The sequence below is a fragment of the Ambystoma mexicanum genome, chromosome 7p (genome assembly GCF_040938575.1).
Source record: "Ambystoma mexicanum isolate Mex_15411 chromosome 7p, UKY_AmexF1_1, whole genome shotgun sequence".
In the NCBI taxonomy this organism is placed as follows: domain Eukaryota; kingdom Metazoa; phylum Chordata; class Amphibia; order Caudata; family Ambystomatidae; genus Ambystoma; species Ambystoma mexicanum.
In genome coordinates this window covers 158,869,637-159,157,994 of record NC_090939.1, presented here as the reverse complement: position 1 = coordinate 159,157,994, position 288,358 = coordinate 158,869,637, and the positions used below count along the sequence as shown (strand labels likewise).

The 288,358-nt window shown below is 46.7% G+C and overlaps 1 protein-coding gene across 2 annotated transcripts; it reads right to left on the bottom strand.

Annotated features, from left to right (window-relative positions):
- Positions 1-104,233: 104,233 nt before the first annotated feature.
- On the bottom strand, positions 104,234-246,458 carry LOC138525776 (cell surface glycoprotein CD200 receptor 1-B-like). 2 transcript variants are annotated; one of them, XM_069635976.1, is made up of 7 exons: positions 246,263-246,458; positions 199,115-199,426; positions 131,762-132,028; positions 122,694-122,805; positions 121,852-121,915; positions 105,625-105,755; positions 104,234-104,472 (listed from the first exon to the last, which is right to left on the bottom strand). In XM_069635976.1, the coding sequence occupies exons 1-6, from the start codon at positions 246,354-246,356 to the stop codon at positions 105,696-105,698; spliced, it is 909 nt and encodes a 302-aa protein (XP_069492077.1). In that variant the 5' UTR covers positions 246,357-246,458; the 3' UTR covers positions 104,234-104,472; positions 105,625-105,695. The 2 variants fall into 2 exon arrangements, with proteins under 2 accessions (XP_069492077.1, XP_069492079.1); XM_069635978.1 differs by lacking the exons at positions 199,115-199,426; positions 246,263-246,458 and adding an exon at positions 133,030-133,381.
- Between the last annotated feature and the right edge of the window lie 41,900 nt (positions 246,459-288,358).

Sequence of the window (288,358 nt, the reverse complement as noted above, 5' to 3'; positions counted from 1 at the left end):
CCATAGGCATTGCTTGCTCCTGGACCTCCAGCAATCTATATTATATTAGATACCCTCCAACAACATGCAAGGAGGGCACACACACACGCACCTGTTTATCACTGCTTATTCTTGGTTGTTATTATTCAATCTGCATGGGCAAATTGACAAATGTATTACCAAAGAGGATGAATCTCCCCTGTGTCACAAATACAGTCCCAAATGCAATATAAAAAAATCTACACAATCTGCTTTTATATATTATTTGTCTTGCAAACACATACAAATCACAATAACAATCTTGCCATGTGCATTTTCCATAATCTGTAACAAAAAGAAAAGAAGAAAGAATACAGAAACAGAGCAAATAAGCTTTTTTTCTTTTTAAAAATATGAATTGCTTTTTAACATTATTCACATGACGAATCGAGATGCAGAGGGTTTCCCTTTCTACTCTGCCTACCTGATATTTTTAGATCAGTCATTCGTACAACGGCACACAGTAACCTCACTTAAACTGTGTCTGCTTACCAGAAATATTTGTGGCTCTCTCCGACACACGACCTTCCTTCGCTCGCCTCCGAAGAACAGGTGGTGTCTGGGATACACGGCGAAACTTCCAAGCCAGTGCCAGTGACACCAAGATCATCTATCTCCAGAACCCAGCCAACACAAATTAACTTCCTCTGTCAGTTTTCTCCTTAGCAGACCTCTGCACCTACCCACTTTGCCTACGTGATATATCTGCAGACACTTTCCTCCAATCAGGTTGAGAGGCAGCATCACCCTTCACTTTTACACAATGGAATCTTTGCTCAGTGAGCAACTGTTTCAATTATTTCCTTTCGCGCATACTTTCTGCTTTCTGCAAACACAGAAAGAGAAAGAAGAAAAAAAAATGCCAGTGCACATTTGAAAAAACGTATTTCAAAATATGTATTTTCACCTCATTTTGTACATGGGACTACATTATAATGTTAAGGATTTAGCATTAATGTTTAGTAATTGTTAATTAAGTCAGTTATATAAATAATGTTACATAATGTAGTCTTCTATGCATTAGGTATTCAAGAGAAGAAAGAAAAGAAATTGGTGCACTTTTACTGTCTGCAGTTTCACATTGAGCTTTTGCTGCATTTTGAATCATGTACCTTGCATGCCACCAGCCACATATTCACATGTTTTACTGGCAACATAAAATAACTATATGTGTGTGCCACATTATTGCTGACAAAAAAAATGTTCATCACATTTAGTGAAGCGTTGTATATTGTAAAGCGCTATAGATACTATAAAGCGCTATCTATATTACTACAACTCCCTCTCCCCTCCCACCAAAACCACTGTAATTGTTCAAATAACATGCATTTTACATGGATACTGTACAATGTCAAATCACAAACTATATCTGTACACACTAATGTCACAATTATATCACCAATGTTGCACAAATTGACAAGCCTTGATAAAGACCCTGAGAGGTCAAAACACGTGTCGGCTGACCACTTAGATCACTGTAGGTGTCCAGTCAAATGGTCGAATATATTTGATCGAATGACAAATTGGTCGAATCAATTTGGTCGAAAAAAAAGGTCGAATTTTTTTTTAAAAGTATATTTTTTTTTTTGCTCTAGTATAGGTAAAAATAGGTTAAAAAAAGTTGTTTTAACACCAAAAACAGGGGTTGGGGGACCCCCCCCAAAAAAAAAAAAAAGATTCGACCATTTTTTCGACCAAATTGATTCGACCATATTGTAATTCGACCAAATGTTTTCGACCAAATGTCTGGCAACCATAAAAAATACAATGAATTAAAAATGATCATGTAAAGAATAAGCCTTAATTCATGTGCAACATTTCTGGGAAAACAATGATTTACCCTATACAGAGGTGTGGGTAACACCTACACAACCCATGATTTCGCAGCAAACGTATATAATCAATGATTTCAAATAAATACATCAGGAAGTACCCTAGTGTAGCGCAAGTGGATTCAAAACCTTAGTGCCAAAACACTTCTACTCATGGCTTTAACATTACTTGACTGGCTGAACCAAAGTTACTATCTAATTACACTCATCATGCTTGCTTCACGATTAATGCCCAGAGTAAAAAATGCCATTACACTGCAATAAAGTAAATCCCTAATGGCTACTACGATGAAAGCCAGTCTAGCAACCTGACACACTTTGAAAGCAGAAGTAGACTGGATGCACCAAAGTATGGCAGTCTAACTATCTAATAACATTCATCATGTTTGCTTTATCTTAGATGCCCGTTAAAAAATACCATGATACAGTAAAAAAGTATAGCTAGACTTTATGCACCAAATGATGCCAGTTTAGCTACATAATACCACTCATCATGTTTGCATGTTCTCTTGATGCCACAGTAAGTATAAATAGACAGGTTGCACCAGTATACCACTCTCAATATGTAATGGCAACGGTAAGAAAGTATCGCTAGATTGGCTGCAAAAAAAGTAGGCAAGAAGAGCTAATGCTTACCTTTGGAAATAGGTCAAAACACAGCACTCTATAGAAGTTGATAAAATTACATACGATACAAAAAGAACATGAACAAATGCAAATTCGATCCAATAGAATCCAATGGGATACATACTTAACAAATACTTAACAAATCATCACGTTTGACATCAAGGAATAGTTCATAAAAGGGGAGAAAGAAACCCACAAAATGCTGCCAGTGCATTTGGGACAGCACTTCAAATTATTCAAAATGTGGCCTATTTTTCAGTCTAGTTTCATGAGCAGCCCCTTTCATTGGTAAATGGCTCTTTTCAGAAAAACTAGTAGTGCCCACACTGTCAAAACAGAATCTGCTTGCAGAAGATGAATAGCTGCCGGCCTATATGTATGGATATTGGCTGACCTGAGCACTGGCAGTATATTAGACTCTCTGATGTTGGTATAAGCAGGGCAGAACAATAAGAGATGGACCATGTCCTCGCTAGCAACACCACATGCTATGCAATCCGCCTCATCAGAATGCTCGCTCCATTTTGCTGTGGTTCCCCTCAACTGCAAACAATCAAATCTCGCACGAGTGAGCAGCCATCGGTCTCTCATAGTATAGCCCCAAAGTAAATAGGGCTGTACCTCTTCCACTTGGCTGATCACTGCCTGCACTGTATCTGAATTGGTTGCAAACCCCATAAGATCTCTTTTCCTCTTAAACACTTCTCCCATACTGCTTTTATAGGATCTCATTTGGCTTTTAGTCAACAGGTTCACTGGTGATGAGAGTGCTGGAATGTTTCCACTGGACAAAGCTCCATCAATACATAGAGAGCCACACAATTTTCCTCCAATTGTCCCTAAGCATTAGGGACTTAATAATAAAGTGACATACAGATGTGTACTCATTTGCCCAAAGAATAATCCAAAACATTATAGGAGCCACATCCCACAGGTCCTCACAAAATTCCACTCCCAATTCCCTATGAATAGAGATACAAGGAGTCAATCCCAGAAGTCCCAATAGCCTTCTCAAAATGTATTCTCTTTCACCAAAATCTCAGAGGCTTTCTGGAAGCCCCAAAGTGGTACTTCATACAAAGTGACTGCTTTTGACCTGGCAGAGTACATTTTTAGGACAAAATCTAAGGGTTGTACCTTACAGCGGGACAGAAATCGAGAAATCCCTCCCACTTTCTGACTAAACTTGGCAGATTGTCACTTGATATGCGCTGTGCCCGTGATTGCCTCTGAAAATCTGACCCCAAGAAAGTCAAATTCCTTCAGTCTGGGAATAGTTTCTCTGTTACAGAGCATTGGATGCATCTTTGCCGACCTCCTTCGCCCCATGCATCCCATTACTGCGGATGTCTTGGTGTTGATTTTGAGCCCTAGAGCTTCCATAAAGGCTGCGTAAGCGGAGATCAGCACCTGGAGGGCCCTTGGGGTTCTAGCAATTAGCACAGTGTCATCTGCATATGCCAGAGCCGAAAATTCCCTGCACCACAGATACAGAAAATCCACCCTCTTCTCCACCAAAGCCTTTAAAAGGCCATTTATATAGAGGATAAAAAGGATTGGAGCTAGGACACACCCTTGGCGGATAACACATCTGACCAAGAAAGATGGGGTGCAGTGTCCCCACAGACCACTGCACAAACATGCCTCATTCTCACTATGCAGTGCCCACAATACCACCAAGATTTCCTCAGGGCAACCCATGGAGTCGAGCACGGTCCACAATCTTGATCTGTCCACTTTGTCGAAGGCCGTGCTCAGATCCATGAAGGCAAGGTACAACCCCCCTCCCCCTATAGAACACTGAATTAGAAACAAGTAAGTAAAGATTGAGGCTCTGTCCATGGTACCCAACCCAGGGAGAAATCCAAACTGAATGTCCGCAACAACCGACCTCTCCATCAGCCAGGACTCAATATGTCTCAGCAAAACCCTTACAAAAATGTTAAACGAGGTGTCCAATAGTGAGATCGGTCTGTAGGACATGGGGATTGATGGACCCCCTTCTTAAAAATGGGGAACATAATAGCTGACTTCCACGAGGGTGGGCATAAACCCACATCCATACAAGCATTAAATACCCTAGTCAGCAAAGGAGCCCAAAGTTCCAGTTGATCCTGAAGAGATCTGAAGGGATGGCATTGGGGCCCGATGCTCAATTATGGGCCTGTTGCATGATGGCCCAAGACACCTCCTCTAACCCAAACAGTAAAGGAGGTTCACCTCTCCCTTGACTTTCTGCTTGAGACAAACAGGTCACCATAGTACCCCACCCATGGCACATCTTCCACAAACATGCCACTTGGCTTCTCCCCTTTGTAATCGGATGCACCCCCTTTCACAAACTCCAAAAATGCCTTCTGGTCGTTCTTTTTCAAGGCATCCAGGAAGTCCTGACATAGCTCCCCTTCTATTTCCTTCTTCCTTCTCTTAAGCTCCCCACGGTAAGTGCCCTAGCCTGGGCAATCTCCTTTGCTGTGCAAATCAGTGCTTTCAAGGCCCTAACAAGAGCTCTCTTGGCAGCAGTGCAAGCCTCATCAAACCACCCTCTGTTGCAGGGCTTATCCTTCCTCTTGTGGGTGATCGTAAATCCCTTGGCCAAGACCCCCGTATCTTCATAAACTGTTCTACTACATGACCAGCAGATACAGTACTATCCAGAATATCATAAATAAGGGATAGGTTTTCCGACAGGATGTGTTAATGTACATTTGTTTCCCGGATTCTTTCCCATTTGATTCTCCTGGATGTAACTGAATGCGGATTTACCAGGCATGCTGGTGTGTCTTTGTGGCCCAGCCCCCCTATCACACCCTTCAGTTTCTAAGCATATAGGCTGATGGTCACTGCTGACCTCCATCATCACCTCAAAGCCCACAATGCTATCCCACAATTCTAGGGAGATACAGAAGTAGTCAATCATCGAGGAGCCCTGATGATTGTGGAATGTGCGGTTACCCGGTATGACCGGGGTTATGCATCCATTCACCATGCGTATTTCTCATTCTAGGAACCAAAAACACATTTGGAGACCCTTGGCACACACCCGTTCATCTTTCATCGTCAGCGAGGGGATATTCAGTGTCCAATTCTCCTACGGGTCTAGTATATCATGTGGCACACCTGGACCCATTTTAAGGTTAAAATCTCCTCCCCAAACACATTGCTCTTTATCGTTCCTCCCATTAAGGAGTAGCTCATCCAAGAACCGCTTATCCTAGGCTAACTTGTCTGCCTCAGCCTTGCGCGGACTGTTATAAAAATTCAGAATAAGTATTGTATCCCCCTTGGCGGGTGTGATGCAAAGAACCTGTAGGTAATTCATCTTGGACTCCACTGCCCGGACCCTACAGGCCACGAGACCTGAAACATAATAGCCAGCCCTCCATTGCATCTCCCGCTTGCATTCTTTTCCGCTGGCATTCCATATGATGTATAACCATCTAACCATGGTGTCTTCAGGGCCGAGATCTCTTGCAAGAGAATGACATTGTGGGACTTCAAGAACTCAGTGTTCTCCGCATCAAATTTGTTACTTGGCCCAGCTATATTCCAATATATATTCAGACATTCACACAACATACACTCTCTCATTCACCAATGCATTCAGACATTCACACAACATACACTCTCCCATTCACCAATGCATTCATACATTCACACAATATGCACTCAACATACACTCTCTCGTTCACCAATGCATTCAGACATTCACACAGTATACACTTGCCCTCATTACGAGTTCGGCGGTAGCCATGCCGCTATTGGCGGCATGGCTGCCGCCGAAATCGCGTCAGGGTCGGGGTCCTCGGAATGAGGACTTACCGGGCCATTCTGAGTTCAGAAGGCCTGGTAATTCCTCCCTCCAAGGACCCAGACACGGTCCTTCCCCATTCCCATTTCAGCCCCCATAGGGCTGAATGGGAATGGGAGAGGGAGCAAACAACGGGCCATTAGGAGATGGCCCGTTGTTTGCTCCCTCTTCCCCTCACGGGACCCGGTAAGCACGCCTGGTTTTCCCAGGCGTGCTTACCGTGTCCCACGAGTGGAACTCGTAATGCGGCGGTACGGAGTGAACGGCGCCGGCACCTTTTACGGCGCCGTTCACTCCGTACCGCCAGGGTCGTAATGAGGCCCACTGTCTCATTCAACCATGCATTCAGACAACAGTCCGGAAACTCATTGCATGCAGACATACATAAAAACAAACATACTCACATTCACACACTGGCGTCGGTCAACCCCAGCTACATGCATGCATACATACTTACAAGCAAATGACACACTATGCACTTATTCTTATTCTTATTTACATTTACTTCACTTGTCTCTTGCTCGCAGGTTCAGCATGCCAACACCTCTACCTCGAGACAGAGCTCGGTGACTGACAGAAGAGGAGAGGACTCCTCTTCTTTCCGTCAGTGCAAGCTGCGCCAGTAGCACCATAGTGAGAGGTGGCAGGGCCAGACTTCCTGAACCTCGCCAACCTCTTATTTTTGTGCCCTGTGCATTATGCAGACCTGCACATTGAAAACAAAAAACACTTATTGGGTGGGAGCGTGCCCCTGCTCGCAAGCATGCAGCACAGTCCCCCAGCAAACAATTGGACTGTGCTGCCTGCCACTCAAGCCTGGGGGTGGCACCTCTGTCCCCCCCAAACACACAAATAAGTCGCCACTGGAAATGAAAGTGCTGTCTTGATTCTCTAAACCGGGATTCATACTAAAAGGAGTTCTTAAATGAAGTTTTTCTTTCCTTAGAAGAATGGATTGTGGTAATAGTATCCAATAGGGTCAAAACTACTTAGATTTGTTTTTTGAGCCTGAACTGATGCTAATAATTGCCTGGATGAATCCTGTACTTGTCTTTATTGAATTCACCAAAATGAGATTGTATTAGGTGAGATGAAATGGAAATTGAATATTTTGATATTGAATTCTTTGTATACGGCAGGATTTGTTGTTGACTAAGATGTATTTGGTAAAAGGTTATATTTTAACCTAATGCTAATAATTCAAAAATAAAAAAATACTAAAAGGAGGTCAGCCAGCTAACACACACATTCTGATAGCAAGACTAGTTTTGTCCCTCTTTGAAAAGCTAACTTCTGACTTAGTCTTTTGATAGAGAAACACTTCCTTGTTAGGAGATTATCACGTCCTTGGCTGATCTGGTGAGGGCACCAGTAGGCTGTACAGGCGCCTGGGTTCCTTCTGGTGAACAGAATAGTCAAGCGGTAGAGCGTGGGAGATGCTCCCACCGGTGGTTGGCGTTTGATGCAAGAAAGTCACATATCTAGGCGTGTTTCCTGGGTCGGTTCTCTAGATCTTTTCCAAGGGTTAGGCAAGGGTGGAGGGGACAAAGGGGCACCATTTAAACATTCATGCTAAGTTGTTGGTATTAACATGTCAGTTAAGACATGTACGGCGCATGCTCAAAGATCCCTCATGAGCTATTTTAAGGGATCCCAGAGCAATCAGGTGGTTTCTGTGTTATGGCATGGCTGGAAGCCTGAATGGCAGCCTTTGAGGTTAGCATGAGATTGTAGGTGGGCTTCAAGCTTTTGGTGACTTCCTTCTCGAGTACATTGGGAAGCCTGAAATGGGGCTGTAATTGGTGGAGTCTGTATGGTAGAGAGAGAGATGTATTTTTTTTTTACCTGGGTGTAAATAGAGAGGGCCCGCCTTGGCTTCCAAACAATGACTCATATTGTTGCCGGCGGTGAGCCTCCCAGGACCTAAAGAAGAAGGAAGTAGATATTGACCTGACTGCACATGTTCTGCATCTGTAAATGCATGCAGACATTGACCTCAGAGCGTCATTCAAACTGTGTAATGCTTAATCCGTTATTATTATCATGCTGTACTGAGGGCTGACTTCACACTTCACCAGAGCCATCACTAGGGGGGGTTGGGAAGGAAATAGCCCCGGGTCTTCTGGCTGTAGCCACGGATAGAAGCTCAGGGGCTACAACCAGAAGGCTAGCTAGCCCCGGCTCCCGACAGTCCCGACATTGGCATATCCCTGGATCTTTTCTCGACCTAGCAACACCCCTGCTCTTCGCACTTTTAGTACAGTGAGGGGAAGCAGTGCAGAGGCTTGTGGTGGGTGCTGAGCTCCAAGGACTGGCAGTTTAGTGCTGCGGTGGCCTCCAGCAGGGATGTGAGGGCTGTGGTGGCCTCCAGCAGAGATGTGAGGGCTGTGGGGGCCTCCAGCAGGTATGTGAGGGCTGTGGTGGCCTCCAGCAGAGATGTGAGGGCTGTGGGGGCCTCCAGCAGGTATGTGAGAGCTGCAGTGGCCTCCAGCAGGGATGCGAGGGCTGCGGTGGCCTCCAGCAGGGATGCGAGGGCTGCGGTGGCCTCCAGCAGGGATGCGAGGGCTGCAGTGGCCTCCAGCAGGGATGCGAGGGCTGCGGTGGCCTCCAGCAGGGATGCGAGGGCTGCGGTGGCCTCCAGCAGGGATGCGAGGGCTGCGGTGGCCTCCAGCAGGTATGTGAGGGCTGCTCTGGCATCCAGCAGGGATGCGAGGGCTGTGGTGGCCTCCAGCAGGGATGCGAGGGATGCTGTGGCCTCCAGCAGGTATGTGAGGGCTGCTCTGGCATCCAGCAGGGATGCGAGGGCTGCTCTGGCATCCAGCAGGGATGCGAGGGCTGCGGTGGCCTCCAGCAGGGATGCGAGGGCTGTGGTGGCCTCCAGCAGGGATGCGAGGGCTGCTGTGGCCTCCAGCAGGTATGTGAGGGCTGCTCTGGCATCCAGCAGGGATGCTAGGGCTGCTGTGGCCTCCAGAAGGGATGCGAGGGCTGTGTAGGCCTCCAGCAGGGATGCGAGGGGACCAACTGTTTCCCCCTATATGTACATATTCACCTAGCAGCCCTTAGAACGCATTGCTCATTTTGTACTACTGTTTATTTATTTATTTTTGCTTATTGGCAGTTCTGATACGGCAGCGGGGCTTGTGATGACCAACGCTTGAATCCCAGTTGAGAGTGGCGGGGTCCTCTGCGGAAGTTAAAAGAACAGCCCCATCTGCCTCTGCAGATTTACCTGAATGGGGCAGCATAGCACAGGGGGTTGTCATGGAGATCTCCCACACTTACGCATTGACCTTACCCAGAAGCCCAACGTGTAGCATTGCTTCAAAGGCCATTTTATGATCTGCCATTTAGGATGGTCTCAGACCACTACTCTGACTGGGATTTCAGGTTGACAGAAGAAATTGTTTTTTATGGTGGTTCCCTTGATATAAAATCGAACACAGAGTCTGTGTAGCAGTCAATAGTTGTGGCTTTGATGCCAGCCTGCCACCTTTTCACGTTAACAGAATATGGTGCTTTTAAGGAAAGTGTTCTTTCCTCGTGGAAGAACACTTTCCTATGTTTGCATGCACCTCAGAACCAGGGCCATCGTGTGGGAGATACCTGGAAGTGGAAATATATGTGGGCTGCGGCTTGAAAATGCACCAGCGATTTTTCTTTACACTGATTTGAATCACTGACTGCCATGTACAGCCTCTATGAACCCTGCCTCTGGGCCGTTTTTGGTTTTTATAATTGTTTCCTTTATTTTTTCTGGCCTGGTTTCCCTCCACTTCTTCTGCCAGCGGTGGCTGCATACATGGGGGAAGGCAACGGCAGAGACCGAGGTGGTAAATCCCCCCTCACAATGTTAAGCAGAGGAGATGCATTGAAATATATCTGCTCTGCTATCACCCCCAGCCCCCCACTCCAATTTGGAGCTAGGGGAAATACGGGCTGTTTATTTTTCCAATATGAAGCAGAGCTGACCTTTTTTAGAAATGTGCATTTTTTTCAAGGGATCTAAATATAAACAGACAGGACGTCCCTTTTCTCACAGCTCTCGTAACGGTCATTGTCCTGGCAGATGAAGGTGGTGGGGACAGCTGGATGCTGTCACAGCTCCTCCCACCCTCCTTCCATAGGCTGAAGGTCAAATCGGAGGACACAAGGACAATCTGCAGAGCATCTTTTTAAAGCTTTTTTTAAAGCTAGATCTCTGTGGTTACGACTACAAAGTCAAAAAGTAACATTTACTTTGCGTCAATCAAAGTGTTGTATTGAAACAAATGACATCCTTTGTAAAAACTTACAGTAAATACTGTCACTTTCTGAGAAACACAACATGACATGGTTATATTTTTCTGCGTAGTTTAGCAGAGAATACAAGCATTAAGGTTTTCTTCTCCCACTAGGAAAAATACTGAATTATTGTTTTGCGGATGCGATAGTGTAGATTTTATTTCAGTGAGTCCGCTTTGGTTTGTTTGAATATTAACAAGTGTCTGGTTCCGATGAATAGAAAACTATTATTTTAATCTGCTGAAAGGGAAAAGGTTAGGCGTTGGCAATGTTTTCTGAGCCTGGCCATGCATTTGGGATGTGACACGTGCTGATAAGACCGAAATTTAACAAAGAGAGACTTCAAAGTTAATTGCTTACACAGACACTGAAACAAAATCTTTCTCTCGCATTCATATAAACCACACTGATACATAAACCCACTCACACATGTCCTTTCTTCTATATCTGCCCACACCTAGATATATGCTATGGGGTTATGGCCCAACCCTCGCAGGCATGTGGGTAGGGTAACCAGACATCCCGGTTTTCCCGGGACAGTCCCCGGAGATCGCCCTCCGTCCTGGGGTCCTGGGAGTTTTTTTCATTTTATAAACCCGTCCCGGGATTGGAAGGGTGGGTGGCTACGGTCCCGGAATATTGCAGCGACCTGATTTTCGAAATCCTGAAATCGGGCCCGGCGTGACTCTTCCAGCATGTGAATGAGGGCTTCAATACTTTTCATGCCCCCATTTCCTCCCCGGCCACTCTCCTCCAATGAGAGGAGTGTGCCTGTGAGCACACACCCCGACCCCCTGCAACAGGCAAGCGACATAGAAGTAGGACTACAGTTGTATTTTTGTTTACTTTAGTCCCACTTCTATGTCTATGGCATTTCCCTTTAAAAAAAAAAATCTGGTTACCCTAGATGTGGGCAAGTGGATTTCTTGATATGCACTTTTACATTAGCGTTCACTGTGGTGTTATAGATTGCCTTTTTTTTTTTGGAAATTTCAGTTTTATTGGTTTTACAGGTAAAACAAAGACACCGCTTTTATGCAAGCATGCGCGCGGAAAAAGAACATGTAACCTGGAAGAAACCATATAGGAGTATGACATGTGATATACTGGTAACAGCAAAAAGAGGACATCACAAACACCAGCCACCCCCTCCCTTTCAGTTGTGTCCAGGATGCGAACAGGGACATTTCTCCTGTTTCATGTTATAGTTCTTTACAGAGTTCGAATGGCAACAGTAGGCACGAGTGTTCGAGAAAAATGAAAACAACATGTTATTTATACAGGCATCAGATAAGTCTATGGGGTCAAACTAAGGCATTACACACACCAATTCTCATGTAATATATTGTGCACGGAAGTCAGCCCATTCGGTTTCCACCAAGGCACCATGTCCGTGTAGAGCAGCGGTTAAACTTTCCATTCTGAAGATGTTTCGTGCGACATTCACCCATTCCGTCTTAGTGGGGAGGGATGGTCTTTTCCATGCCATTTTGAGGCAAGCTCTTGCAGCCAGCAGTAGACCCAAGATCATTTTAGGGGCTTTTAGGATCATTTCGTCTTCCTCAATTAAGCTGAAGAGGACCAGTAGGGGATGTTTCTCTCTATCCTCATCATCTAGATCTTTTATCCAACTGAGGACTTCATCCCAATAAGCCTGGACCTTGTTACAGCCCCACCACATGTGCCAGTAATTCGCGTCTTGGCCACAGCCCTTCCAGCATTGCGGGTTGACCCCTTGATACATTTTAGCAAGTCTGAGCGGGTCATACTGCCACCTGTGGAGGAGTTTGAGCGCATGAAGTTTATATTGACATGATATTGATGATTTGGCCGTCTGCCTTCACATGCGCAGCCACAACTCGTCGTGCAGGGGTCTGCATAGGTCTGTTTCCCATTTGTTCCTCAGTTTGGTTGTGGGGGCTATATTGGTTGTTATCAGGGCGTTATACATGGAGCTTATCAAACCTCTGGAGCCCGTCCAGGTATCCAGAATTTTTTCAAAAGGTGTGAGGTCCCTCTGCAGCTGGTCCTTCCACTTCTCTCGGGACATCACCCCTTTTAGTTTTAGATATTGGAAAACTGATAGAGGACCTATATTGAGTGCCTCCTCGAGTTCCTGTATGGTTATGAAAGCCTTATTTCTCCACAATTGGCCTGCCCGCTCTAGGCCGGCCTCATACCAAGACTGGTAGCTTAATGGTTCGGATATGTCGTTACATATTCCCGGGACCCAAAGATGTCCTAGGGGAGAGGGCCAGGTTGTAATCCCTTTCATATCCTTATTTGGTTTCCAGATTGACCAAATGGTCCTGAGTATCGTGTGATTCTTGATACTGGTTCGCAGTTGGAGTCCAGGAACCCATATCCATTCGCCATATACGGACGAAGATGAAAATTGTCCAGGGCTATCCAATGTGAGTCCGTCTGCTGTCTCAGGTGAGGGATTAGTATTCGCAGCTGAGCCGCTCTGTAATATGATTCCAAGTTCGGGAGGCCCACTCCCGCGTCATCCTTCCTGAGGCACAGAAGGGATTTGGGGACTCTAGGTTTTTTACCTTGCCACAGGAAAGCCAACAGGGACTTCGTCATTTCGGTGAAGAATTCCTTAGGCATCTTTATAGGGAGCATCTGAAACAGGTATAGGATCTTAGGGAGAATCACCATTTTAATGGCGTTTCGGCGCCCTATCCATGAGATTGTAAGTTTGGCCCAATTTTTCATATCGTTTTGCAATGTTAGTGACATGGGAGGGAAGTTAGCTTGGTACAAAGTATCGAGGTCTCGGGTGACGTTGATGCCCAAGTATTGCAGGGTGGTCAGGCTCACTTTCATTCCTAGTGGGGCAAATCTTTCCACTTCATCGTCTCTGCTCTTGTCAAGCGGGAGCAGGATTGATTTCCCAGTGTTGATTTTCAAGCCTGCTATCTGTCCGTATTCTTCAATAATATTTAGAGCTGCCGGGATAGATTCGAGCGGGTAGGTGAGATGAAGCAATATTTCGGCAGCATAGAGACCCAACTTATATTCCTTGTCTCCGACTCTGATCCCCCGGATCCCGGTGTCCAGTCTTAGCCGTTGTGCCAAAGGTTCGAGAGACAGGACAAACAGGATGGCGGACAGCGGGCATCCCTGTCTCGTTCCTCTTTCCAGGGGGAACCATCTAGAATAGCCACCATTGACAGAGACTGATGTTTGCGGGGATGAATATAATGCTTTTATAGCAAGGCGGAGCCTCGGGCCGAGTCCCACCTCGATAAGTACCTTTTCTAGACAGTCCCAGTCCACCCTGTCAAAGGCCTTCTCGGCGTCCAGTGACAGGAGAGTGGGGTCTCCCGGCATGCCCCGTGCTTCGTGTATCAGATGGAGTGTTTTCCTCATGGTGTCCGCCCCTTGTCTTTGGATCACAAAGCCAACCTGATCCGGATTCACCAGTCGCGGCAAATGGACTTCTATTCGGGCTGCTATGACCCTTGCGTATATTTTGGCGTCTATATTCAGAAGCGATATGGGACGATATGATTCACATAGTTTCGGGTCTCTGCCTTCTTTTGGAATAACCGTGAGCAGTGCTTGTGCAAAGGAGGGGGGCACTTTGCCTGTTTCAAAGATTTCGTTAAAGAGCGTTGTTAAGAAGGGGACAACATACGCGGTGAACGACTTATAGAAGCCAGGGGTGAATCCATCGTCTCCAGGAGACTTCCCTGCTTTGAGTCTCTTGATAGCATCGGCGACTTCTTCTTCACTTACGGGGACGTCGAGCGCCTCCGATTCAGCGCGTGTCAACGATGGTAGTTTGACGTCTTTGAGGTAATCTTCTATGGCGCCTGGCGGGGATGGCGGGTCACAAGTGTACAAGTCTTCGTAGAAAAAAGCGAACGCCTCCTGAATCTCTTGGGGTGAGGTTTCGGTGGTGTCCATGAGTGTGCCGTCCATTCTCTCTATTACGTTCACCCACCTCTCGGCTCTCTGTGCGCGTAATCTTGCTGCTAGAAGAGCATCAGCCTTATCACCTTTTTCGTAAAATTTTTGCTTTAAATACTGTAGGGTTTGGGTAATTTTGCCCGACTTCCAGTATTTTTAGTTCTTCTCTGAGTTCCTTGGCTTCATTGATGTATTTCGCTCTTTCATGTGGGTTTGATTGTGCCTGCTTCTCTACTGCGCTCAATTTCTGCCTGATATTTTCTTCGATCAAGGTTCGCTCTCTCTTTTTGCGGGTCCCCTCTCTAATAAGAATACCCCTCCATGTTGCTTTTGCTGCCTCCCATACCGAAGTTCTTGCAATCTCCCCAGTGTCTTTGGAGACAAAGAATTGTTTAATTTCGTTTTGGAATTCGTCTCTAAACGCCGTGTCTTTCCACAGGGAGTCGTTGCACCTCCATTTTGTGTTTTGGGGGATGTGCGTCACCCATCGTATCTCTGTCATAACCATATCGTGATCTGACCACGAGATCGGATATATTTCTGCAGCAAAGGTTTCTCGTAGTAGGTTTTCGGACAGGAACAAGTAATCAATTCGTGTGAGGGTTCCATGGGGAATGGAGCGGAAGGTGAAGCCGCTGTCTTTGGGGTGGAGATGACGCCAACTGTCAGTTAGCCCAAATGTTGAGAGAGCTACTTTCATATCGGTGGCCTCGCCTGGCCGTGGTGGTTTGAGTGCATCTGTTTCACTTAGTCTGTCTAGGGCGGTGTCCATCCACATATTGAAGTCTCCTCCAAGGATCGTTTGTCCTTTTGCCATATTAAACACTTTTTCAATTGCTTTTTGGAGAAACCTCTTTTGGCCCTGGTTGGGAGCATATACCGTGGCCAGAGTGACAGACACGTTCTGTATGAGCCCCGTAATGACTGCCATTCTTCCATCTGTGTCAACCCATGAGCTTTGGACCGACATGCGTAGGTTCTTACGAATTAATATCCCCACTCCTGCCTTTTTTGTTATACCGGAGCTCCATAGGGTATAGCCAATAGGTCTACCTGGGATTGCCCTCTCTTGTCCTCTCGGGTAATGTGTCTCTTGGATGAATAAGATGTCAATCTTGGAGCGCTTAAATTCTCTTGCCTCCAAGGAAAGCTTCGTAGGGGAGTTTAGGCCTTTAACGTTCAGTGTGCATATGCGTAGTTGATCAATGTTATGTGTGGTTGCCATCAGGGCTTACTGATGAAGATTTCGCTACTCTCTGTGCCTGTCGTGTTGACTCTGTGGACTCTCGTAGCCATGTGGTCGAAGTGTGTTCCTTGCCAAACTGAGTATGTGCTCTTAGGTCGACACCTGTTTGCAAATGTATCCTGCGTTCTGTAAAAGGAACCTGTAAAAGTCCAACTTTTTTACCCCAAACCCCCTCCCACCCACGAAGAACAGAGTGGACCATTGTAGGGTCACCCCTAAACATTCCCTCCCGCGGCGTCCGATGCAGTTGGGTTGACATCACCCAACCGTTATCGAACCACCAGTGTGAACCGCACAGCAATCGGTCCTTTCTCAATAAGAACACATCATAACTTAAACTTTCGAGCCCCCCAATCGAGTCATTCGATGCCTGGGCGCAAGAGGCCTCCTCCATTACCGGCCAACAGAATCTGGAAAATGGCCCTTTCCGCCCAGGTGTAGTCGAGATCTTAAACATTTCCCCCCCTTGACCCCAACCTGTACCTCAATTCGCATGACTCAGCCCTCCAACCTCTTACTTGGGTCCAGCTTGGGAGTAAGCGTAGTAGAAGTGTCACCCAATTCGCTTCCGTCGTTTGAATTGCCTCCTCATAGTGGGTGATCAAAATAGTGGAGAAGTCAGTGTTCCATGTCTGATGAGGCGTTCATCCTCCTAAATTTCCTGGAACCCTGCATTCTCCGTCTTCGAGGGCCTTTAGTTTGCCAAGTTTCTTCAGCATTCTTCTTTGTTGGGATAGGAGTTCCATCTGCTTGGGGGCCTAGTAATTCAGTAACGGCGTTGGAAATGTCTCTTTCCGAGGTCAGTTTCATCTTTGTGCCGTCCCATTCAAATGTTAGTGAGAATGGGTAGCCCCACCGGTATCTGGCACCTTTATCCTTGAGAAATTTGGTAATTGGTTGGCACTTCCTTCGTAGCGCTAGTGTAAGGGAGGACAGGTCCTGGAAAATGGTGATGAGTGACCCTTCCAGGGAAATCTGCGGTGCAAGCCTGGCTTTATCTAGAATCCGGGCTCTATCTGCATAATTGTGGAACCGGGCCAGGATGGACCTCGGGCTACCCGGTTTACCTCCGGCTCTATGGATCCTGTCGATTTTGGGTTCATCTATTCCATCGTCTTCAAACAGAAGTTTCAGAATGTCATGTAGGGTTTTTTTGAGGTGTGTCTCTGATTCTCCGTCCACCTCAGGGACACCAAAGACACGTATATTGTTTCGACGCTCTCTATTTTCTAAATCATCGACTTTTAGCCAGAGTTCCTCCGCCCTGCCCTCAATTTCCATAAGGCGGTGGTCGACCTGCATTTCAAGGGTGCCTGAGGAGGTCTGATTGTGCTCAACCTCCTCGAGCCTTTCCTCCATTTTGTCAATTCTGTTTGTGATCTTGTCAATCTTATTGCCTATGTCTGCTCTCATCCCTTTCATTTCCGAAAGGAGGTCGGCGATGTCACCCCTGGTCAGTGCAGCCTCTGGATTTTTGGAGGCCATGGTAGAGATTCGAGCAGGGGCGGTGCTTCAGAGACCTGATTATACTGAAATTTGGCCAATTTCTGTTTAATGTCCATAGATCTAAAGTGGGCCAGTAATCCGTTAAGCAGGGCCCCAATAGTGCTGGAACGAGTCTGTAGCAAGCCAAAGGGGCGGCAGAGGAAAATCTAAGTCACAGTGTGGATCTCTGGGTGCAGGGTTTGTAGCTCCTTACCTCGGTCACTGTGCGCAATGAGTGGGTTGCCTGATTAACAGGAGTAGGAGAGACTCATTGATGCGATGTCCACACTAAGCGTGTGAGGGGTCCACCTACTGTCGTGGTTTGGCTGTCGGTATTGGGTGAAGCAAGATTTCCAGCATAATCGAGGAGGGCACACGCCCCAAGGTTTGGGGGCCCAACCCTCAGCTTGCCAATTGTCACAGTAACTGGGCGAACACCACCATGCTATGTGGCCCAATGAAGAGGGGTCCGTCCCGTAGGTCTGGGTTGCTTTTCCAATTGTCCCCCAAGGATGTCTATTAGAGGCCTTGTCCCTGGTCCTGCAGTCTGCGACGCAAATCACTGGGGAACAGGTGCTTGCCGAGCTGACCGCCCTCCTTGTAAATGTATTGGTGTGCGCTCACTGGAGTGACCTGTTACCGTAGGAAGGGATGGTCGCCCTTTTTCGTCTCGGGTCTCATGGGGATCCGCGGCTCTACGTGGCTACTTTGCCTTAGCAGCGGCCATCCGCACCGCACTGTTGAGAGGGTGTAGGGCAGTGTAGGGCGGTCTCCCTCCGGCTGCCTCTCGAGCTCCTAAATCCGCGGGACCATCCGCGGCTCATCCGCCAGGGATGAGAGCCGCCCCACTGCAGATTCGGAAGTCTCCTTACCGCTGCAGCCCACACGGGCCGTGCGCAGACGGGGCCTCCCCGCAGACCAGGAGCACACCTCCGCGCGCCGTCGGTGCTCCAATGTCCACGGCTTTCTCTGCCGATCCACCGTTCGAAACTGTGAAGGGGGGAAGGCGCAATGTGTGCGCTGTGCCGCTGCCGCTTCCAGCCGCTCGAAACTGCCTGTATTTGGATGCAGGGCCTCCGCAGAGCTCCGGCTAGGCGGGGCCTATGCTGGGCTCCACGCTTTCGTTTCGTTTCAATGTGGAAACGGGGGGAGCACTTCAGTTGATCGGTGCGGGGTGAAAACTCCACCGATTTGCTCTGGGTTTTTTGCGACTGGCGGGGGGGCACCTTCCCAAAGCCTCGTCTCGAGTCTCAGCTGTGGGGGGGTCCTAGAAGTGGGGGCTCAGACCTCTCGCAGGACCTCTCTATAGATTGCCTTTTAAGCCATCTGCGCCACTGTGCTGGGCTGCATCCACTTATCTGTGAGAAAGGCCCAGATGGGGGCTACATGGAGCGCCACTTGCTTTCAGATTTACCTGCCCACCATTCACCTTTGCATTGCTGTATTTACACTGAGCAAGATGATAAGTGCTCTCTAGTTTCACACATACACATACACTGGTTGTTTTTTTACAAGGGATGTTGGGAGGCATCTGTGCTTTTGTGCCTGCAGGATGCAGAAACATCACAGCTTGGCAAAGAGGGTGCTCTATTAGCAGTCTATGATAGGGGCCTGGCCAGTACTCTGTTGCAAAACTATTATTTCACAGTTGCCCCAGAGAGAAGTGACAATTGTCCTTGAGTCGTCTCCAATAGGTCTCTGCAATTAAGATGATGCTTGCCTTTTGCAAACCATTTAGGGGTGGAGGAATAGGGTAAATGGGTCATCTTAATTGTACAAATCGAGGCAAAGCTGCAGCCCAGAATAAAAGAACAGATAAAAGACGAATGCTTGATGCAAAACTTCCCATTCACCATCTGAACAAGAGCAGTCTTACCTGTTCTGAGCTGATGTTCCCCAACCTGGACTTGCCTTTTATCTGAAGGAGATTCCCTGTCCCACCCCTGGAGAGTCTACTTCTTGTTCCCATTTCCTATGGAACCTGCTTGCTTGCCCACTGCCCGCTGACCTTGCCAGTCGAACACGCCCACCTCCCTAACTTATTTATTTATGTATATACAGGGAGGAACAATGCTCGTTTGATCACAAAAGAACGCACAATAGATAAGAAATCAGATTTGATGGTAAGCCGTGAGATTCTTACGATTGGATGAGTTTGAGGGACATTCTGACCAGGTTGTGTAAATGGAACATTCCCCCGGGGACAATACATAAGTGGACCAACATTAATTAAGGACAATGAACATTGGCCATTTTTAAGTGCTCGTAGGCGGTACAGCCAGCTGTGCTCGGGATATGACCATGATGGATGAAGGGCTAGAGTGGAGGCAGAGGAAGTGAGGGACAGAATCAGGTTAGAGTTCAGGGAAAATGTTAGCTAGCAGTCAGATGAGACGTTGGCTAAGAAGGTAACTCAGAGGCTAGGCGGTAGGCTTTTTGTTTGGTTTTAAACAAATCCATGTGGAATGTTTCTTGATGTCTGAGGCAAGAGAATTCCATGCAAGTGGAGCAAGAAGAGAGAAGGAGTGGAAGCGAGAGGAAGCACATGGAGGGTGAGGAGCCACAAGGGTAGTTGAGGAGGCAGAGCTGAGATTACGAGATGGATTGTAGAATTGGATAGAGGGGGATAGATACAGTGGAACCTTACCTTGAATAGGTTTGTGAACTAGAAGACATTTAAATCTGCCCGGTTTTGCATCATCAGCCATCCAGCATGGTTACAGTATGGGGAAGTAGAGGGAGTTCAAAGAGAGTCCTGGTAGCAAAGTTAATAATCTTGTCAAGAGGACAGAAAGCATAGTTGGTGAGACCAAAGAGGATGCGGGCACAGTAGTCCATTTTAGAGAAGACAAGAGTGTTTAAAAGATGCTTGGCCGCGTTGAAAGGAAGGAGGTACCTGATTTTCCTAATATTTAAGAGGTTGAGACGAGATGGTGTTCCAGTTTTAGAGATGAAAGTAGAGAAGGGTCATAGATGACGCAGAGGTTTCGAGCTGAAGAAGAGTACTGGAGAATGTCAGTTGGGAAATGGATATCCAGAGGAAGAGATGAGAGCTTTTGACAGGGGTGATGATCATCTCTATTTTGGTAGAGTTTACTATCAGAGAGTGCAAAGCCATCTAATATTTTTACTGCCAGCGAGATACTTGGACATTTTGATAGAGAGGTCAGAGGAAAGTTCAGGAAAAGGGAAGAAGATTTGGGTGTCATCAGTGAAGAGTTGGTAAGAGAACCGAAAGGAGGAGATAAGTGCCCCAAGAGCAGAGGTGTAGAGGGTAAAGAGGAGCAGCCCCCACATAGAGCCTTTTTGAACGACAACAGTTAGAGGAGTAGGTTGAGAGGTGTTGTTGCTCTAGGAGACAGAGAATTGGCGAGGTGCAAGGTAGGATTCAGTCCAGGACAGGGCTCAATTGCGAATCTCAAGAAGCAAGTATTAAGGGGATCAGAGTGATCAACAGTGTCAAAGGCAGCAGTCAGGTCTAGGAGAATTAGGATAGAGGATAGGTTTGAGTATTTAGCAGAGACAATGAAGTTGGACACATTCATGAGTACAGTTTCCGTGGAGTGACAGGAGCGGGAACCTGCTTGTAGGTTGTCTCAAAGGTTGTGGATGTTTAAGAAATGTATAAGATGGTTGAACACAACCCTTTTCGAGCACTTTAGCGTAGTGCTGAAGGAGATACACCTGATGAAAGTTAGCCGTTAGGTTCGGGTCAGCCCCTTGCTTTTTTTGAAAGAGGGATGACCATGGCTATTTTGAAAACCGAGGGAAAGCAAGCGTAGTCGAAGGACAAGTTGAAGAGTTCAGCAAGGTGAAAGGCTACTAAAGGGGCAATAGGCTGAGGAGATAGAGGGTCTAATGGGGCACAGGAGCTTTTAACCTTCATTAGTCGAGATAGCATCAGTAGACATAGAACTTTGTCAGTATTAGTGTGACTGAAGTGTGAGATAGAGGCAGAGGATGTTGGTAGAGGAGGCGGAGTGTAAAATGTAGGAGGAGGGAGGTTGAGGAAGGTCAGGAGAGAGTCTCTAATGTTGGAAATGTTTGCATCGAGGTATTCAGCTAGGTCATTAGCTGTGATAATGGAGTTCATAGTCATAGACTTAGGAGTGAGCAGTGAGTTTATTGTGCCCTGTACCCCGTGACGATGGTTGGAGTGAGAGCCAATGAGGGTTGGATAGAATTCCCTTTTCGTTCTAGAAAGAGTGGATTTGAGAGAGTTCAGGGCAGAGAGGTAGAGTTGTAGGTCCTCATGTGAGTGGGTACGACCCCATTTGCGCATTCCTGATGCATGTCTGTGAAGAGAGAGCGTATTAATGGGGTGACGCATGGCTGAGAATGCTGAGACTTAGGATTTAGGGGGGAAAGTAAGCAATAGGAAGTGTGAGGGGACAGAAATGTGAGGCGAAAAACTTTGTATGGAATTTTCAAAATTCACCATTTTATTAAATCCAAAGGGTTGGATAAACGCCTCACTATCCCTACCCTAGCAAGGATTTCCCTGCCTAAAGTAACTAACAGAAAAGCTCCAACAAAGGATATCTGTCCCTCACACTTATACATTCAACAAATCAATAAGTAAAAGCAAGGCAGTTCAACACAACAAAATAATATCACAATTGAACTTGTAATATAATCACAGTCCTAGCTTATGATCTGGGTGAATTCCCCTATCCCAGATTCAAACAGGGTTCTTGCTCCACAGTTCAGAAGAAAATGAAGTCCGGGTTTGTAACAAAGTTCCAACACAGTTCTTTGCAACCTCCACTGGACAATAGAAAGTTCGAACACTTCAAAGACATACCAAAGAAAATGGAATGTTCTTTCTCTTTTTTGCATAAGAATGAACCTCAGAATTATCTTCTCCACAAGGCAACAAGAATTGTCTTTGTCAGGATGTTTTGCCACAACTGAATGCTTTCAAAGAAATGTAGGTCATCCACAGCAGGATTATACAGCTCCTTCAGCACCATAAATGATATCCCAATGATTGTCAGGACCGCAGTTCAGCACTTCCTCAACTGTTACTTGGTCTACTCCCATGCCAGCCCTACTACTTCAAAGGTTTGCCATCTGGGTATGCTCCTCTGCCCGAACAGCTCTTCACAAACAGAGCGTGCTTCTGTGGTAACCTTCAACTTCAACAATTTTACAATAACTTTACAATGTTCCTTGTTTTAACAGCATTACACTTTTATCAACCTTTCAGGGAAACAAGATTCACATTGGTGCTCTTTACGATTCCTCTGAAAATTATGCTCCTCTCCTTCTGAATAACCTTTTCCAGAAGGGAAGCCTCTTTGCCACTTCTGTTCCCCACTGCACAAGTCACCAACTTGGACAAGGATTCAGTTTTGTTCTGCTTCTTTCTTGGCGTTGGCAATGTGTGTTTATATTAGCTGTTGTTACATAGTTCATCAAGCATGAATGATATGATATGATAGTTCATTTATATAGCGCCTATACACAATGGGCCTCATTACGAATATGGTGGTAAGGCAACAACGGCGCCAGTATCGCTACCGGCACCGCTGATACCGTACCACCATACTATGAGTTCTGCTCGCGGGTGCTCTGCAGCCACCAGGTTTTACCAACGGTACCATTGCTACCACCCTCCACATTCCCATGAGCGCTATGGGGCTCAATGGGAATGGGGAATAATTTTTACCGGCGCACAGAAAAGGGCAATTACTGGGTCCAGCAAGGTCGTAATGACCCGGTAAGGAGGAATAGGTTTTATCAGCTCTGACGCTGGTGAGAAATAGAGTAGTATCCTTTACAAAGATGGTGGACATTCAGTGTCATGGACGCTGGTGCACATGCGCACGGTTCCGTAGACAACAGAGTGTTTATCTTAGCGTGTCACTGAACGGTACGGCCCTTCGTTGTCAATTTTTGCACGCTGAAGACACATGCCACTGACCCCCTGAGAGGTAAGACCTCATATAGAGTTGCTGCATGGCATTTGAAGAAATGCAATATGAAATATCCACATGCGATACGCGGCCGCTACACATAATGGTATACGGCTATACCGCATATGAGATAGAAAAGATACAGCCATTCTCGTGGCATGTACGCCATTTGTTGAAGACCTAGAATAGATGAGTTGGAGCGAAAGATGGAATTATGAAATAGCACTGACAGCGAGTGATGTGTTGGATGCTCAGCAAACCGCACGCTTACTGACATATAAAACGCTACTGTACTGGGCAGAGTTGATGAAGAGAAATGATAGAAACAGAATAGATGTCGTCATGGATGCCGTGCCTTATCACTTAAAGAATGCTTTAAACTTACAGTGCTCTGTAGGTTGGTTTGAGCGTACCTCACGGTTTCACTTTATGGGCTTGTGTTTTCCACAGCCCAGGAAATCTTTAGACATGCATTTCGAGAGAAAAACAAACAGTGCAGGTCGTTGGGAGGTTTAACCGACTCAGTATAGCCGTGGGGGAGTATATGTATAATACCTTTTCAACAGGGTAGAATAACTTGGGTATAAATCACTCAGTGAAAGTATCGGACACTGATGAGACACTCCATCTGTCCTAGGATTACTAGATGGGAGAGAAACACGTTGACAGACCTTACCCACCAATTTTTGAATACTGGAGTAGGCAGGACACCTTTTGGTATTTTTATCGCCCAGGTAAATCATACAAGAAATATGTACCGCAGATTTGGTATGTTTTTAAACTTGAGGAATTAGTGTACTGTTAACTAGGTTATTCCTCTAGGCAGGTTATCCAACAGTGTGTTTTGAATAGAAATTTGGTTACATACGGACCGAAGAGACTAGCTACTATACTGGGGAAGCATTACCCCAGAAGGTTAGTCATTTTGAATTATTGAATTCACTTTGATAGGGGACAAAGACGAATACTCAATTATTGACATTTGAATACATATTATTGTTAATTTCAGAATCACAGAAGAAGGTGGATAAGACAATTTATTACGAGTCTAAGTTGATAAAGCCCTGATGATGGATGATGTATCCAAAACGCATCGGCTAATTATTGAATGACTGAAATCAGCCAAAAACGAATACATGGTTTTTCTACTAAAACAAATGCAATTATGTTGGTTGTGTCACAAAAGGAATGTTGAGCAACACGTACAGGAGACATAACAGCATTGTATTGTGAGATTTTGCTCTTTTGAGAGACTTGTTTGTATCTTTAAAGGTGAAACCAAACAATTTTTGTTGAAAGTTTCTACGTTGAAATCTTGTTTAAACCCTGGCTAATGTCGTTTTAAATACATGGTGAATTGTGTGATTGTCACTTTTATCAGTATAATTGATAATTTCTCTTTCATTATGTGAACAGTTTAAGTAATTCTTAAGAACTTTTGTGTAACTCAAGAATAGGAGGTTGTAAGACTCCATCAGAGCAGAGTGCATAGGGGTTGCCTGTTGGCGACAACAGGTTATATGGGTTTTCGTTCAAATTTGGTCTCCCAGGGCCAGGCGACAATACCCGCTTGCACAAGAAGTCATTTAATTCCAAATTAAATAGACACACAGATCATTACTACAAATGACACACTGGAGTGCCCCTCAATGTATCATTACGTTACCCTTCCCATTAAGGAAATGTAAACAGACAGGCAACTACCGTACTAGGCCTGATGACATTTCTGGTAGAGCCAGAGAAAAAAAAAAGGTGATGGAGAGGGGTGCAGAAAGGGAGGGGAGGAACAAAACAAGTGACTATCGTACTAGGCCTGACGACATTTCAGATATTGCTCGAGGGCGGGGCAAACAAGTAAGGGGAGGTGGGAGGAGACAGATGAGGTTGCTATCATACTAGGTCCAGGGACAATTCTGATAGAGTAAGTGATTAGAAGAAAGTAAGGGGAGGAGGGGAAGAGATAGGAAAAGGGAGAAAGGGATAGGAGGAGAGAACAGAGAGTAAGCAGTGGAGAAGCAAGAGGGGAGAGCGAATACAATTGCATAAGTCAGTAGTAACACATAATGTTGCAAGCTAGGAAACAAGATGAAGATGGGAACAGCATGATTCAGGGCCACCATAAGTACAAGATGAAAAGGAAGTCCAGCATGAGAGTTGAGAAAGGGTGATGCACAGTGAATCAATGAAGTCCATAAAAGTAAAATCCATCATTGGCCACAAGACGGTGATGGTGAAACCAGAATGTATCAGGAAAACTCCTGCAGAAGTAGACTGCAGCAGGGTAGAAGAATCAAGCAAAACAGGTAACACCTGTGTGTGAGAGGGGGGGTGCACAAGGGAACATCACGGGGACCAAAGGGGGTGGGGATGGCCTGCGGGGACAGAAGGAGTAAACACATGTTGGTGCATGCTTACCTGCTGTCTGAGCAGGGGGTCAGGTCCTGGGTCCACCTGTCACAGCCACAGGCAACTGGCAAGTCTGGCGGAGGTGGAAACTCAGACGCCATTAGACTGTTCCGCCACGTTTCTTTGGAAACGCATTTCGCGGTCTAGTCTTTCGTCCAACATGGCCGCTAGTCGAGTATTTCGAATCGCGGCGGCTCAGCGCGTTGCAACTGTGTTTCTCCGTGTTGCTAGCGCTTGTTACTGTGTTCCCTTCTGCGGTCATATTGCCGCCCCATTTCCTTCCCGTAACCCTTTGCTCCCTTGCTTTTTTCTTTCCCTGTTATTTCCTGTGTTCCTTGGGTTTTTGCTTCCTGTTTCCTTACCACTCCTCCTCCAGCAACGTTTATTTACTTTGCGTTTGTTTCCTGCTATACTCGTCTGACTTTTTGAAGTGCTCCTCCGGTGAATCTACATTCCATCTCTGCAAGTTTTCACCATTGCGGACCAGCCAATCGACAGTCCTCATCTATACATCGAGGGGTTTTTTGTGCCCTTGTGCCCTTTTTCCCCTGAAACTTATCTGGCTGTCGCGGAGAGGAGTCATCGTGAATTTCTCTACATAAGAGTCACAGTGGCTTCCTTTCGAGGCAGACCCTACCTGCTCACAAAAAAGAAGTCTCAAGCGCGACACCCCTGAAGGAAGAAGCTGAACTACTCCACTTCATCAGGTGAGGAGGAGGAAGGTACCTTGGGGGAGCTCTGTTATTCAAGTGAAGGGGAGGACATTACAGACCCCGCGGTCAATCCAGTAGGACAGTCTGCTAGTCCTAACACCACCTGGCCCGAACAGGTCCAAACAGAAATTGCCCTGTCTGCCCTTCACTTTGGACACCCGGGCGAGAGACGCCCTTGATCTAAGAGTTAAGAGCAGGAAGGAAGAGGCAGGGCTCAGAAGGTGGGTTGTGCTTAGGCCAGGTGACCTAGATCCAATTGCACTTGCTCCCCATCTGCAAAGGAAAAGATGTTGGAGGGCTCCTTAAGTAGGGAAAAAGAGCGGCAACCCGGAAGGCACCAGGTGGGTGTAGCTTCCTAAGTGGGGAAAAAGAGCAGAAATCTGGAAGGCACCAGGTGGGCGGGGCTTAGGCCAGGTGACCTAGATCCACTTGCACCTGCTCCCCATCTGCAAAGGAAAAGATGCTGGAGAGCTCCTTATGTAGGGAAAAAGAGCAGCAACCACGAAGGCACCATGTGGGTGGAGCTTCCTAAGTGGGGAAAAAGCAGAAATCTGTAAGGCACCAGGTGGGCGGGGCTTAGGCCAGGTGACCTAGATCCACTTGCACCTGCTCCCCATCTGCAAAGGAAAAGATGCTGGAGGGCTCCTTAAGTAGGGAAAAAGAACGGCAACCAGGATGGCACCATGTGGGTGGAGCTTCCTAGGTGGGGAAAAAGAGCGGAAACCTGGAAGGCACCAGGTGGGCGGGGCTTAGGCCAGGTGACCTAGATCCACTTGAACCTGCTCCCCATCTGCAAAGGAAAAGATGCTGGAGGGCTCCTTAAGAAGGGAAAAAGAGCGGCAACCAGGAAGGCACCAGGTGGGCGGGGCTTGCTAAGTGGGGAAAAAGAGCAGCAACCTGGAAGGCACCTGGTGGGCGGGACTTAGGCCAGGTGACCTAGATCCCCTTCCACCTGCTCCCGATCTACAACGTGTGGCAGTAGTGTAGCAAACAATGTGGGACTGTGGTGACATGCACCCTTTTACAGAAAGCACATTTAAATGTGTTATTTCTTGCCATGGGTCCTGTGCATTTCTCTTAGGTCGAGTAGGTAAACTAAAGCACTTGAACTGCAGGCCATACCATTGGCTTGTGGCCATCGGGGAGTAATTTTCCTATGGCGGATGCCCATGTACTCCATGCATTTTGCAAACTCTAGACTGCTGAATGGCAGGCCACTGTCCAACTTAAGGTCCTCCGGAATTCCCCATGCAGAGAAGATGCTTTCCAGCACTGGTATGATGACATTGTTGGCTGTGGATGATACCATGGGCCTCATTATGATTGTGCCAGTCCAGTAACAACAGTGCTGGTAAACCTAACCGCACCATTGTTACCAGACTAGCACACTATGAGTCTGCGGGCGGGTGCCGTCCCACCCGACAGGGTCTGACCTAGCGGGTGCAATGACACATGCCCGCAGACATTCACGGGCTTCCGTCATCCCCATTCCCATTGAGTCCTATGGGAATGTGGATTGACCATTAACCCGGCGCCTGACTTCCCGGAACACCGGGTTCATAATCCCCTGGTGTTTACGACAAGCCAGGTGCCGGTAAATATTGATATGATATGATTTATAACGTGCCTATACACAAGTGTTTCAAGGCACGACGAGGCAGGGAGGGGGGACAAAGGGAAGACAGGAAACGCTCTTACTAGGCCAGGTGTCATTCAGATCGCGCAAATGCATGGGAAGAGGGGAAGGGAAAGTGCGAGGGGCAAGGGAGAGGGGAAAGTGCAGTACATGGGGTAGTAGAATAATAAGATAAAGGAATAAGGGGCCAGCTGGTGGCAAGTGCAAGGTAAGTGCAGACAAGTGCTGGGAAGGGGGCTGTAGGGATACAGGGACAGTCCCGTGGTGCAGGGGTTGCCAGGGAGGCAGTGCCAGGGGCAAGTGGCTGGGCCAGGGACCGGGATCAGTGAGAGTGGCCCAGCGCAGATTCAGTGCAGTTTCAATCAGGAATGTAGCAGGGGAGAGAGGGAGAGAAAGCAGAAGCAAAGAGGAAGGTTTTGAGGTGCTTCCGGAACCGGAGATGGTTCTCCTCAAGTTTCAGGGAGGCAGGAAAGCTGTTCCAGAGGGAGGCGCCTGCCGCAGAGATAGATCTACCCCCAACTCATTGCTTGGAGAAGCGGCTGACACTGAGGGAGTTGGAGGCGGATGAGCGAAGAGCTCGAGAAGGTAGATATTTAGGCAGAGAGAATTGAAGGTATTTCAGCCCCAGGCCCCAGAAGGCCTTGTGGACAATGCCGAGGGTTTTGAACTTAATCCTCGCAGCCACTGGGAGCCTGTGAAGAGATACGGTCCCTGGGCTTGAGGCCAAGGACAAGTCTTGCAGTATATATAGATACCGGCGCCGTTGTTGCCTTACCACCATACTTATAATGGGCCTAATGTGTCCATAGAATTTGAGGCAAGATTTATGAAACACACATTTGTCCTTGTTCAGCGTCTGGCCAGCTTCTCTGAGCACCATGCATACTTGGTGAAGTGCCTGATCGTGTTGGGCCAGGGTGGCTCCAAATACCAGGATATCATCACTAGTTGCAACAGTTACCAATATATTTAATCACTCTTTGCACCCTCTCCTGAAATATTTCCGCTGCCGAACAGGTGCCAAAACTTCTTGTATCTGAAGAGTCCAACTAGCGTAGCGAATGTAGCAAAATTGTTGGTCTATCATGATCTGGTGGCAGCCTTTGTTTAAATTGAGTTTCGAGAACACTCTGGCCCGGTTCACTACGCTAATCATGTCATCCAGGTGCATTCCTGGATGCCTCTCGCACCCAATGGCTTTGTTCGCCTGTCTCATGTCCACGCAGATGTGTATTTTGCCAGAGGATCCTCCTGTAGCTACAGCCACTTTGGGAGACACCCAGGGGGTTTGACCATCAGCCGGCTCAATTATTTTTTCATTTAGCAACCACTGTATCTTTTCCTCAATGAGAGGTTGCAGGTGAACTGGAATTCTCCTTGTGTGCTGAGCCACGGGTGTGTGGACTAGTCGATGTGAAGTGTCACAGGGTCTCCTTTGAGGCAGCCAATGCCATCAAACAGTATCAGGAAAGCTTGTGTGACTGATAGTCCGTGTTGCATGGTGAATGACACTGCTGCAATTTCCATCTCAAGAACAGTGGCACACCCTAGTAGATTACTTCTCCAGCATGGGGTCTGGCATGGATTCACATGCTCATGAATATTCCCCATCGTCAGGCTGGGAATCCTCGGTAAAGAAAAAAATCAGTATCAGTTTCGTTTCTGATCTGTCTTTCTTAATAGTAACCAATCACTGGTCTCTGGGTCATACTGCCCCCAGCCAATGACTGCCCACTCGCTAAGCCCCTCCCCTGGCAGCCATCCTCAGGTTTTTACCGCACGTTCAAGTATTGGGAGTCCTCGTGCTTTAGCTCTCGAGCTTTAACTGCGTTTTGCGTTTTTTCAAAGAGTTTAATCTCATTTTTTCGGTCAATTTAGCCTCAAGCTCCACCGTTTCTACTTCCGATCAACGGGGATCCGTTTCGGAATTTTCTACACCCCTCAAGGGTGAAGATCTGAGGCCTACCCCGTGGACATGGCCCAGGACAAGGGAAGCTCGACGCCCGGATCCATGCTGTTCAGGAACTGCCTTGGATGCGGATTACAGAATGTTTTCAAGGAGGATGAGCATTCGAGATGTCTCAACTGCCTTCACGAAGACAAAACGCACGTGGAGAGGGACTTTGCGTTTTGCAAGAACATGTCGGAACGGACCATGAAGGATCGGCGTATCCGTCTCACCAACTGGCTGGAAAAAGAGGTCCAAGCGGTCTTCTAAGTCCTTTGAGGGCGCTCCGGCGATGGGGGCCCAACAGAAGGCAAAGCACCGCGAGTCTGCGGGCACCGGGTGCGCCAAAGGGTCGGGCTCCTTGGCTGCAAGGCAGGGCGCACTTTCACCAACACCATCAACCGTGAGCCAACGGGGAAGAGAAAATCTGAGAACCCGGGTAAGCTTCTGGAGAAGTCCTAGTCGATCTCGAAGGAGTCAGCCGATGGGGAGCGAGGCGGTACCCTCCCCCCACGGTGAAGGCCTCAAGTGCGCCCAAGGTGGTGAAGGCCTTGATTCACCCGGCTAAGGCCTTTATCAAGGGAGTCGTGGCAGCCCTGGCAAAGCCTGTGGAGGCTACACCAGTGAAGGCAACCTCGGGGCCCAGAGTTTCCCTGCCACCGTGGAGGGAATCTTCTTTTCAGCCCATCGATAAAACCCCCGTGAAGACCCCGGTGGAAAAAGAGGGGGGGCCGGTGGCCGTTACGGACTCGGATACAGCCTCTGAGGAGGAGCTGGTTGAAGTCGTGAAGGGCCTCAACAAGAGGTTTGAGGAGGTCCGGTCCCACGGGAGGAATCCCGAGGAGGTGGATGAAGAGAGCGACGGTGGCGCTGACGAGGCTCCCGTGGAGGAGCAGCAGCCATCGCGCCTGACACAACCAGTGCCCAGGCCTCAGGACAAGTCGGTGGCCATTTTGATGGCAATCCAAACCTTATGCATGGAGATAAGGACGAGGTTGCCTCTATCCCCAACGGACGACCCAGCAGAACCGGGCCCGTCGGGAAGCTCTCCAAACAAGCTCAACCCCCCCGCCGTTCCAGCCCTTGCGGCCCGCTCAGCCTTTATCTCCTTCCCCTGATCCTAGGGAGGACATGCAAACAGATACGGCCACGATGGTGGTGACGACGGGATGGGCCTTCCATCACCACCCCCTCGGGCCTCCCCACCTGACGAAATTGGATCTTTCCATGCCATGATTGCCAGGGCATCCGAGCTTTTCCAGCTCTGCCCTGAGGAACAGAAGAAGGAAGGCTTCCTTTATCAACGGCGCAAGGCCAAATGGAAGACGCTTCTCACGGTGCCGTTGCTTGATGACATCTTGGACGAGGGACTTGCTGTCCTGAAGAACCCGTCCACGATGCCTGCCAAGAGGGATCGGTACGAGAAGAAGTACCGGGTCGTCACCGTCGCCAGGGAGGCCAGGGCGGCAAGGCTGCCTCCAAGCCGGACTGAACCGGCTCTAGCGTCGGGCCCCCACCTGAGCACCCCAGTGGGAGGCCGGCTGGCGCCTGCAGGGGATCCACGTTTACCCCTACCTGGACAATTGGCTCATCCGAGCAAGGACAAGGGAGCTCGCCGTCGAGCACACAGCGAAGACCATCAAACTGCTCACGGATCTGGGATTCCCCATCAACTTCCCCAAATCCCACCTGGTTCCGTCACAGGTCGCACTGTTTCTGGGAGCCAAGCTTGATACCGTGGCACGATTGGCTTCTCCGTCGGAGGAAAGGACAAAGGCCATCCTGTGCAAGGTGCAGCGCCTGCTGGCCATGGACGTGGCCAGGGTGAGGTCCATCAAGTCCCTTCTCAACATGATGTCCTCTTGCATCTACCTGGTGCGCCTATGCAGGCTGCGGATGCGCCCTTTACAGGAGTTCCTCGACGCCCATTGGATGCAAGCGGCAGGCAGCTTCGAAGACAAGATCCCGCTCAACGAGGTCAAGCTATTCGGTGGTGGGGCACCCGTGCGCATCTCGCGGCGGGCACAGACTTTCAGACCCCAGCACACCAGGAGACGGTGACGACGGATGCCTCCCTGGAAGGATGGGGAGCACACACCAGAGATCTTCAAGCGAGAGGCCTTTGGCTCCCGGAGGAGAGGTCACTCCACATCAACATACTGGAGCTCCGAGCAGTATTCTGGGCTCTCAGGTCGTTCCTCCCGTCCCTCAAGGGCAAGGTGTCACCGACAACACCACCACGATGTTCTACATCCGAAAGCAGGGAGGAACCAGGTCCCCGGCCCTATCCAAGGAGGCCCAGTAACTGTGTTGCATTGGGCCATTGCCCAGGGGATGTTTCTGGTACCCTTCCACCTAGCAGGGATAAAGAACACCATCGCCGACTCGCTCAGCAGGGAGCTGCGCTCGTGCCACGAATGGGAACTGCGTCAGGACCAAGTGGATCGGCTTTTCCGAAGATGGGGCAAACCCCAGATCGACCTGTTTGCGACGGCGGCGAACTCCAAGTGCCAGAGGTTCGCCAGCAGGTTTCCCCAGCCGAGGAGCATGGGCAATGCATTCTCGTTCCCCTGGTACGGCCTGTTCCTGTATGCGTTCCCTCCGTTGCCGTTGCTACTGTGACTCGTCAACCAACTCAAGCGGTCCCAGTGCAGGATGATCCTCGTCGCACTGGCTTGGCCGAGACAGATCTGGTTCCCGGACCTTCTGGACTTGTCAGCGTCCCCCCCAGTCAAACTACCGATGGACGCGGATCTTCTTTCCAGAGAAGGAGGCGCCATCCTCCATCACGACCCGGGGTCGCTGAACTTGCAGGCCTGGCTCCTGCGGCACTAGAGTTTGGAGAGTACGATATCCCAGCGTACTGCAAGGAGGTGCTTGCAAAGGCCAGGGCGTCCTCAACTCTCAAGTGCTATGGACACAAATGGAAGAGGTTCTCTGTCTTATGCCATGCACAGAAGATTAACCCTCTGCGAATTACGGCCCCTCAAGTGATGCCGTACCTGCTGTCGCTGGCCAAGGCGGGGCTGGCTCATGCCTCCATAAAAATACATCTAGCGGCGATATCCAGCTACACCAGAACTACGGGACGATCATCTCTGTGGTATCAACGCCTGGTGAAGGAGTTTATGAAGGGACTGTTCTGTTCATTCCCGCCGGTGAAGGCTCCGCCCCGGCGTGTGAGCTCAACGTGGTGCTGACCAGGCTCATGGGGGCGCCCTTCGAGCCTCTACATTCGGCACCGTTGAAGTTCCTGTCGTTGAAAACAGCATTTCTTGTGGCCATCACCTCCGCACGACGAGTGGGAGAGATCCAGGCCCTATGCTGCAAGCCTCCATACTTGACTTTTCACGAGACGAGGGTGGTGCTGAGGACACACCTCTCTTTCATGCCCAAGGTGCCATCGAATTTCCATCTCAACGAGCCCTTGGTGTTACCAGTTTTCTTCCCGTCGCCTTCGTCGCCGGCCGAAAGGACTTTGCACTCGCTGGATGTAGCTAGAGCGCTGATGTTCTACGTGGACCGCACAAAGAGTTTTCGGAAGACATCACAACTGTTTGTGAACTTTGGACCTGTGAATCAAGGGAAGGCCCTCTCGAAGGCTTCCATTTCCAGATGGCTCTCCGGCTGCATCATGCACTGTCACCGGTTAGCAAACTGACCGTTGCCCGGCCGTCTGAGAGCCCATTCGACCAGAGCGATCGCTCTACCACGGCGTTCTTGTCTGGTGTACCCCTGCTGGTCATCTGCAGGGCTGCTACATGGAGGTCGACGCACACCTTCACGAGATTCTACTGTGTCAACCGGGATTCCAGAGAAGAGTCCAGAGTCGGCCAAGCAGTGCTGCGCAACCTGTTCACCTGGAGGTGGGCCTGGTGAGGAGGTAGGAGATGCTTAATTTTGAGTTTATGTAATGCTTAATGTTAAGCCTTGCCACCTCCCTGTGGTTGTGCATGTGTGTACTGCTATGTATTCTTATATTCATGAGCATGTGAATCCATGCCAGACCCTATTCTGGAGAAGGAACAAGTTACTTACCTGTAACTGTTGTTCTCCAGCATGGGTCTGGCATGGATTCACATGCGAACCCTCCCTCCTTCCCCTCTGCGGCTCTTCACTTGGTCATACTGCCACTTTACGTGCTACCAAATCTGAGGATGGCTGCCAGGGGAGGGTCTTAGGGAGAGAGCAGTCATTGGCTGGGGGCAGTATGACCCAGAGACCAGTGATTGGTTACTACTAAAAAAGACAGATCAGAAATAAAACTGATACTGATTTTTTTCTTTACCGAGGATTCCCAGCCTGACGGGGAATATTCATGAGAATGTGAATCCATGCCAGACCCATGCTGGAGAACAACAGTTACAGGTAAGTAACTTGTTCCTTCTAGGTACTTCCCATTGTAAGACATGAAATTCAGCTTCCGCACATTTTTCCTTTGTAGTGGATCCTCGTGACAAATTTCCCATGGTTCTGTACGGGGCCTCTCGCTTCCCACTGGAAGAATCTGAGATCTGATAACCTTTGCTGGGGTCGAGGCGCCTTTTTTCAATATTTCGATATGCACATTATGTTGAGGGTTGCCCAGTGTCAATGAGGAATTTGGCCTGGTGATCACCCACCAGTAAGGTGATATCGCCCTCTGAAGTCAAGGTCACTCCGTTCATCCCCTATGTATACATATTCCCATAGGGCACCTTATGTTGATGGCGAGGGGGACGGAGATCTTCCATTCACTTGCCTGATGTGTCTCACGAGGTCCCTCCTTGCGACTGCATCTCTTCTTCCCGTGCCGCTGCGTGCACTGGACTCCGACTGATATGTTGTGGAGCCGTATCCCTGGGAACGTCCTGGTGGGAAGTTGCAGACAATGGCTAGGTGGTTCTCCTGACCACACTTTGCACAAACTTGTCCGAAGGCAGGACATTTCACACCTTCCTGGTGAGGAAATTGGAGGCCACACCTGTAGCATCTTCCGGGTGAGGAAGACCCTTGGTGCGGTGTTGCTGGTAGACTTTGCTCGAGCCGGCGCCGTTGATGATATCTGGTAGACCTGTTCTCGGCTCGGAGTATTAAAAGTCTCGATTTGTGAAGCTTGCGTGTCTGCTCGTGACTCTGTCCTAGCCATCTGTAATATCGTTGCCAGCGGACGCGTCCCCGTAGTCGTCTTCTTCCTGAATAAGGAGGACAGGCATTCTCCTATAATCCTCAGTCTGATGCCCTCCTCATTTGTGAACTTGTGCAATTTACTATGCGCTTGTGCAATTCGCAATGCGCCACTAGAAGGCGGGTGGCGAAGACATCCATGGACTCACCCGTCATCTGTTATGCCACGTTGAAGGTGTGCCTCTCGTGGTCAATATTTCGCTCTGGTCAAAGTAGCTGCTCAGTGCTGTTTGAGACCATCATACGTTCCAACGGCTTCAGGTGGGAAAGTGGGAATGAGGTCCTGCACCTCATCTCCTACCAGGTTTACCAGCAGCCTCCTCGTAAACTTGTCAGGCGCAGTCTCGTCGTGGGCATGGAGGTAATTTTCAAATCTCTGAATCCATCAATCACAGCAAGGCCCCAACATTGTGAATCACCCATATCGAATGGTCTAGGCCGGCGAAAAGCTGCAGCACTACCTGATTCTTCATTTTCTGACATCCTGGCAGTTAGCAGAAATTTGGCGTCAAGTCACGAATCTCATCTGCAGGGCACGTTGCAACAAATGTTCCTCTCTTCCCTTAATTTCAGCAGATAAATCCCATCTTTGTCGCCATTGTAGGATTGCCAGGGCTTCTTTTAATGTATCCCTTGTGGCAAAACCAGCATGCAGTAGGGAAAGGTATCTCACACTCTCCTTCAACAGGCCCAGGCCTGTAATAAGACCAGGAGCCAGAAGCAGATTGAACTATCTTTATTCAATTTCTGCTGTGAACTGGCTTCCTTCCCGGGCTCCTCGCACCTGCTCATTGCCTCAGCAGGCAGAGCGTTCAGGCTCGGTTAACTGTGTCCTTGCCAGAACACTACGCCTACATTTCCAGAACATGATTAAAGCAGATATTTAGTGGGCATATTCTACATTTTTTTCAAATGATTTGTATTGCAAGAAAGTTAAATGAAAACGGCTAGGTCCAGTAGTTTAACTTCACATTTTCAAGTGATGTACACCAATGTTTAAGTAGCTCAGTGGGAGGAGTACCCCCAGAAATGTGTTTGTAATACTTGTTTCAGGTTCAAAAAAATGAGACAGCTCATATGAGACAAGTTCCATGTCATTTCACCGACAGTAATTACTTTGTGGTAATTTACCACAAAGTAATTACTTTGCCATTTTTCTTCGAATGTTTTCTTTTTTAATTTGGGGGTTCCCCCATATCCCCTCTCTTCCCCTTCATTACTTCACCTGCCCAAACCCCTCCCCATCCCCTTTTTATACCCTACCCAACAACTACCTATATTTTTGAAGACATTTCGAAGTAATGACTTATTTGTAAATTACCACAAATTAATTACCGTTGATGAGAGAACGCGATAACAATGGGACACCTTATAACGAAAAAGTAAAACTTTTGTTCTTTCTTGCAATCATCCTACTAGAATTTAACCATCCCATAATCTGTCAATACCATTTTGTTGTTCATGTGCAGGAGAGGGATCGGGGGATAGTGAATGGTATAGTGTAGTAATAGTTTGTGTTTGGCAGGTGGGCATTGAGGTGGTCATGGAAGTTTCACACTTATTAACAAAATATTAAGTCCTCCCGAGAATGATTTTCTTAAGGACAAGTTTAGAATTGAATGCAACTTCTAGAACTCAATTTATTGAACAGCACAATGAATTTTAGCAATAACCTTTTTTTAATAATCTTAGTCTGAAAAGTTATAATGTCATTCCCAGTAAATTTTTGCCATTTACTTCTAATTATTTTCTTGAATGTTATTATTTTAATGTTTCTGCAGTACATGCCGTTTGGTTTCTGCTTCTGTCAGGACCTTTGATGTGCTTTTTCCTCTTGTCACAATTGACCTTTTCCTGACTTTGTGCAATGACAATTTTTCAAGCGCATTTTTGCCAGTGGGCTTCTGTCAATCAACACTTAGGCCTTTCCTTGTTCGAATAGTGTGTATTTATTTTGGATATAGGTTTTTTTTTTAAAAAAAGCACTTTTGCTGGAGGCGACATTTGGCATTCAGCTTTTAGGGTTTTTCGATTTTGACTTAAAAAGGGTGAAATGCTCAGCCACCGATACCCGGATTCTAACCTGTGATCACAGGTTATGGCAACCAGCAAATTAACACACTGAACAATGTTTATTAATTGAAATTAGATATTTTCGTAGTATATATTGTTGTGTCGATATTTTTTTTACAGTTCTGAATATTGTAAAAGTTCATATTTTCACATAGGACCATTTTGAACAGCTTTTCGCTGAAGATAATTATATATGGGCCACACTGTGCCCTAATGTTACATGTGCTTTTTATTTTTAAACTGAATTAAACAATTGTTCATGTGTTTGTCTTGTTTGTCTTAACTAGTGCTTTCAGAGAAAAGAACCACAGCAACGTTGAATGAGGTAGTGTATATTTTGGTGCTTCTGACCATTCTTTAAATCAATATGACCTTTTTGGTTTTCACTGTAAGGTGCTGCTTAGGAGTCAAAATGATTGCATTGGTGACCAGCTATGCAGGAGATGAGCTATGAGGAGTGATACACACTATATGGCTGTTTTTGGTTATTTATCCACCAATTGACAGCCAATGGCCATGCTCATCCCCATTCCCACTCATATCCTGCCACTCCCCACCAAAAAAGAACATCCTCCTTGGATCTCTTTGAGCTAGTGTTTTCAAGCAGCAACATTAAACACGTTGCTGTAAGTGCTTGCCAGTGTTCTTTCAAAGCAGTCTTCTCAGAGCTAATGGCCTAATTGGAACTTTAAATGTGCTACTGGTGTAATACCAATGTATTAACCCAGATACTGATGTCATATGCCCAGGTACTTGCGCTATTTTGCAGATGCTACCCTTACTGTCCCATTAGTACCATTATGGCAGTTCCTGGCAAATGCCTATCCCATACCTACACATAAGCCAATACTGTTGGCCTTGCTGCTCATCTCACACATTCATTGCAATGCAGAAAACCACATATAATTATTCTAGCCCCCCTCCATGTTGAATACTGAGCCACTCTGGCAAACGGGGCTCTGGCAGTACTGATTAATGATTACACCTTGTGTGATCGTGAAGGACCTTATACCAGTTATTTGGGTTTCTCTGCCAAAGGTCAGTGCTAACCTACCAGAGAATGCTTTTAATCTCTCGCTCGCTCCAGTATAGTTATTTTCCTAAATGTGGCTGTTGCCCTCCAATTGGGGAAATGTAATGTGCAGCTCACTCCTTGGAGCCCTCGGAAATCACCCGGGAGGCAGCTGTTCAAGCAGTGGTCCTTCATATAAGGCTATTGACATGAGCATTAGGATATTCAATCGCTGCTTTTCTTGGGATAAATCCTCCATGGTGGTAATTTTTTCTTGGCACAAAAACGTGCATATGAAGATTCCACGTGTGCAGCACTGTGCATGTGGCAACTATTAAAACAAGGATTGGCAATGCCAATAGTTTTGGCGTTTACTGATGTTCTTTGCATTTTGCATTTGTAGGCACCAAGGTGCAAGGAGGAGAGTGCACAGTTTCAAAGGAGGAGGCGATAAGGGTGCAGATTGAGAAGAGGTGTAGAGCAAAGCAGGAAGCCATTGATGGAGAGAGCCATTGATGCTGAGCAAGAGAAAACATTGGCGAGAAAAAGTGAGAGGGTACGAAATAAAGTGAATGTGTAAGAGGAAGGATGAGACGGGATAGGGACAGGGATAATGTGGCTGGAGGAATAGAGGGGGTAGGGTGGTGTAAGGTGGGTGGGGGAATAAAGGTGTAGGGTGGGTGGAGCTAGAGAGAGGGGAGTAATGTGCATGGTGTAGGTAAAGAGAAGGGGAAGATTGTGTAAAGAAAGAGGGGTAGGATGGGTGTTGGCAGATATAGGGGGTAGGGTGGGTGGGAATAGAGAGAGAGAGAGATAGGATGGGTGGATTGTGGTAGAAAGAGGGGTAGTGTGGATGGGTTTAGAGAGAGGGGGTGGGATGCATTGGTGCGGGTAGAGAGGGTGAGGGTTGGGTGGGGTAGAGAGGGTTGGGGTAAACGGATGGGGGATAGGGTGGGTATATGGGGGTTGGGTACAGAGAGTGGGTGGGGCTAGATATTGGGGTAGCGAGAGTGGGGTTAGGGTGGGTGAGGATAAAGTGAGTTGGGGTAGAGAGAGGTTGGTAGGGTGGGTGGGGGTAGAGAGAGCTGTGATAGGGTGGGCAAAGAGAAAGCTGTGGTAGGGTGGGTGGGCATAGAGAGCAGCGGTAGTGGGGGTGGACAGAGAGAGCGGGTGTAGGGTGAATTGGGGGCTAGAGAAAGTGGGTGTATGGTGAGCGGGGGTACAGAGAGCAGGGGTATGGTGGGTGTGTGGTACTATAAAGAGTGGGGATACAGTGGGTGAGTGTCTGCAGAGAGATCAGGGGTTGGTAGAGAGAGTGGTGGTAGGGTGGGTGGGGGTAGAGAGAGCTGTGACAGGGAGGGTCAGCATAGAGAGAGCAGTGGTAGGGTGGGTGGCCATAGAGAGAGCAGTTGTAGGGTCAGTAGTGGGCTAGAGAGGGTGGAGTGGGGGTACAGAGAGGGGCTGGGTGGGTGTATGGGGTTAGAGAGTGCAGGGGTAGGGTGGCTGGGTGTAGGTAGAAAGATCAGGTGGAGTTAGAGTGCTGGCAGGGTGGGTGGGGGTAGAGTGATTGGGGGTAGGGTTGGTGGGGTAGACTGAGGTGATGTAGGGTAGGTGGATGGGGGTAGAGAAAGTGGGGTTAGGGTAGGTGGGGGTCCAGAGAGTAGGGGCAGGGAGGGTGAGTGGGGCTATAGAGAATGGGTTAAGGTGGGTGGCTGGGTGGTGTTTGAGAGAATGGGGTTGCAGATAGACAGAGAAGCGTCAGGGTGAGTGGGTGGGATATTAGAGATTGGGGATAGGGTGAATGGGGTCGAGAGCAGGTGTAGGGTGGGTGGAGATAGAGAGAGTGGGGGTAGGCTCGGGTAGAGAGAGTGGAGGTAGAGTAGTGTGGAGTGAGTGAGAGTGGGTGGTTGTGGGTACAGAGAGCAGGGTTTGGGTGGGTGGGGGTAGAGAGAGTGGCGGTTGGGTTGGTGAGGGTAGGTAGAGAGAGTGTTTCTTTTTTAAAGATACAGTGGGATAAACAGGATGGGGTAGAAAGAGTGGGTGTGGCTAGAGAGACAGTGGGTAAGGTGGGTGGGGATAGGGGGTCCCTCTGGCGCAATGCCTGCTCCCCTCTCACGATAGCTCAGAGACCTGCAAGTAAAGGAAACTGCCTCCAGTGAGCCAGGACTTGGAGGGCAGGGTGGGGAGGAGCATCGATATAGCAGGGGAAGGGCCAATCACCACCCTGTGCCTGGGTTTGGAAGTTGCAAATGCCCTTGTCGAAATGTCGCAAAAGCAGCAAACTGCTGTTTCTTATGGGGTGAATTAGCTTCACACTTAGCTGGCTCTGAGTTTTGACAGCATAAACAATTGCGTAAATAAATACTCTCCTTCGACAAAAGCTTTTCAGTGCAGCTATTCGCACCTCCAGACAATCACGTGAAACTTACATGAAAACAGCCCCATCAGTCATGCTGCTTCGTATCCTATCCCTGAATTCCCATCACAAGATAAGAATCAAAGATTAAATTGTTTTACCTCATGCTGGAACCACTGATCAGCACTCGAAAAGAACCCTTTGCAGCATGCTTGCACCTCTGGGACGTAATAATCCTGCTTTCAACCCAACTTTGCACCTATGCAAAAAACAACAACAAAGGCAGCTCGCCTGCCTCGTAAATCAGAGGCTTGCTCGGGTGCCTCCGTCTGGTCTGCCAACAAATCACTCTGCTCAGAGTTTAAACATAGTCCGACAGGAATTCATCTGACAAAAAACATTGGTGCATACAAATGAAAATCTAATGTGCATCTAGTTAGGTGCAGTCATTTTGCTCCTATTTCGGTAGCACGCACAGCTCCCCGGCAACAGCAGCAGGCCTGCAGACACAAGTGAGAGGGTCAAGGCCCATCTGTGTTTCGCCCATTTCATAGCCAAAAATCAGCAAGTTGCCATGCCAGTGCCATACCCTGCTCCCACGCTCCCCTTTCTCGTTTTTTTGGGATACATTTACAGTACCAGTGGTTTAGCGATTAGGTGGCGTATGCCACCAAAGCGCCTAAACCAAAAATGCAAGCAGAGAATGTCAATGATGAATAAATCAGCACATATTATAACACATATACACAGATAGTAGACCAGCCAATACATAGATCGATTGATAGACAGATAGATAGACATAAAGCTGAAGAAGGCAAACCCAGGAACCTGACATTGCAAGGTTCAGTCACTACTGGATACTCATAGAAATATAGCTTCAACTGAAGTACATCTGCAAATCCTCCCGAGCCAGACTGTGCCCCCCCACAACCTGTTTTCCTTGGATCTAAATCTCAACATCTTCTCTCTTTCCATATCCTTCTAACTGTACACCTATTATTCTATCTTTCTAATTATATCCATGTTTGTGTACCCCTTTACTGTCTGCCCTTGTTGCTCAACACTTCTTTGCTTCTCAGATAGGGTTCCACTATAAAACCCAATACATTTACAAACATTGGGAGCAATACCATTTTCAGATTATAGATAGAAAGACGAATAGCTGTACAGCGAGAAAGATAGTGTCCTAGACAAATAGGTACAATTTTTAGGTAATAGTATGACCAATAGATTCATAGATCAACCTGGAAGGCACCAGGTGGGTGGGGATTAGGCCAGGTGACCTAGATCCACTTGCACCTGCTCCCCATCTGCAAAGGAAAAGAGGCTGGAGGGCTCCTTAAGTAGGGAAAAAGAGCGGCAACCAGGAAGGCACCAAGTGGGTGGGGGTTGCTAAGTGGGGAAAAGAACGGCAACCAGGAAGGCATTAGCTGGGCGGGGCTTGCAAAGCAGGGAAAAAGAGCAGCAACCTGGAAGGCACCAGGTGGACGGGGCTTGCTAAGTGGGGAAAAAGAGCAGCAACCTGGAAGGCACAAGGTGGGCGGGGCTGAGGTCAGGGGACCTAGATCCACTTGCACATGCTCCCCATCTGCAAAGGAAAAGAGGCTGGAGGGCTCCTTAAGTAGGGAAAAAGAGCAGCCACCAGGAAGGCACCAGGTGGGCGGGGCTTACTAAGTGGGGAAAAGAGCAGCAACCTGGAAGGCACCAGGTGGACGGGGCTTTCTAAGTGGGGAAAAAGAGCGTCAACCTCGAAGGCACCAAGTAGGTGGGGCTTGCTAAGTAGGGAAAAAGAGCGGTGACCATGACGGCACCAGGTGGGCGGGGCTTGCTAAGTGGTGAAAAGAGCGATAACCTGGAAGGCATCAGGTGGGTGGGGCTTGCTAAGTGGGGAAAAAGAGTGGCAACCTGCAAGGCATCAGGTGGGTGGGGCTTGCTAAGTGGGGAAAAAGAGCAGCAACCTGGAAGGCACCAGGTGGGCGGGGCTTGCTAAGTGGGGGAAAAAGCAGCAACCTGGAAGGGACCAGGTGGGCGGGGTTTAGGCCAGGTGACCTAGATCCACTTGCACCTGCTCCTCATCTGCAAAGGAAAAGAGGCTGGGGGGCTCCTTAAGTAGGGAAAAAGAGCGGCAACCAGGAAGGCACCAGGTGGGCAGGGCTTGCTAAGTGGGGAAAAGAGCAGCAACCAGGAAGGCACCAGGTGGGCGGGGCTTGCTAAGTGGGGAAAAAGAGCGGCAACCAGGAAGGCACCAGGTGGGCGGGGCTTGCTAAGTGGGGAAAAGAGAGGCAACATGGAAGGCACCAGGAGGGCGGGGATTGCTAGTGGGGAAAGAGAGCAGCAACCTTGAAGGTACCAGGTGGGCGGGGCTTCCTAAATGGGGAAAAAGAACAGCAATCTGGAAGGCACCAGGTGGGCCGGGGTTAGGCCAGGTGACCTAGATCCACTTACACCTGCTCCCCATCTGCAAAGGAAAAGAGGCTGGAGGGCTCCTTAAGTAGGGAAAAAGAGCAGCCACCAGGAAGGCACCAGGTGGGCGGGGCTTGCTAAGTGGGGAAAAGAGCAGCAACCTGGAAGGCACCAGGTGGACGGGGCTTTCCAAGTGGGGAAAAAGAGCGTCAACCTGGAAGGCACCAAGTAGGTGGGGCTTGCTAAGTAGGGAACAAGAGCGGCGACCATGACAGCACCAGCTGGGCGGGGCTTGCTAAGTGGTGAAAAGAGCGATAACCTGGAAGGCACCAGGAGGGTGGGGCTTGCTAAGTGGGGAAAAAGAGTGGCAACCTGCAAGGCACCAGATGGGTGGGGCTTGCTAAGTGGGGAAAAAGAGCAGCAACCTGGAAGGCACCAGGTGGGCGGGGCTTGCTAAGTGGGGAAAAAACAGCAACCTGAAGGCACCAGGTGGGCGGGGCTTGCTAAGTGCGGAAAAAGAGCAGCAACCTCGAAGGCACCAGGTGGGCGGGGATTAGGCCAGGTGACCTAGATCCACTTGCACCTGCTCCCCATCTGCAAAGGAAAAGAGGCTGGAGGGCTCCTTAAGTAGGGAAAAAGAGCGGCAACCAGGAAGGCACCAAGTGGGTGGGGCTTGCTGAGTGGGGAAAAGAGCGGCAACCAGGAAGGCATCAGCTGGGCGGGGCTTGCAAAGCAGGAAAAAAGAGCAGCAACCTGGAAGGCACCAGGTGGACGGGGCTTGCTAAGTAGGGAAAAAGAGCAGCATCCTGGAAGGCACAAGGTGGGCGGGGCTGAGGTCAGGTGACCTAGATCCACTTGCACATGATCCCCATCTGCAAAGGAAAAGAGGCTGGAGGGCTCCTTAAGTAGGGAAAAAGAGCAGCCACCAGGAAGGCACCAGGTGGGCGGGGCTTACTAAGTGGGGAAAAGAGCAGCAACCTGGAAGGCACCAGGTGGGCGGGGCTTGCTAAGTGACCTAGATCCACTTGCACCTGCTCCCCATCTGCAAAGGAAAAGAGGCTGGAGGGCTCCTTAAGTAGGGAAAAAGAGCGGCAACCAGGAAGGCACCAAGTGGGTGGGGCTTGCTGAGTGGGGAAAAGAGCGGCAACCAGGAAGGCATCAGCTGGGCGGGGCTTGCAAAGCAGGGAAAAAGAGCAGCAACCTGGAAGGCACCAGGTGGACGGGGCTTGCTAAGTAGGGAAAAAGAGCAGCAACCTGGAAGGCACAAGGTGGGCGGGGCTGAGGTCAGGTGACCTAGATCCACTTGCACATGCTCCCCATCTGCAAAGGAAAAGAGGCTGGAGGGCTCCTTGAGTAGGGAAAAAGAGCAGCCACCAAGAAGGCACCAGGTGGGCGGGGCTTTCTAAGTGGGGAAAAAGAGCGTCAACCTGGAAGGCACCAAGTAGGTGGGGCTTGCTAAGTAGGGAAAAAGAGCGGCGACCATGACGGTACCAGGTGGGCGGGGCTTTCTAAGTGGGGAAAAAGAGCGTCAACCTGGAAGGCACCAGGTGGGTGGGGCTTGCTAAGTGGGAAAAAAGAGTGGCAACCTGCAAGGCACCAGGTGGGTGGGGCTTGCTAAGTAGGGAAAAAGAGCGGCGACCATGACGGCACCAGGTGGGCAGGGCTTTCTAAGTGGGGAAAAAGAGCAGCAACCTGGAAGGCACCAGGTGGGCGGGGCTTGCTAAGTGGGGGAAAAAGCAGCAACCTGGAAGGGACCAGGTGGGCGGGGCTTAGGCCAGGTGACCTAGATCCACTTGCACCTGCTCCTCATCTGCAAAGGAAAAGAGCCTGGAGGGCTCCTTAAGTAGGGAAAAAGAGCGGCAACCAGGAAAGCACCAGGTGGGCGGGGCTTGCTAAGTGGGGAAAAGAGAGGCAACATGGAAGGCACCAGGAGGGCGGGGATTGCTAGTGGGGAAAGAGAGCAGCAACCTTGAAGGTACCAGGTGGGCGGGGCTTCCTAAATGGGGAAAAAGAACAGCAATCTGGAAGGCACCAGGTGGGCCGGGGTTAGGCCAGGTGACCTAGATCCACTTACACATGCTCCCCATCTGCAAAGGAAAAGAGGCTGGAGGGCTCCTTAAGAGGGAAAAAAAGCAGCAACCAGAAAGGCACCAGGTGGGCGGGCTTGCTAAGTGGGGAAAAAGAGTGGCAACCTGGAAGGCACCAAGTGGGCGGGGCTTGCTAAGTAACCTAGATCCACTTGGACCTGCTCCCCATTTGTATAACTGATGCATATGCATTTAATGAATTTTGATAGGTTAGATCCTATCGAAAATGTGAGCAATAGTTTCATAATTGAAATTGTTCTTTTATAACATGCTTAATACCGGGGACGGTTTCTAAGTGCAAGACCAGGATTTGAACCTGTCTAGCTATGCGTTGACTTGCTTCCAAGACAAATGCGTTGCCTCTGAGCTATCCTCCTGGCCTAATTTAATTTTAATGTTTGAGAAACCCTGTGGTAAAACTTTTGAGCACTAATTTGCTCTATGTTTTAATAGTGTTGTGTGTAATATTGTAGCAACCCACAACACTGCTTCAGAGACATCCCATATGAGTCAGTTAAGTTTTGGGCCATTTGCAGTCTAGCTTGTACAACTCTTTCTCATTTCCAAACATGTGGTCTCTACACCAATGGTATACAGTGATTACAGAGAAAACAATTACAGAGAGGGAATTTATAACGAAACAAAAACGTCAAAATAAATACTGAATTTGTGTTAAAACAAGTGGGGAAGGGGTTGAGTGGGCTTAAACACATAGGGAAATGGGGTGCCCAAATAGAAAAAACAAATTCAGTATTTTTTTGCTGTTTTTGATTCATTAAAAATTGCCTCTCTGAAATTGTTTTCGATATAATCACATAGAACCTACACCAATATTTACCTGCTTCTACGTGCATAGTGATTGTATTTTTAAACGTCCTTGCCAGTTTCCCTATTGTTTGGTTCTAATATTAAAATACTGCAGATGCTTGTGAGTTTATGCTCTTTCCGGTCTCCTTCTAGGAGTGCTCAAAAGATGACGAGACAAGATCAAACGAAATTCATTACACCGATGTCATCTTCACCCCCATGCTAACTTCTGCTGGCAACCAATCTGACATCAAAACAGAATATGCCGTAATCTGCACAAACGTGAAAGCTGACAACAGTGATGACAATGAGTATGAAACCATTCTTCCAAATTAGGAGGTCCCTCTGACAGCCCTCTTTATCCAATGTCCACCAACAGAAAATGATAAGAAACCATTGATCTGCTCCATTGGACAAGGCACAATATGAACTTTAATCATCCAAACTTTGGTGGAGCATATATACTCTCATACAAAAATGCACAAAATATACATCTGAGAGGAAAATTTCACTGCACCGTGAAATACATCAGGGTTCCTTTCCATGTAAAACCAGCATAGAATTTAGTAAATGGTTCAAATGAAATGCCGCAGGCTGGGAGACATAATACAATACTCATGTATGACATGGAGAACGACAACTGTTTTGAGGGCACTCACAAAGACCTATTTTTGTGATAGAATATTTATGTCTGGCTGTGAAAGTGATATGTGAAAAGGCTCATGTCACAGTTACCCTGCTTCTTTTCCCTACCATCCAACCAAAATGTGGCTCACTACCCAAACATTCTACAATGCCCTTAAACCCCTCCCCCGCACCCTCATGAGTCTTCATAGGCCTAGCACTGTGAAGAAGATGGTTGAACAAAGGGTCACCAATTCAGCCTGATAAACAACCCAGATATTGATAAACACGGCATGCTTCAAGGTGAATCTTGACTTGAAATTAAGGTTGTAATTACAACAGTAGGTATGGGTTATTTCAGGCACAGCCAGGATCACTTTGTCAATTCGCAGGATATACTTTGGATAACCGTGAGGGTCTGGTGTAGGCTCCTACAATCATTATGTTGTTGCATTTAATGGGGATGGATCTTCGTCAAACTCTGTTGAATGACACCATCAGTTGAAGGAACATCTTTATGTTAAGAGCCAACTGTTGTCAAAAGGGGTATAAAAGATTCTTCCTCGGCTGCTTGAAAAGTCATTGGAATTGTTGTAGGTAGAAGGCAATGGCCTATGAATATGATTTCAATGTAAACAGTATTATTGTCCCATTTTTTGTGTTTTCGTTATTCAGAAAGGGAGTTATTTTTATATAACTGAAGATGTTCAAATATGCAACTATTCATGCACCTGCCTCCAGGATATTAAATGCTATTACACACCAGTCTCAAGTGGTCTTCAGTCTGGAATGCCCATGTAATGGGACAAATATGTTTCATCCTGCACATATTATGCACTAGCATTCTTAAATTGCAAAACTTGTCTTGTGAATAAAATGCTGCTTCTATGAAAGGCCTCCTTCTGGCTCACTTACATCATTACCGTTTTGAAATGTCTTCCAAAAGTATTAGCTTTGTCCCGTTTAATTTTCCCTTTTTTTGTCTACTTTGGGTTTCTCCTACTTCGTGTTTAACATTCTTCCTGACCATACCGCCATTCAATTTTTTTTGTCTACCTGGAAAAGTAATTGGTGCATGGAACTCATAGTCTTGGAAAACAATGAAGACATATTCAACTAATAAAAAGCTACAATTTTACATTCTCTTCTAAAACCTTTTCACACACTTCTCTTTTGCAATTTGTTTCACTAAATGTCTCATGCTGTCACTTTGGAGAGGAACGACTGAGTTTGGACTGGAAGGACTCCGTCCATTTCAGAGTCATGCAGATCCAGAAGCGCAGCTCTCCATTGGGCGTATAAAATGCTGTGGCACACAGAGAGGTCTGGTAAGGTTAAGGCAGCTGGATCACACGAATCGAGGGCAGCTCTGGTGGTTTAGGTGCCCTTCGCATGGCTAAGTCATTGATTGCTGGTGATCATGGAGGAGATTAATAGATCAAGAAAAAGGGGAATAGACCCCAGACTAAAGAGTTGTGGGGGTGGGGCCCAAAACAGGAGAGCGCACACCCAGACTACCCCTCCCTTAGGCGTGTGGGGAGGAGGGGGGGCCTATTAAAAAAAACGAGGAATTTCTTAAACTAGCTATAGAAGATCACACTTGAAGTAATACATATAAAAAAAAGTTTAATTGAGAAAACAACATGTTAAAAGAATATACATAAAAACGTGTACCGTTGTTAACCAATAAGAAGACAAGAGGACATGTGTCTTGACATTTATATTGAGTCAAGCAAGAAAATTAACATCAACAATTTTTATTAATGTGTAGTAACAGATACCAAACACAATTTAAATGTCGACACTGATTTGGTGTTTCTAGCCTGGAGAACCAGATTAGTGTCTTTAAGGCAGATGTAGGTAACAACTGTAACGTTTTTTATGTATATGTTTTTAACATGTTGTTTTCTCAATTAAACTTTGTTTTATATGTATTACTTCAAGTGTGATCTTCTACAGCTAGTTTAAGAAATTACTAGTTTTTTTAATAGGACCCCCCCCCCACACACCTAAGGGAGGGGTAGCCTGGTGTCTATTCCCCTTTTTCTTGATACTTTACTTGCCTTCTAGAACCAGCCCCCCCCCCCCTTTAACAAAAAAGAAGGCTACCGCCTTTGACTACCTTCCGGAGATGAATAGATTCCAAGAAATTGTGGAGTTCCCCGGTAATCTTGCCCTCTGTAATCCCGTTGACAAGACGGTTATTAAAGGTAGACCAGCTTTGCCAGCTCCTTATCGTATGTGGATGTTGTCTTCCAAACCTGATTAATTGTTCCATGTTTGAAATCTCTAGGCAGAAACCGATGTTGAATACCTCCATTCAGGAGGTCTACAATTCCTATCCAAGAGTATCAATATGTCTTTCAAAGAAAGCTGCCAGGTTGTGGGTTGTGGGCAGGTTTGTGGTGCTGACACAGTGAGTGAGGCTTGAAGTGAAGGAGCAACATCAGTAGTGATATCTACATATGTAGCTATGTAAGTAAACGGTTTTTCTAGTTTATTGGAGATAAAGACAATTAACAAGTGTCATAAAGTCACAGGGCTACACAGAGAATATTTTTAAGTAGCACAAACTTTGTTCTTCTCTGGTAGATTGTAAATAGTTATCCCTTGTTATTGATTGATTTGTAGATTTGGGTTGAGCAAGGGACCTTTCCTTTTACCTTAAGGTAGACTTGATTGTGGTTTTAGCAGTTGGCATTAGATGTGGTGGTTTAATTCTTTGCCAGTGGCATTGAGGCTGTAACCTGGGTTATTGGTTGTTACTAGTTTGGTGGTAATCCATTAGTTGGATATGTTTAGCTCCGGTTTGGAAATTATTATGTATTATTATGTAAGTGGATAAAGTTGCTGCTGTCGTGACACATCTTTTGGAGGTGTTCGAGGACAGAGTGTCCAAAATGTGACTTTGTCTTTACCCTCTATATGCCTAGGTCACAGCCCTGTGCAGGATTTCAAAAAGACACAAGGGAGGATGTTTTTAGAGATCATAACCCCAGAATGAAATTTAATAACCCAGAGCTTCATAGAGCAAGCTAATGGAGAAATTGGCTAGCCATGATAGTGCATTGTTGATTGATTCAATCAATGCAGGAGTGTGGGTAAATATTGAGACCAGCACATGGTTCACCTTGTGTTTGTAGCATTGTTAAGATCAGGAGTCTGGAACCTTTAGCTCTCCAGGCATTTCGGACTACACAGAGCATGATACCTTACCATTGACTATGTTGTCTGGTTCTGATGGGAGTTGTGGTCCAAAACATCTGGACAGCCAAATGTTGTAATCCACCTGGATAAAAGGGTAACACTGCAGTTTTGAAGATTATCTAGAACCTCTGCTTGCTTGCTTGCATTCACTTTCTTTTGGGTTGAATTGAAATCCCCCATCAGGACAATCTCAGAATATCTTTGGAGGGAGGTCATATTCAGGATTGCCCACAAATGGTGGTATTACATCAGGGTTTCACGTAACCTATTGCAAAAACGACTGAGTATTTTGGTTTGAAGCTGCAACAGATGGTTAGGTATTTGAACAAAAGGTATTTTGGACTTTTAATAACATTCAGCATTCTTCAGTAGATTACTGCTGCACCCCTGCCGCTCATCTTTTCTCTCTTTGCAGGTTAATTTAAACTCTGGGGGGTGCAGCTCATTGAAGATAATTACCATATTATCTTTAAAGTAGGTTTTAGAGAGGTCTAGCAATTACCACCTTACTTCCTCGTACTAGTGGTGGACCGTGGGGAGAGGAAATTGGGATAAGAACTATCTTGGTATTCAGTGGTGCTCCCTATGATGCGTTGACCTGATAGAAATTGCTTCTCTTGCTTTCATTGTACATCTTGTAAAACAATGTTCAACATCATTACTAGGACAGTAAGATGTGTGGGGGAGAAGCAAGATGGTCTCTCTTTTTAATTGGTGTTAGGCAGACCTAAAGCTGATAATTGTCTGTTGTGAGGGCTTTGTGGCGGTTTTAGTCCTAGTTAGTGGTTGGGCATCCGTTGGGTCAATTGTGACCTAGGTGGGACGTGTAATACTGTATCAGCATTTAGGTTTCTCCTTTGTATAACAGAGTTTTGATTTGCATCTGTTGGTGAGACAATGGAAGGGCAGTAATATCCATGTGGATGATTGCAATAGTTCAGATGTTCTGGCTAATGAGATGATGGCCATTGGAAGGATTTCAGTCATGTTATGCCCAGAATGATCATAGTAAAAGGGTGGTCTATGGTTCTTCCAGGGCCTGGGTTATTTCTTGGTGAAATGCCACCTGGTAGTATCTACCTACTCAGTACGTTTAACCTCAGGATGGTGGCATCACATCTCTCTAGATTCCTGAATTTGGTTTGCAACACGATTGTGAAGTTTAAGGCTCTTGAAATAGATGTTCGACGCGACTGGTTACTTTTGCATGTTCCTTCTGAAGCCTCAGGTAGATCGGTGTCATTGTAGTCATAGACAAGCAAAAGCAAACCAGGAGTTTCTCTTTGCATCATGGGCTATCATTTAAGTGAAAAAGCAGGTCTGTTTTAATCTTAACCAGTCTCATATTCAGTGAATTACTGTTCTATTTCCGAGTGGGTGCAACATTGCAGTTTGCTTCCACCTTTTTAATTACTTTCAAAAATATAGCATATTTTGTGAGCGGTCAGGTCAATTTTGTAGAGCCTGTTGTCTAAAAATAACATGACCTGCTTACTTCTGATTGGGCCCTCTGTCTTTCTCTATTCCTGTCTCCGAAACATGGCACACGTGGCAGCACTTAGTGGGCAATGCTGGCAGCTCTGAGCTGAGCTGCATGCGGTGAGAGGGGGCACGAATCCTCCTGAATATATTTGGACAGCAGTGTGGTGTAATGTAGATGAGTACACACTGCATTTACATGGAGGTGAGAGGGCAACAAGGAGGTTGGACATGCTGCTAGAATGGTGTAAGAACCCAGGGAAGGATCACAGAGTGACTTTCTAACTAAGCAGGAAGACACGGTCAGGGCCAGTGTCAGTCGTCTGTACTTCCTAAATCTTCTGTACCTAACACATGTTTGTTCGATGCACTAAACTGTCTGGCATTGCTCACAATAATGATCCTGTACTGTGTACTGTGCTCACAATACTGATCCTGTAGCCAACCTAGGGCCTCATTACCTCTTAGGATAACTTTTGCCTGGAATACCAACAGCTGTCATTTCCATTGGTGGTAATTTTGACAAAGCCACCAAAATACAGCATTACCACTGCTTCATTCATAACGGTAGTGGATTTTCTGGTGCACCACTGTTGGCATTCCAGAAATTCCACTTGGAATATTTTGTGATACTTATTTTTATATCCATTGGAGCTACCATTTTGAGGAAGGAAATGGAACGTATGCATCAGTGGTTCCTGCTGCTACTAAACATGTTTTAATGCACATAAGAATCAATTGGGACCCTTTTATGCATCATGTGGGAAAGGTGGTGAGAGGGATTGCAGGTAAGAAAACCTCTAGAAAACTCCCAGGCATTGTTTACAATGTGTCCCCTCACCTCTGGGATGGAAGCTCAAATTGGTGGATTTACAAGCTGGTATTTACCCTTGTAATCCAGTGGAATTCACGCCTGGTGGTATTCCCTTTTATTAATGTCAGAGGTATATACCTCCCTGACTGTAATGAGGTGGGTGCTAAAACAGGTTGTGTTCAGCAAATTCCACATGTTTTAGCATTACCTCCATCGCTGTTAAGGAGATTTTTACACAACCCTCTAGTAAGAGCTGTGAAACCGCCTGACCCAAAGCTAGACTAGTGTTTCTCGCCAAAGGGAAAGTGGTAGCTGCGAGTTAGGCTTAACTCAAGGGAGGGAGGGAGGCTCATAGTGAAGTAGAGTTATTCCACACAGTTAACCAATGAAAACATATAACATTGCTATACTGACTTATTTATCTATAAAGTCAAATAAGTACTAAAGGTTAGAACATCATACATAGTAAAACATACAAAAAGAGTACTAGTGAACTAAGACCCAACACACGCCTAAACTACATGTATTGCCAACTGCATGGTGATAGACACAACACAGTGCTAAGGGGGGGAAGAAAAATGGAACCCCAGAAAATAAAAACACATTAATACTTTAAAAAATGTTTTATTAATGCTCATGGCTAATATAATTAAGCCTTTTGCATACAAATCACAATACAAAATACACGAGATAATTAAAGAAAAACCACAAAACACTTTACATATAAAATCATCACCCAATAAAAGATAACAAAACACTTTCCATATAAGGTCATCAAATACAATCATCAAGCAATTCATACACTCCTAATTGATTCTTTACCATTTTATACCTTTGACATTTTATACATTTTATACCTTTGACATTGCATTGTTAAAATTAATGTATAAAACATCCATTCCCATTCATATCACATAGTCCATTAATACCAATAGTCGACCGCCATACCTATTCAAATCGCAAGTGTCAATGGCACCTATACACTTTTCTGAGCTGTTCAAATGAATTCAATGCCTTGTGTCTGATAATATGCCCTGTATGCTTTCCCAAACATGCATAATGCTGCAGTAATCACAAGGGATTCTACCGCCAAAATTGTGGACCAAAACTGGTCTGTTACAATACCATTTGGTGATGTGCAAAAAAGCTCCAAACCAGTCTGTTGCCTTTTAACATGAGGTCAGAATGTGTCAATTAGTTTCTATAGACTTGTCGCACATACAACATAATCTACTTTCACAAGGAGCATTCTGCAACGCACCAATATATTCCATAACTAGCAAAATATTTAGTCCCAGGTACATAATGAAACGTCCTAGTCTATATGTACATGCTTTGGTCAAATATGTGCGAAGCTTAAGATATTCAAAACTTTGTTGAACGTACTCCTCATAACGTTGTTTTTTCTCAAGTATCCCATCAGACCTCACTCTGTACCATTTCAGTGTCTTGTACGTAGGTTTGTGTAAGCAGTACGGCATATCAGCTGCTTCTCCCAACGGCAATCCAATGTTATTCAGAGGAGCTTGTACAGAATCTGCCAGCTCGATACACGCACTATTACCCCTCTTTCAATGTACATGAGTCTTAGTCATCAAAACTATACCATATGAATTAGCTTGTTGGAATGGTTCGCTGGTATGCCAGAGGTCGTCTGGGGTCCCGTCCGACTTTCAAGGGCCCAACACCCTTCCCCTGAATAAACAGAGGACTCCGCCAACAGCAAGTAAGAATTGTAGTTTATTACAAAAAAACAACATGGATCATACAAAACAATCAAGATTCCCCAGTACTTCTCAACTTTACAATGCGTGCTCCCCGGTTTTGTGGCGACATTGTGTCAACACCTGGGCCCTGCCCCAAAAACCTATCCCCGGTGCAGATTGGGTGCTAGGAGTGATATCCCTTATGGATGTACCATATAGAGGTTATTCTACTGGTCCTTGCATGTCTGGTGGCTGGCCTGTCCCGTCCCCAAGAAGCTATCTATTATATTGTTGCAGAGTAGTGTGCTTACCATTGGCTCTTTGCCCCATTCCAACCACCCATGATTTTCTATTTCGTGATTGGCTAGAGCTGATCTCCCCAGGCCTGGGACTCAATTCGGTTCCTAGCTCCCTGTGCACCTCTTCAAGGCGATGTGAAACGTCTATGTGTCATATTGTATCTGGTAATGTACCACCTTTGCCTATGAGAATGTGTCTCCACATTGTAACACTTGTTTCTCTCTGCGTCTGGGTTGCTGGGATCAGCTCTCCTTTCCCACCACGGGTGAATGCTTATTGTCTGGCTCGGCTTTATCACATGCTTGCAGACCACAAAATCGAGCTCTTGAACCTATATTTATGAGGATTTATTAAATTTTTCTGCAGCTGGTCCCTTGTCGTCTAGAGTTTGGAATGTAACCGGTTATCTCTAACCTTAGCTGTGAGCTTGCATCGCACTCCGTGCAGCCTGAATCAGCTCCTCTTGTCTCGTGCTCTGTGACTTGAGGCCTTCTGTAATTTTCCTTAGATTTATAATATGATTTCTACATGCTTGTGTTATACTAAGTGACCTATAATTCAGTCACACATGGTCCTACCAGGCTCCATATATACTCCTGTAGTTCAATAGGGTTATTTGTCATAAGAATCAGGATCTCTTGTTGCCCTGCGTTTCTGGCTTACTGCATTTGGTAGTGAAAAAATAATAAAGCTTTGACAGTATGTCTATGTATCCGTCCTCTAACTATAGAACTGTGTAAGCATGTTCTTTGTGTATGCAAATGTTTGTTCAAGTAATGTGGTGCAGGGCTGCGAGTGTGCTTCATGACCAACACTGCTATGTCGTGGCGTCTCTAATGATGTCAGCATATTGGCCTTTTGGTGCTTAATCGAGACTGTCCATTAGGGTATTCACATCCACAAATCTCTGTTGATTCCCCTATACCTCTAAAGATATGTACTAGATTAGGTCTGTAGGGCTGGCTGAGGGGATACCTTTCTGTGTACTTGTCAGCCTGTGGTGTATTTGTGATTTGTCCAAATAAGATGGGTGACTTCGAGCGTTCCTGGCTCGTCATCCTGTCATGTTCCTGGGGGTGAGGACGGGCATTCTTGGGACCCTCCCTTTAAGCTGTTATGCTGGCTTGATTTATTATTAAAAGTAGCTTGCTACAGGACAGTTTTCTAATGGTTTGTAAAGAAGTAGTACCCGGTTCCATTCTCATGGCAGCAAAGGGAACCTTTGTCAGTAAACCCAAAATAGGTTAAAGGAATTTCCATCTATCTTGTCTAGGCAACACACATGTTTTTTCTGGAATAGGTTCTAGCCCATATAAAATACATGGGACAATTGCTTTAGTAAGCACTTCTAGTAAACCCTCAACAGAGTATCCTCCCACTCTCTTATTAAAATCCCTCAAGGCCAACCATCGGTGCATCGCTTTAGCTTTGATATGAGTATGATATTGTGAGGATGTGGGGACGCAGTAGAACGGTAAACCAAGATACACATAGGTTTTAACCAGCTCTTATTTGGTACCACTAATATAGGCTTTCCCGATGCCGTGCTCGCAGAGCGTGTTTCTTTTTATCTTTGGCCAGCAGACGCAGAAGCTCCTTTCTCATTGAATCCTGCAGTGGTCACACTGCATTTGAGGTAAGCCATGTGGCAATCACTCTCCACATGCCCCTTTTCTGTCTTTGCACGTGTGCAATTTGAATTTTGCCAATATTGAAATGGAAAAGATGTTAAGAAATAGAAAGGAAGTCAATCATTTTGCTGGGGCATTTTTCTTGCAATGCAGCCGCTTTCCTGTAAAATACACGTGTGCAGAAGCACATTTCTTTCCGGCCTGCATTAACTTACTGTGCTCCCGACTCTGCTGCACTTTTTATTCCTTACCACAGATGTGCAGCAGCCATCGACCCACTCCAAGATGGCGTCCTTTTGCATCATGTCTTTCTGTGATGCCAGTCATTGCCCACTGACCATTGACTAATCTGCTAATCGGCTCTCCATTGGCTGGTCCGGGAGGCGGGAGCCGGCCCTTGTTTCAAAGGCCCATTTCTAAGGCCCATGTCAGCTACCTGTCTGCTAAAGGTACGCCATGGTCGCCTGTGATGCCTGTGTGCCCCCCACCCACCCCCATGGACTCATGTGATGCCTGTGTGCCCCCCACCCGCTCTCATGGTTGCCTGTGATGCCTGTATAGCCCCACCTACCCCCATGGTCATGTGTGATTCCTGTATACCCACCACCCACCCCCATGGTCGCCTGTGATGCCTGTGTGCTCCCCACCCACTCCCATGGTCACCTGTGATGACTGTATACCCCCACCCACCCCCATGGTCACCTGTGATGCCTGTGTGCCCCCCACCCACCCCCATGGTCGACTATGATGCCTGTATACCCCCACCCACACCCAGGGTCACCTGTGATGCCTGTGTGCCCCCCACTGACCACCATGGCCCCACTATGATGCCTGTATACCCCCCACCCACCCCCATGGTCACCTGTAATGCCTGTATGCCCCCACCTACCCCCATGGTCGCCTGTGTGCCCCCCACCTACGCCCATGGTCGCCTGTGATGCCTGTGTGGTCCCCACCAACCCTCATGGTAGCCTGTGATGCCTGTGTGCCTGCCACCCACCCCCATAGTCGCCTGTGATGCCTGTATGCCCCTCACCCACCCCCATGCTCACCTGTGATGCCTGTATGACCCCCACCCACCCTCATGGTCACCTGTGATGCCTGTATGTCCCCCACCCACTCCCATGGCTTTGCCCTGTAACATGGGGTAGGCACCATGTATTTGCCCACTGATTTGACACTCGCATTCATGTGCTGCTGCCCTACAACATGGGGTAGGCACCATGTATTTGCATATTGCTGGACCTTTGCATCTGTGTGCTGCTGCCGCCCTGCAACATGGGGTAGGCACCATGTATTTGCCCACTGATTTGACACTCGCATTCATGTGCTGCTGCCCTACAACATGGGGTAGGCACCATGTATTTGCCCACTGATTTGTCATTTGCATCTATATGCTCCAGCCGCCCATAACATGGGGCCAGGCTCAATGGATGTAATCACCTCGTACTTCTCTTTTTGCACTTTGCGTATGATATATCACATTTTGCACATTCTGTTATGTTGTAATTCACCTTGTACACTTCCTTTTCTGTAACCTGAAGCACTGAAACTAGGGTTACGCGCCTAGATACCTCAGCGTTTCGCTCGCTATATAAATAAATAAACAAACAAATACCAGCTAAACCTCATAGGGCTCTGCCCTTTGCCATGGATATGCATAATCTTGGTCTTAGCATAACTGATCTTCAAATAGTTTACTTCCACACACTGAGGTATGGTGTCAGTGGTTCTTTGCAGATCAAGTGGGGGGTGTGGTCCAATAAAACAGTGTCATCCGCGTAGGTGATCCACGGCACCACAACCCCACCAATGTGCGGCGGAAAAGTCAGCTTCAAACTTCAATGTTCCCCCATGTCAGCCACATAGAGGCTGAATAGCAGGGGTGCAAGAACACACCCCTGCTTCAATCCTCTTAGTAGGCATGGGGGAGGAAATATCACCCTCTTGCGAGAAGCGGATAGTAACAGTTGTGTCCGTGTATAGGGCCTTTATAAAGTATAGCAGATATTTATCTATACCCCATCTTTCCAACTTAGTCCATAGGATATGGCGGTCGACACAATCAAATGCTGTTGTATAATGACAAAACATAAGAAAAGGTCTCTGTCTGTCCGACTTAACCCGTCAGCCGCCAACAGGTGCAGGGACCATATGGCTTGAATAGTGGAGAAGCCTTTCCTAAATCCTTGCTGGAAGGGTTTAAATTGTTCAGCAAATCTAATAGTATTGTTCCAAAAACTTTGCTGCTTCGTCTAACATGATGCAGTATCCTATATGTTATGAATGATGTCTGTGTGAGTGCAGGGGCCTTGCGGAATCCTCTAGTGGAGCTCGGAGTGGTGGGGGCACCTGGGAGTTCCACAAATGACGGTTTGGAACTTGGAGCTGGGCAGGGAACCAGGGTGGAGGCCTATGACTATCTCTCCTACTTACTACCTATACTATAGAACTTAAGAAGTAAATAAAGCATGTTTCTTTTTCTACTTACCTGGGTCAGCCTGGTTCCTGCTCCTTGTGATTACTGGCCCAGGGTAGATCCTGCAGGAGGCAGGATACATCACATGGCTAACCACTTATACTGATTAGGGTCAGTTTGTGAACCATGTTTATGTGCAGGAACCAGTATTGAATTATCGCAAGTCCTGGGAATCACTTTAGTAATCAATTCATGCAACACTCTGACCCAAAACTGAGGATTAGACTTCAATACAGCATTGGTAACCCATTCAGGCCCAGAGTGATGGATTTATTCTTACCAAGATGTTTAGGATATCAGTGATTTCAAAATTCAGTACTGGACCTCACAGATATTCAAAGGAAGGTTTACATTTCACGTTGGATTGATCACATTAATGTTTGTTTGTTTGTTTGTTTATTAATTTGATAATGCACGCCAAACCCTTAGGTAGCTGGGCGCAACAGTACAAGAATTCTCGAAGCTTAGTTACAGTGCCAGTCTCTGGCAGGTACATACATGTGAATACAACATACAATACAGTGTATAATACAAGATGTAGCTGATCATAGGTACATATATATAGGATCAAGGTTAAACATAGCCTATACTTAGGGTGGGGAAGTGCCTAAGGCTATGGGTTGCAGGGTCCGGTGTATTAGTTGCAGTAGTAGTGCTAAGTGCAGTAGTTGTCATGGTTGTGTCAAAGGGGTAGAGCAGCAGTAGAGGAAGAGAAGGTTATAGGTCGTTAGTGCGGAGCCAATTAAGAGCGTTGTGTCTGAATCTGGCTTAAGGTAGGGGACGTCTAAGGTCAATTGGGAGTGTGTTCCATTATTGCGCAGCTTTGACTGTGAGACTGGTTCATCCAGCCGTGGTCAGTTTAAATCTGGGGATTTCGAGCATGAAGGAGTTGGCAGATCTAGTGCGTTGGGTCGTAGTTCTCCTGGAGAGTTTTTCCCCTAAGAACAGGGGTGCTAGATTGTTTAGGCATTTAGATGTGATAGAGATAGTTTTAAGGAGGATTCTGTCTTTTATTTTTAGCCAGTGGGTCTCTTTCCTGAATTTAGTGATGTGATCGCTAGATGGGACGTTCAACGCTGCTCTTAAGGCATTGTTTTGCAATCGTTGAAGTTTGTCAGTGACATACTTGTTAGCTCCTGAGTACAGAGCGTTGCAATAATCTACCCTGGACATGATAAGAGCATTGGCCAAGGTGACACAGCTGGCGCTGGAGAGGAATGGTCTAGCCGCGTGGATTAATTTGCAAGTGTAGGCTGTTGTGGAGGCGAGGGAGCTGACTTGCTTCTTAAGGGTGAGGGAGGAGTCCAGATAAAATCCCAGGGTTTTTACCACAGGCATAACCTTAATGATATTGTTATCAATGTTGAAGGATGCGTAGTTTGGAGATAGTTTTTTTAGGTTGGAGTCAGATCCGAGGAGGAGTATCTCGGTTTTATCGTCATTCAGGCAGAGGCCGTGGGTCGCCATCCATGCCTGAATGAGGATGTATATCTTATTCACCAAAGCCGAGTCCGCTTCATAGTTGCCCGAAAGGGGTATGAGGATCTGGGTGTCATCTGCATAGTTAGTGTAGGTGATGCCCAGTCTGTCCAACTTGTCAAACAGTGGCTTGGTGAAAATGTTATACTTCTCCAGCATGGGGTCTGGCATGGATTCACATGCTCATGAATATTCCCCGTCGTCAGGTCGGGATTCCTCGGTATAGAAAAAATCAGTATCAGTTTCGTTTCGGATCTGTCTTTCTTAGTAGTAACCAATCACTGGTCTCTGGGTCATACTGCCCCCAGCCAATGACTGCCCTCTCCCTAAGCCCCGCCTCTGGCAGCCATCCTCAGATTTTTACCGCACGTTCAAGTGTTGGGAGTCCTCATGCTGTAGCTCTCGAGCTTTTGCTGTGTTTTCACGCTTTTTCAGGAGATTTTTCTCATGTTTCGGTTAAATAGAGCCTCAAGCTCCACTGTTTCTACATCCGATCAACGGGGATCCGTTTCGGAGTTTTCTACGCCCCTCAAGGGTGAAGATTTCGTCGAGTTACACTTTTGGAGGATTCCAGAAGTTCCGAGGCCTACCGCGGACATGGCCTAGGAGAAAGGAAGCTCAAAGCCGGGAAGCTGTTCAGGACCTGCCCTGGATGCCAGCTTCAGAATGTTTTCAAGGAGGACGAGCATTCGTTATGCCTCTACTGTCTCCATGAGTACAAGACGCACACGGAGAAGGACTGTGCGTTTTGTGGGAACATGTCGGAGCGGACAATGAAGGATCGCCACCTCCGTCTCGCCAACTGGCTGGAAGGGAAGAGCCCGTCAGGTGAGAAGAAGAAAAAGAAGTCCGAGCGGTCTTCTAAGTCCTGTGAGGGAGCCCCGGCGACGGGGGCCCAACAAAAGGCCAAGCACCGCAAGTCTGTGGGCACCGGGAGCGCCGGACGGTCGGGCTCCTTGGCTGCCAGGCAGGGCGCATCCTCTCTGGCGCCATCAACCACGAGCCAACGCTCTGGCTCGGGTAAGAGGAAGTCCGAGAACCCGGCGGAGCTTCTGGAGAGGCCCCGGTCGATCTCGAAGATTCCGGCAGAAGGGGAGCGAGGCTCAGACTCTCCCCCCAAGGTGAAGGCCCCAGGCGTACAGAAGGTGACGATGGCCTTAATTCACCCTGCTAAGACCTCGATTGAGGATGTCGCAGCTGCCCTGGCTCAGCCTGTGGAGGCTACGCCAGTGGAGGCGACCTCAGGACCCAGAGTCTCCCTGCCACCGCGGAGGGAGTCTTTCAGGCCCCTTGAGAAAACCCCCACGAAGTCCTCGTTGGAAAAGGTGGGGATGGGGCAGGTGGCTATCGTGGATACGGACAAGACCTCTGAAGAAGAGCCCAGCCCATCGGGAGGGATCCCGACGAGGGCGACGACGAGAGCGACGGTGTCGCCGACGAGGTTCCTCAAGAGCCCTCGCGCCCGTTGTTTCCGGTGCCGCAGGACACTTCGGTGGCCATTTTGTCAGGGATTCAGTCCTTATACTCATAGATAAGGACAAGGTTGCCCCTCCCCCCAACGGAGTTACCTGAGCCAGACCCGACGGGGGAACCGGAGCCAGGACCTTCGGAAAGTCCACCGCATAAGAGGAGGAGGACGCATCCTACGCCACCTCTCCCACCTCTGCAGCCTGCTCTGCCTTCCCCCCAGTCTACTACCCATGGGGATGATACAGGCACGGACACGGGTACGACAGGTACAGATGACGACGGAGGCGACGACGGGACATGTCCCCCGTCGCCCCCTGCTCAGGCGTCCCTGCCCGACGAGATTGGATCCTTTCATGCCATGATTTCCAGGGCATCCGAGCTCTTTCAGGTCTGCCCAGAAGAGAAGAAGGAAGGGTTCCTTTAGCAATGGCGCAAGGCTAAAAGGAAGACGGTACTCGCCGTACCACTTCTTGATGACATCTGGGATGAGGGGATCGCCCTCCTCAAGAACCCTGCCACGGTGCCGGCAAAGAGGGACCGGTACGAGAAGAAGTACTGGGTCCCTGACGCTGCCCCCTTGTGCCTTCGGGTGCAACCTACCCCGGATTCGGCCATCTCGGCGGCCGCAAAGAAGAAAGCTGGGGAGGCATCGGCTCGACATCAACTTCCCCGCCGGACGGCGAGGGCAGGAGGCTGGACACGATGAGACGACGGGTCATCTCATCCGCAGCGACGACTATCAAGGCGGCCAACGCCCTGGCTATCGTAGCCCGCTACGACAGGGAGTTGTGGTTCAAAATCGCCCCTCTGTTGGACTTCCTTCCGGATGCCAAAAGGGCTGAGGCCCTTGAAATCCTACAGGAAGGTGAGATTGCTTCGGACCACGCCATCACAGTGGCAACGGACATCGCTGACACCGGTTTCTGTCAGTTGGGCAACAGCGTTTGCCTGAGACGACGAGGATGGCTCAAGGCGACGGATTTCCGCCAGGACGTACAAACCAAGGTTTTGGACATGCCCTTTGACGGGAACAACCTGTTTGGGAAGGCGGTTGATGAGTCCTTTCAGGCCATCAAGACAGACACGGAGACTGCCCAGGCACTGGGAGTGCTCCAACAACGACGGCCGTCCTTTCGGAGCTCCGGAGGCAGACAAGGTGCCTCCAAGGGATCCGGCAGTGGCTCCTCCACGTACCGCCAAGCGGCAAGATCTTCGTCCCAGGAAGCCTACAGGGGACGCAGCAAGTCAGGTGGTGCCCGTCGTCATCGACAGGGAGGTCAAGGAGGCAAGGCAGCCTCCAAACAAGATTGAACTGACCATGGGGTCGGGCCCCCGCCGAAGCACCCCGGTGGGAGGCCGGCTGGCGAGGTTCGTCAGCGTGTGGGAGTCCGTCTCCACCGACCGTTGGGTGCTGGACGCCTTGGGCCAAGGGCACGCCCTCGAGTTTCAGAAGAAGTGCCCTCGCGTTCCACCCGTGGCCAGGAAGGAAAATCACATCCCTCAACTACTGTTGGAAGTAAGGGCGATGCTCAAGAAGGGTGCCATCAAGCTCGTCCCAAAGAGGCTTCGCGGATCCGGAGTTTACTCAAGGTACTTCCTCGTAAGAAAGAAGACAGGAGGATGGCGCCCCATCCTGTACCTGCGACGACTGAACAAGTACATCAAGGCACAGAAGTTCCGGATGGTCACCCTCCAGCACATGCTGGGACAGCTGGAGGAGGGCGATTTCCTGTCGTCGTTGGACTTGGAGGATGCGTACTTCCACATCCCCATTCTAAAAAGACACCGAAAGTTCCTCAGGTTCGTGGTCCAAGGGCGGCACTACCAGTTCAAGACCCTCCCGTTCGGATTGAAGTCGGCACCCAGGGTGTTCACCAAGTGCCTGGCACCGGTGGCGGCGCGGCTGCGCCTACAGGGGATCCACGTCTACCCCTACCTGGACGACTGGCTCATCCGGGCAAGGACAAGGGAGTTCGCCGTGGAACACACTGCGAAGACCGTCCAGCTGCTCACGGACCTGGGATTATCCATCAACTTTCTAAAATCCCACCTGGTTCTGTCGCAAGTCGCCCTGTTTCTGGGAGCCAAGCTCGACACAGTGGCGCGGCTGGCCTCGCCGTCGGAGGAAAGGACCAGGACCATTCTGGGCAAGGTGCAGCGTCTGCTGGCCACGGACATGGCCAGGGTAAGATCTATCAAGTCCCTCCTCGGGATGATGTCCTCCTGCATTTATCTGGTGCGCCTTTGCAGGCTTCAGATGCGCCCCTTACAAGAGTTCCTCGACGCCCGCTGGGTCCAGTCGACGGGCAGCTTCGAGGACAGGATCCCTCTCAACGAGGCGTTCCGTCAGGCGATCCGGTGGTGGGGTACCCGCTCTCATCTGTCAGCAGGCACGGACTTTCAGACCCCAGCTCACCAGGTGACGGTGACAACGGACGCCTGCCTGGAAGGTTGGGGAGCGCACTCCGGAGATCTTCACGCGAGAGGCCTTTGGCTCCCGGAGGAGAAGTCACTCCACATCAACATCTTGGAGCTCCGCTCACTGTTCTGGGCCCTCAGGTCTTTTCTTCCGTCCCTCAAGGTGGTGAGGATCTTCACCGACAACACCACCACGATGTTCTACATCCGGAAGCAGGGCGGAACCAGATCCCCTGCCCTATCCAAGGAAGCCCAGGATCTGTGGCATTGGGCCGTCGCTCAAGGGATGTTTCTGGTGCCTCTTCATCTGGCAGGAATAAAAAACACGATCGCCGACTCACTCAGCAGAGAGCTGCGCTCGTGCCACGAGTGGGAACTACGCCAGGATCAAGTGGATAGACTCTTCCATGCTGGAGAACAACAGTTACAGGTAAGTAACTTGTTTCATAGTGGGTGAGACACACGATCCTTGTGGGACTCTGCAGGTAATTTGGATGGGATCAGCGCAGGTTGAGGGGGAGAAAACTCTCATAGTCCGGTTAGCTAGAAAGGATTGGACCCAGGCTATAGCTTCCCCTGTGAAGTTGGCAACGAACCTGAGGTGGCTACATAAAACTGTGTGGTACACCAGGTCGAAGGCTGCTGACAAGTCCAGTAGAAGTAGCAAAGCTGTTTTACCACTATCCTTTAGCTCCTCAATTTTAGTCTAAAGGTCTAGCAAGGCTGTTTCGATGCCATGGAGGGGGCGGAAGCCTGATTACCGAGAGCCTACTGGGTGGTTGGCTTCCAGGTAGTCCTGAATTTGTAAGTATGCTACTCTGTCAATGATTTTGAGTAGGAATGGCACGATAGTGATAGGTCTGTAGTTGGTTGAGATGGATGGATCAAGGGTTTGTTTTTTGAGTAAAGGGAGGACCCAGGATTCTTTCAGGTTGGCGGGTACTGTGTTTGATTTGAAGGAGGAATTTATAAGCTTCGAGATAAAAGGGGCTAGGTCTCTAGCTGCATCCTTTATTATTTGCACCGGGCAACTATCGCCCTTAAAGTTAGAAGGTTTCAGGGAGAGAATGACCTTTTCAGTGTCAATAACTGAGATCGTTTTGAAGCTGAAGGGAGGGATAGTATTAGTTTCAGTGGGCAGTAGTGATTGTTACTCAGAGAGGGGCAGAGAGTCCCTTTTTTGTTATTTTGAGTTGGAGGGTGATGATTTTATTAGATAGGGCGTTTTGTATGTTAGTGCACCATTTCTTGTCCTTGGGGACGGTATCTGCTGGTTGTAGGGGGGATTCCATTTCCCGGAGGATGGAAAAGAGTTCCTTAGTGCTTGATTTGGCTTTTGTGATTCTATCGTCAAATAGATTTATTTTTTTGTTGATAATTTCTTTCTTATAAAATTTGGATAGTTGGGCTAATTTAGCTTTGTTATTCTCGGTAGGTGAGTTGCGCCAGATAGCTTGAAGCTTTCTTTTCTGTTTAATTAGGTCCTTGAGTTGGGGTGTGAACCAGGCATTCAAGTGCGCTTCCTGCTTGCCTTTGCGCAGTTTGGTTGGGGCGATAGTGTCTAAAGCAGAGGTCATAGCTTTGTTGAAGGTGTCCACTAAGGTGTCTGGGTCGGTGTTATTTTCCAGGCCATTAATAGCCAGGAGGAGGAGAGCAGTGAGTTTTTCAGCAGTAATATCTTATTTACTTCTGATAGGTAGGGGGGTATCATAGATTTAGGGCTGAGGAGATCAAGTGTGGCGGTGAAGTTTATTAAGTAATGGTCCGTCCAGATTTGTGCGACAATGTCGGTGATGGCAATGTTATAGTTGAATACAGTCATAATCAGGACTCCAGGGCGGGCGTGGCCAGCACGCATGCCGTGAAGACGTGTGCCCGCGATCCTGCAAATGGTGGAATCGAGCCACAAAAACCAATTACTTCACACTGCCGTTGCAGTCCACGGAAAGTGAAAACTCTTCTCCGTGATTCGGTGGCACTCCCATGAATATTCGGAACCACCAAGCCCCGATTGAGACCCCCTGGCCACACAAGATGGCGGCGCCCATTACGGGAGAAGCGATTCGGACGCCGAGATCCTAACAGGTGTGTCCGAAATCATCCGCGATAGCCACTTTCCCGTGCACTTTTGGATGGGCCGCTGGCTTGCCCCCACCCTTCATGCAGTTAGCCGGAGGAACCCTGCGGTTTGCTAGGGACTGAGGACGGAGGACTGCCTGAGCTGGAGAAGGAGGCGGGCCCCGATACGAGAGGACCGCGGGCCGCTCCCCCACCTACATCCCTTCTTCCGCTGCACCGCCTGGAGAAGCCCCCGGTCGAGATGGAGAATCAGTGAAACCGGCGACCGGAGGAGGATTAGCGAGGAAACCTGACCGCGGAACGGAGTGGGCGCGGCCCTGAATCCTACTGCAAGGGCCAGCCGCGGCAGAGGGTGAGTCTCTGGGCGAGGCCCTTCTCCCGTGCGCGGCCGCTCCGCAACACACGACAGGCCCACTCCGCCCAGGAACAGAGGAACAGAGGACCGGGCATGGCACCATACTGGGGCACGACCCCTGAAAAACTCGATAACGCCCTGACAGCTGCAGACGGGCGACCGACAGCCACACTCGAAGTGAGTCTGATTGACTGGGAGAGTTACGTGCACCCGGGGGGCCCTGCTGCGACTGCCCAGACCCGGTACATTACAAGAACACACCCCAGACGGAGCCCGGGGAGCTGACACGTCTACACGAGAAAGAGGAGGCCTGGCCTAAAACTTACATGCAGACCTGCCATGGCGGACGGTGAGCCCCAGAGCAGAGCCCTTCACGACCATTCCAATAACGAACCTTGGGGCTACAAAACCCGAGCAGCCCACTCTACCAGGGCTCAACAACAGAGAACCTAGCACTGCGCCACATGGGGACGCGGCTTTGGGAACCTCGCAAGTACCCTGCAAACCAAGGATAGTATACGACCATAGCCTTGAACAGGGCCCGGACGCCCCCGCACCCACACGGAATAAGGTGCCTTGTGAGCCCCGCGACCCCACACACCGCCAGGCCTGCACATTAGCCGGACAGAGAGGAACACCTACAGACTAAGACAGCACCCCTTTCACCCAGTGACATACGCAGCACAGAAACCACCTGCTGGGGAGAGAAAAAGTGTGACAAGGACAGAGATGTCCCCACCCAAATCAAAGGCAAGACCAACCGCGACCATGGACTCCTACACAACGGTCAAGCTTAAGCAGTTGCCGCAGCAGGAGCCCACGGCCGATGCAACGCCACCGCAACGGGAAGCAGAACATGATAACACATCGGTCCTCCAAGCTATCGCAGCGTTGCGCACTTCTATTGAGACCAAGATAGGAGAAATGAGGGAGGATATGCAGCTAATGCGCCAAGATGCCCACAATCTGACCGAGAGAGTCAACGCGAACGAAGCTACCCTGCAAGACAATGTTGCAAACACCACAGACTTGAAGGCAAAGGTGCTGGACTTGGAGCTGAAGGTAGCGAGATTGGAGGCTAGATCTGAGGACGTGGAAGGGCGCGCACGGCGCAACAACGTCAGGATTCTGGGGGGTCCCAGAAGACATGGAAGGCTCGGACCCAATGGACTTCATAGAGACATTGCTCTTACAAGAAATAGGGGCGGCGAAGCTCTCCCAGGGGTTCTCGGTAGAACGCGCCCACCGTTCACTCCAAAAGCGGCCCCCGCCGGGATCGCACCCACGCCCAATAATAGCCAAAATTCTGAATTTCCGCGACAGAGAGGCGACATTACGACACTCCAGAGAAGGCAAAGAGATTAAAAGACAGGACTTCAGAATAGTCATATACCCCGACTACACCTCCATGGTCCAGCGGGCCAGGAACTCCTTCATACCAGTGAAAGCCAGGCTACGAGCACTTAACATCAGATACATGCTGCTCTACCCGTCTCGCCTTAAAATCTTGCATAAAGGAAGAGCGATCTTCCTAGAGACCCCTGCCGCGGCAAACATGTGGCTTGAGCACAATAACTTGGCGGAAAACGGAGACGACCCACGGAAGAGTTGAAATTAGTGAAACGAAGAACAGAAACACGAACACCAATGGAAGGTCCCGCACTGCAGACAAGTCGTTTATCTAGACGCTGAAAAGGACTGCACTTAGAATACAGCAATGCCGGGCAGGAACACAAAGAACCACGAGCAAATACACCGCTGACCCACCCCCTCACGGACAGTGCAGGCCAAATGCCTACACACAACCCGTACCGAAAAGCCTGGAGAGGCCCAGAAGACTCGGGAGCCCCCGAGCGCTGCAAGTTGGAAGCAACTGCTGGGGGCATTTCACAGTTTAACGTTTTTGTTTATTCATTCACTCGAATGAAGGTTTCAACAGTTGGTAAGTCTCGAGAATATAACGACATGGCGGAGGGAGTGCAGGCGGGGGTGGGGTGATTCATTGTGGACAGCCTCCCTACAGGACAGCGATACCAGAAGCACCCACCCCAAAATAATATGGCGGGGAACATAAAAATCATGACGTGGAATGTGCGAGGCCTCTGCACATATCCCCGAAGGAATATAATCAAGTCATATCTACACAGGAAAAAAGTGGGGATAGCGCTTCTACAAGAAACGCATTGCACAGTGACATCCATGGCCAAATTACAAGAACACTGGGGTGGCCAGGGCTTTGGATCCGCCTACTCGAAGTATGCTAGAGGGGTGTACACATGGATCCACCCCCAACTCCCTTTTCGTTTAACCAAATTTTCCAGTGACCCGGAGGGCAGGTATGTGATTCTATCGGGGCACATTGAACAACAAGAAGTATGCATAGTGAACTCTTATCTACCCAACAATAACATCCCAGCCCACTTGACCTCGATGTACGACATAATTGCTCCACACAGGGACAGCCTTTTCATCTGGGGTGGGGATTTCAATTGTGTGTGCGATCTCAAGCTGGACAGGTCGTTACCACCGCCCACCACCATAATGGCTGCCACCACAACAGTGAACACACTGACAGACAGATTGGACTTGGCCGACACATGGAGAGAATTCCACCCCCATACTCGGAATTATTCGTACTTCTCATCCCCACACGGCCTCCACACGAGACTTGACTATATTTTTGTAGGCAGGGAACACCTATCCCAGATAGAAGCAGCGGAGTACCTGGGCAGAACGATTTCAGACCACTCCCTATTGTTATTAAACTGGAACCACACTGGGCCCAAACCTCCTATTCCCATGTGGCGAATGCCAACAGAGGCCCTGAAAGACCAAGCATTTAGAGAGGAGCTGCACGACAGGATTGACGACTACATTGAACTAAATAAGGGCAGCGTAGACTATGTGAGCACGGTATGGGAGGTCCTAAAGGTAGTGATTAGAGGAGAGATCATGGCAAAAGCAGGTGGCATTAGAAGAGCGCTGCGTGATGAACTGACACAGGGTGAAGCAGAGATTGAAAGACTTAGCACTGACCCCACAGACCCACAGCGACACGAAGACACTCTCAGGTCACTCCGCGAGGAATGCTCGAACGCTTGGAGCAGACTTGCCAAGTTCGATTTTGTCACCAGGACAAATAGGGCTCACACAGAGGCAGATAGACCCGGTAGGCTCCTGGCCTGGCTCTGCAGGAAGGAACACCCCAGACACACCATCACCCTGATACATGATGAGCAGGGTAACACACACCAGACCCAACAGGATATTAATGACACCTTCAAGGGCTACTACAAACACTTATACGCTCACGAGATAGAAGTACCTGGGGACCAGATAGCGGATACACTGGAAGAGATAGGGCTGCCCAGGCTCTCTTCGGCACATGCCGAGATCCTAGAAGCTGACATCACACCAGAAGACATTGCTGAAGCGATTAAGACACAAGCCACCTGTTGGGCCCCCGGGAGCGACGGGTTACCCTCAGAATTCTACAAAGCTTATAGCTCCTCCCTGACACCACTCTTACATGAGGTCTTCCAGGAAATATTTGAACGAGGCACCTTACCAGACACCATGAGGGAGACCCTAGTGATCCCAGTCCTTAACCCAAACAAGCCGGCGGAACACTGTGATTCATATCGTCTGCTAGCCATGCTCAATTATGACATTAAATTGCTAACCACAATCCTAGCTCAGAGACTGTCCAGGCTGATAGGGGACATTGTACACCCAGATCAGAACGGGTTTGTCCCAGCCCGGAACACGTCCATGAACTTGCGCAGGCTACAGCACATCATCAATCAAACAGATACTGCCACAGAATCCTATGCCCTACTATCGCTCGATGCCATCAAGGCATTTAATTCCATATTCTGGGAATGGCTGTTAGCAGTCCTAAAGGAGTTTGGATTCGGCCCACGGTTCATTAGGTGGATCCGAATACTCTACACTGACCCGAGAGCATGGGTAAAAACCGGGAGACATGTCTCGAAAGTCTGGGAGATATGCAGGGGTACTCGGCAAGGCTGCCCGCTCTGCCCCATTCTCTATATATTGGGATTAGAGCCCATAGCCATTTATTTCCGGAAGCAATTCTTTGATGCTGGAATACGGCTGGGAAGGGTAGACTCTCGCTTTATGCGGATGATGTACTCTTATACGTCAAAGATCCGCACCATAACGTCCCAACCATGTTGGACGTCCTTGATAATTTCTCCAAAGTCTCTGGCATACAATTCGACAGGGCAAAGTCCTGCTTATTTCCGCTAGCAGGCCTTAAAGATAGTGACCCGGCAGAGCTCCCACAACTGGGGATAAGGTGGGAAACCACTAAGTTTCGCTACTTAGGCATCCAGATGATGCACACTCCCCAACTGATGCACGAGCACAATACAAGTGCAGTAATACCCGCACTGCGCAAATCGCTGTCCTTCTGGGCAAAACTCCCACTGTCAGCAATGGGGAGAATATCGATAACCAAAATGATTGTCCTCCCTAGGTTTCTGTACAAGTTCCAAAATGTACAGTATTACATTAGAAACCCGTTCTTCCGCTTACTGGAATCAATAATTCGAGATTTCGTATGGGGGTAGGGCAGACATAGAATAGCGCACTCCACACTAGTCCTAGAGCATACTCAAGGAGGAATTCAACTCCCGCACTTCGAAAAATATTATTTATCCGCCCAACTCAGCTTTGTGTCCAAATGGCTAGCGGACGAGACCACATCGGAGACCCCTCTGCTGCAGTCTCTGATCCCCCCACTGCAATTGAAGGAACTACTCTGGGCGCCACGTTACATGCTGGCAAACACACCCTACATAGCTACCCTGGGGAAACGAATCTGGCAAAGAACAATTGCACTAAGACACCAAACACACTTGTATTCCCCAGAAATACCTATGATCTGGGACCTGTGCAAATCAGATTCAGACCTGCTACACCTCAGAACCTGGGAGAGGAAGGGAGTCTACACATGGGGAGACCTATATGATGGAGGCACCTTCAGAGAGTTCAGCTCACTGCAGAACGTAGATGGGCTGCCCGCCGGCCAATATCTGTGGTACCGTAAGATACGTGAAATAGCAAGACATAAGTGGGACACTTGGCCAGAAGAACCCGAACCAGACCCTCTCACAACCCTACTATATAACCTAGGTGAGGGACAAAAACTGGTATCCCAGTTATACGGACATCTCAATGACAACCCTAACCCAAAAGGGGAGACCCTGAAGAGCAAATGGGAAATGGACATTGGCCAGGAGATGTCGGAAGGAGAATGGAGCAGAGCGTTAGTGTTTCCTAAAGCCGTGTCCAGAAATCATAGATTTTGCTTCATACAGCTAAACGTTCTACATCGGACTTACCTCACCCCACATAAACTAAGAACATTCAACAAGAACGCAAGCCCTAACTGCCCATGGTGCACAGCTGACAGAGCAGATCTCATACACATGTTCTGGTAATGCACCACAGTGCAATCCTTATGGGCAAAAGTTAAACTGACCTATGAGAAGGCGAGCACCTCCAACTACAGTTGGACCCCTGGAGAATGCCTCTTGGGAACCTACCCCAGACCGGCTAAACTCAAGCATCGGGTGAAACTAATGGACTTAATGTGCATGATGGCAAAGAGACAAATTGCCATGTCCTGGAAAAAGCCAGCGGGACCCAGACACACCGCCTGGCTCAAGGAACTTGTGCGATGGATTAATGCAGAAACAAGGGCATGGGAAGACAGTGTTACCAGATGCACTGACGAGGCAAGCGCCACCCTAGAAGCATGGAAGGAGATAACCAGAACTATCATCTACCCCTCAGACGACAAACCCCCATGAGCAAACATAATCTGGACTGTGGAATACAGCAGGATCTCGGAAACCCTCAAGGGAGGCCCCACAATACCCAAGGAAACTGCCGCACTCTAGACCCCCCCTTCCCCTGCACCACGCCCTGTTGGGGGCCCCGCAAATGGACATCGGAGCCTAAACAAGGAGACGGTTATGTTGTTATGTTACTGTTGGGAAAGTTCACCCCTTTTCATTTTCTTATTCCTAACCTTTTTTCTCTCTCTTCTTTCTTTCTTTTTGGCTCAGCTTTTACGGCTCAATGTATAACATCAAAAGTATTGCATAAAATGGCACTGTCAACTCGCCATATGTCATTATGTTATGATAAATGCCAATAAACAAACTTGAAAATAAATCAGGACTCCAAAAATCCAGCGGTCATCAAAAGTCAGAAGATGATGAGGCTTATAGCACCAGACTCATTAGACACCTAGAAAAATAGATGCATTAATACAATGTAACTAGGCATTTTCCTCAGACCGGAGAGACATTTAAGACTGTAGAAGTACAGATAATATCAGTGGTACTAAAACTCCATGGACCCAAGAAGTTCCAGGAAAAATGAAAAATGTCCAAACGCAGGTAAGTAAGATGTCTTAAAAAGAACATGTATAAATAAATCTATATATATAAAGCACACCAAATGTTCATAGAGTGTTTCAGTGTGCAAGTGACATGAGCGCATGTACATTGTTTTTCGATTTGTTTGTGGCATCTTATAATCGTCAATGATCTATGTTTATGTTTAAGGAAACTAATGATCTTGTCACACTACTGAATTAAGGATAATTTACAAGGAACAGTAATTTACAGAGCACTATTTGTATTTTACCAACACTATATGAACATTTGGTGTGCTTTATATTTAGTTTTTTTTCTCCAAAACATCCCTTTAAGACATCCTAGGAACTCGTTTTACCTCAAATACTTTGACCACATGGTTCCTTTGAAGAGGACACTCTTGTGGGTCACACAAATGTATTTTTAGTCGCCTTAGGGGACTTCCAGGTTTCACCATAGCAATCAACAGGACACATACAGGCACATGTTAGAACCTTTTTGGGGATCTAGGTTTCATTGCAACCCTGGTTTGCAACCTGATAACCAGAATAAGGGGAGCCATGGGAGATTGTGTTCGGCACAAGGGTTCCCTTGGTGTGAGCCACAGTGTTATGCGCTGTAACGGCAACATTAGGATGTGCGAAAGCTGCTTCAGTGATTCCTGCGATTGAAGAGCAAAAAGGACCCTCATTGCCCAAAGCATCAATTTTAGTCCCTCAATAGGGGGCCTCATAGTTACCCAGGTAATGTTGTGGTCAGCCACTGAGAACGCTGCCATGTCCACCACACAACCATAATAATAATAATTTGGCACTTATATAGCGCTACGAACCCTCAGGTATCTGAGCGCTGCTTATTATTACCCACGGGTGTGTAGTGCTCATTTATCGACGTCGGAAGGATGAAAGGCTGAGTTTTGGCCCCACCGGGATTCTAACCTGCGTTAGCAGGCTCTGAACGAATGTTAGTGGGCGCTCTACTCGCTGTGCCACTTGCCCGGAATAATAATAATAATAATTATGATTATTATTATGTTCCACCAGTGAGGTGCTGAGAATGAAACTTGTGAACAACTCAGCTTTTTTACCCTCATTAGGGGTCCTCACGGTTGCCCAGGTAATGCTGTGTTCAGCCACTGAGAACCCTGCCATGTGCACCCCACCTAAAGGAACATGTCAAACCATGTTCCACCAGCACAGTGCTGAGGATGAAACAGGTGAAAAACTCACTCTTTTTTTTCCCTCAGTAGGGGTCCTCACGGTTGCCCAGGTAATGTTGTGCAGAGTCTCCTGAGGCGCATGGTGTGCAGCAGTCTTTGTTGCTTTGCATTATTTTCTCCAGCTTCATAAAAGAAGGTGGAGCCACGTAGTCAAAGACTCACAAACACAGCGGAGCGGACGCAGAGTCTCCAGAGTCTTCATGAGGCATCGGGAGGTGCGGGAGGATGGAACTTTGGAAAAGGCTCTGAAGTACCCCCCTTCCGTCTTGACACTTTCACGCATTTACACGCCGTTCTTCAAAGGCACAACCGAATTTGTTTTTACATCATATCTGGACCGAAGGAAGTAAATCCCTTCTGAGTCTCACTGCGGTCGAAGCAGAAGAAATCCCCAGGTGAGGTCTGGTGGGGATTGGTCGAGTGACTGGTTGAGTGAAGGCTGACGCGGCTAAATAACTAGTGTCATTGACTATTTGATTAATTGACTATTTTAACCATTTGCATTTTGTTCCTCACATTCCCCCTCAGATTTGAACATTGGTATCTTGGGGGACGTTAGAGAGCTCCATAATCACTCCGAAAAAGGAAAAGCAAAATTCAACTAAAACTAAAAAAAGACTAAAACGGATGGCCCAAGTTGGAGGCCTGCCTCAAACAATCATGTCAATTTCAGGCCCCTTAACTAGACAAAAATCACGTCGTGGAACTGACATCGATTTGCCCTGCAGTCCACTGGTGACAGGGAGTGGCCTATCTAAGGTTGCACTCACTAACGGGCTTGTTGAGGGGGGGTTGAGGTTGGTGTCGTGCCTGACTGTGCATTTACCACGGATCCTGAAGTTGTCAGTCTGCTCAGCCCGAAAGCCGTCACTCTAAACAAGATCAACAATGAAAATAACCTGTGTTCCATCATTCCAAACAGCGCACAGAAAATGGTGGGAAGCAAACGCGGCCTTGATAGACTGGCCAGCGAAGACATTTCCAACCTTATAGAAGAAAGAAGTTTGACGTTTTGAAGAACAAAATCAGTGATGTCAATGATGCCGAGTTGGTTGAACATAGCCTTTAATATGTAGTTGATATTGTCGACTTGGCAACAGATTCTGAAACTTCCAATAGTTCAACTATTCCATTGCGGAATCTTGAGGAATACCCCAACTCCGCTGAGAACCCCAAGATCGATCTCAACCCACAAATGGTACAAAAGGAACTGGATTTGCGAGATGCCAGTAATGTCTATCAACGTGAAGTCCCAGTTCCAACTGTCGAGTTGCCCCCAAAACAAGTCCCCTCGGCCACCATAAGCTGTAAGCCAGCTAGTGTCTTCTCGAGTCCACTAAGGGATGTTAATTATGGTGGTAGCACAGACGGTGAACTACCTGTACAAATTCTGAAAGGTCCAGCACAGAATAATCAGCTAGCATCGCAATGTTCCATGCCCATCGGAAATCACGATGACCTTGACATTCGGGAAGCTCGCTTAGCTCGTTGCCTAAAAGCTGACTTTGCACAGCTGAGAGCACGTCTTGATGCAAGTTTTGACGCAATGAATGGAGGTTTGCTACGCAGTGAAATGAGTGGTACTTTATCACGGCTCGCAAACCCACCATTCCACAAAGTCTCGACAAGTGAGGCTACCTGGCATAAGGAGGGAATGCCCACAGAGATGCCTCAGTGTTTGGGCAACACAAATGCACCTAAACTACTACGCGGTGCAAAAGATGACGGTTTCCTAAATCCGCCATTTGATTTGTGCAAACCAAGATGTTCTGATCCTGGGCCGGTGCGTCCTGTAAAAAGCCAATACTTTTTGCCCCTGTGAAACAAGGAGGAAATAGATTTAATCGCTGAACGGGTCAAGACAGTCCTGAAAGAAGACCTACTCAATCTGGTGAGCCAGGTGCAGCCATCTGTTGACTGGGGGACGCAAATTTACAATAATGCCATGGCGGCAACTTCTACAGCCATGCTGCCCTTTTTGAAATTATATGAATCACTTAATATGACAATGCGTGATCAAATTTCACTAATAGGGCTGATGAATGTAAAACTATCTACACATTTAAATTACAAATCCAACAAAGATTGGACTTTGAAGCTGAGGCCTCACTTAAGTGGCAAAACCGACTGATCTTGCATGTCAAGAATTGGAGGGGAAATCTGAGTTGGTGGAAGCTGTGATTGATAACTCTAGATGGATATATCACAACTTACCATACTGCGCTTAATACGGTATGAAGAACCAGTGCGAATTTGTGCTGCACTCACAGGGGAGCAAAGGGGATGAGGCTGTTCCCCTCAAGAGTACAATAAACATTCCAGAGTTCCATAACAAAAGTGCATAAAAAAAGTAAGCACCTGAAACCACTTTGCACTTCACGATCTGGAACTTTAGACGTGCCACTGGTAGTAGCAGTTGATGCTCAACCTTCACCAGAGAGAAATCCTGCTGATCCTGTGGGGTCCTTGCTGACCCAGATTAGTCAAGGAAAGGCTACTCAAGGCACTTTAAACCAAACGGATGTGGCAATCCCTATAAAGCAGCGTGCAGCGACCGATGTAAGAAAGCAGCCCTCATTGCCATCACAGTCTACATTTTTTACCAAGGCGCTCAGTCAAATTTCTACCTTTGATATTTTCTCTAAACAACCAAAAGTGACATATGTAAAAGACAACAGTCGAAGTTCACTACCCAAGACTGGCTCCTCTAGGGTGTCGTATTAAACTGTGAGTGCCGTCAACAGAAAAAGAAAATCTAATTAATCAAGATCTTTCATCTGGAATTTAACGACTCCACCGCCGACAGCTATATTTAAACGAAAAATTCAGCAGAAAAAAGCTACGACAACCTTGCGCATGAAAAGGATGCCAGCTTTCGTGAAAGAACAATGATCTCAGAGATGAGAAGTCAAGTGTCTAAACGACCGAAGCTAGATGAAGAAGTACCTGATGACACAGATATGACTATATCAGACGATTTAGCCAATTTCTCCACATACTCGATTGAAGACGAAAACTCTGGAAATAGCATGGATGATTCTGTAGATGGGTCGGGCGCAGCCGGAAATCAAACAGGTGGCTCGCCCCAGCAACCATGAGTTGTCGTTAACCGGCATGCTCTAAGCCAGGTGAATTCACACCACGCAGGAGTAAGTGGACCGAGCCACAAAGGATTACACATTCCTGATAAGTCATCGAATTATAAGTAGTTCAGCCTCCACGGTTCAGCTCAGATGAGGACTCATGAACTTAATCCAAAGTATATGAAAAAAGCTATTCGCAGGATGTTTTGGTTGGGGTACAACTTCTTATGCCTAGCAACCTATTTTTTACTTGTTCGAATGTGTCGCGTTAGTGTGACAAATTGTCCACTACCTCCGTGGATAAGTGATATTTGTATGTTTTCACACAAAGTAACTGCATCACACAATGATCATTTTCAAGAATTTGTATTTGTAAGTTTTGAGCAAGTCACTTTGGTGCCCTTTTTATTGACACGTGTTTCGGCTTCACCAGAGCCTTTTTCAAAATAATAGGGCATATGTTCCAATCACATTTCCGGTCTGGAAATTACTGTCATCTGGGTATATTGCAGCTTAGAACTCTGCACAGTTTCGGGTTACAATCCCTCCTTGGTCAGGTATGTGTTAAAATTATGCGTGTCGGCTTCGTCTCTCCAAACCAAAACTTACAAATCCAAATTCTTGAAAATGATCATTTTGTGGCGGAGTTACTTTGTGTGAAAACATACCAATCTCACTAATCCAAAGTATACTCAAGGGCAAGTACGTGGAACAGAACATGTAAGAAGAGTGCCCAGGACCCAGAATCACCAATCATCAAACCTAAAGTGTAAAATACAAATAGAAAGTATCGCGGGTCCCAGAAATGAGGTCAATTTGAATAGACACAACATTTTAAAATTACTCCATTCTGTTCCGGCCTTGCGTACAATTACGACAAATGACATTAATATTATGGAATATGCATTGGAGCATCGATCAGATTGGGTGATTTTACACACTCACTGAGCACTGATCGAAAGCACCCTATTGCCGGCTAGTGATGCATTGTTATCCTATGGTTACGAAATATCTGCATATGAAGTTGAGGCAGGTCCCAGAGAGAGACGCTGATAATCTATTCAAATTTCATTGAAGCAGAAATCGACACGAAATGAACTAAGGTGACACGTTCTTCGAAGACGCCATGAAGAAGGTACCCAGATACTGGGCCTTGACAATGCAGATGGAAGAGTTGAAAATCGAGAAACGTCGGATAAAAGTATTTGGCCTTGTCACCAATAGCATTCATTGCCATTGATACAAAGGGAGCGCTCTCTTATTTCCTGGAACACAAGAGGATTTTCATATTGGTTCCAGGCTGGTCGCTTGGAAAAAAATGTATACTCACTGTTTTGTTTACAAGAAATGTGGCTGTGCGAGCTGCCAATCTGTGACGGCTATACCTCTCTTTTAAACCCTGCAGGGAAAAACCAAATTGGTCGTCCCTTCTCTGGTTTGTTGGCATTGCTCAAAAATGACTCACAGTGGAAAATTGTGAACTCTATAAACCCTAACCTTTTTGTGCAAGGAACTATAATAAATACGACTGCCACGAGGTCTACCACGAAATTCCTGTTACTCATCAATACTTATTGGAATCCGGCGAAGATTTCAACTCATGATTACATCTCATCAATTACATGTTTAATTGATGACAGTATCTGTCAGGTCGCAGACTTAACCATAATTGTCTGCGGTGACTTGAATCAAAGTTGGTTTGATCAGAAGCGGTCGTTAAGACTAAAAGACCACAATTCAAAAAGTAAAGAGGAGGAGCGCAGAAAATGTTGGTCACAGGAACTAAAGGAAGGCAAGAAACTGTGAGATGCTAAATGGTAACATCCTAGGTGATATGCCAGCACAGCACACATGGCATAACGCAGGGGTCAAGAGAACTATTGATTACATCTGGGACTCAGAAAATCTGATCCCGTCATTGAAATGTCTTAAGATTGTTACAATGGCCAACCGATCACGACCCTATAAATTTTATCTGGGTAACTGAAAGCCAGCAAGTTTGTAATCCCCATGGTCATTCCTTGCTCATTAATCCAGGCCTTAATCGACTAAGAATGAACAAAAATGATACAGAAATGCTATGCCATAGGCTTTCAGATCTAAGTGATTCAGCGGGTGGAGCTGTGAACCTCCCTGTTAACACAGTTCCAAATGTGAAAATTGGGTCAAGAACAATACAGCCGGCCAGACAACACCACTTCAGTAAACAAGTTGCAGAGGCAAAAAAGAACCTACGGCATGACATTAGAATGTTAAAAGCTTCAAAAAATCCAAATAGATGGGAAGCCATAAAAAGGCATCGACAAAGCTATTGCAATTGGCATATCGCATTTAAATTGTTGCATGGTCAGGAGAGAGGAGAGATCTTGTTGAAATCCATCTTTGAGAAAAATAGTAGGGATAGTTGGACAATTCTCAACGATGGGTGTGTTACTCAAAAAGCACATTTATCAATGACCATCAACGCTGAAACATGGGAACACCACTACTCAATGGTATTTAGTGCTCCGATTATGTTAGAACATCATACCAGCTGCTCTGTAAAGATACCATGGGCAATTGAAACAAGTTGAGCAGAAATCTTAGAGGACATTTGTAAACAGAAAAACTCAGGTGCTGCCGGCCCGGATGGGCTGATCAATTTAATTCTAAAGAAGAATAAAGATCAATGGGCAATCTTCATCCAGATCCTGTTTAAAGAAATCGCTGCCTCATCAACAATCCCTCCATCCTGGCAATCGGCAGTAGTTGTTCCAATTTTTAAAAAGGGAAATCGTTTAAACCCGAATGGCTACTGACTGATTGCCTTGTTAGATGTTGTAGGCAAAGTTTTTGCTAATTTCTGCCGATACGTTTGGCGAAATGGGCCGATGATGTAGGTTTGGTTGACTGTAGGCAGACAGGCTTCACCACGGGTGTGGGGGTCGAGCTTAATCTTGTAATATTAAATGTATTAAAACTCGAGGTGATGAGAGTCGACAAGAAGCTCTTCCTATCCTTCATAGACTTGCGTCAATTCTTTGATAATGTGGATATAGAAAGGTTGTGGACCAAGTTGAAAAAGTGGAATTGCCCACCAGCCCTGTTGCAACCCATTATAGCACTCCACAGCAACACCTCAACTAGAGTACGTCTAAATGCTGAAGGAGATTTGTAATCCGACATTAGTACTAAGAAGGGAGTAAACCAAGGCTGCCCCCGTGCCTCCATATTATTCAAACTTTTGTATGGGAGACCTATACACCGCCTTCGAAAAAACAAAATCCTTTCCACCAAAATTAAATGGACATCAAATAATGTGGATTCTTTATGCAGATGACATTGTTTTAATGGATAACACACAGATTTGCCTCCAAAGAGCACTAATTGACCTGGCAATTTACATCCAAAAAAATAACTTGCAATTAAATGTAGCCAAGTCGAAAATGATGTCTTTCGGTAACAATCTGGGTAAAGAAAGGTCAGCATTTTACATGGCAAGTAGCCGGCAAAGACCCTGAAAGAGTGAACTCCATCAGATATTTGGATCCTTTGTTTTTTATTTTATTTTTTTATTTTATTTGTAACAATTAGTTTGAATTCAAACTTCAATTACAATTCTACTTCATCACAACAATCCACTCAATACACTCTTCAAAACAACTCTATGAAAAATTGCTGAAAAGTAACCGAAAACATCAACTTAACCTTCAACCAATAACATCAATTGAAGCAAAGATATCGTTGTTCAATTTGATCTCCAAGAAATCGCAAATTGCACATGTCAATGACACATTGATTCCATAAAGTATCCAAAACCACCACTTATCAGTGTCACTGTCAACAGGTGCAAATTTCCCAAGGATCTAGAGTTCGTTAATTTTTGATATTCAAAAATCAGATTTTTAGAGGATTCAATTGAGTTTTTACAAAACCTACAATGGTTGTCATCAGTATTTGTATCACGTCTTTGGGCCCTTTGTTCAATAAATCTCTATGTGAGCAACAATGGACTGATGACCTAAAATTTCAAATGAAAAATCTTGCTCTACAGGGAATGAAAATGCATGCCGCCTATGGCAAATTCACGATGAAACCGATTGTCCTGTTTTATCTCCAAAAAGTAATGGCAGTTATGACGTTTGGAAGTGAGGCCGGATTTAATATCACAAAATGATTCTGGGATGTGCTTGAAGGACAATTTAAGCGAAAGGTGCTGCACCTTCCAAAGGGGGTACCAGTGTCATTGATCAGACGCGAACTCAGGCTGCAATCCTTATACTCCATAGTGCTATGGAAGTCTGTAGCGCTGCAGAGGAAAATGAATGAGCAGCCGACTGTGTAATCTTACCAAATACTTGCCCCAAATGCTAGCCTTCCATTTAACGGGCTTCTTGAATGCTGGGTACAGAAGATCCAAACCCAGTTATTCCATCTAAATATTGACTTAGAAACTTTATTACGCAACCCATGTGCTGCGAAACGAGAGGTGCTTGAAAGAGATTGGATCGAAACATTGGATAAATGCGGCAAATATGTAATAGCTCTTAAACATGGTGATGATAGAAGATCTCAGAATACTGTCCCTAAATACATGGTGATGTTTCCATCAAGATACCACCATGACCAATTTCTGAGACTTAAGTCAAACCTGTACGCAACAAGGGAAATGCAGTATCTGAAACATTCGCCTGAGACTATGGAAAATGTATGTTGATTCTGCTCCAAGGCTGTAGAATCACTAAAACATCTAGGAGTAAGTTGCGAAATCCTGAATGGGAAAAAATCTATTTTCTTAGAAAATTCCGCCCCATTGAATGGAGATATGGACTCTTGGTGGACGACGATGCTAGCAGGAGAGAGCTACAGGCGAACATGCGCTGTAGTCGACTATTTCAATAGTATGTTGAAGCTGTGAGCTGACAAAACGGGGCACCCTCTGTAAATTTGGACTAATTTGATGAATGGGATGATTTTCAAATTGTGTTATGAAGTAAAGTTTGAAGTGGCGAACTGATTTGATGAAGTGGAAATGTAAAATGTAAAATGAATTTTGTAAGAAACTAATATATTTTTACAATAAAAAAAAATATTGTGGTCAGCCACTGAGAACCCTGCCATGTCCACCCCACCTAAAGGAACATGTCGTACCATATTCCACCAGTGAGGTGCTGAGGATAAAACTGGTGAAAAACTCACTGTTTTTGTACCCTCAGTAGGGGTCCTCACGGTTGGCCAGGTAATGCTGTGGTCAGCCACTGAGAACCCTGCCATCCCACCTAAAGGAGCATGCAGAACCACGTTCCACCAGTGAGGTGCTGAGGGTGAAACATGTGAAAAACTCACCTTTTTTAACCTTACACATACCTTTAATGGTGGTGGTGGAGGACCTCCAACCATCAAAGATGCACAGTCATCAACCTAAAATAAAGTGAGTAACAGCACCTGCAGAGTTTCCAGCAATTGTCAATCAGAGTGTGTGATTGACAGACCCAGTGTAATGGGATGCACATAGAAAGCACTCCAAAAACATTTGGCCTTAAGCAATAGGACAATGACATAGTTGAGTCATGGAAATCAGTAAAAAGATCAGAAATTAAAATAGTTGAGAAATCCTGGAATGCATCAAGCTCCGGTATCTCAGTAAAATGACTGGTGGGCAAAGCTGGAGCACTGTGCCAGTCTGGGTGGCAGGTAGTACAGCTGTTTGCGTGCATGTATCCTGGCTTTGCCATTCAAAATGATCTTTTGCTTTTGGGGCTGCCCTACCATAAATATGGAGGAAAGGAGGTGGTATGTAGAAGTTTCAAGGATGAGAGGCATTGTCAGAGACTCAGCTCACGGATGGACTCCCAGCGGACAGCGCATGAGTTATATTTAATCTGTTGACCACTTGTGAGCCAAACATTAGTATGCTTGCATCACCTAAGGCCAAATATTAGGGGGCAGGCTGTATTCTATACTGTCTAATGATGCCTATGATAACCTCAGTGGAGTAATAGAGCCAGGAGATTGCAGGGAGAAGATGATGATGTGAGAGCGAGCCTTCCACCTCTTTTGTCTTGCTGAATTAACACAATCATTAACATCTATAAGCAGGCTAAAACGATTACTAATCTCAATTAATTTCACAAAAGTAATCAGATCATTTTACATGTTTTTACATCCTTATTTCAATGGCCACCGTGGATGTTAACTATTGAGTCTTTTAAGTCTTTTAATGCTGCATTTATTCCCATGGGGTGAGAATATATGCATCCCCCTTCTTGATGGCCAGGGCAAGCTGTTTCTAAAGCAGATGGGTAGTCCATCTCACTGGGCGAAGTCTTTCCTTGGCAACAGAGAAGTACTAGGGTTAGTGTGGGCTGTAGTACCTGCATCAACCACTATAACATCCACAGACTCCTGGTTGTTGTGCTGCAGGGAGTCGTTTGTCGTTCCAAACATTTGTATATCTCCCAATAGGGACTCCATTTAAAAAATAAGGGCATTAGCACTCATGATGCATGATCCTGAGATTGTCGCTTTCCTTGGGAATGGCTGAGCTGCCTGGTTAAAACTCACTTTTCTTTACACTTTACTCTCTACACAATTGAACTAATTAATACGTGGCCAAATGTTACCAGTATCTCATTTCTTGGCAATATACATTCAAGGAGAGAGAAAGAGAGAAAGACGAATAGTTCAACCAAACTGGATTTACTCACATTTTGCTCTCAGTTTATTAAATTCTGTTTTCCTCCACTGAGGGAGTCTTGATGGCCAGAACACTCTTGCCCAATCAGGCCCAACAGCCCAAAATTGCACACCTTTGCACAGTCCTGGGCGCTGGAAGTTGGGCGCATGTAAAGGCTATTCGTAGTTGCGCTGATGGCACAGTCCAAGGCTGGTGTGGCTTACCGCCCCGCAGACTTCTCTCCTCTCCCGCCTCCTATGCCAACCGAACAGTGTGCCACTTAGGGCATACAGTACGTAGGCAAAATTTTGATCTGCAGCATTTCAAAAGAACAGTGTAGAAATGACTCAGTACACATGCTGACAGTGATAGCTGACAAAGGTTACAAGGTGGACAAGGCCAAACTACAGTACTGTCAGAAAGAAGTGCTATACATTGGACAGATGATCTCACAAAATGGCCGATAGGTGATGCCAGAAAGGGTGGAGGCAATACGCAGGACAGCAATACCCACGACAGTGAGAGAGATGCAGCAATTTTTGGGGTTATGTAATTACTTCAGGGCACGGGGTTATGTAATTACTTCAGCACTTACACCAGGCCTCTACTGAGTGCTCTGAAGGAAGCACAGAAAGGACCTAAGATAATATGATGGACAACAGAAATGATTGATGCATTTGATGAGCTGAAGGAAGCAATATGCACAGCTCCAATGATAGGGATCCCAGACTACAAAAAATTATTATTTTTGTTCTCACGCTCTGATGGGTAGTGAAGACAGCTGTACTGACCCAGAAGACAAGCTTGGGGCACAAACAACTAGCCTAATACAGTGGGAAGCCTGACCCAGCAATGAAAAGACACTATTCTTGCGAACAATCTTTGGCTGCTGCCGCATACGCAGTGGACCAATCAATAAGTATCACCATGGGGTGCAAAACCAGACTTTACTTGGAGCATGCCCTCTTTGTAATACTGGAGAAACCAAAGAGCACACTGACAAACCAGAGAGCATCAGGGTACAAGGTGTTACTATCAAACCCATCACTTAAGGAAGTGTGGTGCAGTCTGTTTAACCCAGCAACAGTTTTTTCCAACATCCTACAGGACGGTGACTACGCACATGACTGCACAGAGAACATACAGGAATTCAGTGATACCCGCAAGGTACAGGAGGATGCACTTGAGGGGTAGACATGCTTTACGTTGATGGGTCTTCGACAATTGAGCAGACAGATGGGGTCAGACATACAGGAACGCACTGGTGAAGCTAAGAGAGGATGGGACAAGTAAGGTAGTGTTCAGTGCGCGATTGCCATCACATTATTCAGCAGAGGCAGCAGAACTAGTAGCCTTAATATTGGCATTGGAATACAGCAGAAGGAAGGAGGTGACCATTTATTCAGACTCTGTGTACGTGACGTCCACAGTACACTCAGGACTGTCACGATGGATGAGGAGGGGGATCAGGAGAGCTGATGGGCCTCCAGTACAACATCCACTTTTGTTGGGCAGGCTAATAGAAGTTGTACAGTATCCGGAGAAAATGCCCATAGTGAAATACCAAGCACACACACAGGGGGAGGACCCCATCTCAAGGGAAAATGAAGCAGCAGACGTGGAAGAAAAGTGCGCTGCATATTTTGGAGAGGCTTTGTGACATGCCCATGACTATGCAAGGACAATGATACTGAAGGTGGGGTACAATGTATTGCCAACAACACAAATGATCGAGCTACAGGGAACTTCACCCAGGGAGGAGAAAGTCTTGTGGACTAGGAGAGGGTGTACAGTATCTCCAACAGATGCCCTATGGCAGCAGAATAACACAGGGAGAGTGGTCATGCCACTTGCATTTTTGCACACAGCACTGATGCAGTTACATTATCCAAAACATACAGGGAAGAAAGTGCTTGCTGCCCATATTGGAGAAACATGGTTCTGTTCAAATTTGGCGGAACAGGTGACTGAATTTATGACCAACTGCCTGATTTGCAAACAATTTAACGCAGGACATACATTGAGAGTCGTCAAAAGAGCCATACTTCACCCGTCTGGTCCATTTCAACATCTCCATGTCCACTATGTTGAAATGATCCAAGTTTGCCAAGGGTATCGCTAGTGGTTGTTTGACCATTCTCTCGGTGGATTGAGGGAGACCCCTGTTCCCATCCTGACACCCTCAGGGCAGCAACATTCCTGGTCCGGGAAGTGTTCCCACGATGGGGCGTGTGTTCGGTCCTGCGGTTTGACAATGGCCCTCACTTCACTAATGAAATGTTCAAGCACATAACAACGTTGCTGGGCATTCAACACAAATACTCCTCTGCTTATCACCTGCAAGCAAACGTGGCCAATTTGTCAATTTTATTAGAAGACCCAACCGATTCTGAGCACGCCCACCCAGGGTATATTACCTTGTTTTCATAGCATATTTGGCCCAAGCTTACCCACAACTTAAATGAGTAAACCTGTCAGTTCTTGCTATACTAAGAGACCCTGGAATTAGAACTGTGTGGGAACAGCTATTCATACTTGCCATAAGCGATTACATGGTCCACAGGGCTTAAAACTAATCTGACACTAACCAAATAACGCTCACTTTTGCCCATTTCAGGCGGGCAACTGATATATAGCTGCACAAGTATCCAACAGCACAGGTAAAGATGGGTGAAATAATAAACAATGCTTATTTTGTCATGTCTCTTATTTGCAAGTGGGTTATTTGTATTCATATTCTGGCTAATATTGCTAGTGTCAAGTGAAACTGCTGTATCCTCTACTAACATTACCCCGCCCCCCGCAAGTGGAACGACCACGTCAGGTGGACAGGAGAGCACTGAAAGCACGGTAAGTAGAGGTAAGCGCGGTGCTGACACTGCTCGAGTGTCTAACAACATGTATAAGCACATGACCAAAGTAGGTAAGGAAACCACCGGGGAGAGCTGTTATGTCTGCTCATTAATCTCCTACGCCATGAGTGCCTCCAGAATGTTCATAGCAACTGAAATACCAGCAGCAAGAGCCCAATGCCTGATGTATCTGTCTATGGTAACAACTCGAGGAAGATTTCAAGGGAAAACAGCAACATTGAGCTGGATGTCTCGAGCGACATTCCCATACGAAGATAGTTACATAAAGACTATCGACATGCTGAACAATTATTGGCAGTTAGACCAAACTATCCAATATATAACTGACGGGCCACAGAAAGGTGACACAAAAACAATAACACTAAAGTAACTGCCCTGCCCAAAGAGGAGGATGAAGGAAATAGGTGGAGAACCAGGATGTTGGGATAGACCACAGATGCTTGTGTATGGCCAAGTATGCACTGAAGAAGGATGGAAAGAAGGAGTAGTTGGAAGCAAAGCACACACCCTAGTACAGTCACCAGTGAATGCAGTACAAGTATGACAAGTACCTAAAGGAATGGGATGCAAGTGCCAAGCTGATCATTTGGGTAGAAAATGAAGCAGGACCAATGTCTATAATACCCCTGAAGAAACTAGCCTTGTGCTACAAGAATGAGGGAGAAGTGAAAGTTGGAGATAACACAGAATGTCGGTACACTGAAAACTATCCAGCAATGAAGATGGGCACCGCAGTACTGATGGATCATTACTGGGCAAGTGGATCCAACGCATACGAGAAGCTGTCACCCAAGTGGGGAGGAGTTTGCTTGTTGCTACACATCAATATGCCATCACTGGTAGTGCCCCAAAGGATATAAAACTCAATGACTTCCCCAAGATGAACAATAATACAAGTAAGAAAAAAAGGTCCATGGGATCGGAAGAGAAAGAAGGAAGGAAACAGTCCAAGGAAATTAGTAGAGTGAAAAGAAGCAACTATTTCTCAGATGAGTCAGGAACATCTCTAGATGATGTACCACCAGAACATAGGTTATTTAGCAGAACCAAAATGTTTTTTGCATCAATAGTTCCAGCAGTTCAGACATATACAAACGCAAAATGGCTGCAGATTACCAGGTGGGAGCTGATGATGACAATAAACTCTACAGTGAATGGATTCAACACGATAAAAGAAGAGCTCTGAGCAGTAAGGTTGATGGCGGTCCAGAATAGATATGTTCTGGATCTTCTCACAGCAATGGAAGGAGGATTTTGCACAATAATTGGGAGTTTCTGTTGCACGTTCGTACCTGCCAATGAGTGACCCAGCTGTCAAAGATGCATGTCAAAATGGAGGAAGAAGCCAAAGGGACTAGAAAAGACCAAAGCTGGATAGCATACCTCTTGTCATGGATGCCTTGATTGCTGGCAGACGGACTGAAAGTATTACTAGGGGCTGCAATTTTACTACAAGTGGCAGTATGTGTGATAAAGGTTTGCATAACTCAACGCTGCAAGACGACAGAGAGGTCGATAGGGATGAAAGTGATGATGGGTGTAAATGTAGGAGGTGGAAGAGACAAGATAGTGGAAGAGAGAGACAAGCTAAGAGCAAGACCAAGGGAATGTCCACTATTCTACCAGGAGAAGATGACAATGGACAATCCATATGACAACAAGAACTATGGAGGGATATGGGTATGATGCAACCCAGAAGGAGAGTGCAGGTACAAGACCTGGAACTTTGTGACAATCATGCAAGTTACTATGGGCACCTCAGAGGACTGGTCGAGATATGGCTACCAAGGATAAAGGTAGTACAAATACTGAAGTGGCCAACAGGTCGACCAGAGTGGGGACTGAAGAGAGGGTCCCAGGAATGCCCCTCCCCACCCCCAGGAACATGACGGGATGTAGAGCTAGGAATGCTCAAAGTCACCCATCTTATTTCAGATGAATCCCAAGTGCACCGTTTGCTGACACGTACATGCTTACACAGTTCTATAGCTAGAGGACGGATACATATACATACTGTCAACGCTCTTATTATTTTTCTCATTAGCCAAATGCAATAACGCATGAATGCAACGCAACAAGAGATCCTCACCACGCTTGCAGATGCTTAAGGCAATTAAACCTATTGGACTACAGGAGTATATATGGAGCCTGGTAGGGCCATGTGTGACTAATTTATAGGTCACCTAGCATAACATGAGCGTTTAGAAATCATATTATAAGTCTAAGAAAATTACAGAAGTCCTCAAGCCACAGAGCATGAGACCAGAAGAGTGGATTCAGGCTACACAGAGAGTAAAGCAGGCTCACAGCCAATGTCATAGATACACGGTTGCATTCCAAACATTAGATGACAAGAGACAAGCTGCAGAAAAAGGGAATACATCCTCATAAATGCAGGCTCAAGAGCTCGATTTTGTGGTCTACAAGCACATGATACAACCAAGCCAGACAATGGGCATTCACCCGTGGTGGGAAAGCAGAGCCGATCCCAGCAAACCAGACAAGGAACGAAACAAGTGTTGCAAACGTAGGAGTGCACTCTCATAGGCAAAGGTAGTACTCTACCAGTTAAAATATAAACACATAATCATTTCACATCACCTTGAAGAGGTGCACAGAGAGCTGGGAACCAAATCGAGTCCCAGGCCTGGGGAGATCAGCTCTAGCCAATCAAAGAATAGAAAATCAGAGGTGGATGGCAAGGGGCAAGAACCAATGGTAAGCCCATTACTATGCAACAATGTAATAGATAGTTTCTCGGGGACGTGACAGGCCAGCCACCTGACATCAAGAGCTGTAAGAGTTCAGAACAGATAAACCGCGGCGGAAAGAGATTGTCCCAAACGAGGTGCAGAAGTCTCATAACTCATTGTAGGTGAAGTCAGAACTTGAGGAGAGTGGACGGGTGAATGCAATTCATTATCAGTTAGCACAGGAGTCTATTTTTAAAACAAAGTGTTCAATGTTTTCTTTTTGCATGTGCCAAATGACAAAATGACAAAATGCCATCTTTATAAATGTTCTCCATGTATTGCAATGCCTGTTTTATTTTCCTCTCTTAGGTAACTGCAGCAGTGTTGATGTGGGTATGATTTGGGGAATGCATTATTGTTAATTGGATTATGCTTTTATTGTAAATCACATGGTGTTTAACAGATTTATAAAAGGTATGAAGACTGGTTTGGTGTAAGGATTTTTTTTATGTCTCCAAAGCTTTGTATTTCAACAGGGGAAAGTAAACAGGAGGCGCTGTGGTGTCCACACCACAGTGGTAAAAAAAGAAAACAGCTGGAGGTAAAATTAGAGAAAAGCAGAAATATAAATGCAAGATAGAAAGCTGGTGTGTTGTATGAATGTGTTCCAGCCTGCATGCTAAAAGGGGAAACAGAGCCCTCGAAGGGCATAGGCCTCTAGTGTAGATAAGTAATTGGCACAATTTATATGCGATAATTGACATTATTTGCAATCTTATTGGCTTCCCTTATAAATGTGCTAAGCCTAGGTGGATGTTTACAGTCAGCCCGAAGTGTATCATAGTTATAAAAGGGAGAAGGTCTGTCTTATCATATGGGGTAGTGTAAACCATTAGCTCACCACAAAATTACCACAAAAATTAGCTAATGCCAATTTACCACCTAAAATACCACAATGCTAAATTACTGCCAAATTAGGTAATAGCCCCAAAGACAAAACCTTACATATTTTAGTGTGTTGGCCCTGTGGAAACAGACTTTAAAGCAGATACTGGGTGTGGCAAGTGTGTTCCACACCGCCATCCGTGCATTAGAGGGAATTAATTCTGTGAGATTAGAACAGCGCTGCCCATTATATCAATATGTCTCAAATTGAGGCCACATTTCCAAACTGGTGAAATACCTAGAGGCAAAATAAATGCTCATGGGGTGTGGTCATCAGACAATGCCATACAGCAGCATGACTGTATTTGTGGAGAAGTGCAGAAAGCATATTCGAAAAGGGCAGTATAATTCAGGTGTGTCTCGTGAGATTATGTAGAGCTACTGACAAAAATTCTGAGAGAGACTGCTTGATAAGGCTCTGTGCCAAGATCTGGTTCATTTTGAATAGATCTCTCCGAATGCAGGAAAATGATGCTGAGTTAATTAGCAGACTAAAAATTGAATTAGATGGAGCTAATGAGCAGGAGAAAAAGTTAAAATCAGAACTAGAGTTATGTCAAAAAGAAATGCAATCAAAATGCAATGAATTCGACACCCAACTGTCTCAGAGAAGGAAGCATTTTGAAGACAGTGAGCAAGAACTAAAACACCTGAAAGGTTGGTAAGCAACATTAGGCAGGATAAAGATGATGTTATCCTAGAGATGCAAACTCTCCAGAGAGCCAAGATGGAGAAAGAAGGTGAGCTCCAAGCTATCGAACAAGAAATAGCTAAAATGTTCCAGGAAAAAGGACAAAAGGGACAACGAGTTTAATCAATGTCAAATTCAGATGAGTGAGATGCAGAATGTAATAAATAAGATGGGTGATGAGAATACTTATTTGTGTCAGGAAGCAGACCTACTTCATAAAAAGTGCAAAGGTTTGGAACAGCAAATATGTCATTTTAAATCTCAGGAAAAACAACAATGCCCCACATTCAATGGAATTGAGGTTAGCCCCACCTCTATACGAGGGTAGACTATCCCAATGGCTGAACCTGGTTGTAACGAAGTTGGGGGTTTAACACACCCACTGGTGGTTGCTACCAATCCCTGAGAAGAGGAATGAACAACTCAATAATGCAACTCCAAATATAGCACCAAATAGCCCTATCAAAATAATCAAATCAATCAAGACTTTAATTAAGCCATTGAAAAAGGGAGGTGAGTGTTGTATAGAGGATCACCTGGAAACAGTGCATGATATATTAGAAGCCCTAAAAATACCCAAGGAACAATATAGACAATACTTTCACTTAACTCTTGATGCGGCCACTGCGAGCATCATCAGAGGCCTGAGGGAACAAGAAAATATATCATGGGCAGAATTCGAAAAAGGAGGTTAGACACAATTTTTCACCATATTAGTCACTGCAGGATGCAAAAAAAGCCACATATACCATGACAGCCAAGCCAAATGTGTCACCTCACCAATTTCTCCAAGAATTAAAAAGAGCATTCTCTTGCTTTGATGTATCCTATAGTCCTAATTCAGCTGACTTTAAGACTGCCTCTTTTTATGGCTTACAAAAGGATATTACATCACAGTTAATTTGCGAGTTTGATCACGTGAAGTCCCTTGAATGGATTGTAGATCAAGGCACTAAACTATATGAAGTCATATATTGTCAAAGTGGAGAGGGAGATAGAATTAAAGAAACAAAGTCAAGATCTAAAGAATCCTCGCCAACGGTAATGGAGATAATATCTGCTAAAATGTCACTTGAATCAGCCCAAACGCCGGTCATAAATAATATGATATCGGATCAGAGAGGCGCGCCGCAGAGACTGCTATCCTATATGCTGATCCGAGCAATAGACGGAGTCATATTAGTCCTGGTACATGGGAGACAGATCCAGGGTGGGATACCGGCACGATATGTCAGGCATGAATAACAATCAGAGACAAAATCAAGATCAAAGAAACAAGGTCCCTACCAGACATTGGGAGCGCAGAGCAGGTTTGACCCCAATACCATGGTATATGGTAATCAGGACAGAACACCGATATGTGGATCGGTTCATTGAAACTGGAAATCAGCATAGGGGACAATACCCGCAAAATGAAAGACAAAACATGAACTATGCCCCGCGCCACTATAATCAATCACCACCACCAATGGATCACAACCAAAGAATGATCACACCACGTTCCAAACCTTCCATGAATCAAGAGTTCAGAAACAACTCAAATAGAAATCAATCTCCTGAGAAATAGCAGAACAGATTTAACCAGGGTGAAAGTTACCAGTACCGGTCTAGGCCGCAAAGAGAAGATTCTAGAGAGATGGACAGATTTCAATGCCTTGAGACCCAAGTCAAAACGTTGTCTGAACAGATAGGGAAACTCTGTGCAGTTCAAAAACAACCATCAACTGAGGGGGCAGAAGGTCGCAGAAGCGATCTAGTGTCTCCTGATAATAAGTGGCTAAATGCTAATGGCGTTTCAAACGGTTGGAGTTATTGGGGTCGGGACTCACTGTCCCCTGCGCAGCTCCTATTAGTGGTTCTGGTTCAGCCTGCAGCCTGGATCATGGTTTGTCTGGGGACCAACTCCCACGTTCCCATATATTTGGATGCTTGTTGGGATGACAAACCTTTGAATGGTTGTAGGCACTGACTGGATTTGATCGTCCGAATTCTGGCAGTTCTGCCTTCTGTTTCTTGTTAAGTCATGGTCCAGTCTTTCAATTGTTGGTACATGTGGTTATTTATTATTAATACTGGTATACCTTAACCAAAAAGAGTCAGTGTGGCAAATTTTGCCAATTGGTCAACATTGGTGAGTGCAAACAGCCGACGCGCGTTACAAGTCTTTCACAAGGCAGAGTTGAGTTGGTAGTGGACTCTTGATAGAGTTGGTGGCTGGTCCTCCCAAGTGCGGGTGCCAGGTTACGGCTGAATAGCCTGGTCTAATGCCGTGATCGGCGAAGTGTGCCGGTCGTCTTCAGTCAGGAAGTGAGATGGCTGCCTGCTTGTCCTGAAATGCTAATGGCACCTGCAATGATAAAAATATAGAATCCCATAAACCAGCTTTGCGTAATGGTCCTGAATTGCTTGCTGATTTAAACATGAAGATGCCCGAAAATGAGAATGAGTCAGGGATTGCAACCACACATAAAAGGGAAGTTTGGTTTAACCATGCGTTGAATGAAACTATGAAGTCTGCGCAAATGAAAAAGAGAAAGAAGAAAATAAACGTGAAGTTCCAAAAGAGCAAAGAGACAGATTTAAGAAAAACATCACATGTCATGATAAAACAACTGATGAAGAAGTAGGTTTGACTGTTAAAACATCCTCCTTAGATACTCAAAACACCTATAAAATGCAAACAGGAAAAATGGGTACTAAAAAGCAGGGCACAGTCCAGTCACCTGAAGAGTTCTTTGAGCCACATATCTTTCAAGAGACTAAAAAGGCTGATGCTGTGCCAGATGCAAATAGGTGCTTGGAGTCAGAAAATGACAAGTTACCATGTGATGTTTATGAGCATGCTCAGTTGAAGGACTGCAGTGTGAATGCTGATGGTCCCCGAACAGAGGGGCAAACAGTGGCTACACTCCAGATGACTTCTGAATGTGACAAGATAGAAGATTCCTGAGATGAGATGGGCAAAAAGGAGGGAAAAATATCATTTCACTTGCCTCTGTGCTTGCCAAAAAGTGACAAGGTCTTGAGGAAAGTGAGTCCTGAAATCAGCAGAAATTCACACTTTCTGTGTGTATTGGAAGAAGTTGAGGACAGGTATTATGCTCCCATTACTGCGGAAGAGAAGTACAATACATTTGCAATGATTGACACAGGTGCACAGGCCACGATCATCTCCAAAGAACTGGTAAAAAGTATCAATGAAGGGAGAGCCCCACAAAATCAGATCAGAGTGAAACAAAATGAAAGCCCAGTACATAATTTCAATGGTGAGGAGGTACCTATTGAAGGTGTCACCAAGGTTGACATAAAGATAGGAAAACACAGCATGAGACAGGAAGTATGGATCACATCTATCAGTGAAATTCCATTCTTGATGGGAACAGATGTCTGAAAAGGTTGTCACCCCTCATTGATGGAGTAAATGGTGTTCTGTGGTGTCTAACAAAAAAACCATTAAGGCCAAAAAGGTAAAGTCACAAAACAGCAGTGTAAATGAATGCCATACAGTTGCTAAATCAAATGATGCAGTGGAGGTGTATCTTCAAAATAGCTGTGTGCCTAGTGTCACTGTTAACCTGATGTGTCAGGATGAAATACAAAGTGAAAAAGAGAAAAAATCCATGCAGATCTATTTGGATCCTAGGAAGAAATGTCACACTGAAGTAGATAAACATACATTGTGCTTTTTCCTAAAAGAGGAGAAGTGCAAGCAGAATACTATCCCTGAGGCAACCACAGAAAAACATATCATGACCCTTTCAGAAATACACATGGGAGATAAGCAGCCATGGATCCATATTGGTATAAATCGTCATTCTGAAATGGTAAAAGCCATGTTAGCACTTGAACAGGAAAGGAGTGTTATTAATGGGAAACTACTTCAGAGAATAATGGAAAGGGAGGAGATCCCAAAAATAAGAATTAAAAACCAAAACATTTATGGGTTGGACAATCCAGACTTTGAAAATAGAATTGCTGGAAGGTGCATGCTAAAAATTACCACTGGCCAAAAAACCATATACCACAATGTGTGGATAGTGAGTGGGACACAGAATGATTTTTATTTGGGAAATGACATTATGCACGGAATGTGTATGGTGTTGGATTTCCTTAACCAAAAAGTGTGGTCCCGACTATGAGGACCTGCACATGAATTTGAAGACAAAAGACAGGCGTATCATTGTGCACAACTGGTGTCATATGCAATTGAGATACAAGTGAAAAAGGAAGTTACCATTCCTGCATTCACCAGACAAGTCACTATAACACTAAAGCATAGAGATGGGCATAATATGCAGAATATGAAGGATTCTGATGCATTTGTGTGCTTAAATGAATCCATGAAGCAACTAGTGGTGGAATGTGAATATACACCATTGGTGGAGATTGAGGATATTTATTTGGAAGAGAATTCCGCGTTAGGAATGGCAATACAAAAATCACATTACACTGCAGATTTTAAAATACAGTGATTGGGAACATCCCTGAGAAATAAGTGAATGCACAGAGTGAATTGCAAGAGTCTCTGGATTCCCAACCCAAAGGGATGTTTAAAATTCAATCTGTGCATCCTTATGAGTCCAACGAGACAGTGTGCTGCCACCAAGAGAATTACAAATTATTTGATTTAAGTGAAAATGAAACAGAAAGTCAGCCTATTGAAATGGAGGCTGATGTTCCAAAATATTTAAAAGTGGCAACTCTGAAAAGAGATACAGCCACACAGTTAGAGGAAAGCACAGCGGTTCCTCCATTGCAGGATTTTCCGGAATTTTCAAAAATGGTAAAGGAGCAGATTCTGTCTGCAGATGCATGTGACAGTGAAGAGGACAGGAGTTATTTGAGAAAAATATTTATGGAATTTAAGGAGGTTTTTGCCAAGGATGCATATGATTGTGGCCTAACTGATTTGCATGTTGCCACATTACCAGAGGTATATGGTAGAAACCTGGTATTTGTGCACCAATATCGATTGCCACTGGCATGCTTAGAGTCCCTGGCAGAGATCATTAAGAATTTAGAATCCAGAGGAATTATCAGACCCATTCATAGTACCTCAAACACTCCCATTTTGGGTGTATTAAAACCAAATGGTCAATGGCATTTGTGTGCAGACTTGAGAGAATTAAATAAAAGGGTACCAGAGTCTAGATGGCCATTCTCATTTATTGATCAAGGTCTTGCTCAGGTGCATGGGTCAAAGGTGTTTACCATGTTAGATCTTAAATCTGGGTCATTTGATAAAACGCAATACGCTTGGTCCAGAACACCATTTGGTATGTTAATAGTGGGAGAAAATGTGGAATATTTTTGAGAAAAGCACTTCCAGATGCGGCAGAAAGGGGAACCATAGTATATGTAGATGATGTTCTAATTAAAAATGAAGGCCTGAAAAGTCATTTTGATGAGATTAGACATGTGCTTGGCAAATTTCAGAAGGCCGGTTGCCAAAGTATTCTTGCAGAAGGCCCAATGGTGCCAAAAGAAAGTGAATTTCTTAGGCCATGAAGTGACTGAACATGGGTTAAATCCACAAAATAAAAAGGTGGAGGCAATACAGAAATTGAAAATTCCTACTAATATGAAAGGTCTCAAAAGTCTACTATGGATGACAGGATATAACAGGAAGTTTATTGAGAATTACGCTGAAATCACTCAATCTTTGACTAAATTATTAAAGCAGAATGTACCCTGGAGATGGGAAAAAGAGCAATCTGAGGCAGTAGCTAAATTGAAAGAATGTCTCATGAAGGCGCCATGCTTAGCATATATCACAAAGAATAAATATGTCTTTGTAGAAATTAGATTCACTGAACAGTGTATGTCAGCTGTGTTGTCTCAAAAGCATGATTTGAATCATAAAACGATTGCCTATGCGAGCAAGGCATTATCTCTGGTTGAAACTAAATTCAGTGAATGTGAAAAGGCTCTCCTGACCACTGTTGGGCGTTACAACATTTCCGTCCCATTATTCAGGGAGAGAAAGTAATTATTGAAACAAGTCACCAAGCATTGCAATTTTTACAAAGTAAAAGGATTAGATCATGCAACCTAGCGCAGTCCAGAGTCGCTTCTTGGACATTGGCATTGTAGAGATTTCTTGTGGAGGTAAGATATGGACAGAATAAAAAGAGCCCAATTGCTCAAGGGATAGCAGATCTGCATGATTGTGCAGCTGAATGTACTTTTGGTGAAACAGAAATAGAGCCCAGTTTAAATGAGTTTGAACAATAACCACACAAAGCTTTTAATGAAAATCTGTGCAAAGATTTGCCAACTGTGTATGTATATGGGTGTGCTTACCATATAGAAAATGATACTGATAAACAAATGGTGGCAGGGATAGGAAATGTCTGGATAAGCTGTGATTGCATTCCTAGAATAGGGATGAGAATTGGAGCCAGGAATAGCAAAGTTAGCTGCCATTTATACGGCAATTGCTACTGCAGTTCAAAACAAATTCAAAGAAATTGTCCTAGTAAATGATTCTGATTATGCCCAAAACAGCTTCGTAGAGTATTTACCTGGCTGGAAGGCAAAGGGTATGCTCACATATAACAAAATGCCCCTCAAACATGGGAAAATGATCCAAGCTATAGATAAATCACTGTCAGAGAATGGTTTAATAATACATTGGAGGAAGATATGTGGACATTTGAAGACACCAGGAGAGGATATGGAGGGAAATGGCAAAGCAGATCAATTAGCCAAAACTGGGGCTGTCATGGGAGAATTATTGCTCATTGAACACCTAATTGGTGAAATACAGGTGAATGCAGTTACACGCTCCACATCTCCAAAAGAGGTTGAACAACCTGTAGTGCAGTGGAGCTATGATACGCCAGATCAGGATCTGATTAAGGCACAAAAAGAGGACCTAGTATTACAGGATGGTTTGATGATTAGGGAGTCTGTGACAGGTCTTCCATTCAGAGGGCTAATGTTATACCACTCGCATGACACAATAACTGCAGGACAGAGGGGTTCACAAAAAACTTTAGAAATATTGAAGGACTATGCTTACTGGCCACATATGTCTCATGATGTGAAATTATATACCAGTGTGTGTCTGGTATGTGCACAATTTAAACCTGCTGCGCCAATACATAGAGCTCCATTAATGAAAAGAGGTTTAACCCTTGCATGGTCAGATTTGCAAATCGCCTATGTTGGGCCTGTGAAAAGATCAGCCAGAGGAAATAGATATTTGTTAACAGTGGTATGTCTAATGTCGAAGTGGGTGGAGTGCATTCCTGCACCAGACAGTAGTGCACAAACCGCAGCCACATTGTTGGTAAACGACATATTTTCAAGGTTCAGGTTACCACAAAGGATAGAATCAGATAGGGGGAGTCATTTCACAAGTGCCTTTATTAGCAAGGTGTGGCAGATATTTGGGGTAAAAAGGAAATTGCATATCTCCTATAGGCCGAGGCAGGTTGCAGTTGGGATCTACAGTTACCTTTATTATTAATGGCCATTAGGCCGACTCCTACCAAAGCAACAGGCATCAGTCTTCATGAAGTATTGACAGGAAGAAAAATGGTGCTGCCACAACATTTATTGTACAGTACACACGAGCAAACACTTGTGACTGCATCCACAGTACACAAATATGTGGATGAACTGAGGAAGCACTTGCAGCATGCATTTGCATTCACACAGTGAAATCTGGAAAGAAATGCTGAGAGTGCAAAGACCTATTATGATAAAAAAAGACATCTGTGAAAGGATATAAAATAGGTGATCAGGTATATAAATACCATTTTGGAACGAATAGACATAAAAATTCAGAATTTCTCGCGGCATGGTAAGGGCCGTTTAAGATTGTAGATAAGCTATCTCCTGTTGTATATAAAATAATGAGGATGGAGGGTTAGATGGTAACAGAGCAATTTGTTCATGTCAACCAAATTAAGCCCTGCCACCGAAAGCATGAGATCAAGAGACTTTACCGGGTGGAGACCAGTTAAATGTACAGATTGCAATGAAAATAAGGCTGACAGTAGGGAATAATGGTAAAGCACAGTAAGTTTATCTGTTGGCAGATACATTGAAGAGTGACTGTTTCATAATGCATGTACCATACTAACATGAGAGCAAGTGCAAGGTGGTATATATTTCACTCCATGAATAATCAGAAATATGGTCTGGTGAGTAAGCAATAGCAAACAAAAATGCCACATCTAGTCTGTAAGAATGGTGCAATGTTTTCACTGAATCAGACAGAGCCATTCTAATACGGTGTGGTGAGATTTTTCTGCATGGGCCTTAAATAGGCAAAGAAACATGGTGAAAAGTAATGGAGATATAAAATATTATAAAAAGGGTATATTTAGTTGGGAATTACTGAGATGCATAGTGATGCAAAGTGTAAAATATTGTTTGTTTCTCTATAATATGTGTTTAATTGCAGGTGTCCAAAAGTGGCAAGTTCGGGAAGCTATGGCATTTTGGGCCACGTTTTTCAAACCGTGTAGAGAAAGAGGGATAGACAATTGTTCTATGCTATGTATTTAACCTGTTTCTTTTCTATTGACTTTAGATTGGATTAACATATTATCCTGGCAGGGCCGGTTCCTTGAGACGATGGTGCATTTATTTATTTATTTATATTTTATTGCATTTTTTACGCGCCCAAACCCTTAGGCGAGGTTAAAGACAGCTTTATTAAGGCATTTCTCTACACCCTTGCCCCTCCCTATCTATCCTCCCTTCTCACTTTTTATACTCCTTCTCGTTCACTCCGTTCTGCAGATCGCTTTCTTCTCTCTCCTCCACCCTGTGCCCCTTCCCGCTTCCGCTCCTTCCAACTTCTTGCTCCCATCCATTGGAACCGCCTTCCCCTCCCCATCTGCTCTATTACCTCCTACCCCTCATTCCGCACTTCTCTAAAATCTTATCTCTTCCACTCACCCCCATAGCTTCCTTTTTTCCTCTCTCACTACTGACTCTACCTCTTCCCACTCCTCCCACCCCCTCCCTCACTTAGACCCTCTCCTTCAGCGCCCTTCCCATCAATAATTGTAAATTGTTCCTTGTACTGTTCTCTGGTTCTGATTCAATTTGTCATGCATTGCTTATTGTATCATGCTTGTTCCTCTTGTTAAGCGCTTTGGATTAACTCGCTATATAAATAAAAATAAATACAAATACAAATACAAATACAAATTTAGTCGCAGACTATTACAGAATAAAGACAGTGTTACCGGATACATAATATTTACAGAAGACAGAAAGTACAACTGGTGCAATTGTTATTTACAACTTCTAAGCGCCATTTGCTATGTTAGTATTGACTAAATAGCCAAGTTTCTAGCACTTTTTTGAAGCTTGAAAAAGTTTCCTTTTATTTGATGCTCAATGGGAGGGAGTTCCAATGTTTGGGTGCTAGGTATTGGAAACTGCTGTCCCCTGCTCTAGAGTTTCTGAAGTGGGGCATAGCTAAGAGAAGTTGGTTGTTGGATCTCAAGGTTCTAGTTGACTCCTTTTTGGTTATAGCCCTATTCAGGTAGATATGGGCTTTTTCTTGGAGGCATTTGAAGGAACATTACTAAGGCCATCCGGCCCATGAGCATGAGAATATTTTAAAGAACAAATTATTCCTACAAGTTTGTTCACATCACCAAGATAGCGCCACCTATTCGTAGTGTAAAACTTGACACTGTCGAAGATGACAAGTCGTCCAATGGTGTCCTCAATGTATTTTTCCCAAACAGAACAAGAAGTTCCCCCAATTGGAGATTGTGTGGCGGAACAGCGCTTAATTAGTTTCCAGAAACCCTGTCCATCATTACTTGAACAAGCCATTAGCAACTGACCTTGGTGCTAACACCAAAGGATGCAGTTCAATCTCAGTTGCTAGGCCATGTGCCCTCTGCACTGGAACACAAACAACCACATGCATGTTTAGGCCTTGTTGTCGAGCAGTTTGGGAAAAGATTCGCACTCTCACATTAGTGACAGAGCCATGGCTGATTTGCAAACAATGGTATGGAAGTCTGTCCAGAACAATGCTGGTGGTTATGATTGATTCAGAGACATTTACCTATTAGGTATAAACCACAACTCTTGCAGTGGAACACAGATAGGATGGAGATACAACTTGAAGAGAAACACACATCCTACAGGTGGGTTTGGTCATTTACCCCCCCCCCCCAATGACTAGCCATGGCTACATTAATGTCTATGGAATGGCCACCAACTTCCTGCCCTTCGCCAACAAAATGTAACCTTTCTTGAACCTTGAGCAAGCTTGATCACAAAGTAACATCAAACGTGTTGCTGTATAGGGTTTGCCAGTGTTATTTGTAAGCATTCTTTTGAGTGTTTAATTACTTAATTGCCTCTGTAAATTAGATTCATGTATAGTAACAATCTCTTAATGTGTGTCTTCAGCCAGTTGATTTCATAAGCAATATCTTTGCTTCTGTTCCTTGCACTGAAGTCCTGTCTTAAACAAGCAATCACCAAGCCAACAATGTTGGCTTGCGTTTTGGTATTAAACAGACATTTCTCAGGCAGTGCCATCATATGCCCAGGTACTTGCACCATTTTCTAGCTGTTCCCATTTTATTTCCAGGTGGTGCCCGTATGTCAGTGCCTGGCAAATGCCTATCCAAGCCTAATCAAAAGCCCAAGCTGTTGGCTTTAGCAATGCATGTTGGCTTCAGTTTGTCTCCCTAAGTGAATGTGGGCATTCCCAGATGTGGGTGCCTTGCTTGCTATGCCTAAGGAATCAAGCTGCACCTACTGAGTTGTCCAACAAGGCCATACCTGAAAATTATCTGTGTGGAAGCCTAGTCTACTCTGCCAGAACGTTTCATGATTCAATCTGATAAGTACTGACTTGATAACCTCATACTATTTGAGTAACCTAACAGAGTTTGCATTCAAACAGAATACATCATGTCTATTGTGGGTTTTGTTTGGAAAGCATGATGTAAATCCTGGGTGCTGGGTGTTTAGGCAGTGCCGGAAATGAACCATGAGCACCCGTAAAATACCACAAGAGAGGAGCGTTTCCTATAATGTTGCAGGCAAAATATAAAAGTTGTAATTCTTTTAAAACTGAAAAACAGTGTTTAAATATTTCCTAAAGAATGCATTCAGAGGTGGATTTAACATCTGGACAGGGGATAAAAATGCCCATGCCCCCCTGATCTTCACAGGCGCTCCCAGTGAGGTCTTATCTTTTTAACGTGCCTCAGAGGCAGATTATTTACAACAGGAAGTAATTACCGATGAGAAAATGTAACAGGCAGTGACCATTGCTGTGGCACTTTTTCTTAAAATTGTATAGGATTTTAACAAGCTATTTAGGTGTGATTGTTGTGTGATTAGAAATCAAAGGGATACATAACAAGCTGTGTGAAAATAACCATTTCATGCATTTCATTTCACTTTGTCTGTGTATGAGATTTTTTTGTAAATTCTCATTAATTGCTATGCTGAAGCTTGTAGGATTCATTCAGGATGGGGAAAATAAAGCTACTATCATAGGGGGTCATTTTCCAAGTCAAGCAGAGTGGAAGAAGTGGTGCTAAACAAATGTATTGCCACTTTTTAAGAGCTGCAGGATTTTGTATGATTTGGCAGGCAAAGTTGGAAAGCAGATCGGAAAGCAGATCGGATTTCATAAAGTCCTCCTTCCAAATCCAATTGGTTTTCCACCAGCATGTTTTTTTATATTGGCGGAAAACCAATGGATTCCTACGGGATCTGCCTGACACCTGCTAAAGCGAGTAGATTCAAAAGGAATCCATTGTGGATGGCTCCCACAATCGATAATTGTGGAAGTGATTTACACTTTTCCAGACACATAGTGGAAAAGAGAAGAAGAGCAAAGACAAATTTAAACTGTGTTTTAATTTTTCAGTACTTGGTGGAAACAATTAAAATGTTTGAAAAAAAGTGCAAATAGGAGTGGTCCCCTCTGTGCAAAACAAAATGCCCCATTACTCTTTTCACCACCATGTTTCTACAATGATGAATACATTGTCAGTTTGGTTTATCATGTGACTTGTGCATTTTTTTTAAGTAATCTGTATAAAATGGAGTCTTTTTAGGTATTCAAAACCAAACTTCAAAACATATTTGTACTATCTTGATTTGTACCAACTTAAGCTTGGAAGATGCATGGTCAAGTATCTAAATTTCAGGCTATGCTCAAATTCTGGCTTTACCACTTAATCAAATAGTGTGATCCTGGGAAAATCATTTAATTTCACTATGCCTTACCTGCTAAGATTAGGTGCCCCTAGAAGTGATTCAGTTCTCACTATAAGCTATTTCAAAAAGCCTCACTCATGGTTTATTAGATGGACAGCATAGGCATTAATTAGGACCTGTCAAAGACACACACACACATCTTTCTTTGAAAATATTAGGCCACATATATTGAGAGAAATTGTGTCATTCAATAGCAAATCAAAGTAAACCCATCAAAGGGTCATTGTGGACAATTGCATATTATAGCCAGTATGTAAACAGCATGTACCAGACAATGATGTACAGGGGCATGGCAGGGGGGCAAGGCCCTCTCCTCCCTGCAACATCCTGCCAGGAGAGATACTAGGATGCTGGAAACCCGTCTACCAACACTGTCTGCCTCCTGATGCAGGTCTTCCAGCCCTAGCACTCTCTCCTACATACTAGCACTCCCTCAGACCCTCAACTCAATTAAAATGTTCTGCAAAAATGCAAAGGAAAATTACAAATCTCCTATTGCTCGCTTCAGTATTCTGGTGGGAGGACTGGGTCTATCTTTCACAGCAAGTTGGAGGGACCACACGCAACTCCTCTGAGGCCTGCTGGGAGTAACAACAGTCTTCAGGAAGACATTGTTGGGCGAACACCATCTGAGATGGTACAAAGACTGGGGGACTCACTGCTCAGCCCTCTCAGAGGAGGAGCAGGTGGCATCACCCTCGATTCTCCCCAGCCAGGCTAACAAAGGCAGGCTGTGGGCTGGTGGGGATAGGTGGGAGTGGAGGTAAATGCGAATGGTTGTTAGGGAAGCTGAAGGGTGAAAGGTGAAGGAGGATTGAATATAATAGAAAGGGCTGAGAAGATGGGAAGACGGGTAGATTGATGTTGCAACATTATTTTTCTCTGTCCTGTTTTTTATAGGGGCGGGGGGGGAGTGGGCACACATGTATTTTTCCAGATCTGGGAAGACATTCTTTGCTGGATCACGGATCTGGGACATTTGGATCAATAACAGCACTTTCTTAAGGGTACTCCTAGACACATACCCAATTGAATTTTGGCACCCCTGATCACACACCTAGCCCACCCAGATTTAAATTCCTGGCACTGGACCTGTTAGATACCCGAGGTTTATCCAACTTAACTGGAAAAAGGGCAGATTGCAACCGACGAGGCATGTAACTGGGCACCACCTGGTGCTTGACCCTGAGTCTAGACCCAGGATCGCGGATTTGCTAGCATTGGGTCATCTATCAGGCATCCATGGTGTCTCCTGGATTTCCACTGAGCTCAAGCAAAACCTTGTCGTCATCTGTATACACGTGAAAGGCAAAGCCAGATTCCTTAATGAGTGGAGCCAGGGGCTGTATAGACTTGGAAAAACAATGTAGAGAGGGGTGAGTCTTAAGGTATTGCAACAAGTCATCTCAGAAATATCCAATCAGAACTTACCCAGTCTGACCTTCTTAGCCATGCACAAGAAAAGGACTGCTGCCTTATTATCTTTTTAGTGCTATGCATTTAACAAACATGGAACATGCACAAGGCATTAGCATTAACTAAAAACCATCATGATCAGTTACTTGGAGGCACAGATGATTTTGGATGCAGCAGATAATACTAAACACTCAATGGCAAAGTTATAAAATCACAAAAAAGGCAGATTTTCGGAAGTGTTTGATTCAGCATTTATCAAAGAGAAATGTCTTGCAAAGCTTCAGCTTCGAGCAGGGCTGACAATCTGCATTTTCCTTATGCAATTCCTGCAGGAATCAGCCCAGGGAGCATTAGGGTATGATATCACCACGCGAATTGCGATTTCGCAGTGTGAGCTCCTCTGGAGTTAAATGGAAATAGCATCAGGTCCTGGCGTGCAGTTGGCATAAGGGCCGCCTTCTTCAACCTAGAAAAGTAACAAGCACAAAAATGTTTGTAGAGCACAATTAAAGATCATGACTGCCTTATCTGCAATTCTATGTGTTCAGCAACGGGTCCACACGTGAGCACTTGAACACATCTTGTTTATGCATCATAAGATCCTATAAAAAAACCCTGCTCTTTGCAACTCTTCACTCAGTCCATAACCTTCTCTGACTGACTTCTTCAGAATCTTCCAGCCTCATTCTTTCCCCCACTGTTCCACCTTCAGAACGGCATGAATGTTCTTAACTTACATCAAACATACCACTGGGGCCCTCATTACGAGTGTGCCGGTAACCCGTGCCGGTAACCCGTCGGTCGCACCAGCGTGTTACCGGCAAACTCGCCTTACCGGCAACGGCAGTAAGTTCCCATTTCATGGAGTCCTATTGTTTATGGACTCCATGGAATAGATTTGCCCCTATCACAGGGACCGCTAGTGCCGCGCCAGTGATGGGGCAATTCTCTGACAATACGGGCCTGAACTCCAGGCAGATTCGGCCTGCCATTAGTTCACTGCCCCTACCAGCATACTCAGAGTCAGCCGGTCCAGGACCGGCTCGCTCCTAATGAGGGCCCATGTCTTTGCGCACTACCACAGGAAAGTCAAATAATGTTATGGTGCACCCTATTGCATCAGATCGATTAGGCCCTTTTGACTGTAAGGCTCATTGGCTTGATATATAGATCAGGAGTTGAGCAGTTACCGGGAACTAATTATTTCCAAATACTACCTGTTTTACCGTGGCAGTAGTTTTTACCTTTAAAAACCCATATGTACACAAACCATGTATTTAGCTATGAAGGTAATTCTTCCATGAAAAGTGGTGATAACAGTCCTGGTGGAATTACCACATGTGGTATTTCGACCTATCCACAATAAAGCCCCGTGGGACTCCATCATTGCGTTAGTACCACAACCTTAAATTATGCATAAAATTGAATCGACATGATCTGCCTTACTCCAGCAGGAATTCTAGCCGCACTGTGGGGCATGCTGTCCAGTTAAAGCATCGAATGAAAAAGGATCGAATGCAAAAGGATCGACACAATAGGGCCGAAAACAAAAAGATCTAATTTTTGTTTTAATTATATATTTTTTTGGTTTTCGTATAGGTAAAAAAATTGTTTTTACCAAAAAAACAGGGGCTGGGGGGATGATATCACCACGCGAATTGCGATTTCGCAGTGTGAGCTCCTCTGGAGTTAAATGGAAATAGCATCAGGTCCCGGCGTGCAGTTGGCATAAGGGCCGCCTTCTTCAACCTAGAAAAGTAACAAGCACAAAAATGTTTGTAGAGCACAATTAAAGATCATGACTGCCTTATCTGCAATTCTATGTGTTCAGCAACGGGTCCACACGTGAGCACTTGAACACATCTTGTTTATGCATCATAAGATCCTATAAAAAAAACCCTGCTCTGTGCAACTCTTCACTCAGTCCATAACCTTCTCTGACTGACTTCTTCAGAATCTTCCAGCCTCATTCTTTCCCCCACTGTTCCACCTTCAGAACGGCATGAATGTTCTTAACTTACATCAAACATACCACTGGGGCCCTCATTACGAGTGTTCCGGTAACCCGTGCCGGTAACCCGTCGGTCGCACCAGCGTGTTACCGGCAAACTCGCCTTACCGGCAATGGCAGTAAGTTCCCATTTCATGGAGTCCTATTGTTTATGGACTCCATGGAATAGATTTGCCCCTATCACAGGGACCGCTAGTGCCGCGCCAGTGATGGGGCAATTCTCTGACAATACGGGCCTGAACTCCAGGCAGATTCGGCCTGCCATTAGTTCACTGCCCCTACCAGCATACTCAGAGTCAGCCGGTCCAGGACCGGCTAGCTCCTAATGAGGGTCTATGTCTTTGCGCACTACCACAGGAAAGTCAAATAATGTTATGGTGCACCCTATTGCATCAGATCGATTAGGCCCTTTTGACTGTAAGGCTCATTGGCTTGAAATATAGATCAGGAGTTGAGCAGTTACCGGGAACTAATTATTTCCAAATACTACCTGTTTTACCGTGGCAGCAGTTTTTACCTTTAAAAACCCATATGTACACAAACCATGTATTTAGCTATGAAGGTAATTCTTCCATGAAAAGTGGTGATAACAGTCCTGGTGGAATTACCACATGTGGTATTTCGACCTATCCACAATAAAGCCCCGTGGGACTCCATCATTGCGTTAGTACCACAACCTTAAATTATGCATAAAATTGAATCAACATGATCTGCCTTACTCCAGCAGGAATTCTAGCTGCACTGTGGGGCACGCTGTCCAGTTAAAGCATCGAATGAAAAAGGATCGAATGCAAAAGGATCGACACAATAGGGCCGAAAACAAAAAGATCTAATTTTTGTTTTAATTATATATTTTTTTGGTTTTCGTATAGGTAAAAAAAATGTTTTTACCAAAAAAACAGGGCCTGGGGGGACCCCCCCCAAAAAAAAGGTTGCAAAAATAAATAAATATTTCGATCGTTTAACCTATAACCGTGGGGCACTTAGGAAGGGGGTGGCACAAAGACGGCCTCCACATTCTATGCATGTCACTGCAATGAAGTGCGAAAGACAAGGCGTGTCTGAATAGTGCCTTAGGTTTAATAAAAGGAATTCAAGAAAGATTAATAAAGGAGTCCCTTCTTAGGAAGAGAAAATAAAGAAAGTCTAATGTCTTTATTGGAATAAAAAGTCTCTCAGATTTGTCTGTGTGCTAGTTATTGTGTTGTAGAGTTAGTTGTTGGTGCAGAATGTAACATGTCCCCCAGGCGTTTACACATCTGCAAGATGCCTCATGGCCTACGTGCGCTTTATAAGACTATATAACATAACATAACATAACATAACATAACATCGCTTATCAACCTTGATGACACTGTAGACACTGAAAAATTCCTTTAATTTAAGGCGACATCTGATTTCTTCTCTGCTTCTCTGCATTGGTATGTCTCTATCTCAAAGTGCCAGGAGTTTGGAGTAAAAAGGTAGAATGAGAAAAGGGGGTTATAAGAAAGAGAGCACAGCACTGGAAGTCTACCACACCCCTGTAAAGCAGAGACACAGCACTTACAGCCATTACCTTTGGGCCAAAAATGGTCTGACAACACTTTCCCCACCAAAATAATGGCATGGGCCATTGTTGATATTCAGTTATGCTAGAGGCAGAGTTAGGGGGATTCAGTTATGCTAGAAGCAGAGTTAGGGAGGGATTCAGTTATGCTAGATGCAGAGTTAGGGAGGGATTTGGTTATGCTAGCGGCAGAGTTAGGGAGAGATTCAGTTATGCTAGAGGCGGAGTTAGGGGGGATTCAGTTATGCTAGAGGCAGAGTTAGGGAGGGATTCAGTTATGCTAGAGGCAGAGTTAGGGAGGGATTCAGTTATGCTAGAGGCAGAGTTAGGGAGGGATTTGGTTATGCTAGCGGCAGTGTTAGGGAGAGATTCAGTTATGCTAGAGGCAGAGTTAGGGAGGATTCAGTTATGCTAGAGGCAGAGTAAGGGGGGATTCAGTTATGCTAGAGGCAGAGTTAGGGAGGGTTTCAGTTATGCTAGAGGCAGAGTTAGGGAGGGATTTGGTTATGCTAGCGGCAGTGTTAGGGAGAGATTCAGTTATGCTAGAGGCAGAGTTAGGGAGGGTTTCAGTTATGCTAGAGGCAGAGTTAGGGAGGGATTCAGTTATGCTAGAGGCAGAGTTAGGGAGAGATTCAGTTATGCTAGAGGCAGAGTAAGGGGGGATTCAGTTATGCTAGAGGCAGAGTTAGGGAGGGATTCAGTTATGCTAGAGGCAGAGTTAGGGATGGATTCAGTTATGCTAGAGGCAGAGATAGGGAGGGATTTGGTTATGCTAGCGGCAGTGTTAGGGAGAGATTCAGTTATGCTAGAGGCAGAGTTAGGGAGGGTTTCAGTTATGCTAGAGGCAGAGTTAGGGAGGGATTCAGTTATGCTAGAGGCAGAGTTAGGGAGAGATTCAGTTATGCTAGAGGCAGAGTAAGGGGGGATTCAGTTATGCTAGAGGCAGACTTAGGGAGGGATTCAGTTATGCTAGAGGCAGAGTTAGGGAGGGATTCAGTTATGCTAGCGGCAGTGTTAGGGAGAGATTCAGTTATGCTAGAGGCAGAGTTAGGGAGGGTTTCAGTTATGCTAGAGGCAGAGTTAGGGAGGGATTCAGTTATGCTAGAGGCAGAGTTAGGGAGAGATTTGGTTATGCTAGCGGCAGTGTTAGGGAGAGATTCAGTTATGCTAGAGGCAAAGTAAGGGACTGTTTCTGATCTCTGGCTTTCCTAAGGACTAGGGTGCTCTGCTGTGGACGCCTGAGCCATTTTATCATGGGAAGCAGTTTGCTAAATCATCTTTATGCCAGATTCACGGAAGGGTTTGGCCCACGGCAGACGTAGTGAGTATTTGGCTATCCGGGATACGAACGCCATAAACTATTTGTGGTGGCGTTAATATTTTTGGTTGATGGTAAATTAGAGCTTTCCCATTAGAAACACACACATCTTCGGCCATTTGTCCCATCACTCGTTCAAAGGTCGTACAGATGCTTAGAGTGCAGACCCAGAACCAGATGCAGAACCTTTGGCAGCCTTTCCCTTCCTTTCAATCATTATAATTATAATTGGTTATTTATAACGCACTTAATACCCAGAGGTTTCTAAGCGTGACCCGGGGTTCAGACCTGTGTTGCTCTGCGCCGTCTTGCTTCCAAGGGAGCATGTTGCTCCTGAGCTATCCTCCCGAAACATCTTTCTCTCCCCTTCCTTCCGTCTCAAGGAAACAATGAAAGGCAATAAAAAGGTGTGATGAAGAGAAGGAAAGAAAACAAGGAGAGGATAGGAAGGGAGATGTAGACTAAGGGAGATGGAAAGTAAAGAGGAAAACATAAAAAGAAAACATGCAAAGAAAGAAATGGACAGTATCGCTGGCCATCCTGATGAGAAGGTTTACAATGAAACATTATGATGAGGTAGATATTTATAATTTTATATGCAAACTTAAAAGTTCAAGAGTGCCTGGGCTCGAGGGGCTGGCTAATATTGTGCTTTAAAAATGTGTGATAAATCAGTATATCAGTATTATGAGAAGATCTTGGAGAGATATGTGTCCTGTCATTCTAAGGGATCAGGCTGGACTGCAGGGCCAGAGACAAAGATCACACAGAGCCACGTATGGAGTGAACTTGCTTTACTCACTTTTGCACGGCAAGACGTATCAAGCCACATATAAGGCTGTACGGATGCGCTACATCTCCGGCCTCTGATAGGCCATTGTCATTGGTGATGTAAGGAGCCTAGCTCCTATCACCCGGTCCTTGCCCGACATTACATCATGTCTTCCTGAATTCTCTGGAGCACGCCATACTGGTGCCTGCGCATAGAAAGGGAAATAGAGCACAGTCACTAAATTATCGGCTCTTGGTCCTTCTTGATGTCACGAGTAAAGTCTTTGCTAATATATTACTAAAAGAGATTAACAAATGGATGACTCAAAGGACCAAAGTGTCCCCTTTCCAAACCAGCTTCAGGTAAGGGTATTGCACTGCGCAAAATATATTGCTCATGAGGGCACTAGGAGCGGACAAACATAGCACTAATGCCGCCCCTATACATGCAGCATTAATTGAGTACAGCGCAGCTTTTGACAATTTCGATAGATCCCTCTTCTGGGCTAAACTGGAATGGTTGGGACTCCCGGTTGGTATACTTGAGCTTGTGGTTCAGTTGTATAGTAATTTAAGTACAACGATTCACAACCACACTACACATACATGTTAAGGTTAGATGAACGGAATATTTTAATGAAAGTGAAAACAGCCGACACGTGTTTCAACCACAAGATCTTCTTCCAGGCTTGACTGTATTCTGTTCTCCCACTTGTGGGATCTTAAAGTGTAATGTTTTCATTAAATTATATTAGCCGCAATTGTGTAGCTCTCAACTCTGACGTCACTGGCAGCTCGCCGTGCATCCAGAGTGGTTCCAGTCTTATGCCGTACCATTACAGTTGTACAGTAACACTACTGTGGCCGTGAAGTTGGATGAGGAGAGCATGTGCTCTTGCCCTATATGTGCCAACAAAGGATTAAAGCAGGGATGTGTGCTGACCCCCGTCCTTTTTAATGTTCACACAGCAGATATGGAAAGGGCACTTAAGAATATAAATCATTTCCTGCCAGAATTGGGGGACCGACATATATGCTGGATGAGCTAGGCCAATGACTTGGTCCTCCTAGACCACACACCAATAGGCAATGGGACAATGTTCACGGGATATTGGCTTGAATATAAACACTGACAAAACAAAGGTAACGCATGTCAGTAAAGTGAAGAAGGGATGCACGCATAGATGGCATATGGAACAACAAACACTTATGCAAGTGGACTCATAACTATTTGGGAGTTGTACTTGCTAACTCCTTGAGTGAAGCGGCATTGAGAGAAGCTCGGTCCACACAGGTGATGAATAAGGGTCCAAGTTGGATTATTGCAACTCACTACTTTGTGGTGCCTACGAAAAAAACTTGAACAAACTACAAGTTGCACAAAACAAGGCCCCCCGGGAAGCTATGGACCTGGGTAAACTCACCCACATTTCGGAAGCCAGAAGATCCGTTCATTGGCTCTCGGTCACAGAGAGAATACAATCAAAGACTCTCCGCATCACCCAGCGGTGCTTATCCAGCCACGCGCCGACATACCTCACCCAGAAACTGAAAAGACAAGCACCTGTGAGGTCACAGTGGTCTGCCTACAGACATTGCCTGACTACACCAAGATACAACCGCAAAAGAGCCAGAGGCTCCAGCTTCCCAGTCTGCGCGGCTACCCGCTGGAAGAAACCCCTTTTCACCCACACTTGCGGGCTGAACCCTCCTATCCTGTGTTCAGAAAAAAAAACTTAAAACACACCTCTTCAACTAATGATTGCACTCCCTCTCCTCATTTTCACTTCTTCTGTATTGTAACTAGCGCTTAGATGCCTACGGGCTATGCACGCTGCTATAAATGTATAAATACATACATAAACAAGGTGGCTATGGTAAGGAACTATGTAAACCAACAAGGGGGATACAGTCATACCGGCCTCTTATTTGGTTTAGTGCCTACCATATTCTATGGGGGTGCATCTATTCAGGTAAAGAACACGCTTGGCTTCATAAACTGGAAGCCAAAATATGGAGATACTGGTTGAGGGTACCTAACTGGGTCCCTGTGGAATTCCCGAGGCTGGAATTGGGAATCATGTCATTAAGTACACAGGCTGTAGTCAGCAAATATAACCTATACATTAAAACCTGCAAACATCAAGATGACAGGATCTATCAATTGATATGTGATTATATGCCCATTAAGCGTTCCAAAGTGTTAACTGAATGTTATGTCCTGGTAAATGATTTCTTGCTTAAGATCGAATATCATATAGATTGGAATACTGATGGCACCTATCTAAGAAATAAGTTGGTATCTAGGGCTCACATTTGGGACCATATACAGAATGTTTAAAAAAGTTAACAAGAAAATCATCCAAGAAATGATATCATGGACGTATCTTTTTGGCACTGCACGGCCTTATATAAAGAAGCTCCCTGTGCCTCATAGTAGGAAAATATACTTGTTGCCAAGACTAAATCAATGCCCAATGGGAGAGGTGTCCCGCTGCGAGGACAAAGTTTGCTGGGCAATTCCTGCTCAGCACGCTCATTGTCCTTGCAGCAGGGCACCTTACACTTTCCAAACAGGAGCGGTGTCCCAAGAGGCTCCGGACAGCAGCAGAGGGGCTCTCACGTTGCTCTGTGTCAACAGAGCATTTCAATATGAGTCAAAGGGCACTGATAGGAGGGAGGGGTGACTATTAGCAGGGACTTTTGTACCTTTAGAAATGAGCATGGGGGCGAGTGATCAGCAGTGAGAAGGGTGCATAATGCTGCAGACATTATGAAATCATGACTATGGCTTTACCCAAGGGGGGTGTGTTGGGTTCACATTAACCTGCATGATGCTATTGTGACTTTGCATGCAGGATGGGGAGACTAAAACTAAAGTCATTCTCTTATTGCTCAGCATATTTCTAGGATGATGTGTATAATGTAAAGCTAATTATGAAAGGTTAGTTTATTATGTAATGTGCATTGCTTCCAAGGAATTACTACAAAGGTTTTAAGCACATGAAATGCAAAGGGAAACCTTAATAAATATCTATATCAACTAAACGTGCTCAGTTGCTTAAATTGTCCACATACCGGTTTCACCATTTAACCAAAGTGTGTGATCCTGGGCAGATCATTTCATCACACTGGCCCTCATTACGACCCTGGCGGAATTCGCGGTGCAAAATGCACCGCGGAGCATGGCGGAAAGCCGCCGATAGCGCCATGGGGGTTGGCGGATTTACCACCCCATGCCGACCTTGGCGGAGCGGTAAATCCCCAATCCCCATTTTACCCTTCCCCATTCCCATTCTTGCCCCATAGGGTATAATGGGAGTGGGGAAGGAGTTAATTACGCCGCCGTAAAGTACGGCGGCATAATTAACAACGAGGTCCCTTAGCGCCATGGTTTTCTCCGCCCGGTAAAACCAGGCGGAGAAAACCTCCATGGCGCAAAGGGAACTCGTAGTACGGCGGACGGGTCCGCCGCGATTACCGCTGGCGGTATCCCACTCCGCCAGGGTCGTAATGAGGGCCACTGTGTCTTATCTGCAGCTCTGTAAGTGATTCACTTTAGAGCTTATGTTAAAATATATCATGCTGTTATTTAAAAAAAAAGCCTGACTATAGAGTTGCTCCATATATAACAATAGTGCAATTTAGGTATTTTGCACCATAAAGTTATTTGCCACTTGGCTTACTTATGGCAACTTATTCTAAAGTCAAGTCCATGGTGCCTCCAAGTATGAAAGACTGATGTGATGTCCTTTTCTGTAAAGTCATTTCTGTGGGTGAAATCCATATGCAAATTATGAGGTTTGTATGTATTTTTCCCCACAGTGCCTGGACAGAGCTCTAATAGATGAGTTCCCTGCATCTGTAATGATTAGCTGTTGTATATTGTTTGTTATGTGTTAAAATGCCATCTGCCTCTAATGTTACCAACAAAGTAGAGTGTGGCAGGGGTGGGCGGTTTGTGGGCACGATTGAGACCATGTAGAATTGCGTGCCCTGCATTTGGGGGGAAAGTAGCAGGACTTTTTTCGTTGTTACCCCCTCCCCCATCCCCCACTCTTGCATGTGCGTGCTGAATAGGACCAGAGTCCTACACGTTAGATGGATGCGTCCTGTTCTCTCTGAAGGATAGCTCAGGGCAACATGCTCGCTTTGGAAGCATGACGACATGGAGCAACACTGGTTCGATCCCCGGGTCCGTGCCTAGAAACCTCTGTGCACCGAATATTTCCCTTCTGTTTTGGTTGAATGTGCGCGAAAAACTTCCAAGACCAATTCGAATTAAACACAATACCTTCCTTTCCCTCCTGCCTCTTTGCACTCCTACACCACATTGTGCAACGAGTTCTGCGCCAGCATCTTTACTCGCCATAGTGTGTCTTTTAAAAAACGTATTGATTGCAGCGCTCCTGACCATAGTTTTGCACTGCTCGTTAACATGTTCTTTGTTCTTTGGTGTTTGTGTTGTTGCATTCCCTGGTAACATGCATGGAGTTGTCTGCATGTCACGTGCTTCTTACCCGCCGGCACTGTGCTAGAGAATACGTGGACTTCTCGTGGCCCATGTTGGAAGATACCACCTATTTAAAAGGTGTGACTCATACAGCCATGCAAGGGAACAGGCAGGGCCAGCCCTAGGATTTGTGGGGCCCCGGGCAGAAAGTAAGTGTGGCACCCGCTACAATTTTCATATGTGATGATGTCATAGGAAGGGCCACACAAGCTAGCAACTTAATAGAAAAAGTCCCAGATGTCCGTGGCTTGAGAGAACAGTTTGGACTTTGCTCTACTTTTTGCTTAAATATGTGTGCCTATTTCACATTATTAACTTTATTAGTTGTTATCAGTTATAATGGTGCAAATATTCCTCTTCTATGTTCTCCTATTACGCCAAGAGCCCCACTCCACCACTCACCAACACCCCTACCACTATACCATCCCCATCACAACTTGCACTCCCACACCTCTCACTCTGTTAATCACGTGCATACTCCCTTGCTCTGTCACACTTCCAAGACAAAACTTGCAGGTCCCAGTCTCTGCCACACTCCCAACTCTGCTCCCAACTCACACCTCTGCAGTCCTTCATTCTTTGTAGCTCCTTCTGCATCTCACATCCTTTCTCCCAACTTGCAGTTCACACCCCTTTTTCAGCCCACCACTCCCTCCTGCTTTCTGGCTCATCACTCCTCCTCTGCTTCCCACAAAACCCCTGCTGTCCTACTGCTCACTCCTCTGCTTTCTTGCACATTGATCCTCCTCTGGCACACTGCCCTTTTTTGCGCTCCCACTCTCCCCTCTGGCCCACTGCTACCCCTCTCTCCTTTCTTGCCCTGCCACTCTCCGCTCTGGCCCACTGCTACCCCTCTACCTTCTTGCCCACAACTGCTCCTCTGGCCCACTGCTTCCTCTATGACCCCCCGCTTCTTCTTTGCTTTCTTGCACACTGGGCAACTGCTCCCCGTCTGCTTTCTTTCCCACCGCTACCCACCTGACCCACTACTCCCCATCTGGCCCACTGCTCCCACTTGTGCACACCACTGCTCCCCCCGTGGCCCCACAATCCCTTCTCTCTTTCTCATTTTCCCAATCATATTGTGATGTTATTTCTTTTAAGAAAGGTCCATTTTTTTACCAAAAAAACCTTTTGCAGGGTTCGTTAAAATGCACATTTGTGGCATCTTTAGCTTTAAGCAGGGGGGTCTGAATATAGCCTGCGTATTGTTCAAATTATCTGGAAAACCCCAGATTAAGCAGGAATGAGAGGCAGAGAAATCCCACACTCAATGACGGAAATGGTCAACGTGAAAGGCAAAGCCGGCTTTATTAACAATCCAACATAAAGCAGGGACAGGATGCAAACAGAAAAATTGCCGCTCTCGAAGCTTTTCATACAAGACATCGTATTTTAAACCCAAAACACGTCATAACGATGATATCATAATACCAAACCTATGGGGTAAGGTTTTTGCATAATATTAGTAACTATGTGTAGAACTCTATAGGTGTTAGAATCAATAGGATAATACTTAACTGATGGCTCCTCCAAAAACCACCTCTAAATTGAAAACAACAAAACGACATCACTCTTACAAATATTAATTGATTGGCATAATACATAATGAGCGGTCTGGTACTGGGGGTTTTCATTGGTTGCCATTTTGCTAACCAACCTTGAGCAACTGACACGTCTTCAAAACATGAGCCAAATTGGGAGTAGGGGGAGGGAGGTCCACAGGCTGCCAGCTTTGATTCAAGAAAAATACCATCCCTCATTGCCTAGGCCATGAGCCAAAGTGATCAGCTTTGTAGTTAAACTTGTAAGGCGCCTTGCCTCTAGGGATATGCATGAGGAGTAAAACAGGTGTCTCATCTGAGCCTGCACTAATTAATAGACAGTGTTCTTGAATTATGGGTCACGTATGAGAGGACTGTGTTTGAAATTATTTCACCCTGTATTTATGACTATTTTAGCTAATATTGGTATGAGTGTTGTGTTTTCTTTCACCACTGAGGGCGCTCTTGAGCTTGTTCTTCATTGGGTTTTCTGACTTTCAATTATCCTGCCCTTGACTTACAGCGAACGGATGGTTATGCTTTTCCAGACTTTAATGAATTTGGGAGTATACTTCTTGCGTCCTGGGAATCCTTATCTAGTGCCTTCTCTGCAACATGCAGAACCTCTCCAAGTTCTTCATGACCTTGGCTTAGGCTTCGAGTTACTGTATGAGCTCTGCACGAATCTTATATTTCCGTCATTTCAGCATCCTGCGCTCTCTAAAGTCTTAAGGCATTTATGTATTTGAAAGGATTGCTGCGGCTTCCATTTTGGAAAAGATGGCTGCCCATTACTATCGCATTTCTATATTAGTGAACTCTACTCCCGTGCTATTCGTGTTGCAGTCTACTTGTATATTACTTATGTTACATTCTTCATGGTTGCAAATGATAATATGTGTTATGTATGCATATTTGACTTAGTGCATTCTCTTCGTGTTGATTGCACAAGTGCTTCATGTCTAATGGATGCAGATGTGTGATTTCATTGTCAGCATGTTTATTCTCGCCATCTTTAGCTTACAGTGCGTTCATCTCTGTTTGCACTCGTTCAGGATATGGGTGATATGGTTGCCTTAGTGAGTAACGTTTCTCACCTGGGCGTTATTGGGCCAGGGAGTAGCTGGAGGTATGCATGACGTATTCATCTCTCTCTCTCAGAAGGATGCTAGTAGGGGGAAGGACACTTACCTTGGGGACTGAAGTCAGACGACTGAGGGGGAACATATGGCACTAGCATAGGGGAGCGCAGGACACAGAGGCACGCACTGGGGGGAAGGTTGAGCAGCAAATAAAGCGGCATGATCAGCAGGTCAGCTCAGCTCCCCAAATGACGTAGGCAGGCAGCAATGTAAAGCAGGTCAGAGTTAGGATGGGCACAAGTTCAGCGACCTCCGACAGAGAAGAGATCAAGAGATGCCCACCAAGTGACTAATTATGCCTGGCAAACAGAAGCTTTATGAAGGTAGCAACTGCATTTCGCCGGCATTTTCTGTGAATGGAGTTCTAATGATTTTGATTCACAGTGGCCTTGCCTTGAATTGAATGTCGAACAAAGACTGCCTGTGACTGAAGGGGCTAACGGTTGCTGCTTCGCTGCAGGAAGGGAGGGTGAGTGGTCACGAGCACCGGAGATTATGGTTTCCTGCCCAAGCATTGCTTCTTCCTGAACAGAGGGAGATGTGCTAGCAGGGGGTTCCGATGCATTCTGAGATGTGACAGCAGGGGCCCGTGATGGTCTCGGACATGTGACAGCAGGGAGTCCGTGAAGCATTAGAAAGGTGAGACTGCACACTTTTGTTGTCAGCCGGAGCCTGTCGAAAGGTGTTTTGGAAAGTGATTGCCGGTGCATTCGGATGGAAGTGCATACATATGAGTTAGACGCCAGCGGGGCCCCGTCTGCTGCAGCACCCTGTGCCACCGCATAGACTGCCCATGCCTCAGGCCGTCTCTGGAGCCAGAGACTCATTCTGCAGGGGTAATGCTGCTGCTGGTAAGGGCACCGAGTTCTGCATGGTCCGTCCCTTAATGTACATCACTCCTCTCAGAAACACGCCATCGGGCGTGGCATCGAACGGTCTGTGCACGGCTGATGCTCACCTCACAGACACGGACAGGATGCACTGGCGATTATGATCTACCCTGTGTCCTGCATGCAGGGTATGTGCTCTGCAGGAAATAGTCTTTATCTTCTAGCTCCAGCTCATCCTGTACTTCACTCACTATTGACATCTTCTCTAGTGCAGCCACACTGCTGTACATGATGCAGTAGGACCAGGTGTACCACACAGGCGCCACTCTTGTCGCCACAGCAACACAATGCATCACTCCATCAGCTTTGAAGAAGTTCCTTTAGATTACTCCTATGAAAATGTTCTCCTCCTTCCAGCACAGACCAATGGCCTCTCACTTGGAATCATGCGTCTGAACGCAAGCCTGGAACAGGGGGATGTAACGTGGGCCGATGCATATGAGATAGAGAGCGAGAGAGAGAATAGGAGGGAGAGAGAGAGAGAGAATAGGAGGGGGTGTGAGAGAGAGTGGGAGGGAGAGAGAAAATGGAAGAGAGAGAGTGAGAGGGAGAGAATGGAGAGAGAGAACATGGGAGAGAGAGAGAGAAAGAATAGACGGGAAAGGGAGAGAGAGACTAGGAGAGAGGGAGAATAGAAGGAGAGAGAATTGGGAGAGAGATACAATGGGAGAGAGAGAATAGAAGGGAGAGAAAGAGAAAGAGGGGAGAGAGAGTAGGAGGGAGAGATGGCGGGAGAGAGAATAGGGAGAGAGAGAACATTGAGAGAATGGGGGAGAGGATGAACATGGGAGAGACTGAGAATAGAAGGCGGAGAGAGACAGAGAGAGGGAGAGAATGCGAGAGAGAGAGGGCTAGAGAGAGAGAGAGAGGAAGAATGGGGAGAGAGAGAAAATGAGAGAGACGAGAATAGAAGGGAGAGAAATAGATAGAGGGGGAGAGAGAGAGAATAGAGGGGAAGGAGAGAGACTGGGGAGAGAGAAAGAGGGATAGACTAGAAGGGAGAGAGCGAAAACGGGGGAGAGAACGAGAGAGATAATAGAAGGTAGAGAAAAGGATGGAGACGGAGAAAAAGAAAAAGAGAGAGAGGGCGGGTTGCTGCAGAAGGGAAGAGAACGCAAGGAGAATGGGGACCATGCAGTATTCATAATCCCTTGGGGTTGCAGTCTTTCCCATGCTTCTTCCTGCAACTATCCAGAACAGAGCCCACTTTAAGCCTTGCAGTGTCTGGCTGGGATTGTTCCGGACGCTGGTCTTGCATTCATTCATTGCTTTTCAGCTTCCTCTGCTGGTGTACTTTAGCACTGATACCTTTGCTAAGTGACTTCCTTTCTGGGTGGCTCAGAGGGAGAAGGGCTACTCGCCCGGATTAATGCTGACCCTCTGTCCCCGAATGTAGCCTTGTAAGTATAGACTCAGTAAACCGGTCAGCCTCCCGAAGACACCATCCTTTGCAGCCCGGCCCTTTTAGAATTTGCAATGAAAATGTCAATGTTTTTAAAATGTGTGGTACATTTCAGTTGTCCTTTGTCACTTCAGGTCAGCCTAAATTAGGTGACGCCCTCTGTTTTCTATCCATCGCCCCCTGCTGGGGGACACTGGATGCTGCAGCCCTGCGCCAACAGCTTGACCACCCACCTCAGATTTACACCATACCCTGCTAAAGTGGCTTCACAATTTCCAAGTGCCGACCCGCCCCCATGGGGAATTGGTGCTCTTTTACAGAGAACATGTGTGGGAGCAGGAACGTCTTGAAAAGAGGTGCTGCACCAAGGGCATTCTGACATGTTTCGTCTCTGTGAGCGGGGCTCGGGTAAAGGAAACCAGGAAGTGATGGTGAGATGCTTGGGAACATCTCATTGGGAGGCTGATAGGCAGCATGTTGTAGGAGTGGTTGGTACCTAGCAGTATTTACCAGCTACACATAGGGAGACGAAATTATCTGCACACAATCACTCCCTTTTGATCTAGTGTCGAAGCTGCACTGATCTTTAGGATCCAGAATCGACCACTTAAGCACTGGAACCCCTTACCTGCCATCACATGACAACATCAAAGAGGCACCGAGTTTCTCTCCAGGGTCCTTGATAGAGGTAGTGCACTGGGAACAAAAAAGACAAAGAGGCCTCTGTAGGTTGTTCTTTCTTCACCTGGTGAGAGATGACCTCAGGCAATCTAGGTCAAGCTCGCCTCTCAGGTTAACACATTTAAAAACACATCTGTCTAGCCGAGATATGCTACCTCATTCCAAGTCTGTCGGGACTGAAATAAGGGTGCCGGTAGCAACGTCCTGGCATCCTTTCTGGACCGCCATACTATGAGAATGCCTGCAGGGGTCATGCTCCCATCAGGTCTGACCTGCCGGGAGCACCGGCCCCTGCAGGCTTGGTTGAAATAATTGGAAAACTGTTAGGCTTAAGGCTAACCACAGGGTCAACGCCGTTCTAAGGGCTCATCATGACCCAAACCTTTCCATTCACGATTACCTTGGCTACTCCCGGGTAACTCCAGAAGTTCATAGACTCTTCTTTGTGTAATCTTGATATAACTTGGCTTGGATTTTAGGGTTTAAAATAACCAGAAGCTCATTGGCTGGGCAGTATATTGTTCTGAGCTAGCTTCACATGAGCATCACCGTGCAGGTACATGGTCATGCTTCAGCGGGAGTCCTTGCCGTGTAATTTTGAATGTTCTTCCTCATGAGGACCTACATCCAAATGTCAAAATCTGAAAAAAAAAATCCCCATTCTGGCCAAAAGCATCAAAAAAATGTCAGTCGCGTTTCTTCGTCTGTTGTCAGCCACAACCTGTGAAATGCTTTGCTCAAGCTCTGAAGCGGTATCAGCCCACAGATGTCCTGGCCGAAGGTAAAATTGGGCTTCATCTGCGTCAGGAACTCTCGACGTGGATATTAGGGTGGCGGTGGTAGAATGGTCCTGGCGGGCACTTGAGTGTCTATGGCGCCACAAGGTTCTGTTTAACAGGTCTGTGTCTGGTGCAGAACCTGCAGATTGGTTGAGCTCCAGCCACAATGGCGTCAACAAAGTTACAGAACGCACCAAGCTGTGAAGAAGCTGTATGGTGGGTGTATAGGGCAGTGTGCAGTGACAGGTGAGTCCTTGCCCGACTGGTCCCACAGCAGCAAAGTTAGCAAAGGTGAAACATACCGGGCAGACCTTCACACTGCGGACGTCTGCAGTGCGCTTGCAGATTCTTCAGCACGGTTTCACACTCCATCTTTAGGTCAGGCATATTCTTCTATACAATGACGTGTAACTGAACAGGCCATCCATTTTATGGACAAATGAAGTGAGGACAAGGGAAGGAATTCTGATTGTAGGGTTACTTCCACTCAAATATGTCAACAGCCACCCAATAAGGGGCGATCACCACAGTCAAACTTTACAGACTTCTTCTTGGTGTCACGCGCAGGATCTCGATCCAGTGAAGTGTTTGTCCATCCCATGCTACACGCCAGAACTGGCGTTTCCCTCCTGTACATTCCAGGAAGGCAAGTCATGGACTCATCCGTGATGCACACCTACCGACCATGAGAACAGTGGATGGCCGCTTGACCTTGACCTCGCCATTCGATTTTGTATGGATGCCATAAAGGTGACCCACCAGTGTCCAATTATGCTATAATACCCAAAAACCTATCAAACATGCTACCAACGGGGTTCCTTGAAGCCATCCTGGTGAGGTTAGGCACTTTGGGATATTATGGAGTACATGGATTGACCGCCTGATCTCTAAATCATATCAATAGACACATATTTGTCCAGCTCTATGTTCAAAGCATATAAGAAAAAAGGTTAAATCAGAGATGAACCAACCACACGTAGAAATAAATGCATTGGACGCCATCACAAAGAAATCAAGTTATTTAATCAAAAAAGCGTGAAAAAAGAGACATGACTGCGTTTCAAAAGGCAACTTTACCATAAGACTTCAAATTTCTATCTCCATTTTCAACGAGAGTCGATGGCCTACTTCCTAGGTATTTCTGAGCAATAAAGACTGATTTACCTTTGATGTTAGTCCTTTTACGACAATGTAATAGTGCAAGTGAGCCATCGAGGAACAGCATTATGGAAATGGTTTTCTCACCTGCGGATTTTGCTGCCCTCTGCATTTTGAAGGGTTGTTTGAACACGTATGTTTGCAACATTGCCTGAGGGGAAGAGAAAACGAAAGAACTGAGCAAGTACTCCTTCCTTGAATTATAAGAGCAATGCATGGCGAGTTTTACTCCCATTACTTCTCTTTCGCTTGATAGGAGAACCTGCGCATGATGGTACACTGCCATTTTGTTAATATTTTGTTCTGGGGCATTGACAAACATCACTACTCTGGGAGCACACAAGTCCTTTTGAAAGAGCAAGGCAAACACGCCCTGTGAAATAAGCAGGACTGGGTTGCCTCACTCACAGGACAGGCCGTCCTATGAATGCCATCCTAATGCAGCAAACCAACGCTTTCAGATTTGAAAAGTGTGTGTTTGCTGTATTAGGAGTGTCATTCATAGGGACTGACTGTCCTGTGAACGTGCTGTTTCATTCTCTGCTCTCTGGCAGCAACACGCTTAAGCTCCCAGTAGGGGGCTCCTGCTTGATTACTGCCGTGAGAGCAGAGAATTAAAAGAAACAGATGAAACTGTTTCTGTATGCAAAATGGATGCCTCCAAGTACTTCAAAAGCAGGACTCGGAGGCACATTTGCAGATTAGTGCTCATAGCAACTTTAAAAAAAAATGTTAATATACATTTTTAATTATGGCCAAATATTTTTAAACCATAACGTTTTTGAGTTAACGTCCCCTTTAATTATTAGCTAATCGTTATTCAGAATAAATACGTTTCTTTACATAAAAAAGAACAGCTTGTCACAATAAAGAAGGCCAAGAAGCATTATCATAAAAAGAAAAGGGTTCATTATTGTCATGGGCCATACCTAAGTTTATGATACTTCCAGTAGGTAATGAATCCCAAAAAGATGGCGATGAGAATGAAAACCAACGAAGCACGAAACCAGATGGAGAATGCTGGATTACAGCCCCATGTCCCTGCAAACACAAGCAGACAAGATACTTATAAAGCAGCCAAATGCTTCATAAAGGAGGGATTGTTTAATGACAGCATTCATGTAATGGCAGAAACAGTTTGGACAACTTGCTGGCGTGTTAGAGGTGGGAGGGAGAGTACATGCTTAAGGAGAGCTTGTCAATTTAGCATACAATTTGCACCCATCTATGCACAGACAAAGAATAACCAAAGTCCTGCTAAGGCAGTGGTCGAAGTGAGCGGGAGTGGTTGGGAGCGGTGCTCCTCTACTACTTTTTTTAATTACGTTTTACAGCTTCTATCCTTTTATTTGAAAAAGAAACCGTTCTGAAATGGTTTCGTTTTAAAATAAAAGTGTAGGAAGCAGTTGAAACCTGCACTGCAGTGCACTGCACTGAACACTCCCTTAAACAGCAGGCGCATGGGTTTGTGGGTTTTGGGGTTTGTATTGTGAGTGGCAGGGGCATGATGAAGGTGTTTGTGGGGAGTTTGTGCAGGCCTGCAGGGAACATAGTTCCACTACTTCTTTCTATACACTTCGACCACTGTGCTAAGGTATCCACACTCACCGTTTGGCAATGTAGAGAAGGAGCCAAGTGCCGCCACCTCAACCATCTCACCCATATTGCCCATATGTTGGGAACCACAGTTTGAGACACGTGGAGTACCAGTGAAAATACTGATACCAAGGAGAATCCTGGAGGCAAGATTCCCATTAAGAAAGTCATACTTGCCTACGAGACAGTATGATGGTCATTTGAATGAAATCCCAAAAGAAGCAGGACCGATAAATAAAAGATCAGATTGGTGACGTCACACAAAGCCAGACTGATGTGCATGGAAGAGATGCAGAGACGAGAGAGTGAAGATATTCTCTAAGGCATCAAGAAAGTATCAAAGATAAGTGAAATCTCAGGCTCAAGATGAAGAAACTTATGCTACAGAAATTATGAAGATATGAAGTCATTTTATATGTGTACAGATGCAAAGAAACGCAGGTAGACGAAGAATTCTTGAGGATAGCTATGTAGTGAATAGATTGCGGCATGCACCAACGTATAGATATATAGGAGCAAGTAAAGAATGGATGTTTCCACGACGTGTTATAGCAGAGCTGGACCAGAGAAGGAAGGCCTTTTCCAGTGTGTCGCAGTTGAAAAACAACAAAATTACAGAAGTGAATCTCAGAAAGGCTAGGCTGGATCAGCCCCAAGAAGCCAAGATCTTAATGGACTTAGATGAGCAGACATTAGTTACAATCGTGTGAAAGAATGAAATTCCTGTTCCGAAGGCATGGACGAAAACAAGGAAGACATCAGAGTTTCATTAAATAGTAGCATTTTGAATGCACCAGAGCTCAAATTTGTGGTTTTCAGTCATGTGAAGGGATGAACTTGGACAAATGTGAAAAACCACACCTACGCAGAGAGGCAGAGCGTGCCTCTACTCCCCTGTATTCTCCAGAGCAAAGAACATTTCCAAGGCCAAGTTCAAAGGCTTAATTGACGTGCAGACTACTGTGGTGATGATAGATGATTTGCTAATTGGTGGGAAGTTATGGTTATGACCAGCTCACCAGCACCTGGAAGTCCATCCTGCATGCTGCTAATGGGGGTGGAAAAGTACAGACGAATGTAAGAGTGCCAAACAATTGAAGGGGGCTGTATGATTAAGAACCCTATAGTTTGTATAACCAATAGGATGTCATGTATTTAGTGACATTCATAGGGACCTGTTTGAAGGATGGGCTTAGTAGTCCCACCTGACGTTAAGGAGCCTATCACTTTCTTAGACTAGTATGGAACGTATACCTAGATGTTCCCTTAAGCCTATCACATTTGCCACTAAGTTTTTGTAGTTTGTCATGTAGGATGACGATAGCAAATATGCAGGTTAACGTAAAAAAATGACACGTTTTTACTGTAAGTATGGTGTTTTATGTCAAATGCATTGAGAGACCATGCTATGAGACGTCCGTTGATGTTCATTGTACTCCCTGTTTTAGATAATTGATATTAAAAGAGTCAACTTTGCCAACTTCCTGAGTCGTTTTGATTATTGATGTTTGCATATCTTCTGCAACCCCTTTCATCTCAAAGCCAAAGCAGTGCCACCTCGTCTTAAAGGTCTGGGTCGGCTCTCTGAAGCTAAATTCACTTGAATTTTCCAATTATCCAACCTGATAAAAACACATTCAATCCATGAATTCATTGTTATGGAGGCAGCCATGTTTTTCTGGGGTGACCGCAATTACTGGTGTCTGCCGTGCATGCATCAATCTAGATTTTAAACAGGGATCTGATTTAAACTCTGTGTTGCCAATCAGGAGAAGCTGGCAAAGACAATTTGTCTCATATTGTCCCATAAAATGAATAGGTCATCTATATAGCAGTACCATAGCTCGCAGTGGATGTGCTCAGCGCCTGTCTGCAAGATTTTCTGGCTGTATAAGAGTGGAATCCAGTATGAAGTACTACATAGTTTGAATTTTTCTCAGTTTGCTAACTAATCTATTAAAGCTCCTGTTCAGTCATGCACAGAGTATTACAAAGCTAAGCAATATTGCACAGAAACCTATATCCTATATGTATATATATATATGCACCGGTTCCCACACAGTGGTGCACAAGCCTACAGCCAGCGGGTGCTCTTTATTATGGTTGCGGAACACACCGTATTCAGTTTTCTATCAAATGTCTGACTACGTTGTTACCTTCTAATATACAGCAAACATCCCTAGCCAGTACAAAGATAAAAAGAGCACTCGGTCCAATTAAACGTGCGAAAACATTTTACTTTTATATTCAATTGTTCTTCAATATACACTTAAAATCCATTCAGCCAACATGGACTTACAAACAGTATGTGTAGTCCTAAAATGCACCGTCTCACGCCAGGTGTTCTACCCCAAACTCTGGGACTTCTTCAGGCTAAATTACAACCATACTACATTGAGCATTTTCTATTTCTACACATGCAAAGAGTCATCATTTTACTGGTCACGTGACTTCTACTTAAGCTTCATGCAAAAAACCTATACAATGCAGGCGGCCATCTTAGCCTAGCTGTTCACTCTCAATTTTAGATACACTTTGCATCTCGATTTTATATAAAATTATTATTTTGTATTATATATGCACAGTGGTAAAATGTTAGACTCTCTTTCATGTGATTATTCCCTTGTAAATTCTTTATTATGCCCATTAAGCACAATGGCCAATGTGTACTTATTTATTATAACAACAGTAAAATCATGCGTGGCACGCCTAGTACTACTCATTTAAGCAAAACCAAACATTTGCGGGGGGTGTTTTAATATATAGCTTGTGCTCACAGAAATAGTAATCTATCCCGACTATTGTTAGCTGTTTATGCAAAATCCCAAATCCTGCACTAGTGGGCTAAAAAGCAACACACTACATACAATTATGGTTAAAGTGTCTGCATACTTTAATGTGCCACATTTAAAGTGCTCTATGTTCAGTGCATTATCAGTGTGCAAAAATATCTTTTTCTCGTATCATAAATATCGATCTTAATCTATCATGATATATTCTTTATAAAAAATTTAAATCAATTAACTCATTGATAATATTTTTTGCTGATATTTTTTAAAAAGCTGAGATTTGACTAAAATGAGTTTGCTAGTCAAGTTTAGGTTGTTAATTACAACCTAATTTCTCTGTCTTGCATGAAGTGACAAGTGCCAAGTGCAATCCCAGTGTGCAAAATTACTCTCTTATATATTATCTTTTCTCACAATACAATCCCTGGAAACATTAAATTAATTCATTAATATAACATTTCTTTGAGGATGCAATTGTCCTGTAATCGATAAATATATAGATACCACGTATTTCAAAACAATTCTGGTTTTATTGCGCTATATATAGTTTTCAATCTTCTAGTAAATGTATAGCTAGCTCTTCTCCTGCGTTAAGACCCATAGGTTTTTTGCAATAAATGTGACAATGAGCCTGGATTCTAACTTGCGCAATTTACGTTCTCTGTTTCCTCTTCTTTTGTGCACTGGTATATATGACAATGCAAAAAACCGAATGAGTGAAGCATCACTATTGTGCCAGTCTGCAAAGTGTACAGCCAGGGAATAATTCACATTCATGTTTAAGATTGCTCTGTAATATTGCGAATCTTAAATTGACGAATTGTCCACCTAATCTACATCTGTTCACATGGGCATAGAATTGAATATACTACATATACTACAAATTTGGGCACACATCTGATCTTATGTCTAATGTTCTAATATTTGTGTTGGATAATTCCATAGAATACTGTATCCTTGGTCTCTGAGTATCTGCACATTTTGCAACTATTGCATTTGTCAAAACCTTTATTTGCAGATATCTTCCGTAGCCAATTATCTGGAGGCGCATTGGATCTGGGCATACTAGCTGATATCAGATCTTTCAAAGACTTGGCTATGGAAAAAGTTATAAGTGGATTGTTGCCTATAATTTTGTTTAGGTCTGCATCTGTTTGTAAGATCGACCAATGTTTTTGTAAATCATTTCTTATTTTTTCTGCTTGCAGACTATACATTGTGATAAATCTTATGTTGTTCTCCTTATTAGTAGCCTTTACTTTGAGCAATTCTTGCCTTTCACAGTGAGCTGTCTGGCTGTATGCATTGGTTATCCTCTGTCTGCTATAGCCCCTTCCCAAAAAACGTGCTCCCATAATTTAAACTTCCATTTGGAAATCTTCAATGCATGAGCACTTCCTCTTGGCTCTTATCATTTCGCCATATGGAGTGCTCTCCTTCAATTTTTTGGGATGGTGACTTTTACCATATGAAAAGGAAAACGAGGCTATACTTTTTCTATGTAGCTTACTGCCAATCTTTTTGCCACTGATAAATAGCTCTAAGTCAAGAAAAACTAGTTGGAATGGACTACTCTCCAGTAGTACCCGGCGCCACGAATCCATGGGATACACTTCATGTGGATTGGCTCGTTACCGAGCCATAACACAGTGTAATCCTGTGGACGCACTTACGTGCATCGTGCACCGGGTACAAAAACATTCCCCCCCATTCATTACTACAGAGCAACTTGACCGAAAATGCTGCTCTGTTGCACCGTAGTATTGAAGCAGTACGCATGTTCTAGTGTTCCTAGAACTACTGCGTACTGCTGCGACGACCTTTTCAAATGGCAAAAGAAATACTGCTTGAAAACATTTTGCTTCGACATTAGTATCCCGGGGCTACAAACCCTGGAATACTAATGGCAATAACCGCAGAGCTGGCGGGCCATTACTGCCTAAAGGTAATGCTCCTGGGGCCCCAGTTAAGGCCCTCGCTATGCTGGGGCCTGTAACTTTGGGCACCAGGGACATTACCTAAGGCAATATAAGCCCGCCGGCTCAGTGGTTATTGCCATAATGCCCGTTTCAAATTCAGATAATTTGTATTCAATATTTTGACATAGTCTTTCAAGGACTTTTGAGATCCTCTCCACACTAAAAACAGGTCACCAATGTATTCTATACCAGAATATATATTGATCATTTACTTCTGACCATGTCATATTGTGTTCCCACCACCCAATACATAGATTTGCATATGTAGGGGCTATGCAGGATCTTATGTCCATCCCACATTATTGTCAGTATAGGCGATCTTCAAACAGAAGGACTTGGGTGGTTAGCTAACCGGTAACAAACGCGTACATGTGAACCCATTATAGAAACAGGTTAAGTATTTGGTTTTATTTATTTATGTTGTGTAGATGAATACAGTTTATTTTGCCCTCCAACCATTCTTTCTAAGCCCTCTTAGAGGGTTGTAGGTCAAAGGATCGACAACTAAAGGATCGAATGGTCAAAGGGTCGACACCAAAGGACTGAAAACAAAAGGATCGAAAAAATAAGATATATATTTTTTTACTTTTTTTTCGGGGGTCCCCATCTAACCCCCGTTTATTGTGGTAAAAAACACGTTTTTTTCCCTAAACGAAAACCCCCCAAAAAATGTAATTTAAAAAGAAAATTTGATCCTTTTGTTTTCGGTCCTTTGGTGTCGATCCTTTGACCATTCGACCCTTTGTAGTCGACCCTTTGACCGGACACCCTCTTAGAGTAGCTAACCCTAGTTTGCGGTGCTGTGCCGCTTATCTAGGGTGAGGGGACAGAAGAAGAGGCTTGCCCTAATTGATAGGAGCAAAAGAGACAAAAGTGCTGCATGTACTTGACATGGGGAGACAAGTATGTGCTACAACAGTAGGTGAGGTCATTGAGTGTCAAAACACTCGGGATCACCTGATAGATACAACGTGAACACACAAATATTATTAAGATAAAAATAGGTACAGCATGATTTGCATTTGCAAAAGCATGCCTCTTCTGCACTGAGCAACATTTTATGTAAAGGTGTGTGGCAGGAGTTCTAATTGGTCGGCAACCAAATCCAACCTTGGACTTTCGGCTCGCTTAGCAGCACGTACGTGGAAACGAAACCTAGGTGTTTGAGATACGTCAACTCATTCTCTGCTTTCCCAATTAGTCCATCATCCTTCATTAACCTTATATCTTAGCCAAGGTCTTTCATTTGTAGTTAACCTCACAGTCTGCTCACTGTTCTGGAACAGGGGAGTAGGAGCACGCTATTATCTCCATCTGGACTTAATGAATGGCCCTGGTTTTGAGTTCTCCATCACGTGTTAAGAGACCACGAATTTGTCCATTTCAACTCCTCATTTACTGATATTTGATTCAATTATGCAAAGTGGTGTTACTCCTCTTGGCCTCTAAAGACTTGCTCACTCCACCTCACATAGGCTTTGCATTCTTGTTTATCCAGCACCTGGCTCCTGCAAATGTTCTTGCCTCCCCTAATCTTAACAGAAATATGTCTTACTCACAAGATCTATTCATTCGGCTTCCTTTGTGCTTAGCAGTCATCTCTCGAAATAGCATACTTGATTCCGGGCCAGGGTACTCCCTTATTCTGCACACCAAAACAGCGTCTTCATCATTTCTACATTTCTGAAATCCTAGGTTAATTTTGAGGCAACTGGGCTGATTTGTGTACATGAAAAAAATGAATTCCTGATTCTTCCTGAATTGTGCAGAAAGGACATGCAGCAGTATCATTCTTCCCAATACCCCTCCAACCCCCCAAGGCAACATTTTCACAAAGGGGTGCCTCGAAAATCAAAATTCTGTCAGCCAGCAACTAGCGGCCGACTCCCTGATACACATCAAGTAACCCTGCATCTGGCCATTACAAGAGGTGATAAAAAAGGTGTGATTTGTAGTCTTTTTCAACTCAGTGCATTCCCCATGGTCCTGTAGTTTCCCCAGGAATACTTTGCCCACCTTCAATCAATTCTGGTTTTAGAACTAAAGGATGGAGCTGTACCGATGTCAGAGCAGGCTGAACAAAGTTGAGTCATGGAATTTTATAGAGGTTATCTCTCAGACATAGATCTTTCACAATGGCCCTGTGTGGGAATTTGGCCACAGAGAGAGAGAGAGAGAGAGAGAGAGAGAGAGAGAGGAGAACCGGTTTAAATTGAGCATTATCTGAATTATTATCTTCACGTTACTCATTATGAACAGCATAGTTAGGTGATTCAGGTAACAGAATAATGACGCTTTGCGCCACAACCTTTGTCTACAGATAATGGTTGACTTCAAACACGAAAGATTTGTGTTCAACTAAAACACACCGTTCAATCTTCAATGCATATATTGTTTACGGGATGTCCCCATGCAGAACGTTGCATTTTTCACGGAAAGAGGTTGATGGGCCTAAGAACCCCTTCATTATGATTAATGACCAGAAACATTAAAGTTGTAGCTTTTGAGTAGCAGTAGACTCAAGTTTTGGCTAAAGTTACATTTAAAAGGCATAGTAAGAGGTTGGATTGTGCCTGACTCCAAGTTGAAGCCCTGAAGAAGGCCTTAGAGAAAAGGTCGAAACACATGTTGGCCATCCAGTAAACCATATATGCATTCAAGATTAAACAAAGTGTTTTATCTGAACAAAAAATCTTTTGTGTTTGAAGTCCAACATTGTTTATAGACCAAGGATGTGGCACAAGTGGTCATTATTCTGTTACATGTTCATTTTAGGGACTGTGTCACTTCATTCGACCAATGCTTGCCAACACCCAACAACCATACTAAATCACATTTATTTTAAGGGAATGCTTTTTTAATCAAACTGTAGATAGTTCGATGGAGTTTTAGCCTAGTTAGGTGATGCAGTAAATAAGCCCAATAATCGTTTATTAAAGGCGTTTTTCCGGCCACTTCTTGGGCAGTATAATCTGATTGCCCCGTATCGAGGAGCCATTGAGGCCAATTGCCATCCACCTACCCTGATAAATGAGAAGAACAATTTCAGGTGATCGTTTCCCGAAGTAATTGGTAGCCTGTTTAATGGCCTCAATAATCACAATAGTGGCCATTGATTGCTTGCAAATATGGGCGAATCCTCTTAGATTATCTGTAAAAACTACACCCAGTTAGGTGAATTGTTTGACCATTTCTAAATCACCCGATGGAGTGAGAAAGAAGAGATCTTTAATGATGGCTCCATTACAATAGTGGCTGCCTTCAATGCCCAAGGAGTCACATGGATTGTACCAAGTTCCTGCTGGCATAGAACAACTGGGACAAGGTGTGCATCTATTCAATGGGATTCGGAACTCCAGTGCAAGCAGTGCAATGGGCAGATGCAGAGGAAATCTCCAGGCAAGTCTTTTCTGGTCAATTTCTCTTCATGCAGGTCCATTATAATGAAGCCAATCGTATGCATTGTCTGTGAGCACCCTGGCCTTTTCCCTGTAATCTTGCTTCATGTGCTACATTTCCCCAGGTACAATTTTCCTTTGTGTGCACTACACTGCACTTTGCGCTCAGGATCAATATGTATGAAAGTGACTAACATGTAATCTCTCTTCAGATGAAGCAAGATAACGTTCTTACCTCTTGCCTTGTTTGATAAAACTACAGCCAGTTGTCGTCGCTGTAGAAACGTTGGGTGTGACACTACGCATGTAACACGTGTTTCATTTTCACTACTACTCCTGTATCGACTGACAGCCGTCACGGTCTTGTCTAGGTGAGCGTGGTGTTCAGCCAGACAGGTTTCACATGGCGGCTCCCAGGAGATTGTTGGGGCTGGTTTTCCTCTGAAGGCCTTGCACACCGCAGCTGCTGACCCATCACTTGTCAGGGTAACTTCAGGGGGAACTGCAATGGAAAGAGAAGACAGACACATTGAAGAAAATATAAAGCAGGAAAAGACTGAGTAATGTTCATTTAAGTCTGCAGCATATCAAAGATAGCTAATGTTAGATTATATTTTCCCAAACCTCAGATTTGGTGGGTGAGTGATGGGGCAAGATATAGAAAATGAGATGTTATTCTTTCTGCTAGTGGCCCTGGGTGGGATGAGGCCTGCTTAGTTTATCAAAATTCTAGTGAGCCCATGAAGGGGTAAGGACATGAAACTATTGACAATTATGGCCATGGGCATATCTTTATCTCAATCCCAATGCCAATTGCCCCTACACGATTTATCCACGGTTCTCAAACCGCCAGTCAATCAACTGAGGTAATAACATGGGTCTTTTAAGGACTGACAATGGTTCCCGAAAATGTTCTCTTTGTCAAAGATTGATGGGGAAAAAGGGGACATAGAACTTAAAAGACATATAAAGACTGCCTACCCTAACCAGTCTGCCCATTCTCTCCCTTTTGTTTACACAGGAACTATGCATGTTCTCCAGTTTGACCCTGTATTTTACTGAGCAGCATCAATTCCCTGTTTTACACAGGCCCTTTTAAGGTACAGGGGCACATTTTGGGCAAGGGATTTTTATTTTGGATGTGCAAGAAATTGTTGAACTAATACACAAACACTCTTAGCTACTTAATGCACCTGCTGACCTCCAAAAACCTCCATAGCTGAACATGGCCATGGATGTTTAAAGATGCCTTCCTAAACAAAGAAATATGTACTCATTTTCTAAAGGAGGCACTGGGCTACCCTCAAGTCACAGAGTTCATTCCAGGACCCATGGTCCATGCAGAAACGCAGGACACCAGAATCATTCAGAAAAGTTTCATGGGAGACACATAGGGCCTGGATTCTCCAATCGAGGTGTATGACAGTTCACCAGACATTTCAGCTTTTTATCCAGATAGGCAGCAGAGCCGAAATGGAGAGCTTGAGACACTTCACAGTATACCTTGAGAAGGTTCCGCGTCTTGATGGGAGGCCAATGCAGATCCTGGAGGAGGGGAGAGATGTGACAAGAATTTCCTTGCACTCGTTGAACCTGCCTGTCCTAGTTTGGCTAGATTTAGGACTGGAGAGTAGATCATTTTGTAATCCTAATGAAGACAAGTTTACCATAGTCGTTTTGAGACAGCACAAGTGCCAGAGAAGCATTTGAATGTGATATACTGAGGCGATATGCCCCGAGGTGACGGGCCCAACCTATAGGTAATGGCCCAACGCCTGAGTTAAGGGCCAAAGCGCGCAGCATATCGCCATTAGATCCCTGCACGGGTGCTAATGTTTTTTGTTTTGTTTTAAATGAAAGAAAACGTACCTTTCTCACGCCGCGCGACACCGCACAGTGTTGTCAGCCAGGAAGTCAGTTTTCAATGTTGATGACGCATGTCATCAACATTGAAGAGAGACTGCCTGGCTGACAGCCCTGTGCGGTGTCGGGCAGCGAGAGAAAAGTACGTTTTCTTTTTTTCGTTTTGAAAAAAAAAGAAAACACCATTAGCACCCGCGTAGAGAGCTACATGTGTGCTAAGGTGAAGGGGGAGCGGGGATTGGAAGCGCCCTACACCAATTAAACTGTTCGGAATACAGCCTGCGTTCCGAGAAATCTAATTGGTGGAAGGCTCATCCCAGGGTGCTAATGGATACACTGTTTCCTTTTCTCAACAATGTAATGAAAGTGACACATGTTTTTCCAATCCAAATGTTTATCTCACATGTTATCCAATGGCTGATAAACTATCTGCCATAAAATTGGGTAGTTCGTTTGGAGCTCCACAGGCCATCATAACCTTCGTGTTCAAAGCATTTCGTATAGCTATTTACCATTTCTAGTTACCTGACGACTGCATCCACATGTTGGAGCCCTGAGACATGCAGATAAAGTTGTCTGTCATTAGCATATTGATCTGCATGTCTGAGCTCATCCTTGCAAACATTAAACAATATGGGTGACAGGGCTGAACATTGAGGGACCCCACAGCCAAGGACCTGGGTGATGATCTGGCTGGGGAAAGACGAAAACCCCAGTAAGATGCATTAGGAGACACTCAGACAATGCTACGAGTGCCCCTTCAAGTCGCATGCGCTGCCACAAGATGTTTAAAAGGGTCCCACAGCCTCCTGTGACAAAGGAACGGAGGGTTTTGCTCCACCCCCATCAGAGTTGCTCAAAAGGGCCATCCAGGAAATGTGCAAAGACATCTTCTCTACTACAACCAGGTCGAAAACCTGACTGGCATTCTGACAAAAGCTTGACATGACAGGCATGTCATACTCCATCTTCCACAAAGATTGCCCTCTGCACCTTCCTTCCAACCTCCGAGCCAGCAGCTGTCACTATTAACAAGGGAGACAAAGAGATGGGAGGGAGCTCATAGCTGCACTCCAAAATACGTCATCCTGAGATAAAAAGAGCTAAAGTCAAGAACTATGTGAAATATCAAGTATACAAATTAGAAAAGTGTATATCGTGGCAAATGTGGTACCTGCCAGATGTCCAAAGAATGTTGGAAATCTATGTAGAGTGAACTGATGGAAGAAGAAGTCACAAATACAGAGAAAGGAAAGAAGAGTTCTTACATGATGAAGCCGACCAGCACGAACTAGCTAACAATGTGCAATGCTCCGCGCATCACGCAAGGGCACAGAGATACTTCACAGCCCACTGTCCTCATACTACCTGATTGCATGAGGACACCACACATAGTTCACTGCTCTGGGTATCCCAGGCGACAGGAGAATGAGTCACAGAGTCAACGGGACAAGGGCACTTTTCATGAACATCAGAGGAAACAGAGAAAGAACCAAGGGAAAAACAACTTCACAAGAGGGCAGTAATAGGAGATAATAACCAAAACCCAAGCTGTCCCTCAAAAACAGAGAGAGAAATACATGGGAATGCATAACTCAGGTGTTTGAGAAATTTAACACCTACCCCGTTTTTCAGTCTGGCCGCTTCACATTGAAAGATCAATCACATGGTTTGGAACTGATTGAATACAGGCACTGAAAAAGTGCACAGCTGGTATGAAACATGAATTTGCCAGGATATTTTTGTTTCTATATTCTCAACAAGACTTTTCACTGATTTCATGATTTACTATGTACATCACTTTCAACCAACTAACGAATTTGATTATAATTTCAAGAAATCTATACTGGCGTAACTGGAGTCTTCTTTTCTCATATTACATGACACGAAATGAGATGCATGTCATGCCACCTGCATACAATCACCAATACCTCACGCCAGTGGTTCAGTGGTCCATAATTGCAAGCTTTCTCTACCCTCCAAGTGCCACTGCCTCCTAAGGGGCCCGGTACCTAGTGGCCCCCCCCATTCACCATCAAATCTTTCAGGTATCTGCGACTCCACAGGTTGGTTGCGGCCTCTCTTCTTCAACCATCACAGGAGGAGCGTGGATATAGGATCTCAGACCTCTTATTACACCTGCTGTAGAAAGTCCACGAGAAGAGCTGTCAATGGGAGGTACAGGAAGATGAATAGCTGGTGAAAACACACACACACGCACGCACGTACGTGTGGGTGCTTGTGTCCACTTCTGCCTGGTTGCCTTCCTACTGAGACCCACATTTCCAACAGCTGTATCGTTTCCCACAGTTTCACTGCAATGTCCAAGAAAACGTCCCTGGCATATCTGGGGACTAAGCGAGCTGTGGCTCAAGGGGATTCAAGTTCAGTGAGGCTGGGGATAAAGAATAAGAGGGGGGTATAGCATTCTTTCATCGATGGGTGACATTTCAATGTTTTCTTTCCCCGAGTACATTTTACCGAAAAAAACCTCTGCAAAATATATAAGGGGGTTGGAAAAGTATATATAAGGGGTGGGACGTCAGGAATAGGTAAAAAACAATAGGGGATGGGGAGTTTTTTCAGTCAAAATTACTCTGAAAAAACCCATCGAAATTTCACCCATTGATGAAATGACATAGGACCGAGAAGGGTGGTGAAGGGAAGAGGAGGCATGACTTGAATAAAGTGAAGGCGAGGAATACAATTATTGGTGTGCAAATTGTAAGGAGAATTACAGGTGCTGCATCAAAACAACGCATACGAGGCCTGATTGTGGATTAAGGCAAAGTAAAGAAAAATTGACAATATGAAATGTTTGAGGGGGGGCCCCTGAAGAGTCATTTGTGTGGGCATACACAGTGGGCAGCTCCAGCTCCTTGGGACGGGCTGCAGACCCACGCCACCCACAGCAGGTTACACTGTACAATGAGGGACACTGTATCTTCAGTGCCACGCCATACGTGCTTCATGTCACCAGCCACACTATGGGTAGGAACCTCAAAGGCGGCTGTATATCAACACTTTCTTTTTGGCGCTTGTCGATGGTAGTGTTGCAGCCGTATGTCGACGTATGATATGAGCTATGGATGTTATGTTACTGTTACTTCTTAAGCGCACGGCCACCAGAGGTATCTTGCGAGCAGACATCCATAGCAGAAGCTACTAGTAGAAGAGAGCGTAAACCTTGTGTACAGGGTCCACGCACGTGTAACCCCTGGTCAAATTAGGGCACTTCGTATGGGCAAGAAATCTAAGGGGAAAACAAAAACATACCCTGGCTACTCTTGCTAAATCGGTTCGTTTAATGTTTGTATTTATGCTTTTTCATAATACTTACCTTGCCTGCAGGTTGTACCAACAGACTCCTCCAGGAGAATCCTGTGTAATGTTGGGACAATGTACATAGGAGAGGTCACTGCTGCCTAGAGGTGGTCTGGCCCCATGGGCTGAAATAAAAGCTGGGATTGAAAAAAAAACATTAACCCGGTTGGTGACTGAGAGAGTAGGCCTGGACAAAGCACAACGCACAACTGTGGTGCCTGGGGGCCATGGCCTGTAGCAGCCCCTCAGGGCTTGGAGGTCAGGCGTACCACCAGCAGTAAAAATCCCAGAATGCATGAGTGGGAAGGCCCGGGTAAGGAACAGCCCCAATGAAAGTGGAGGTCTGGTCATCCTGCAAGGATGAAGTCCTGGGCTGCGTTAGCGCAGTGGCGTGGATGAAGAGGGGTGCATGGTCAGTGCGGCATGGTGATCTCTCTGTGGCACTGTGCCATCAGGGCTGCACCGGATGTTGTGATAACCGAAGATCAATGGCCCGCCTGTCCCTGAGCCAGAGGAGGGCAAGCAGCAGAGCACTTACGCCTGGCCGGGGCGATGTACCAGGCTGCGTGAGTGAGGCATCTAGGGTGAGGAGTGGCATGACATCATGCGGCAGAGGTAGGGCTCCCAACCCAGATAGGTCACGATCCAGGTGGGTGGTGTGGAAGACCTGCATCCATGGGATCCACAGTGGTTGCTCTGCTCACCCCTCGGAAGAGGTGGAGTGGAGCAGGATGACAGCATTCTTGGTGGCATACTGAAGCCTAATCTGGCATCTCAGAGAGGAGCTGGCTGCTGGCCAGAGCTGAGGTGACCTGTCAGACCCCACCCATCACTCAGGAATTAGGCCAGGCTGTGCCAAATGCCAGAGAGCGAGAGGACACATGTGGGAGGCAGGTTGGGGCAGAGTGGCCTGCCCAAGCACCAAGGATATATTTCCCTGTGTATGCGATGCATTGGAGGTGATGGTAGTGAAGTCAACATGCTGGCCCTCGGCACAAGGAGACAGCTTTGAGGAACTGTGCAGCGTAGGAGTTGTATTGACAGCAACAGCCAGGGACAATGGGGGACTATTGATGTATGTGGCTTTGCAGGTTGTACGAGTGGCTTACTGCAGCAGCCTTTAGGTAGAATTAGTTGTGCATATATTGTTAAGTAGCAGTTGAGGGGTATTGTACAAGGTGAAATCAGTGACATGCAATTTTATCTAATCAAAAATAACTAATAACATAATAACGAATTCCAAAATAACGAATTCCTTTTTTGTTGTTTTTGGGGCCCCCTTTTTCTTTTGTTCCTAATACTTTTCCCTCACCACCAAAACCACTACTCCCACTCCCAACCCCTTTTTTACTTTTTTTTATTACAAATTCGTTATTTTGGAATTCGTTACTTTTGCTTCGTCGTAATGGGATTAGTTATTTTGCGATTCGTTCTAATCACTGTATACCAGTGAAATAATAGATACATTATTTGTACCTGAGGTATTTTACTATGAAATTAAGCTGCACAATTAGGGTAACTATGAAAAGTGCAAAGCGGTCTGCTGATTGGCCGTGCTAGGAATTAACCAATAACTCCACATCTAGGGGTTAACCACAGGAAGTAATGAAAGGGGGAGTGGGGAATGCTCCGGATGTTTGCCTTGGGGTCTGTCTAGAGACTCCCTGGAGAAAGGGACAGGTAGACCTCCAGTAAATACACTGATACAGGTGGGAAAAGGGACAGCATTCTAATTAGTGACTGTTTATTGTTTCAAAATTAGAGTTCCGCTTGGGGTCCACATTCTATGCTGACTGTGGTGTTTTTATTAGAGAGGGGGCAAAAATAACAACTCAATCTGTAGCCCATCTCCTGTTATGTTATGCTAACATTTTATTTCTTTTACAGGTTGTCTGGCGCTGTCTCATTTTCCAGCTGATCTGGAGATGGCGCTGACATTATGTAGTGGGTCTGCCCGGACCAGGTGGCGAAGGCCAGCCAGCAGGCCAGTGCAATCAGACCTGTGCCACTGACAGAATAAAACCACAGCCACAGTTGTCAGGTGACTCTGTAGCTGCAGCAATGTTTAGGAGGGCTGAGAGATAAAGAATACGAGTTGATGGCACATGAATGAAAGTCCATAAGACCGCGAAAGAGGGTCGTTTCATGTGTCCAAAGTATAGGTTCACCCAGTAACATGCTCCGATTCATCTATGAAGGCATGTTCTGCCTTCTGAAGAAACAGAATTAGGATCACACTGGCTAGGAGCAGGTCGACCGTATGAAATCCTTACCGGGGAAGTCCTGATATACATTGAAACCAGAGGCAGAAGCATGGATTCCTATATTGATTTAATCATTAGTTGTCCAAGACATTACCTGTGAAGAAACCAGGAAGAGATTTGTACAGATTTGTACAAGGTATCAGCGCAGTCAATGTAGTCGTTTTGCTGACAGTCCCAGTAGTCCATAACCCAGAAAACATATTTTCATGTATCTCACCTTTGGTGAAATGTTTTACTGTTGTCAATTTAGTTTATCTCAATCCAATAACCCAGATAGCTAATTTGTATTTGCTTTTACCCATTCCAGAAACCAGTGTACATGGACTCAGCTCCCACAGGGTAGTCTGACCTCTTTTCTCATAATTGAAAGAAAATGTGGACAACTTTAAATTTCGGGAAGGAGAAGCTTTGATTAAGTACCCTGACACACTGTGGATCGCATCTCCCTCTTATGAGCCATGGAACAGGACACACTAGTAATTTTCACAGCATTAGTGAAACATGGGTAGAAAGCATCCAAGCATTAATTACAGCTATTTAAGGAAAGAGTTCGCTATTGAGGATATGATATATCAGCAGGCCATGGGACGATTACAAATTCACAAACTGAGAGGATTTTGAAATGACTAAAACCAGCAACAACAGGTCGTATGAGATCCTTCTTTGGGGCCACTCTCTACTGCCGTCAATGGATACTGGGCTCTGTAAATATAGCATGTCCATTCCAAGAAATGACACATGCTTACACACCATAGCCATTAGTATGATCAGTGGCAGCAGAGAAGATATTTACAGAAATAAAACAAGCCCTTGCTAGTGCTCCGGCAGTTGAGTTGCCTGATTACAAAAATCTATTTGTCTTGTATTGTCATCTAAAAGATACATAAATATATGCAGGTGCACATTGACTGAAACCATATTACACTACTGAACTTGATCCTGTTGCAGAAGGATCATCACACTGTGTGTGATCACTTGGAGGGATTGCATTAGCGGTCCGAAGTTCAAAGAATACAGTGTTAGAATTTAAACGTAGTGTTGCTGTACCCCATGCAGTAATGGCATTAATACTCAACAAAAACACAGCATTTAGTGGCCTCCAGACTCACAAAATAACAACGAATATTAATGAACTAATTTAATCTAAGCATTACACAATGCTTGTTGTTTAATACAACATTGTTAAATCCATACCCAACGGGCAGAGAGCGCCATGACTCCCTATTAACTACAGCAGTACTACTAAGCTATGTGGAGAGGTATTAGAAACCCCATCACAAACACAGAGGAGGAACATAACATGCCTGGTTCATGTTTGTGCAATGGAAAAAGGATAATTAAAAATGGGTTAAGCAGTAAACTGTATATGCAGTGATAGAAGTTGTCCCCTTCCCAAAGTTTTCACTGTACGAATTGACAAATTGCTGAATTACATTTCTTTGCAATACTAGACAAAGTACAAGCATGTGACTCTATTTACAGACTCCCTCAATGTGTTCACAAGAATGTAATTTAGTCATTCCTATGATGCAAAAAGATGGATGATAGCTCAGCTTTGGAAGAAGTGGTACACCCCAGGATTTTCGAAGTTTGCAGAATACTTGTGATGCCAGCGATTAATATGCTAACAGTAAAATGTTGGCACCACACAACATGTAGACCTAGGTACACACCCAACCCATGGGTTCCTTTTGCACAGTTAGTGCAATTTCATCCAACTGCCAATGTGGCAGGGTTTGAATTCATACTGGTACTTGCAGACATGTTTACACAATGGGTAGAGGCATATCCAACCCAGAAGGATGACACCCAGACAGTTGTAAAGGCTTTAACATTCAATGTTACCCCATGTTTGGTGTGCCAGTGAGTATTGACAATGATTAAGAGAGACACATAATGGGAAAAGTGGTGCAGGAGCTCTTTAAGGTCCTCAACATTCAGGGAAAGCTCCATTATCCCTATCACCCACAATCAACAAGGATTATGCAAAGTGAAATTGGCATCCTGAAGTATAAGTAGGAGCCGAAACTGGTTCAAAGTGACCCGATGCACTGCTGCTTGCTCTCCTGCCTGCATACAATCTCAAGTCAAGGTACAGGTTGGAGCCTGCATGAAAAGCTCACTGGCAGGCCAATGTGTCTACCAGAAGGCCCACCATTGCAGTTGGCCAATGCAATGTGCAGTTGATGAATGGTGCCATTTTTATTTATTACCCAAAGTTAGTGAAAGTGATCAAATGCAACTATCAGCAGATGAGGGAAGCCCTCCGGAAGCGACCAGCAGGGTCATGTCATCCCTTCCTGTCAGGATCATACGCCTTTGTTAAAGCGCATCAAAGGAAGAATTGTCTGGCAATCAGGTGGACAGGACCATTTGAAGTGTTGCTAAATATGGACTCAGTGGCTCAATGCAAAGATGTCCAAGCCTCGATTCATGCTATGCATTGCCAACCAGTGCTGCCACCAGCTGACGTGCCAGCTGCAAGTTCTGTTACTAGTCATGATTGGTGGGGTGATTGTTATATTGTTGAAATTGGATGCAGGTCAGAGAGACACTGCTCAGCAAAATAAGCAATATATCCCAAACAGACTAACTATGGAGGGAGACAAATTGAGCGTGCAGGAGATAAATACAGAAGAAATAAAAGGCTGCTCCTGATCACAGCAATTAAGTATAGTGGTGTGGCAGGGAGCGGGTTGTAGTTCAGCATCATGTGGTGTAACTTACTCCCACAGATCCATGGCCGGAGACCAAAGGACCAAAGGCATGCTCCTTTGGTCTGGTACTGTCAATGTGTCGAGAGAGCCCTGCATGGTTGTGTACGTTGCGACTGAGAGCAAGGGATTTTCACAAAGGTAGCACCTGGTTCAGAGTGGGTAAGGAAAAATAGTCAAAACAAAAATTGAATTTCAAAACCACAAGTGGTTCCAAAACTCAAACATTCATGATGACTAAGACCAACACAAAAACAAATCTAACATCATGTTGTTCAACTCATCTGTATTTTCTAGAGCAAGGCAATACAATGGAAGACGGATGGAGGCGTGAAAGAGGTAAAAGGCACAATCTGGGCAAAAAAATACTTTAAAAGGGGGATTTAGTATCAAATGTTACTTCCAAAGAAAGTAGAGACGATGGCGGCTGCACTTTCCGGATGTGCGCAGTTTTGTGCATATGTTGGAGTTTCAAGCTGTAGTATCATTATATGGGCAATGACTAAATTATATGGGCAATGACGACACACACTGCCTAGACAAGCGGCTCATGAGAGAAACATTATGTATTCTGATACAACGAGTATATTATCAAGCCCGAAAGTTGAACTTTCAAAGGAAGCTATTGAAACACTTGTGTATAGGCGCGTTATAAATGCCATATCATATCATATCATAGCTAATGCCTCAGACACCTTGGTACAGAACTATAAATAACTGGGCTGGTCCAGAGAAGTAGACGATTGTTAATCCCTCAGTCAGTCCAACAAATGTATCCTTGCCAATATTAAACCTTCAAGTGCCTTCTCATTTTCCTAAATGTTCAACAGGAGCGATGATATGATTAGGACAGGAGAAGCTGACTAAAAGAAGAAGAAAGCAAAGAAGCTTAGATGGCCACAATTAGGATGGGGCCAATGCAGTGGCCTAAGCATGGAATATGTACAAAAGCAGGGTAAATGAACAAAGACCAGGATAAGTCACATGCTTAACAGTGGGTTCACAGTTAACAAATGTAGATGTGCGTTTAGGAGAAGTGTAGGTTGTTGAAGAATTGAGCACTATCACACAAAGTCTATTATACAATCTCATACTCAACATCACGATTGCAGGTTGAAAAATTGAGCTGAACATTTTATGCAGAGAAGTGAAACATTACTTGAGTGTCCTGACCAGTTGAGATCGAAACTTGAAGACGTCAGACAACAGTCCTGGCCCAAAGCATTGAAGGAAGAGTCAGGAGTCTGTCACAGGGCACAGGATTTGACCATGTTGGGGCGGGGGACAGTGTCATCTCCCAACCTTGGACAGGGGGCCTACGAGGGTGAAAGCCAGAGCTAGCCATGTCCCAGAGGCAAGGAGTGGGCGTTGGGGGGGGGAGAGTCCCAGAAACCCCCTCCTGTGCCATGAATGTCACTTCCAGTATCGCCTTCTGTCACATGCTGCCTCCCCGTACTTGTTACGGACAGTGTTTTCCCATTTGTATTTCACGACCACAAGGATGATGATAAAAATAGATTCCTATTTCAAATATTGCTGTCAGCATTATCTACTTATTACTTTTCAGTAAAAGTCAATACATCTTCATTTATATTGCAATGATTTAATGATTTAATTTGATTTTGATGTGATTTGATTTATTTGTAAGCACGCTTCTGACGAAATTAATCATTTCTGGATGCTGATGTATCATGTGGTAGAATAATCTACCTTCTATAAATATTATCAGATCAGAAGTTTCACAGGCCAGTGACTAGACATCAATATTCAGTTAACAGAATAGATAGGCGTTCAGGGCCTTTCGAAATGCAATCAGAATTTTTTGTTCTCGAATGCCTCTCGAAGGTTGTTCCAAAGTTTTGGACCGTAAATTCCAAACCTTCGATGAACATATTTTGACTGCGGCACTTGCAACAGCATCTTATCACAAGAGCGTAGTTGATGACCTGGAGTGTAGAGCTTAATTTTATCTGTCAGGTAGCTTGGTGCCAATTGATTCATGCATTTAAAAACAACGCAGAGAATTTTAAAGTCTATGGGCCTCATTCCGAGGCTGGCGCTATCCATGGAGTAAATAGCACCATGGTAAGCAACCATGGAGCTATTTACTCCATGGAAATCCGGCATGGTGAATGGAGTAATTACCGGTCCATTCCAAGGTTGGAGGGACCGGTAATTCCCCATTCACCATACCGGTTCCCCATCCCCATTCCTGCCCCCATAGGGCTCAATGGGAATGGGGAAGGAGTAAATTACGGCACCGTAAATTACGGTGCCGTAATTTACTCCAAGGTCCCTTTGCGGGTTGGATTTTTAACGCCTGCTAAAAGCAGGCGTTAAATGCCAACCCGCAGAAGGGAACTCGGAATATGGTGGTAAGTGTTAACGGTCACCGTTGCCATTAACGGTGACCGTTAACCCTTACCTCCAGCCTCGGAATGAGGCCCTATGCGTTTCTTAACGGCTAACCAGCGCAATGATCGCCTTAGGTTGGAAATAGGGGAATATTTAGCCACCCCAAACACCAATCTCACTGCAGCATTTTGAGCTACTTGCAGTCTCTGAATTTGGGTTACTGGGATTCCTGTCAGCAAGTCATTACCATAGTCTAGCCGTCAGTTTATAAGAGTCCCCACGACTACAGCCCGGTCTTTATCTGCTATAAACGGCAGGATCTGCCTAAGCATGCGTAAGGTACAGAATACAGATTGTACTTTAGCACTAACCTTTGCTTTACTCCCCATGTCTTCTTCCCAGATACAACCCAAGTTTTTTATCTTAGGGGAAAAACCCAATTGTGATCCCAGAAAGCATGGTGACAGTAACTGCTTGTTATGTTGCAATTGGTGTTTAGAGCCAAACAATGCTACCTCTGTCTTATTAGAATTAAGCAACAGCTGGTTTGCATACATCCAGGGAGTGGGAGTTGGCGGGCAGTCCCTGAAACCCCTTCTAATGATGTTAGAGAGGAATCGCTGTGAAAGCTTTAGGGCCTGCAATCAAGCCTTTAGGGGTGCATTCTAGCATGTTCCCTTGCACACCATATTATTTAGAAATTGACTGGGTCACATGGCATGAAGATTTAGTAGTGCAAGACCCACAAATGTCTTCCAGAACTACCCAGTGATGTCCGTGATATAGAGACCACTGCAATATTAACAGACCAGCTTTGGATACGAAGAGATTTTTTGTCAGACGAAAACTATGGTGCTTTCGTGACAGTATGTTTATTGTCATTTTTCCATTTACAGTAACACAACGTAACCCCCCAACAAACCCCCACAAACTCAAATTCACCCCTCCTCCCCCAAGCCCCTGGAGAACTGAAGATAATAAGGCATCTTTGATTATCTGGTTTTGGGAGCACATATCTTGGGGCAAGAATATTCACAGTATATCCAAGAGCTTTAGATATTTGAGGACTCAATGCGAAACAAATATTGCTGCATAGATAAGACAAAACCATGCCCAATCTTGTCTGAACTTCAAATTCTCCCCCTGGATATTATATATCACCCATTCCATCGCGAAAATGTTCCAGACTTTAGTTAGCCATTCATGTTCCGTAGGGGCCTCCCTCTTCTTCCAATTCTTGGCCACCACTAGGATAGCTACCAGACCTAAAATCATGTAAGCTTTAAATTGCGATCTGCTTTGTGGCGCAGTTTCCCTGTCCCAAAGACCTGACAGGTATGTTTCCATACCTAAGGCAACGTTTGCTTTGAGCATATTAAGCAATCGAAGAAATCACCTGTTCCCAAAAGAGCTGCATGATCGGACATATCCACCATATGCCGGGCCAGTCTCCCCACCCTTTGCAACCCCTCCAACAATCAACCAAAACATACGGGAATATCTTTTGTAACCTCACCGGGGTGTAGTGCCATTGAAGTATGACTTTGTACCACATTTCCCGTATTTGGATAGATCTGGTTGTGAGAGAACGGATCTCAACGACCGCTGGGGGGTGTCTGTACTTCCGCTCCCTATGTGGTGGAGGGGAGGCACAGGAGACCCCAGCCAAGATTCTCTATTCGGTAGCAATGGTCGAGCAATCAAGGCCTAGCTTCTCAGGAGGTGATGCAGGCTGGTTCTTAAGTACAGTGTAACCCCAAGCCCCCACAAAGGAATATCCACACTCTGTATTGGTTAGAACACAGTCTTTATATAATCAATAGTTAAGGTTATGTACATTCATCATGATAACTCACTTTGTACTCTGGCAAAATCTACAATGACAAATATTTACAACCCTAAAGTGGTACCACCCTAGATCTCATTGAAGTGCATGAACAATACTGTACAACGTCACACAGACCAATAGAGTGAAATCAGCAATAGAGAGAGGAGAGGAAATAAGATGGTTGAGCAATAGGCAGAATACTGACCCCTACCACTCGGCACAGTTCTGTGTGGAGATCCCCCCACCTGGGCAACCTGTAAAGAAAGATATAGCACAAGCCCAGTCCATATATTGCTCTGCAAGTCTTATTTTCCCCTATAATGTTTTTACCCCCCCAATGTACCTGGTGGAGTCGAGTTCCTCGAAAAGGCGTCGACAAACGTCGAGGGACTCGCTGTTCGGCGACGGGGAATCGACGGCCCTTCTTGAATGCCTTCCCTTTCAAGCAGGAGGCACGGGGCGTCGAACGTCCGTCGACAAACGAGGTAGAACGATGTCGAAGAGGCGGCAGCTTCGTCCGAGCGGTGCTCGTCGGCGTCGGGGCGTCGGCGTCCTGCAAGTCGGAGGTGTGCGGGGCACCTCGATGACAATAGTTCTGGACCGCAAAGATTGTAGAGGCGGGAGCCCAGCAAGGGCGTCGAGTCGTCCGAGTCTTTGAGGTCGTCGGGTGGCGGGAAACCCACCGGCAGGTTTCTCCTCAGCGCGTTGGTCGTCCTCGACTTTCTCCGGCAGGATAAGGGGTCGACGATGCGGTCGAGAGAGTCCTTCGATTGAATGTTCTTAGGCAAAGGAGCGGACGGCTCCGGTCGTCGGCGGCACGGCGTCAAGTGGTTCCCACGGCTGGGCAACACAACTTCGACGGGCCTCCAGCGGTTCCACAAACCTGCCAACCCTGGTCGACGGCAATGGACTTCGACGGCGTCGATGTCCGGGTGCTTCACCTCGATCTCCTCGGCGGTCCCGTCTCGGGTCGACAGCCTTTCGAGGATCTGTCTTCCAGGGCGCTTCGGCGAAGATGGAGCGGTGCTCGATGGTCCCTCGGAGCACGGGAAGAGGGCGCCTTACCAGGTCCTCTCTCGGGTCAGTCCTCGACGAACACGGCAGCCTTCGGATCGGTCGAAGCAAATGCAGCAGCAAGTCTTCTTCTTCCAGCTGGGCGTCGGGGGTCAGCAGTTCCAGTTACTCTTGAGTGGAGACTCAGCTTCTGAACACTTCTGAACAATTTTCAGTGGTGAGAGGTCCCCAGATATACTATTCTGTCTCTCATCCACCCTGCTGGCACACACACAGCAGCCAATCACACAGAAGGGCATTCATGCAGTCAGTCAGCCAATCAGGCACACAGTGCATTCAGGCCACACTCCTCCCTTTCAGACACTCACAACAAGGAATGTGGATTGGGACAAGTACCCAGCCATTCAACACTACACACTGCATTCAGGCTAGTTTCGGGCAGGGCTGTCTCAGTCTTTGTCTCACATGCCAGAAACCAGACAACCACAACAAGGAGTGTATATTGGTCACCCACTCCATTCACCCAGGTCCCACCCACAGGAGGTACCCACAACATACAGTCAATGGGAAGGCTCCAGTCAGTCTAGCTGGGCCTTCACAACAACACCATATATGGAACTTCCACCCAACAGCCAGTCAGGGGGAAGGGACAGAGTCAGGGCTTCCCAGGACTTTGGGAAAAACAAGACAACAGGCAATAGAAAGCAAGAGGCCACAGGGGCCATCTTGTTTCTATCAGGAATCAACTGATCCCAATGGCAGGGCCTGGGTGTCCCAAAATAGAGGACACTCAGAGCACCTGGCAGATTCAGCATGGAGCTGCCACCAGCCCATGCCCTGCTCTGTGGGCCACCCACAGGTGCCCAAAAACATACACTAGGGGCACAGGGTTGTACCCCTACCCATGGGTGCCATAAGGGTATCCCATGGGTCTGTTCACCAAACCAAAAGAGAGAGCTGCACTGCCAGGAGTCCCTCGTGGACTCCTGGGCAGAAAACATAACAGAACACACGGTAAAAACAGAGAAAGGACAAGGATTCAGAGGCCCTGTCCCTCAGATGCATTTCCAGCATCACAGTCGCCCCCCCCAGACTGAGGTGGAGGGTGTCTAATCTCCCACGGGATAGACACCCTCATCCAGACGGTCAACATACCTTCTGGAAAGGCCATCTGCATTATCGTGACTCTTCCCTGGTCTGTGCTCTATGGTGAAGTCTAGCCCTTGCAGGCTAATGGACCACCTGAGCAATTTCGGGTTCTCACCCTTCATCTGCATAAGCCACTTCAGGGGCTTATGATCTGTTTGGACCTTGAAGGTAGACCCCGTAAGGTAGGGCCTAAAACGCCTAAGGCTCCAAACTATACTAAAACACTCCTTTTCAACAGTAGCCCACCTAAGTTCTCTACCCTTGAGTTGTCTACTGATGAATATGATAAGGTGTTCTCTCCCTTTGTCATCTAACTGGGACAAGACAGCTCCAATTCCGGTGTCGCAGGCATCCGTCTGGACGATAAAGGGTCGGCTGTAGTCAGGCGCACTCAACACAGGTGCCCTACACAGACTTTCTTTCAAGCCATCAAAGGCCCTCTGACAGTCTTCGGTCCAATTAACCTTCCTAGGCTGCTTGGGTGACGTTAGAGCTGTCAGAGGTGCAGCTATGGTCCCATAGTCTGCCATGAAATTGCGATAGTACCCGGTGAGACCCAGAAAGGCCCTCACCTGGGTTTGAGTAGTGGGAGTCTCCCAGTTCTGTACATCCTGTACTTTACTGGAGAGAGGTTGGATTTGACCCCCTCCTACCTCATGACCAAGATAGGTGACTTTCCCCTGAGCTATCTGGCACTTGGTGGCCTTGATAGTGAGGTTAGCCCTTTTCAAGGCCTGCAACACCTTATCCAGATGTGTCAAATGCTCTTCCCAGGTGGAACTGTAGACGGCAATGTCGTCTAAGTAAGCCACACAAAAGGCTTCCAGCCCACTGAGCGCATGGTTGACCAATCTCTGGAAGGTGGCAGGGGCATTCTTCAACCCAAAAGGCATGACCCTAAACTGGTAGAGTCCCTCAGGTGTTGAGAAGGCCGTCTTTTCCTTGGCATGGTCCGTCAGAGCTATTTGCCAATAGCCTGAAGTGAGGTCAAAGGTGCTCACAAACTTGGCAGCACCGATGGTGTCCACGAGCTCATCAGCCCTGGGCAATGGGTGCGCGTCAGTTTTGGTGACGGCATTGACTCCTCGGTAGTCCACACAGAACCTCCAATCCTTGGTACCCGCCTGGGAACTTGCCTTGGGGACAAGGACCACTGGACTGGACCAGGGACTGGTTGAGGGTTCAATAACACCCAGATCCAACATCTTGGCGACCTCAGCCTGGATGTGGTTCTTGACGGTATCTGACATACGGTAGCACCTGCTTTTGACAGGTACACTGTCACCAGTGTCAATTTCGTGCTTACACCACGGTGTAAGGCCTGGCTTCAGTGAAAACAGAGAGGCATACTGTTGGAGCAAAGCCCTACAGGCCCTCTGTTGCTCTGTTGTCAAATCTGGAGAGAGATGTACTCCCTCCACTGAGCCATCTTGAGGGTTGCTATGCAGCAAGTCAGGAAGGGGCTCACTCTCATCCTCTTCTTGCCCAGAAGCTAGCAAGAGACATGAGACGTCCGCTCGCCTGTGGAAAGGCTTGAGCCTGTTGACATGGAATAGCTGAGGGGCTACCCCAGAGGCACCCATGTCAACCAGATAATTGACTTCGCCCATCTTGGAGATTATCCTGAAGGGTCCAGTCCATTTGTCGGCCAAAGCTCTAGGCTTTGTAGGCTCCATCACAAGGATTTCCTGTCCCGGAGTCCAATCCACTTGCGAAGCTTTAAGGTCATGCCAGTACTTATTCAATTCTTGGCTGGCCTTGAGATTTGCTGTTGCCTGACCCATCATTTGTGTCATCCTCCGCCTGAGGCCTAACACATAGTCCCCCACTTGCTTGGCGGGACCTGGAGGGGTGGCTTCCCAGCCTTCTCGGATCAAGGCGAGGGGCCCCCTCATGGGATGTCCAAAGAGTAACTCAAAGGGGCTGAAACCAACACCCTCTTGAGGTACCTCTCTGTAAGCAAACAGCAGGCATGGCAGGAGGAGATCCCATTTCCTACTTAGGGGTTCTTCCAAAGCCCCTAGCATGCCCTTGAGAGTTTTATTAAATCTCTCAACCAGATCATTGGTCTGAGGGTGGTAAGAGGTGGAGAACTTGTAGGTTACCCCGCACTCTTTCCACATGGTTTTCATGTAACTCGACATGAAGTTGGATCCTCTGTCAGAGACAACCTCCTTGGGGAATCCAACACGGGTGAAAATGCCCAGGAGAGCCCTGGCAACCACCTTGGCCATAACCGTCCGAAGGGGTATCGCCCCAGGGTACCTGGTGGCATGATCTACCAAGACCAGGATGAACCGATGTCCACCTGAAGTGGGAGGGTCAAGGGGACCGACGATGTCGATGCCCACCCTCTCAAATGGGGTGCCAACCACTGGCAACGGCTGCAGTGGGGCAATGACACTGCCTCCAGTCTTGCCAGACAACTGACAAGTTGGGCAGGTCCTGCAGTGGGACTCCACTTCTACTCCCATCCGTGGCCAGTAGAAATGGGCAGAGAGCCTCTGCTTAGTCTTCTTGGTCCCAAGATGACCAGCCAAGGGCACCTCATGCGCCAACTGTAGTAGGAAGGGCCTGTAAACCTGGGGTACCACCAACCTCTTGCGGGCACCAGGTTCAGGCTTAGTGGGCTCACTAACAAGGAGCTCACCCTCCCAATAAATCCGGAAATTCCTAGGCACCTCTCCTTGTACCTGGGCCAGGGCCTGTTTCCTCAGTCCCTCGAGAGAGTGGCAACAAGGGCCAGGAGTGCGGGGTACGGTACTGGAACCACTGGGAGCCTGCTTTGCAGCAGGTGGACCACTACTCTTATTCCCACCCCCAGATGACTTATCCCCACTAGATTTTTGGGTCTTAGGAGAGGAAGGTTTTGGTTTACCCGACTGTGACTGCTTGGGGGACTCCTCAGCTTTCTGAGAGGCCCCCTTCTCTTTATCCTTGTCCTTCCCACTGGAGTCCTTAGGGGACACCCGGTGGGAGACCCACTTGTCAGCCAACCTAGCCAGCTTAAAGGGGTCCAAAATGTTCTGGTCAGCCACATACTGACGCAGCTCTGGTGAACAGGCTTCAGAGAAATGCTCAAAAAACAAGAGGTGGGACAATTCAACAAAAGTCTTAACCTTGTATCCATCGATCCACCCCATCATGTTCATGTGCGCAGCACTCACCCAGTCAACCCAAGACATATTCTCCTTTTTCTTAAAATCCCTGAACCTTCTAAGGTATTGGGTAGGTGTCTTGCCGACCTTGGCAATCAAAGCAGACTTCATACACTCGTACTGACCCCATTCTTCCACACTCAGCTTCAGAATACAGTCATACCCGGTTTGAGGCACTCTGCTTAACAAACACTTCGCCCAATCTCTTTTATCCACATCATGAATCTCACAAGCCATTTCAAACGCTTCAATCCATTGGAGGATATCCGAACCCTCCACAAATAGACCAACCAAATCTTTCATAAACTTGGTGGCTGGGGACCTGACACTCTCACTGGATCTAGCTGAAGTCTCCACTCTAGCTTTCTCTAGCTTGATCCTCTGACATTCAGTGTCCTGGCTCTTGAGTTCAAGGTCCTTATTTTTGAGTTCAAGATCCCTATTCTTGAGCTCCACTTGTTGAGCCAATTCCTCTTTCTTAAGCTCAGCATCTATTTCCAACTTGCGGTATTCAAAGGCCAATTTCATCCTTAATAACTCAAGTTCTAAGGAATTGCTGGAGTTTGGAACAGAGGCAGCAGGAATGGCGGCATTCCCAGAAACAGATTCAGCTGAAACCCCAGGGGCAGAGTCCTCATTGGTTGCATTCCCCCCCTCATCAAGAGTTTCACTATCAGTCTGGTAGTCCACCAGGGCAGCTATCAGCTCAGCCCTAGACTTATCCACAAAGTCTAACTCCCTAGCTTCACAAGCACTCTGGAGAGCCTCCAAGCTCATCCGAGTTAATTTGCCATTCGCAATAGACTCCATTGTTTGTAATGCAGTTACCTTGTACACAACTAAACCTTAATTCAATAAAGGGCAAATATCCTTTGTAAGTGGCACGGTTATACACTGATTCTTAAAACCATAAGCATCCCACCGCTTGCCACCAGTGTGAGAGAATGGATCTCAACGACCGGTGGGGGGTGTCTGTACTTCCGCTCCCTATATGGTGGAGGGGAGGCACAGGAGACCCCAGCCAAGATTCTCTATTCGGTAGCAATGGTCGAGCAATCAAGGCCTAGCTTCTCAGGAGGTGATGCAGGCTGGTTCTTAAGTACAGTGTAACCCCAAGCCCCCACAAAGGAATATCCACACTCTGTATTGGTTAGAACACAGTCTTTATATAATCAATAGTTAAGGTTATGTACATTCATCATGATAACTCACTTTGTACTCTGGCAAAATCTACAATGACAAATATTTACAACCCTAAAGTGGTACCACCCTAGATCTCATTGAAGTGCATGAACAGTACTGTACAACGTCACACAGACCAATAGAGTGAAATCAGCAATAGAGAGAGGAGAGGAAATAAGATGGTTAAGCAATAGGCAGAATACTGACCCCTACCACTCGGCACAGTTCTGTGTGGAGATCCCCCCACCTGGGCAACCTGTAAAGCAAGATATAGCACAAGCCCAGTCCATATATTGCTCTGCAAGTCTTATTTTCCCCTGTAATGTTTTTACCCCCCCAATGTACCTGGTGGAGTCGAGTTCCTCGAAAAGGCGTCGACAAACGTCGAGGGACTCGCTGTTCGGCGACGGGGAATCGACGGCCCTTCTTGAATGCCTTCCCTTTCAAGCGGGAGGCACAGGGCGTCGAACATCCGTCGACAAACGAGGTAGAACGATGTCGAAGAGGCGGCAGCTTCGTCCGAGCGGTGCTCGTCAGCGTCGGCGTCCTGCAAGGCGGAGGTGTGCGGGGCACCTCGATGACAATAGTTCTGGACCGCAAAGATTGTAGAGGCGGGAGCCCAGCAAGGGCGTCGAGTCGTCCGAGTCTTTGAGGTCGTCGGGTGGCGGGAAACCCACCGGCAGGTTTCTCCTCGGCGCGTTGGTCGTCCTCGACTTTCTCCGGCAGGATAAGGGGTCGACGATGCGGTCGAGACAGTCCTTCGATTGAATGTTCTTAGGCAAAGGAGCGGACGGCTCCGGTCGTCGGCGGCACGGCGTCAAGTGGTTCCCACGGCTGGGCAACACAACTTCGACGGGCCTCCAGCGGTTCCACAAACCTGCGAACCCTGGTCGACGGCAATGGACTTCGACGGCGTCGATGTCCGGGTGCTTCACCTCGATCTCCTCGGCGGTCCCGTCTCGGGTCGACAGCCTTTCGAGGATCTGTCTTCCAGGGCGCTTCGGCGAAGATGGAGCGGTGCTCGATGGTCCCTGGGAGCACGGGAAGAGGGCGCCTTACCAGGTCCTCTCTCTGGTCAGTCCTCGACGAACACGGCAGCCTTCGGATCGGTCGAAGCAAATGCAGCAGCAAGTCTTCTTCTTCCAGCTGGGCGTCGGGGGTCAGCAGTTCCAGTTACTCTTGAGTGGAGACTCAGCTTCTGAACGCTTCTGAACAATTTTCAGTGGTGAGAGGTCCCCAGATATACTATTCTGTCTCTCATCCACCCTGCTGGCACACACACAGCAGCCAATCACACAGAAGGGCATTCATGCAGTCAGTCAGCCAATCAGGCACACAGTGCATTCAGGCCACACTCCTCCCTTTCAGACACTCACAACAAGGAATGTGGATTGGGACAAGTACCCAGCCATTCAACACTACACACTGCATTCAGGCCAGTTTCGGGCAGGGCTGTCTCAGTCTTTGTCTCACATGCCAGAAACCAGACAACCACAACAAGGAGTGTATATTGGTCACCCACTCCATTCACCCAGGTCCCACCCACAGGAGGTACCCACAACATACAGTCAATGGGAAGGCTCTAGTCAGTCTAGCTGGGCCTTCACAACAACACCATATATGGAACTTCCACCCAACAGCCAGTCAGGGGGAAGGGACAGAGTCAGGGCTTCCCAGGACTTTGGGAAAAACAAGACAACAGGCAATAGAAAGCAAGAGGCCACAGGGGCCATCTTGTTTCTATCAGGAATCAACTGATCCCAATGGCAGGGCCTGGGTGTCCCAAAATGGAGGACACTCAGAGCACCTGACAGATTCAGCATGGAGCTGCCACCAGCCCATACCCTGCTCTGTGGGCCACCCACAGGTGCCCAAAAACATACACTAGGGGCACAGGGTTGTACCCCTACCCATGGGTGCCATAAGGGTATCCCATGGGTCTGTTCACCAAACCAAAAGAGAGAGCTGCCCTGCCAGGAGTCCCTCATGGACTCCTGGGCAGAAAACATAACAGAACACACGGTAAAAACAGAGAAAGGACAAGGATTCAGAGGCCCTGTCCCTCAGATGCATTTCCAGCATCACACTGGTCATTTTGGGAATATTACCCCACAGAAATTCCCAGCCACCCTGGCCCACGCTAGGGACTTGTCACGGTTCCAGCATCTTCAGAAATAATTTTATATATTGCCGATATCAGATGTTTATCTCCGGATTGGGTGGTCATGTATTTTTCCAACACTGTCAGCTGTATTTTTGCAGCAAGTGTGGCAGCTGATAGTAACGGTTGTATACTAATTGACCTTTTCACAATTGACCTCGGGAGAATTGACCTAATTTAGAAGGTCAATTAGGGCATATATGCAGGGGGAAACACCCAGCAAACTCCCACCCAATCCAAAACACCCTGCAACCCCTCACCCAATCCCCTTATATTATTTATAATCCAAAACCAACCCAATACATATATAAAATAACTAAAATAATATAAAGGTCAATTGAGCAGAAGGTCAATTAGGACCACTATAATTAGGTAAACTGTGCAAAACGTCAATTGTAAAAGGTCAATTTGGGTAATACCATAGTAACTAAGTCTGTCTTCTTGCCTCAGGTTAACATTTTAATTCACTGTTCAAATGGCATCACTTTGTGTACCTGTATCACATCCCTCAACTGCAAGCAACCTGCCTCTCTCCAACTTCTTAAGGAATTGCCCCCATTCCTGGAAAAAAACTGTGGGTTGAGAAACAAGGGTGTAAAGGGAGTGGAATTGACAAAATCCCTTTGCTTTTCAATAAATCATCCCATATGTTTTCCATCATCACAGTAACTTGACACATGTGCATATTGCCCGTCTTTCCACTCTAGTAAGCCAAAGAACCTCTGCCAGTGGGGAACCCACTGCTGATCTATGCGTCGCAACCCACTACTTCTTGACATCATGCGTGAACCACTGCCTGATCACCTCCATTTGTGCAGCTTCAAAGTCATGGTAACGGTTCGGGAGAGCTAGGCCCCCTTTCGATTTTGGAGCCATTAATAGTTTCAACTCCAGCCTCTGCCTTTTATTGTTACAAACAAATTCTGATAAAGGTTTATTTAGTGTTCTAAAGAAGGTCCTGGGAAGAGGAATCGGTAGGGCTTGAATAAATTAGAGAAATCTCGGAAGGGTCACAATTTTAATCAAAGCCATCATGCCCATCCACAATATATAAAGGGGGCTCCATCTACCGAGATGTGTTTAACTTTGTTCAATAGGTGTGGATAATTTGCACCATGTAGGGAATCTAGAAAATTCATGATGATGTTAACACCCATATGCCTAATCCCATCTGAAGCCCACTGAAAGGGGTAGCAATCCCATGCCTCCTCTAGTAAACCCCCTGTCAAAGACAAATTTAAAACTTCCCATTTAGTAACATTAATTCTTAACCTGCCACCTTACCAAAAGCCTCCATTTCCTCCACTACCTTGGTAAGCAAATTAATCGGCTAGCAACATATCTTTGGCAAAGGCCATCACCATTTGCTTCTCGCCCCCAAAGATTATACCCTTCACTTTAATATCCTCCCCCAACCGCCGCAGAAACGGTTCCAGGTATATGGCATACAATAACAGTGAAAGGGGACAGCCCTGTTTGGTTCCTCTTTCTAACCGAATGTGTTACAAAAGTAGACCATTGACAACAAATCTAATACTAGGAGATCTACAATTGGCCCAAACCATCTGCAGGAACCTGCTCCTGAAATCCATATGTCCCATGGTACTGAACAGAAATGACCACTGAACCCTGTAAAACAACTTTTCGGCATCTAAATAAAGCAATAGGGCAGATGTCTTCTGTTTAGAGATTGTTTTCAACAAGATGACACCCCCTGCGGATGCTTTCAAAAGTTTGACGAGATTTAATAAATCCAGATTGGTCAGTGTGTATGAGATCCAGGAGCAGCAACCTGGTCCCCAATATCTTTATATACATCTTAGCATCGATGATAATGAGGGCAATCAGGCGATAGGAACTACAAAGCGTGGGGTCTTTATTAGCCTTCGGGAATAAAACACCTTTTGCTTGGTCCATTGTTATTGAGATTCCCCCGTCGTCCCAAAATGAATTAAACAGTGATGTTGACTTTGTGGCAAGAATTGGCCCCGATATCTTATAAACCGCCGTTGGAAAACAATCTGGACCCAGTGCTTTGTGGAGGAGGAGCTTCCTCATAGCAGTGCTATCTTCTTCTTCAAGAATATCCCCTTCTAATGATAAACTATCTTCTTCCAACAGAGTCTTCGGTGTAACCATAGTCCCTCTGAAGCTAAACAGATGAGTACAGGGACCCACAGAAATGGTCAAAAACTTTCAGTATTTCTCCATTCTCCGTTATTGCTATCATTGTGCAGTTTCAAAATGGTGTGCGCTGCCACCCTTTTTCTAAATTGCCTAGCCAATAACTTATCGGCTCTATTACACTTCACATAGAATAGTTGTTGTGTATTAAATAGACTATTCTCAGCCCACTAAGCCCTCAGCAGATCCAGTTGACCCCTGATTTCCCTGTATTGTTCAACCATGCCCTACTTGGCATACACCCCCATTTTCAGCATGATCCCTTTCAATTGTGCCTCCAAATCTTGTTCTAGCTCTCTTCTCTGTGACGTATCTGACTCAAAATTATCAACAAAAAGCCCCTTATCTTCTAACACAAGCACCTCCGAAATAACCCCATCTTTGATAACCTCATCTGGGACAGACCATGGGCACTGCCCTGTAGGTTCACTGAAAATATTAAGCGAAACAGCCAATGGGACGTGAACGGACAGAGCGATGGAGCCTACTGAGACCTCCTTTATTTTGCCCACTATTTGCACCAAGGTCCAAATATAATCAGGCTTTAAGCCGATGAGATGGGGCCCCTTGCCCCCTGTTATGAATCCGAGGTGATCATCCCAGAAACCCTGACCTGGACCCCTTCCCATGTGGCCAGGAAAGGCAGCCGCAACCTGATCTTTACCCTGGGGGTGGTATTATGTGGGAGGATCACATAAGAGGAGACTCAGATCCGAAGGAAGGGAAGAACACACTGAATAATTTCCCTAATGATCATATAGTTTGTATGGCTTATTGTGAAGTTGATGTTTCCAAGGTTAAAATAAATAAGAATATTATGGACGTCATATCCCAGGATTCTCTTAGTACTGAGATGAGGAAACGGGGCTCAGAGTTTCAAAACTGTGGTAGGTTCTTGCTTCCTAAACAAAGCAATGGCTTTGAGGCTATTAAACTATCTGTTAAGGAAGGTCTACTGAAAGAGCTCATCCTGTTCATATCTGAGAACAACATTCAGAAAGATAAGACAATTCAGATAAACCAATTTAGTCAACAAGAATGCTTGTTAGAAACACACTGCTTTATAGCCCCCACCTTTGCCTTGACTACGAGGGACAATTCCTGCACCTGCAACAGACTGCTATTTTCCACTCACACAAATGCAGACAATGCCATTTTCAGATCCCCCTCACCTATCCATATTTGACAATTAAAACCTAAGCTGATTTCCAAAGTATATGATCAGCTGGCTTTTGTACTCTATCAGCGCGCTCCTTTTTTAGCTATGGTAATTTGTGTCTGTTGTGACAAAACAAAGGAATCCGTCCCTTCTCCCCATGGGGGAACTTCCCACCGCATGAGGCTAGGGAGGTTAGCCTGCTGCGCAGCACTCTGCCTAGGTGTAGAGTCAAGTGGGACCTCATAGGGAGAGACTCCCATGTCTGGGGGTAAAGACCCCATTCCTGTGAGGAAATCCCTAAAGGAAACCCCTGAAGTGGTCTACTTGGGACTATCAGATCTACAAAAGAATATACATACAGAGACTTGAATGAAGAGAGAACATATGCTATTTTCAGCAAGAAAGAGGGCATATGACTTTAAATAGAAATCCCCATTTAATTGGGATGAGGAGAGTAGAGCTGGGAGAGTGACGCTGCAACAATCAAAGAGAGAGAGAGAAAGATGCGAACATCAGCCATGGAAGGACAAGGGCGATGTAACAGCGGACAAGGGAGGAGACTCTGCAACCCATAGAGCCAGCGAGTTTGGAAACTGGCCCGGAGCAGAAACCAGAGTGCTGGACACACAGTGTCCTTTGAGAAGGAGAGAGCGAGAAGCTGATAGTGGTGGCGTGAGTACTGTGACATCATGGTGGACCAGCGGCCCACAAAACAATGCCAAAACCACTAAGCAGTTGAAATCACATATTGTCCAGATACCTACAGGACAACCAAGCCGTACCGAAGGAGAGCATGGAACATGGGACACCACAGTGAACGGAGACGCCAAGAAAACAAATAATACAATGAACCCCAGGTTAACGAAGGCCCCGGACAAGTTGTTCCAGAGAATCCATGATAATGGGGAGATCGGGACGTGGGTCGGCCAACAAGGAATCATTATGGGACTGCTCCTAATCGTCTCTGTCGAATCGATGAGAACATAATATGGCAATTAAAAAAGTAGAATGATGATAATGAGAGAAACCTGAATGCAATAAATATTGAGAGAGAAACTAAAACTAAGAGACAAATGTCTGAGGAAAAAGGCAGAGTACTATATACCAGTAGTATATATAGTACTATATATGTCAAAAGACAGACTATAACGTAAAAGGAGAATGCTATGAATTATGGAGAAGAGAAGAAACACCTAACAGACAGAATAGTAGAGTCTGAATACCACTACCCCGGAAAGAGGGGAACCTAAATGAAAGAGAAAGCAAAGAGTTGAAAGATAAAGAAATTCCTAGAGTTTGTAAAAGACAAGAAGGACTATCTAGGAAAGAAGGGAAATCCCAAACAGGTAACCAACGTTACCAAAACCCATTATTATGGATCAAAGTATTCATCTAAGGTCAAACAAACCAATATTTGAGAAAGAACAAAATTCTAATAAAATCTCGAAAGAGTTGCGAACTGATTAAGAAAGTCACAAAAGGCTATGCAAACTCATCTATTAAGGAGAACCAAGAAGAAGAGATTAATAAGAAGTGAACCCCAGGTGAAAAGGAAGCCATTTGCCTATCTTTAGTTTCTAGAATAGTGGTAGGGTAAGTTAGTGTTAGTTTTGGACTGTGGACCGATTCTTTGGGACTTTCACATATGACAGATGAGCACCTTAGTTAGTTTGATAGGTAGGGAACACCCCATAGTAATAGGGAAAGTTAGGACTTATTCTTATTCTTTAATAATTCCGTCTTTCAAATGTCCTCAGAGTGTCCACTTCCTTCTTCTGACCCACCACAAATATGCTGTATATATCTTCAGGAGTATGTTATGCTTTTGTATGGTGATAATCTGAATAATTCCTGTTTTACTAACTCTTGCATAAGGGAGTTGGTGATTCATATGCTCAGCATAACTTGGCATATGTATATAACAAGTATTAGTGTGTGGTATTGTAGAGTGTAAAAGTGCAGTCCAAGCCCTTTAACACATGCACCAATTGCTTTTTTTGACCCTTGCACATTCTTTATGGATTGGGAATTTCACTGTTGACAAATCATCATATTGAGAGACAGAAACTGTCCTTCTAATCTACCCTGACTTGATATTGACACCTTTAAAATATGCATTATTTGACTAATTTCTTTGCAACATGTGCTTTCTCTATTTACTAGAGAAAATAGATCCATGCTATTATGTTAGCGACTGTAACACTGGGAGCAACTGGTGCTCTAATATCTCCACGGTTGACAGGGAGGGTGCGTGGAATGGGTCTAAATCTCCCCTGTGAAGGTGTGAATTTTCTTGTTTTTTCTTGTCTATGCTAGTTGCTGGGATAACAAGAAATCCATCAGAATTCTTTCTCATACGTTCTGACCACTTTATGTCTTCCCACCAAAACAATGCACCTTTGGTGCGACATTCAAAAACATACTACGTTCTCTGGGGATTAAACCTGAGAGGTTTGTACGATTTTGTTAGACTCAAATACATTCAGACGCAACTAAATGAAAATGGTCAAAGTATCTTTGCTCAATGATTGATGAGAGAAATTGGTCTAAGATCGAAGAGTATTGTAACAATACAATGTAGCGTTAATAAGAGCTTTTAGGGTGCGTTGGACTGGTAACGGGCCAGAGCCTGAGTCATGGTAGATGTGAGTAAATCGAGGGCCTCCATGAGGGCTTAGGGTCATTACCGGCCAAACCCGCCCCTCAAAGTATTTGTTATCACTATCAGCCACTGGGGGCTCCCTCCAGGGTGCAAATATCTTTTTTTAAATGTTTTTTTACAGCACTATCCTGATTCCCATAAGAAATAAATACAAATCGTGATGGCCTGATTGATCAATTGAGGTATTTATGTAGCGCGTGTATCACACATCGAATCGAATCACAGCGCGGATGTTGATCTGAGAGCAATAACTCCATTGATGCTTTAATGCTTTATGCTTAATCTTCCCTTCCCGGTAGTGGGCCTCACCTTTATTTAAACAAATATGTTTTTAATTTTTCTGAAATAGTGGTACGGATTCCTCTCTTCTTAACTCAGGTGGTGTGATGCTGGAAATGCATTGGAGGGACAGGGGCTCCCTGTCCTTGTCCTGTAGTCCTTTTTCATTTGTGTTCTGTATTGTGTTCTGCCCAGGAGGCCATGTGGGACTCCTGGCAGTGCAGCTCTTCCTGTTTTTGGTTTGGTGTACCCTTATGGAACCCATGGGTGGGGGTGCGACCCTGTGCCCCTAGTGTATGTTTTTGGTCACCTGTGTGTGGCCCACAGAGCAGGGTATGGGCTGGTGGCAGCTCCATGCTTAATTTGACAGGTGCTCTGAGTATCCTCCATTTTGGTATACCCAGCCCCTGCCATTGGAATGAGTTGATTCCTGATAGGAAACAAGATGGCCCCTTTGGCCTCTTGCTTTCTATTGCCTGTTACCTTGTTTTCCCAAAGTCCTGGGAAGCCCTGACTCTGTCCCTTCCCCCTGACTGGCTGTTGGGTGGAAGTTCCATATATGGTGTTGTTGTGAAGTCCAGGCCAGACTGGCTGGAGCCTTCCCAGTGACTGTATGTTGTGGGTACACCCTGTGGGTGGACCTGGGTGAATGGAGTGTGTGACCAATATGCACTTCTTGTTGTGGATATCTGGTTTCTGGTATGAGAGACAAAGACTGAGACAGCCCTGCCCGAATCTGGCATGAATGCAGTGTGTAGTGTTCAATGGCTGGGTACTTGTCCCAATCCACATTCCTTGTTGTGAGGGTCTGAGAGGGAGGAGTATGGCCTGAATACACTGTATGCCTGATTGTCTGACTGACTGCATGAATGCCCTTCTGTATGATTGGCTGCTGAGTGTGACCCAGCAGTGTGGATGAGAGACAGAATAGTATATCTGGGGACCTCTCACCACTGGAAATTGTTCAGAAGCTGAGTTGACACTTCAAGAGTAACTGGAACTGCTTATCCTCGACGCCCAGCTGGAAGAAGAACTGCTGCTGCATTTGCTTCGACCCGATCCGAAAGCTGTTGAGTTTGTCGAGGACTGATCTGAGAGAGGACCTGGTTAGGCGCCCTCTTCCCGTGCTCCGAGGGACCATCAAGCACCACCAACCTTCGCCGAAGCTCCTTGGAAGTCATACCCTCGAAAGGCTGCCGACCGGAGATGGGGATCGCCGAGGAGAACGAAGTGAAGCACCCGGACATCGACGCCATCGAAGTCCATTGCCATTGACCAGGGTTCGGAGTGTCGCCGTAACCACTGGAGGCACATCAAAGCCGCGCTGCCCAGACAAGGGGACCTCTTGACGCTGTGTCGCTGACGACCGGAGCTGCCCGCTCCTTTGCCTAAGACTGCTAAATCGAAGGACACCCTTGTCTGCACTGTCGACCGCTTTATCCCGCCGGAGAAAGTTGAGGATGCCGACACACTGAGGAGAATCCGCCTGTGGGTTTCCCACCACCCAAAGACAACAAAGATTTCGATGACTCAACGCCCTTGTCGGGCCACAGTTCTTCAGAAACTCTTTGTGGTCCTGAACTATCAATCGCCGAGGTGCCCGCATACCTCATCCTCGCAGGACGTCACCGATGATCGCTGCCTGGATCGACACCGTGTTCTTGGCACCCTCGAACTTTTCAACAACACCGTTGACGCCAAGTTCACCTTCTTCGACGCCGCTTGACGATCTGTGGCTCCTGCTTTAAAGGGAGTCACTGAAGAATGAAGAAGGATCCATCGACGCCTCTTCGAAGAACTCTGCTCTACCAGGTACATTGGGGGGTAGAAACATTATAGAAGGAAATAAAACGTATAGAACAATATATGGACTGGGCTTGTGGTACATCTTTATTTTACAGGTTGCCCAGGTGGGGGGATCTCCACACAGAACTGTGTCTAGTGGTAGGGGCCAGTATTCTGCCAATTGTTCTAACCAACTGCTTTCCTCCTATGTCTCCTAAGTGTATTGTTGGTTGCCTTTATTAAGTGGTCTGTGTGACAATTGACCAGAGTATAGTTGATGCACTTTTATGAGATCTGATAATAATTGTGGTACCACTTTAGAACTGTATATATTTACCATTGTTCATTTTCTGAGCACAAAGTGAGTTATTGTGATAATGTACATAACCTTGAATATTAATTATATAAAGACTGTCAGGCCGATTCATGGAATTAATGTGCACTGAAAATTCCCACGGAAGGGTGCGAAACCGTGCGAATCGCAGTGCAAGTGCGAAAATCGCAGCAAAACCCGCGCACATCGATTCATGGAAGTCCGTGCACGAGTAAAATGTGGGATGTGCGCTGAAAATCAGCGTGCACTATGGCCACAGCGAAAGCGCACATAGCATGGTGCACATAACAAAAGTAGGCGTAACACGGGGCGTGACACGTGGAATGGGGAACAATGCGTGAAAATGTGGGCGTCACGGGGGAAGTACAGGAGACAAGTGCGCGGAACACCCACACGTATTCATGGAATCGAATAGGGCAAACCAGCGCACCGAGAAGACGCGCACAGGCCTAAACACGTACACCACACGAAGGCAGGCGGTAGCGTCCCTGCGCATGAAAAAAATGCGTGCCAAAATGTGCGCTAACAAAAAGCACATATATACAGCTCTGATGATTGTCCCATACTGTGGCCCTCTAGGACAAATGACGTGCAAAGGGGTATGCGACAAACACGAACACCAACTGTGTCAAAAATAGCGTGTACGTGTATTTCGGGGGTGCGTGGGAAGTTTCACACGTGATTGGCCTTTGGCGAGCGGGGTGCGTGTAAATCTGGGGTTGCGGGAAGTTTCACACGCGATAGGCCCTGTGCGAGTGGGGTACGTGTATTTCGGGGGTGCGCGGGAAGATTCACACGCGACAGGCCCTGTGCGAGTGGGGTACGTGTATATCTGGGGTGCAGGGGAGTCCTACACGTGAATTGGCAGTGTGGGTCCTCCCAGGTGTTCCTTCTACACCCTCCACGGCCCCTGCAGGCAGCCCACACCACAGGGGACTACCCTGCACCCCTGGTCATGTCCTGCAGGCAGCCCATCCACCATGGGCATGCCCCCCAACCAAGCCACATGTCACCTTGCACTGTTGATCACCAACATATAACCGCCTCCACCCCCACCCCCCAGCAGTGCAGGGCACCTGCCAGCAGGCCCCCACTCAAGTCCCCTTGCACCCCCTCCCCCCAGCAGTGCAGGGCACCTGCCAGCAGGCCCCCACTCATGTCCCATTGCACCCCCACCCCGCAGCAGTGAAGGGCACATGCCAGCAGGCTCCCACTCATGTCCCCTTGCACACCTACCCCCCAGCACTGAGGGGCACCTGCCAACAGGCCCCCACTCATGTCCCCTTGCACCCCCACCCCTCAGCAGTGCAGGGCACCTGCCAGCAGGCCCCCACACATGTCCCCTTGCACACCCACACCCCAGCACTGAGGGGCACATGCCAGCAGGCCCCCACTCATGTCCCCTTGCACACCTACCCCCCAGCACTGAGGGGTATCTGCCAGCAAGCTTCCACTCATGTCCCCTTGCACACCCACCCCCATCACTGAGGGGCACCTGCCAACAGGCCCCCACTCATGTCCCCTTGCACCCCCAGCCCCCAGCAGTTCAGGGCACCTGCCAGCAGCCCCCCACTCATGTCCCCTTGCACCCCTACCCCCCAGCACTGAGGGGCACCTGCCAGCAGGCCCCCACTCATGTCCCCTTGCACCCCCACCCCCCAGCACTGAGGGGCACCTGCCAGCAGGCCCCCACTCATGTCCCCTTGCACCCCCACCCCCCAGCAGTGCAGGGCACCTGCCAGCAGGCCCCCACTCATGTCCCATTGCACCCCCACCCCCAGCACTGAGGGGCACCTGCCAACAGGCCCCCACTCATTTCCCCTTGCACCCCCACCCCCCAGCAGTGCAGGGCACCTGCCAGCAGGCCCCCACTCATGTCCCACTCATGTCCCCTTGTACCCCCACCCCCCAGCACTGAGGGGCACCTGTCAACAGGCCCCCACTCATTTCCCCTTGCACCCCACCCCCCAGCAGTGCAGGGCACCTGCCAGCAGGCCCCCACTCATGTCCCCTTGCACCCCCACCCCCAGCACTGAGGAGCACTTGCCAGCAGGCCCCCACTCATGTCCCCTTGCACCCCCACCCCCCAGCACTGAGGGGCATCTGCCAACAGACCCCCACTCATTTCTCCTTGCACCCCCATCCCCCAGCAGTGTAGGGCACCTGCCAGCAGGCCCCCACTCATGTCCCCTTACACCCCCGACCCACCAGCACTGAGGGGCACCTGCCAGCAGGCCCCCACTCATGTCCCCTTGCACACCCAACCCCCAGCACTGAGGGGCACCTGCCAACAGGCCCCCACTCATGACCCCTTGCACCCCCACCCCCCTGCAGTGTAGGGCACCTGCCAGCAGGCCCCCACTCATGTCCCCTTGCACCCCGACCCCCCAGCACTGAGGGGCACCTGCCAGCAGGCCCCCACTCATGTCCCCTTGCACCCCCGACCCCCCAGCACTGAGGGGCACCTGCCAGCAGGCCCCCACTCATGTCCCCTTGCACACCCAACCCCCAGCACTGAGGGGCACCTGCCAACAGGCCCCCACTCATGACCCCTTGCACCCCCACCCCCCTGCAGTGCAGGGCACCTGCCAGCAGGCCCCCACTCATGTCCCCTTGCACCCCCACCCCCCAGCACTGAAGGGCACCTGCCAGCAGGCCCCCACTCATGACCCCTTGCACACCCACCCCCCAGCACTGAGGGGCACCTGACAACAGGCCCCCACTCATGTCCCCTTGCACCCCCACCCCCCAGCACTGAGGGGCACCTGCCAGCAGGCCCCCACTCATGTCCCACTCATGTCCCCTTGCACCCCCACCTCCCAGCACTGAGGGGCACCTGCCAACAGGCCCCCACTCATGTCCCCTTGCACCCCCACCCCCCAGCACTGAGGGGCACCTGCCAGCAGGCCCCCACTCATGTCCCCTTGCACCCCCACCCCCCAGCAGTGCAGGGCATCTGCCAGCAGCCCCATTCATGTCCCCTTGCACCCCCACTGCCCAGCACTGAGGGGTACCTGCCAGCAGGCCCCCACTCATTTCCCCTTGCACCCCCACCCGCCAGCAGTGCAGGGCAGCTGCCAGCAGGCCCCCACTCATGTCCCACTCATTTCCCCTTGCACCCCCACCCCCCAGCACTGAGGGGCACCTGCCAACATGCCCCCACTCATGTCCCCTTGCACCCCCACCCCCCAGCAGTACAGGGCACCTGCCAGCAGGCCCCACTCATGTCCCACTCATGTCCACTTGCACCCCCATCCCCCAGCAGTGAAATGGCGATCTCATGACACAAACCAAAAGTCAACTATGTACATCAACACATGTCCACCACACGAAGGCAGGCGGTAGCATCCCTGCGCTAACAAAAAGCCCGTATATACAGCTCTGATGAATGTCCCATACTGTGGCCCTCTAGGACAAATGACGTGCAAAGGGGTACGCAACAAACACGACACTCGCTGTGTCAAAAATAGCGTGTATTGCGGGGGTGTGCGGGAAGTTTCACACGCGATTGTGCCTGGGCGAGTGGTGGAAACGTGTACTTCAGGGGCTCGCGGGAATTTTTACACGCGATTGTGCCTGGGTGAGCGGGTTACGTGTACTTCAGGGGCTCGTGGGAAGTTTTACACGCGATTGTGCCTGGGTGAGCGGGGAACGTGTACTTCAGGGGCTCGCGGGAAATTTTACACGCGATTGTGCCTGGGTGAGCAGGGTACGTGTACTTCAGGGGCTCGCGGGAAGTTTTACATGCGATTGTGCCTGGGTGAGCGGGGTACGTGTACTTCAGGGGCTTGCGGGAAGTTTTACACGCGATTGTGCCTGGGTGAGCGGGGTACGTGTACTTCAGGGGCTCGCGGGAAGTTTTACACGCGATTGGGCCTGGGCGAGTGGGGCACGTGTATTACTGAGGTGGGCGGGGAAGTACAGGAGGCAAATGCGCGGAACGCCCACACGCACGCACCAAAAAAGACGCGCTAATCCGGAAACACGTACGCCAGCAGGAAGCAGGCGTACGTGGACCCGCGCAGCATAAAAGTGCCGCAAACAACAAGCAAGCTCAGATGCCAGGATGAACATACCGTTCCTAGCAGCAGTGGTCGTGGGATACCGCAGGAGGAGGAGGAGGATAGTCAGGCCCAGAATGTTCACACCCAGAACCAGCCTTTTTGGCATGCCTGATGATCAGGTGTATGGGAGGTACAGGTTTCCACCTCACATAATACTCGACCTGGTCAGTGAGTGGGAGGATGACCTCACATCACCCACCCTCTGCTCCCAAGCACTCAGCCCCCTGGAGAAGGTCCTCAATGTACTGCACTTTTTGGCCACCGGATCATTTCAGCGGACAAGTGCCATAGTGGGGGGGTGTCACAGGCCACGCAGTCAGTCCGCAGGCACATATACCTGCTCAGAACACCTGCAGAAAGGTAGGCTGCCATCCAGTTTTTCTACGGGGTGGCACAATTCCCCAAAGTCCTAGGTGCCATTGATTGCACCCATGTGGCTCTACGTCCCCCCAGGGCATCAGGGCACATCTATAGAAACCGCAAGCACTGGCATTCCATCAAAGTCCAGGTAGTATGAGATGTCAAGGGAATCATCACCTCAGTATATGCCAACTATCCAGGGTCCACCCATGACAGTTTCATTTACAGAAGGTCAACCCTAAACCGGGACCTAGAAGCTGGGCGGCATGGCGATACATGGCTGCTCGGTGAGTATAAATGCCACAGCACACGCATGCATGCCAGACACTGAGTAATGTCACAACCCTACTAATGATACCCATCACCAACTCCCCAGGGGACAGTGCCTACCCTCTGTGCACCCACATGATGACGCCAATTCGGAACCCCACCACGCCACCCGAGGTAAGATACAACACAGCCCATATTGCAACCCGGGGCATAGTGGAGCGCACATTCGGAGTGCTCAAGTCACGCTTTCGCTCCCTTGACCGTTGCGGCGGGCAGCTGTTATACGCTCCCCCAGTAGTGTGCAGGATCATAGTGGCAGCATGGGTCCTGCACAACGTTGCAACACGCCGGGGCCTGCCGGTGGACATGGTGGTGCCCCCACATCCCCCACCACATGCATGCCCGCTGCGCATGGGAGGGGAAAGGGCACGGGGTGACGCAGCCTGAACACAGCTGGTGGCTAATTACTTCACTTAGAATCTCACCCCTGTGGAGTGCACACAGCCCTGCCACATACCAGCTGACAATCGATGATAACACAAGGGTCAGTGAACTGTAACAACCATACCAGCCTGAGATTGGTTACCTGGAAGTGTCACAATGTGTGCATCCCTACCTACAGAAACACCACCAATGCTCAAAAGACACATATGCTGCTAAATGCATTACCCCCTTGCAAAATACAACATGGGAACAGTGCCATGTCACCCAACCCCTCCCCAGCACCACCACCCAACACTCAACACACCATGGCATGTCATGCTATGTGAGAGCAAACAAAGCAATCCCAAAAACCTGACACAAGTGTCACAAAGTACAGTGTCCCTAATGGAAACTGGCCACAAACAATATGCTCCCAGTAATGTTGAACTAACAACACACATGACCAAATACTTACCAACAATACAATGCAGCTACACAAGCTCAAACATAACTAAAACATGACAGTTCTAAGTTAAAGTAGTCATAGTCTTACAACCTGAATATGCGACCACATCACCCCCTTCCAACTGTAGTCTTGCAGGCTTCAAAACATGTCTGTGTACTGCATACAACATGAACTCCATCTCCAAAGTAGACGGCCTTGTGAAGACATGAGGAATGAACCTGCAAATTCAGAGGGAGACATGGAAGCAGAAGCATACATAATTCTAACATGCAGTGTACAATACAACAACAATATACACAAGGAATGTCTACACAGTATTGACTACAGACTGCCCACACAGCTCATGGGAGCCCAACATCACTGTTTACATCACTGTCACTTGGTCACACCCTTTGCAAGCCCATGGAAACGGGAAGCAGGAGGGGTGTGTGTCTCACGAACCCAAGCATCGAACCCAAACTCAGGACAAGCCTGCATGTGCCCAGCCGGAATACAGTGGATGCCCACGGGAGCCACACAAGGCAACACACTGTTAAAAAATAATCAAAAATCAAAAATCAAAAATCAAAAAAGCAAAAATCAAAAATCAAAAATGGCCATGTGGGGCCCAGGGGGGGGGAGGCCACCCAGGAGGTCCGAGGACAGGGTGCGCACCAACAGCCACCTCCCTGGGCTCATGGCCTGCACAGCTATGCCAATGTGGGAGAGCTGCTGCTGTCGCTCTGAACACCCTCTGCTGCTGCCACAGGAGGTGGTGGTGCTATGGGAGGCAGCCCATGCAAAGCCCTGGTATGGTCCTCCATGGCAGCAAGCATGCGGGTGTGGAAGGTCTCATTCTGGAGGATTATAGTGCAGAGATCCCCATGCAGCACCTGACGTGATGCCCGGATCTCCTCCCGAGTTGCCTGCATCTCAGCTGAGAGCGAACATGTGAGCCGCTCCAGCTGCTGTTCTGTCCTCAAGTTAGTGGAAGTCTCAAGGTCAACAAGAGTCTCCCTGAGGTGATGGAGTTCTACCCTCAGGGCTTCCCTGTGGCCCTGGGACTCTATTGATATCAATTGGCGTAGAGTCTCCAGTGCCGCCCGTCTGTCCCTGTTGGTCGCCAACATATCCTCCCTGTGTGATTGGCAAATGGAGTCTGTTGCCTGCTGTAGTAGCTCCATCTGCCTTTCAAGGGGGACAATGGAAGTGGCCGCAATCTCCATTGCTTGAGCCATCATCTCAACTGATGCTGCCTGTTGGGTTGCCATACCGTAAATGGATTGTTCCCATGCGGTATTGCCTGGTGGCGTACAGCCACCGCGTCGGCGGGCACCACACCTGTTTGGGGCAAGGCGATCTGCGCCTTGCTGTGCCGGCACTGCCTGTGGCTGCAGGACTGAATTCCCCCTCTGATCTGCTGGCCCAGGAACATGATCAGATGTTGTGGAGTGTGACCCTGCACCCGTAACTGCCAAAGCCTGACTAACCAACACTGACATCCCCATAGAGGGTTCTACCCCTGGTGCAGGTGGGTTGGACAGAACAGAACCCCTTCCAGAAACACTTACCTGCAATGCCACATAGGTCTCATCATCCGAATCAACACCAGAATAGAGGTCTGGGGAGGTGCACCCAGAGACACCCCTTGACAGTATCGTCTGCAGCAAGAGTGGATTCTCACCCACCACCACACCACGTCCCCCACTGGTGGCCGCTTGTGCCTCAGGTTCCTCCTGGGTCTGCACCATCTCCTCAACCTCACCAGCATCAAGTGTGTCATCCCCTGCAAAAACATGAAAGGCAAAAAATGGAAACAGGCATTAGAACCATAGCACACAAATAGGCAGACAAGCTACAGAATCAGTACATGATTTACACATGTCCCACATGAATATAACCCTCACATGCATGCACTGTCACAGAGTTGGAAGGGGAGGCAAAAGTCTGACACTGATGACACCAAGATGGAAGAGCAACACATTTGCTGCATGCTGGGTAGCACTGCCATCACACATTGGCCTGTGAGTGGCATGTCCTATACACATAAATGACACATGCCATCACGCAGATAGCATGTACCATAGCCATGGTACATTCCACAAGAACATCCATATGTCAGTGAATGAGTACTGTCCCCCATCCATGTGAGATGGACATGAAGAGATGAAAAATGCCACATAGTGTGAAAAGATACGCCATGTGCCACACTCTGCAACACATCCAGTGTACAAAAATACAGTGATTGCAGGGCCATGTACACATCAATGGTTGTGCACTTCAACATGACAGGAAACAACTAGCATGTTCCACATTCAAACAGGCCCAAAAACATCATGTGAGCAGGACAATACTCATTCAGCCTGAATGGTCAAATCTTTCAACTACCAAGGTGACACATGTGGGCCTATGTGGGGTTCTTCACTGACAGAAGCATGTCACATATGTCACAATAGGGCTGAGGAATGTGTTGCAAAAGTGGGAGAATTGAACCAAATCAGCCTGAAAGAACACTGAAAAATACAAACAATGTTGTTGCATGATGCCACCTCAAGGGCAACTGCCGTAATGTGGCGCTAAATTACTACTGTGGGCAGAAGGGATAGTGTCACACCCAAATTCAAGGCTGCAGAATGTTTTGGATGAAGCACATGGGTGACCCTTACTAATCAGTCACACACATCCTCACCTGGCACTCAATCAGAACCTGTCACCCAAACAACATACACATGCATTACACACACACGCATGGGCACTCACCAGACAATGTGTCATAATCGGGTAGTTCTCCCACACCTCGGATCTGTTCCTCTGTGACGAAGGTCCCAGCAACAGACTCATGTTCAGTGAGTTTGTTGTCCTCTTGTGGAGACCCAACGCCAGTCACCAGAGTAGCGGCATGACTTGAGGCCAGCTTGTCCTTTGCTCTGCGTTTCAGGTCGTTCCACCGCTTGTAGCAATCATCAGCTGAGCGCCTCACAAATCCAAGGGCACTTATGTGGTTGGCGATGGTCTGCCAGTGTGCCTTACGTTGACCAGGTGTGGTCTTGGACCCTGCAGTCACCACCATTTTGTGGCTATATGGCAACACATAGCTCACAAGAGCATTAATCTCTGCGTCATTAAAGCAAGGCTTCCTTGACGTGCCGGAGTGTGTAGCCGTGCCTGGGGTCTCAGCCTGTCGTGCCAGAGCACCCTTCTTCCTCTTTTTAGAAGGTGGAGCCGAGCCAGAGTGGCTAACGCCACTCTGGTCAGTAGGGGCAGAATCACCGGTGGACTGGGTTGTTGGAGTGTGCGAATGCACATTGACCGTAGGACTTGGTGCAGGCATTGTCTGAAGTGTGATGTTGGCAGGGGGAACATCAGTATGATGGACCAGGACCGACACTGTCCTGGCTGGGAGAGTCAGAGCTGGGGCGGATGGAGCTGCAGCTGCCCCTGCAGCCTCACCACCGTGCATACTTGGGGCAGCAGATGACATAGGTTCCCCAGATCCACGTGCCTTGGTGACAACTTGCACCGCCACACGTGGCCTAGACTTGCTGACCTGGAAGTCAGCCAGGGAGGCATCCTGTGCCAGGTCAGGTGCCATAATGGGCTGGTCCAAAAGGGGCTGAGCTAGGATGGTCTCAGCCACGTTTCCCTCAACCATGGGGGGGGAGCATGGGTGTCCCTGATTGGTCCTCCACACATGGGGATCTAGGGGCACCCTGCAAATCCTGGCCACATCCCCTACCGGGCACACCACGTCCACCTTTTGAAGGTCAGCCACATTTACCTCCCTTACCACTTGGTCACCTCCCAACCATAGCACTGATGTTCTCGCGCGTATGGGAGGAGCAATAAACTATTGTCCTGGGCAATTGGGGGTCAAAGGGGTAGGGTACTAGATGGAATTTGTACCATAGTGCTCTAACAAGGCTGTCTGTGACCCCTGGGGGAAGATGACGGGTCACGCAACGCACAGGCAGCCCAAAAACAAAAATAAACGTGCATGCAACCCCTCGTGGACCACGTGCGTGGACAAATTAACCCCCACTACGCTGTGGCACCCAGAAACACAAAAATAAGCGTACGCGTGATACACGCAGCCTACAATGACCTCTGAAGGGGTACGCGACACACGGGGCAAGCACAGTTGCTAAGTACGTGCGGAACTCACCGTCTGCCTGGAAAAAGAACGTGAAAAATGGCAACACCCCCGCCAAAAGAACAATTGTACGCTGTCTGAGGAGACAGGACAAAAGGAGAAGTGAACACTGTTTGAGGAAACAGGCCCAAAAAAAGTAGAAAAATGAAAGCTGTCAGAGGTAACAGGGAGTACGAACTTGAAACGCTGTGAAGTAATCGCCTGTGAACCAACAAGAAGTACAGAATCCACCCACTCGCTCTCCACTAAAAGCACGTACAAGGAAATGGCATCCTACATGTACTTTTTAAACCGGCCCACACGTACACGTCACTTACGCGTGTACGCGCCCTTTCCTCCAATTACACGTGCTGACACTCGGACGTGCAGCTTTTCCACGTGTGCTCTGTCATCACGTGCTATGAGGGAAACACTGCGCGTGTCACGTCACAGAAGCGCTTACACGCTAAGGGCCTTTGGTCCAATGAAATCGCGTACGTGCGCTGATGTGCTTATGCGCTAAGGGCCTTTCCTCGAATTACACGCTGACGTGCAAGATTTTCACGTGCCAAATCACTCTGTATCAAGCTGGCCACGCGTTCAAACACAGAAGACCACGCTCCTGCCCAGAAGGCCGAATTACTGCCCCCCCAGAGCCCCGAGCACGCTCCCACCTGCCATCTGCTGCTGTCTGATTGCCTGCTGCCCACGTGCCCTGCCATTTGCTGCCTGCACGTCAGCCAGGGGTGCTGGTGCTGTGACCACCCCTGCTGGAACCGAAGACTCCCGACTGGGATTCCATCGCTCCACAGCCCAGCCCCAGGACCCAGATGCCCACCCACTCCTGCCTCTGGGTTTGCCATGTCGGGCACACCACCATCTGACACCACTGGCAACCCCTAGCCAGAGAGGCAGAGGGCCACCAGCTTCACTGCCACCGAAGTTGGTGTCCTGGTGGAGCAAGTCCTGGGGCAGTAAGATGCCCTCATTGGAAGGTCGCGCGCCAACAAGGAAGGACGGACCAGGATCTGGACGGACATCGTGATTGCCATCAACGCGGAGGGGGTGGCAGTCCGCGAATTTCATCATGTCAAGAAGCGCTGGGAGGACTTCAGGTCCAGGACCCTCAACAAGGCCCGGCGCCTCTTGAAGGCAGTGGATGCTAAGGGGCGCCGGGGCCACCTGTTGGAAGACCAGATGAGGGTCCTAGAACGCGTATGCCCAGTGCTCCACGTCCAGGTACTTGAGAGGCAGACCCGTCTGGAGTCGAGCGGTAAGTGTACATGCATACTGATTGGAAGCTGTGCGTGTGGTGGTGTGCCAGTAGTGCGCAGGTTGCACATGTGGTTTTGTAGGGCCATGTATGGATGTGTATGTACAGGGCCGTGAGGCTGACACATGCAAGTCCTTTCATGTGTGAGACACATGGATGGTGTATTTGTGGGTAAGCATGCAGGCCAAATGCAGATGTGTGAGCACACATGTTTGAAAGACTGTGTATGTCAGTTGTCAAGGTTGTGGTGTCACACATGGATGTTGGTTCCAGCTGCATGTATATGCACTGTGTAAATGTGCATGTATGTGTATCTGACAAGTGTGCAACTGTCATACAACATGGATGCATGTGAGACTGATATGTAGAAGACTGATTGCCAGATGTGACATGGATGCCGATCTCATCACTGCGACACGTGGTGGAGGTGTACCCATGCATGTAAGTGTGGTGGAGTGTGTGCATGTCTAGTGCACTCCCTGTGTCTCATGTGATGTCTGGCTCACCTTTGCCTGCTCATGCTGTTGTATGTGTACGGATGGTGCTGGCTGTTGCGATATGGCTGTGGAATAGCTCATGTGTGTGATTTGAAATGACATGTGTGTTGGGGATTGTGATGCCGTGTCTGAAGTTTGACAATGACACTCGTGTGCAACTGTCATGTGTGTATGAGTCCATTGTACAGTGCCCTGATGCCTGTGTCCTATCTCTCCCTGTCTGCAGCGTCGACTGATGAAGAGGGCGGAGAGGGTGCTGTGGAGCACAGCGGCAGGGATCGCACCGCCAGCCGGAGACGCAAGGCCCGGCTCCCCTCCCAGGTTGTCATCTCGTCGGGGAGTGAGGAGTCCGTTGGCGTGTCCCAGGTAGCAGCTGCCGAGGGGAGGTCCAAAAGGCAGAGGTTGGAGTTGGACTCCTCGGCAGCCGAAGGGGCAGCTGAGACCCCACAGGGCCCGACGGAGGAAGATGACACGGAGTCATCCAGGTTGGTGGGGGGTTTGGTGGAGGAGGAGGCCGTGCAAGGGACAGAGACGGGGTCTGGAGGTGGGGATTCCACTGGTGCTAGTGGTGCAGTGCAGGGGCAGGGACAGGAGGCAGCACAGGCCGCCACGCAGGTGCCTGTGTGTAATCCTGTCCCCGATCCTGTGACTGCATCATCTTGCACCAGCAGGGATACCTACGTCCAGACCCATTCTCAGGGAGGGGATCGGCTTACACCAACTGGCCTTCCTCTCCCTGCGGATGTGGCTATCCGGCACCGGGTTGAGCCTGTCCTGGGTGGGGTGGCATTGCGTCAACGTGCCATGCTAGCTGACCTGCAGTCTTTTCATGAGGAGACTGCACATCTTCTCGCATGGCTCGTCGACCGCGTTGACCCACTGGGGCAGCTCACCAGGGCCTGATTCCTACATTTTCTGGACCTTGTTCCGACCCCTCCTCAACTGAACCCCCTATGCGCCTGTCATCCTGCGTGCCATCTTCCCACCCATGTGTCACCTGGGTGCCCTGTGGAGCTGCCTCTGACCCTGCGGCCAGGCTGGTGGAGGACACATCCCTGCCACAGTCGGGAGTTGGACGTCCAACAGGGATGGCCACCTCAACAACTGCACCCCAGCTGGAGGAGGATATGCAGGCAGCAGGAGCCAGGGCACAGGCAGCGGCACAGCAGCAGCAGCAACAAGGTGGGAGCCATGATGGCTCGGGGCCTTCATCATCGGAGGGGCAGGCATCGGCCAGAGGGCAGGAGGACCCTGGACGGGAAGTGTCTTCCGTGTGGCAGCGGTTGGGCCATGCGATAGATGCGGAGCGGCAGCGGGCGGAAGAGGCACGGCTCACGATGGTCAGAGTGGAGAACTCCATGCGTAGGGCCCTGAGGCGGGCCGAATGCCTCGAGGCCATTCTCAGGGACCTGGAAATCCAGATGTCATCGTCCCTGCGAACCCTCGGGGCCATGGAAGAGGTCCTTCTCCGGGACATCGAGCAGGAGTTCGATGATGCCATGGCCCGGGACATCAACAAGTGAGCCGTTGGACTTGCCCGCTGCCCTTGTAAATAGTTAGTTAGTTAGTATTAGGTTTCCTTTAATTTTTTCTTTATTTTGGACCGCTTGGACAATGCACCACATTTTTGTATAGAGTTTTTTTATTAGGTAGTAGTTTTTGGTAGGATTCATTTCTTAAGTTGGGCTCATGGACCCTGGATTCTTCAATTGTACATAGTTCTACATTGGATTCATCTTTTTTAATATTTTTTTTGTGTTCACCATGGAGCAATGGTTTTTATTTTCCCTTGGATTTGATTTTTTCGACTGTGACTTTGGACAACATTTCTTTTTGGATTTCTTTTGCTTATGTTTTCTTGATTTTCATTATTTATCGGACATGGACCATTTCTTTTGTTATTCCCATTGTTGTGTCTTTAATTTGATTTACGTTCATGTTATTTTAATATATATTTTTTTATACTTCTATTTGTGATATTATCTCATTGGTTTCATGCATGTCATGATATGAGTTTTAACATTCACTTGCACCCATTGTGTGTGTGTGACGGACATGTGTTCATTTACATACTTGCCATTGGGGTTGCATCATGTAATTGCCATTTCTATGTGGGTGGATGCAATACTTGGGTGGGTCTTTGGCATGTGGAGGCTGGCCATAAGGGCCAGGGATCTAGATTGTGATGACGTGTTGGCTGGGGGACATGTGTCGGGGCCTGCTGCCAGGTGCCCTGCACTGCTGGGGGGTGGGGGTGCAAGGGGACATGAGTGGGACATGAGTGGGGGCCTGCTGGCATGTGCCCCTCAGTGCTGGGGGGTGGGGGTGCAAGGGGACATGAGTGGGGGCCTGCTGGCAGGTGCCCCTCAGTCCTGGGGGGTGGGGGTGCAATGGGACAAGAGTGGGACATGAGTGGGGACCTGCTGGCAGGTGCCCTGCACTGCTTGGGGGGTGGGGGTGCAAAGGGAAATGAGTGGGGGCCTGCTGGCAGGTGTCCTGCACTGCTGGGGGGTGGGGGTGCAAGGGGACATGAGTGGGACATGAGTGGGGGCCTGCTGGCTGGTGCCCTGCACTGCTTGGGGGGTGAGGGTGCAAGGGTACATGAGTGGGACATGAGTGGGGGCCTGCTGGCAGGTGCCCTGCACTGCTGGGGGATGGGTGTGCAAGGGGACATGAGTGGGGGCCTGCTGGCAGGTGCCCCGCACTGCTGGGGGGTGGGGGTGCAAGCAGACATGAGTGGGACATGAGTGGGGGCCTGCTGGCAGGTGCCCTGCACTGTTGGGGCGTGGGGGTGCAAGGAGACATGAGTGGGACATGAGTGGGTGCCTGCTGGCAGGTGCCCTGCACTGCTGGGGGGTGGGTGTGCAAGGGGACATGAGTGGGGGCCTGCTGGCAGGTGCCCCGCACTGCTGGGGGTGGGGGTGCAAGGGGACATGAGTGGGACATGAGTGGGGGCATGCTGGCAGGTGCCCTGCACTGCTGGAGGGTGGGGGTGCAAGGGGACATGAGTGGGGGCCTGCTGGCAGGTGCCCCGCACTGCTGGGGGGTAGGGGTGCAAGCAAGGGGACATGAGTGGGGCATGAGTGGGGGCCTGCTGGCAGGTGCCCTGCACTGCTTGGGGGTGGGGGTGCAAGGGGACATGAGTGGGACATGAGTGGGGGGCTGCTGGCAGGTGCCCTGCACTGCTGGGGGGTGGGGGTGCAAGGGAACATGAGTGGGGGCCTGCTGGCATGTGCCCCTCCGTGCTGGGGGGGAGGGGTGCAAGGGGACATGAGTGGGACATGAGTGGGGGCCTGCTGGCAGGTGCCCTTGACTGCTGGGGGGTGGGGGTGTTGGGGGACATGAGTGGGGGCCTGCTGGCAGGTGCCCTGCACTGCTTGGGGGGTGGTGGTGCAAGGGGACATGAGTGGGACATGAGTGGGGGCCTGCTGGCAGGGGCCCTGCACTGCTGGGGGGTGGGGGTGCAAGGGGGTAATGCGTTGGTGATCACTAGTACAAGGTGACATGTGGCTTAGCTGGGGGGGCATGCCCATGGTGGATGGGCTGCCTGCGGGACATGACCAGGGGTGCAGGGTAGTCCCCTGTGGTGTGGGCTGCCTGCAGGGGCCATGGAGGGTGTAGAGGGAACACCTGGGAGGACCCACACTGGCAATTCACGTGTAGGACTCCCCTGCACCCCCGAAATACACATACCCCACTCGCACAGGGCCTATCGCGTGTGAAACTTCACGCGCACCCCGGTAATACACGTACCCTGGTGAAATCGCGTGTGGAACTTCCCGCGCACCCCAGAAATACACGTACCCTGCTGAAGTCGCGTGTTAAACTTCCCCGCTCCCCAGAAATACACGTACCCTGCTGAAATCACGTCTTAAACTTCCCCGCACCCCAGAAATACACATACCCTGCTGAAATCGCATGTGGAACTTCCCACGCACCTCAGTAATACACGTACCCTGCTGAAAATGCGTGTTAAACTTCCCCGCACCCCAGAAATACACGTACCCTGCTGAAATCGCATGTGGAACTTCCCGCGCACCCCAGTAATACACGTACCCTGCTGAAATTGCGTGTTAAACTTCCTCGCAACCCAGTAATACACGTTCCCCGCTTGGCGTTTGCTGTTTGGCAGCCCTGTATACTGGTCTAGGGTTAGCGCAGCCCTTTGCGCTGAATTGGGAATTTTGATGGCTTTTCCTTGCGCGAGGGCGTTCTTGGGGGCGTAACTGGCGCTGCTGCAAGGTCGCTGCGCCACTCTGCTCCATGGCTGGTTTTGGAGGCTAAAATCCATGAATACGCTGCGCGCGGAAATCGATTTTAGCGCACGCAGCTGGCGCAGACATTCGCACGCGCACACTGTGCGCCAGCCACGTGCGCCACTTTTGTGCGAAATTCCATGAATTACCCTGTGAGTTTTAACTAATACAGTGTGTGGACATTCCTTTGTGAGGGCTTGGGGACTACACTGTACTTAAGAACCAGCCTGCATCACCTCCTAAAAAGCTAGGCCTTGATTGCTCGTCCATTGCTACCACAATAGAGAATCTTGGCTGGGGTCCTCTGTGCCTCTCCCCTATCATATAGAGAGCAGAAGTACAGTCCCCCCTCTAGTCTTTACAGGTGGAAGGCCTCCATGCAAAATAAAAACAAAAAGCCCAATGTTCCTTCTCTACGCTGTGGATGGCCATCTTGCAGGGCAGAGTGGGCAGCTGGTAGGTAGGTGGGGGAGTGGGGATCAAAAGAGAGGGGAGGAGTCGCAGAGAGCTAATGTAGGTGAGATGTGGCAGAAACAGGGGGATTTGTGAAGGGGAAACAAGCAAAAAATGGCAAAACAGGGGAGTGGCCTGAGAGACTGGAAAGGAATGCAGGCTTATATCAGCAGTGCACACATGCGTTCCTAGCGCCATTCACCCAGGTGCTAATGTGCAGTAACCTGATCTAAACCTTAAAAGGAACCATTCTTTGCAAACGATCTGCTTGAACACACATCTGATTTCATTTCTAAAAAAGGGCAGCTTGCGGGCTTTGTGCCACACAAGAATAACGCTACTGGTGCTAATGATAATGATTTGTTATTTATATAGCGCTTATGTCCAAGCACTGTGCAGAGAACATATTTACATACATTAATCACCCCAATCGAAGTTGGTAATGACAATCACATTATTTTTTAGCGTGACCACTTAAGGCTAGATATTGTGCCTAGGTTCCGAAGATCTAATGGAGGTGTTTACAGAAATGTTTACGGTAGAGAGGCACAAGTGTGACTAATTGGATTCTGCTTCGTAGGAGTGGAAGGATGAGTAGGGGTGAAATGGCCCACTCAGCCCTCATACTTCTACAAACCAAAACACAAAGCAATCATAAAGGTAAACCTGGGACAGTTAAGAGATATACCTCTTTCGCCTTTTTTGTAAATGTGCTTCAAAGGGAGGATATGCTCTTAAGAGGGATATGAAGTCCAAAATAAAGGGAATGTCCAATCAAGGTTCTATACAAATAGCGCTCTCAGGCCTTTAGGTGTGCAGCACTCTACAAAAATTAGCATGAATAAATACACAAATAAATATATATATACTTTAATAAAACACACCATTTGCAAAAAGAATGCATAGAAACTACTGTACAAGAACCCTCTCCAAAGGAAGAATAGAGACGATGCAACAGACTTGAGAAAGTAACACTCAGAGTGTAGTTCCAGGGAAGACAGGTACATCACTAGCCATAAAAAGGATATATCTTGGATGAAACCAGGAGCGATCATGACCTAACCAGTCTCTACGGTCCAAGTGGACCGAGGGGATAGTTCAGCAGCACCTTGATTAAGTTCTTGGTGGGTTGACAGAGTCAGGCCTGCTTTCTAACGAGTAGGTGAGCGGATCAAGCTCAATTCTGGCACCTTGGAACATATGGGCCCAAGCAGCAAATGGGTGTCGAGTAGGGGCAAAGGCAATCGCTCTGTGCAGTTGAAGGGAAGTGCTCAAGGATGCAAGTCTTGTGGTCCCAGTTTCGCTTTGCAGTTGGGCAGGCCAAATTAGGCTTTAGGTGCCATGAGGGGTAGATTAGTGACCCTCCAGCAGTTCAAGTCGGCAGGGGACGTTCATCAAAGTGAAGGTTAATGAGGCAGCAGTTCATGGGCTAGCTGGGTCGAGCAATGGTTATAACCCCTAGTCAGAGTCGGCATTTGCTCAACAGTGATTTAGTTGGGTCCCGGCATGGAGAAGTCTCTTCGGGCCCAGTAGATGATGAGCTTTGGCTAGGACACGATGCAGTGTTGAGGTGGCATAAACTGCAAGCAAGTTCAAAGTGATGGATTAGTGCCACAACCAGTGCCAGTGACTTCACTCTTGTTGCTGGTGCAGTGAACACAGAGCAAGGTAGCAAAATGGAGTAGAGCTTTGAGACTGAAGTATAAAAGTATGGAGACAGCTGAGGGGATTGTTGAATGGATTTTATCTTGCATGCATGGCTTTATGCCAATGGGAAGAATGCTGGCTATGAAATTGGGGAAGCAATTGGGTAAACCATAAGATAAGATTGTGGCACTTGAGAAAAAAAGAAGGCACAGGAAATAAAAGAAACTGAGAAATTGAATCTGGGCTTCAATGAGGTCTTGAGAAATTTGAAATAGCTACCGAATTTGGAGGAAGATATATTATGCCTATGAAAGTAATATAGTATGGCAAAGTATGGTAAGAGTGCTCTTGGATGGTGATTTTAAGAATATTTGGCCAAAATATAAATTTGTGACAGGTGACACCCAGGAGAATCCTTTGTGCAAAATCTATGGGAAACGTTGGGTAACCTTTCTTTGTAAAAAATTTGAAGGTAATGATTTTCCTCTGAAAGTAAGACCTTTGCCTGAAGTTAATTTGAAGTTTGAGGACATTGTAGATATCATTAAAAAAGTGAAAACATTGAGGGTGTCCGGACCTGATGGTCTTTGTAATTTGATTGTCAGGGACAAGCCTCAATTCTGGATGGATTTGTTCTTGATTTTATTCTGTAAAGTCACATCTACTGGAGTGGTACCTGACTCCTGGAGGACATCCCATATTATTCCAGTATTTAAGAAGGGGTCTAGACTCCTCCCAGAGAATTATTGTCTACTGACATTGATGGATATCACCAGTAAGATCTTCTCTACCCTGATCCTAAAATAAATTAATGTTTGGATAGCCAGTAAAAATATACAATGTCCTTTTCAAACTGGATTTAGGAAAGGGTGCTAGTCTAATGGGAATATCTTAACTACTAATCTGCCGATTGAGGTGGCAAATTCAAATAAAGTCTTACCACTTTATATTCTATTTGTTGATTTCTCTTCAGCTTTTAACACCATTGATAGAGCATGATTGTGGAGTAAACTGCAGAAATTGGACATGCCTTGCAATCTAATTTATGCTTGCCAAATGATCTATAAACGTAATATGGCTAGAGTTAAACTGAACAACTGTGGTGGCCTTAGTGACCCTGCCCCCGATTATGAAAGGAGTGAGACAGGGTTGTGCGCTTGTGCCTACCTTGTTCAATCTATTCCTCTCCGAGTTTGGGAGGATCTTTGTGGATAAGTCCATGTTACGCTCACCTGGTCTCTGCGGGGGCGTTGGGGCACGGTTGAAGCCCTCTCTCGACTTGGCTCCCCTGTATCGGCTATCTTCCCCAGCTGCTGCGGAGTATGCTGTTCTGGATGCTGGTATTGCCCCTGGGAGAAGATGAAAGGCAATGAGAATGGCGTGGGCGTGTCACAAATTCCCTCAACCCTTTCGTGCCAAAATGTAGTGCGCAAGAGTTTTCCCATGCAAGCTCACCTGTTGTTTTGTAATGCTGAGCTCTTTGTCTGTCCTGCTTTCTTCAGAAGGTGGTGTATAGTGAACCTAGTTGCTTCAATGGCCCGAGGAAGTGGCGAACCAGACCGGCTGCGACCAATCCACTTGGAAGGTAAGTCTTTTGTTATGATTATTGTTTGTTTGTTATAATGTCTTTGGCAGTGAGTATTTTGCCTTGATTGTAAAATAATAATAATTCTTACAATGTCTCTTCTCTTCCCAGTAGGTGTGAAGATGGTAGATCGGAATCGTGGAGTGGTTCCGGGGATTCCTTTGAGGATGATGGAGCTCTCAAATCAGCAGGTAAGTTGGCCGTTATAATGGAGTTCTAAACTCAGGTATGGCACGGCCAATTGTTTGTTATTTATAAGATTTCTAACCTATTGTGTTCTTTTTCCCTTGCAGGAGCAGTCTGGCAGCGTGGAGCAGAGTCTGGAAGCTCGAATGCCGTTCAGCGGCACCGGATGAAGATACCGCAAAGATGAAGAAAAGAAGAGGAGCTCCCGCATCGCTGGACGTCCGGATCCGGTGAGGAAAGGCTCCGACTCCGATGGCGATGGAAAGCAGGTAGGGTGCACGCACAGCGATGGAGTGGCTGGAATCAGGTATGGTGCGCCTTCAGTGATGGAGAGGCTGGGATAAGGTAAGATGCGCCATCAGCGATGGAGCGGCTGAAATCAGGTAAGGTGCGCCTTCAGCAATGGAGAGGCTGGAATAAGGTCAGATGCGCCTTCAGCGATAGAGCAGCTGAAATCTGGTAAATTCTGCATTCCACGCTGGAGTTGCAGGCTTCAGGTAAGATGGTATTCAGAGGTGGAGTACCAGGAACCGAGCTGAAGAACAGCGGTAAGTGTCACGCTGCAAAGCAGAATAACGTGAAGCGGCGCATGTTATTGGGCTGGCCTTAAATAGGCTGGCTCTGGCACCTCCCTTTGGCCAATGCCGTGTGGCTCCACCTTACCCCTCCCAGGGATTCTTACACGTGCCTCCCAATGATGTTCTATGGCCACACAGGGCCCTGATGCACGTGCCTTAGGCACAGAGTGTGCAAAGAACACTTTTCTATGAGCCTGGTGCCAGAGGTGCCAGGACTGGGTCCATTTGGACCCTGAGCGTGAGGAAGGCCTGGGACCTTGCCAAATGGCCATGACAGTCCAATGCCTTTCCTAAAATAGGCGATAATAAGGTTGGATGGATCAGCTATGCCGACGATCTTGTTATTATGGACAACACATCTATAGGAAAGGTTAGAAGTGCCAAAGAAATATGCAAGTATTCAGATAATAATGGTCTTCAGATTAACTTAATCAAAACTCAGTTTATGGCTGTGGGGAATAAGTGCCCGAGTAGAAAGGGTATTGAGACTCAACTTGGAATGATCAGTCGTACTGATCATTATGGATACTTGGGGGTCAATCTAATTTCAGGATAAAAGAAAAATCTGAGAGCACAAGAAAATAAGAAAAATAAGGCACTATCCATTATGGTAGCCTTAAGTATCTTTAAAAATAACTGCAGGATACTCCTCATGTGGTTTTTGAATATATATATTCAAAATATGTGGCCACAAAAATTAAATTATTACAAAATAAAATCATTTCCAAAAGAAACCTCCTATCTGACAAATATACCATGTCCAACCAAATCACCATGAACATAGATGATACCACCCCTCTCTTTAATTTCACCCCAGTCTCCCAGGATGCAGTGCTCAAGACCATAACCAAACTCAAAGCCTCAAATTGTAAACAAGCTAATTTTCCAGCCCACCTAATCAAATTATGCGCCCCTACACTCATGCCCATAATTACCAATTTTGTGAATGCCTCTTTTAACTCTAATCTAGTCCCAGGCAGTATTAAAGCGGCTTGGGTCACCCCCCTACTAAAAAAACTCACACTAGATCCACTAGCTCCCACAAACTACCGGCCCATAACGACAGTCCCCTTCTTACTTAAAATCATTGACAAAATAGCCTACAATCAAATACAAACCCACTTTGAACAAAACAACCTACTAGGAGCTAGACAACCTGGCTTTAGGCCCAACCACAGTTCTGGGACGGCCCTCTTGGACCTGAAAATCCAAATGGACACTATCAGAGACTCAGGCAAATTAGCCACTCTATTGCTACTGGACTTATCAGCAGCATTCGACCTGGTCGACCATGACAAACTATGCGACACACTAAAAAAAGACTTTAACTTCTCAAACAACGCTACTCTCTGGATCAAATCCTTTTTATCGGACCGTACATCCATGGTTGCCATCAGAAATTATTCAGCGGATCCTATAGTAGTACCCATAGGAGTCCTACAGGGATCCTGCCTCTCACCCACTCTCTACAATGCATATACCAAACTCCTATTCTCGGCCCTTGATGACATGGGTGCATCTACACCAACTTGGCAGACAACTCCCAGATTCTCATCCCCATCACAGGTGACTACACCCAAGACACTCTCACCATCAACAGAGTATACTCCATAATTCAAAATTGGATGGCCGTAAACAGCCTTTGCCTAAATGATGAGAAAACAGAGGTTCTCATTGTGGGCTCTCAAAAAAGAATAAGCACCTTTCATCCCGACTACTCACATATTAACATTGACGGGACACAGATCCCAGTGCTCAAGCAAGTCAAAACTCTTGGAGTATATATAGATGCCAACCTCACCATGCACAAACAAATATCAGCCCTCTCCTCCTCTACAGCCTATACAGCTAAACTAATTACACTCAGCCGCCAATTTCTTACTCCCACTAGTTGTATTACGTTGGCCAGAGCGCTAATCTTAACGAAACTAGACTATTGCAACATCCTCTTCCAAGGAACATCCAAGACTAATATCAATAAGATTCAATTACTTCAAAACAAAGCCCTTAGAGCGGCTTTAGGCATTAAGAAATCCGAACATACATCCAGTATTAGGAAAGAAAACCATTGGCTGCCAATTGAAGCCAGAATCATTTTTAAAACACTTAGTGTGGTCCATAAATGCATCGCAAATAAAGCACCTAGCTACCTCAAAAAAGCCATCAAGAAAAAAAGCTCCTGCACGACACTTAGATCTAATAAACTGGCCCTCTAGAAGTACCCCAAAACAAATACAAGAGAGCAGGTGGGAGTAGCTTTAAAGTCCTAGCCCCTTCACACAGGAATGCATTACCTATCAGTATAAAAAATGAGGACACCCTACTAGGATTCAAAAAAGCACTGAAAACCTGCCTATTTAACTAATATTAACCCAGCCAGTCCCTCTCCACTCCAGCACCAAGATGCCCTGACCCTACGCATGTTAACTAAACCGAAATACCAATGTACCTCCATTGGGCCATATGTCTGTCTAGCTGTCCCTCTTAGACCCTTATCTAGTGTCTTAAAACGAATTGTGACCCACTACTTGACCAACTGAAAGAAAATTATAAAAAGCTGACTATACTGTATCTGTAAATAGCATATAATGTACTCATATGACTGTAACTGTAACAATGTATAATAATGTGATACCTCGCCTGTACTTTTCGCCGTGATACCTTTGGGTCTGGGCGAGTAACAAATGTAATAAATAAATAAATAAAAATAAATATAAACAAAAGCTATCAGCCTCTTTTCTTTATGGATTAGAAACATCTGTGGATGAGTGGGGAGAATGGGCCGAACAGTTGGAAGGAGTGATATGGAGGAAATTCCTGGGGCTAACTAATTATACCCCTATGTTAGCAATCCGACTGGAATTAGGTTTGATCTCTTTGTCAACCCAGCTTGAGATTAATAGAGGACAAAAGTATATTAGGATTTGGTATGCTAAAACTCTGTCTCTGGTGGGCATTATGAAAAATGCTTTGGAAGATGGGAAATGCAAAGCTCTACAGCACTTTAAAAGCGATAGTGAAATTCTTTGAAAAACATTTATGGAGTCCGCATTGGGAAGAGGGAGAAGGTGTTCTTAAATCTTTAAAAGAATATGTGGCAGAGAAATGGGACTGGGCCACTAGTCACAGGAAGGTTGGAAGAATGAAATCCCTAAGGGTCTTTTACAGCAACATTTTTGCTATAAAGAACCTCAGAGATATCTGAAGATACTTCCCTCTCCGGTAACACGTGGCATATAATTAAATATACGATTGAACAGGTTGAAATTATTAGAAATAATGGGGGCCTGGTTGGGCTAACCTCAGGATAAAAGATTGTGTAGATTATGTAATAACAAGGAAAGTATTGAAACAGTGAGACATGTACTCACTTCATGCACAAAGATGAAAGATGTCTATAAATGCTATTTTAAGAAATATGCTAATGATTTCGAAGACATTAATACGGATCAATTTTGGCTGAGAATACTTTTTGGATATAATCAAGGTCTGATTATAGGATCTACACAGATTTGGAAGGCAGCTGAAAAATATCTGTTATGCTTTAATGCTGATGTAAACTGCTCAAAAATCTTTAGGCTATATTAATTTGCTTCTAGTAGTAGATCAGGGTGTTAATTGCATTTAAACTATAAATTGAATATTATGCTGTATGGTATGATAAAAGATCAGTGGAAATGCTCAGAGTGACCATGTTCATTGAATAGTGGTATTTAATTCAAATGTACTCTTTAATATTTCGCATATATTGTGTATAATTACTTAGTGATTTGCTCAGTTATTTATTTCTACTTTATAGGTTTTAAATGTTTGTAGGATTAGTGCTCTAACTTGTGTTTTATCATTTGTATTAAGATGTATAAAAGCATCTGTAAAAGTTTTTGTTTGAACTGTATACAGAATATAAATAAAAACCAGGGCACTTTCGGCTGGTCTGGCCCTCTGATTTCTGTGAGGCCCACTCAGAGGGACTCATGGACTGAATGGGTCCATTCCGGGTCTGCTATCCCAGCGATTTCCTTACAGTGTGGTAGATCCTAGTCCACAGCAGATGTGCCTTGGCAGTGGATAGGGGACAGATGTTCCTTCTGTCTTGGACGGCTCCTGCTACACCTCAGGCGAAGGGTTTTGGAAAGCACAACTTTCCCAAAGGAAGTCCAGTGAGTTCTTCAGCGTGGATCTGCAGCCTTAAAAGATCCAAGAGGATCTGAGAGAATCTGAAGAAGGTGTGGGAGACCCCTTCTTTTAAAGGTAAAAGTCCCCAGGCAATTGGACTAAAGCTAGCCAGCCTTAGTGATACAATCCTTGCGCTTGCACAGAGTGGACGTTGCCCTTCGGATGTCACACACAGCGTGCTTTGCTACAGCGACAGATAGAAACAAAATGGTGGAAGTCTCCTTCCATTGACCAGAGCACTCCTGCCTATCATAATCCCATCCCCTTTCCTACTCACTAAGAACAAAGTCCTTCAGAGATGCAGCACCCTTGTCTGAGGCTACTCCTTTTGAATGCGTGTGCTCCTTTGATGGTGGGACCCAGGACAGCTGCCTGCTATGCGGCTGTCTCAGGCACAGGGTGTTACCTGCCTCACAGAGAGATCAAAGAGGAGACCCGGCCATCAATGTTCCTGTCCTGCCATTTGGCAGGTTACACCCAGCTGACCAGAATACACATCACTTTCCACAGCAGAGCTGACTATCAGGAGCTAACATATGTGCAGCATCAATTGGGATGTGGCGCTCCTGATTGTAAGTATTGCCATGCACTATGCCTAAACTAAGGCATAGCTTTATTTAAGAGATAATCCTGCCACCATCATGGGTTACCTATGATCATTGCAGTTTTGGTACAGGGGTGCATATCTTAAATACAGCCACTGCGCAACAGAGACTTTTCTGTCACTGCTGCTGCCGATTGGGCATCTGAGACCTCTGGCCCTGCTCTGTGCCACTGGTGGATCAGGCGCTGTGGGTGAGGAAACTGATGCAGCAGGGCACAGACACACACTATGCTTTCGGCCTGGAGTTTAGGAAAGGGGAATCTGATCTGCAGATCACCCTTCCAGAGATGGAATTACCCGCATCATTCTATTATTGAATAAGAATGAAAAAAGCCAGGGCTTTGTACCCTTGCCAGGTGGCAATTCCTCATAACATGTATGAAATGATGTCCCTGTTGGAACAGGTCAATTTCTTGAGAATGGGTTAAAGAAAGAGAGATACTGGAGTGTCTCACATATGGTCGGCCATTTCCAGCTCGCAGTATATTTTTGAAAAGTGAGGGCCCACCACAATGCCATATAAAAGTTCATAAAATCTATGCCATTTCCAGCACTCTTGGGTCTCATAGTAAAACCCCCCAAAATTTTGGAACACGCATAATATGAAAAAAGTAAAAGTATGTCTTCCCTTTCTATATCTTAGCCATGGTATTATTATACTTGTATAGTTTGGTGCTGGAGTTGTTGGAAAGTGACTGCAGCCCTGTGACCTCAAACTCGCAGCGCATAATGAAAGGCCCATGTGGGGGCATTCCAATTAAAAAAGGGCAAAGAAACGTACAGATATCAACTTCATGGAAAACGTTGAAAACAATACTTGCATTAATAGCATCAGGAGAGAAACAGCAGGGAGAAAACTACAGGAATGCTAACCAGATATAGGTGCTTCAATGTACAGAAAGTGTGGCATGAACATGGCAGTGGCAGTTGGCATTTATTGCAGGTGGTAAAATACTGAGTTTTACAGAGGGGGTCAATATTACCCTGCTGGAAGAGGCTCTCCAGTTAGCCTCAGTGGTGAGGTGTGTGCCAGTGGAACTGCATTTATACTGGCATTCATCCACTGGAGGAAAAGCCATCCCGAAAGGGAATTAATGTGCATCAAAAACAGTTCATTCATCGCCCATCTTCTTTTCGCAGAGTTTTCTGCCGAAATGGTTTTGCTGAAAAAAAAACTCATTGAAAAACATGGGGGTGGGTAAGGACATATAAGGGGTAGGGAGTGGTTGAGAGGATAGGAAATAGCTAATAGAGCAGAGGGGTTAGGGGTGTAACCACTAAATCAAAACTAAATAAAAATGTGATTAGTTTTTTCAGCAAAGAAAATGTTGGCAAAAAACTAAGCGGATAACAAAATGGGGTTGACTGAGCATTAGACCATCAAAACAAAGTCAGCTCTGAACTGATGGAAAAATGACCTTAACGAGAAACAGCTTTCATTGTTGGAAGTGCAGGTGTGGTGTGGTCACCAAACCTGCAGGCAATGGCAAAGGACAGGTTTCTCGCCACAGGGTGAATAGAAGTTCTGCTGGGATGAAGCATCCTTTCTGGGGAGTTGCGTCTTCTACTAAAAGCAGTAAATGTGCACGTCCAGCAGTATCTACATGCTGGAAAGCATACATTATGAATTCCTCGTCTATTGCTAATTTGCTGCACAGCAGTTATTACCATCAGTTGTCATACCAATTACCATTACTGCTGGGTTACTAACGCTATACAACACGGCTTTACATTGCATTACAATACATGAACGCCTTACCTGGTGGTGCACCATTTTCTACGTGGCGATTTACTGCTAGTAATATATTTTTTGCATAGTGAGAGTCCCTGTTACTGTAAATGCCCACATTTCAAATCAGTGATTGCTCAATTGTGAAAATGGACCTTGTGTTCCAAGCATGAATCCTTCTAGAGTGAGGTGGGGAGGCAGAATCATATCAGAGCCGAGAACTATTCCTTGGTGAGAAGACTCTTGATGACCAGCAAATAGCACGCTCTAAAATCAATAGGAACAACAAAGTTTCTAGTTCTTCTGCGGCATCTTCAAATTGGGTTCCATTTTTCCCAACTGGCTGGGACGCATTCTGAAGTTCCATCATCAATATCTCCGTCTCTAAAATCTTGGCCACTGGAAGTTTAATGAGTGCAGGTTGATTTGAGCTTTTAAATGAAGCTGCTCAGCACAGCGAGTAGGACGCTGGCTTTGAGATCTGTGCAGAACCTGCTGCCACAGGTCCGAATCCTGGCAAAGCCAAACTCAGCCTTTCATCTCCACGAGGTCGATAAATGAGCACCACACACTGTGGGTAATAGAAGCAGTGCTCAGATGCTTGAGGGTTCATAGTGCTATATAAAGGCGAGCTATTATAATTAAATAGCCAGATGATGGCCCTCACAAGTAAACAATACAAAGCTGATTTCTTCCACCTCCAGGTGTCAAGAATGGTTACAGCCTATTCATCAATATAATAATCCATTTCTAAAGGGAAAGAGGACCATCTGCTGACTCTCAGTGATGGGCAGAGACAGGGGTGGCACCATATTAAAGATTTTCAGCAAGCCCAACTTTTTTTCTATGAGAAAATGTGGAAATAAAATAGGTTACCACACAAAAGAGGCCCAGAGTGCAGAGGCCTACTGGGAAATCTCCAGAGTTCCCTATAGGCTAGTCCACCCCTGGGCAGAGAGATTCAGGCACCCAAGCCAGCAGCTCCTGCACACTGCACACTGCACTGCAGAGGCCATCGCCCTCTGGAAACCAGGGAGACAATTCATTGCCTTGACCATCACAGCTGCTGATGTATGGCTATGATTATGCACATGTAGGCTTATGCCAATCACTATGCCATACTCTTGTGCATTTTGATGCTTTTTCCTTGCTTCATAAAAGAAATTAATACAATGACATAAAATATGAGTGATCTCACCATTTTCAAGGAGTTCTACAGAATGGATATTTATTAAGGCAATAAGCCCCTCGCCGGCGGGCCATTACCGCGTAAGGTAATGCCCCTGGGGCCTATAGTTACAGGCCCAATTAGTGCCGGGGTACTAATGGTGTTTTTTTTCGGTTGCGAGACGCTTCGCATTTCGCAGCTGAAAAGAATGCGGCAACGGACTGGGAAACGTCTGTTATCTCTTTCCATGGCGGCCATAATAAACAACAAAAATGGCCACCATGGAATGGGAGAAGGGACTACACGTAGTCCCTTCTCCTTTTCCATGGCGGCCATTAAAAGCCATGTAAAAAAAGTAAACAAAAGAAATGGCTGCCATGGAAGGAATACTTGTAGTCCCTTCTCCCCTTCCATGGCTCCACTTGCAAAATGGACGGGAGTGGCTAATGATGCACGTATGAATTTCTCTGGGCTTACCATATAGTAAGTCTCAGAAACTCACCAATCAGTGCACAGCTTTCTGGATTCTAGCGGCGCGCTAGGTACTAATACACAGTCAAATTTTGATAGAACTTATCAAGAACATTCGACCCACAAGTTGATCTCTCATGAGTCTTTAAAAGGTGTACTCTAACCGAGGGGAAAATATATTTTTTGAAACATAGTGTAGAACAAGAAGAGATGGTAGAAGAATTACTAGTGAGTAAAAGACAGGAAGGACATACTCCAAATTCTTTTATACTCTGGTGCTCGGAGATGGCGTTAACTGAAAATCATTTTATCTTTTACCTAATACCTTTTTCCACCAAATACATGGTATGGCTATGGGGTCGACTGTAGCCCCTTCATTAGCAAACCATTATGTTGAATGTATGGAGAGGAACGTGATTCTGTCACACAACAATCCGTTTAAACATCAGATTAGACTGTGGAAAAGGTATATTGATGATGTTCTAGTGATTTGGCAAGGCGACACTATTGAACTTTAAAACAAATTTGTGTGGTTAAATCAACAAAATCTATATCTTAAATTTACTAAAGATCAAAGTAATAGTAGTATTAACATTTTGTATTTGACACATTTTGTTGATTATGTGAGTGGAATATTAAACGCTGAACCATTTCACAAGGTTACTGATAAAAACCCTCTCCTCTTTTTTGACAGTTTTCACCCTAAGTATACTAAAGAGAACCTCCCAGTTGGACAATGTTTACCTTTAAAATGGAACAGTACTAATAAGGAGCATTTTGAAAAAGAGGCAATGCAGCTGAACACCAATCTCATATGAAGGGGTACCCGAAGAAATTGTAGAAAGGGCCTGTAAAGGAGCAGCTAACAACAATAGGGAAGCAATGTTAAATTACAATAAAGAAGCAGAAGATACTAACAGTAACATTACTTTTGTAAGTACCTATGATGTATTATCTAACCAGATACAAAAGATTATTCAGAAAAATTGGCTAATTCTGACAAAGGGAGACAACACCTTAACACAACCAAGATGTGCTTTTAAAAGATGTAACAATCTAAAAGAAATAGTAACTCGTAATTATGTTTCCTTTAAACCAAGAATGGAATTGACACAATCGAAATATGGGGAATGAGCAGACCGACAGGTCATAGCCCGGGTGACAAGTGTAAATGTTGTGCACAGACAAGTAGGGCACAAGAAGTTCATATAGGTCTGAGAAATCCACGGAGACAATGCAAGTTAACAAACTGTAACACCAGCCGGGTGATTTATGTGATTTGGTGTCCATTTTATTTTATTTGTGTGTTTATATTGTGCCAAACGCGCACAGACATTGGGGCGCACACATGTAGACGCAGACCAACATATAGATGAGACATCATTTCCTACCTAGCTTAAGGGGCCCACCTCACAGGTGCTATCATCAGCATTTCCTGAACGTTTGTTAGTGCTTCTCTTGTCTAAGCTGTTTCGGAAGGCTATTCTATTTCTGGGCTGCTTTCACAGCAAAGGCCTGGCCCAGTCCATTGGACCAAAGGCCTGGCCCAGTCCATTGGACATTTTCGAGAGGGGACAGTTGATCTGGCCCAGAGCCTCTGATCTTAGTTATCGCGTTGGTGAATAGAGTGATTTTCTCCTTAAGGTAGGCCAGAGCCCACCCACATAGGCATCTATGAACCATAGTCATGCTCTTAAAATGAATTCTGTCTTCCACTGTCAGTCAGTGGAGAGCTTGCCTGTCCTCTGTGATGTGATCTCTCCTTGCTTTCTTTCTTATTATTTTCACAGTGCTATTTTGCAAGGTCTGGCACTTTGCTATAAATCCCTTACTTGCGCCGAGCAAGAGTGTGTTGCCGTATTCAAGCCTAGATAGCATAGTGGCCCTTGCTATGGTTGCACTATTACCCTCAATCCGATATGGTCTGATGGATTTAAGTAGCCGCAGCTAGTATTGGCAGTTTTTATTGAGGTAGGTAATCTGTGCTTCTGCTCCCATTGAGGCTTCTAGGAAAGTCCCCAAGGTCTTCACTTTCCCTACTACTAAGATGGGGGAGTCTCTGATGTTAAATGTCTGATATTCTTGACTTAGCTTGGAGCGAGCCAAAGAACATGAGCTCTGGTTTGTTCCCATTAAGGCACATCCAGTGTTTATCCATCAAGTTTCAATGATTTTGTATAATGATGCTCCTTGGTACAGTCGCTAGTATAACAGCCACTTAGTTCTACCACCAGCTGGGGGTCATCTGCATAGTTTGTGAAAGAAGCTCTGATGTTATCAAGCACTATGCAGAGACACCTCAGGTAAAGATTGAAAAGCAGTGGTGATAAGCTCGCACCCTGGGGTACGCCACAGTAAATGGCCTCTCACTTGAGAATTTGTCACCCCAGTGAATTTTAGTTCTCCTATCTGCTAGAAATGAAGCTATCCTTCAGGTTGCTTCAGTTGAGCAATTGTCCACATGTGGGTGATCAAGGAGATCAAATGCAGCACTTAGGTCTAATAGCACAAGCAGGCCGGTTTTACCCCTATCCATAATGCTCAGCATTTGGGTTTGTAAATCCAGCATCGCTGTCTCGGTGCTGTGAGCTTCCCTGAATCCTGACTGTTGTCTGTGTAGGATGCCATTTGCTTCTACACATGATTTAAGTTGGGCCATAGCCACCTTCTCCATGATTTTTAATAGGAAATTGCAATTTGTTATTGGCCGGAGGTACGTTGGGGAGGTGGGGGTGGTCCATAGTGGGGATAGCTAGCTGGGGCATGGGTGGTGGGTGGGTACGTTGGGGAGGTGGGAGGTCACGTGTGGGCATTTTTTCTTATTGCACCTGTTCCTATTTGCTATTTTCTTAATAGACTGGTTTGCAAATGTGAATTACGAGTGGACAATCTTCTTCTGTGTGTGTATCATTCATTTAATGTAAGTGTCACAAATTGATGTGCACCATGTGCATTTGAAGTTGATCAGAAATAATTGTCAATAAGTTCTCCCCCTGCATATAGTCCATCAATGGCTCCCTGGCCTGGTTGTTCGCCCATCCCATCATCATCATCATCCTCTTCATCCTCATCTGCTGGCTCCATGTCTGGGGGCAGTGCAATGTTCCTTCGTGTGCACATAGTGTGCAGCATGGCACATGCCAGGACAATTTTACCAACCTTCACAGGGCTGTACTGCAATGCCCCGCCGGATCGGCTGAGGCAGCGGAATCTGGCCTTCAGCAGTCCAAAGGTCCACCCTATCACGCCCCGTGTCCTTATGTGTGCCCGGTTGTAGGCCTCCTCAAGCCTGTTCCGTGGCTGTCTGATTGGTGTCATGAGCCATGGCGTGAGTGCATATCCAGCATCACCTGCATTGCAGTGACAGTAAGGAGACATGTTTGTGTTTGAGGTTTGTTTTTGCAAATGATAGCATGTACACACTCTCTTTATGAGATCAGCACACAACTCAGTACAACCCACAGATGACGATCTGGTATGACTTTGAAGAACATTTCCATTCTGCACACTTGGGTCACACATTCCTGCAGGGACTGTTTTGTCTGATGTCTCAATTTGTGATGTGCTGCTAGGCAACTACATGTCTCATTCATTGCAATGTACACAATGCTGTGTTCAGATATAGTGGGTGCCTCATGTATTGTAAGGTGCTGGCAAGATCTGCATCAGGCAGACACAACCCACACAATTGAAGTGACTACTGCACACTGCACAATGTGTAGCCATCGTGCACATGGGTGCAACTACTACATATTCACCAGTGGAGATACCCCCGCCCACATGTTGGCATTGCATGTTTTGCCACTCCATGGCAAGGGTATTTTTTTAATTAGCCAGGGTGTTATTCCCGTGACATGGCATACTGCCATTTTCCTGTTTCAGCAGTAAGCTGGGTGGACTCTTGTCCTTGTCTATTGCCCCCCTCACTACACAGAAGTCATGCATTGGTAGGTCTACTCACCCAACAGCCAGGGACACTGTGGTGGTTGTCTATTGCCCCCCCCCACTACACAGAGGTCATGCATTGGTAGTTCTACTCACCCAACAGCCAGAGACACTGTGGTGGTTGTCTGTTGCCCCCACCCACTACACAGCGATCATGCATTGGTAGTTCTACTCACCCAACAGACAGGGACACTGTGGTGGTTGCCTATTGCCCCCCACTACACAGAGGTCATGCATTGGTAGTTCTACTCACCCAACAGCAAGAGACACTGTAGTGGTTGTCTATTGCCCCCACACTACACACAGATCATGCATTGGTAGTTCTACTCACCCAACAGCCAGCAACACTGTGGTGTTGCCTATTGCCCCCACCCCACTACACAGAGGTCATACATTGGTAGTTCTACTCACCCAACAGCCAGGGACACTGTGGTGATTGTCTATTGCCCCCAACCCCCAGTACACAGAAGTCATGCATTGGTAGTTCTACTCACCCAACAGACAGGGACACTGTGGTGGTTGCCTATTGCCCCCCACTACACAGAGGTCATGCATTGGTAGTTCTACTCACCCAACAGCAAGAGACACTGTAGTGGTTGTCTATTGCCCCCACACTACACACAGATCATGCATTGGTAGTTCTACTCACCCAACAGCCAGCAACACTGTGGTGTTGCCTATTGCCCCCACCCCACTACACAGAGGTCATACATTGGTAGTTCTACTCACCCAACAGCCAGGGACACTGTGGTGATTGTCTATTGCCCCCAACCCCCAGTACACAGAAGTCATGCATTGGTAGTTCTACTCACCCAACAGTAGCTCCTTTCTCCCGCATAATGTGCCATGTACCCTGGCAACGTGGTGTTCCTCAATACCATTGAGTCGTATGTGGACCCTGGGAAACATGCACAGCAATGCGTGATGAGTTGTTGTGCATCACAGACCATCTGCACATTGAGTGAGTGAAATTGCTACCGATTGCGATACACCACCTCAATTGCATGTCTGACAGTCAACTCCACATGCATACAATCTAATCCACCAATGACATTGGGCATGCCGGCAAGGGCATGGAAGGCCACTTTGGTGGCATTGACCTGTTCAGGGGTTCGGGGTAGGGCAATGTGGTGTGACACATGTCGCAGCAGCGCATCCAGTACCTGGAAGAGTATCCTTGAAAAACAGGGTTGTGACAGCCCGTGCAGCTCCCCAACGGTGTGACGATAGATTTCAGTGGCAAGAAAGTGCAGTACCGAGACTACCTTCAGCAGGGGTGGGATAATAGTCTGGATGTTGATGATGCTGCTGATGTCTTCTTTGATGAGGGTGACAATTGATAATATTGTGGGCCTGTCAAGCCAGTATAATGTGTGTACTTGACTTGGGGTCAGGTTCCAGGGTGAGGCCCTGATGCGGGGTATTGCTAACTGCCTGCGGGGTGGTTCCTGCTGTACATTGATGTTTGGGATGGCCACCGGGTTTCTCATTTGCCTCCTGAGCCTACACCATCTCATCCTCTGCCTCAGTGCTGCTTCTGACTCCACTGCTGCTTGCAGGTTCCCCATGCCAACTGCTGCTAGGCCAACTGCCAGCATGGTGTGTTGCAAGTTGGGTTGGGTGTGGCCCTTTTGTAGGTTCCCAGTGGCCTATGATGTGCAGCTGACCTAATTGTGCACACCTGGGGCTTGTTGCAGCTCACCTGGCACTGTTTAATGGCTAGTCCGCGGTGTCAGTATTACAGGCAAGGTGTTGACGGTGCTACCGCCATTTTTATGGCAGTGTTTCTGTATACGTGGTTCTCGTAATGTAATCAGTATTATGCCGTGCCGGTAATTCAGTGAGCTCCGCCGAGTCGTTCTGCTGTTTGCGGTAATGGTGCTACTGGGTGACCGTGGGGGTCACTTTGCAATGATGGTGTTTCCGCCATCGTGGGTCAGAATGTGCCGGTCCGGAAAAACGGCAGACTTGTAATGAGCGCCATGATCTTAACCCATTGGTGTTTTTCCCTCCATAGTTGGACACCCTGTGGATGTTGTGTTCTTATTTTTAGTCATCTTGGGTTTCCTGTGTGCCTTGCTCGTAATGTTAAGAATGGTAACTGGAGCCTTTACTCCTGTGTGTATTGGGGCATTTGATGCATCCCCAATTGATGTGCTTTTTCCTTGCATAGCTTTCTGAACATATTGTTGTACTGTCACTAGCTGAGTGTCCAGCAATATTTTTGAGGTAGTCCTGGGTCCCATCCTCACCTCAAAGTGAGCAGCACCCTGCAAGGAAAAGTAAGAGTGCAGGGGCTCGATGTTGATGACGGTCGAGGACCAGCAAAGACCAGCTGGGCTCTGAAGTGGAGGGGCTGAAGCGCCTGATGTTTCCTTAAGAGCCTGGCCGGGTCCTACTATGGTATGTACAATCCAAATACTTAGTTCACAATGACACTGTTACCCCATAAATACTTATGTTCACAGTGACACTGTTATCCAATGTATTTCGAAGCTAAAGTACTCAAGTTATAAAACACAGCCGCTTTAAATATTTACAGCGTTTGTTTGCAGCAAATTATGAAGTGGCAAATCAGGCTACTGTAAATCGTGCAATTGCAATACACAAACCTGCTCTTAAAGTGGAAACGGACACAGCAAATTAAATAAGTGTCTCCTCATGCGGCGAGTTACCTTGTGTAACCCTGGTAATAGACAAAAAACCCTTTAGCTTGGAGCTGGTGGTAAATCCTGCCAAACCTATGATTTGGCGGACCCTTAAATCCGGCAGTAATAGCATTACCGTTGCATTGAAGGGTTACCACCAAACTCACGATGAGGCTGATTATGGTACTATTACAGCTTCACCATCGCACCCTTACAGTCATGAGAGACCCGAGTTACGCTTTATTTACAATGATACATGTCGATGATACCTGGATGTGAGTATATTGCGGAGAATATGAAAGAATTGTCAGATTATATTTCTCTCATGTTATTGTTCTAATTCTATTGAACACTAAATCACGTGTGGAGTAATAACTGGTTTATTTATGGCACTGTGTGTTTGTTTGCAGGATATTTTTGTGAAGGACTCTTCCTTCGCGGTCTTACCAGACTTATGCTTACCATAGTCTGAGTTAAGCGTATATATTTACTGGGTCATTATTGACATATACCCTCTCTATTAATTTGTTTTTGAGGGTTAAATGAACAGCATTACTAATAGCTGTTGATTATGTGTTCTTTGTGTTGTAGGGAACTACACTGAACAAAGTGGTGCATTCTACTAGAGATCAACAGAGTCTACTGATAAGTCTCTAATTAAGATGTCTCGTGATATCATGTTTGTTGACTTGAACAGGCATTCGTCAGTCTAGAAGACCACATTTTTCCCCTGAAGAATTTCCCAAGAATGTATCTAATATTTTGGAGGAATGAAACATGTTGGGTGTTGTATGATTGTTTGTGTAGTGTGACAATAGGATTGACATTTCTGTAGTTTTGTAGGTTACATTATCAATTTTGTGAGTCAGGAAGGCAGCCCAGTTTAGTGACTGATAGTGTTTCAGTTCATTATGTGTCTAAATGTGATGCTGCTGAATTTATTTTTGAATATCATTTATTGTACCTAGTAACAGTATATGTATATATATATATATATGTAATCATTGTGTTGAATTTTAAAAGTTGCACGAGTCACTTTATATGTTGATTGGAATGTATTATAACATGTACTCACTTATGGGTTGAAGTGAGCTGTTTGAAGACGATATCTGATACTTTATTACAAATTTAATTTTCATACGAAATCAATAGGGTGAGTGCATTCTTTACACTAGCTACCTGGGTGTTGCTCTCTACATCACAAAGTATTAACTTTACACATATATGCCAAAGGTCTATTGTTATGTGTGAACAAGAATTGCTTACCTTGCACATTCAAAGTGATGTGGCTCCTAAAAACTCCAGATGGACTTGCAGTTTCACAGACATACTCTCCTTCATCTGTTAGTCCCACAGGGTTTATAAATCTAGAGGCCATTTGATGTCCATGTTTCCAGGACAGGTGTTTACTGCAGTTTGAAAACGTTCTATTCCCAACAGGTGAGAAGGACAGTAAGCAGGTATTTCCTTTTCCTGTGTTTATCTTCCAACTCCTCAGTGTTATTGTGTCCTGTGTAGCCTCCGAGCAGTGCAGAGCCGCCTCATGGCCAACCGTGGCATAAACTGTGGAAAAGGTGTCTGGAGGGTCACGAAATGAGAGCGGCAAATGAGATTAGCACAGATGAACATTGTCACAGAGTCACAAGAAATACAAGCATGGAATTGTCCTCCATGGATGACATATCACACGTCCTAGAGCAATGCAGTATTAATCACTAATTAATTTCTAATTTTAATAAAAATAACTTTGAACCTTCACAATGATTAGCATCCAACCACCCTGTATGTTAAGTTTTCCTATTAGACGGCCACTCTAACCGTCATAGAAAATACTCAGACGCATGAAATTTGTCAGGCTTTAAGCCGCCATCTTGCATATTAATTACATTCCCTTTGTATTGACTGCCTTGATAAGTGAATAGTATTTAAATAAACTCATTTAAAAAAGCACACTGTATTATGAGCACTATTACGCAGGATAGATGCAGAAAATCTGCTATCTTTATATTTATATAGAGTACATTCTTCTCTGTGTCAACCAACTAGCTCAGATACCTCCATTTGACTGATGAGGGAACATATTATTTGACTCCATCATGTCCATTAATAACATTCAATTATAAGATTTGGCTGAAGAGAGCTTTTGCTTTCTGCAGCGAAAATGTCGCTGAATAAACCAGCAAAATGCCCTCTGGAGTGCAAAAAAGCCAACCCAGGAATCTAGAGTTAGGTGCACCTGGTTTCATTGCTGGGCCAGTGCACTGTTCCAGTTCAGTTCAGTGTTTCTCCTCCTGTGAAGGAGTCCAAGTGGGAGACCTGTCGTCATCCACTTCTCTACTGAGCACTATTTTCAGAGAAACTGCGGCCCAAAAATGTTGGCTACACTCTGTGGTAGGAAAAGAGAAGTCAGTGTCTGCCTGAGATTTAATGCACATGATTGTCGTGTGTGTTTGTGTGTGTGTGTGTGTGTGTGTGTGTTGTGTGTGTGTGTGGTGTGTGTGTGTGTGTGTGTGTGGTGTGTGTGGTGTGTGTGTGTGTGTGTGTGTGTGTGTGTACGCTTGTGTGGGCACATTCTGGCCCAGCTACAGTCCAACTTGGGTCCTTCCTTTCCTCTATCTCACTCTCTAACTGTGCTGTTCCCCAGGGTTCTAACCTCTCTCCTTGGCTGTTCAACCAATACCTGGCACCTCTCGCCCACTGCATTGCCGATCTGTGCTCCAATTTTCAGTGCTATGCGGATGACACGTTTTCAGGCTCCCTTCTGACACCTCTTCTCCTTCTCTCATCTCTGTCTGTCTGCTATCCAGGAGTGGTGTGCCGCCAACGATCTCTGCCTTAATGCCAGTAAGATGGAGATTCTCCTCATTGGAACACCTGCACCCTCATTTCCTGTCACTCTCTAGCTGGCCTCCATTTGCCCTCTTCCTGCTCCCACCTGTGTGGCTAGGAACCTAGGGGTCATCTTCAACTCCACACTCTCCTTTTCTCCTCACATCTTTGACGTCTCTAAGAAGTCAAACTACCAACTGCACCTCCTCAGAGGTATTCTTCCTTTCCTCTCCTTCCCCCAGAAGCTCACTGTCTCTAGGGCTCTGCCTTTCTAAAAAAAATGTTTTTCTTCTCTTTAGCCCTTCCGCCTCATAGCCTGGGATATAAAGCACCTGACCTTTCCAATGACCCTCCTGTTTTACTTTTGTCGTCCTGGCCAGTGGACCCTGGAGAGGCCATCTGGTCTGGTCTCTTGTTTTCTTCAAGTTTTGACCCCCCCCCTACGACAGTGACGACACTGGTAGTATATCTCAGTGTTAACACACTTGTCTTGAAAGCAAAACGATGCAGAGCAACACAAGTTCGAATCTCGGGTTCCTCTTCGGTATTAAGCGCGTTATAAAAACCCATTTATAATTATAATAATTTGTGGGTTTAAGAATATTTTGTGATTTCTCCCTTAGTCCCTACTGGGCTTGGCTTAAGGAGGGGGTAGCAGCACCAGGCCTGGTTTTATGGTCCAACGCAGGTGTTTCTGCTGGGCAAAGCGCCGGGGGGGGGGGGCAGGCTTGTGGTGGCTGCAGAGAGACTGTTTGCTCTCTGTCCTTCTGAACAGTTCATCCTGGGCTGGTTTCTTGCTTCCTGTTTTGACTTTAGGGGCGGCGGGCATCTTATGGCATGGTAAGGGACACCCTATCAGTTTCTGTTGGGCTGAATTGCAAGAGTATTCATGATTGTGGGTGGCTGCGGAGGGACTGTTTGCTGTATGTTCATCGGCACAATTCATCCTGGAGAAGTCAGCTTTGCTGGTCTCATGTTTCCCTCAAGTGTTGACCCCACTGCTCAGATTTGTGGGTCTAAGAATTATGTTTTGTTATTTCCCCCTCAGTCCCTCCTGGGCTCGGACTTCAGGAGGGGAATGCAGCACCAAGGCCGGTGAATTGGCCTTTTGGAGGGAATGCCATGTAAGTCATTATTCAGTGACGGTTTTGGGTAGAGCCTGCATAGCACAATGGTTAGCACATTTGACTATGAGTGCCACAGATGAGCGTTCCCACACAGGGTTGAATCTTCGAATTGTGTATGCTACTTGTTTAAAATAAAGATGACATTTTAGGTGCAATATGTTGGCATGCCTGCCTATCCTATGAGTAACACAGAGACGTCAGAACTATAAGGCTACAGTTCCGCTGGAAGCGCGAAGCAACTTCAGGGCTCCAGCAAATAAGTGTTAGTATCTCCCTGGAAAGGCAAAGTGTTCAGAGATGACTGGTCTCCGAGCATTTTGACTGGTGGCACAGTGCCAAGGAGGTTGGCAGGAGAGTCCTCTCTTGTTGGCTACTGTATGTTACTCCTCTCGGGTCATAGGGCTCGCAATGCTCGTTCAAGGCCTGGCTGCAAATAGTGTAGCTCTGGGTCTCCTAACCATCACCATGTGGGTCTTTTTTGTTAGAACTTGCTTAGTGAAGGGTCAGTTAGAACATTCTGGTTTTGGTGACACCTGTTAGCCCTTTGTGTAGTCCTTTGGCTCCTCGGACTTGGGGTGTGTGGTTTGAGCATGCTGCAGGGGATGTGCACAGACTGGTGTAGGTGCGGAATATACACCTTTTTCAGCTGTCGACAGGTGTTTGCTGGACTGTTCTTTGGTAAAGGCTATGCCTTGTTCTTTGTTGGCCTTATAGGCCCTAGAAGGTTGTATTCCCTGGCATTATTGTGAATTGCAACAAGGTAAGAGGGGTGGGAGTTAGAGCTCTCTGGGCTCCGCCTCCTGCCCATCTCAAGTTGCTGACCTCAGACTTAGGTGGAAGTAGGATGTTTTCCTCTTCTTCTCTGGTTTGGTGGTGACAGGTTTCAGTGATGTGAGTTGCCTCCTGTTTGGATCATATACAGTGTCTTATGGTTTACATGAAGTACCCTGGTAGTGTGTGAATTTAGTGGCCTTCTGAACTCAGCCCTACCAGTAGGTTTGTTGGTCCTTCCTGATAGCGGAAACAAGCAGGGTTGCTGCTCTCAGGGAAAATCCCTGGCCATGGTCTTCTTATCTGGATGTCCTCTGTCTCACCGCAACATGGTTCATGGCTTCCTCTGTCACAGGTTTTAATACTCTCCTCCCTCATGGCTACAAGATCATCACCGAACTCAGAACCAACCGTCCAGGAGGTGTAGTGGCCTTGATCTTCCTGGAGTGGATCCCTGCTTCTGTCATTCCTATGCAGGCCTACTACTCCATTGAATGCTTGGTCTTCTGGCTCTCTATCTCTCCTGGCCTCTCTCTGACTGTGGCCACCATCTACAGGCCACATGGCCTGGTCGCCCTGTTCCTCTCCAAAGGGGACAACCTCTCCTCCTCTCTCCTTGCCTCTACCCCTCAACTTCTCCTCCTTGGAGTCCTCAGCATCCACCTGGATGCTTCTAACCCCTCCTCAGGGCTCTTTCACAATCTCTGCGACTCTCTCTCTCTCTTTCTATTCTACCATCTGCCCTGACACACTCTGTCGGGCACACCCTGGATGTTCACATCTCTCCAGACATCCCCCTCTCTAAACCTCTCACTACTTCTCTCTCTTGGACTGACCCCTTTCTTCTCTCTCCCCACCAGTCGCTCTCTGTCCCCCAGGTGAAGCTGACCCCAGCACTGCCACCCACCTTCTCTGTCATCTGGCCCATGACGTGTGTGTCAGTGGAGGCTTTTGCCACTACTTTCTTTCCTCCTCCTATGCCTGCTGAGGGCTGACTCACACTCTGACACAGCCCTCTCTAAGGTGCTTCTCTCTATCTCTAACACCACCGATATCCTTGCCCCTGTCATGAGGATCCCTTTAAAGCCCACATCCAAGTGCAACTCTTGATATGACTCTGACCTCGCCACCCTTAAACGTACATGCAGGGTAGCTGAGAGGAAGTGGAGGGCATCAGGTGCATCCTCCGACAAACTACTCTGCTGCCTGCTCCAAAGGCAATACAGACTCTGTGTCCTGTCCAAGTAGAGGGCTCACATCCAAGCCCGTGTCTCTGCAGCCTCTAACAACACAGCCAAACTCTTCAAAATCTGCAAGGAGCTGGCCAATCCTGCTGCAGTCTCTACCTCTCCTGTTCCCTCCCAGTCCCTTTGCACAGCACTGGCTTCTTACTTCACCACTAAAACTCAGGACATCCTGTCCTCTCTCTCCGCTTCCTCTCCCTCTACATCTCTCGCCCTCTCTCTGGCCGTCCCTCCTCCTCCTTTCTCCTCTTTCCCTGTGTTCTCTCCTGACGATGTTTCTAAACAAGTCCGATCTATGAAAGTTTAGTCCAAGCACATGCTCCCCTGCTCCTCCAGAACCATCAAGGATCATATCCAATCCTTCGCTCCAGCCTTGGCCAATTTCAGCAATCACTCTTTTGCAACTAGAACGTCCTGTGGCCCCTAAAGCACTCCCTGTGCACCCCCTCCTTAAGAAGCCACTGCAAACTGTCGCCAATTTCTCTCACTCCTTTACTCGGCAAACTCCTGGAAAAGCTGGCCATCTTCCACTTTACTCTCCAAACTGAATCTGTTGGTTGTCTCCATGACCACCAGTCTGTCTTCAGAGCAGCCAGAAGCACGGAAATTGATATCATGAACAACCTGTGAGAACTTCCTCTCTAATCTTGACTCTAGCCTTCCTTCTGCCCTCATACTCCTTGGTCTATTCTGTGCTTTCGACATGCTCAAATCATGCAATCCTGATCAATCATCTCTGTGACAACCTGGGCATCACGGGTCAGGCTCTAGCATGGTTGACCTCCTTCTTCTCAGATCGACCCTCTCAGGCCCAATTGGGGTCCTTTCTCTCAAATATCTCTATCTCAACAAGAGGTGTTCCCCAGGGTTCCACCCTCACACCATGGCTCTTCAACAGTTAGTTGGCAACTCTGGCCCACCTATTCTCTACCTCCTCTCCTAACTTTCAGTGTTATGCGGATGACACTCAGCTCTCATTCAACCTCCCCTCAGCCTCCTCTCCTCTCTCACTCATTCCTAGCAGTCAATCCGCGGTTCAAGAATGGTGTGCTTTCAATGATCTCTGCCTTAATGCCAGTAAGACTGAGATCATTTTCATTGGGACCCCTGCTCCCGCTTTCACTTTTTCACTGTGGCTGCCCTCCTTGGGCCCTCTAACTGCAAGTTCCTGTGAAGCAAAAACCCCTGTTGTCATCTTCCACTCCACCCTCCTTCTCTCCTCACATCACGGACATCTCTAAGAAATCCCACTACCAGCAGCTTCACCTCCTCAGAGGTATTCTTCCATTTCTCACTTTCCCCCAGAAGCTCACTGTCTGCAGAGCCCTGGTTATCTCTAGGCTGGACTACTGCAACAGCCTCTTTCTAAATCTGCATGCCTCTACTCTTCGCTCTTTGCAACTAACACAGAACAGGACAGCAAGACTTGTCCTTGGCCTCAAGCCAAGGGATCGTATCTCTCCAGCCCTTAAATCTCTACACTGGCGCCTGGTGGGTGCAAGGATTAAGTTCAAGACCCTCTGCATTGTCTGCAAGGGTGTCTGGTGCTGGGGACCACACTGCATCCAACACTCTCTTCCTAAGCATTTTCCTTCTCGAGCCCTCCGCTCATCCACCTCCACCTCTCTGAGGGTCAGATGCTTCTCCAGGCAGAGAGTTGGGGGTAGATATCTGTCCTCAGCTGGGGCCTCCCTCTGGAACAGCCTCCCTACCTCTCTAAAACTTGAGCAGGACCACCTATGGTTCCGGAAGCAACTCAAGACCTTGCTTTTAGCTTCTTCTTTCTATCTTTCTCTCCCCTGATTATGTTCCTGTCTGGTGTACTAACTGGTTACCTGGTCTCCCTCTGAACCTTATGGGATTGAGGCTCCTTCACGACCGGTAGCCCCATGCACTGCCTTCGGGCCTCCCACGTTCTTAGGGACTGTATCTGCAACCCTACATTCCCCTGCCTCCTTGCACTTACTTGAGCCGGCCACCCTGGCAGCACTTACTTGAGCTTGCCTAATGCACTCTCCCTGGCACTTCTCCTCTCCCTTCCCCCTCACACTTGCATGATCTGAATGACACAAGGCCTAGTAAGATCGTTTGTTTTTCCCTTCCTTTGCCTCCCCTTCCTTGTCTTGTTGCGCCTAGCAGGCGTGTAATAAATGACTTATCCTATCATATCATCTGCATCCTTGGACTGAACTACGCTATTCTGGAGGTCCAGGAATACCTGGGTGTTAGTGCATTTCACCTGTACCATGGCAGCATCAGACCCCTGTGGGTCATGACCTGCTCAACTCATGGTCCAAGTTGCCTATTCTGAGGGTGCTTGTTGTAGTTTATCACCCACAGTGTCTAAGATTGGGTCCAAGTGTCTGTGACATATGCAGAGGTGGCCTTGGTGGTTTTGTCAGGCCTTCGCTGAATGGAGTCAGTAGAGGTCAGCTATTTGTTTTAGGCCCATTAAAGATGTGGACATATGGTGTGGGTAGCCAGTTGCGTCCTCTGTCATTTCTAACGTATGATTGAGTTACATCACTCTAATAGGTTAGGAGGACACAGTGAGTACTCCAGAGCCTCTTCCTCCCCATTGTGGTGAGGGAAAAGGAGCACTGCTATCCGCTTTGGTTCTGTGGTAGCAAGCAGGATCATCTTTGGCGACATGTGTGAAGTTTTGGAGGGGTTCTGAATCTGTGCACATTGGCACCTGGTTCTTCACATTTTTGGTATCTGCTTCAGCCCAACTGAGATGTGGCTCTAGAAGCTGCAGGCTGGAGGGCAGGATGTCCTGTTAGTTATGTTTGAGTTGCCAGCCTCTGGGTAGGAGGTGTTTGATGCGGTCCCCTTGTTTAGGGGGCATTTATCTCCCCAATGACAATTTGCCCTTTCTGGGGGCAATGCCATAGAAGCCTCAAACTAATTTTCCTCATTTGAGGAGTGCCTGCCCTAGTGCTCAGGCAATACCCCAGAGCCCAGGCAGCCTCTTTGAAACCATGTTGGTTCCTCTTTTTCAGGGGTTGGGCAATCCTGAAAATAGGCTACTGCAGGACAGTAGTCGGTGTGTAATTTCAGATAGGGGGTCTTTCTGAAAAGCTATTCCTGTTCACCTGGCTTTGAGAATAGTGTTGTCGCACTTTTATACTGTGGCGGGTGCAGGCCGCCATCTTTCTTAATTGTTCTTTGGGCCACCTCTACTTGGAAGTTGGCTGGGCAATGCCTTTCTCCCACGTCTTTTACCTGGGACTTCTTTGATTCTCTGGTGGTCCCTGCATTGGCTTTTACAGGGCAAGTAAGTAGTGAAGTGGTCCTGTAGAGTGGTCTGGATATGTGTATATTCATAGCACCTGGGACTGATGCCCCTCCCTGATTGGTTTCTGTGAGGGATGTCCACCACACTACCCTTTCCCAACTAGGGATGGCTGCTTGGGACTCTCCATATGATGGCCACTGCCTCTAGTTGCAGTGGTGGGGTAATTCCTTTTGTGGCCAAGTATGTGTCGGTCCGATCATATGTATGCTTCATAGAGTAAGTACTGTGATGAAGAAGAAGGATGTGGAGGTAATGATCTAATTGCTTACCAGTAACATTAATTAATCCTAGTTAGTGCTACTCTTCCTAGTTACAGTATTGACACCCTACACTCCCTCCCCGGTGGTAAGCTCATCCCGTTTCCTTTGGTATAGACAGGGGGATCATGGGACAGATCAAGTGCTTTATACCCAGATCTATGAGGGGGGGTGGGCTAAAAGAGAAAAAAGAAGAATGTGCGGGAAAGGGACCGGTCACAAGTTCCAATATACATGTAACATTACTTTATAGAGTAGGTACTGTGACAAGAGGTAGGGCTAGCTGTAATGAAGATCACCGATAAGTAATCAGAGCATTACACGTGCTCTCCAAAGCTACACTGTGCAAATCGTTCACTGTCCCCTCTGCCTCAATGATGCTGAATAATGAATCCTCAAAAATGGCCCTGGGAGGTAGGACAGAATCTGGGAGAAGCTTCTCAACACAATGACAGAGTTTCAGGTCTGTTTTTGGGTGCGGGCAATGGCAGTGAAGACAGACCGAATCCATGGTGCTGGTACATGTCAGCAGCATGAAGATGTGGAAGGATAATGCAAGGTGAATAATCTGTTCCTTGTGTGGTTGGGTGAAGGGCTGTTTTGGACGAGAAGTGAGAAGTGGGGGCATGCATAGTGTTACTGGGGGCTCCCATTACTGGAAGGGCAATGTAGGGTATAGGAAGAACATCAGGCATTGATGGACCCCAAAACATTTGGCAGGGAGAGTTGGGGTAGGAAGCCCTGCAGGATAAGAGAGAGTGCAAGCAGTTGGCTTGTTGGGATACCCCCATTTCTGAAGAAGGCATTAGGAGAGCAGATGGCAGCAGAGTGAAGGAGTCGTGAAGGTGGCAAGTAGATTTTGAGATAATTCAAACAGATGAATTCGGAGTGTGAGCTGGGGTGATAGGGGATCGAACATATTCACACAGAACAGAGTTTACTTACCAACTGTATATAAATTGACAAATACATACCAGAGTTGACTAACATACTAATTTGATGCCTACTATGCACTCTACCTTCACTGCAACCGTTTGCACAGGGTTCATGCAAAGGAAAGTCTCTGAAGTGGTAAAAAAGCCTAGAAGAGGTAAAAAAAGCCTGGAAGAACCTTGTCTACCTATAAAGCTCTGGAATGAAACGAGAGCTTGAGGTTAAGAGATCAAAACTCTCAACACTGCAAATGCACAAAACCTGGAATTGCTCATGACCATTCACTAGAATTGAAGGAGGAGAAACAGGATAACATCAAAAATAGATTTCATTCACATCACAAATGGACAAATTTGTAGACAAGTGTGACAGACTCACTAATGAGAGGATGGGGAATTTCATCCCAGAGATACAGGAGCCAGGGACTACTATCTACAGATCAATACTACTCAAAGAGGCAGTATATGTTGTATCTATCATGGTTGCCAACCTATACTTTACCAATATGTGTGTAGCATGAACAGTAGAACTTCTTTGCCTGGTAATAGCCACCAAAAGCAGCCCCGTGTAGAAGACATGTTGTGGAGTTTGTGGTCATGGTATGGTCATGGTATGGAAAGCAGCGAAGCAGAAAACATATGGAACACTGAGCACGCTCATTCCAAGAACCCTGCCCTCATCCAGCATCCACTAGCAATTGTTAAGAAAAGAACCCTTAGATGCTGGGAACATTGACTTGAGGTCAACATAATAAGAGTGATTATCCAATATGATGCGAACATCAGATTTGCCTTTCTAGACTTGGAGGTTGAAACGGGAATTTTGAGATATACTATACAGGCCAGTAGAGTCAATGGGCCTCATTACGAGTTTTGAGGTAGTCATGCCGTTTTTAGCACATGGCTACCTCCAAACTCAGGTGCGGGTCCGGGTCCCGCAAAAGGGGATTTACCGGGCCATTCCGACCTTGGAGGGGCCGGTAATTCCCTTTTGTGGGACCCGGGCCCGGTACATCCCCATTCCCACTTGAGCCCCCATAGGGCTCAATGGGAATGGGGAGGATGCTAACAATGGGCCCGTTAATGACGGGCCCATTGTTAGCATCCTGGACTGCTAGCGGGTCTCGCTCTGCACGTCTGGTCTGGCCAGGTGCCCAGAGCGGGACCCGCTGCAGACCTCGTAATGTGGCGGCCCGGAATGAACGGTGCCGGTCCCTTACCGGCATCATTCATTCCGCGGCCACAAGACTCCTAATGAGGCCCAATGTATCTATAGTTATGGCTCTAATGTATGTTTGGACACTATTCATACCATTATATACTACGTTTATGCATTCTGGACGACTGACAAAATCAGTCAGGTGTTGATGATTCATGTTTTAGAAATTATGCATTTGGGTTACTATTGAGAATTTTGATATACTATGAGAGGTTTGCCTTGATAAAGACCAGAATGGTCGAAACACGTGATGGCATTAGTGGATAGACAAGAGTTGTTAAAAAGCTGATCATGTTTTCTGTTGCACCAAAGACACAATAAATACCTTCTTTTATTCTCTAGTGGCCCCTGCGTTGGCTTTTACAGGGCAAGAGCCATTGGCTTCCCTAAAGTGGTCCTGTTGAGAACAGTCAATTTCTTGAACAGTCTACTAGCCGAGGCGATGAGCCTTATGGTCTTCAATCTGAGCTCTGACATGGCCCCAGAGATTGGGTACCCTGTTCTAGTTTCAAACTTGTCCTAATGGGGCACCTGTTTTCCTCAGGACTGGTTAAAGTTGTGTTCAATAGGGACCACAATAGTTATTCTCATAAATTAAGGGAACTTCTCATGGCCAAATGTTGCTCTTCATAATGAATCATGCCATGTTGCAGGAGCGATGTGCACTCAATGGTGTAGCGTCTTCAATCGCAAAACGGCATGGGGAACAAAGACAAGCCTCGTGGTTTCTTGCTGTGGCTCCTAATCATTGGTCCTTCATTTCTGGGAGTCAGTGCACCCGCACTGCGTGCCGTAGGTTGGTGTGCTTAAACTCGTGTCGGCGTTTGTGTGCCGAGGAGGAAGCACATCAGCAGTAACGTAGACTATAATCTCATGGAACATTATAGGATTGGGTAATCCAGCAAAGAGAAGAAAAGTCCAGGAATACATAAAGAGATCGGACATGCAAATTGCTTTTGTCCAGGAAACGAATTTCATGGTCACAGAGCTGAGCAAGATCAAGACAAGATGGTATTCAATACGACTTATTCGTCCTATGTGAGGGGTGTTCTCATATGTATAGCTAGAGAAGTACTATTCCAGATATATAAAGTACAGAAGGAGAGCAAGGATAGAACCTTGATTTTGGAGGGTGCATTGGATGGGAGAGAGATTTACTTCATTAATTTGTATGCCCCAAATGTAGATAATAGCACTTATTTCCTTCATGCTCTTGAAATATTGGGGGGTTGCAAATATAAGGATCTTATTTGGTGCAGGATTTCAAATGCCTGTAGAACCCAGACTGGATAGGTCAAATACTGTGGCTACATATAAAATGGATTTTGGTATGGTAGAAATGAAAACAATACAGGGTCACTAACGAGTTATTGATTTATTCCCATGTGCATAAAACATATTCCAGAAACTACATCTTCCCTGGGCGCATTTTCTTCCATAATGTTTTGGAGATACATACATGGTGAAGATCCTTTCGGATCATTCCCCAATGACCACTAAATTCGTATGGGTTAGAGACTTTGCTAGAATCCCCACTTGGAGACTCATAGCTGAGTCACTATTCAACAAATTGCATATAAGGCCTCAACCCAGGAGGCTATAAGTGACTACTTTGACTTTAATGAGGATCGGTTGAAGAAGTGTGCTTAGTGTGGGATGCTTTTAAAGTGATGCTGAGGGGGAAATGCATAGCTACCTCTTCAAGAGTTCGTTCTACACTCCTAAAGACACCTAAGAGCTCTGAGGGGTCCATTACAATTCTGGAGGGGGAAATAGCAAGAGGGAATCAATGTGGAGCGGAGTTGATCACGAAACCCATGACCCATAAATGAATGGAAACACTGGCCTAGCATGATTATGCTCACAACGCTGGTATGATTCATGGAGAAGGGGATATGGCAGGAAGATTACTTGTTGGATGCTACATTGACACATACAATAATTACCCAAATAGAAAGAGTAGATGAATCATTGCCAGTTATTTAGATAGATATTAATGAAACCTTCCATGACTATTTCGCTATGCAATATGAAAGGGGAGGAGTTAGCTCCAGGGAAGATGTACAGATGTTCTAGATCAGGCTAGACTCTCTAGTCTTTCAGCCGCGGCATGGGCGGAGCTTGAGGAGCTATTATCTGAATTGGAAATTCGGTTAGCTACAGAGTCTATAAAGCGGTGCAACACATCTGGGAATGATGGCCTACCAGCTAAATTCTACAAGAAATATGTGGGTTCCTTGGTACCTCAATAGAAAAAAGTATATGATTACGCCTTTCGAACAGGAACGCTTCCTCAATCCACAAGAGAAGCCACGAGAAGCCTATTTCCTTGCTGAATCTGGACACACAAATATTAGGCAAAATAGTAGGAGCCAGATTGTTAAATGTGGCATCTCATCTGGCACACTCCGACCAATGTGGGTATATACTTGGTAGAAACATCACCATGAATATTTGTAGGTTCGATCATGTAATGGAGGTCGAGGAACTGGCTCTGGCCTCGCTAGATGTAACTAAGGCATTTGACTCTGTGGGGTGAGATTGGGTTTTTGCGATCCTAGCGAGATATGGGCCGTCATTACGACTTTGGCGGTAGCCATGCCGCTATTGGCGCCATGGCTGCCGCCAAAATCGGGTCCGGGTTCCCAGAATGGGGAATTACAAGGCCATTCCGAGTTCGGAGGGCCCGGTAATTCCTCCCTTCAGGAACCCGGGCCCGGACCTTCTCCATTCCCATTTTAGCCCCCATAGGGCTGAATGGGAATGGGAGAGGGAGCAAACAACGGGCCGATTACGAGCGGCCCATTGTTTGCTCCCTCTTCCCCTCGCGGGACCCGCTCTGCACGTCTGGTAGAACCAGACGTGCAGAGCGGGTCCCGCGAGGGGATCTCGTAATCAGAAGGTATGGGGTTGACAGCACCAGCAGGTTTACTGGTGCTGTTAACCCCTTACCGACTGACTTATAATGAGGCCCATGGTCTAGGGGACAATAGTATGAGGTGGATTAAGCTACTTTATAAGGAACTGAGAGCTAGAGTTAAAACAGTAGGGTAATCCCATCTAGCTGGCCATTGGGGAGAGGCATGAGTTAAGGGAGCCCCCTATGGTAGGTATTGTGCGCCCTGTCGCCTGAGCCCCTAGACTGCATTTTCCAAAGGAAATTTGCTGAAGCAGGCATAAAGGCTGAGGTTCATGTCATTTCCTTGTAGGCAGATGATATTTTACTCTACGTTCGGCAACCGCTATTGCATATTCCATATATGCTGGGCAGTTTGGTAAAATGTCGGGATTTCATGTGAACAAAAGGAAATCTGTTATTTTCCCGCTAATGAAATTGTCAATGATGTCAAGGGAAGAATTCCCAGATATGGGGATCAGATGGGAATTGGATTTATTTAGATATCTGGGTGTCCAAATACATTGCTGAGACATTGCAATATGACACAGGCAGGGCTCCATCCAGTATAGAAGATGCAATCGAATTTTGGAAAATATTGTCTCTGATGGGGAAGTTGACATTGTTTAAAATGGTGATCCTTCCTAGACTCCTATTCATGCTCATAAACATGCCCTTCATGATTAACCTCTTTGTTGAAACGCAAAATTACAGAATTTCTGTGGGCTGTGGGCAGAAACCATGTAGCGCAAGCTACACTGTGCAGAAAATCGCAGGATGGTCGACTCACATTTCCAGATTATGAACTTTACTGCAGATAATAAGCAATCAGAACTTCTATGAGGTCAATTGGGTAATACTGGATCCTCATGTATTGTAAAGGTGGTTCAATTGGTATGGAAGCGTGCGTGCGCCAAATTGTGCTTGAAGGAGACCTAAAGCCCAGATATCCCTCTCAGTTGTTACATTGGTGGAAATCATTAAGGATAAAGGGGATGGGAGATGCCCTGTAAGAGGACTTTTGTTGGTGGGGGATTTATTTGACAGTGGCTGACCTTTGAAGAGAAGAGGGAAAAAGATGTTATGGGAGAGGAGCAATTTCTGAATTATGCCAAGCTGATCAAGGGGCTAGTGTCGATATATAGAGGGCGATGCCCGAGGAACAATTTACAAGCCCTTTATTGCATTCAGTCTTAAACATGGGTGGCTCAAGGCCTGAAATATCACAATTTTATTGAAGTGTGCTAGCTAGCATGGCAGTATTACCAATAAAAGTGAAAGAAAAATGACAGATTGATATCGGAGAACTGTTAACTGACGCGCAATGGCTCATATGTGTACACAGGTTAACATGGTGTCTCGCAATGCAAGGTTCAAACTGATTCGGTTCAATATCATACATATATTCTATATGCCTTCCAATAGATTGTATTTGTTCAACAGAGATTTCCCTCATAAATGTCCAAGATGTGAAAGAGATGATTCTAGTTTGTGGCACATGATTTGGATGTGTCCTATTGTCAAAGTCTTCTGGTTGAAAGTGATGGAAATAGTTAATAAGTTGGTGAAGGTTACCTTTGAATGTATTCCTAAACATGTGTCTGCTAGGCCTATTTCAGGCGGACGCAAGAAGGAAAAAGAAATAAATCACCAGATTCCTTGATGGAGAAAGGCAGTTTTATGGAAATGTCCTAAGGATCTGTTGATAGTACAATGGTGAAAAGTGGGTAGTGGCTGTAAACTGGGTGCTACACCGACAACTGAAATGAGAGGAGTTGGGAAGTGATGACATAGGCCCTCATTCCGAGGTTGGTGCTAGTCATGGCGCTACTAGCGCCATGACTAGCACCAATACCGGTACTGCCACCGATTTGGTGGTATGGGGACTTACCGGTCTATTCCGACCATTTCGTGACCGGTAAATCCCCATTTGAAAAGTCATTCCCCATTCCCATTCAAGCCCACATAGGGCTCAATGGGAAGGCGGCAATAACGGTACTGTAAATTATGGTACCGTTATTGACCCCGGTATCCCTTTGTGGGTTCCATCCTTAACGCCTGCTAATACCAGGCGTTAAGGAAGGACCCGCAAAGGGACCTCGGAATAGGGTGCAAAGGGATTACCGGCAACGGTGTCATTACCGGTGCCCGGTATCCCTTTGCGCCCGGGTTCTAATGACCCCCATGGACTGGGGATTTCCTCTGAATAGCTTTCATCCTCTCCATATGACAAGCACCCCCGAACAATATATTTCTTGTTGGATAAGGGCAGCATTTTCTCCCTGTCATTGATAATGGATTTTCGATAGTGACCTAATATTGTGGCCCTGTTATATTACAAATGTACTGTGGGCTATTGGTAATATGTGCCGGGTTGATGGTATGTTTCTTATACTGTTTATTGAACGTGCTATGGCATGTCCTACTTAAGACACAATGGCCCTCATCACGAGTTGGTCGGTATCCCTGCTGCAATACCGCCCAACTGTAATTGCGTTAGCGCCAACTGGTTCCGTGCTATTTGTGCTGGCTCATGGGTTGGGCGTTAACAGTAAATCCCCAATTTCCCATTGGGTCCATTGGACCCAAAGGGTCATTTTCGGGGAAAATATCATGCGCTAATCCAGCCAGCGGTAATTGTGCCGGAAACAGGGCGCTAAATGGGATTTTCACCTCTAGAAAAATTCTGTAGGTAAAACAACCCATTTAGCACCCAACTCGTGATAAATCCAGGCCTTAAATGCAGTGTTAATACCGTTACCACATCATTTAAGGGCTACCACCCAACTCGTGATGAGACCCTATGTGTGTTGAGCTCAAGATGAACCGGTTCTCGTGTGAAAGTGGGGGGAGGGAGGCTTAGAGATGGAATGTGCTCAATTTGTTCTGACCACTTTATTGAAATGATGAAGAGATTTAAATGAAAAAAACATGTAAGTTAAAATTGTCAACTTTGTTCGAACTCTGAAATATTTGATTGTGCAGAAGTTATTTTTTTGTGGAACAGGAATGCCAAGAGCGATTATCCATCACTTTCATCCATGCTTACAAGAAGAGTTAATGGACCATCTGGGTGAACTTAAGTCAAGGCCCAGTTTCCAAATCAAAAAAATACATTTAAATGCATGTTTTATATGGAGGATTCAGGCCAAATCCATGGTCTATGTAGTTAAGGTAATAGATTCCTAGGACAGGTAATCAACCCCATACATAGCAAAACATTAAAGTGACCATGGGAAATACATTTATAGGCCGATTCATGGAACAAACGTGCGCCGAAAATCCCAGCGCAAGCTGGCGCAAGGTAGCGCAAGCGTGAGAAAGCGTGCAATTCAAGGTAGGCGCTGCACGTGTTTTCCACTGGTTGTGTGCCAAATCCGTGCATGGTGCACAGGGGCGCACATGTCATCAAACGGTGTGCGGTACGTGCACAGCGAAAGCGCACAAAGCATGGCGCACACAACAAAAGTGGGCGGAACAGTGGGCGGAACACGTGGAATGGGGAATAACGCGTGAAAAAAAGGCATAACTGGGGAAGTACTGCAGGGAACTACACGGAACGCCCATACGCACGCGAACAACCCGTATTCATGGATTCAAATACGGGAAACCCACGCACCACAAAAGACGTGCATAGGCGTCAACGCGTCCACCACAGGAAGGCAGGCGGAAGCGTCCGCGCGCACAGTATAAAAGTGCACGCAAACAACAAACACATATATACAGCTACGATGAATGCCCCATTTGTCGCAGCACTGATTGTGGGACACCGCAGGAGGAGGAGAATAGCCAGGGCCCGCATTTTTCCCCCCGGACAAGCCTTTTTGGGATGCCTGACAACCAGGTCTACGGCAGGTATAGGTTTCCACCTCGTATAATCCTAGACCTGGTCAGGGAGTGGGAAGATGACCTTACATCCCCCACCCTCTGCTCCCAAGCATTGAGCCCCTTGGAGAAGGTGCTCAATGTCCTGCATTTTTTGGCCACTGGGTCATTTCAGCGGACTACTGCCATAGTGGGGGGGGGTCTGCCATAGTGGGGGGAGTTCTCACAGGCCACGCAGTCACGCTGCCTACACAAGGTCTTGGCAATCATGACAGCACGCCCCTCAGTCCTCAGGCACATATACATGCCCAGAACACCCGCAGAAAGGCAGGCCGTTGTCCAGGACTTTTACAGGGTGGCACACTTTCCATCAACGTGCAGGTGGTATGCGATGCAAAGGGAATCATCACCTCTGTCTATGCAAACTACCCTGGCTCCACCCATGACAGTTTCATATACAGAATGTCTGCTCTGAGCCGGGCCCTGGAAGCTAGGCAGCATGGTGACACATGGCTCCTAGGTGAGTACAAATGCCTGTGCACATGCACGCATGTGACACACACACAAATACACAAACCCCAATAATCACAACCATCATCACCTCTCCAGGGGACAGTGCCTACCCTCTGAGCAACCACATGATGACACCAATCCGGAACCCCACCACACCACCCCGGGTAAGATACAACGCGGCCCATATTGCAACCAGGGCCATAGTGGAGCGCACATTCGGAGTGCTCAAGTCACGCTTCCGTTCCCTTGACCGCTCTGGCGGGCAGCTACTCTATGCACCCCAGTAGTGTGCAGGATCATTGTGGCAGCATGTGTCCTGCACAATGTTGCAACACGGCAGGGCGTACCGGTGGATATGGTGGTGCCCCCACATCCCCAACCACAGGCACAGGCGCTGCCCATGGGAGGGTATAGGGCACGTGGCGAGGAAGCCTGGACCCAGCTTGTGGCTACATTTTTCACCTAAACACCCACCCCTGCAGAGTGCACACAGGCCTGGCACATACCAGGTCCAGGTGACAACCGATGATGACAAAGAGACAGTCAACTGTCACAACCTTACCCCCCTGAGAATGTTGCCATGGAATTGCCACATTGTGTGCATCCCTAGCTACTTAAACATAAGCAATCCTGTGTGACCAGAAGGCACAGATGCAAGGTGTGAATCACACAGACCTGCAAAACAGGCCATGACTATCACTGGTATGTCACCCAAACCCTCCCAAACCACAACAGGACATGGCAAGCAATAGCTATACACCAACACAGTACCAATAAGGCACACATTGACATGTGAAAAATGTAAAGTGGCATCAGACAATGATGCCTGATATGGAATCAGATGAAATGACTGACCAACAACCTCCCACCCAAAAGAAGTCATACCCAAATGCATTCCAACAGTTGTAGTTGTAACATAACAATGAATGCCTGCCTACATGCACATTGTGCATAGCAAAATCAACACTGCAGCTTCTGTGTGCCGTGTCCACCTCCTGCAACACACTGCTCATCACACAGCATAGTGAACAGCCATTGTGTGTGACGCACACCCTGAGCATCACATCTAGGTGACAACCCACATCAAAAAGCAAAATACGCATGTACAGGATCCACAATTGGTCATAGATCATGTGCTGCTGGCACACAGTGGGCACCAGAAGGCAAACAGAGTGCACATGTGGACATGGAAGGGTGGTTGTACATGTAGTGGATCATAGTGCGAATGTGTGGGTCAGTAGGGACGTGCACTCAATATATGCATGTGCAATCAAGTGAACATCAGTTTCCTCTACACATCACATGTGAACATTCACCATGTGTACACCCCAGCATGTCAAGCCACAACTATTCCCTCACACCTGAAAGGTAAACACAACACATGAACAGGCATTGATCAGCAGAATACATCAAGTACATAGGATACCGCAATTACAATGTCAGTGTGCGCATCACACTGTAGGGCAAGGCAACTGTCAACAACAAAACACCCCCACTCCCTCACAAATCACCATGACCCACTGAACAACTGCACCTGGGTTATGTAGCCTTCATCCTTGAAGGTCACCTGGCCACAGGATCACCCTTCCCCTTTGTCACCATCTCCCACCTTGTATGCAAAAAGTGTCCAGCACCCTCAGAGGCCATCTTGACTTGCAAAAACACCAAATCAAAGAGAACTCAGAGCAGGCCAACACAGAAGCCAAGCAAAAAGCCTGCAGGCAGCAAAACAAACCAGAAGGGCTTCCAGTAGATGACTTGAAGTAGCAGTAGGTCACAAAGCCCAAGCACTACCACTATGACGTAACAACCAAGGTAGCACAGTAAAACAATGTCACAACAGGATGTGTACCATGTGTGGTACATAACACAGAATAATGCACCATGAACTGATGTGTACTGTCACAGCTCCCGTGTACAGGTGCAGAAGTGGCACGAACCAACCACCCCCACCGTGGTCTGGGTGCCTGCAAGGTCAAACTGAAACAGGCCTCTGAGACCCTGGTGGGGAAGGAGGGTTAGGGATATGCAGTCAGGACAGGCATTGCTATACTGGATAACTGGAATGAGGGGCAGGAGAGGTGAGTGGGACACAGGAAAGTAGGAAATGCACAAAACTGTGCAACTCACATTAACACATACACAAGTACACCAAAATCATCATGCACATAGTAACAAATGACTCAAATGGAAGACATCAAGAAACTTTTCTCTGGGGTGAGTGCTGGCCTCCTGCCTGCGCACTCTCAGGTCCGGTAACAGGAGCCGTTCAATGCTGCAAAGAGAGCCACAGTTACTAATCTGTGCGTGCCCATAACACACAAACACACCACCATATATGTCCCAAACTAACTAGCTACTCTACAAAAAACAATCTGGTGTGGATGCTTCATACCCATACGTAACATTACCCCTGTGATGGTTCATACACAGTCAATGCAGTAAGTTATGCGCCGGTGGGTGCGTGGCAAATGGAAGACCAATGTGTCACGAATCACACAACATGCAATGTTCCCTGGGTAAGCAGCCAGACGGATATAGCAAGGTATGACTTCAGAACAAGTCGTGTTCCACCATGACCCAAATAAACTAGGTAGTGCATGTGTCAAATTCTACATGGTAATGAAATGCACTGCACACAAGTCTGTCCCTTGCTGTCTGTCCCTGTGAGCTGCTTCTTTCCATGTCTTGGAATGCTACATGGCTAATACAAGTGCCTCAATGGACCATGGTGGACCGAAGGGTATGTGCTACTGGCCCTGCAGGTGCCCCAGACAACTTTCCCATCAACTAGCCATTAGTCCACCAACACATCTCAGCTGCATTGTGCACTTCAACACCAATATTTGACCAAGCTCACCGTCAGTACTGCTACTAAGCATGCATGTGCAACTGGCCTGGTGGAAGGTCTGCTGCGTTGTGGCCCCCCTGTGCTGCTCCCCTTGCCTGGAGTCCCTTGAAACACGTCAGCTGTTTTTGGATATATGAGTGCAATCCCTGTGCCTCTGCTTGTGCGCACCAAACGTGTCCAGGTTCCAGGCGTCCAATGGCCCATGTCTGCTGGCAAAGGTGGTCTGGAGGCTCATCCCCCTGCAGAAAGGGCATGAAACACACGATTAATGCTTTAAAATCATCTGTGTGTGTCTCTTCAGGCATCTCATGACTGGACCATGTCCGAGTCGTACATCACAAATCACACCATCAGTCCGTCTTTCACAGGCAAACTATTGAACACACTATATATGGCATGAATTGCAACAAGCACATGTACAGTAAAGATAAGAAACATACTACACAATGCATAGCAATAAATGTACACATCAATCATGAAACCCCCCATCTAGCGAATGAGGAACAGTGGTCAATAACACAACTATCATCCCACTAGGGGTGTAAACATAAGTTTCACAGCAGCAGACATGCCACAGGTATGACAGACCAAAGCCCTTGTGTAATAGGCTGTTACACTGAACCATCCTTGCGAGCCCATGGATAAGGGAGGCAGGAGTGGCATATGTGAGTCAAGGACCCCAAGCAGCAAACACATACACAAGACAAGCTTGAAGGGCCCAGCTGGAACAGACAGTGGATGCTTTCAAAAGCCACAAAGCACCACACCGTCACATGAAAGCACAATAGACAAGCAATTTTAAACTATATTAACTAATTACACTAACTATGAAAAACCTACATTACCTATTTAAACTAACTATCAAAATGGAACTAAACTAACTAAACTAAAAGAAAAATCACAAATGGCCACATACGACCTGGGGGGTAGTTACCCAGGAGGGAGGAGGTACAGGGTGCTGCTCAACACCCACGTGCGATGATGTTGAGGAAAACAAAACCTCCATGGGCTCAACGCCTGCACAGCCCAACCTATGTGGGAGATACATTGTCGTCCGAATCTGGCTCTTCCTGGAAAGGAGGACGTGACACAGGAGCCTGACCACGCCTAGCAGCAGCTTGCCCCTCGTCGGCAGCAAGTCTGCCGGACAGGTGAGCCTGGTTCTGTGGGGCGATGAGACGTAGGTCTGCATGCAGCACCTCCCGTGATACACGTGCTTCCTCTTGCAAGGTAGCACGTGTAACACGGAGTTCCACCTGCAAGGCCTGGCTGGACAACTGCTGCACCTCCCGGCAAGCATGTAGCTCAACGGAGATGGTACGCTCAAGATGCGCAAAACTCTCCTCTGTCCGCTCCCTCTGGGACATCATAAGGATACCCAGAGTGGATCTGAGGGAAGCATACTCTTGACTTAGGGCCTCCATATGTGCCTCTGCGTGAGCAGCAATTGCTTTACGCAGAGACAACATTTCAGCCTGGAGTGCCCTGTCTGAGGCCGCCATGCCCAGCCTGAGCGAGCGGGCCGTGGACCGTGCCGCCTGCTGCTGGAGAAGCACCTGCCTAGCAGGGGGGAGCACAGATTGGGCCACATGCTCCATGCTCTCAGCGATGTTCTCCATTGCTGCCCCCTGCCGTTCAGAATGGGCAGTCATGTCTTGCTCCCACTCAGTATAGTGCGGTTGCGTGCAGCGACCGCGTTGCTGGGTTTGACCCCTGCGGGACCTAAGGGCCGGGTGTCCGCGTTGTGTTGGCACCGTGTAACGCTCACCTGGTTCCCACGGAGGTGCGGGCGTGGTCTGGACGGCAGTGGGCTCTTCGAAGGAGATGTTCAGCACCCTGAAGATGGAGTGGGCTGGGTTCCCAAATCTGGCTTGTCTGGCTTGGATGAATACCCTTCTGTGAGCGAAAAGGAAGGGTTGATACTCTGCAGGTTTTGTGTAGATCTCCCGTTTCCCTTCTCACCCTCCTTGCAACCCTTCTGTAATTCCCTGTGGAGACTCACCTTAGGGATTGAAAAGGCGAGCTCTCCATCCTGCTTCTGATGCAGGGGCGCGTTGGGGTCCAGTTACGTCACTGGATAGTAAGTTCGAGTTCGCTTGACTGTTCTGGTAAGTACCGTAAATTTTTATGGCAAGCTTGAGTCTAAACTGTTCCTCTTCTCTTTTGCAGGTAATGGAAGACTCCGGGCTGAGGGTGGTTTCCGTCGAAAACCTGATTTCAGGTGAGTTTTGGTGTAGGCCCACTACTGTCTTTTCCTGTCTCTTTTTCCTTAGGGGCCAGAGTTCGAGAATGCCGAAGAAATGGAGCCGGCACGAAGCAGAAGCTGAGTCCGACCTGTAAGCAGGTAAGTTTTAAATAGTTTGTTTGCTACGGTTCTTGCATTCACTAATGTGATGTTTGCTTTTTCCCCATAGGGGCTGGGGTGATGAAATGCCCAAGGAATGGCATCGACCCGAAGGTAAGAAGAATTAGATTGGCAGGTAAGAGCTTCTTGGTTATTTTCCCTTCTCACCTTGCTTTCTTCTCTTCGTCTCCCCATAGGTGCTGGAATGCTGCAGGGGATCCGGATGGGCGTCGCAGAGCTGAAGGCGCCACGTGCAGGTAAGAGAAGTGCACCGAGATGTATGCGACGCGGTGAGTATTTAAATGTCTTTTTGCAGGAACGTTGGCGCGCTGAATCCGGAATGCAGCTTTAACAGGTAAGGTTTGTTTTCACCTGTTTCTTCTTCCCTTTTCTATCCTTAGGTGTTTCCAGGATGCTGGCAGGCGTGGTCGAGGGCTGGAGCAGGAGCAGGCACGGTGAGCGTCCAGCTGCTATGAGCAGAACAACGCGAAGCGTGGTTTGCTGTCTGGGCGTGGCTTAAATAGCCTTTCAAGTAGTCCCAGGTATGTATCCCTCCACTGAAGGTATGTATCCTGCCACAAGCCACACCTGTGTGGTTAAGTAGTTCCTTTTTTATCTGGAAGTTGTAGAATGATCTGCCAGGTAAGGAAATTGCAGCATGGTCTGCCAGGTAAGTTTGCACCAAACACTATTCCTTCCATATCTTGTATGAACCTGGCGCCGATGGTGCCAGGACTGTTATCCCTTATGAGCCTGACGCCAACGGCGCCAGGACTGAGTCCAGGGAGCCCCTATTGGGGTGGCTGGGACTTCCCTAGTATACATGTTGCCTGCCTCTGAGGGTGCCGGGCCCTGTCTGGCTCCTTGGAGGTAGGCATCATGACACACCGCCCGCGGCTGCACAACTACATGCCCCCGTCGACGTGATGTCCCAGGCACATCAGTGACTGGTGTAGAGGGTGACCCTGTGTCCCGATCCACCACAGGCGGATGTTCCAACACTGTCTGACCCCTCAGTGCAGGTGTCGCGGACAGAGGAGTGCCCACATCAGAATCACTCACCCCTGACATATGGACCTGATGCTCATCCAACTCGACATGGTCGTCAGAGTGTTCATCAGGGCTGGACTCATAGGCTGCCAGAGACAAGATGGACTGTAGCACATGTGGGTTTTCGTGGCCTACCACCCCACGACCCCACTTGTGCTGGGTTGATGTAGTGATAACAACCCTCTGCCTGGCATGACAGCACCATCCTCTGGCTCCATTGCGTCATCATCTGAAAAGTAGAGAGAAAAAAGGTCACTACACATGTTAGAAGCACACAACACACACACAGACATCACACAGACACCAAACACATCAAGCAGACATCACACACAAAAGAGAACCTGCTATGCATGTTGGGTCAACTTGACACTGCTTATGTGATTAGGCATGTTGAATGGTGTCAGTTTGCACAGAAGTGGGTCAATGCAGTGCAGCAAATATGTACGTTACTCACTATCTACATGTACAAGGACTTCATGATGTGTGTCAGAAAATGTGAAGGCAGTGCAAGGTCAACTTCAGGCATCATGTGCAATGTGCATTCAATGGGTAGCATGTCTACAAGCAAACCACCCCTCCCCCCAAGTGCAAATGCAGGGATGCCTAGCATGGTATCAAAAGGCTGACCATAGACCTGTGTATTAACAGACAGTGTTGACTAGCATCACCAGCATCATGTGAGTCAAGTGACAACACAGCAAATGACTATGGGACAGTAAGCAGGACACATGATGAAACCTCTGGAGTACACCCACATGTGAAGAAGACACTACACCAGTTGGACAGAGTCATTGGTCATTAAACAGGCTGAGGCCTGTGACCCACACAGACTGTCAGACCCTAAACATGTGTGCGACGCAGTACTGAGCCACAGTGGACATGGGAAGGCTGATGAAATGCCATGCAATGTAGGCCACCCAGGACTTGTATTACAGTGATCATCCAGTCAAGGACACATAGGGACATGCGTGGAATGCACATGGAGCATGAATGGGTACTTATGTCCCTGCGGGGCATCTGACCTCTGCACAGTCCAAGTGAGACACCCTGCATCAAGTACTAAGTATGTACCACACAGCATATGTCTGGCAGATTGGCCGCTGGAAGTTAGCATGTACACAGGACGCATGAACAGGGAAGTACCTAACTGCAATATTGAAGCAGACCAGTGCAAAGGTGGAATTGGGCTGCAGAGCGAGGGGTGGAGGGGCCAGGAAGCAGAGGACACATGAACGTCAGTCATGCTATGACATAGTCCCTGGGCTGAGAGGAAGGTCACCCCATGCTACATGCAGAAGGGCCAGTGAGCTGGAACATGGACCGGAGGGGCATACTGGTAAACGGCATGTAAGTAGGGTGCAATAGTGGTGATGCAGACAGTCCCCGTCTGCTCCACATGTCCACCATCCAGCAGAGCAGACATGCATCAGGGAAGCATTGCATTAATTGCACATCAAAACCATGTACACGTGACATGTAGTGGCAGTCATGCACAACACATCACACAAGTAAAACACACACGTCCACAAAAAACACGCATCAACACTCACTGGACTGGGCATCAAAGTCGGGCATCTCTCCCAGTCCTTTGACCGATTCAGATGGTATGAACTCCGCAACGAGTGACTCATGCGGAGTGAAGTTCTCCTCCTCCGGTGCAGGCCCACTGCCAGTCACCAGAGTGAAGTTGTAATTTGAGGCACGCTTAGCCTTAGCGCTGCGTTTGAGGTCATTCCAATGCTTTTTGCACTCTTGCGCCGTGCGCACCTCATGACCGAATGCACTCACATATTCCGCAACTTGCTTCCAGTGGGTATCACGGTGGGCAGCCGTAGTCTGACAATTAGGACCCACTAGCATGTCACGGCTCTGGTCCCGCACATAGTCCACGAGGAAGTCCAGATCCTGGTTGCAGAAATGCTTCTTCCTCGACGTGCAGGAGGTCGTGGCTGTGTGTGGGGTCCCAGCCTGTGCTGCAGGTGCAACCTTCCTCCTCTTGGATTGTGGCGCAGACCCTGGCTGGCTAATGCCGCCCTCATCAGTATGGCCAGTGGGACCGGTGGATTGAACCAAGGGAGTGGCAGGTGAAGGAACGACCAAAGGCCTGACTTGTGTCAGCGGCAGCTGGGTGCCCTCTAATGGACCCTGCGCAGCAACATCTGCTGTGGCAGGGTCATTGACCGCGACTGTCCTGGTTGGCAGACTCACAACCGGGGTGTTGTTGGCTGCATCTGCCCCTGCACTTGCCAACACCCGGCTGTTCTGGGCAGCAGATGACATTACTGCCCCAGGGACACGTGTCTTGGTCAGGGCAGCCCTGCATGCCCCTACGGTTTCCCTCCTGGCCTGTTGGAAATCTTCCAAGGGCTCTTCAAGTGCCAACGCAGACCCTGAGCCTGGGTGGTGGTGCCACAGCTGCACCTGCAGCTACCACTACCCTTGGGCCCGTGGCAGTTGATGAAACGGACTGCCAGGTCACATGGGCGCCAGTGCCAGATGCAGAAGCTGCACCTCCCGGAACCACAGGGGGTGGTGGCATGACTGCACCGACACATGGCACAACATTGTGCTCAAGTGACGCACCCTGCCTCTTCCCCCTCTGCGGCCTCCCTGGACACCCTGGAGTCCCCCTACTCCCTGGTCACCCCGGCCATGTCCCTGACCATGCCCGCCACGAGGAGGACGCCCAGCTGAGGTGCCCCTCACCTTTGGTGGCCACCCAACCATGGCACAGATGGAGTAGTGCCGGCACAGATGGAGTGGTGCCAATGGGAGGTGTACACCACAATTGACCTGGGCAATTGGGGTGAAGGGGGTGGGATGCAAGATGTTAACAGCCCCCCTGTACCTGCAAGGCTGTATGTGACCCCGGTGATGTAGTGACGGGTCACGCAATGCTCAGGCACCCCAAAACTGCAGTAAAACCATGCATGCAACCCTACAGCCTACGTGCGTGGAATCAACCTCCCGCAGTACGCGGTGGCACCCAGTAACACGAAAAACGGCTAGGCATGGGACACGCAGGCTACTATGACCTCAAAAATGGTGTGATACACAGGGGCACCCGCAGTGGGAAAAATAGCGTGTGCAACTCACCGTCTGACTAGCGTGATGATGAAAAACACGCGTAGCCAATACCCCCGCCAAAAGAAGAGACGCGTCCTCGATCCGCTGTGAAGTTGTGATGGTGCGCTAAACAACACGAAGCAGCAACACACGTCGGTCTCCACAAAAGGCACGTACAGCGAACTGCTGGCCCCGCTCACCATTGACCCGTGCGTAGGCCCTTTCCTTGGATTACACGCATTCACACGCGGACGTGCAGTTTTTTCACGTGCGCTGAACCACTATGCCCACGTCACGAGGGAAACGCCCGCGCGTGTAACGTCACTGACGCGCTTACGCGCTAAGGGCCTTTCCTCTAATTACACACTGACGTGCAATTTTTTCACGTGCCAAATCACTCTGTATCAAGCTGGCCACGCAAATACACACAGAAGACCACGCTCCTGCCCAAAAGGCCATTTTCCTGCCCCCAAGAGCCCCGAGCACACTCCCACCAGCCATCTGCTGCTGCCTGCCTACTGCCCACATGCCTTGCTATTTGGTGCCTGCACGTCAGCCATCTGCAGGGGTCCAGTTGCTGTGTCCACGCCTGCTGGAACAGAAGACTCCCGACTGGGATAACATCGCTCCACAGCCCAGCCCCAGGACCCAGTTGCCCACCCACGCCTGCCTTGGGGGTCGCCATGTCGGGGCAAACACCATTTGAGACCACTGGCGACCCCCAGTCAGAGAGGCAGAGGGCCACCAGCTTCAGTGAGAAGGAAGTTGCTGTCCTGGTGGAGCATGTCCTGGGGCATTATGATGCCCACTTCGGAACATCACGCGCCAACAAGGAAGGACGGTTAAGGATCTGGGAGGACGCAGTGGTTGCCATCAATGCGGAGGAGGTGGCAACCCGCGACATCAAGCACGTCAAGAAGCGCTAGGAGGACCTAAGGTCCAGGCCCCTTTTACAAAGCCCGGCGCCTCGGAGAGGGGGGCCGGGGCAGCATGAGTAACATCCAGATGAGGGTCCTGGAACACGTAGCCCCAGTGCTTCACGCCCAGATCCTTCAGAGGCAGACCCGTCTGGAGTTGAGCGGTAAGTGGGAAAGCATTGATGTGTGAGACAGGGCATGTTGCAGTGTGCTGGTAGTCTGATACTTGCCTGTATGTGTGACATAGGCCATGTATGGATGTATGTGTGCAGGGACATCATGGTCATGCATGTGAGACCAGTAATGTGTGAACCACATGGATGGTGCATGTGTTCCAATGCAACATGGGGAGCTGTATGTGGAATGCACACATGAATGCATGCCAGTCTCTGTTCTTGGACATGGAGGGGGGGGGGTGAGGGATGGGTGCTGCTGTCATGTACATGTATGGTCCACATGTGTGTGTGTCTGAAAGTGTGTGTGTGTGACTTTGAAACGCCATGGTGGCAGGTCACACGTGTTGGTGGCAGATCACTCTCTTCGGCAGGGGCTTCACTCTGGAACAGCCTTCCTGCCTCCCTGAAACTCGAGGAGAACCACCTCTGGTTCCGGAAACACCTCAAAACCTTCCTCTTTGCTTCTGCTTTCTCTCCTCCCCTCCCTTGCTGAAGTCCTGTCTGAAATTGCACTGGTTACCTGGCCACCCCTCTGATCTCTGGCCCAGGCCCTGTCAACTGCCCACCTGCACTGCCTTCCTGACAACCCCTGCACTTGGGGACTGTTTCTGTATCCCTTCAGTCCCCTTTCCAGCACTTGTCCGCACTTCCTGCACTTGCCTGTTTTTTTTTAATGTGTTTTATTTATCTTATTTTTTCCACTTCCCATGTACTGCACTTCCCCCTCTCCCTTTCCCCCCCCCTTGCACTCTTCCTGTCCTCCCTTCCCATGCACTTGCGCGATCTGAATGACAGCTGGCCTAGTAAGATCGTTATCTGTCCTCCCTTTGTTCCCACCCTTGCCTCATCGCGCCTTGAAACACTTGTGTATAGGCACGTTATTAATGCCATATCATATCATATCATATCATGACACATGTCCGTGATGTTGTGTAGATTCACTCATGCAGAGCGGTCACCGTTGTATCCACTGTGTCTATCCACTGTGTCTGTGGTGTACAAGCCATGATGCATGACCCTCCGGTGATGTGTGTGCATGGGAACAGTGTAAGCCATAATGCATGTGAGTTTGCAGTCAACATTTTGGTTAACAGAGGCCTTTGTACATGGATGCTGATGTTGATTGTAGGCGCCAGGACTGTTTCTGCATGTGTGTTGAGTGCATTCCCCCATGTGTTGTGGAGGGACAGGATGGAAGTGACATTGGACAGTGCCACTCATGTGTTATTGCTTCCTTTCTAGGGGAATATTGTACTGTACCCTGATGCTTCTGTTCTATGTCTCCCTCTACGCAGCGTCAAGTGAAGAAGAGGGCGGAGACAGCGCTGTGGAGCCAAGCGGCGGGGATGCCTCCACCAGGCGGCGACGCAAGGCCCAGCCACCCTCCCAGGAATTGCCAACATCTGTGAGCGAGGGGGCTGGTGCTGCGTCTGCCACTACGGCTGTAGCGGAAGGGCCGGGTGAGCCCCCACAGGGGCTTGCAATGGCGGAAGACGGTGTGGAGACATCCAGGTTGGTGGTCTCCACAGAGGAGGAGAAGCCTGCTACTGAGCCGCACATGAGTCCTGGTGGGGGTAGTACCACTGGTGCAAGTGGTGCAATCCAGGGCCAGGATCAGGAGGCAGCACAGGTCACCGCGGAGGGGCCTGTGCATGTCGCTGTCCTTGACCCTGTGACTGCACCACCGTGCACCAGCAGGGATGCCCCGTCCCAGGCCCGTCTGCAGGTAGGGGGGAGTGCCACGTCCTCTGCCTCTCCACTACCTGCGAACAAGGGGTCCCTCGACCGTATGGACTCCGTCCTGGTTGGTGTCGCTTTGCGCACGCGTGACATTCGTGATGACGTGCGTGCTTCCTGGGCGGAGCACACACGCCATCACGAACAGTAGAATCGCAACGTGGCACTGTTGGGAGGGGCCCTGGTCGGTGGGTTCCTACATGTGTCGCGCACTCTAACGGACCTCTCCTCCTCTGTGGAGACTATGCCCCAGTCATTCTCCCTGCCGTCTTCCGGCCCAGATTCCACCAGGGCCCCCTGTGGACCTGGCCTGACCAACACAGCCAGCTTGGTGGAGATCCCATCCCTGCCACAGTCGGGAGTCGGCAGTCCAGCAGGGGTGGACACTCCAACAACTGGAGTCCAGCAGATGGAGGATGTGCAGGCATCGGACAGGGCACATGGACAGCAGCAACAGCAGCAGGCTCTAGGTGGGAGCAATTATGGCTCATGGTCAACGACATCAGAGGGGCAGTCATCGGCCAGAGGGCAGGAGAACCCTGGAATGGGTGTGTCTTCCGTGTGGCTGCTGTTGGGCCAGCGCATAGATGCGGAGCGGCGGCGGGCGGAAGAGGCATGGCTCACCATGGTCAGGGCGGAGTTCTCCATGCGTCGGGCGTTGCGGCAGGCAGACTGCCTTGAGGCAACTGGCAGGGAGTTGGAACAGGCCATGACTGCATCCCTGCGAGACCTCGGGGCCAGGGTGTAACGCTCACCTGATTCCCGTAGAGGCGCCGGTCTTGACTGGGTGTATACCGTATCTTCAAAGGTGATGTGTAACACACGGCTGGCTCTTTGGGCTGGACCTCTGTGCACTGTATGTCTGACTTGAAGGGTAAGATGTCTGCAGATAGAAAATATGGGATTAAGGAACGGGGTTATTGAATGTATCTCTCTTCTTCCCTTTCTCTTCTCCTGTAGCACCCCAAAGGTTAACGCTCTCACCTTAGGTAAGTGAACGCCGTGCTCTCCATCTGCCTCGGGGCAGGGTGCTGTAACCAGTTTCTTCACTGGATAAGGGGAGCAGGCCTCTTGACTTCAGAGGACTGCTGTCCGTCGTTTACTGCACGAACGGTAAGTTTCGAGTAATTCTAATGTCTTTAAAGTCTTTAGTAATGATGTTTCTTGTTTTGCAGGGTTCCGGCGATGGCGGATGACGGGCTGAAGTGAGTTGAAGATGGAGCCCGTGTGATGAATAGAAGCGCCTGGAAGCACGTAAGTAAGTGCTTGTTGCCTGCTTCACGATGCGCTCTAACTGTCTTTTTATTTTGCAGGTACAAGTTCGGAGCGGCTGCAGGGTGCCGGAATACCCACTGGGTTAGATGTGGAAAGGAGTAATGGCACGTGAGTATTAAAGTTCCCCAATGTCTTTAAACACACCTTGTTTTGTCTTTCAGATGCGGGATGCAGCGCCGAAGGCCTCCGGAGCGTGCGAATAGTTGGTAAGCTTTTGTCTTTCAGATGCCGGAATGCAGTGTGAAGACTTCCGGAGCGCACGAAGAGTAGGTAAGCCTTTGTCTTTCAGATGCCGGAATGCAGCGCGAGGCGTTGGTGACAGCCGATGGACCAGGTAAGTGAAGAGCTGTCACTGAAGCCCGTAATGCTAACCTGTTCTTTCTTGTCTTTATAGGTGTTGCTGAAGACTGGATTCAGGATGGTAAGCCTTTTTCCTTAGGCCCAGGATCAGATGCAGAAGACACGATGAGCGTTCTGCTGCAGAGGATGCAGAATAACGCAAAGCAAGATTCATCCATCGGGTGTGGTTTAAATAGCCTCCTGTAGTGCTTAGGTGTCTCCTTCCACAGCCACGCCTAGGTAAGAAAAGAGTTCCTGCTTTCCAGAAGAGTTCCAGTGTTCTGAATCTAGGGAGTGGCTCCTGCCCCACCCAACAGGAAAAGTAGTTCCAAACAGAAGAGGATCAGAGGCTCAACTGGCAGGCAAGTAAGCAGCATGGTCTGCTGCAGGTAAGTCCACCCAAGCATTATGAGCCCGGCGCTTCCAGCGCTGGGAATGGGAATATTTATGAGCCTGGTGCCACTGGCGCCAGGACTGGGTCCAAAAGATCCCAATTGGGACTGGTTGGCACTCGGAACCTGGGTTATGGATCTGCTTCCAAGGGAGTTGGGAAAACCCTGACCTTTTGGAAGCAGAGATCATGACACAGGGCAGAGGCCCGCCTCTGGGACATCCACATGGAGTTCGATGATGCCCTGGCCCGGGACATCACAGAGTGAGCCGCAGGACTTGCCCACCGCCATTGTATATAGTTAGATACTGTTAGGTTTCCTTTGTTCTTCTTTTAATTTGGAGTTAATGGACATTGCTCCACTTCGTGTGTATATAGTTTTTTTCTTCCTAGGACTTTTTTGTAGGTTTCCTTTTGTTTGTGGATCATGGACCATTTGGACTTACATTGTATATAGTTGCAGACTTGTACATACTTTCTTTTAATATATTCCCATGGATCAATGGTTTTTTTTAAATTTGGATTATGTTTTTATTATGGACATTGGCAATGGACCAATTTTTTTATTCTACGTGATTTTTCTTTTTTTTTAACTTCATTGGATTTGCAATCATTTTTTTCAACTTCGGTCATTGTGCATTGATTTTCAGTTTACTATTCCTCAAAGTCAGTTCTTTATGTTTTAAATACACATTTTTTATTACTTCAGAATTGGTGTTGTGTTCTGTAATTGGTTTTGTGCATGTATCATTGAACATTTCCTCAGTCACTGTGTGGCTACGTTGTGCATTCCTGCATGGGCATGGTGGTTCATTTCATCTATCATGGCATGGGTAATTTGGGAGTGGGTTCTGTGGATGGTTGCATGCTTGGATTGGGGGGCAAGGGGGATTAGGGTTGACTTTCGGGACATGGGTCTGTTTTGTTAGGACATGTCGTTTGTTGGGACATAAGTCTGGGCCTGAGGCTCACTGCAGGGAGGTGAGGGTGCTGGGGGACATGAGTCGGGGTCTGCTGGTAGGTGCCCCTCACTGCTGGGGGGTGGGGGTGCTGGGGGACATGAGTCGGGGCCTGAGGCTCACTGCTGGGGGGTGGGGGTGCTGGGGGACATGAGTCGGGGCCTGCTGGCAGGTGCCCTTCACTGCTGGGGGTTGGGGGTGCTGGGTGACGTGAGTCGGGGCCTGAGGCTCACTGCGGGGGCTGGGGGTGCTGGGGGACATGAGTCGGGGCCTGCTGGCAGGTGCCCATCACTGCTGGGGGGTAGGGGTGCTGGGGGACATGAGTCGGGGCCTGCTGGCAGGTGCCCTTCACTGCTGGGGGATGGGGGTTCTGGGGGACATGAGTCGGGGCTTGAGGCTCACTGCTAGGGGGTGGGGGTGCTGGAGGACATGAGTCGGGGCCTGCTGGCAGGTGCCCATCACTTCTGGGGGGTGGGGGTGCTGGGGGACATGAGTCGGGGCCTGCTGGCAGGTGCCCTTCACTGCTGGGGGGTGGGGGTGCTGGGGGACATGACTCGGGGCCTGAGGCTCACTGCTAGGGGGTGGGGGTGCTGGGGGACATGACTCGGGGCCTGAGGCTCACTGCTAGGGGGTGGGGGTGCTGGGGACATGAGCCGGGGCCTGAGGCTCACTGCTGGGGGGTGGGGGTGCTGGGGCACATGAGTTGGGGCCTTCTGGCAGGTGCCCATCACTGCTGGGGGATGGGGGTGCTGGGGGACATGAGTCAGGGCCTGCTGGCAGGTGCCCTTCACTGCTGAGGGGTGGGGTGCTTGGGGACATGAGTCGGGCCTGAGGCTCACTGGTGGGGGGTGGGGGTGCTGGGGGAAATGAGTCGGGGCCTGCTGGCAGGTGCCCATCACTGCTGGGGGGTGGCAGTGCTGGGGGACATGAGTCGGGGCCTGAGGCTCACTGCTGGGGGGTGGGGGTGCTGGGGGACATGGGTTGGTGATCACTAGTGGAAGGTGACATGTGGGCTGGCTGGGGGGCATGCCCATGGTGGATGGGCTGCGTGCGGGACATGACCAGGGGTGCAGGATAGTCCCCTGTGGTGTGGGTTGCCTGCAGGGGCCGTGGAGGGAGTAGAGGGCACACCTGGGAGGACCCACACTGCCAATTCACATGTGGGACTCCCCGCGCACCCCACTGGATACACGTACCCGCTCTGACAGTGAAATTGTGTGTGATACTTCCCGCGTACCCCGAAAATTGACATACTCTGCTTGCACAGGCCCAATCGCGTGTGAAACTTCCCGTGAACCCCAGTAATACACGTATCCCGCTCGCACTGGGCCGACCGCATGTGAAACTTCCCACGCACCCCAGTAATACATGTACCCTGCTCGCACAGGGCCGATCGCGTGTGAAACTTCCCGTGCACCCCCGAAATACACATACCCCGCTTGCACAGGCCCAATCGCGAAACTTCCCGCGAACCCCAGTAATACACGTACCCCACTTGCACAGGGCCGACCGCATGTGAAACTTCCCGCAAACCCCAGAAATACACATACCCCGCTCGCACAGGGCCGATCGCGTGTGAAACTTCCCGCGCACCCCAGTAATACACGTATCCCGCTCGCACAGGACCGATTGCATGTGAAACTTCCCGCGCACCCCCGAAATACACGTACCCCGCTTGTACAGTCCCAATCGCGTGTGAAACTTCCCACAAACCCTAGTAATACACGTACCCCGCTCGCACAGGGCCGATCGCGTGTGAAACTTCCCGCGCACCCCATTAATACACGTAACCCGCTCGCACAGGCCCAATCGCATGTGAAACTTCCCACGCACCCCCGAAATACACATACCCCGCTCGCACAGGCCCAATCGTGTGTGAAACTTCCCGCGAACCCCAGTAATACATGTACTCCGCTCGCACAGGGCCGATCGCATGTGAAACTTCCCACGCACCCCCGAAATTCACATACACTGCTCGCAAGGGCCGATCACGTGTGAAACTTCCCACACACCCCCGAAATTCATGGACACTGCTCGCACAGGGCCAATCATGTGTGAAACTTCCCGCACAGCGGGGTACGTGTATTCGGAGGGGTGCGCGGGGAGTTTTACAGGCGTTTTTTTGGTTGGGGGCCTGTGCGCCTTGTACGGGATTTGTGCGCTGTACATGGTGCACGGGGAGGGGTTGGGGGCGTAACTGCCACTGCTGCAGGGTCGCTGCGCCACTCTGCACCACAGCTGGTAATGGATGTTGAAATCCATGAATACGCTGTGCGCGGAAATGGATTTTGGCGCACGCGGCTGGCGCAGACTTTCGCACGCACACACTGTGCGCCAGCCGCATGCGCCACTTGTGCGCTGAATTCTATGGATTACCCCCTTAATGTCGTCATTTCTGACCCACTTGTCTAATCCAGAAATGGGATAAAGATTTGGATTCAACAGAACAACATAACTTGCATACATAAAAATTGAATTATGCATTCATTTACATATTTTAATAACTCTGTTATGCATGCAGTGACAAACCATAAATTATGTCTCTGCATTCCGAATATTCATATGAATCTGAATATATCATTCTTATCATTGACACATCTGAATGTAGGGAAGTAAGAGAAGCATGAACATTCCAGTCCAACTCGATTCCAAATTCCCTTATGACACATAAAGATACATTGGGCCAACATAAAACCAGAGGACTTTCCTAATTGGTGTGAAAAAATGTAGGGAGCGTATCACTGGCTCTGCCCAATGTAAAGATTCTTTAATAAATGATGCTGCCTGGCTGAAGGTTGCAGGGTATTTACATGGTACCCACCCAACTCATAATTTCACATTTGGTGAAACAGCCATTTTATTGTATTTTTCCACTCCAATATTTAGGTGGTTGCGGTGTTAGGGTATATTTCAATTTCTATTTTGAGGTAGTTAGGGAACAGGTAGGAGTATAAAGGGCATATAGAGCTTGCACCCATGAAAAATGACACAAAAATCCAGTAAAGTGGTTCCGGTGAGTTGGGATCCAGGTTAAAGTGCCAGATTCCTTTAAACACAAATGCATTGACAGAAGGGAGAGTTTTCAGAAAGCCTCAAAGCAAGAGAGATAGCCAGATAGGAGAAAAAAGACTGGGTTTTCAACTAGAAGAAACCATTGGGAAAACTCCTTGAAAAAGCCTTTTCCAGATGGACTGAATACATAGAGGTCTATCCCAAGACAGATCCAGATTCCCGGGGAGGGACTTTAGAAGAAGGTGAACAGGTTGAAATGAAATGCTTACCCTGTGATGCAGCCTGAAACCGGTGGATGTCCCTACCCGCTTTGGGCCTTTGGAAGACAAACTAAAAGTGAGTAAAGAATAATCAGGAAAGATCGCTGTCTGAGTGGAAGAGCATATGCTCAGATATACTCCAAAGGTTGGCCCTCTCAGAAGACACTCTGCTGGAAAATCCAGGACTCGTAAAATGAAGATTACCTGACCTTGGTTGGATAACTACAAATGACAGGATTACTGTATCCAAAATAGGAGGTGTACTGAGAAGAGGGGAAACACTGAGTTACCCTAAAGAAATGACCTTCACCTACTCTAAGACAAGAGTTTTTGAGACTTTACCTAAATCTCTTCCCCACCAAGGAAGTAACTGAAAGATGGCGGACAGAAAGTGAGCGTAACTATACATGTAGACTATGCGCACAACTTTTTGAAACTCAGATGCACTTAACGATTGAGTGCTTGACTTTAAAGGACTCAAGGACAAAATACTTGAGTGATTTTCTAAAAAAAACTGCTCTACAAGGTCCCCAAGAGAAACATGGCTCCTCTTGATGCATGAGAGTTCAATCGTACCAGAGGTGAACTGACAAAATGATAATGAAACCTGGATTGTGTGGTTACCTCCCTGGTCTCGATAATGTATTTGTACGCAGTAATAGGTTCATACCCCCTTCTCCTTGCATTTTTTTATCTTTATCGCATTATTACTATCCAAAGACCTTTTATGTTATGTTCCCTTCTGGAATTATTTACTTGTTTGCTTTTTAATAATAATATGTTGTAAAATCATTTTTATGATGTCCAAAAGTAGCATCAAAAGTTTAAAATTGTAAACTCAAAAATGCTAATAAAAAAAAAATAAGTGAGTACAATGAAGCCTGAGTATTTAAAGAGATTGAAATTAAATATATTTTGGGGGAACACTGTTCAGAAGCTATGTCACCGAAAGTGGAATATATCACAAGATGTGTGTGCTTTGTGATTTAGAATTAAAATTGAAATCTTAAGGATCTTCGCGGCCTTAAGCCTTAAGGTAATTTTAGATTTCTGGAGGGTTTAGGCATACCTAAGTGAAATGGGGAATCACACTCCCTTATGATTGATGTCTGCCATAGTCAACACAGTAATTGAAATATATTAATTAATGAACACATGGAGCTGGTGCGCTGTTAGGGTGAAACTTATTCCTTGGGAATATTGGAAGAGTTTAGGCACTGCTGTACCAGCATTCCAAAAAGAAACAAAATATCTGAACCCAAGCATTTAAAAATATTTGCAACAAATTAAACAACAAAAATATATCAAATTGCCTAAGCTAGGAGCCAATAGTTTGTCACAGATAGTGTACACAATTTAGATTTTAAGTAGCTCAGGAATCAGAGAACTATATGTTAAAGTAAATACCTTTCTCCAATGACAATGTTTGGCAATGGTTTCAGAGAAAGCTAAGTATCTTGTTTAAAATATTATGCTGAGAACTGTTTTACTTCATTGAATAAAAACATCCAATGTCAATTTGTGTGTCTACATTTTGTAGTATGTTCTTCTATTGCGTGGAATAGTCACTCATATTTTTGTTTCTATGTATGGATGCTTGCGCAAATTGGAATAAAAACATTAACGACAGAATAGCAGGTAGATTGCATTTTCCTTTCTGTAGAAAAGATTCCAGAATTAATTTAAAGATTGTCAGGGGCTTCCCCAGTTATGTAAGTCAGGGACCACCTTTAATCCTTGATAGATTATTCTAAATAAAACAAAATATACAGATTAAAAAACAGCCAGTTTCTTGTCTCAGATTGTGGGGTGGGATTTATGTATCTGAAGAATATTACATTAGTGCCATTCTTCTGTAAAAAAAGAATCCTTACAAAATTAAATTCTACCATATATTGATGCCACTGCAGCGGAAAGTGGGACAAGCACATTATCCTGTATTTGTCTTTTATATTTATTTTTATTTATAGAGAACTTTACGTAAAAGTGCTTGACAAAATATAAAACGGTACAAATCATATGCAGGTAATAACATTGTTGAAATTAAATGGGAATGGAACAGAGGATAGGAAGTCAGAGTGCGGAGAGGAAAAGGAAGTGCGTTCCAATACCTGGGTGCAAGTAATGAGAAGGATCGATAACAGGATTTGGCACATGGGGGACGAGGAACGGAAAGGAGGAAAAGAGATTGGGAGATGAGAGAGCGTGTGGGGTGTAGAAATATATCAGCGAAGAGTGGTAGTGCGGTGGCAGATTGCGAACAGATTTTAATATGAGACAGAGAAAATGTTATCTGATTTGAGTATTCGTAATGTGCTCAGAACTGACTTAAATTTATAAAGGTGCATAAGGCATAAAGGTGTATACAATTGAAGAACAGATGAGATTGGAATGGAAGCCAGTGAAGAAATGGAAGAGCCGGAAAATACAATCGTGAGAAGAAAGAGGGAAGAAGATACATATAGATGAGTAATAAACACAGTGAAGAGGACTATGTTGAGTAGCAGGAAGACCAAGAAGAAAACTGAAACAGTAGAACAAATGAAAAACAATTAGCGACAAAACAAGTATCTTTGTAGTATATTGAAAAGAGGGAATCGACAGGAGTGTGAAAGAGCAGAAATATGAGAAGAGAAAGTGAGCGGAGAATAAATGTGTACACCAAGATTATAAACAGATGAAGCGATAAGAAGTAAAGCAGGGGGAAATTAAATAGAAGTTGGGGGAGAGGTGGAGGAATAGTACTAGCTAGAAAGAAAACAACCCCATCCTTGGCCTTGAAAGGATTGAGATGGAGAAAGTGATCAGACATCTAAGACTGGATAGTTAGGGGACAGGATGTGAGAGTGTTGTGGTTGGATGGGGTAAAGGAAGAAAAAATAAGAAGGGCTTTGGGTCATCAGCATTGAAGTGATAAGACAGAAAATAAGAAGTGATGATAGAAGCAAGATTTATTATGTAGAGAGAAAAATTAGCCCTGAGGTATACCAGGTTGAAGAGGAATAACAGAAGGGGCATGGCCAGCCCATGAGACAGAGTAGGTGTGGTTAGAAAGGTTTGAATGAAACCTGTTCAGAACAGTATCACTGAAACCTAGGGTGGAAAGAGAAAGAGGAGAAGAAAGTGGTTGACAAGTTAAGAAGAACTGTGAAAAACCAGAGTGTTTTTCACAAGCTAGTCCACAGGGATCCCGTACTCAGGTGGCTAGGGAAAGGCCATCGCTTTTGGATCCCGACCCTGGGGGAGGAGAAGCGAGGGAGGATCACCTGGGTAGGGGGTCCACAGGGAGTGGGGGAGAAGCACCCGATGGCGAGACATGGTATGCCCCTTTTTCCACAACCCATCTTACCCATATCCCTGTTTCTATTATGGGAAACTACAACTCCCTTAATTCCTCCCCACTTTGTCTTGACAAAAGTACTGTATCAAGGAAGATGAGGAATGAGGTCAGAAGGATTATCTCCCCTGACTTGCATTGGCCTTGTCCCTGTAATGAGGCCAGCAGAGTCAGGCACGTCGCTCTAGCAATGTACACCTGCTGCTTATTTACACTCCCAGTGAAGATAAAAGATGGTAAATAGAGGCACACTTTGAGTGAGGCTGGGTACGAGAAGAAACAGCACTTCCAAGGCAGTGGAAGTTGGAAGGCCAACGGGCTGATCAACAGTTAAGAGGATCGAGAACAAAGCCACGCAGGATTTCCAAACTTTCTGGAAGAAACAAGTGTTCGAAAGACAGAGCCAAGTAGGCGGAGGAGGAGAAACCTTCAAGTTGCCAGGAAGCGGCCCGCGACCCTCCCGGGTGAATGGCGTAGTTGGGGAGGAGCAGAGAAGACATTAGTAATGGCCTTGAACTGCTTGGAAAGATGAAAGACATCCAATTAACACAACAAGTGAGTTATCGAGTCCAGTTGATGTTAAAGGGAAAGAGAAAGTAATTTGAAAGTTGAAGGTTGCGCGTGTGCCGATAAAACGCGAATGAAGAAACCAATTATTGAAAGAAAAGGATACAAAGTAGCAGAGTGGACCTGCAAGAGGGAGTCACACATTCCAAAGTCTCTGTGAAAGGTTTTGAACTTTTGAAAGATATTACAAACCGGGATCAAAAGAAAGAAATAGTAAGGTAAATCAGAAGGATGGTTGTTTGTGTTAAGTCCTAAGTACTTATATTCCTTTACAACCTGCAAGGGGTTGCCCTGAAGGCCCCAAAAGAGATGGATTTTTTTCTTGGCTTGACTGGTAGCATTTATCAATATCTTGCATTTCTCCTGATTAATCGTGAGATAGTTGGGCTACACGTATTTTCCTAGCTGATTTAACAATGCCTGCAATCCCCTGGGAGTTTTTGCCAGCAACACTAAGTCGTCAGCATAAAATAACCAGATGATGGAATGACCACTTAGCTTCGCTGGATCAGAAACTACTTCATCAAACTGATGTCTCATATCTGCAATGAGAAAAGCTGAGGCCAGTGTAGAGCCTTGTTTCACGCCCCTGTAGGTCAAAATGGGGGCTGAAAGAGTTCCCTTTGTGGATAACCGTATTTGAATTGTTGTGTTAGAGTGTAATTCATGGATCCAGTATTGCAATGGCATCGGACAGTTTATCTCTAAGAAGCTCTCTAGAAACTGAATGAAACGCGGCCTGGAAGTCTATAAATGCCATGTATACAGCCTGTTTCCTCTCCATTTCATGAAGTTTAATTGCATGTAACGTTAGCACATTTACTGATGTACCTAGACCAATAACAAAACCCGTCGGAAAGGGATCTGGTATATTTGTTGTAGCTATCCAAGAGGAAAATTCTCTAAGGATAAGTCGGGCAAATAATGTACCCGGTACATCTAACTTAAAACACACTTTATGTCAGAATCCCATACTGAAAGTGGCAGACTTCTCAAAAGACGTCATAGTTCAGACTGATGCCTCTCTGACTAGATTGGAAGCTGTGTTATCCCAACTACACTACGGCTTATAAAATCCTATATTATTTGCCAGTCGCAAGTTATTTTCCAGAGAGAGAAACTATTCAGTTTTAGAATTAGAGGTGTTAGCCATCAAATGGGCCATCCTTTACTTTAAATATTACCTCCTCAGAAAAAATTCATTTTAGTTACAGATCATTCTCCCCTTGTCTGGGTTAGTCAGCGAAAATAATCGAACCCACGTGTTATATGATGGTCTATGGACTTACAGCCATACTGTTTCACAGTGGAACATCGGAAAGGCAAAGATCAGAGCAAAATGGATTGCCTGTCACAGTTCCCCTGTGAAACAGATTCATCCATATCGCATAGGGAAAGGGTATGTGAGAAACCAGAGGGTGTTTCACAACCTAGTCCCTGGGGATCCCGTACTCAGGTGGCCATCGCTTTTGGATCCCGACCCTGGGGTTGGACAAGCGAGGGAGGATCACTTGGGTAGGGGGTCCTCAGGGGGTGGGGGAGAAGCACCCAATGGCAAGACATGGTATCCCCCTTTTTCCACAACTTATCCAACCCATGTCCCTGTTTATTTTATGGGAAACTACAACTCCCATAATTCCTCTCCACTTTAAATACGGCACTAAGGAAGTTGGGGAATGAGGTCAGAAGGATTACCTCCCCTGACTTGCATTGGCTATGTCCCTGTAATGAGGCCAGGCAGAGTCAGCCGCATAGCTCTAACAATGTACACCCACCACTTATTAAAACTTCCTGTGAAGATAAAAGGTGTCGTGCACAGGCACAATTTGAGCGAGGCTGGGTACAAGAAGGAACAGCTCTTCCGAGGCTGATGCGAACCAGGCAGTGGAAGTTAGTAGGCCAGTGGGATGATCAACAATTGAGAAGATAGTGAAAAAGCCAGCCAAGATTTCCAAACTTTCAGGAAGCCGCCAGTGTTCGAAAAGGCAGACCTGAGCGAGCAGAGAAAAGAAACCTTCAAGTTGCCAGGAAGCGGCCAGTGACCCTCACAGGTGAACGGCAGAGTTGGGGAGGAGCCGAGAAGGCGTTGGTAACGGCCTTGAGCTGCAGGGAAAAGATGAAAGACATCCAATTAACACAACTGGTGAGTTATTGAGAGCAACAAAAGTCTAGTTTATGTTAACGGGAAAGTGACTGCAATTTGAAAGTTGAAGGTTGTGCTTGTGCCGCTAAAACGCAAATGAAACAAACAATTGTTAAAAGAAAAAGATACAAAGTAGCAGAGTGGTCCTGCGAGAGGGAGAGGGACATTTGAAAGTACCTGTAAAATATCATGAATTTTTTTAATATATTACAAGCAGAGAAAAAGGAAAGAAAGTTAAATAAGAGGAAAATGAAATACGTGAATAGTGATATATGCCAAGAGGGCAAAAGTTAAATATAAGAACTTTGGAAAATGCCAAAAATGCAAGAGAAAGAGAATAAGAACTACAAGTACCGAGAGGCATTGCTGCTACAAGAGAAGATTGTGAATTATTGAAATAGAGGCTGAATTGGTCATGCAGAGCTCTATGTAAATTTCTTGCAGTTTTGAAAGGCATTCAACAGACAAAAGTTATCATAGATAAAACATGGGGAAGGGAACCCTCAACAAGCAGAGACAGGCTTGAGCCCGGCAGAGGCAAGCCTGTGCAGAACTGTGAGAAATTAAGAACATATGAACTGAGTTTTGATGACAAGGTGGGTAAAGGTGATTGTACTACCAGAACATGAAAGCCTAAAATGTGAACTGTTGAATCGTACCAGTAAGCCAAAGTGTGCAAGACTCATAGAACTGTGCCATCCACCTATCCTTTGTTTATTAAGAGACTCTCTAGAACCCGTGGGGTTGAACCTGGGGAAGGGAGTTGGTACTGAAGCCATTCTGACATTTATTTTTGAGACACTATTTTCCGTCTTGTATTCCCTTAACACATTCGTTATTTTGGTTTTCCTGCGCATTTCAAAGGCTAGCAGTAACTAAACACAGGGTGATTTAGCAGTGGGCTTTTCAGACCCCCCTACTTTAGTCTGTGTTGGGGAGGTCAGACCTTATTTTAAGAAAAACCGTATAAACTAGGAATAACTATGGTATGCAAAATACATTGGGGGTCATTATGAGTTGGGCGGTAAGGGATACCGGGCACCGGTAAGGAGAACGGTGCAGGTAATCCCTTACTGCTCAATTCCAAGGTCTCTTAGCGGGATCCGTAAAGGACGTGTGGTCTGACCACACGTCCTTTACAGGTCCCGCTAAGGGACCAGGGCACTAATAACGGGCCTGCTATTCGCAGGCCGTTATTAGCGCCTTCCCCATTCCCATTGAGCCCTATAAGGGCTCAATGGGAATGGGGAATGGTTGGTTGAATGGGGACGTACCGGGTCCGCACAGGTCGGAATGTCCCAGTAAGTCCCCATTCAACCAGACCGGTGCCGGACCCGGCATTGGAGGCAGCCATGGCGCAAATAGCGTCATGGCTACCTCCAATCTCTGAATGTGGGCCATTGTTTCAGAGCAAGGTACTCCCATCCGATGCTAAGTGCACCCTCAAATGCCCAGATCCTGACATTATAGACCAACTGAAGCCTCACATGCGAGATGCAGTCATCACAAGCAATGTAAAGCACGACCTATGCAGGTGCTGTCCTCATCACATACCAGGTGAAATCACAAATGCCCACATATTGCCTTCTTATGCCCAGCCCTGCACCAGGACATTTAGGTTCACTACCTTATGTAACAATATGAGTGACACAAAAATATTCGGAGTCATTATGGTCCATTCCTGCCTTGTAAATGGATGCAAAACTGTTCAAATACTCAACTGCACTTGGAAACCAATGGTCCGGAGAAAGCCAGGAAAGAAATACTGATATAGCAAAATGTTGACATGTTAGGTAAAAAATAGCATTATCTGATAGCCTGGGACACTGATAGAATTAGAGGTATGTCTATTGTTTGCTTACATACTACACAATTAGGTTTAAAATTGCCCCTTTAAATCAATTTGCCACTTTGCCCAAGTCTTTCTGATCACTGATCAATAACATGAGGGTGTAACAGATGGCGCTGGTTGACAGCTACACATGCACTTTTAAAGCGCTGTTTTAAAATAAATGACAAGCATCAGCAAATCACTCTCGGCTTCACAAAGCCCTGTGCATATTCTCTCTCCACTGAGTCTGACTAGATTGAGTTAAGTTTCTAAAGTTGCACCTGAGATTGCTGCAGCCCGTATTTGTGCAGAACTACTGTTCAATGGAAGGTTTAATTTCCATTAGTACCCGGCGTGGGGGGTGTGGCGGCCTCCCAGCCAATGGAGAGGCTCAGAACACGGGCGTCGCCCTGGCCTGCTGTAACTGTGATCGCTGGGGCTTTACCTGAAGTGGTAATGCGCCCCCCGCCCCCACACGCGCCCCGCTCGGGGCTTATTGCTTAAATATATTATTCTTGCATAGAATGTGTGTGTTCGCATGCTGTCCCAACATGCACACTCTGCACAATAGACATTTTTTGCAACTAAGACCCTGCTTTGAGCAGTGACACAGCTTTACAGCAGGTGTGCACTGCAATAGTAGACCAGCCCTTCCCCCCTGCTCTTTCTCACACGGTTGAGGAAGGGGTACCCTTCTCCGTGGTACATCGCCTGTTGTTGTTACCGCTAACATGTAAATAGATTCACAGGACCTGAGCAAACTGCTTTAAAATATGAACAGGTAAGTAGCACGACACATTGTGCACTGTGACAATATAATCATGTTGCTAAAGATGGCAGTGAGGCAAGACCACGCAGTTGAATGTTTGTTATTTTTATGCGTATTTCTTTCAGCTGCATAACAGAGCAAGAATGAATGGACATATCGCGACAGATTCTCAAAACATTTTTGGGAGCAAGTGAGGAGATGCTCTAGCTAGCACATCTCCTCACTTGCGCCCAAAAAAGTAGCAGCACAATTCATCTAACGCAATTTACCAACCTCATGCGGCGGCTGGAGCGATGCTGCTGTCATTCTGTCATTCTGCGCGGACGCCGTTGCTTGGCGGGGACTGTCCGCTGTTTCCTGCGGCACTCATTACGAGTTTGGTGGTGGAGGTAATTCAGTTACAGACATTTTTTCTGCACCGCCAAATTACAAGTTTTGGTGGAATTACCGCAGGTGGACCTACGGGTGTTAATTCTGCAGATTTTTGGAGGAAAAGTGGAGGATGTACCTTCAGCATGATGCTGGAGGTGAATCCTCAATTTTTCTTCCAGAAATGTGTGGCATTACCACTAGGTAATTCCCCCAGTGGTAATTCCACCAAAAATCCACAATGAAGTCCTGTGATCTGCAGAAAATGGGGATTTACACCACCTACCACCACTTGTAATCATGTGGCAATTCCACAGGACCAAGTGGTGGTAACTAATAATCCGTTTGGTGTTATTTCAGACGCTTTACCTCCGAAATACCACCAAATTCGTAATGAGGCTCGGTGTGGCGCCGCTCGCTGCCCTCTGTTTTGGAGCTGCACGGGAGTTTGTCTCGTGCTTGCGCAGTCTTCCCTCGTTGGTTGGGGTTCCATGTCAGGATCTCTGTGGCTGGGGGCTCATGAGGGTATTTGTACCAATGGCTGGGGTGCCTCCAGGCACTGGCCATGCTTGTGGGCATGTGGCTGTGGCCAGGGGTGGACTGCGAACCCAACAAGGCCGAAAATAACGACTTTTTAAAGACGAATTTTTGGAGGATTTTGATACCCTTATTAAATAAATAGATAGGGGATGGGGAAATGGTGGAATTTAAGGTAGGGGCGTGTGGTGGGGTGCTGCGGGGGTGTGCCCTCGCAATGTACAAATAAATAAATAAATAAATTGACTTAAAAAACTCGTTTCTGTTCGGCCTCGTTATTTTAATTTTGCTGTTTTAACGTAGAACCTACGGGCACAGCTCCTCATTTACTAATTGTCATGAGGGGACTATCAGTTTGGTTTCTTCTTAATGGAAGCACTGACTAGCAAGTATGGGGTTGAAATCAGGGAGTTCTTGGGTATGCTTCCAGCTGTTCTTGACTCATTATCAGGAATGTGTTTTTCTGGCCGTGTCACTACCAAGCACCATGAGCACACATAGTTTTTTTTATTTTTTTTATAAAGGCTGATGCTGTATCCTTGGTCAAAGTCACGTCTTCTGTAATATTTAGGACATCAGCCCAAAGCAAATAGTAATCATGTGTCTCAGAAGAGATGGACAAGCAAGGTACTGAAGAGCAAGTAAGCAACCACATTCTTCAAAATGGGGTGCTTGGATCAAGCTCTTTTCTTTATTGTCCGGGTCGTTTTTCCAAATTGTGCTACTTTTCCACATTCATTGGAAATAAGAGTTTTCTTTTTTTTAAAAGACACCTCCCCCAAATAAGGAAGCCTTCTCACGGGCCTAGATCTCCTGAACTTTAGGGTGTAGTCTAACTTTGGTTTTACACCATCGTGGTACAACCTCATCATTCATTTGGGAAATGTTACTGGACCTCAACGCAAGATCTCAACACATACTGGTGATTAGAGAAAGGTGGTTTGTCAACTAGACAACTAGGGTCGCCTTCCCAAAGTCTGATGGCCACCCTCCAGCTGAAGGTCAAGGGCACATCACTTCATTATCAGGGCTTCCTCTCTGGAGCCCAACCCCTTTGTTGCAAATAGGACGTCCTACCTTTGGAAGAGCTCAGTGACCTACCTGTTCTTTGTTAGCATGGAAACTAGACTGTGCCACCCAACCCACCCTTGTAGGTGTCCTTGGTATTCCTTCTAGGTATCTCCCCACCGTGGTTCACTGCCCTCACCTTCAACTCTCAGAAGTGACAAGTTGATGGTTTGATTTCTTTGCATTTCGTGTCAGGGAGGCACACGGGTTTACAGACATTCATAAGAGCGTGCCCACCACACCATGCTCTTACAATGGGCTTCACTTTAATAAAAGATGCATATCAAGAAAAGTCTGCCAATTTTTCATATATCTTTCACTTTGTACGTTATTAACCACCTTAGTGATCCCTTGCTATATACAATACGGAGCACTTAAAAAACAGCAGAAGCAACATTTTTAAATATGCACACGTAGCAAGTGCCCTCCAACATCCCATTAGATAGTCACTGTTTCTACTTCATGCTTGCATCTAAGATTGTAAAACTGTATAATCGGCTCTTACCCCTCACTGAATCCGCAGAGGTAAAAGCCAGCAGTGCTAGGATACCGCAAGACTTCTGGAAAACGTCAATTTCAATGTTTCTTCTGTGTTGCATCGCTGAGACCTGAAGAGGATTAGTCGTGGTCACCGGAGTGGTGGCTGGTTTGTTCTCGTGTGGCTCTCTGTGTGGGCCACCGGGCGGCAATTGCAGTTTGCAGGTTAGCTCCTCCGAAGTAAGGCCCTTCCTATGGGTGTGTTCAGATATGTAGTGAGTGATTTCCTGTGCTCGTGACTCATAGTGACTCTGACCAAATATCTTACCGGATGGATCAGTCGCAAAAAGCATCTCAGCAGACACAATGTGTCAAGAAAAGTGGGCTGCCGCCATCCTTGTGGTAGGTCATTTAGGTCACTCATTTAAAGCATATTATACCAAGTCTCTCTCTCTCTCTCTCTCTCTATCTCTCCCTCTCGTTGCAGCTAAGAGAGAGTTAAGGTGATCAGATTTAACAAGAAAAATACATAGGACCACAACCTTTCAAATTCAGGAATGAAAACTTGGTTAAAGAGATGTTAAGGTGAAGATTTAACGCAACAAAACAACAGAAATTCGGCAGCAATTTCAAGCAAAGCCACCTTAGCTTCATGCCCGCCCCCTGTTGCGCAGTGTATGACCACAATTATGACATCAGAGATTACATCACGGATGACAGCAGTAATTACATCATATATGTCATTGCTGATGACATCACTAAATAAGGTTAAGAGAAGTCTTTATGGCATTTCAGAAAATGACTTTTCTTAATAACTTTTTAACGCTTGCATGACACAATCAGAAGCTATTCCACAGTAAGACTTCGAGGCAGATGCCAGTGCATGCAAAATGTGTGCGTTAATGGCTTTATAGTTTAAAAAGTGTTTACTTTGATCTTGTTTCGGACAGCTTTTAACATGTGATTTTCCGCATAGGAAAAAAATATTTTTTTGGAACAAACATCTCAAAATTGGAAACTTTCATATCCCAATTTTTTCAAACACCTAGATTTTATCTGGAATTGGTGCACTGAAAAACATTTAGAAAATCTACTTGGCCAATTTTGGGATATTAACGATTAAAAATGTATCTATATATGATGTATGTGCAATGACAACAAAGAATTTTGACCGAAAAGAATATGAACCAAGTACAAAGTACATGACAACCATACGCACAACAATCAAGCCAACCATACCAAATGAGCCAGAATCACACACAACACACATATGGAAGTACCCCCAGGAAATACATAATTCCAGTAAAAATATGCAGCAAACATTATCATGACCACACACAACATACATACTCACCCCACTGCGTACACATTAAAAACATACACTAGAGCAAGGAAATACATAATTCATGTAACAGAGATCCTCCTCATCGGCACACCTGCACCCCTCTTTCCCTGCACTCTCTGGCTGGCCTTACTTGGCCCTCCTCCTGCTCCCACCTGTGAGGCTAAGAACCTCAGGGTTATCTTCGACTCCACACTCTCATTCTCTCCTCACATCTCCGACGTCTCTAAGAAGTCAAACTACCAGTTGCACCTCCTCAGAGGTATTTTTCCTTTCCTCTCCTTCTCCCAGAGGCTCACTGTCTCCAGAGCTCTGGTTCTTTCTAGGCTTGACTACTGTAACAACCTCGTTTTAAATCTGCCCGCCTCTACTCTCCGTCCTCTCCAACTTATCCAGAATAAGACTTGTCCCTGGCCTCAAGGCCAAGGATCGTATCTCTCCAGCATTGACATTTCTCCATTGGCTCCCAGCTGCAAGGATCAAGTTCAAGACCCTTTGCATCATCCACAAGGCTGTCTGGGGCCTGAAACCAAAATATCTCCCGCTTTCTCTTCTGAAGTATCTTCCTACTTGAGCACTTTACTCCTCCACCTCCAACTCCTTGAGGGTCAATTGCTTTTCCAAGCAATGAGCCGGGGGCAGATCTCTCTCTTCGGCTGGCGCCTCCTTCTGCCTCTCTGAAACTTGAGCAGAACCATCTCTTGTTCCGGAAACAGCTCAAGACTTTCCTCTTTGCTTCTGCCTTCTCTCTTCCTCCATCCTACGGATCTCATGTCTGATACTGCACTGGATAGCTGGCTACCCTCTGAACCATGGGCCCAGGTTCCTGCCCTCCCAGTTGCACCCCTGATCTGCCGTCTGGCCACCCTGCACTTGGGGCTGTATCTGCAACCCTACATTCCCCCTACCTGCACTATCTAACACTTGTTGTCTGCACTCAACCCCTGCACTGCCACCTGCTGTCCTCACTACTTGTTTTTTTTTCGATGTTTCAATCATATGTCCTGCACTTGCTCATCCTCCCCTTCCCCCAGCACTTCTCCCCTTTCCTCTCCCCTGCACTTGCGCAATCTCAATGTCACTGGACCTCATAAGACCGTTGTCTTGTCCCCCCTTGTTCCCCTCGCTTGCCTCGTCGTGCCTTGAAACACCTATGTATAGGCGTGATATAAATACAATATATATCACTGCGTACAAACTGTGTACACATTAGAAACATTAATTCAAGCAACAATATGCAGACAACTGAAGTACATATTACATGATTTCAGCAACAATATGCAGGCAACAATATCATCATCACACACAACATATGAACTCACCCCCATTGGGCACACATTATAAACATCCATTAAAGCAAAGGAATACATAATTCCAGCAGCAATATGTAGCCAACATTATCATGACCTCACACAGCATATGCAGTCACTAGATATAGGAAATACATAATTCAAGCACTAATATGCAGCCAGCATTATCATGACCACACACAACATATGCACTCAACCACTGCGTACACATTACAAGATACACAAAAGCAAGAAAATACATAATTCAAGCCACAATATGCAGCCAACATTTTCATGACCACACATAGCGTACAATGAGCAACTTATCTGTATGAAATTAAATGGTGTTCAACAGCTGAACCTCGATATAAAATATCAGCGCGCAGGTTAGCAAACCGATAGTTAATCAAATTACAATCCAACTGAAGTTATTATTGCAAATGAGGCACGTTAATTTGCAACAATAAACAGTATTTGCATTGATGCTGGATGTTCTCCCATAGAAGAGCACTGTTTATTTAGTGATAGATTCTACATTTCTATACAGCTGAAGCTACTAGCACTTGGTTTAAATACCTGTTTACATGGAGCATAGTGTTCTTTCCTCTCTCCTGTCTCCTCCTGTTCCACCCAAGATCTTTATGATGGTGGTGCATTTTTATGCACATGATATGAGTATCATGTGTGTCACAACCTAGTCGGATTTAAATACTTCTTTACAGGTTTTTTTTTTCATAGGCTGTCCCCCCAAGCAATTTAAAAAAAACGTTATTAAAAAATGGGGCGCTTTTAAAAACACAAGCAGAGAAGTAGTTTGTGAAATTTTGAACTGCAGGCCAATAAACATTTCTAATAAATACACATAAGAGACTGAGTGTAGCGAGGGAGCCTTAACCACCCTAGGGTGGTTACGAAAGGTTCACCCCAGAGAACATTTTTAAAATAATGTGTTAACATGGTATATTTTGCAGCAGTGTCTTTTACAAATTGGGCAAACAGCCACAGAGTTTACTGCTCGTTTTTTAGGGTAACACATGATAAATGTACATTAGATACCATTTCCCTAACAGTGCACAGGAGCATGTTCCAAAATATTTGTATGATGCCTTTCTCCACAAAATATACCAGTATTATGTCAGTGTAAAGAAAGATGTTCATGTTTCTGTCCAACATGTCCATGCTGGCTGGACCAATGTATGCCAGTATGGCACGCAAGAACACTCATGTTGAGTTTGCCATAATGCCAAAAAAATGCCATGCCACTGTAAGAATGCATACCTGTGTATCATTGATCAGGATATGGCCTGGATGACCTTTTTCTTCTCTGATCAACACTCCCAGGTCCAACTTGGGTCCTTCCTTTCATCTGTCTCCCTTTCTACCTGCACTGTTCCCCAGGGGTCTAACCTCTCACCCTGGTTCTTCAACCAGTACCTGTTAACTCTCGCGCACTGCATTGCCATTTTCTGCTCCCACTTCAAGTGCTATGCTGACGACACTCAACTCATTTTCAGGCTTTCCTCCACCATCTCCTCTCCTTCATCTCTGATTGCTTATCTGCCATTCAGGATTGGTGTGCCACCATTGATCTCTGCCTGAATGCTAGCAAGACGGAGATCCTCCTTATCGGCACACCTTCACCATCCTTTCTCCTCACTCTCTGGCCGGCCTCCCTTGGCCCTCGTCTTACCCCCACCTGCGAGGCTAAGAACCTCAGGGTCATCTGTGACTCCACATTTTCCTTCTACACCTACGTCTCTGATGTCTCTAAAAAGTCAAACTTCCTACTGCACCTCCTCAGAGGTACTCTACCTTTCCTCTCCTTCCACCAGAAGCTCGCTGTCTTTGAGCCCTGGTTCTCTCTAGGTTGGACTATTTTAACAGCCTCTTTCTAAATCTACCTGCCTCTACTCTACGCCCTTTGCAACTCATCCAGAGCAGGACTGCGAGACTTGTCCTTGGCCTCAAGCCCTGGAATCGTATCTCTGCAGCCCTGAAATCTCTCCACTGGCTCCCAGTGGATGCAAGGATTAAATTGAATTGCATTGTCCACAAGGCTTTCTGGGGCCTGGGTCCAAAATACCTTCAGTTGTCCCTCCGTAAATACCTCCCCTCTCGAGCTCTTCCCTTCTCTACATCTAACTCCCTCAGGATCAGTCGTTTTAAAAAAAGAAAATGAGCTATGGGTAGATCTCTGTCTTTGGCTGGTTCCTCCTTCTGGAACAGCCTCCATGCCATTTTGAAACTTGAGGAGAACCCTCTACGGTTCTGGAAGCACCTCAAGACTTTCCTCTTTGCTTCTGCCTTCGCCCTGCTCTCTCCTGCTGATCTTCTCTCTCTTGGCACATCACCTGGCCTAGCCTCTGACATCTGGGCCCAGGTACCTGTCTACCCTGCCACCCATCCACACTGCCTCCGGCAATCCCTTGCACTGAGGTCTGTATCTGTAACCATACAGTCCCCAACTTTTTTCCTGCACTTATCAGACATACCCTGTCTGCTGCCTTAAACCCAGCCCTTGCAACTTGTTGGCTGAACTACCACTGTTTGTTGCCTTTGATTATTTATTTATTGTATTGTTTATCTGTTTTCCTTTGCTCCGCACTCTCCACTTCTCCCCCCTTCCATGCACTTTTCCCCTTTCCCTCTCCCATGCACGTGTGCGTTCTCCATTTCACTGGGCCTAGCAAGATCATTATTTTTGTTCTCCCTTGTTCCCCTCCGTTGCCTCGTCATCCTCTGAAACACCTGTGTATGAGCGCGATACAAATAAAATATCAATGCAATACCTATACTGGCTGCACCAATGTAGACATGCCTCTTTAAGAAAACATGTTCACACATAGAGGCTTCAGCAATGTAGCCCTATACCCCACTGATGACACAACTCTCATTGTTTATGTTTTGCCGAGAATGCTAGTGAAAATACTTTGCCATTGTACATGTACTGGCTTCCTCCATGCCCCACAATATCTGGCTCACTTGTTCCCCCGGCCTGCACATAAAGGAGCACATTAATATTCACATTCATACACATTCACGCTAACAAATATACACAGTCACACCACTTTCTCATTCCCTAACACACACACACCCACACACCACACTACAACACCCAAACTGTATTCTCATTCACATACACAGGCATTCATGCATTCAATCATACATGACTACAACATACACACCACAGCCATCTCATTCATATGCAGTCTTAGACATGTCACACAGACCTTTGCTTATCAGATATACACTCATGCATACACATAGAAAAACATGTTTTTTTTGGTTGCCTAGGCTCAAGCTAGATACTCCTGCTGTAGGCTCCCATGATGCACGTCTGGCTACTGCTCACCCCACAGACAGGAACCAGGAAGCACGGAGAGATTCCCAGTTCTGACACCTGTGGTGGAGCCAGAGCCCCACCATGTTGCCACCCCAGGCCAAAGAAATGTAGGGGTGGTGCAGGAGTGACCTTGCACGCACTTCAATTGCAGCACTCTAGCATGACAACTCAATGGGCCGTGCAAGGCAGGGGAAACAAAATGTTGCCTTCTTTCCATGACTCATTGGGCAGGTGTGTTGGGAAACTGTAGTTTAGTGACAGAGAAGCCAGTCTAGGACCTCTACCTCTGGGAGCCTGCATCTGCTTCTGGCTCACCCATAATGCTTGGCAAGTAAACACCCTGTTGCTACTTATGAATGAGCACCCCTGCACAAAAGGAATGGAACATTGGTCAACAAAGAGTATGATTTCCATACCTCTTTGCGAGGGTTATTAATGTTCACCCTCAGGAAATGTGCAGAATGTTTAGCAATGGAGCAGATTAACACACACAATGGCAGTAACATTAGTCAACACTTTGTAGGATTTAAATGCCTCTTAACTGGTGAGCTTGATGTTTCTTACCCAAGGATTCTTTCGAAAATTGTGAAGGAAATTGAGCAGTTTGATGCTCATGAGAACAGTAAACTTGGTTAAAACTTTGTAGGGTTTAAATACCTCTTTATAGGGAGAAGGAGAATTGAGGGTTATCCTCCCCAAGGATTCATTTTGAAATGTAACAGAAGGAGCATATCTACATACACAAGGACAGTAACTTGGCTGAAAACTGTTAGGGTGGTGGAGCGTTGGGCATGGACATTGACATTTATAAACAGTAAATGCATAACACTTTAATGAGTTTAAACTTAACCTTCAAATGTCTTTTAAATTATCATAAGAGCGCCTCTACACATGAAAGATATTCAGATTGACATTCCTCAACCAGGATCCACACAATGATTTCCCATTGTCCATGCAATATAGAACATGTTACCTCATGGAGTGAGGGTTCCCACTTCAAGTGTCAGTAAGTGACGGATGTGAAAGTAGCTCAGGTTCAAAGGTACGAAATGGAAAAACCTCTTTCAAAGTCTTTGATGTTAGAGTCCAGATCTGTAGCATAATACATATATTTCCAGTTTCTACTTTTCTCAGGTTTGGAAAGTGATTTCAAATGCCTTTTCAGATATCCTTAAATGTAAGTGTAATTTTAATGCATTAACAATTTTAGAGCATTGAGCTGGAATATTAAGTCACTTAGCAAACATTTTCTAATGATTATCTTGCCATGTCTAAAGCAAAAACATCATCCAGGTCAAGTTATAATTATTTGAGTGCACTTGAATTTAAGTTTTAGGGCAATTGTAACACCAATGTATTTTAACGTGAGACTTGACAATGCCTATTTTCGGCCAATTTGCCAAGGTTGGGAGTGTAGTGGGTTACTGCAAGTTTAATGCAGTCATTCAGTTGTGTGTTGGTCAACCGAGATTTGTATTTTGATTTCAGAATCTTCATTGCAGAAAATACAGACTCACATAAGTAAATTGACCCAAAACAAGTAAGCAAACACTGAGAGTATTGTTTGAGGAAGGTATTGAGTTATTTGGACGTTTGAACCATGGCCCATAATGATGTGTTTGATGATCTTGTTTTCAGATGCAAGTCTGCTTGCAGAGTAATGATTTCCATTTCAAGGTCTGGGATGCTTAATCTGAATGCATTTGCGATTTGAGCTGCCGTGTCACCAGATATTTTGAGCTGCCATGACAGCAGATATTGTTGGTGGCAATGAGCACTTAATGTAGCCCTGGTATACATGTGAATGCTGTTGAGCACACAAGGGGAGCTTGTGGCACCTAGGCGTTCTCTAGGCCTCCTTGGGTGCTCATTAAGCCCCTTGACCACTGTTGGGAGTTGTTAATAGCTCACTGCCAGAAACAACTACCTTTAGGTGATAAGTGCCAACCTTGTCTGTCCTATGTCGCATGCCCTGCCTAGACCATCCATAAGTGAACCCTTAGGTGCCCTAGGCCACTCCGTGATTTCTGGAGACTACAATAGGTTAGCCATGGGCTGTGGAGATCCTGGCTTACAAATTAACCTCATTCTATCATGTTATCTAAATTTCGGGCCTGAAATCCAGCCTTATCTTCAGAAACCCTCCATAGTCGGTGTCCAGTGCAATATTGTACTTTAGTTGCAAGGTCATATCCCCCTTTGTGTGCCTGTGAACTAAGAGGTTGTGTGTGTGATCTGTGGGGTTGTGCCCGTATGTGGTATGGGAATGTTGGCCTGTGATATGGATCCTTTTTCAGTCCTGGACACAGCCCTAAACTTGTCTCATGTCAACAGGGTGTAATCCACTCATTCTTGTTTTATTTTCTTTGAATTCTGGTACTTGTAGCTTTTTTCATTTTTAATGTGTGGTGAAAAAAGCAGGACTAAAAAGGCAATGTGTGTGTGTGTGTATGAGAGAGAGAGAGAGAGAGAGGAAGAAGATGGATAGAGAGAGAGAGAGAGAGAGAAAAGAGAGAAAAGAGAGAAAAGAGAGAAACAGAGATGCAGATGAGAGGGCCTTTTTGTTTAATAGAAGTGTAAGAGAGGCGGTTAAGTCCTCTGCCAGTGATATCTTTTTGTGTGCACAGGAACAGTGTAGGCTTAAGCAACGTGTCATTATTTTTCAAGCTGTCCATGCTTGTGAGGTGATTAGCAGGGCTCCTGATGATTTTGTAATTGGGTGTCTCAGTATTAAAGGGGTCCTATGATGCTTTGTTTGTCAGGAACACAGATCACCCTGTGTGTGAAGGACCAGTGTGACTTGTACCAGTGTGACTTGTATGCCTGACTTACTACAGGCAAGTAATCTGGGAGAACAGGTGGGTGATAAGATTGGTACCAGTCACTGGGGAGAGCTATTCTGAATCGGGAACTGTGCTATCTGCCATGTATCCCCTGTGAGTGGACAGCCTGTGGACGTAGTCGCCTGATGCTGTATAAAAGTATATTTTGCAAGATTACCGCCTGATAGTAAATGATTGGCCTAAGCACATTCGCATCGCACTATAAATTGCTTTGAGTGAATCTGAAACAGGCTGACTACGCCGCCATTTTGAGTTATCCGCCATTTTGATTGCCTCTTGCTTTCTGTCCTATATTTAGAATTGTGTTTTTGACTCCAGCAGAGCAAAATTAACTTTGTACTGTTTCCATGATGTCAACATAGATAAGAATGTTGAAGCTGCTAGTTTTAATTGTTTAATGAATTGTTAGTCCTACACTGAGAAACCTTGGAATTAAAAAAAAATCGTACTAATCAGTAATTTGGATATCATCTGTTCCAATAGTGCCTTCTCCGTTCAAACAGTAAAGTAGAATGATGAATACTTGAACGTGCTCTACTTGCAGAAATCTTTGTTTTCGCTCCTTGAAACTAAGCTGACTTTAAACGCAAGAACAAATGATAGACAATTATAAGCGAGCAAAATAAGGAATATTAGCTTTGTTTCTTATGTTTGGAAAACATGTGAAATGTTTAAAGGAAAACAACAAACTATTCAAAGATGTTGAAGCATGACTTAGTTATGTGGATAGGCCATGAACCCTAGGTAAATGTATTACACAAAGAGGGGCTGGACGATGTGTCCGGGATTGTGGAAAACTTGTATGAATACTTGTGTTTTTGAAATGTTCACCACTCTCTCATCTCACAGTGTCTGCTTGCATGTCATGATGCCTACCTCCAAGGTGCCAGACAAGACCCAGCTACCCCAGAGGCAGACATCATGTCTTCAAGGGAAGTCTCAACAGCCTCAAGTAGGGGCTCTTTGGACTCAGTCCTGGCGCCTTTGGCGCCAGGCTCATATCGGGCCACAGTCATGGCGCCATAGGTGCCAGGCTCATAAAAGGGGACTTTGTGTTAAAGGTGCTTAGTGTTAACTTACCTGATGCAGACCATGCTGCAACATCCAGGCCTTCTGAGGCCTGAATGGGACTACTTTAACTTTGGAACTACTTAACCACACGGGTGTGGTCAGGGGAGGAATACATACCTGAGAGGAAGGATACATACCTGGAACTACTTTGAAGGCTATTTAAGCCACGCCCAAGCAGCAACTCACGCTTCGCGTTGTTCTGCATCTAGCAGCTGGACGCTCACCGTGTTTGCTCCTGCATTCTGTCTTCTGCCACTCCTGCCAGCATCCTGGAACACCTGCAAAGAGAGAAGAGAAGAGAAAAGGGTAAAGAAGAGTCCTTACCTGCTAAATCCGCATTCCGGAGACATCTCGCCGACGGTCCTGAAAAGGAAGACATCCATTTAAAAGCACATTGCATCGATCGCTGCAGCGCCGCATCTCACTCCCCTGTACAAGGTACCACCACGTTCTACGGCGACATCTGGACTCGCAGCCACATCACCGCGCCTAGGGAGAAAGAGACAAGAATAAAGGTGAGAGGGGAAAGAAAACAAGGAAACCTTAATTTCCATTACAAAGCTTACCTGTTGGGTTATTCCAACTTCATTTCGGGTCGGTGCCGCATCCTGGCATTTCCGGACCCCGGCCCCTAAGGGGAAAAAGAGACATCAGCGTTAGTGGGCGCATGAAAAGACGTTACCCAACGCCCATTAAAGACTTACCTGATTTCTTCTGGATTGATCTTTGTTTCGGGTCGGTGCCGCATCCAGGCATTTCCGGACCCCGGCCCCTATGGGAAAAAAAGACATCAGCGTTAGTGGGCGCATGAAAAGACATTACCCAAACGCCCATTAAAGACTTACCTGATTTCTTCTGGAATGAGCTTCGTTTCGGGTCGGTGCCGCAGCCAGGCATTTCCGGACCCCGGCCCCTATGGGGAAAAAAGACATCAGCGTTAGTGAGCGCATTGATACAAGGACACTGAGAGAACTCTCATCAAGCTCACCAGAGTCTCATTCTTCGGTTCCACAGCTCTTCTCGGAATAGTTTCCGCACCTGAAAAAGAGACAACGAACAATTATTATTGCGGAATCATACTCATTAACGGAATCCTTACGGTACTATACCGGGAAAACAAAACTTGAACCCTCTAAAATCAAAATCCCAGTGAAGTAACTGGATACAACGCGCCCCTGCATGAGAAGCAGGATGGAGAGCTCAACCTTTCAAACCCTAAGGTGAGACTTCACGTGGGGGTCGCAGGAGGGTTTCGTAGAGGGGGGAGAAGGGAGCGGGAGGCTTATACTTTCTCCCGCAGATTGTTAATACTCCCTTTTCACATACAGAAAGATATTCCTGCGAGCCAGACAAGCCTGTGAATAAATGTACATTATACTTTGACCTCGTGATTGGTGTATTTTTACTATGTGGTATTAAGCCTCGATATTCTTTAATCTTTCAGATGGCGCCCGAATAGGGACCCTCAAGATTGATGTCACATCACTAGACGAAGACGAGGCTACCAGGATCGGAGAGTGACAGGGGCCCCTGTAAAGTGAGACGCGATTCCTCCACTTTACTGCACACCCGATCCATGGATGGTGAGCAGAGTTTAGTAGGACATTGTGACGAGGTTCCCTGTATCAAGGCCTGTTTGTCAAAAAATGTCAGCCACGATGATTTGATGTCCGATCGGACCCTTTGATTGATTGAAATCAGGTGAGTCGTACCCCGATTCCTAAAAAATCCTGATATTTATTCCAAGTGTTGACTCTGCAGAAACAAACGGAGCCAGGTAAGATCACAATTTAATTATGCCTGGGAAATTGTCATCATGTTTCAGGGTATTATTCCGCAGGGAAAGACAATCTTTGAAACAAGGCCAACCGGCGCCACCTGAAGGGTTGCTGGCTTATTTAATGTATTGTAAGTATGGCCTGGGAGCTATCATATTTAATGAAATTTGGCACAGACAGACCAGACATGTTTCTGAACTTCAGTGACCAGTTTATGGTAGTTTTCAAATTGCCCGCCTAGAGCATTTAGAATCTTTATTGTTGAGCAAAAAAGGCTAGGCCAGCAGCATTTGATGCAGTCAAAGATTGGAGAAAGGAAGCTATGCAGCAACTCAAAAGTAGAGAAAAGCATGCACGTAGACACATGATGAATGCTGAGAAAGCATTATTGCATGATCAGATGAAACAGTCAGAATCCATTAGAGGTATGGATAGGGCTTTCCAACTAGATGTGCAAAAGATATATCCCTCTCAGGATTTTCATATATCAGACGAGTTAATTAATAAATGATTGAATGAACGTAGAACTGTTTCAACTGCACCACCTCCTTATGTGCCTCCCCTGTTGTTTTTCCTCCTCCGTACGTTGTTGTTCCTCTTATTCCCATTGTTGTTCCTCCTCCTGCACCTCCACCCGTGCCAACAGTTGCCGTCCCCATAATTCCGTCTGCACCACCAGCAGTATTGCCTCCGCTACCTATTGTATATGATTTGTATGAACTCTCTTTTCCAGGTGGTTCTGCTCCACCTGTAGTGTTTGAAAGGGCGGGAGCTGATCCAAGAATAGTGACTCGTGGCACAGTATCTAAAGACAGAAAGAGAGAATTGTATACATGGGCTAAAAAGTACACAGAAGAGGGTGATGAATAGGCTGTTTTAGTTGCCATTTCTGATCAAGGGGGTATTCCTGAACAGAATATTTTGATAGAACGGATGGGAACGTATTTAGTTGATATATGGAGTGATTTGATGGACATGAATGTCCCACAGGGGTTTAGGGATTTGAATGTCCTTGCCCGCTCAAGGGACACTACAGCGAAAGTATATCAACATGTAGAGAAGGTATTTGAGTTTAAAAGGGAGCTAGATCGTTTACAGAAAGATGAGATGGATGATAATGGACGGCAGGCTTCATATGTGCTGAAGCGATTTCTTCCTCCATTGAAACCAATGAGTGAAGAAATGCGCATTTGCACAAGGTACGCTCTTAGATGGATTTCAGATGTTTCAATTTCTCCCATTGAAGTGCATGACACGTTTAGTTAGTATGCTCCCGCAATGCATAGGAAAGTGTTACAGGTGATGGTTAAGTATTTACAAGATGAATTTATGAAGAGAAAGGAATGTTGTCCCGCAGATTTGATGGTTATTTATAAAAGAACATTTTCGCCCGATACTGCATTGACTTCTTTCTTACTTGATTTAGCCTTGTTGCTTAATAGGCGTTCAGATTTGCCTACTTTACAATTGCCGCTCAGGGAGGTTCCTCCGACATTTGTTCCGAAAGTAGAGATTCCTGCTAATTCTGCAGCAGGAACACCTGCCACTACTATTGAAGCACATTATGGGCCTCATTACGACCCAGGCGGTAAGTTACCGCCTGGGCCGTGACTTTACCACCATGGTGTAAACTACGTTTACACCATGGTGGTTGGCGGACTTACCGCCCCATTCCGACCTTGGCGGGGCGGTAAGTCCCCAATCCCCATTTACCCTTCCCCATTCCCATTTTTGCCCCATAGGGCATAATGGGAGTGGGGAAGGCGTTAATTACGCCACCGTAAATTACGGTGGCGTAATTAACTCCATGGTCCCTTAGCGCCATGGATTTTAACACCCGCTAAAATCGGGTGTTAAAACCTCCATGGCGCTAGGGGAACTCGGAATTGGCGGTAAGGGGTCGGCGCAGCTAACGCTGGCGTTAACCCCTTACCGCCAGGGTCGTAATGAGGCCCTATGTCTCACAGTTTGTTCATGTCCCATTTTCTAGGCAGGAAGTGAATACCATTAGGCAACCAATTCCAGATATTAGGAAGAATCTGACAGGATTTTTAAAAAGAAATAAAATCTGTCTTGCATTTGTCAGTTTTCACGCAGGGTGATATAGATTTGTTGTTTCCCGTGAATCTTCCTGCTGATTTGTGGAAGCAGATTAGAACTGTAGATGATCAGGCAGGAATGGGTGATACATGGGATGCCTTAGTTCGAGTAGATGGGGAAATGAATGCCGGTGAAAAACCGCCACAGGTGATATTGATGCTGCCAGACAGAATAGTGACTAAATTAAAAACTCTGGTTCCTGAAAAAATAATTATATGGGATAAGCTTACGGCTTGCATGCAAAGGAAGTCAGAAGGTGCAACAGAGTATTCTAACAGTTTTGAGCAAGTATTTTTGGATTTTAGTGGTCAAGATTTAAGTTCAGAGCCAGGAAAGAGGCTATTTGTTGATAAGTTTGTGCGTGGATTGTTGCCTGAAATCCAATCACAGATCATGACTTCTTAAAGTGCATGGCAAGCGAAATCAAAATCTGAAGTGCTACACATGGCTCAGTATTATGAAAATAGGGTTAATACAGAGAAGGAGAAAGTGGAAAAGAAGAAAGGAGACCTGAAGACTAGAGTGTTATTGCAGCAGATAGCTAGTGGAGCCAGAGATGGGAATACACAGTTCAGAGGCCAATTTATGCCACTGTGGCGTAAACTGGGTCCTGTACACATAAACCAGTGTGCATATTGTAGACAGGTAGGTCATTGGTGAGCACAATGCCCTATCCTTCAGCAGAGATCATAAGGTACGTATGGTGCCATGAGGAGACGATCCAGAGGCCGCCCTGTGATAGGGGGTCCTGGAAGAAATCAGTTCGCACAGAACCAACAGACACCATCACAAGATAGTCAGCAACAGATTGTTAATAGTGGGAATATTTTTGATAATCCTTCGAATGTCGACTTTTCTGAAGATTTCTCCTCTGACGATATACTGTTCCGTTAGGAGAGCCCGAAACAGGGTCTAGAACCGGTACCTATTCCCGTCGATCAGAAAGGGCCTTACATTGAAATGAAGGATAGGGAGCATCTCTTCTTGATAGATACAGGAGCACAGAAGTGTTCTATTGATCATTCACGGGTTCGATATTCCACTATCAGGGCAGAGCAACATTTCTGTAGGGTTCTCTGGTACGCCAGTGGTTAGTCCGGTCTCTCAGCTGGTACCAATTTCAGTGGGACCATTCACTGATTCTTGTCCATTTCTATTGACAACAAATTGTGGGAAAATTTTGTTGGGATTGAATTTATTAAAGAAATTGAATGCTGTAATTTACTGTTCTCCAGATGGAGTATACTTAATGATTTTGCCCCAACAAACTTCAGTCCACCAAATTTGTCTATGCCTTTTACCAACTGAATTGAATAAAGTTCCGACATGTTTATGGGCAGTTAATGATAAGGACGTTGGAATTTTACAAATTGAGCCAGTTAAAATTGTGTTGAAACCAGGTGTTAAATTGCTGCGTATCCTGCAATATGAAATTTCGGTTGAAGGTGAACAGTCTTTGAAGAGTATTATTTCTGATTTCGTACACTGAGGTGTAATTGAGGAAATTGCGGGGAGTGTGTGTAATAGTCCGATTTTAGCAGTTTACAAAAAAGAGGATAATGTCATTCCTTTTTGTTTTATTATTGATTTGTGTGCCATTAATAAGGTTGTTGCTCCACAGTTTCCAATTGTACCTGATGTCAGGACAATTCCAACTATGATTCCAGCCACGGCTACGCATTTTAGTGTTGTGGATTTGAAAAATGCTTTCTTTAGTATTCCTCTGCATGTTGAAAGCAGATATTTGTTCGCCTTCACCCTAGGGGGACGCTCATTCACATTCACTCGTGTGCCACAAGAGTACACCGAGAGTCCAAGTATCTATAGTAGAGCGTTGAAGGACCAGCTTGATAAGCTCGAGTTACCTTCCACTTGCACGTTGGTGCAATATGTTGATGATCTACTTCTAGCTGTTGATTCTGAAGATGCTTGCAAAGAGGGCAACATGTTGCTGCTTATTCATTTAGCAGAGGATGGGCATAAGGCTTCATTTAAGAAGTTTCAGTATTGTCGACAGGAGGTCGCCTATTTGGGTGATCTCCTGTCGAAGGAGGGAATAAGAATGACACCTGAATGGATACAAAGGATCTCTAATATGTCTGTTCCAAATACACAGAAGGAGGTCAGAGCTTTAATAAGCATGGCTTCATAGTGTAGACAGTGCATCCCGAATTCTTCTTTGTTAATAAAACTATGTTGGCATTAACAAAGAAGGACATTTCTTTGCCTTTACTGTGGAACATGGATTGCCAGAACACCTTTGATTTGCTTAAGGCTGCACTGTGTTCAGAAACAGTTTTGGGCACACCAAATGACAAAAAAGGCTTTGTTTTGTATGTGCATGAATGTGATGGATGTGCTTTGGCTGTTTTGACACAGTGACATTGGGGCAAGAATTGGCCGTGCAGCTATTTTTCCTCCACGTTAGACCCTGTTGCATGCACTTTGCTGAGATGTTTGAGAGCGATAGTTGCTGCTGCAGCCATGAAACAAAGTGAGGGTCCGGTTTTAGGTTACTCTTTAACCGTGATGGTACCCCACTCCGTAGACGTTCTATTAAACAGACGCAGATGCAACATCTCACATTAGCCCGATAAACAAGGTATGAGCTGATTCTATTTACACCGCATATCAAAATTAAGAGATGTTGTTTATTGAATCCGGCTGAACTATTGCCTTCTCCACAAGAGACAGATTGCAGTGCAAGATGTCACATTGTAGTCTCTTTATTACAGAACAAGAAACAAAGGGCAGAATTGATTTCATTGATACACCTTTAAAGAAACCACAAGAAGAGCTGTTCTGTGATGCTCCTGTTTTAAAATACTGAATGGTACATCTACTGCTGCTTATTCTATCACCACATTAAGCACTGTTGTGGAGAATAAACAAATTCTGTATAACTCTGCACAAGCTGCAGAGATTATTGCATTAACCAGATCTTGTGAAATTTCTGAAGGGCTTAGTGTAAACATATATACAGACAGCTAATACTCATTTGGGGTGGTTCATAATTTTGGTCGACTATAGGCTGAGAGAGGATTCTTGACCTCACATGGAACAAAAATTCAGCATGGCACTCTGATGTTCCGGTTGCTGTCAGCACTTGCGCTTCCTACGCAACTAGCAATAATGAAGTGTGCAGCACACCAGAAAGTGACGGACGATGTAGGAAAAGGAAACGCTTTTGCTGACAGAATAGCCAAACAGACTGCTATTGATTTGCACTCAAAGATGTACGTGCTCGATCCAACATGATGGGTTACTGATACTTGTATGATGGACGAAGGGATTAGCTGTATAAAAGAAGTTCAGGATGAAGCTACTCCAGAAGAAATCAAACAGTGGGCTGAGGGTCCAGCGGGTCTAGACGATGAGGGTTGTTGGGTGGATAATGAGAAGCAAAGATTGCTGCTACCCGATGTTAGGGAGAATTCTCTGTCCAGGTTAATTTCCCAAACCTAGTGAGTCCCCCAGCAGCTTTGCTGGATTTTTGGGGTTTATTTTTTTCTCCTGCTAAGAGTGAGACACTTTTTCTCCCACTCTTAGACATGATTTGAAATATCCTTTGATTTTGTAATGTGTTTTATGGGCTATGGGGTCTTTTACTCCATAGGGTTTCATGTATTTTTGGTAAGTGTGTTACACAGCACCCTCAGTGCAGTAACAGAGGGGTGTCATAGTGACCTCCAAACATAGACTCCATACCCTGGGACTGACTACTGTCTCCCAGGGCATGTAAAGTCACCATTGACTTTACTAGTCTTAAATTGTGAACAGAACCAGTACAAACCATCATATTGTAGAAGTACTGATAGGGGTAAATAGATTGCCCCGGGGTCTGTTTTTTGAGGGGGCACTGTGCAGTCCCCCCTTATCGAGTTTATGGCTGGTGGCAGTGGTTACCACGTGAAATATTCCACTGGAATATTTCCTATGGGATTTTCCCATTCATTTTAAACACCCCACTTTTTTGGTGCAATGTTAAAGATACCGCTGGGTTATTTATTTAATATTTATTCCCCGGTTGGGTCTTTTTGCCAGGACTCGGTTTTAAAATGGCGTTTGTGTTCGCCTCTGTAACTCCAACCCAAGTCGAGCCCTTTGTTCCACTTTTTGGCGGGCTTCTACACAGAAGCCTCCAAAAGTGGTGCCACTCTGTCTGGGTCTACAGGATGTGTGGGAGGGGGGTTAAGGCACCCTGGACTGAGTTGCCTCGGCAACTCAAGTCACACTCTTGTGTGATTGGCCCAGTGGTGAGCCGCCCGGCTCACCACTTAGCATGTTTAAGTGACAGCTAGGACTGATGAATGGGGGTTTTCTGCATAAAAGCAGGGCTTTGGAGACTGGAACTTCAGAAGTCGCCACAGGACCAAAGAATCCGAAGAGGGAGAAGTTGAGCCGACCTGCAACGATGACACCACCGGTGGAGTCCTGCTGAACCGTCTCACCACTTCCCAACGACAGAGAAGATCTGCATCCCGGAGAGTCTTCTTCCTCTGAACTGGTGGGGATAACCAGTTTGCCCTCTTTTTAGCCTTCCTGGATCGTCCCGTGGTCGAATCGCCCGTGTCAAGCACCCCGGCGGCCGGATAGCCACGCTTCACCACTACCGCGAATAAAAGGGTAGTACCTTTTAACCGGGAAACTCTGCGGCTTGTTTCTTCCCTGGCAGTGCAACGACCTCCAGCTTTCCTCTATGTCGAGATCTTCTTTTCCCCTGGACGAAGCACTGACTTGCACCCGCTGCCAGGAACAACTGCCCCCGCTGAAGCTTTCTCACCATTTCTGGTACTGTGTCCCACCTGGTCTCCCTTGCAACAGACGGTTCAAGGTGTCCCGTAAATCCTTTACTTTCTATCCTGGGGTGACTTGGGACCTGCTAACTAACTTTTCCTTAACTGATCCAACCCTTTTGAACTATCTGCAAAGACTCTTTAAAGTACTATTCAACTGTGTGATCTTGGACACATTCCGCCTTGCTCTCTCCAAGAGTGGGCCTGGCCTATGACTTTCTTGCTCCTCGGTAGACTATGCATTTTCTGACTTGCTCTGGTTCTCTTAAAGTGTTGATATTGTGTATTTTCCTAATTCTGCCTTTTTCCCTCCCTTTTTAACTAACTTATTGGAGTGCCATCTTAGGTTAAGCGCTCACCTCTGTCTGCAAATAAGTGGTGTTTTAACTAAGACTTGTTCAATAAGTAATTAGTGATGTATATATATTAATAGTGACTGTGTTTGAACTTGCTTGCCATATTAGTGTTAGTGTATTTTACAAAGTGTGTTTTTAAATAAATAATCATATACTTTTATACCCAAGCTCTGGTCAGTGTTTGCTTGTGCTACTGTATTATGGTACCTATCTTGTATACTCTATATACTGTCTAACTCTTCTTGAGAGAAGTCTGGCTGCTCAGCCACAGCTACCAGGTAAATCTGGGTGGTACAGACTGCTACCAATTGGGTTTACTGCCAACACCTGTAGTCCTAAGCCTTTTGCAGTGGTCCCTAAGGGAAATGCACAGGTTTCTGCCTAACACTGGTGGCAGCCGTGGGATTTGTATTGAGTATACATTTTAGTGTGCTTCTAGATACCTTAGTGCAACTAACCACTAACCAATTCACAATCCTGTTAATTTTTTAGACTAGCGTAATGCATTTCGGATTAACCTTCTTCAGGGCAGTATTAAGGCAATTCCATCTACAAAGACAGAATTTACCAGCTTGTCAGCTAACTAGAATGTGCTTTTATTTTGTTTTCTCTCCACTATGGTGCGCACGGATTGTTTCTACACACAATATGGTATGTGTTTCTGTATCGGTTCAACTTAAATGAAATGGTTTGTTAATCTGCCAATTATGAACACATATATGATATTAATGGAATATTAGTTATGTGGTACTAAAAATTGCCTTAATACTGCCCTGAAGAAGGTTAATCCGAAATGCATTGGCACTTAGTTATTATGGGCAACTCAAGATGGAAACTCAATTTATGATTTTCAGGATTACGCTACTCTAAAAAATTAACAGGATTGTGAATTAAACATATCCAGTTATAAATTATACACTTTTGAATTGATTTATTATACCCCGAACAAACCTTTTTGCGAAGCTTTCTTTTCCTAAATTGGCAGCAACCTCATGGGGCAAACTGAGAAGTGCCATTCCTAACAAAGTATAATTACTTTGTTTTTGGATTTTCTAAATTTGGATAGGTCCTTGTGATATGGGACCGATATGGACTGGCAGCTCCAGGCAAAAGTATTTTGAATGTAAAACTATACTCATCTACAGAATCTGATTACCAAAGGATTGAATAAAAGTAGTGCCCTCCTCTCCATCTACACACTTTCAATGTCTAGACATTGTGATTAAGCATTGTGGAGGGGACAGTTTGTGGTTTGTGAATTCAGTGTCTTTGCAGGTTGCCATGAAGGATTTCTTTAAAAATATAATGCTGCTGTTTCCTGCTGCTAAGGGCATTTTTTCTGAAATAAATCAGAGGCAAAAATGGAGGGGTCCAACAAACTTTTTCAATCCACAAATTGAAGAATGGAGGCAGCTTGTCTATAAAGCTGTATCTGCTTTTTTATATGTTGCAGGAACGCCATCTTTTGAGAATGACAATATAAGTTCTGATGGAGTTCACTTCATAGATGTCGGAAATGCAATTTTCCTTTGCAGTGTTAGGAATGCATTGAAAAAGTTCCTGTAATAACATTGGAAATGAAGATGTAGAGTGCACAGTACTACTGTACATAAAAGCAAAACAAGGAAATAAAGGTGTTTGTTCAAAAACCCCACAAAAAAAGCTTCTTTTCAGAGCTACCACAAAAGATAACATAATTTACAATGGTCCTCATTACAACTCTGGCGGTAGCCGTGCCTGTAAAACAGGTCATGCCGAGTTAGGCGGATCTGGTAATTGCCCATTTTTGGGTTCTGGAATCAAGGGCCTCCTCATCCCCATTCCGCCCCATAGGACTGAATGGGAATGGGGACATCGGATGCACTGGCACATTCAAATTTGTGCCGGTGCATCCGACGTGCTGTGCTTGCGGGTACCTGTCAGCCCGCCAGGAAAAACCTGGCGGGCTGACAGGCACCCACAACCACAACATGTAGTATGGCGGTCCGGGAACTGCAGTACCGGCATGCTTACTGGTACCATAGTTCCCAGACCACCAGGGTCGTAATGAGGCCCAGGGTCGTAATGAGGCCCATTGTGTTTCATTTCCCCAGACCCCTTTCAGTGGGCGCAACGTCCGCAGACACTGAGGAAGTCTGCGGATAGCACATGCCACATCAGGTCTTTTAAGGTTGCCTGACATGGAATAGGGACTGCGGAGACTGCAGACAGCCATGGGTGTCCGCAGACATCGGGGGAATCAGCCAATCAGGTTTCCTGGGTGTGGTGCACAGGAAGAGAGTGTAGCAGGAGTTTTGCTAGTAGGAGTTGTGAGAGGATTGAAAATGACCATGGCAATGTCTTTCAGCAGGCAGAGTGTTTGGATTTTGAGTGACTCTTGGGTTAATTGGTGGAATCTGTATGCTGAGCATTGTGGAATATCCAAAAATCTTGGATTCCTTGAATTAGAGGTGTTCTGGTATGGAGTGCGAGACATGAAGTGCGTGGCCTTGCTTCTATTATGTTCAAATATGGTTGAATTGAAACATCCGTACCTTATTATTGTTCATTGTGCAGGGAACAGTTTGGGACCATGACTGGAATTTCACTGCAGTTTGCAATGAAGGAGACATTGGGAAAGTTGAAGGAAATGTTCCCTAATTTGAAAAATATTTTTTCACGCGTTGCCCAGAGACGGATGCCTTCCATTTGATTTGGTTTGCGAATAAGCGAGGCACAACGTCAATAAAGCTTTCTGTGCTTTTCTTCGAGATATTGGCATGGCATTGTTTCATAATGAGAAAATGAAATTTGACAGGGCCAACATTTTTCGGTGAGATGGAGTCCATCTAACTGATGTGGGTAATCAGATTTTTGTGGAAAACATTCAAAATGCTTTGAAGCAATTTTTGTAAAAGTGAGAAGAAGTAATTAACTTCAGTGAAATGTTTTCTTAGTTCAGTTTGTAAAACCACAAATTAAAAACAATATAAAAGCCTCCTTTTTTGGATTTAAAACAATTACAATTATTTCAACTCTCCCACCCCACGCCCAGAATTATTTAGATGTCCGTGGACTATCGTGCTGTCCGTAGACTATGCAGGCCGCACAGGTGCCTGTGACGTTTTTTATAACTTCTATTTTTTAACTGTGAAAGGTGGCTCTGAAAGGAACCTTTTGGTGTACTTTTTTCCAATTTTGTATTTTATTTTGGCATTTTTCGTCAGGAGAGGCAAGGTAGGGGAGGGAAGGGAGGGAAGGGGTGCCAACGACAGGGACAAAGGGGCAAGTGGAGAGAGGAAATAATGGGCGGGCCTTAATCAGGTAGGTGGCAGTGTTTCTCATGCTCATTGACGGCAGCCTCGAAAGCACTCTGAAACTGTTCACCCCTACAGATCGGTACATGCATAGCACTGTGACCCTCGAAATGTAAGGATCAACAGTGTTCTGTATGGCCTGTGAAGCCGCCGCTTGGATCCTTTGCCCCAAAGGAGTATTCTTTGTGGTGGCAGGAGCAGATGAAGATCATGGGGTGGAGGAAGTCTCATGGAAGTAGTCCCGTAGGAATACAAGCCAGGTTTCCTGCGACTGAGTACAACTTTGCACTCAGTGCATCATACCTTGAAAAATTACCACAATCACAACTCAATCCGAGTACTGGTGACAGGCACTTCCTCCACTGCTTCCTCTTCTTCCTCTTCATCTTCCTCTTCTGTATCACCACGCCTGTTCCTCTCTCCAGGCCCTCCATATGATGATGGTGGTGGTGGTGGTGGTGTGGGTAACTGAGAAAAAGCAATGGACATAGTAGATGCCATGCTCTCCAAGAAGAAGTTCTGCAAAAGAAATGTGCCTAGCAGTGAAACGGGTGCTCTCTCCTAGATACCCCTATTGAGAATAAGATAAAGTAATGGTTGGGTACCTTCTGAGGAGCTGTCTGCGGACAGCCATATTGTCTGCGGAATACCGAATCGAGAATATGTCTTGAAAAGTTTTTAAAAGTTGCCAGATTAATTTAGAATGGGTCTGGGAGCTGTGCCGGGGTAAACACTCTAGATTGGCTGGAAATGCATTTTTAAACTGACCATTCACAGACACCACTGTCACGCCGTACGGGTGCAGTTTCATGATGATGTCCGGGGATGTCCGCGACTCTGACTGCCATCCGCGGACACCCATCAGGTGGAAATCATAGAGCGAGTGCTCTGGATGTCTGTAGAACAGGCACAGTGTCCGTGGATTAATCAGAAATCAGACATTTCCGGACATCGCGTCTGTCCGGGGGCACCTCCATTTTGAGTGCAGACACCCGGACAGTGGTAGTGTCCGCGGTCTCATAACGGGAGTTTAAAAAAAATAGGAAACATTACACAACAATAAACCAAACATGTATAGTATAAAAAATGTATTTAATCAAGAAAGGGATGGGATATCGGAATGGGAAACGTAAATTGGAGAATCAGGAACTTTTGTACAATAATTATGAGGGGAAGAAGGGAGTGAGGTTTCATCAAAGCATTTTTCATTAAAATGTTCAGAATTTGCTGGGGATGATTGCTGTGGACAAGGGGGACAGGTGCAAGAAGGACAGTGATAGGGTACGTTTTTTATCACATGGTTTTTCACATACTTTAAAGGTTCTTTGGAATCATTACTAAGTTCATCTAATTTGTTGGACAAGTTCATAATTTGATTATTACAGTTGGGGATAGGGCTTCTGTTTGTGATTCTGGAATTTAGGTATAATTAAACTGGGGCATGGTTTCTTCATCAAAACTATGGGCCTCATTACGATCCGGGCGTTAACCATGGCGTTGTTAGCGCCATGGTTGACGCCAGTACCTTACTGATTCCGCCATGGTGAATGGCGGAATTACCGCCCCATTCCAAGGTTGGCGGGTGGTAATTCACCATTGGCCATTCCTCATTCCCATTTTTGCCCCCATATGGCTCAATGGAAATGGGGAAGTTACCGTAATTACCTCCAAGGTCCCTGTGCGGGTGGTAAAACCAGCTGTTAAGGGACGACCCGCAAAGGGACCTCAGAATTGGGCGGTAAGGGATTACCGGCACCAGTGCCCTTACCAGTACCGGTAAATCCTCGTAATGAGGCCCTATGTATTGTAAGAAAAATATAAATTATTATTTTAGTTAGTTGTGTAGAAAATACATTATTTCTTTACATTAACATTTCTATTGTATACCATTGGAGATGTTATCGTTGCTCATTTCTTCTTTTGAGAAGTTCTCCTATAACCATTCAAGTGTGCTTGCCATTTCTGTGAGAAAAAAAGGGCTTCTGTCTTACAACACCTGTTTATATAATGAAAGCTAATAATATAGAAATAAATACAATTCACTTACTATTTAGTGAGAATTTGTTTTCCAATAAGCACCTGGTGCTTCTCTCAATCTGTATTCAGAGTTGTATTGAGGTGATTATATGACGTGTACAGTTCTGGGTTGTGATTGGTGCATTCCATTCTAATGTGTGCTAAATTAGTATTTTTTAACGTGTTTGTACAAAAAGGTATATTTGCATCTTGTAAACATTAGTTGTGATTTTATGTAAATCTATTTGTTGGTTGATGGGTACATCTTTTTTTGGATCTCCCCTATGATTCTGAGCCGTAAATGCTGCCCGATGTCCGCAGACTACCGCACTGTCCGCGGACTCCATATCTGACATATTGGGGGGGTGTATAATGTAAGAAACTTGTAGCAGATTTAAGGGGCACTAGTAAAAACCTATGAAATTCACTGAAATAACTTTGTTAAATGGACGTTATGGTTAAGTTGCACTAACAAAAAGCCATGAAACTCATTGAAAAAACATTGTTAAAGGGACGCTATGGTTAAGTTGCACTAACAAAAACCCATGAAATTCAGTGAATACAATTGGTAAAAGGGATGTTATCGTTACAAGTAAAACCAAAAAACCCTTGAAATTTGCCAGTTATGGTATGCTAAGAAACCATAACTCACGCCACCTCTGTGCACTGAGAAAGGCCTATTTCTTTTTGTAGAAGTGAACACTGGTTTCCTACATTAACTGTGGCCCATCTGTGTGCATAAGATTAATAATGAATCTACCTCTGTTCTAATATAGTAGAAAAGAAAGATTGTCTTTATGAACAGCAGTCCTAGATGTAATACAAAATGGTTACATGTTAAACACATTGGGCCTGATTTATGGAATAATCTGCGCAGAAAAAACAGGACTCTTGGAAAACAATGTGCAGGGCTTACCCGGGACATGCAAGGAATTTGTGCTGGTGCACCTCGTCACTGCGCCCAACCAACGCCTTGCATGAGACTCCAAGAGAAGGGCAGGTCGGGCCTGCGCAGCCAGCTAAAAAGGAGGCGGAACATGTGGAATGAGGAAGAGCAAGCAAAAATGTGGCCGTTATGAGCAGCATTCCACTGTCAAACAATCACACTGCCCATAGGCACGCAAAATAAACGTATTCATGGAATTGAACAGGGACCGCTGTGTTGCAAAAAGCATGCACAAATTCAGAAACACCTACGCCATATGATAGTAGGAGTAAACCTCAATATGCACACTAATAAATGCATAAAAAGCATGCACGCTCAACAAACGCATGGATACAGTCATGATGAATGCACCATTTGTTGCTACAATCATCCAGGGACACCGCAGGAGCCACCAGCATATCCATGCCCAAAACACCGGCAGAAAGGCAAGCCATGGTCCAGGATTTTTATCTACATCCACCTAGAGCAACAGAGCACATCTACCGCAACCAGAATCATTGGCACTCCATCAATGTTGAGGTTGTGTGTGATGCCAAGGGCATCATTACTGATGTGTATACCAACTATCCTGGTAGCACACATGATAGTTACATCTTCAGGATATCCCTGCTACACCGGGCCCTGGATGCTGGGAAGCATGGCAACACATGGCTCATGGGTGAGTATGAATGGCCATTTATTTATTGGTCTTTTGTTAGGCGATTGTACAGTTAGCAAAACTGTTTCAAAGCACCCAAAGCATGCATGTTGCACACAGACCAATAAACACTGTCAACAAATGCCAATGACAACCATTCTCACCTCTACAGGGGACAGTGCCTACCCTCTGAGCACATACATGATGAAGCCCATATGCCACCCCAACACACCTGCCGAGGTAAGGTACAACACTGCCCATATTGTGACATGGGGCACAGTGGAGCGCATATTTGGAGCGCTCAAGTCGTGTTTCCACTCCCTTGACCACTCTGGTGGTGTTTTGCTATATGCACCACCAGTAGTCTGCGCTATCATTTTGGCGGCATGTGTCCTGCACAATATTGCAACACAGCGTGGCGTCCCGGTGGACATGGTGGTGGCACACCATCCACACCCACAGGCACACCACTTACGTATGGCTGGGCAAAGGGCACGTGGAGAGGCTGCATGTACCCAGCTTGTGCAATCTTTTCCCCCTAAAATCCTTCCCCTAAAATCCCGCAAAATCCCAGGTGCCATTCAATGATGACAATGGGCCAATCCACTGTGCCCACAACACACCCTGGGAAAGGGCCATTGAAGTGCAAATGTGTGTGCATACCTTAGAACTAAAAAGACATTTGGCCTCATTACACGGAAGGCGGTAATGGTTAACGGCCACCGTTAATGGTAACGGTGACCGTTAACCATTACCGTCTTACTACGAGGTCCCTTAGCGGGTTGGTGCTTTAACGCCTGCTTTTTGCAGGCGTTAAAAACTAACCCGCTAAGGGACCTCGGAGCTAATTACGGCACCGCAAAATTGCGGTGCCGTAATTAGCGCCTTCCCCATTCCCATAGAGCCCTATGGGGCAGAAATGGGAATGGGGAAGGGCAATGGCGGAAGGGGGATTTACCGCCCCTCCAACCTTGGAATGGGGCGGTAAATCCCCTTTCCGCCAAGGCGGTGCCGGTATTCTACCGGCATGAGCCATGGCGCTAATAGCGCCATGGCTCACCGCCTTCCGTGTAATGAGGCCCATTTCATTTTGTGTTTCCAAAAGAAACACATTGAAGATGGAGGACACCACTACCACCATGCCAGCATGGCCTAAGAAATGTACATGTACACAAAATAGAACAAGCACAATGGCATATTGCTGCGCACATGTCCTAGAATGTGCATGGTGCGCACAAACATGTCCCTATTGTGAAGTGTAGAAAAGCAGTACAGTAACAATAGATATGTGACACAATCTGGCAGCATGACCACAATAAACCCCATCCCCAAAGCACAAATTAACAAGCGGTAATTTACAATTATGACAAAGTGGGTGACACACCAGAATGGCCACATCCATTCCATAACGATCAAGATCAATGCACATCTTACCAGTCCCCTTGGCATGCCATCCACAGTCAAATTTCATCCCATTAAATAGCCATCATTCCCTGACGGAAGCATCTGCAGACAATGAACAACATGAAACAGAGTGCAGCAAACACACCCATGACCCAAAATTCAACACCTGCACACTACATGCAAATCAAGCACATCAAGCACACAAAACACACACACTGACAAACAACAACAAAACCCACACTGCCTGTCGCCCTGAATGACATGCACAAACATTGCAAAGGATGTGAAATGTCATTCAGTACATCAAAGTGCAATGAGACACACACCAGCTCAACCATCAACACCTGTCACAGGCCAAAAACAGCTGCCACCAACTCCCAACAAGGACCCACACAGTTGGAACTCCCACAATTTTGAATATGAAACCAGTGGCCCCACTAATCCATAGAAGCAAAACCATGCCCAGACCTAGAACCCGAACCACATCCTGTGAAACATGCACCAATGAAGTAGTACTGGTGCCCCACAAGACAAGTCAATCCAAAGTGATCACACACAGTGCGAGACTCCCAGCCAGAGACCACACAAGTGGCTGCAAATGCCCTTCATTTACCTGCACAGTGTACCCACCTGCCTTCCATACGATGCAACCCATCAGGAGACGCATCCACTAAATGCAATCATATGCATAGTAACAACAGAAAGAACATGCATATCCATGACAACACATGAATGGATCCTGAAAATTTGCAGAGAGCACCCACTGCAGAAGCACCACATAGTGCAAGAGGGTGACAGAACATCGATTGTGATCTGCCTGTGAGTGCAGTGTAGCCCAACAAAAAGAAGGAGAGAGAGTGACAGTGAGAGGTAAGACCAAGTTAAACACACATCAAGGAGTACACCGCCTGGATTGGAGATGGCGAATGACATGTACTACACCACAATAGGTGCGGGCATAGATGAGTTGACTGAGGGAGGTAAAACAGTGACATGAGTACCACCTAAAAAAACATCATGGCATGGTAGCATGCAAAGCACATATAATTAAAGTTACACATTCAGCAAACATGGAGGACAATGACGCATGTTCAACATGTGCGACAGTGCTCATGCATACCCGCTGACTGTGCCGTCATGGTGTGAATCCCACATCACCTTCACCAGGAATTAGTGACAGGAGAGCCAGTGCTTGGTGGAGGGCATGGGGAGCATGGACGTCAAAGGGTGCAGGGTGTCTCCCCCTGGACAGCAGTCACCACCACATTACGGATTACTGAAACACCATGGGAGAAGACATTACAAAAGGCATAGCGAAGTATCTTTCACACAGCACACATGTGCGAGGATGCACTGAACCCATAGTTACCTGCACATGCCATCCTGCACACCACCATGCAAACATGCAAGTTGACCTTACTAAGCATGCCTGCATGTCCACCACTGCAAATTTCATGGCCTTGAGAGGGCAACTGCAGAACTCAAGGTAAAAAATAAAACAACAAAAAATAAAACCTCGAAAGGACAACTCACAAATAACATACCAACATCCGCTCCTGGGGTCTACAAAAGTATCTAAAAAGAAATGTCCATAATGGACCCAGACAGGTGGTGGGTGCATGACAACATCCACATGGGTGGAAGTCCACAAAACAAAGATTCCCCTCCATCGGCTCATGGACCGCATGGCTACGGTGGACCGTGAGGCATGTCTGTGCTGGCTTCCCCATTGTACGTTGAATCTGAAGGCATAAGTGGTGCTGGCCTGGTCCTCAGTGGCATCCGCCATGGGTGACACAGATGAATGCACCAGCAGACTGAGAGCTTGGAGGCCACTATGTAGAACCTCACGGAGTTCCTCAGAGATTGTCTACCTCAATGCTAACATCTCCTGGCGCAACAATCTTCTGCTGGCTGCCTCTTCCTAATAGATTGCAGCTCTGTGGGCCAATAACTAATGCCTCAGGGAATACCTGTTTTCCTGACCCTCTGCAGGGATGCCTGCAGACACTGCAGATCTGCCTGTCAACCCCTGATGTAGGCCTCCATGCACAGTCTGTGCGAGCGGCATTTGGACCGCATAACCTGCAGCTGTTGCTCCACCTGTGTTGCTGGGGGGATCATGGAAGTGGCCACCCTACCATGCCCGCAGCCAAATTCTCAAAGGCAGCACCCTGTCAGTGTGCACAATGCAACATCTGATTCTCCTCTCTGTCTGCCCAGCATACACATGTCCCCCACATGTGCGGGCCCCACAACTGCCTGATACAAGGGAGCATGGACCTTGCTGTGATACATTGGTCCTTGGCTGCAGGACTGCGACACTCCCTTGGACATCTGTCCCAGGACCAGAAACCAATACATGGGAGCGTGGCCTTGCAGTTGTAACCACGATAGACAGACGTGCCACCACTTACTGGCCTTGTGAAAGCACCTGACCACCTGCAGGCTCCCACGCCCCAACTGCTCCCACCATTGGTGCACTCACCTCTGCCAGAATTGGGGACTGAACCTCCGGTTCAGCATCAGTGCCAGTTGAGTCCAAAGAGTCAGAAGTGTCTGCAGCACGGCTCAGGATGTTTTGTAGCACCAGTGGGTTTTCATGGCCTGCCACATCCTCCATTGGTGGTTGAATCACCACAGACTCTTCTTCATCCTCCTCCTCCTCCGCATCTGGTGCCTCCTCACCTGCACCTGGACAGAAAAAAAACATGTGGAGTCATGTGCAACGTGTCTACAGTAAACATGTGTATCACATTGCTGCCATGCAACAAAATTCAGGGCATGTCGCCATAAGAAACAGAGCATCCACACACTATGGACAACAAGCTATCTGAGCATGGCATATGCAGGCTGGCAATGCAGTTCCCTGATCAGGGCCATGCTGCTAGTGAACACATTGCCAACCAACAGGGTTGTTAAGAAGCACATTATGGCCCATTGCACCTCAAACTGTTGACTAATACCAGTGAAATGGGCATGGACATGTGGCTGTGTGATGTGCAATTACATCACATGGCAACAGGCAGACACACATATCCACATCCAAGTCTGTATCCATCACATGCCACACCAGTGTTGTCTTGGTACAGGGACTGTACACAATGTGAACCTGCCGTAAGTCTGGGAAAAAGGAAACATTCCCAGTTAATGTATAGCTGTAAGAGTACCACCTAGTCAAGGTCCGTGAAGTAGAGAGAGTAAGTCAATGGGTTTGTAGATAGGAACAAGGTACAGTTACCCACAAGAGGGAGAGTGGCAGGGTAACAGAGAGCAAGCCTCACAACAATTTGCCTCAGGAATCAAAGCCATTGGATTATCGGGGATGTGCGCAGTCTAGACATATGCACACTCACTCAGGGCATGCCATAAGGTGTGTTGGGTATCATATTGGATGTTCTGTGTAGCATGGAAGCACATACGTACATGTGTGAAAAGAGATTCTGTAACCTGCAGGGCATGAAATGTAACTTGGATTTAAGACACATGCACATTGTCTAACAGAGCAGAGTCGTTGACATCAAGGATGCAGCAAACAACTGTGCATGTTGTGGTATCATGGTGCAGAGGTTGGGGGGTATGTTAGTGGGGGATGAGTACTGTCACACAGACATATTCAACTGATGTACAACACATGATTCGTATTCACTCTTGTGTACACTGGACAGGAGTCAGTACACCACATTACATGTTTCACCTGGGGTAGTCTTCCCAATGCAGCCAGATGCGCTCCACCATTATATATCTTTGTGATGCTTAACTTCACATACTCAGGATGAACAATGTTGGGCACTCAGCATGTCCTTGTAATTTTCCTGCCCTTCCAAGCCTTGCACCTGCTCCAGTAGAATGCATTGGCTCATAGCCTCTTCATGCTCAATAAGCTCCTCCTCCAGTTGTCAGTGCAGAGGCTACGTTGGCACCCAGCTTGGACAGTTGAGATCATTCCAGCGCTTCTCTACCTGTGCAGCAGTGCGCTTCTCAAACCCTTAGGCGTTGATCTCATCTGTGACATGCTGCCCATGCACCATATGCAGAGCTGGTGTATGTGTGCTCCCCTGATGCTGGCATATGTCAGAGTGGTGAATGGTCATGTGGTCCATGAGGATCTTGAGTTCTTCATCATGGAAGTTCTTCTTCCTCAACGTGCCAGTGTCCTGTGCTATGTCAGGGGTTGAGCATGTTCCTGCTCTTCAGGCTTTGCCTTCTTGCCATGAGGTTGTTGTGCCACCCCTGTGTGGCTTGGACCACTTTGGGGTCCAGATGCCAGACCACAAGTGGCTTGGGGCATGGCATTACCCCTGGGGCTGGAGCAGCAGCCTCCACAGCACAACCCTTATCCTTTTGGGCTGGGACAGCTGCTTCTACAGCACGTCCCTTACCCTTTTGGACTGGGACAGCTGATTCCACAGCACATCCCTTACCCTTTCAGTCTGGGACAACTGCTTCCACAGCACGTCCCTGAACCCTTGGGGCTGGGACAGCTGCGTCCACAGCACATCCCTGACCAGGGCCCCGTCTGCCTCTTTCCCTCTTCGGGCCTTTCCAGTCATGTTCCAGGCGTAACAGAAATATGAAAGGCACACCAAGTAATTGTCCTGGGCAGTATGAGTGAGGGGGCAGTCTACGTGATGGAAGATGTTGTTCTGTGGTCCAGCAAGGCACAATTTTACCACAGGTTCGGTAATACAGTATGCGAAATGCACAAACACCCCAAAATAAAAATAAATGCATACACGATACCAGAATAGCTTCCGAAATAAGAAAAAAGTGGTACGCGATACACAGCGGCAACTAGCAACACAAAAAATGCATACGCGAACCCCGGAAAGCTTCCAGAAAGGTAAGAATAGTGGCATGCGATACACAGGGGCACCCAGAGTTGAAAAAAATGCATATGTGACTCACCGTTATGCTTGCAAAAATCTAAAGTTGATGTGCATATGCGCAGAGGCAAATCCCCCACCAAAATAAGAAGTTTGTATGGTCCCTGAAGTGAACGGATTGTGTGGCACCCCAAAATACTCAGTACTACACTCGTCCATCTCCTCCCCTTTGCACACACATTCAGAATGAATGCTACATGTACTAATGTATCCCCGATTATGGCGTGCTCAATGCCTCACGCGTCCATGCTTTTTTCATTTTTTACCTGCAAAGTCCCTTCAATCTGTTCACAGCTGCCATCATTGCAACACACAGAAGACCCACTCTCCTGCCTCCATTCCATTTTACCTGCCATTTTATCTGCCTCCACCTGCCATGTACAGTCTCCAACTTTGCCATCTGCTGCTGCCTGTACAGTGTGTACAGTGTGTGTGCCTGCTGCCCACCAGCACTGCATTTGGAGTTCCTGCTGTCCAGCCATTGCCTATGCTCCTGTCTGCGGCCCTGTGACCACCTCAGCTGCTTAGTTGGACTCCCACTGTGCCATTCCACCACCATCGCTCCACAGCCCAGCTCCAGGACCACCTTTCCCACCCATACCTTCCTCAGGGGTTGCCATATCAGCACCGTCATCCTCAGACCAGAGCGACCTCTTGGCAGTGAGGCAGAGGGCTTTCAACTTCAGCACCAGGGAAGTTGACATCCTGGTGGTGAAGGTCCTGGAGCATTATGATGTCCTTTTCAAACATGTGATGCAATGCAGCAAGAAAGGATGTCAGTAGATGTGGGACATGATCACAGATGCCATCAACACGCAGGGGGTCCCCTGCATAAGTGATGGGAGGATATTAAATCCAGGACCCACGGCAAGGCCATGAAATTCATCCAGGCCAGTGCTACCTCAAAGGTGCAATGTGTGCGCAGGTGCCGGATGTCCGGGAACAACATGCGGGTCCTGGAGAGGTTTTACCCAGTGTGGCACACCCAGGTCTGCGAATTACACCAACATCTGGAGTCGACTGATGAATAGTCATGTGTATGCTTCTGAGACAGATGTCTGCATGCATGTCCCAGACATTGATCTCCATGTGTGCATTGCGACATCTTTGGAATTCAAATGAGCTCTTACTTGCAATGTGTGTTCTAGTGCTGTCTTGCAGATCATGCACATGCAATGTTACTTGTGTCTGCGAAGTTCCAGGATGGCAAGTGGGCCAGTTGAGGTAGTGTTACCCATGTTATGTGCATGTGCCAAAAATGGATATGTGTGACTGTGCAACTCTCACGCCTGGATGCAACACGTGCAATTGGTTGTCTGGCTTAGTCACATTGAGGCATTGCAGTTCACTTGACTCTGATGTGATTGGTAATGGCACTGCTTGGGCCCTCTAAGTTGATGTGTGTGCATGACATGTGTATGTGCTTGTTGCTAATCCATACTCACATGTGCATGTGCAGTTGATGCATGTGTGTATGGCATATGCAATAGATTGGGTGTGACAGTGGCATGTAGTTTGATGTGTTCGTGTGGAGTGATGGCAAGGCAGGTGTCTGCATGGATGTGGATTGCATGTCCATGTGTGTGGGTGTGGAGGTTTATGGTTGTTCCTTTGACAAGTAATGTTCCTGTGAATTTTGGTGATGCCTCTCTGGCTTTGCTGAAGTACACTGATGGTGCTGTTCTGTGTCTCCTTTTCCACAGTTGCATCTGATGAAGAGGGCGGAAGCAGTGCTGTGGAGCAGGGATGCAGGGAATCCTCCACTAGGCAGAGGCGCAGGCCACAGCCATGCACCCATGACAGCTCATCTTCGGGGAGAGCTGGTGACATTGGGCATGGCTGCTGGGGGTAAGTCATCGAAGGTGAAGGTGGGAAAGGACTCCTCAGCAGCAGTGGGCCCAGGTGATGCCTCACAGAAACCATTCATGGTGGAAGATGTCCCATAGTCATCCAGCTTGATGGAGGTGGAGGTGGAGAAGGTGGCTGTTGAAGCCCAGCCCATGGGGTCAGGTGGGGATGTTGACATGGGCGTGTGTACTGCAGTCCGCTCCCAGGGGCATGAGGCTGTGCAGGCCACCATGGAGGTACCTGTGCAAAATCCTGTCCATGGGCCATCGAATGCAGCAGAGTGCACCTGCCAGGATGCCTCCACCCAGACCCAGACCCCGTTGTCAGCTGGTGTGTCCACCCAGACTGACACCCCTTACCATGTGTTGTGTACATACGGGATTATGTGCTGCCCTGCTGGCTGGTTTGATTAGGTGGACAGGTGTCATTCATGATGATCTGCAGGCTACTCATAGGGCCTCATCACGAGTTGGGCTGTAGCCCTTAAATGCGGTGGTAACGGTATTACAGCCGCATTTAAGGGCTGGCCCTATCACGAGTTGGGCGCTAAATGGGCTGTTTTACCTCCAGCCTTTCTCTGGAGGTGAAAATCCCCTGTTGTCGGCCATATTACCGCTGGCTGTATTAGCCCGCATAATTAGCGCTGAAAATACCCCATTGAATCCAATGGACCCAGTTGGGAATGGGGATTTACCGTTAACACCCAACTCGTGATCCGGCGGTAATACAGCCGGACCGGTCGGTGCTAGGGCTATTACTGTCGGCGGTATTACAGCCGGGAATACAGCCCAACTCGTGATGAGGCCCATAGTCTGCTTGCACGTCATTACAGTGAACTATACCGCCTTGTGTACTGGCTTTCAACATGCCTGTTCCGTGTTGTACTCCATGGGATGTTACCTACTCCAACCACCTCCTTGTCTTCCTCCTCTGTGCACCAGTTGTTCTTCAGGGTGCCTTCCAGCCCAGGTACCAGCAGGGTCGCCTGTGCACCAGTCCCACCCACAATGCCCCATCTGGTGGAGATCACATCCCTGCCCACGTTGGGAGTGCAAGGCACAGCAACTGAGATGTCCACTGTGCCTACCCAGGCACCTACAGGTGCATAGGCAATGGAGGGACAGCAGGCACCCATGAGTAGTGCAGGTGCTGTACTCCCCGGGTATCGTCACCAGCTCGGAGGGCATACCAACATAGCAGGCACTGGGCATTGGACCAGCAGGTGGCAATGAGGAGGAGGCGATTTTCCGCAGGCCAGACCACACAAAGGAAGCAGGTGGCAAGAGTGAGGCAGAGGGCATGCATGAGGGACAGATTGTCTTCTGTGTTCTGACACTAAGACAGGCAGATCGTGGCAGAGAGGCAGCGGGCACAGGAAGCAGGATTGATGATGGCCAGGGATAGGATTGTGCTGCATTGTGCAAGGAGGCGGGCTGTCATCCTGGAGGCCACTTGCAGGCAGGCACATGTGATAGAGACACGATTGCTGGACGACCTGCAAGCCCTCCAGGCCGGCCTGAGAGGGGAGACGTGGCGTAGGACCCAGCCCAATGGGCTCTTTGGTGCCTTTGTAAATAGTTATTTAGATGTATATTTCCTTTTGTATTTATTATTTTCCCCAGACTTGGCAGACTTTCCTTGCCAGTTTTTTATGTATATAGTTAGCTACGCATAGGTTTTTTATTTCTTTTCTTTTTTCCCCCTGGACTGCTTTCCCCTTAATACCCTGTTTTAATTGTAAATATTTGTATGCACTACATATTTGATTTTGTTACATTCCACGCTTCATGCAGTTCATTTGTGTTTCGCAACTTTGATAGTTCACTTTTCAGCCAGTGTATCCCTCCATTGCAAGTCATGTGTATTATTGTAGGCATGCATGTGTGTTGTTATTGCTGTGATGGTTTGTGGCTGGAAGGATGCACATGTGCCTGATATGTGGGGGTAGTTCCATCAGACATCTGGTTCTACACTGTATGTTTTCATTTGCCTTTAGCTGTGCAGCATCACTATGTGTTTGTCATCAGTGTGGTTGGGGTGGTGATAGGTGTGCTCATTGTGGAGTTGTTCCATGGTCCTGTTAATGGACCTTTTGTTTGTCATTGCTATGTTAAACCCATGCCATGAAGACACGCCCACCAGCATGTGTAGTCACACACTGCCTTCTCTCATTTGTTGATCCAACTCGGACTCTGGAATGCAGCAGTGAGCCATGCTTGCTCTTTCGGAGTGCCAGCACAATTCTCCAGTCTCTGTGACTCATGTACTCTCTGACTGTGCTCCCATCACCCATGCATGGCCCTGTCATGTTATTGTTCCCTGTAGGGTAATTTGCCACCCCTTCCACCCAGGTCACTGATTCTCAGGCGATGACGCGCATGGCCATTGTTTGTGTATATTCCATATTTGGTAGTATGTTTACTTCTGTTGTGGGCAAACATTCAGTTAGTATGCTTTGATGCCTTGGCAATGTGCCATGGCCAACATGCATATGCCACTTGCCATTGCATTCACTTGTCACATGTGTATGGGGTGGGCTGGTTAAAGTCATGAGAAGTGTTTCAGCAGATGTTCCAGTCCTGGATGGATCTCCAGTGCTTCCTGTTGATCATCTTTGCAATGGACATATTGGTGTTCAACTTCATGGAGCTGGTAGACCACGGAGGTTCAGGTGAGCTGCAGACATTCATTGCCCTTGCACATTGTGGGAGACTGTCGGGGGGCTTCCTGGGGGGGGTCCAGTCTGGAGTGGACTGCCTGGGGGGTGTCACAGGTGAGGGGGTCTGGGGTTGGTGTCCAGTCTGGAGGGGGCTGCCTGGGGGGGTGTCACAGGTGAGGGGGGCTGGGAGGTGGTGTCCAGTCTGGAGGGGGCTGCCTGGGGTATGTCACAGGTGAGGGGGGCTGCGGGGTGGTGTCCAGTCCGGAGGGTGCAGCCTGGGCTTGTGAGGGAGGGCCCGCGTTTTCACAGGGGTGAAGCCTGGGCTTGCGAGGTGAGGTGTGTGATTTTGCTGGGGTGCAGTCTAGGTTTGTGAGGGAGGATCCACATTTTCACAGGGGTGCAACCTGGGCTTACGAGGTGACACACGTGATTTTGCTGGGGTGCAGTCTGACTTTGTGAGGGAGGGCCCGCGTTTTCACAGGGGTGCAGCCTGGGCTTGTGAGGGATGGCCCACCTGGGCTTGCGAGGTGAGGCGTGCAATTTCGCTGGGGTGCAGTCTGGCATTGCGAGGGAGGGCCCAAGTTTTTGCAGGGATGCAGCCTGGGCGTGCGAGGGAGGACCTGCATTTTTGCTGGGGTGCATCCTGGACTTGCAGGGTGAGGCACGAGATTACGATGGGGTGCAGTCTGGCTTTGCAAGGGAAGGCCCGTGTTTTCAATTGGGTGCAGCCTGGGCTTGCGAGGTGAGGCGCGCAATTTTGATGGAGTGCAGCCTGGGATTGCGGGGGAGGACGCACCTTCTCACAGGGTTACTGGATGGTGTTTCAGGGGTGGAGGTGGAGGCGGAGGCAAACGCCTGGTTTGGCCTTTAGCTTGCTTTTTGGTGTACGTGGGGGCGTGTTGTGGGCGTTCCTTACGCAGCTATTTTTTTACTTGTACGACGGATAGTAATGCACCTCTGAATCCATGAATACACAGGGAGTGCAATTTTATTTCTGCGCCACGGCTCATGAGGGGTCCTTCTGGGCACAGGGCACATGCACCTTTCCTGCACCCGATTCCATGAATCGGGTCCATTTTGTCAATGTAAAATGCTATTCTTTTAGAATTATGTATGTAGCTTGTTTTCCCCATTGCACTGGAAGGTCTGTGCCACTGAATCTTTGACCTCAAGACCTTTGGCTGAGGACTTCTAGGAAAGGAAGTTCTGGTTTTCAGGTGAAATTATATACATAGGGTTAAATCAGAATTGTGGGATTTACATATAACACAGCCAGCAGAAATGGCCTTTAAGGTCAGGTGTCCCCATTAACTGTGCATTAGCTTCAAACAAAAACCTTTGAAGCCCAGGAGGGGAGGACATGATTACACGGGCCAGCCAGATGTCCTGATCAGGTCATAGAAGGGAAATGAAACCTAAGAATACATCGGAACCATGTACAAAAGGATTTTGTGTGATGGATACAACTTTAGTTATGAGAAAAAGTATGATGCCAGCCTTTTCATAATTCCGGGGGAATAGAAAGATGTTGTGATTATAGGTTATGGAAGTAAGGTTTGAATCAGGAAGGGGCACATTTGTGACTATTTCAGCTCCTGAGCAAATCACTAAAAACGGTAGCTCTGCCCAGGAAGGGTGTGCTGAAATAAAATGTGTATTTTCTGACTCACCGTAAATAAAGAACTCAAAGATATATATGTGCTGGCAATTATCTGAAAAATTAGTGGAGCTGCCATGTTGTTAGATTTTCAGAACCCAAAAGTGTAAAACTACCTGTCATTTTGAAATGATGTATTTTTCCTCCTCCCTCAGATTCCATAATCCATACTTCCTAACTTCTGGTCCTATCAGCACCCAGTGGGCGTCTTGGTGGGAGGTGAAGGGAGAGAGCTAGCTAATCCATATTGTGGGAATTCTGATAATATGTAGGTGTGATCAGCCCTATATCTTGGCAATTTCCAATCTAAGAGGGTACTTGCAAGAAATCCACTAGGGAGAGAGACCAGGAGAGCTGCCTAATACAACGGGGTGCCACCTTGCCAACGGAAAAATGCTAAACTAAGGCCTACCTAGCAGGAGGGTGTAAAGGAGACCCAGGGACTTTGCTTGTAAATATGGTAGCTCTATCTGAGAGAGGCCTGTGGCTGTAGGGACCTGGCTGGTGGAGAGAGGCTTGAGGTGTGACCTGCCTGCCTGAAAGAAGGTCCTAGGATCTGGCAGGCCTCCTGAGCTAAGGACAGATATCTCCCATGTATGTAGATATATCCAAAACCTATAAATTGTGTGGGGAGCTACCTGCCTTAGTTCCTTTCGTTAGTGGGTGAAGGGGGGGGGAACTGGGTAGACCCTGTCCATAGTGAACTAAAAAGTTAACTCAATGAATCTTCTATAGAAGAACCCCCATCCAATTACTTTGAATCTTGTTGGAATCTGTCTGTTTAACCCTTACATTTGCATTGGTGGTTGTTCTCCTTTAGTAAGGGGCAGGAGAGGGGGTGAAAGTGTGTATACCCTTAGCACAGTTAACTACAAATATAATTTAATTAATTGCCATAGGGTCATTTATCATGGGGTGATGTTTTATACAAATTTGAAACTGACAAAGGATTATCCCAGTGCACTGTAAATGACTCTAGTCTGTAATGTAAATGGGTAACCCTGTTGTTCAATTGATTGTGCTAGTGTCCCCAAATTGAAAATCCCGAGACCCTGTATTCTCTTTCAAAACAAGTTGTGCAAAACACATTTTCCCTTTCTGTCCAAACCAGATTCCCAAAGTCTTGCTTTTTCATTGTAGGAATGGTGAAAAACGAAATTCCCCATTTATTCCCTTGAATCCCAAATCAGAATTCCAACACATTGGCCCTCATTACAACTCAGGCGGTGGACCATGGTGCTATTAGCACCATGGTCCATGCCGGATTCCGCCATGGTGGATGGCGGAATTACCGCCCCATTCCAAGGTGAGTGGGGCGGTAATTCCCCATTCACCATTTGCCCTTCCCCATTCCCATTTTTGCCCCATAGGGCATAATGGGGATGGGGAAGGCGCTAATTACGGCACCGTAAATTACGGTGCCGTAATTAGCACCAAGGTCGCTTAGCGCCTTGGACTTTAACGCCTGCAAAAAGCAGGCGTCAAAGTGTGAATCAGGCGTTAAGGGTTAATGGCGCCGACGGCGCCGTTAAACCCTTAACGCCTGACTTGTAATGAGGGCCATTGCATTTTACCACTCCCTGTACCTTGTCTATAGATCAGAGGGGTCATATCTAATTGATGCCTAAAGGGTGTGGGTTGCTGGGAGAAAGGAGTATTCTGCCAAACTAAGCAATCCCTGTGTGTTTTGTATTTTTCCTATTGGTTAATTTGCAAGAAATCTGATGTAAATTGTGACTGCCAACTTCAACATTTTATCTCTGTCTTTTACCTGTGTCTTAAATAAATATATATTCTTACTATACACCAGCCTGGTTACTAGCTGATTGATGGTAAATTGGGTATTTTGATGTAAGGTACGATAGAAGTGGAGGCCTCACTAAAGTTGAATCTGTAAAGCAGTTTGTTGAGCACCACCTGCCTTGGGTGGGGGGGGGAGAAACTCCCTGAGCCGAGAGTGGCTGCCTAACAAAGCGTGTCAAAATGGAGGGCTTGAGTCAGGGATTGGTTCAGGGTCTTCACTTGTGACGGTGCATTAGCAGCAGACTATTCATTTGGGTGTAATTGCATTGCAGTGGATGGAAAGTTGTGTTTGTATTGTTAAGGCACCATTCAGACCGATACCCTGGGTTCCAGGGCAGTGTGTAGATATAAAACTGTGTTGATTTTGAGTTGTCATTGTGAGTGGAAACTAAGCAGGAAGAGAGTGGAGATGTTTTCCCTTGCATAGAGAGTATATAAGGTGCAGAATACATTTCATTATGAGCACCGTAGAAATCAGTATGGCCTGGAAGGATCTTCTATCTAAATTATTTATTAAAGGTGAATGGGTAGAATAAGAACATGAAATGTGGAAAGCCAGAATTATGCATGAGGTTACCTCTGCAAATGTGGACATGTGGCAGGATAATGGTCTGTTACATGAGTCTCTGACAAACTTATACATGACACAAATCAGCAAAGATGAGCAAATTAAATTGGTCAGCTCACAGCATACATGCATTTCCATATGCTGATCATGGAAGAAAGACACCAGAATAGTGTGGCCTCTGTGCAAAACCAGGCTGAGCTTTTCAATCAAGCCCAGGAAGAGCTGAAACAATTAGAAGCGAAAGCAAAACAGAGCCAAAATTTGGAGTTAAAATTAGGAAATGTTATTGAACAGCTAAAAGATGAGTTGAAAACACAGCAGAGAGAAAATGTAGAGCACAACACTTAATTGTCTGCTCTGCAATGGGAGTATGAAGAATGTGTTGAAAATCTGAGCGCAAGTCAACACAAATTAAAGGAGCAGGTTGTTCATAACAGAGCCTGCTTGGAGGACATTTTCAAATTTCAATCCCAGGTAAAACAACTGAAGGCTGAAAACAGCCAGTTAATTATCAAAGGGGATTACTCTCAGGGTGAGTTTGATCAGATGCACCAAGAACTGAACACCTTGAAACATCACAGAGAACAGTTGAGGGAAGAAAATAACAAATGAAGTCAAGAGAACAGTGCCCTGTTTCAGGAAGTGTGTGTCATGCGACTGTCTCCTTGGTGACTGTGGGCCAGGTATCACGTCTCTGGAACGCAAGCTGCATTCTAGTCTTTCCTTCTTGGTATGCTCTACGGTGCTTACTTAAGCCACACCCACATAGTCACCGTCAGGTTGCAACTTTACAGATACGCTCTGTGCCTTTTGTTGCCGGATGCTAGTGTCTTCGCTTTCAGGCTTGTTACCTATTTTCTTTCCTCTGGCTCTGGGGAACCCCTCTCTCGGTTCTCCTCTCTGGCTTTCTCGGTCACGTCCTCCCTCACTCAGCATCGCTGAGTCTTCTTTATTTTTTTCCGCCCTGCTCCCACTACAGAGCTTGCTGGATTTCTTTTTCCCTTTTCTTCCGGTTTGCCTCGTGGAGTTTCCAATAGACCGGCCGGCCCACTTTTCCCTCGATCTCTGTCTTATTTGTTATTCTCTGGATAATCACTCAACTTTCTTATCTACATTCACTTACCAAGGACTTCGCCAGGAGGAGCCTATCTTCCTTGGAGTGCTCGATGAACTTCTTCTACTCTACACTGATACAGCAACCCCAAAGGGTTTTTTTGGTGCCAAGACGAGCTTTTTCCCCCTCTCGTCTCCCACCGGAGAAGACTCACAGGAAAGCCGGGTTTGAGGCTTAACTGTGGCTTCTTTCCAGGAGAGACCCTCTCTTCCAAAGAAGAAGACGGACTACAACGCACGAATGCCTAGACTATCTTCTCATTCAGAGACCGCAGCTACAGGTGAGGAGGGGGAGGAGGGAAACCCTAATTTTGAGGAAGTAAAAACACCAAGATCTGACAGTTTGCAATACCTGGAAATGGCGACAGCTGAA

Bases quoted from the DNA above. Each gene is read 5' to 3' on its own strand.
- LOC138525776 (XM_069635976.1), bottom strand. From the start codon at position 246,356: ATGCAACACAGAAGAAACATTGAAATTGACGTTTTCCAGAAGTCTTGC. The intron at 199,427-246,262 runs GTAAGAGCCGAT...GTGACCCTCCAG, and splicing joins CTCTGCGGATTCAGTGAGGG to ACACCTTTTCCACAGTTTAT. The intron at 122,806-131,761 runs GTAAGAACGTTA...TTGTGTTTGCAG, and splicing joins TTTATCAAACAAGGCAAGAG to GGACATGGGGCTGTAATCCA.